Source organism: Ascidiella aspersa, chromosome 8 (genome assembly GCF_963924565.1).
Source record: "Ascidiella aspersa chromosome 8, kaAscAspe10.2, whole genome shotgun sequence".
Taxonomy (NCBI): domain Eukaryota; kingdom Metazoa; phylum Chordata; class Ascidiacea; order Phlebobranchia; family Ascidiidae; genus Ascidiella; species Ascidiella aspersa.
This window is the reverse complement of record NC_139454.1, coordinates 25,334,651-25,622,152: the sequence shown is the minus strand read 5'-3', so window position 1 is coordinate 25,622,152 and position 287,502 is coordinate 25,334,651. Positions and strand designations below refer to the sequence as shown.

The 287,502-nt window shown below is 36.3% G+C and overlaps 7 protein-coding genes and 1 long non-coding RNA gene across 9 annotated transcripts; 6 read left to right on the top strand and 2 right to left on the bottom strand.

The window, feature by feature from the left end:
* The first annotated feature begins 3,764 nt into the window (after positions 1 to 3,764).
* Positions 3,765 to 14,077, top strand: LOC146137046 (dihydropyrimidinase-related protein 2-like). Its single transcript, XM_083395565.1, has 11 exons — positions 3,765 to 3,891; positions 4,753 to 4,841; positions 6,098 to 6,294; positions 7,169 to 7,383; positions 8,100 to 8,249; positions 8,621 to 8,741; positions 9,649 to 9,805; positions 10,857 to 11,001; positions 11,357 to 11,632; positions 12,433 to 12,691; positions 13,330 to 14,077. Exons 1-11 carry the CDS (start codon positions 3,856 to 3,858, stop codon positions 13,416 to 13,418), a joined length of 1,734 nt encoding a protein of 577 aa, XP_083251691.1. The 5' UTR covers positions 3,765 to 3,855; the 3' UTR covers positions 13,419 to 14,077.
* Positions 14,078 to 29,610: 15,533 nt separating this feature from the next.
* On the bottom strand, positions 29,611 to 31,094 carry LOC146137045 (uncharacterized). The gene is made up of 3 exons (XR_014501623.1): positions 31,020 to 31,094; positions 30,310 to 30,399; positions 29,611 to 30,064 (listed from the first exon to the last, which is right to left on the bottom strand). It is a non-coding gene; the product is annotated as an uncharacterized LOC146137045 (long non-coding RNA).
* A 2,519-nt stretch (positions 31,095 to 33,613) lies between these two features.
* LOC146137044 (uncharacterized) lies at positions 33,614 to 36,275 on the top strand. Its single transcript, XM_083396073.1, has 3 exons — positions 33,614 to 33,706; positions 34,013 to 34,189; positions 35,652 to 36,275. Exons 1-3 carry the CDS (start codon positions 33,632 to 33,634, stop codon positions 36,273 to 36,275), a joined length of 876 nt encoding a protein of 291 aa, XP_083252199.1. The 5' UTR covers positions 33,614 to 33,631.
* Positions 36,276 to 38,631: 2,356 nt separating this feature from the next.
* LOC146137043 (guanidinoacetate N-methyltransferase-like) lies at positions 38,632 to 44,103 on the top strand. Its single transcript, XM_083395174.1, has 6 exons — positions 38,632 to 38,768; positions 39,237 to 39,435; positions 40,129 to 40,274; positions 40,745 to 40,808; positions 41,303 to 41,481; positions 42,568 to 44,103. Exons 1-6 carry the CDS (start codon positions 38,691 to 38,693, stop codon positions 42,706 to 42,708), a joined length of 807 nt encoding a protein of 268 aa, XP_083251300.1. The 5' UTR covers positions 38,632 to 38,690; the 3' UTR covers positions 42,709 to 44,103.
* A 4,159-nt stretch (positions 44,104 to 48,262) lies between these two features.
* LOC146137042 (uncharacterized) lies at positions 48,263 to 180,124 on the top strand. The gene is made up of 27 exons (XM_083395388.1): positions 48,263 to 48,385; positions 51,331 to 51,479; positions 79,170 to 79,546; positions 80,234 to 80,357; positions 117,490 to 118,375; positions 119,287 to 120,113; positions 120,661 to 120,745; positions 121,642 to 121,766; positions 122,480 to 122,635; positions 123,625 to 123,729; positions 125,071 to 125,268; positions 125,581 to 125,703; positions 126,417 to 126,566; positions 127,193 to 127,305; positions 128,046 to 128,146; positions 128,460 to 128,530; positions 129,058 to 129,228; positions 130,086 to 130,670; positions 136,754 to 136,891; positions 137,388 to 137,664; positions 142,033 to 142,296; positions 152,021 to 152,055; positions 153,910 to 153,987; positions 177,463 to 177,616; positions 177,997 to 178,269; positions 178,454 to 178,582; positions 178,901 to 180,124. The coding sequence occupies exons 1-27, from the start codon at positions 48,278 to 48,280 to the stop codon at positions 179,060 to 179,062; spliced, it is 5,964 nt and encodes a 1,987-aa protein (XP_083251514.1). The 5' UTR covers positions 48,263 to 48,277; the 3' UTR covers positions 179,063 to 180,124.
* Positions 180,125 to 182,878: 2,754 nt separating this feature from the next.
* On the top strand, positions 182,879 to 193,388 carry LOC146137041 (translation initiation factor eIF2B subunit epsilon-like). Of its 2 annotated transcripts, none has more exons than XM_083395463.1 (16): positions 182,879 to 183,024; positions 183,657 to 183,802; positions 184,428 to 184,589; positions 185,020 to 185,197; positions 185,911 to 186,069; positions 186,712 to 186,871; positions 187,225 to 187,413; positions 187,746 to 187,870; positions 188,150 to 188,221; positions 188,516 to 188,618; positions 189,371 to 189,517; positions 189,829 to 189,905; positions 190,513 to 190,641; positions 192,421 to 192,546; positions 193,011 to 193,124; positions 193,289 to 193,388. In XM_083395463.1, the coding sequence occupies exons 1-16, from the start codon at positions 182,899 to 182,901 to the stop codon at positions 193,352 to 193,354; spliced, it is 2,079 nt and encodes a 692-aa protein (XP_083251589.1). In that variant the 5' UTR covers positions 182,879 to 182,898; the 3' UTR covers positions 193,355 to 193,388. The 2 variants fall into 2 exon arrangements, with proteins under 2 accessions (XP_083251589.1, XP_083251588.1); XM_083395462.1 differs by having other exon boundaries at positions 184,425 to 184,589.
* An 896-nt stretch (positions 193,389 to 194,284) lies between these two features.
* Positions 194,285 to 214,363, top strand: LOC146137040 (protein-glutamine gamma-glutamyltransferase 4-like). Its single transcript, XM_083395126.1, has 17 exons — positions 194,285 to 194,381; positions 195,587 to 195,702; positions 196,650 to 196,832; positions 197,718 to 197,819; positions 198,605 to 198,751; positions 199,479 to 199,597; positions 200,277 to 200,396; positions 201,524 to 201,686; positions 203,006 to 203,144; positions 204,332 to 204,479; positions 205,158 to 205,245; positions 206,402 to 206,512; positions 207,393 to 207,544; positions 208,018 to 208,087; positions 209,213 to 209,433; positions 210,413 to 210,553; positions 211,829 to 214,363. The coding sequence occupies exons 1-17, from the start codon at positions 194,317 to 194,319 to the stop codon at positions 211,961 to 211,963; spliced, it is 2,220 nt and encodes a 739-aa protein (XP_083251252.1). The 5' UTR covers positions 194,285 to 194,316; the 3' UTR covers positions 211,964 to 214,363.
* Positions 214,364 to 219,258: 4,895 nt separating this feature from the next.
* LOC146137039 (alpha-1,3-mannosyl-glycoprotein 4-beta-N-acetylglucosaminyltransferase B-like) lies at positions 219,259 to 228,470 on the bottom strand. The gene is made up of 4 exons (XM_083395798.1): positions 227,996 to 228,470; positions 223,096 to 223,311; positions 222,386 to 222,651; positions 219,259 to 220,480 (listed from the first exon to the last, which is right to left on the bottom strand). The coding sequence occupies exons 1-4, from the start codon at positions 228,452 to 228,454 to the stop codon at positions 220,456 to 220,458; spliced, it is 966 nt and encodes a 321-aa protein (XP_083251924.1). The 5' UTR covers positions 228,455 to 228,470; the 3' UTR covers positions 219,259 to 220,455.
* Between the last annotated feature and the right edge of the window lie 59,032 nt (positions 228,471 to 287,502).

The window sequence follows — 287,502 nt, the reverse complement described above, 5'->3', positions numbered from 1 at the left end:
GAAATATAGTTCTAGTTACCCAGGTCTAATCGTACTTGTAAAGAAATAGTTTAGGAATTCTTTAAAAGTAAAGAAGTAACAAATAATTACTTAGATTTGAAAATAAAAATATTATAAAGTAAAAAAGTAATATCAAATGATGAAAATCACCGCATATTGAGTTTTGAAAAGTATAAAGTAAGCTGGTTCTTCAAGTAAACAATTTAACACAACTTAGAATGTAAAAAAACACAATTAAATCACGTTTAGCGTATATACAGCCGTTGCAGACATTTTATTGCATCTTTGAAATATTTCTTCGACATTTCAACTTGAAATAAGGAATAAACAGTTATTTGGAAGAGGCAAATTGTAAATGCCAAACTAATGGCGTAATTATTACAAAGAGTGGCGAAATCTTTGCAAATTTATTTTCCACAAGCAAATATGAAGATTTGCGCAACAATTCTGCAGGAACTGAATCTGCCTAAGGCACCAGCAAAACACGCCAAACTTTGAGCCTTTCTGTTTAACGAATTCCTTCCCGGCTTTCGGTATGTAAATGCTAGACGTGCTAATTTCGCCATATCTCAATTGCGTGGATGGAAACAACAACTACAGAAAAGCAAGAAAAAGCAGGTTTAAAAGGTTGAACATGAAGCTTAAAGTTGAAAATGAATAAAGAGATATTAGAAGCGTTTACAAATGCCACCTACTTCTGTATGGGCTTTGATATTCTTATTAAATCTGACCCAATTGCTCATATACAAACAAATCTAAGGAAAAAAAGATACATTAAATGATAAATTTTAGTCACTCTTGATCTAGTTTTGTTTCAAGACCCTTTTATGACAAATCGTCAAATCAATAAAAAAATATATTGCAAATACCAAGTCTCAGTGGAATTTTAATTGGATTTTTGTCATATTTTTATTTTTGTCATAATTTTGTTTTTTTTGCTGTGAAAATCAACGCTTTTAATGGCCAATACCATTCAGTCACACGTTTAAAAAAATGACAAGCTATTACACTTTTAAAGTGTTTTTCAGAAATGGCCTCTTCCAATTTAAGTCGGATTTTGAACTTAACCTAAGCATTGTGTAACTTATAAAGCACGCCATCGCTCAATCGATATCTCTCGACCAGTCAGCTTCGTTCAAAGCCTCAGGGACGCGAATTGCAAATGCGCTCAATGCAAACAGATGGCGAAGTTTTTGCGTTGCGATGTGGCGTGGATGCCGATAAGCAAGGGGCGTGCTAGTTCTGCATATGCCGTGTGTGACGGAATGAACGGCGACGATGCTTGATTTGGGGTTAAACACTATTTGGTGGACGTTTGTGGTCCACTTTTGATCAACTGAATGATACAACCAAACCAACTATAGACCTTTTTCCAGTTTTTAAAGGTGTTTAAGGAACCTAAGAGGTTTCTTAACTTTCCGCAACGCTTTTTTAAAACGCTGCCTACTTTTTTCACACTACAGCAGAGAAGTAACTGTTTCAACACTTAAATGATAAAAAAATTCTTAAATGATTTATTTGTGGCTTCTCATACAACCTCATAAGGTTACTCAAGCACACCCTTTAAAAACTTCAATCACTCCAGCCAACGCACTTTCTTTATTTACTAGTTTTTGTTCTAAATTGGTTGAAGTGAAACAATCTCTGATGTTTCGTCCAAATTACAAATTGTTTCAATCTGAGAAAATCGATACAGCAACTCAACTTTCTAGTTTACTTTCACTTTTCTAGTTTACTTTTTACATTTATAATCTTTTTACGTCATTACTTCCTAGTTTGCGTGGTCAAACTGCGATTTCTAAAACTGCTTACAAAAGTTTGGAAGCATCTATTAGTCATAACACGCTAACTGCTAAATCTGATTTTGTTGTTGGTTTCTCAGACGAAGAAATTGCTTTTGTTACTTTCGTAGATATATAATGATCAGCACATACGCACAAGATGTTCTCATAACACAACAAATAGTTTAGTAGCTATTTTAAGTTTAACAAATTAAAAAACACTGTTATGTGTAGTTGCAATATAGTTTGGATATTGGTAAATGGTATTATATTGAAGGGATTCAAAACTTTAGGAAGCACTGTTAGATAACTATACAGTGTATTTGTACATTTAAATTTCCGCAGGCAGGTCTCTGTTTTACAACATAAACCCATCCTTTTTCCAAAAGATTCTCAGTGCGGGCTACATTTCCATCAACCGTAGAAATGCGGCATAAATAATTTAGCTGCAGCTCAGCTGCAGAGTCGTCAGGAACAGATGAATTCTCGTTCTGCGTGGCAAAGCAGCCGACCTATATGTACACAAGTAGCAGTGCAGAGGGGCGATCCTATAGGTAACGTGTATTAGCAAGTAGAGGCCGCTTCTGGAATCCTTTTTCGCCCATATCGATTATTGTTCAGTCAAATTCCCGGTAATTGGCTTTGCTGGACACATTCTAGTATAGTGCCTATATAGTCGTATAGGGAGTAAATTTGTAAAGGCTGTATAACGAAAATGGTTTAAATGTCTTATACCTTTAAAACTATTTATATTTTTGTACATTTTTTTTTAAGTTGAAGATTTGTAAATGTGTTATAGCTTTGTAAACCCTGATAACTTTAAAACTTGGTAAATAAATCATATCTTTAAAACTTATAAATAGATGCGATATAACTATGAAAAGTTGTAAGGTATTTTTTATTTGAAAGTTTGTAAATGCGTTATAACGTTGTACAGATCTCATACGTTTGAAGATGTTAAAGGCCTTAGAACTTTATAAAGTCCTTTTACGTTTTAAACTTTGTAAGGCGTTATAGGTTTTCAGATAGCAAGCCAAGTGAGTTTTTGTTGTTGTAACGCGCTAAGTAAACAAGAGTTGTAAGGCCAAGTTTGCTTTATTAAGTCGTACTTCGTATTGAATTTATTATAACAGATTCGACAATAGACAGGTTCCGTTGGGATAAGGCTTTAGCGAAATTTATTCAACAGGTACCTACTACTTTGAAGCATAATTGTTGAAGGTTGTAGTAAGACATAATGAAAATACCATAATAGAAAAATAAGTCCAAACAAAAGTAGGTAGCAATTGTGTTGGAATAACTTAATAATTAATTTCAACATCATTAATAAAGAGTTATTTATAACGTTCAAGCAAGGATTTTTGCAACAAGAAAACGCTATAAATTGGTGGAAAAGTTCAGTATCAGATATCACACTTTTGTTTTGTTTGTTGGCAAAGTTTGCTAAGATATGAGCTGTTTGTAACGTCAGCATTTTAAGCCTAACAAATTAATAAAATCGCTTGCTATTTGGTATAGGAGATTTGTAAACGCAATATAGAACTGTAATTACGTGAATAACTAAGAATAGCACTCTGTCAGTCCAAAAAAAAAAACCGTCGTGTAGAATAACCAAATAAGTTTTTCTGCAGATTTTTGAACGTTTGTTTCAACTTCATGAAAAACATCGAAACCGAATTCGGGTGTATAAGAGAAAGTATCCATAGAAAATACCAAACAAATTTGCCTGTTTTTTTGCGTAGGGATCCTAGTTAAAAAAAATAATGTAATAAATGCTTATGCAGTGTCGAAAGATTTGTAATATTTTTATAAAGATAAAAAAATTGTAAAAGGTACGTTCGACCAGCTGTTAACCTCGACCAATACTTGATAAAATTGCTTATTTTTTTACTCCCTTTGCTTTTGAAGTGGTTCTTGGTCATTGGCGTCAAAGTCATTCCATTTCAAAGCCCCCTTAACTCGAAGTATTTTCGTTCAACAGGTATTTAAGTAGCCTGGTGCTTCGATCGATCGTACAACTACAAGCAAGTGCCATTTAAAAACCTGACAACTTGTTACCAGCGGAATCTGAACCATGAACCAAAGCAAAAAAACTATCCCGAAGATTGCGGTAAGTTACTATTTATTTAATAATTTTGTGCATATAGTTTTAGTGCTATAACGGCACAGTCTGATCATAACAATGCAATAGAGTTTTTGTCCCATACAAGAATGAAAAAACGTCAGGTCAATACTGAACGACAATAGAGGTTCACAGAAATGTGATTAACATAAGTATAGAGGGAATAAAAATCAATATTACTATCATTTCTAAATAAAAAGTCCCAGTTAAAATATTGCTATATTTTCATAACTAAGAATGCAGTGTACATTTTATTGACTGATTGCTTTCGAACAAATACTTTATTAGCACAGCTTTAACATTTTTAGTTAGGCAAGCCAAGATTTTTAGTAGACTTAAAAATTAAATATTTATAAGGAATCTATGACCCACGGTGTGACCGTTTACCACTATATTTACGCCGCGTGTTTCAAGCAATCAACGTTGGAAACGTTATCAGCCTCGCTTTAATCTCAGGTGTAAGTTTGAACCTAAACAGCTGCCTTATAGGTTTAAGTCTACAAAACATTGAGTTGGAATGAACCATATCTGAAAATAGGAATATTTAATTATGGCAATGAACATTTATGCAATTGTTGCAACGTCAACAAAAAGTACAGGCTTAGCGTAAGAGACGTATATTATTTGGGTTAGGGCGGGTCAGGTATTTAATAATAATACTCGGCCTACCCAAACACTAACACTAATCCGCACCCTAACCCAAATGTTCTGTGTTGTGGTAGGATTCTAGACCAGCGCCGAATATTTAATTATGGCAATTCACATTTATGACATTTTTGCAACGCCAGACCGTACATGCTTGGCGTAAGAGGCTAATGTTTGCTGTTGACATTGAAATGATTTCTTCAGAGTGAGAAGATCCTACTAAAAGGCGGGAAGGTGGTGAATCACGATCTCACTTTCAGAGCGGATGTCTTCATTGAAAATGGAACTATAAGGTGAAATATATAGGTCTATGTTAGATTTGTATGATTTAAACTTAGACTAACAAAATAATTGTTTGGTGGCACAGAGTAAGTTATGTACGTAAAAGTTAACCAAAAAAAACAGTCTAGAAATACTGCATACAACAACGTACATTGTTTTGGTTAGCGTTTGGGTGAGGGTGGGTCAAGTGTTAGAATAAATATAATAACACTTGACCTTGACCAACCAGCATCTAAACGCTAACCCGCACCCTAACCCAAATAATATGCGTTGTATGTTGTAGTAAGACGTAATAAGAATATCAGTAGTAAGACGTAATAGGAATATCAGTAGTAAGACGTAATAAGAATATCAGTAGTAAGACGTAATAAGAACATGGAGTTATATACAAAGTGCAATGTTCGTGCGGTTCTACATATATTGGACAAACCAAGCGTAACCTACAAGTGCGTATGGACAACCACGACCCTTCATCACGGTCCACGCAGGACACAGACGTGGCAAGGCATTTGCATCAAAATCCTGGTCACAAAACAGATTTTGATAACCCCAAGATTCTTGCGACAAGTCGGTGTTGGAAACCGTAGAAATAACACGGCACAACCCGGAAATTAACGCAGACCAAGCTTCTATACCACTCTATCTTTTCAACATCTGATCACGTGGATGGCCTTATCTGCTATCGGCGACCTACCTTCTAATCGCCGCACACCCGGTTTAGATTATGTATCTATCCACGTTTCCTTCTTTATGATGTCTGCCTTAGCACTATATATACACTTACCATCAGTGACTTCTCTCTGTGTTGAAAATGAATAAAGAGTTATTCGAAACGTTCAAAATGATACCTACTTCTGTATGGGCTTTGATATTCTTATTACGTAATATGCGTTGTGGTATGCGGTATTTTTTTTTGCATAAGTTTCTACGTACAAAAGTGAAGAAGCGCTCTTTTTTTATCCAGACAGGCAACTTGACACCGACCTCACGGTTCAATAAATGGAAAATTATAATCAAACACATATTTGTGCATTAGCAACTGATATCGTTCACTTTCGGTAGTAGCACAATGCACACGTTCGTGAAATTTTACAAGAAAACCCATGTTGTTTTCGGCGTATTTTTCTCCTAGTATTGTGAAAAAAAAAAGATTAAAAAAAAAAAAAAAAAAAAGATAAAACCTTTTTTTCTTGCGGTGCACTTTTTCTCATTGCATCGTAAAATCTAAAACAAAACGAGATAACTCAACTTGCAATTTTTTTTCCAGACAACTTGGCACCGACCTAACGGTTCCGGGCGGTGTGAAGATAATCGACGCCAGGGACGCTCTAATCCTGCCCGGGGGGGTCGACGTCGCCACACACTTCTCATCCCGACCCCCCTTGGACGATTGTGACGTCACAACGGCCGACGACTTCTACAGCGGGACGCGGGCGGCACTACTTGGGGGAACCACCACCGTGTGTGAGTTGGAAATGAGTAAAAGGCGGAATTGCGGGATTTTTGCGGATAAAGGCTGTTTAGAAATTACTTGAACGTTAATAGTTCAAAAAAAAAAAATTAAAAATTCACCGCAAGCCATCGCAAACTCACCGAACCTGTTGATCAATGATTTAAGCAAAAATACGTTAAAATGTCTAAAATGTTTAAAATGTATATTTTTTCTAACGATTAAATTACATTAGTCTTTTTTCTAAGCAGGAAGTTTTTGTCATTTTTTTAAAGTCAGCGATTATGATTATGGTTTATATTTTAAACAAGCAAGGTATGAGTTGGAGAATTGTACAACTGCGAACAAAGGTTAGTCAGTCAGGAAGGCGTTAATAATCTTAAAAGAATCTTCCAAATTAAATGTTTGATGAATTTATTCGAATTATTGGTTGATTATTTTTAACTGACTTTCGTTGTAAGCGGTACACTTCTTAAACGCACCTTGCTTGTTTAAAATTTAGTATAAACCAAATCAGTATTGCAAAAAAAAAATAACAAACACTTCCCTGGTTTAAAAAAGGACTAATATATCATTTTTGAGAGAAATATGTTATCCCAAATTAATCTGTGTAAGATATTTATTACACATGTACAATTTTATATACAAGTTAACGAAATAACATTTCCTTTGTTTAGTCTAGCTTTTGGAAAAGGGATAAATAATTTATTTGACATATCTCCTTTGGGGATGGAAGTTAAAATTTAATGCGTTTATACATTTACATTTATTTCAAGAATGCGAACAACAAACACTTAAAAACAATTTGAAAACCGTGAAAACAAATGGTTCATATTAACTTCTTAAAATAATCTTCCATAGTTTACTTACTTATTTTTACCTTTCCAGTCGATTTCGTCACACCCGATCAAACCAGCCCCTTAACCGCCCACAAGGAGCGACTGGAGTCCGGTGACGTCAGCTGCTGTGACGTCACCTACCACGTGGACGTGACGTCATGGAACGATGACGTCATGAAGTCGATGACGGAGCTGTCGAAGGAGCACGGGGTCAACTCGTTCCGGCTGCGGACCAGTGATCGATTTTGGCTCGACAACGAACAGGTAGCTACTGAATTAATCATTAGGGGGTGATTTCGTGCCTCTACTGCGCATGCGCCGTGTTGCGGGGGGGGGGATGTTTCTGTAACAGCTGGCGCTTTGATCGACCCGCCCAACAACTGTATGCGTTCTTGGAATAGCTTGCAAGTAAAATATATAAATCTATAATTTGGCCAAAGTGCCTCTTTCATGTGGTCATATTTAATATTTAAACAGTTGTCTGGCATCTGGCAATAAATTGATATAAAGGGCGGTCCTTTGTTGTTTTGATATAAAAGTAAATTATCTGCCTGCAAAAAATTACCATCTTTTTAAACAAACAAACGAAAATCAAACAGCCGAAAACAAATTAGACAGTGAAATATATTAAAATGCTGCTGCGCAATCGCCGGGTTGTGTGCTTGGTGGGAAAAGTATATACTTCTTTAAATCAACTTCATATCCTGCATTTTTACTAAAAAAAAAATTATGAAAGATTCACTGGTTATAACGGAAATTTTAATTTGATTATGGGAATAAAACACGATTTTTCAAAATAGATCGTTTTTTTCACCTGACTAACCGATTGCAATTTAATTTACATTCCAATCTTCCGGGTAGTTTTGAGTTTGGTAATTGTAGTAAAAAATTGCGGTGTTCATATCTTCTATAGAAATTTAACGATAAATTTTCGTTTTTTAGCCATCATCCTCTAACATAGCTTCTAATTTTTTTTTCAGATTTACGACGTTTTACGTCACATCAAGTCACTAGGTGGCGTAGCGGTCGTTCATGCGGAAAACGGTGCGCTCATCCGCAAAATCAGTGAGGAGTATCGAGCAGAAGGAGTGACGCAACCGGCTGGCATCCTGTCCGCAAGAAACGAGGACGTGAGTTTTAACCGAAAGAATATTTATAAAATAATAAAAAAATGTGAGTGGTTTTTAACTAAAGTGCTACAAAGAGCAGTAACTTTATCCAAATTGTCCCTAAAAAAAATTCCTAACAAACAATATTTTAATTTCGGTTATATTTTAAAAATTGCGTCATGAAAGATCACTTTAAGTTTACAGTATTGTTTGTAATATAGTGCTTTTAACGACCTTTTGTGAATATTTTGTACGAAGCGGTTGTCTTGAAAAAATAATCTGTCAAGTTTCTACTTTTACATGTCGCTTCCCAAAAAAATACAGTTCTATTCAGAAATGAATATTTTATTGTTATTTTCTTTTGTATTTTCACCGCCATTTTGTGTCTTTAGGTGGAATACGAGGCGGTGAACCGAGTACTTATCATCGCGAAGCAAGTTTCGTGTCCAATATTCTTCTACAGCGTCACCGGCAAAAAAGCGCTCGACGCAATCAATGAAGCGCAAAGATCAGGTAAAGTCGTCTTATCGTTATGTATACGTGAGAAAGAAAATAAGATTTAACTACCCGATGCCAAGCGGTAGTATCAGTACTCGTCCGATAGCAAAATACGTCATTACCAAGTTAAGACATGCAAAATTAGTTTAAAACGTACAATAGGGAATTTATTTTTTATCGGATATCGGATTTCACCCGATATTAAATTATCGCATTCATTTACAACAGTGGTTCCCAACCTGGGGTCGCAACGGTTTGTCTGGGGGTGGTCGCCCTTTAGTATTTGATATAAGCAATATGAACTAGAAGTTTAACAGCATAGAAGAAGCAAAAGCAAGTCTAACATTTGTGTTTATGTGGCTTTTGCTGCAATGAACCAGTCGTGTTTATGACGTCACCATTACACTTGTCTATTAATGATTCTTCAGTCAAATGTCTAACAGAAAATTATTGAACGCTCAAATCGTAACTTAGCTTGTTGTGCATATACTTAAATCCGGACATTTTAGCCAAATGTTGATATATTCCGTTTGAAGTTTTTCCCAATTTGAATTTTGCCAATTTTGAAATGTGTTTTTTATTGACTCTGGTTTATGTATCACACACTATAACTGGGGGTCGCGCAAGTTATCGAACACTTAAAAGGGGTCGTGAGAACAAAAAGGTTGAGAACCACTGATATACAACCTGACTTTATTTGACCAGGCCAACCAGTGTACAATCATTTTTTATCACCCGGTATATGTAAAAACGATATTTCAGATAAAATTACTGCTACCCGACCGGATGCAGAAACACGCCATTGCGAAGGTCAGATATGCAAAATTCAACTAAAAAAGAACAAAAAAATTAATCGGATTTCTAATTTCCATCCGACATTATATTTTTGTATTTACATTACAAGCTGCCTTTATTCCCCCAGGCCAGCCAGTATACGGGCAAGCTCACGCAGTTGCCTTGTACCGCAATGGAACTTCATACAACCAAGCAGCCTGGAACCGTGCCGCATCATGCGTGACGTGGCCACCCATCCGTGACCACCCGGATGCTCAACAGCGACTCCTAGAGGCCTTGGGAAGGTAAGGAAATTAACTTTTTGGGTGAATTTAAAACTTTCGCGTTTGTTCGATTTTCGATTTTCGATTTGAAAGATTTAAAAAATAAAGAATAAAATCAAAAATTTGTAATAAACGGGGGAAATAACGGGCAGTTTTAGTCGTTATTTGTATTAATCCGATACTTGGTATGTTGCTCCGATACCCGATACCGATATTTGGCCAACGATAATGGTTGCGTAATCCGACAACAAATGATGGTTCAACCGGCAAAAATAACTTAGTTTGTAAATATAATAGTAAAGTGTTTTTTTAGGCTGACATTTGCAGGTGTGTTAGGAGATTTACTTTGCAATATGTTGTACGAAAGGTAAATAACTGACACGTTAGATTGAATACCATGGATTCAATACTGAATTGGATTAATATCGGGTCAACGCCGATACGTTAATGACGTCGGGCATGTACTGATACTACCACTTTGCATCAGATATCTGCTCTAATACTTCATAACCACTAGACACAGTAGATACCCATATATATATATCTTCACGCTTTAGTTGGATGACCAAGAATTAAGTAAAAGCTCCAGCTAACCACACAGTTTACATCCAGTGGCATCGGTTACAGTCGTCTATAATCACGGAGCTCTACTTAATATTTTATTCTGATCCCTGAAATTTTGGCGAACAGTACTGCCTATTTTGTGGATTCTTTCAATAAAATATTGTTGTTTTTTATTGTTGTTTTTCTATTAAAAATTTTGGATAAAAGCTATCCAAACATACGGAAAACAGCATAAAACACAAAAAGATTTTGACATAGGATCGGCAGCAATACCATCATATAATAGGCTATCGAACGAGCACCTTACACTATTACTTGGTATTGAGTATGAGCTCCGATCTGAAAACTATCAGACATCATCATCCCATGTAGTTAATACATTTAGTACACTCCGGTAATCCCAACTCCCACTACAACTTCTCGCATTATGTTGTATCCAGTGGCACCCTTCAGATAATTATTCAGTATAGTTTGCCCTCTATAACTAAACCAAATATTTTACATCCAGTGGCACACTTCAGTGCGTATCGAGCGGTCATTCCGTCTTTACCAACACCATCAAGAGCAGACTCGGTAAAGCTGACTTTTCACGAATCCCACCAGGAACTAATGGAGTTTATGAACGCATGATGGCGCTGTGGAGCGTCGCAGTGGTGAGTATTCTATGTTTGATATTAATGCATATATAATATCCCTGTCACCTGAGGCATTTGAAAAGGCCAAAGAGCCTGAATAGCTCAGTTGGTAGAGCGACGGTCCCAGTTTGACCGAGGTCGTGAGTTCGAACCTCACTGCAGCCTAGTTTTATGAACAGGATGCAACAGGCAACGGTGCTATGGTTGTGTTGTTAAACGCTGTATTATTCGCTCCAATAATAAGGTGCAAGAAAAAAGAAAGTATATATTAAAAAAATGCATTCTAGTGTTAGATTCACACACTGTATTAATCACAACTTCAGTTATAATAGAACTGCTCTAATATTATCGAACGCCTTTTCTCTGTGTCCAGGAGCCAGGCTTCATCGACCAGAATCAGTTCGTTGCCATGACGAGCACCAATCAGGCGCGAATCTTCAACATTTTCCCGCGCAAAGGTCTCGTGGCCGTTGGATCCGACGCCGACCTGGTCGTTTGGCGGGAAAAGCAGCACGTCTCATTGGCCGCCTCCGCCGCCGCCCTCAACGTCACTAAGGCCGATTGTTCGAACGCGTTCGATGGACTGGAGAGCTCCGCAGCGCCGCTGGTGGTGATAAGTCGCGGAAAAGTTGTGTTTGACGAAAACGAGGTAAAAGTTTATTGAGAAAAATTATACCAGTGCAAATGAAGTTCAGTCAACTTGGAAAATTTCTGCACAGCAGTTACCTATATATTGTTATTTAAGTTCATCACAACCTGCGGCTTCAGTTAACTTAGAAGTCAGCGTCAAGTCAACTCAAAAAAATAATTTAAGTGCACTTAGGTCATGTCGACTAAAAACTGAGAATTAAGATCACTTATGTAACTTTAGATATTTAACAAAAATATGCGACTTTAACGCAATTAAGTCTATATCACGTCAATTTAAAAGTGCTCCGAAGTCCAATGAAGTCAGCCTAAAATGTTAACTAAGGTTTACTGAAATCGAGTCAACTGAAAATGTGACTTAAGTCAACTTAAAACACTCCAGTCAAGCCAACAAAAACACAGTAATTCTGTGTATGTGTTTTTTAATTTACGTCGTACCAGGATAAACAGAACATTTTTCTTTTATTGATTCTTTACCTGTTGTATTTCCTAATTGTATTCCTACAATTTAATTAATGCAACTGTTTTATTTGGAATACGCAACGCAATGCACATGTGCGTGTTTTAGCCTCCATCTTCAAACCATAGTTTTAAATTATTTTCACAATGATCTATACCTCCATGTGCAAATAACACACTTAAAATTTCCCAGCCCTATTTCTACAATTTTGATGCCTTTGCAAAACCGAAAAACAACTGTTTGCTGAAGTATTTAGCCAATGAAACCTCATGCATGCTTATGGGTTTTTGTTAGTCTTTTTTTAACGTCAAATAATAACTTTCAAGCATTTTTTCCCACAGATCCACGTTGTCCAATCTCATGGCAGCGTTGTTGAAAGACCTCTCAGACCTCCAACCATTTACAACCGTTTGGACGCCAGGGACGAGGCAAAGCAGGGACTTACCCCAGGCAGAAACAGCGGCGCCAGGGCCCCCAGCCCCTCGCCGTCGACCAACGGGCCACGGATGAGAGAAAACCCCTCTGGGGGCGAAAGGCCAGAAAGGTTCACTCGGACTTCTGGCCATAGAGCCATGCACCAATCAGGATGGAGCTTTTCGGGTGAGGATTGGGTTTAATGGGGACGGGAAACCCGTGGGAATCGTGATTCCATTTTTCGCATGGAATCCAAATTTATGTAAACCTGTCAAAGCATGGGCTGCGGACTCGGGACTCGGGACTCGGGACTCGGGACTCGGGACTCGGGACTCGGGACTCGGGTTATTTTTAACCGACTCCGCAGCCCTGGTCAAAACTCGATTCGTACAAACGAAAGCTTTATTTTATACCTAGGTTCTTATTATTTATTGCCATAAACTTCAACCAAACAATAGAATTTGTAAGCTCATGCAGTGAATAGCTTCGCTGGAACGTATTTTAGTTAACAACCGTGAATTTGGAAATTGATAACTTCAGTGTCTTAATCTTCATCACAAGTGTTAGATTGAACGTTCGTTAAAACTTCAGCCATATATTCTTATCAGTTGTGGAATTTTTTTTGATAAATAAAAACACAAAGTGGCATTTTTTTGAGAGGATTTAAATTAAATGGACTAGCTAGTCCAACACAAACTGCGTTCACAAGCGCTTCGGCAAACTTTTAGCTGATATAACGTGATCTGATCTTGCAAGATTGTGTATAAATTTAAACTGAAGTATACAAACCTTTTCTAACAAATACAATCAACTCTTACTTCCAGGTGATCAAACCGATGACGAGAGAGAGAAGAAGACTAATTTCCGTTACTCCGTACCACCAGGGGGTCTCTCGCAGTTTAGTCTCAGCTAATCAGTGGTTTTTGTTAAAAAGAAATGAAAGTCTTTACCTTTTGACTAAAGTTGTTTTTAGACAGGTGTGACATAAATAATGAGAAATGAAAGTTTATGAATTACGACAAAAGTTGTTTTTATGTCAATAAAGCAAAAAAGAAAGAAACAAAGTTCTCAGAACACCAAAGCTTGCCAAACTGATGGTGAATGGAGTTTTATACAATAATCGTGCCATTGCATAAAATTGCAGGAATTGTTTTTTCATAAGCAATTTTCTTTATTCAATCAGCAAATAACCTGCTGTGGAGAAGATGGCTTTGGTCTATAACAAGTATTTTTTATCTTTTCAGTTGGCTTTTGCTTTGAATGTTGTGATCAGTGTCATGACAAAGAATTTCTGGTGTGTTCGTTTTTGCTGAAAGCTAAATGTCACCTTTACCAAAAGTTGTTGTACCATATTATCGTGGCTACAATCATGTAAATCTTTTTTAATGTTCATTCCATAGCACTAAACCTCAAGTAAAACGCAAAAAAATTCATTGGTGGACCAACTCCGCATTGTTGCCTATTTTGTTTTATTCGCTTTTGCACATCAAATCAATTTTAAGATAATACTGTGATCTTCAAGTGTAGCTTATTTAGTTTTCTATGTGTAACAATTCATTGTTCCGTAAACGTTACTGCATGAATAAATTAATATTAGATAACGCTTTTGGCAATTTTGTCTCTAACTAAATCCAATATGTAGCATTTTGGGAATGTTCAGGAATATTCTTTAACTGCAACCTTCAGCCATTATCTACAGATTTACACAAACACATTCACAAAATGATACGCACCTATGTATGGGCGTTGATAATCATCTTTAAGATTTATTTGAAACGTTCAAAGTGTTACCTAGTTATGTATGGGCTTTATTTTATGTTACGTCTAACTACAACCTCCAGCCATTATCTTAAGATTTATTGAAAACTTTTACAAAATGCTACCTACTTCTGTAGTGACTTCGATGTTTCTACTAGAACCTCCAACAATTATGCTAGGTAGAAAGATCTGTCGATGTAAAGGAAGGTAACTAGTACAATACAGCCCAGGAAGAAATGTACATTTCTAATGGACTTTGGTCACGCTTTCACCTAACACAGAGTAAAGATTACAGCTGCGCCATCACCAAACTTCTATTCTCGTTTATTTTTTCATGTATTCGGCGAAACATGTGATAAGGGTTGCCTGAGAGTGAAACGTGTGGCGTGCAAAGCGAAAAAGCGACTTCATTGAACGAAAAACAAGGGACAGAAAACAAAAACTACAGACTAGGGATGTCCGATACTTTGCAATTTAATTCGATACCCGATATTTTGAGTAAAAGTATCGGCCGTTTGATCCGATACCAACTGACGTCATTATTCAAATCAAATCAAATAAAAAAATGATACAGTTAAAATATGCATTATAATATAAATCAAGAACAGCTCCTCTGGTAATTGTAATTGTTAACCAATGCATTATAATGTTTTCCAGGTTAATTATAAATGTGATTTAGCCTTTACAAGTTTGTTAATCACACTAACTGTTAAGAGTTTACTTTTAAAGCTGCAGTGAACCCCAAATTATGCTTAAAAACTTGTATCAACTGGGAATTTAATCGGCACTGATAGCACCTTAGTATCGTACGAGTACCGATACTACCACTTGGTATCGGGTATCGGCTTTGATCCGATATTATTGGACATCCCTACTAAAGACCCACGCTAAACAACGATAGCTTCGTTGCTTTTCTAAGAACCAACATCAATAAAACTATTAAAACGGACGAGGAAATCACGTTTCGCTTTTGAGGGCTGGCGAAGTCGATTATTCGGCAACTTCGGCCAAGATCTTAGCGGCATCTGAAATAAAATGCAAGGTTCAACAGACTTAGCAACTGAAATGAAAATCAACACCGAAGAGGTTGAGTAGATCGACATCAACAAGTAACATTGACTGATCATGATAGAAGTTCGAATCGAAACGTCTTAATCAGGATGGTGTTGATTTACTCTTTTTGGCTTTGCAGTTTATTACCAAGCTACATTACAAATCCGTACATAGTGTACACAAATAAATCGTTTACAATTTTTAACTTATTAGAAGCATTCAAAGCTAATAGCAAAAAGATCTTGGCAGATAGCCTAATTAACTCGTATTTATTTCAAAATGTAAGGTTTCCAAGCTTATACAAGTTTCCAATCTTATACTATTCGAAGCTAAAGGACAACAATAGTTTTTCTAAATATTAAACCCAAATGTACTTTAACCGAAAACTGCCCGAATTCTTCGGGAATTCTTTTGCAAAACAACTTCAGTATTTACAAATGTCATACTCCAACGTGGTATCACTGCCATTCTCACTACTGCTTCGTGTGAAAGTGTAGGCCGGCCTTTATCAAGAAAATGCCGATTTACTCGACCTGTTTGACTTTGAGATTCATTTTCAAGCTACATCATATTATTTCTGTCAAACTCACCAAGGCTACTGCTTTGTGTGAAGGTGTAGGCCGGCCTTGGGACAGGAGCCAACATACAGGAGAACATGTCGTTGCTGAACACGCACTTGTTAACCTTCTTACTGAACTCGAGAAGCAATTCCTTCACGAGCTTGGTGGTGATTTCAGCGATGTTCTGAACAGTTTCCAGGAGAGAGTTGATCTTCTTATCTTGTTCTGCGTTGCTGGATGCAAGGGACTCGATCCTCTCATGCTGTTTGTTGTTAACGTCCCTGGATAAAGGAAGATCTTTTTAGTCATTAAATATTGATTGAAATAAGCAAAAGTCGTTTTTATGTAGATTTTTGTTCATTTTTTTATTATTTTTTTTAGAAAGATAAATTTTTTATCTTGGTCGTAAAATGTTCGTTAGAAAAAGCAAAAAGTGGTATTTTTATGCAGACAATAAGCAAATTGGAATTCTAACGTGCTTAATTATCGCTTATTTTAACTGCCCAAAGGCATAAATTACCTACAGACTCAAAAAAAAAAAATAAAAATAATAATTTCCTGGTTGGATTGAAGACTTACTTGATGGAAGCTATCTCCTGATCCTGTTGTCCGTTCTTGGTGTTTATTGCTGCGATGGAAGAATCCTGGGCAGAGTTCTTCTGGTTCAACTCGCTAATGCTGCCGTCTTGTCTGGTGTTGACCGCCTGGTAAATAAGTCATAACGACAGCGTCATTTTTTTTTCATTAGGGACCGAATAACTGTAAAACTAAAAACTGTAGAACGGTAAGGCTATTCAATAAAACAATCTTAATGGATCCTTTAGGAAAATTTCATGGTTCAGATATGAAAGCGAAAATTTTTGTGCGGGATTCATGTTTTTCGTAAAAAAATTGTCATCGTTCTGTCAAGAAAAAAATTATACATTTGGTAACAAAAAAATCTCCAAGGTTCTGATAAGCAAAAAATTCATGGCTTCGGTAAAAAATTTTAATCGTTCCGGCAAGAAAACAGATTAAGTTTTAAGAATAAAAAATCTCCATGGTTTTGTTTAGAAAACAATTCATTTTCCATGTAAGAAAATTTTTCTTTTTACCTATACAATCCACACACCTGCAAATCCCTAATGCTTCCGTCCTGTCTAGCGTTGTGGTCATTAGCCTTGCTGATCTGTGCGTTCTGGTCTCTATTGACAGCTTCTATGCTTCCCATGCGGGAATCCTGCCTTGAATTGTGGCTCTTCAAACTGCTCAAAGCTCCATCTTGCTCGCCGTTCTTCTTCTCAATGGATCGGACCTTGGACTGGAGCGATTCCATTTCGCGTCTAAGAGCTGAGTTCTTGTTCTTAAGATCGCTCATTTGACCTGGAAGGAAAAAGAAAGGTTTGTTTTTTATTATGGAGCCGAATAGCTAAGGGGTGGAGTTAGACGTTGAATAAATAAGCCCATACAGAAGTAGGTAGCTTGTTGAACGTTTCGAATAAATCTTAAGATAATGGCTGGAGGTTGTAGTTAGAAGTAGAATCGATATCAAACCCATGCAGAAGCAGGCAGCATTTTGTGAATGTTTTAATATGTGTTAATATAATGATTTACGACTGTAGTTAGACGTACAACAAATATCAAAGCCCATACACAAGTAGTATTTTTTTTTAATAAATAACTACCGGTATTTAAAACGTTGAAAATAGGCTACCTATTTTTCAGGCTTTGATATTCGTTTTTTGATTTCATTTTTGAAATATTTGTATTTTTTTATTATCATTTTTATTATTATTACCTTCAGGTTTAAAAGATTACAAACAACCATTTTTTTAGAAAACATAAATATAAAAAGCCTTTCGTGGCATTTTCCTAAAACCTGGGCCATTGTCGCTGGATGAATAAAAAATGGCGTCCAACAAGCCCTTTCCTTATTTCCTACAGGTGAGACAACCTACCCTGAAGTTGCTGGTTAGTCCTCGACTGTGCAGTCATGTAGCTCTCCATTTTCTTGGTGGTATCGTCAAAGGTCTTGACCATGGAGTAGACGGCGCATGCTTTCCTGTTGATGGCCACTGCGTAGTTGTAGGCGGAGCTGATTCTCTGGTCTCTGTAGCTGAACCAACGGCTCACGTCGCTCTTGTAACGATCGAAGGTACTGCAACGCTGCGGATTAAAAAATCTTGCTAATAGGATGGGATCATCAAACCACAGCCTCATGTTTTTCCCACTATTTCAATAGTTAAAGTTTCGCAAAACTCACTCTTTTTCATATATTTTCAGAGCAGTCATTATTAGTAATAGTTTAGTGGATAGTACTATTTTTTCGTTTTTTTTTACTTTTATGTAGTTTTATGTAAGTTTATGCGGTTTAAAAAGTTCGGCCCACTGAGTTAATTCTACCAGCAATATTTCCTTAATTAAAATAAATTATATTTGAAACGTTGTTTAAAGAAAAATTCCAAATTTTGATTATGTTCTAAATTGAACCGCAATTCATCAAGACGCATTACATTTTGTTGCATAGTTATTTACATTTCCTTAGTTTAAAGATTGTCTAGAGCAGTGGTTCTTAACCTTGGACAACCTGTCGAACCCCCAAGTCATTCTGCAAGCTTTCGCCGAACCCCTAATTTTCGTTTAGTATTTCTTTTTTCGTGTTTGTCATCAAATTGGCCGGATCCAGGATTTTTTATTCGAGGGGGCATGAAAGTTGTCATGGATGACTCAAACATGACGTCATAAAACATTTCGTCTTAAAACACCTGTTGTTCTGTAGCCAACCCGTGCGCTAATACTGAAACTGGACTTAATCAAATAGTTTGATTGGTCAAACTTTCAATTTAACAGAGTTACTTGACGCCTTGGAACACAAAGTAGATTCAAATTTAACTTTAAATAACAGCATTTATGTTTCAAAGAAAGTTCTCGACGAACCCCAGGGGTTCTATCAAACCCTGGTTCAGAACCACTGGTCCTATAGATAATAAACACATATTCAGTCCGCGATCGTCAATTCCTATCAGTCCGTTTATGAAAAAGTATAAAGCCAAAACGACTCAAATCAAGTCAGATTATTTATAAACAGTGACTTGAGTCAAGCCTTTAGTCATTACAACATTGTAACTTACCACAAGGTATGCGCTGCTTTGGGGGAGAATGGCCGAAGCGGCGAAAACGAACAACGCAATCGAAACAAACTTCATTTTAACGCTTTATTTCTATGCTTTCTGTGAAAAATCAAGGAGGTGTTTAAGAACATTTAAAAAATTGCATTTCCGACACACAATTCTGCAAATTACTCAAATAAGAAAGATATATATCAAGGTATAGCCTATTTTAAATATTTGTATTTTTCATTTAAAATGTATGTTTTTAATTTAAAAAGCTTTAAAAGAAAACCTGATGTACTTGCACAGTTTAAGCACAGTTTCAAAATGATTATTTGCGTTTACTTCACACTTCAAAAATCAACAGAGCAAGACTATAGCCTAACAACAAGATTTTATTTTTTTAAGCCTTAAAGGGCCCCAACAAATATTTAATTAGTTGAGTTTAAGCCTGTTAAAAACGAAAGAGGTTCTGATTTACGTTTTTTAGGCCGAACCTTTGTTTTAATGTATCTTTAGACTTTTCATTCGTTTTTTTTTCTTTGAATAGCTAAAGGCCGAGTTTGAAATAAGGTCTCTAAAAATAAATTAAACTCTGAATCAAATTTCTTAGCAACTTTCAGCCCTTTGGCAAGCAGACTAAGTACAGGTGTCAATACCGACCGTTTAAATAAGCGCTACCACTCGATTGTAGTCAGGTAACTCAGAACTTTACAGTGACAAATTGGTTTGGCCGCATGGCTTTAATCACGTTCTATGCAGTTTGAAGAGCCTTGTTTTTTGGCGCTGTAAAAACTCATCAGGTACTTAGCAAATCAACTTACGCACAAAGCACTGAACATACGCACGAAGTTATGCCAACGCCGCGTTCTACATGCAAACATAAGCGTGCAAGCACAACGAAAACATGCGTGTTCCGATGCATTTCGAGCCGATTTAATCTCTCTCGTGAGTTGAACGTTGTTCTCGCAAATCCACTTCAGTAACTCGTGCAGTATCGGAACCTTTTCTCCCGTGGTAAACATGTTTTTACCCGAAGGCCGCATTTGTAGGCCTATAGCAGGGGCCACTAAACTGTTTTCATAAAGTGCCGGATAACTCTTAGGCCTGAACATCGCGATTACGATTAAGAAGAAATATAAATAACAATTCAATGAAAACTGTAATAAGCCTTAATAAATTGTCGTATAATTAAGAATTTAATCAAATTTTTTTTTAGCTTTAAAAACCCTAAGTATATATAAATAACTATGCAATAAAAACTGTAGTGTGGCTTTAAAAATATCAAACTTTGGTTTTGAATTGCATCCAACATTTCAACTGTATACTTCATCTTTATTAAGAAAATAATCCTTTAAATAAAACTAAAATATAAGTTTTTCTGTTCTGTTTTTTACCCAAACCCTATACGAAGAGATTTAAATGTAAAACTTGACTGTCCTACAAAAAAGCTTATAAATTGTTGTGTTTCATTTAAGAAATTGCAACGAAAAACTAAAAACTAACCGTTCAACTTTTAAAAATCGGATGTAATTTGACAAAAATATGTCGCCATTTTCCGAAATTGTCATATCTAATGACTATATTCTTGAGCCAAAATCATAACGTTTACTTTTCAGTCGAAAATATTCTTTTAAAGATAGGAATTTTTATTTTAAGTGAACTCCAACGCTTCATCGGTACAACATTACATTTCTGTATCCCAGAATACAAAATAACAAAACAAACCAGTTAAATTGATCAAAAAAAGTGGGTTCAAACTCTTAACAGTAAAGCAAAGAACACCCTGAAAAAAGGCTTTGAAGCTTTCAATTTTATTTTTGTGCATAGTAATATTTTAGTATTGTATCGCTTTGCCATATTTTTTGTCCAATATATCCGATATCGGCACAACACAACATTAAATAGAGCCGGCCAATTTAAAACTAGCCCTAACTAACGTTAAGCTGTTGTTACAAGCGATAATCCCCGGGTTTGCAATCACACTCTTGTGCAATCCACTTGAAACAACAGCCCAGTGACGTAGAGCTCTTCCGGGTCTTATACAAACCTCCCTTTTCTTGAATGTTTTTCACTGAACATCAAATTTCACTGTTATGAGGCGTTTTTAACTTTTTATGTTTCGGTGATTTTAGCCAAGTGAAATGTTTAGGACTGTTGAAGTTTTAACATATTTACAGAAGGGCGGATTTACACCAGTTAAAGTTGGACGAAGTGTTTGCCGACTCAGACGTCTGATTTTAGCTCATTTTTATTTTGTCGCTTAAATTTTAATATGACTAGTAATATTAAAAGAAAACAAAATTGATACAAAAAAGAGGAAAAAGATTTTTAAAATCAATAAAATATAAAAACAACAAATCTAGAGCAACTTAATTCATAGTCAAAAACGTGTGACTTAATGCAATTTATACAGATTTTTTTAGCAAATAAAAAAATACTATTTTATTTGTTGTTTTTTCATCATTTTTTCATGGTTGTATCAAATGTTATTTTTCAAACGTTTTGCAAATTCTTACATAAAACGCCTGACAAAGCTGAAATAGTGGTCAGCAAAATTATTTTTAAATATTGCAAAAATATTTGCTTAAAATTTGATTATTGACAGACCGTATCTTTCTGCGCACGCTGGGTTAAAGAAAACACCAGTTCGTTTTCAAAGTTGTCATGCAACCAAAAAACAAACAAATCGCCCGTATCCAAACGGATTTTCTCCGCATAAACTTGTTGCTACTGCTAAGTACCGAGCGTGCGTCAATGAACCCCTGGTCCTGTAGTCGAGTGCGCGGGATTTCGAGGCTCAATTTCCCGCAGAATGTTTTCGCAAAGACTGATCCCTCTAAGAGTGCTTCCGTTCAAGAGTCATGTTTTTTCAGGTGCGAAATTCTCGTTGGTGTTAAGTGCGCTTATGCAAGTGGCCCAAGGTGATTAGGGGCGCTGTTTTGTAACAACAACGCTGTGTTTGTGCCAAATGTTTCTTTAAAAAAAAACGTCCAGTGTAAGTTTGAAACGACTAAATAAACCCTAAAAGCTAATTAAAACGAATTTAAATTTCCTTTAAAATTCACCCTAAAACGATTAAATTTTCCTTTGAAATACACCCAAAAACGAATTAAATTTTTTTTAAACACAGCAATAAATAAATTCTTGTTTACATTGTGTGCCTTATAATAACCTACAGCCGAAGCCCATTTCGGAATTTGTTTTGCGTCTTAACTCGTTCTATAGCAAACCTCCTTATCCACTCAATATCATTTCCACTCATTACGTTGAGCCTAGGCCAATTTCAATCAATTTTGTAAAATATCTTAAGTCCAAGTCAAGTCATTGACATCAAAACATAGTGCATCTAATCCTTGCATCCGCTCCCGGAAGGAAAAGTTCTCAATCCGCGCCTGCATCCTGCAAAGGCGTTTTCGCTTTTTGCGAATCCACCCGATTCGATTTGTTTTCAACGCTTGTAGCGTTCGTATTAGGATAATTCGAGGCTTTGAAGCGTCTGTGTTAGAACATGTGTTAGAAATTAGACGCTTCAAGCGGACCGTATAAGAACAGGATACAGGCGAACAGCGAATGCGCAGACTAATCATGCATAACGAAACGTTGCCAAGCGATGCAGACTACAGAATTTTTTATCTTGTACAGTTTTGGATATTAGAAATGCAGAAATGTTTATAGCTGTACCAAGTTAATGCGATGTTTATAATTTTACCCAGCAAATAGAAGGTTAAAAGCTTTTATTGTTGCTAAAGCCTACCTTATTAGCGAACATTATTTGGGTTAGGGTGCGGGTTTGGATATGGGTTAAGCAATACTAATTACTAATAATACTTCAACCACCCTTACCCCAGCCTGGAAAGTATAACAGAACACGCGGGTACAATGCCGAAAAAAATCGGGTGACTAGGTGCAACAAAGGTAAAAAAGGGCGCTGGTCTAGAATCCTACCACATTTTAAATCAACGCACAATATTAGGGTTAGGGGCGGCGAGAGTTAGTGTTTGGGTGTGGGTGGGTCAAGTATTTTTAATATTTATTTTTAACCCTAACCAAAATAATGTGCGTTGTGGTAGGACTTAAGACCAGCACGAAAAAAGTGAATCTCTGGTCTGCTTTCAAATTTTCAGACTTCCACGTTATGATTTTCTCATGCACTCCGTATTGCATACATTGCACTATAAACATATAAAGAGGGTGCACAAACGTTTGATATGTTTAGGGTGCAGTTTAGATTTTTTTCTGGGTGCATGTTACGTGTTTATCAACACTTTAACAGTGCACTTGCCATACTTTCCACAGTGGCCCCCACCCAAACAGTCCAGCGCCAATACTTTTATTGTTGCTAAAGCTAATAATGCTGTTTCTGGCTATAGACAATATTATTTACATTTACAATGCAAGAAAATATTAGTTGTAGCTAATTTACTTCATTATAATAAACTTAGTTAGCAAATACAGGAATCAGGTGGCACTGTATAAAGACAAATTGTATTTGATTCTCGACAAGCTTTCGCACAACCGTGCTTCATCAGGTCAAATTGATTCTCGACAAGATCGATTCTCGACAAGCTTTCGCACAGCCGTGCTTTATCAGGTCAAAATGATATACAACGGCCATATACAAAGATTAGTTAGCAAAATATATGCCAAGGAATATTAAATTAGATAAGAAGACCTTTGTTTTGCAACTTATTTTCTAAAATTTGGTCACCATTATAATGTAAAGTAAGTCCTAGGTAGTATACATGTTTCAAATATTATAAATTGAAGCCAATATTTTGGTGTTAAATTTAACTTCCAATTGGCTATTGTTATGGTGCATATTGCATCTAGTTTGCATTCTGTGGCAGATGCATACCAAATATTTTTAAAGCAATGTGTGTACACCTCAATAACTAAATTGCACACTTCAGAAAAGGCTGTGTTGCAGTAGGATTTCAAACTTCAGTTATGCCAAAATATGTCTGCACATCTGGAAAGTTGGTGATGTGTCTCAGAAATCTGTGCATCGCACATTCTTTGAATCACATTTTTGTGTAAATTTCAAATTTGTGGCATAAAAATCTTAAGGTCCGAAAATATGTTACTTCCTTCTGTTCATGGTGGTTTAAAGGCATACAACCAAACTAATAAAAACTCATGAATAATATTAGCTGTAAAAGTGTTGTAGTGATCTCAAGTTGATAAAAAATAGCTGCTGCATAAGGTTGCGAAGTTGTAGCGAATAGTGCCCAATAAATTTAAATTTCATGTTTCACTACCTTAATTGACCTTACTTTTTAACATTTTTGCATTCTTAACTTTTTCCATTCATATACAAGTCATGAACTTAAGTTGTTTATTATCTATAAGCTGCTTTAAGTTTAATATTACAGAATTTAATTAAATATTATCATGCCTGGCCAAATTAATTTATATTTTTGTTTTTCATTATTAAAAATATTTTTAGCATTTTATATAATTCCTAGATGTAATATTTCAGTCAACCCCCAAAATTAAGGACTTTGTAAGGTGAAAGTGCAAGTAAAAAGATGTCTCTGAAAGTGTTAAGTAACCTTTAAATCATTGGAAAAGCTCTCTGCATCAAGTCTACACCCAATTGACAAAGAAACAGCTTCAGTTTCCATCCCCAACAAACCTTTGTGCGCGGAAGTTAGAGAAAAGGTAATTTCCATTTTGTGTGTTGTGCATTCCAAAACATTAATGTTTACCAGCACTTCCCAACCTGTTGCCAATGGTTTCCAGGTACCAAATTCGAAAATGTTTTTTGAATAATCTTTAATAACGACTTGGCTAATTTAGTCCACAGTTATTAAAATGTGTAACCAATATACAAGGCCTATTTAATAAAAACATGCAAGTAGTGCAGGAGAAATATATGTATATCTAACATTTTTAGTATTGTCTAGTGTCGACAAGGGAGTGCAATCATCTAACAAGGAGAAACAACTAGCGATGAACTCGTGGTGCCTATGTGCAAAAAATCATACAGTGATGAAGAAAAGGACAAACATTTAAATGTGTAATTATTCTAGACCGGTGGTTACTGTATAGTTACCCCGCATCATTTTACACAATCGTTCGTGATCGCCGCTTAAAACTGCACATGGTAAAATAAACAGATTTGGAAAATCATATCCAAAATGGCCCATTGATTGAGTATAGTTCCTAACAGGCCGTTTAAAATACCCGGAATGCGATAGTTTATTGAAAGATTTTATGGACTACGTATGCTACATTTATTACGCACCACATTGTGCAATTTTGGAAAAACATATAAATAGTTTCCTGCTTTACTACACTCTGATTATGTTTTTGTGCCTTGTTTTTAGCTATTAGTGCTTCAAATGTGAGTTTAATAAAATAAAAAACAACGGTTATGTGTTCCAGTGTTGGTTGACTACAAAAACTAAGTCCACTTACAAATAACAGTATTTTTGTTAGCTGATTTTTACGCATTTTGCGTTTTATCCTTAGTATTAAAAAAAGAGGCCGAACAGTGTATTAAAATAAATAATTTTATTAATTACTACATTCAAAATTATGTCCCGTGTTGGGTCGTTCCTTGTTCTACAATTGACGATTAAAAATCAAGCAATATATCCACCGCACAACGCAGTAAATCAAAACGTGAATTGAGCACACATTTTTGTAGTGGTTTATCGTGATATTTATTGATTCGATCTATATTTGCCCCTATGGTTTCGTTGTATCTGGTAGGACTCCAATTGTCTAGCCACAAGATCGAAATATATATTTCGGAATAAAACAAAAATCAGACTAGGACCTAATACTCGTAATAATAGCGTACAAACAGAATATGTCCTAAATACGTCGGAATAAGACTTAACTTGCAAGAACCAAGCCTACACAAAATTTCACCTAACCCCGCCCGTAGGTACATCACAAACCCTTCTAATAATTTCAACTCTGAAAACAATTTCCTAACCCTAAACAGGGCCTAAAATCGATGCCAAAACAGCGGAGCCTTAACGGCGCCGTTCTATCTAGGGTGCCCAAGCGTCGATACCAAAACAGCCGATGGTCCCTGTTCGTCCCATACCCTCTCCTTACAGTTTCAGACGTTATTTTGGCCATCAAACGCTTGTTTTATTGAATTTATTTAGATCTTATTCTGTCGTGGGAATTAGGCCTATTGCGTATTTGGCTTTATTATGTCGTTGGTCTTCTAACTATGGTATTGTAGCTTTTGTATTTTTGCTTTGTTGTTATTACTGTATGTTCCCATCTGATTCCTATAAAACTGTCTTAAATGGTGCCAAGGTGTAATGACTGCTAGCGATGGATACAATCGTGTTTATATTTTTAATAGCTTACGTTACAACATGTTGGTCATCTCGGACAAACTTCCGACGTCAACCTGGTTTTAAAATGGCCATATGTCTGAAAAAATCCATCTCTTAAGGTTTTAATACTGTTAGCACTGCTGTATTGAGGCATTGTTTTAACTACGTGTGACGAAACCAAACTAAACAATTATGGTTTGTTCAACGAGAACATATTTTTGACTTGCGTCTAAAAGTTATTCGCAATATTTGTCAAAAGTTAAAAAGCTTAGTATTAATGCACATTTCAACATACTGAACCATGCCTATTAAAGATTTTCATCCTGGCAGCTGCACAGCCGACAATTGTCTGCGAGAGCCTGTGGCTGTTTTAATTCTCATGTACACGTCTTGAGTATACCAGTACCCAAAGTGTACTTCGGTTAAAAATGAGTAACTTTTACAATTGTAGAAGATATAAACACAATGATTCTTGTGCGAAAACTGTTTGTTTTCATTTCGTACCTTGTCCGCAATTTTAATTTTGCGCTGACTGTTGCAAAGCTAACTTTCCCACGGTTGAACCTTTTAAATGCCTTTGATCCCCGCTAAGTACAGAAAAGTTTTTCAAGTTGGAAAATTAAAACTAACACATTTGTGGGAGAAATATAAACTGAGATGTTTGGTAAAACAACAGTTCGTTTAACTCTTTTCGTTTGACAGTAATTTGACTGTGCGTTAAAGTTCACTAGGCTGACTTTTCGCACAGGGTCGTGCCTTATAAATGCTTATGAAGCGTGCTTAGTACAGAAGCATTTTTCAAGTTGGAAAATTAAAAATTACACATTTGTAAAATCCATATAAACTGAGATGTTTCGTAAAACAACTGTTCGTTTAACTCTTTTCGTTTGGCAGTAATTTTATTGCGCGTTGAAGGTCGCAAAGCTGACTTTTCGCACATAGTAGTGCATTATAAATGCTTATGATGCGCGCTTAGTACAGGAGAATTTTTCAAGTTGGAATATCACAACTTACACATTTGTGGGAGACATATCAAATGAGATGTTAGGTAAAACAAGTGTTCGTTTAACTCTTTTCGTTTGGCAGTAATTTGATTGCGCGTTAAAGTTCGCAAAGCTGACTTTTCGCACAGGGTCGTGCGTTATAAATGCTTGTGAAGCGCGCTTGGTACAGAAGCATTTTTCAAGTTGGAAAATTAAAAATTACACATTTGTAAAAGACGTATAAACTGAGATTATTCGTAAAACAACTGTTCGTTTAACTCTTTTCGTTTGGCAGTAATTTGATTGCGCGTTGAAGGTCGCAAAGCTGACTTTTCGCACATAGTAGTGCATTATAAATGTTTATGATGAGCGCTTAGTACAGGAGAATTTTTCAAGTTGGAATATCAAAACTTACACATTTGTGGGAGACATATCAAATGAGATGTTTGGTAAAACAACTGTTCGTTTAACTCTTTTCGTTTGGCAGTAATTTGATTGCGCGTTAAAGGTCGCAAAGCTGACTTTTCGCACATAAAGTGCACTATAAATGCTTATGAAGCGCGCTTAGTACAGAAGCATTTTTCAAGTTGGAAAATTAAAAATTACACATTTGTAAAAGACGCATAAACTGAGATGTTTCGTAAAACAACTGTTCGTTTAACTCTTTTCGTTTGGCAGTAATTTGACTGCGCGTTAAAGGTCGCAAAGCTAACTTTTCGCACAGAATTGTGCATTACAAATGCTTATGATGTGCGCTTAGTACAGAAGCATTTTTACTGTTGTTTAACCAAACATCTCAGTTTATATGTCTGCCACAAATGTGTTAGTTTTAATTTTCCAATTTGAAAAACTCTTCTGTACGTAGCGCGAATCAAAGGCATTTAAAAGGTAGAACCGTGTGAAAGTCAGCTTTGCAACAGTCAGCGCAAAATTAAAATTACGGATAAGTACGAAATGTAAACACACAGTTTTTGCACAAGTATCATTGTGTTTATATCTTCTACAAATGTAAAAGTTACTCATTTTTAACCGAAGTACACTTTGGGTACTGCTATACTCAAGACGTGTAGATGAGAATTAAAACAGCCACAGGCTCTCGCAGATAATTGTCGGCTGTGCAGCTGCCAGGATGAAAATCTTTAATAGGCATGGTTTAGTATGTTGAAATGTGCATTAATACTAAGCTTTTTACCTTTTGACAAATATTGCGAACAACAATATTTTTAGACGCAAGTCAATAACATGTTCTCATTGAACAAACCATAATTGTTTAGTTTGGTTTCGTCACACGTAGTTAAAACAATGCCTCAATACAGCAGTGCTAACAGTATTAAATCCTTAAGAGATGGATTTTTTCAGAAATATGGCCATTTTAAAACCAGGTTGACGTCGAAAGTTTGTCCGAGATGACCAACATGTTGTAACGTAAGCTATTAAGAGTATAAACACGATTGTATCGGAATCAGATGGGAACATACAATAATAACTACAAAGCAAAACCAACGACATAATAAAGCCAAATACGCAGTAGGCCTAATACCCACGACAGAATAAGATCTAAACCGCCTAAATAAGACACATACCCGCCGGAAAGTCCTTAATTCATCGAAACAGGGCGTTACGCCAAAATAACGTCTGAAACTGTAAGGAGAGTGTATGGGACGATCAGGGCCATCGGTTGTTTTGGTGTCGACGCTTGGGCACCCTAGATGGAACGGCGCCGTTAAGGCTCCGCTGTTTTGGCATCGATTTTAGGCCCTGTTTAGGGCTAGAAAATTGTTTTTAGAGTTGAAATTATTAGAAGGGTTTGTGATGTACCTACGGGCGGCAAATTTTGTATAGGCTTGGTTCTTTCATGCAAGTTAAGTCTTATTCCGGAAATATTCCGTTTATACGTAGGACATATTCCGTTTATACGTTATTATTACGAGTATTAGGTCCTAGTCCGATTTTTGTTTTATTCCGAAATATATATTTCGATCTTGTGGCTGGACAATTGGAGTCCTACCAGATACAACGAAATCATAGGGGCAAATATAGATCGAATCAATAAATATCACGATAAACCACTACAAAAATGTGTGCTCAATTCACGTTTTGATTTACTGCGTTGTGCGGTGGATATATTGCTTGATTTTTAATCGTCAATTGTAGAACAAGGAACGACCCAACACGGACATAATTTGAATGTAGTAATTAATAAAATTATTTATTTTAATACACTGTTCGGCCTCTTTTTTTAATACTAACGACGAAACGCAAAATGCGTAAAATCAGCTAACAAAAATACTGTTATTTGTAAGTGGACTTAGTTTTTGTAGTCAACCAACACTGGAACACATAACCGTTGTTTTTTATTTTATTAAACTCACATTTAAAGCACTAATAGCTAAAAACAAGGCACAAAAACATAATCAGAGTGTACTAAAGCAGGAAACTATTTATATGTTTTTCCAAAATTGCACAATGTTGTGCGTAATAAATGTAGCATACGTAGTCCACAAAATCGTTCAATAAACTATCGCATTCCGGGTATTTTAAACGGCCTGTTAGGAACTATAACTCAAATCAATGGGCCATTTATGATTTTCCAAATCTGTTTATTTTACCATGTGGAGATTTAAGCGGCAAACACGAACGATTGTGTGAAATGATGGGGGGTAAATATACAGTAACCACCGGTATAGAATAATTACACATTTAAATGTTTGTCCTTTTCTTCATCACTGTATGATTTTTTGCACATAGGCACCACGAGTTCATCGCTAGTTGTTTCTCCTTGTTAGATGATTGCACTCCCTTGTCGACACTAGACAATACTAAAAATGTTAGATATACATATATTTCTCCTGCACTACTTGCATGTTTTTATTAAATAGGCCTTGTATATTGGTTACACATTTTAATAACTGTGGACTAAATTAGCCAAGTCGTTATTAAAGATTATTCAAAAAACATTTTCGAATTTGGTACCTGGAAACCATTGGCAACAGGTTGGGAAGTGCTGGTAAACATTAATGTTTTGGAATGCACAACACACAAAATGGAAATTACCTTTTCTCTAACTTCCGCGCACAAAGGTTTGTTGGGGATGGAAACTGAAGCTGTTTCTTTGTCAAATGGGTGTAGACTTGATGCAGAGAGCTTTTCCAATGATTTAAAGGTTACTTAACACTTTCAGAGACATCTTTTTACTTGCACTTTAACCTTACAAAATCCCTAATTTTTGGGGTTGACTGAAATATTACATCTAGGAATTATATAAAATGGTATTTCGGGAAATAAAAACATTTTTAATAATGAAAAACAAAAATATAAATTAATTTGGCCAGGCATGATAATATTTAATTAAATTCTGTGATATTAAACTTAAAGCAGTTTATAGATAATAAACAACTAAGTTCACCATTTTATTAAAAATCATGCCTTGTATATGACCTTAATGGAAAAAGTTAAGAATGCAAAAATGGTAAAAAGTAAGGTCAATTAAGGTAGTGACACATGAAATTTAAATTTATCGGGCACTATTTCCTACAACTTCGCAACCTTATGCAGCAGCTATTTTTTATCAACTTGAGATCACTACAACACTTTTACAACTAATAATATTCATGAGTTTTTATTAGTTTGGTTGTATGCCTTCAGGCCACCATGAACAGAAGGAAGTAACATATTTTCGGACCTTAAGATTTATATGCCACAAATTAAAAATTTACATTAAAATGTGGTTCAAAGAATGTGCGATGCACAGATATCTGACGTACATCACCAAATTTCCAGATGTGAGGACATATTTCGGCATAACTGAAGTTTGAAATCCTACTGCAACACAACCTTTTCTGAAATGTGCAATTTATTTATTGAGGTGTGCTCACAAATTGCTTTAAAAATATTTGGTATGCATCTGCCACAGAATGCAAACTAGATGCAATATGCACCATGAAAATAGCCAATTGTTAAAGTTAAATTTGTTTCAATATTATAATATTTCAAACATGTATACTACCTAGGACTTACTTTACATTATAATGGTGACCAAATTTTAGAAAATAAGTTGGAAAACAAAGGTCATCTTATCTAATTTAATATTTCTTGGCATATATTTTGCTAACTAAGTTTAGTATAATGAGGTAAATTAGCTACAACTAATATTTTTTAGCATTGTAAATGTAAATAATATTGTCTTTTAACTAATAAAACCTTGGAATGAAAGTCAATAGCCAGAAACAGCAGCTTTAGCAACAATAAAAGTATTGGCGCTGGTCTTTAATCCTACCACAGCGTTGAAACAATTATTACAGCAAGCTACAATATTTGGGACAGGGTGTTGGTTACTGTTCGGGTGGGGGCACTGTGGAAAGTATGGCAAGTGCACCCAGAAAAAAATCTGAACTGCACCCTAAACATGTCAAACGTTTGTGCACCCTATTTATATGTTTAAAGTGCAATGTATGCAATACGGAGTGCATGAGAAAATCAAAACGTGGAAGTCTGGAAATTCGAAAGCAGACCAGAGATTCACTTTTTTCGTGCTGGTCTTAAGTCCTACCACAATGCACATTATTTTGGTTAGGGTTAAAAATGAATATAATAATACTTCATCAACCCACACCCAAACACTAACTCTCGCCGCCCCTAACCCTAATATTGTGCGTTGATTTAATAATGTGGTAGGATTCTAGACCAGCGCCCTTTTTTAACTTTGTTGCACCTAGTCACCCGATTTTTTTCGGCATTGTACCCGCGTGTTCTGTTATACTTTCCAGGCTGGGGTAGGGGTGGTTCAAGTATTATTATTAATAGTATTGCTTGACTTATACCCAAACCCGCACCCTAACCCAAATAATGTTCGCTAATAAGGTAGGCTTTAGCAACAATAAAAGCTTTTAACCTTCTATTTGCTGGGTGAAATTATAAACATCGCATTAACTTGGTACAGCTATAAACATTTCTGCATTTCTAATATCCAAAACTGTACAAGATAAAAAAATCTATACTCTGCATCGCTTGGCAACGTTTCGTTATGCATGATTAGTCTGCGCATTCGCTGTTCGCCTGCATCCTGTTCTTATACGGTCCGCTTAAAGCGTCTAATTTCTAACACATGTTCTAACACAGACGCTTCAAAGCCCCGAATTATCCTAATACGAACGCTACAAGCGTTGAAAACAAATCGAATCGGGTGGCGAATCTATATCCTATTTGTATCTTTTGTATTAAATTTTGTGACGTCACGTTTTGGCGCAACTTTGTGACGTCATGTTTTGACGTAACTATATGACGTCACGTTTTGATGTAACTTTGTGATGTCACGCTAAAAAAATCCCCCCCACAAACCAAAACCTTAAATCCGCGCCTGCATGCAACATAATGATGATATTGGTAAAAACAATGTTTCTTCCAACACACGAAGGATTGATGGATTGTTTGAACGTACGAGTTTCATTGCACAGGATTGAACAGTCATAACCTAATGCCACCCCCGCTAATAAGTTTGCATTGCAAAGTGTCAAAATGCGTCATACTAGGATTAAGCCAAGCTTCCGCGTCTAAAGTGGCAGCGCTAATGACGATATATGCGCATGCGCTGAACAAACAGATAGTGCAGTGTTGGCATTACGCACATTGCACAAGCAATTTCGAGCATGTGTTTGTGACACCAGGTAAGTTCTACGGAAAAACAAGCAGGGGCTAACAGCAGCATAAGGCCCACATAAAATCATCAGTGTTCGCGGGTTTTTACAAACGAGTGCTTAGTGTTAAAGCGAGAAGGTTAGGAATGAGTAGAGAGGGAAGACCGATATTTTGTTCCGATAAACGATATTTTGGACAAAAAGGGCATTCGCCCCAACCGATATCAATTATTTTATTATTAGGGTGAAATTAAAACGTGTTTATATGATATTATAAATGTGTAGGTTCTATTATTATAACCATGTTACTGTGCCTTAATTAGCTATGAAGCAATTTGTTTAAGCTGTATCCGTCATTTTTATCTAACAATTTATCCTTTTTTAAAAGCGTTGCATTTCTCTCTGTTGATCTGTACGTGATTGTCTATAAAACGGCTCTAGCGCTGCAAATTGGTTTTATTTACGTAATATAAAAATCTACTGGGTGGTGTGCTAAAAATGTGCAAATATAAACTAGTTGTTTATTGTGTTTTGTTTTTGGATTAAACACCTTAGCTATATTTAGTTCTTCCGTGCGTTATGTAAAGCTTACATACTTTGAGTTTCATTTTTCTAGTTTGTTATAAGTTTTTGTATTCCAGGAAAATCTAGAAAACAATGGCAGCCTTTTACAAAAAAATATTTTAACTATACATTCACTTTATTTACTTTGATTTTCTGCAGAAAACCAATAGCTCAGAGCAATGAAGTTTTTTTCTGTTGTAACTCTTTTCCTGGTGGCCTGCATGGCAATACCTGAAACCAATGCATACCTTTTGGTAAGGTCTTATTTTAAATCTATTGGTTTTGTTAAATTGCTATCTTTACAATTACATTTTTGCCTTAAATCATTAGTTGCGTTTATAGAAGTATTTTTTACCAGTTATATTACTGTCTCTTAGCATAGGTCGGTAGCATAGGCTACTTTGCAAATATGCACATGCCCAGCATGCTTTTTTAAGTAGCGTTGGCTTTGCAGCCTACTTCTTTTCCAGTGTTTTGTTTGAAAACTTGAAATTCAAGTCTGAACCTATTTATCTCTATCTCAAACTCATCCCTTTTTTTAACAAATAATTAATCCGTAGCGCTGCAGTACGTTCGACGGGTACAAGAGAGACGTAAGCAGATGGTTCTCTTACAGAGATGAGAGGATCAGGTCCCTCAACAGCTACCTGGCTGCCATCGGCACCAAAGTCTGCTTCACTTACAACATCGTCAACAATTTCAAGTCCTCAAACGACAAGATGGAAGCTCTTATGAAGGTAAAATGCTCGTTGCTTTCTTTAGGCCAGATTTGTAGTACGGTCCGTAGCTACGGCTGAGAAATCTGTACTAGTGGAATTAAATGAAGGCAAAAAAGATGCGATCAAATTAAAATACATCGTTTTCATAGAAATAAAAAATAAATACACGCAACACTACGGAGGGTTGCTATGCATTTAAGATTTTGTAAAATTTTAGACATTGATTTTAAATAATTTTATCCGGCTTTCGAGTCCTGTTAGCTTTAACACCAAAAGTACCGCCCATTACATTATAAAACCTTGTGGGGCAGAGATAATAAATTGTTTTTACATGCGGTTGGCCTTTTTTTTTACATGCGGTTTGGCCTTTTGTTTTACATGCGGTTTGGCCATAAATCAACTTAATGCTTAAGCTGCAACCCCCTGAATACGCCTCGCTGTTTGGGTAGTTGTCGGTAAGTTTGAAGTTATCTAGATGTTTTTCTACTTTTATTGGCAAACAAGGCATTTTTATTGACTAGCATACTCGTGGTTTTTGCATTACAAAGAGCAAAATTGTTTTAAATTAAATAAAAACGATAAACGAGTTGACCGATTTTAATACATTAACGTTACATTATAAAACCTGGTGGGACAGAGATAATCAACATCTTATTATTAATTAAGAAAAATATTTACAAAAAATGGGCGATATTGTTTCTAACAAAGAAAAAAAAAACGCCTCTTCAAATATTCGCACAAAAACTTGCCGTGTTGCCATTTTGAAATGATCGAAGTCCGAGTCAAGTTTTTTGCAAAAAAAGTCATTTTTAAAAGAATATGAGTTCAAGTCAAGGCTTTTAAAAAAATAACAAGTCAAGTCTTAGTTGGAGCAAGTCAACTCCAACTCAAGTCCTTGTCATCAAAGTTTAACGTTGAACTAATTGGTAAACTCATCCGATTGTGAGCAATAAACGTGAAAACAACAAAAAACGTAACACATAGCAAGCAAGTTGTTTTATGTACAAAACCTGAGATAATTAACTCAATTTTATGAACAAATGCTTAATGATAACACTTCATTTCAACTCAAGTCATTTATTCGAAGGACTTAATCCAAGTCAAGTCATTTTACCCAAACGAATCCTGTTACTTCGCCCTAATTAGCTATTGGGTTAGTCATTTAAGTGGCCTGCGTCATTCTTATCTATGCCGGTGTTGAAATGATTTAAAACAAGGCCTTGAATTAAGTGCACTAAAGTCACTGTTTTTCAATGACGTGACTTGACTTATGTCGTTTTCTAAAATAAAAATGAACTCATTTGTCCCAAAGTCTGATCAATTAAAATCATTCTGCTCCAAAGACTTCGGTCAAGTCAGGTTATTTCATTTTATTGACTCAATTCATTACAATAATGATTCATGTCGTGTTGAGGTTCAGCAAGGCAATTAAATAAGTGTTTATAAGTGAGCAAATCCTAACTCCCCACCACATACACAGGCGCAAGCTGCAATCAACTCCAAGCTCTACAGAGATGTCCTGGATCTCTACAAGGAGAACAAGGAGCTTGAAGAGATGTTGGATCAAATCAGGAAGATGGTAAAGTCCGCTGAGAGCAAGAACAACGACCAGGATGCAGTTATCGGATCCATCAGGAGCCATAACAGCAAGCAGGACTCTCGCATGGGAGCACTGGAGAACACAAACAACCAACAACGCGGTCAGATCACCAGCATCTTGGACAAGAACAGCATCCAAGAGTCGCAACTTGATGCTGTGAAATTGGTCAACGCAGCCCAAGATTCCAGTCTTACCAAGTCAGCTGCCAGTGATAAAAGGCAGGACGCAGCTTTGGCGAGCAGTTCAGCTAAAAATCAAGCCCAAGACGCAGCGTTGAATGCCGCTAGAGTTGCAAACGACGCACAGAAAGCTCTTCTCGATCAAATGGCCGAGAAGAACGCTGAACAGCAGAAAAACATCGACAAAGTCCAGTACGCTGTCTCAAACATACGAGACCTTACAGTCAAGTTGGTTAACAAGCTTCTTGCTGATTTTGCCTCCGGAATGAACCGTAGCGTCTTCGCCAAGGATATGTTCATCACGATGCTCAACACTTACATTTAAACGCGGTGCTAGTCGGTAGCGGGTCTGGCTCTCAAGCCAGTCCTGGTGGTTTAGAAGTTTCTTGTGATGACCTATAGTCCGTGTGAGTGACCTATGACCTTTAGCAGGAGTGAAAGGTGGTGGCGGGTTCAATGTTGTTTGTCGTTTGGTCGCAATTTCACGTTCACCTCAACTAGAACCGAATAAAAAAAGATTGCAGCAAAAAAACTGTCTGTGTTGCATAAGAGTTTAATTCTACAACAGGCGCAGATTTAGAATTATTGCTTGGAGGGGGCATAGAATTTTTTTTCACAGATGACGTCGCAAAATTGCGTCATAATGTGACGTCACAGCGTTAGATAAATGTGACGTCATAAAAGTAACCTTTGGAACACCACGCAGTTCGTTATACTTAGGTTTGTATTATGACTAAAGACTATATTTTTCCGTAACCATTGCCCAATCATTAAGTGTCCAACAAATGCTGTTGGGCAAGCAACTGGCGTGTAATGCAAGGTGCAACGATTTCGCATTATACTTTCTGTTACAAAAGAAACATTTCGTAGTAAAACGCATTAAGTACGCTACAGGGTTACTCAAGGTGAATTTTAGGCCAACATTCGGAGAGGTTATGCACAGCTTATTTGTCCAGTAGGCTAATAGTAACGCATTAATAAAACAAAAATCAACAAAATCATCTTGACGAATGCAGTGCATGGCATCGCTTGCCGCAGTACAAAACGGGCAGAGCCAAATATATAAAACCTCGGTGGGGTCGGCAAACAAGCTTTGTAATGAATAACTAAGTTAATTTAAATTAAAATGACTTAGGCCTATTTGTTAATTTTTAGAAAGTAAATGCATTTATTCGTTGAATAATGGCTGTATTTGTTTTATAACATGGAGAAGTAAAACGTGAAAACACGGTAAATACAATAGGCTACAATTGAGGTATGTTTATAAGCAGGGGGCCACGAGCGTTAGGAGCCTTTTAAAGGGGGCCACGAAGCATAAAAGGTTGAGAACCACTGAGCTAGAGTTATTGCTTTATAACCATTTTGTAATCGCCTTTGAAAAGAGTTTTTGCGTTATTGCGTGTTCTATTTAAGGCAGTTTAGTTAGAAACGTTTAATCAGCATGTTTTTCGTTTTTAAGTATAGCAAACCTAAAGAAGCAATATTATACAGTTTTCTTTACCAAATATGGAATTGCAGCTGAACATCATTTGCCAGTGTAGCGTTCAGCTGGCGAACTTATTTGTTAAGTTTATAATTATTCGTTAAGTTTTTGAAAATGCATATGGTTGAATCGGTTCAGCACTGTTTTGAGTTATTGTATTAGCGGTTTTAAGCGAAGCTTCCTGTAATCTGTCAAGCCTAGTTTTTAAATTCTGCGCGCGTTCGTGCGTCTATTTTTGCATGGACTTTTTTCCTCGCGGTTTTCCTGCTCGCTCCCGCTTCGCTCCCTTTTCGCATCCTTTCTCTTTATTATCAATCCCTATCCTTCCTCGTTTCTGATTTCCTGTCGAATAGGTTAGTACCACAAACGCAACCCCAACTAAACTACACACTTTACATTTTCTGAGTCTTAAGCTAGACGTGTTACGTTTATCTGAAATACCGGAGTCTTGTTGGAGCGAAGTTCTGTCAATCAAAGTGAGTACTGTATATCATAACGCTATTATATTGCATGAAATGAATCTGATTTGACCCCCTTGTTATACGAGTTTAATTTTATTCTAAATGAGCTTAAACACCTCACCAGTTTTGTTGAAACCGAATTACCCAGAATGCGCCGTGCGTCTCATCGTACCCTCGTAAATGAAAATGAAAAGTTGGACAACTTAAACTATATACAAAAGCATTTTTCCCGTCGGACGCGAGTATTTTCCGTCTTTTAATGTAAAAATTACGCCACGTTTTGAGATTTAGCGTTTTGAAATATGGCAACTTAGATCAAAGAGATTTCAACAAGGCTTAAATAATCTCTTTGCCTACAATCCTACATGTACGAACTTAAACACTATTTTTCTTGCACGTTCAATAAAATAGACTACCGTCCCTTTATTATTTGGTTTTAGCTTACCCGGGGCTTTAGCATGATATTTAGAGCTATTGACGTAAAAAGGTTGAAAATCCCTAATCTAGATTCAATTTCTAACATTAATGTTTGACCATTTCTGCTGTTTAGGATATTTTGACGCCGTGCGTGAGTTTGTTTGTGTTGCTGTGTGTTTACTTTTTCATAAATGATTGCAGTTCGCAGGTTGTCTGCCTTGTATTTGTAGACTCGCGATTTATTCTAGGAGTAGCAAGTTAAAAGGTCTTTATTTTCCACCCTAATATTAAACTTACTTATTCTAATTTGCGAAAATAGCTTCAGTTAAAAATCTTGTGAATTCCTAGCGTAGGGATTAATTGGCAACTTGAAACCGCCATGCTTTGCAAGATTCCTCCTCTGTTCAAGTTTCACGGCGTTGTCAGTCGCATGGCCTGCTCTTTACGCGCTTTCCCGGTAAGACTTCTTCTGATTGCAATTCTTAGAACGCTCGTTTGTATGCTAACATTCGTCTCTTTGAATTTCGTTGCATTGCAGTTATCGTGTAAAGTGTGGTCGTTATGCAATCTTTGGTAATCATCCAATTTCCGTCTGTTGGTCATATGCAGTTTAACAGATATAAAGTTTAGAGCATAATGGCTGGAAGTTGTAGTTAAACTTTAAAGGAAAACTAAAGCCTATTCATTATAGATAGCATTTTTAAACGTTTTACAATTTTTTGATTCATTTTTAACAGCTGAAAAACATTTATTCAAAACTTTCACAAAATGCTACCAATATTGTATGGGCTTTGATATTTATATCTTCCGTTTTGGTATTTTCAAAAGGTGCTTACTTTTTACGAACAACATTGATAGAGTGCTATAAATGTCTATTTTATTATTCTGTTGATAAAAAATTCAATTCTGCTGTTTTTTAACCTAGGTAAGAACAAATTCAAAAATGAGCACAGTTGAAGCAAAGCCGATTTTTGATGCCGGTGAAAATTGCAAACCGAAATGGACCGATGCAAATGCCAATTACGACCAAACCGACACCCATTTGAAAATTATGGGAAAGCCGGTTATGGAGAGATGGGAAACACCCTACATGCATCTTTTGGCTTCTATTGCATCAAGCAAAGGTTAGTTAATGCTATCTATAAACCCATGAAATATATTAAGTTCAATATGTGTCTACCAGTGTCGTAAAGAATAATTTTGAAATAACTTAAGTCCAAGTCAAGTCATTTGTTAAATAACTTAAGTCCAAGTCAAGTCATTTGTGAAATAACTTAAGTCCAAGTCAAGCCATTTGTGAAATAACTTAAGTCATCAGTTACCCAAGACAAGTCTCAGTCAGGTAATTATTAGAAGCCATCTCCAAGCCAAATCACCAATATCTAAATAAATCAATAAACTAAAATTGATTTTATTATATAGGCAATTGTTCAACTGACTGTTTTTTTGAAAAAAATGAAAAAACATCATATTATAACCATCTAACTGTTTCAAGTGCAAAACTTATGAGAGATAACTTAATTTTATAAAATATTGGTAAATGAAAACACTTATTTTTAACCCAAGTAATGTGATTCAAGTCAAAGTCAAGTCATTTAAAAAAAGTTACTGCTCAGGTAAATTATTATAAAGCTTCTAAAATAAATTTGTTTAGTTTTCTGTATTTCAGTTTTCAAGAATCTAATATCTTATTGCCTGTTAAGATTAAATTTATTCCATTCCTTAATATTTTCTTGCCAAACCGAGCCATAATGAAGAATTAAATAAAATGATTATGCTCATTAACCCCATTAATCTATTGTTTTGTATTTAAAAAGGTGGTCATGTTTTGGAAATTGGATTTGGGATGGCAATTGCAGCCACCAAAATGCAGGAAGCCAACATTAAAGACCATTGGATCATTGAGTGCAACGATGGAGTGTTCGATCGCCTGCAAACCTGGGCTGAAAAACAACCTCACAACGTAATAATGATTTGTTTGAGACTAAAAGCTAGTGTCATTTTGATGTAAATTATATTATATTTATCTGTTTTCACCGAAAACATATAACATCATTAGTTAAATCTTAAAATAAGGCGAAATAATACTAAACTTAAAAACTGTTTTATGTTCCGGTAAACCCATTCACCCTGGGGTATAGAATTAAGTGAATTTGATAGTTGATGGGTTTTACATTTAGAAATGTCCTAGTTATTTTTTGACTGAAAAACAACCTCACCGTATGAAAAGGAATTTACTTTAGGGCATAAAAGCCAGTATCATTTTGTTTTAGGTCATTTTCCATCAGTATTCTCCCTGTCACAAAAAAAACGTGATGAAATTTGTTTTATTTTTATATAAATATCCCCAAATTAAAGTTAACTTGAACTTGTTGTATTTTTACTGAATTAAAGTAATTAAACGACCTTGATTAAAGTTGCAAATACTTCCAGGTTGTTCCTCTGAAAGGAATGTGGGAAGATGTTGTTGATTGTCTTCCAAGTGGACATTTCAGTGGTGAGTTTTTAGTGTAAAACAAACAAACTAAATGGAATTTAATTCAAAGAATGTCAGCTTACCATATTGGGCCTTAAAATCTGTGATGCTAAGCCCTTTATTAAGTATTAACCACAGAATGTTTAATATTTATTTTATATTGTATAAGGCAAGTAAATTTGTTATTAGTAAGAAGTGAACTTAACTTGGTCTTGCTAATAAAAAACCCTAAAAATATTACTTTAAAACTCCCCCCCCCCCAAAAAAAAGTTCTGTTTTAAAAAATTTTGTTTTGTCATCTTAAGTCTTGCAATTTGTCAGAATTTGTTTTGTTTCTATTTTATTTTGTGAAAAGCAAATTGGTATCCTAGATGTACATAAGAAGTTGATTTAAGTTGACTGAAATAAAAACAACTAGATGCTGTTGAATGTTTGCAGCTAACAAGCTTGTCTAGTATATAAATGTTTTGTATAATATTACACACAAGCAGACATTTTCAATGGATTTTTTTCAGGCATTCTGTACGACACTTATCCATTGTCCGAAGATGAATGGCATACCCATCAGTTTAAGTTTATAAAGAAGCACGCACATCGATTGCTAAAGCCCGGTGGAGTGCTGACCTACTGCAATCTAACTTCATGGGGTGACCTCATGAAAAACAAATACACTGACATTGGGAAAATGTTTCAGGTAAAATGCCTATTTTTTTTTTAACTTTTTTAATCAGAGTTTTTCAGTTTTCTGTATATAAAGCTTCTTAAATATATTAGGAAAGTGTGATTTTCATTTTGAAAAATGTTTATTTTATTAACTCACATTGATAACAGCAATTAACTTTTAAAATATGGAAATTTATATTTTGCTGAAACCCCCTAACCGTGCTTTGTTTTAAGCAAAGCAAGTGATCTATTACTAACAAATAACTTGCTTTGTATCAAAGTCTTTGTATTTCCATTAAACTAAACGAATCAGTCGTTTTGCCCTATATTTTTCATTGTTTAACATACCGTAGCGTCTCTTGTCACTAGCCGTGCTTTAAAGAATAAGTATCATAATCTTTGTGTTTCCGGTAAATTTCACTAATTAAAGGAGTCTTTTTATACAGTTTCCTTTGTTTAACATACCATGGTGTTACTTGCAACTAGCCATGTTTGCTTACGTGCATTGTTAACCTTTGCTTCAAATCCAAAGTTGAAACGAACATAGTCTAATATTTGGGAAGATACACATTTGCTGTCGTTTAACATTTAGCAGTTTAAAATACAATTTGCCCCATCATGCAACATCGAACTGCAGTTATTAACTTATTTACACTAAAAGGGCATTTTTTGTATGTATTGATTAACATTAGTAATTAAAAATTACAATCCAGGTGGACTTTGCAAAATGAAATGAAGTGGTTTGACGATTTAATGACAATTGATTGACCACTTTGGGGCTGTCTTTTTGCGTTGCTGTACATTCAGTGTCTCAGAAAATGTAACATACCATTGCGTCACTTGCCACTAACCGTGTTTTAAAGAATAAGTATCATAATCTTTGTGTTTCCGATAAGTTGAACTAATTAAAGGAGTATTTTTATACAATTTCCTTTGTTTAACATACCATAGCGTCTCTTGTCACTAGCCATGTTTGCATATGTGCATTGTAAACCTTTGATTCAAATCCAAAGTTCGAATGAAAGCCAGCTAAATCTAGTATTTGTTCAAGCCGGGTCCTAACGAGACCGCCACGTGTTGTGAAGGTCGTTTGAAAGTCGTTGTCTCGTGTTTTTAGGAAACGCAGGTGAAGGAACTGCTGGAAGCTGGTTTTACTGAGAAGCATATCTCGACCACTGTGATCCACAATCAGCCTCCTCCCGACTGCGAGTATTACGACCAACCGAAGATGATTGCTCCCACCGTGGTTAAAATGTAACGGCTTAAGTGGCCCTATTTGTATCCAGTTAGGGATTTTCGGTCCAATTGGGCGCCTGATTATTAAACTTCAATAGAAACTAGATAAAATGAATTTGATTGTTACGAAGACCATCGCTATTATTTGGGTTAGTTAAACGTAGGGTGAATATCAAAGCTTGTACACCGCTCAACCCGGTTGAGATAGTGTATCTCTCGTTTCCTTCAGCGGTATATATACACTTACTATCAGTGCCTTCTCTCTATGTTGAAAATTGAATAAAGAGTTACTCGAAGCGTTCAAAATGATATTCTGTATGGGCTTTGATATTCATTCTACGTCTAACTACAACCCCTTGTTGTTCAATATGCCCAATCTAAAGTTTCAGCTTCTTACTTTTAATATTTGCCCCCTTTTAGAATGTTTTGCTTTTAAACATTGTGTTTTGTGTTGTATTTTAACACAAATATGGCAGACGTGACACTGTAGTAATAAGTTCTTGCAGTCAGCATTTAAAAAACTGTGCATCGTTTCCGTAAATTGTGTAGCAGCCTTTAACTGCGCAATGCTAAGAGATTTATTTCTTCAAAAACATTTCGCGTCTAAAACATTCTTCAAAGGCTTTTGGTTCAAATATTAATAATTTTTAAGATTTAAAAATGTCTATAAACAGAGTTTCATGTTATCGTTGGTTGTTTATTTGATTTTATTAATCTAATAATTGGCTTTAAATAGGCGACTATTTTTTTCATAAACATTTGTGCGTATCCGAAATTACTAACTACATGAAAATCTTACTATGGCGTTTTCTGAAAAGAAAAAGCTTGCTTTCTGGCTATAAGTTTAAACCTTTGCGTGCCTTACCTAAAATGCGCAAAAATAACACGAAACCACATTGCAAAGTATAGAAGCAGTCTTGAAGGTGAAGGTTAACTTCTCCCTGCCATTGATAATTCGTTCCTGAGAATTTATTGCATGTAACGCGGTTTTGTTTCAAAGCGCTGATAACGTCTTCCTAGAAAGTAGAATCCCTGTCGAAGTTTCAAAGTGCAAAGTCTAATCTTGCTTCTTTGCCGAGCGTAATGTTTGCTGAGTACTTACTTTGAAAATTCAGTTGTGTATTTTGCCCGATGTTGAATGCTGATGTGCAGCAGCTAGACATTCACCTGCTTTCCTAAATGTCTTTAAACTTTCCAAAATGTCTTTAAATCTGTGTAACGTTCCGCTGTTATGTTCCAACTGACTTTGACGTTTCTAAGGTGCTCCTAAAAAAATACAATTGGTTACCATTTGTTCCTCGCATTATTTAAAACGAGCAAAATATTTTACATTTAATCCTTTTCTACTAACTTTTTAAAAACCTACAATGACTCATTTTTTATTATCTTAGTTTCTTCTTGTCAATTTTTATCTCTTTTGGTCAATTGAAAATCAAACTGAAAGTATTCTGAAAAGCTGTTTATATGATCCTTTGTAAGCTGCAGTAGAGTGGGTTATTGCATGAAACTAAAAAAAAACAAGCTAATGCTCAGATTTGAAACAGTGTTGTAATGACTTGAGTCACTGTTTTCAATTACTTAACACTTTTGGACAAATGACTTGGGTTGAAATGAAGTGTTTTTATTAGGCATTTTTTATTATAAAATTGGGTTATTTATCTTAAATTTTGCATATAAAACAATTTGTTTGCTATATGTTTCGTTATTTTTTAGTTGAGTTACTGCTCAAAATCGGAATAGATTGCCAAAATTTAAAGTTTAACTTTTATGACACGGACTTAACTTGAAAATGATTTTCTCTAATTTTGACTTGACTTGTTATTTATTAAAAACGACTTGATTTGGGCTCAAGTTCTTTCAAAAATGACTTGTTTACAGCACTGCATTTTATACATTACCGAATATTGTTGTTTTGTAACATGCCAAGATATCATGGATTAAGCTTAGCAACTTCCAATAAGTAATTTCGAAATAATGTTTAATAACTTACCTTGTATTTTTGTTTTATTTTAACGACCGGTTTTTGCTTTTAAAAGCAAACGACTATAGGACAATATGTGACCGGAAAATTGTAACCAAAAAGAATACATAGCTCGTAAACGACACAAAAAAAGCCTGAAACATTTTGAAAAGGTGAACATAATATAGATACTTCAGCTATGATTTGTAATCCAACCCAGCGATTTCTGGTTAATTTAAAAAAAAATAATAGGTTAACAACGTAAAGTAATTCAACTTCTCAACACTGAAGCAAATTTTGGCGTATTAGCCAAATAGAAATTGCTTTTGGGTGCTTTAATTTCTTATATTTTATTTGGTCTTCATATAGTCGCAATCCACTATTGTTCTCAACCCTGCATAGACACTGTTCATCCCAGAGTTGTTTGAGCCCGTTTGATTTGATTCTTCACGTTAAACGAGAGAGAAGGAAAACAATTGGACAAAATATCAAAAAAACTGTTACTGCAAATCGGTGTGTATCAAACAGAAAAAATGCAAAACTTGAAGAGATGTTGGATACGAGATTTTTTTTATTTTTTCAAAAGTATGGGAATAGTTGAGGATGCTTTACAAGAGTAATGTATTCAATAAAATATTCTGAAATCAATAGAAAATGTTACGGTTCATATTTGCCTAAAATAGTTTTATTGAGAATGAGCCGCGGGGCGAATTAAATTGCTTTGCGGGCCGTAGTTTGCAATGAGAATCACGACGCCTTTCTTCTAATACGTTTATTTTAATTGGCTAATACAGAGGTTTTCAACCCGTGGGATGGTACGCACTTGTGCGGATGAAAACAAAATGTAATGCGGATGACAAACGCTGTGCGGATGAATGTGCGGATGAAAATGGTACATGTTATTAGTTTTTAGTAGGTGTAATAGAGTAATTAAATAAGCTTTGGCACCCGTTACATTCACAGTAATATGGTCTCGCGTAGAGGTTCATTGCAGATTAAGCTATCTATGTTATATTGGTCAAGGCTTAGGCACACGGTTTGAATACACCGACCCTTTCATTGTTATTTCACAAATCAAGCTAAAGTGTGCGAACTTACTATGCTTGTTCCGTGCGGATGGAAATTTTTTGCAATAAAAAAGTGCGGATGGAAATGTTAAAGGATGAAAAGCATTGGGCTAATACATACTAGAAACACAAATTCGATTGAACTAGGAAAAAAAATACAGTTTGTCGGACATGGCCAGTGGCCACGTGACCCATGGTCCGCGCTTGTTCAAAACCGTAGTAATAAGCCGAAAAATGATATTAAATTTCGGGCCGCATTATAACGTTGCGCGGGCCACCAAAAGCTTTAAAAAACGATAATAATTTCGGTTTATTGCCGTAATTCATGCTACGTAAATTATATTTATCAACAACTTTTGTTGCGGATTTGCGGAAATGTTTCGGAAAATTGCGGTTCATTCCGTGAAAGGGGCGACACCTAGAAATGTTTAATCTGTTCTTAGGAGAAGGATAACCGGTTTTGTTTAACTCCCTTGGTTTGAAAAGCGCTTGCGTAGTTGCCTTTATTTCGTTTGACAACACAAAGCAACTTTCACGGGCGCTTGCACATAAAAGCGTTAAGTCTAGTTAACTACAGCTACCTACACGTTTGCTTTGAAAAGTGTGCTTTTATATAAAATTTACGCTGATTGCATTTGTACGATAATATCTGACCAAAGCCGATACCCGATACCAAGTAGTAGTATCGGCAATCGTCCGATACTAGGGTGGTATCGGTGCCGATCCGATACCGAATTGTTATAGGAAGATAAATAAGTTAAGGCTTTCAAAATGTAAATTTATCAAAAAGTAATTGGTTAACATCTGGAGGTAGCTTGTCATTAAGCAAAATTTGGTTATTTATCTCAATTTGTGCAAAAATATTAGCTCACTATATTTCGCGTTTCTGTTATTTTTTAGTAGAGTTATTCTTCATAATCAGACGAGTTTACCAATTGCGATAACGTTTGCCTAAATAACCCGAAAAAGCAATTACCTTTCAACGTTTCAATTTCATCTATTTTGCTAAGCATAGGAATTACGTCATTATATGTCGGATTGAATCGCGATAATTTTTGTCTAAAATATCGAACATCGGTATCGGAATAAAATGTAAATGATTGGAAATTCCTAATTTCATTTATAAGGGTGTTAAATTTTTAAGCAGTGGTAAAAGTAACCCGAAACGGTCCGGTATGGCGTTCCGGTTAAAGATTTGCTGAAAAAAAAAGTTTTTTTTTACCAGGCCATGTTCTCCTTTAACAAGGCTATCCCGCCATTTCGTTGAATGCTTTTAAACTAAGATTTTTTGTTGCATATTTGTGCAAAGCTGTGTTTGTAAGTAAACCCGACAAGAATTGCGCAACATTTTCACTTTTCGGCGCTCACAAGTACGTAATCCAGTGTTCAACCAAGCATGACAATCATCGATCAAGCGGAACCGCTGATCTAAACACTTAAAAAATACAACTACGTCAAATCCCCCGTGTAACTTGTAACGCACCGATAATTAATAACAACATGTAAAACTGTCAAAATTCATCCTAAAAAACATAAAAAATTAATTTAAAACCGTGTTTAAATTATTTTTTTTATATACACCTGTTTTTAGACGGAGATTGTTAAAAAATTGGAGTTTTATTCGAGTTTAAAATTAAATTGTTAGATTGCCTCTTCGACGTTTCATGCAATATTACAAACATTTAAGTTTTTTCTCCTCTGTATTAAATTGATTGCTTCCATGGTTGTAAGGTATTTAATTACAGAAATACGATATGATTTAGCCGACTTATTGCGCTTTAGCTCAGCAAATATACTTATTTAATCATTTAAGTTGTAAAGCTGTATGTTTTATGTTAAACTTTTGCCGAAGATTTCTAAAAGTTACGAATTCTTGAAATTTAAATGTTTTTAAAATTTAAAGATTATTAAACGGCCGTAGCTTTTAAAGAATATGACTGAAATTAAGGCGGTAGTCTAGAATCCTACCAATTTTTTACAGTAACGAAACGAGTTGTCAAAACCGAGGATGCAAGTAAGAAATTTGGGAAAATAAATATAATAATAATAATTAAACCATATGTTAACTAATTCAAATATTGTGAGCGAAATAAAAGCTCAGGCAAAACTGTGGTAGATTTTTAAATTGTCACCGAAATCGTATTTTTTGTATACACCAGAAATGCTAAGTGTAATATGGAGAAAGTCGCTTGTCTAAGAATCCTACCACAACGCACATTATTTGGGTTGGGGTGCGGGTTAGCATTTAGATTAGGTGGGACATTATAAATTTGTTGATGTAATAATTGTTTAAATGCTGTGTTAAAATTCTAGACCAGAGCCAGCCCGAACTAAACAAAGTTTGTGTCAAATAATGTCACTGGAAGTATTTCAGCCGAAGATCTTTGGCGGGAAGGCACTAATAATGCAAACTTTAAAAAAAAATACTGATTGTTATATTTCCAGCTTATTTCTAACAATGAATTATTGTGTGTTGCTCAATAATCGTATTTGAGCAAGTTTCTATTCAAGCTGTTGCATTTCTATTTATTCAATGCTCGTCCAACTAATTTGAGAGGTCTGCAATGAGTTCAAGACGCGAAAGAATTGAAGTTCGGCTGGAAGGTGGAAGACCTTGGGGTTTTTCTATCAAAGGTGGAAAAGAAAACAACAAGCCACTTGTGGTTTCAAAGGTATTTCTACTTGCATGCTTTGGTGTAATTAATGTGTGAAATTATTTGAACACTGGATTAAACTTTGCAACAATTCATAAAAGCCCCAAAGAAGGTTTGTGTTTTGTTTTTTAAGAAGATTTGTGTTGTCTATACTTTTCTAAATCACCATTAAATACTTATTTACCAAAAAATCACAGAAATATAAAATGTTTTTCATTACTTTTCTGCTAACTATTGTAAAATATTTTTATTATTAATTCTAAGTAAAAATATTACAAGTTTGGTTCCCCTATGTTTGGTAAACAGTGTTTAAAGAAACTTTTAATTGATTTAGTGGGGATATATTAAAGCCTCTGCGATTGTTGGGTCCATAAAAGCAATTTACAAAAAAATTGATGTCAAATTTCTGCAGTTAATAAAATCCAGACATATATTTTTTTATTGCAGCAAAAAAACTGCTCTTTTTCTGGCATTTGTGTTTCTGTTTATTTTGCCAAATATATATTTTTTTACAACACATGTTGCACTTAAAAAAAGTTTTGTAATAGTAGAAACATTAAAAAACAAACTTATATGTATAAATTTTATTTTGGCCAAATATGGTTTGTAAAAATTGTAAGTTTGTGTTTTATAAAGAGTCATTGTTAATGTTTTGCATAAATAATACAACAATTTAAACGTTTTGTAATTTAACAATTCAGAATAAAAAAATAATTTGTTGATATAACTAAATGTAAATACACCATTACAATGTAATGAATACACAAATGAACTTGTTATTGCTAGAAAATATGTGCATTTTTTGTGAGAGGTGTTTCTATTTACCTATCTATTTTCAATACTACAATTTAGTCAGAGTTTTTAGTTTTAGAAAAGATATAAATTTGGTATTTCGTTGTATACACAAAAGCAGTGTAGAGCATTGCTTGTCTTATATAACCTGGTATTTTCTCTTGTTACACTTTGGTCTGCTTCTAAAAGGGCTAACCACTAATCCCTATTAGCTTACCAGGTTTTAAAAGCTCTTAATAAGTCCACACATGTACACTTAAAATGCAATACAATCTCTATTTGATTGTATCGCCAAGTAACATATATATTAATGCCCTTTAGAAAATAAAGAATGCAGCTTCACTACTACCAAAAAACATAGTGATGAATACCTGGAATATTTGTGACAATAATAACAATTATTAGGACAGTTGTAAGAAATTGAATAACACTAAATGTTACTGAAAATACATTTCTATATGGTTTGCTCTATTAGGTTTTACATGTAAAGGTTGAGCTTTGGTCGCTGCTAAAACATTTTAAGAGACTAAGAGACTGTTGTTTTATATATTATATATAGGTATGTAAGATTAATCATACTTGGTACTACTAGTTGTTGGAAATAGCTTCGCTGTAAAAATAAAGCAGTGTGGTATTTTAAAAGGTTGCTTTAAACCAGTGAGTATTGCTGTTAAAGCCTTTTCTTTGAGATTGCTTATTCAAACTGAATTGTTTCCTGCTTAGAGTTTGAATATGACTATGATAGCTTCCTATATATATATATCAGGAAATAACAATGTAGTGAATAATATACAAACCCAGAACAAAAGTTGGTTTCTGGATAACTATAATAAGCATATATTTATAAACTTTTTAGTTCTTCAAAATTTGTTTTTCTTGAGCAACATAGTTTTACTGTATTTAAATATTTTTATGTGTGTTGGATTTAAAGCTTTCTGTTAAAGGTAAAAATGTGAACAATTATTATATTCGTTTTAGATTACAGTTAACAGCCTTTTACAGTTTAAAAATGCATTGCCTTAATGCTAATGGTTACAAAATAACAATTAGTGTTTTGGGAACTGTCCAATAGTTTATTTAATTTGATTTTGCATCAAAAAACAATTTTTTTCAACAAAATTATTTGTGATACCTGTTATGAAGTGAGTTGTAAACTATAGCATTGACTTTTGGAAATATTTTTACTAAATAGTTCAATATCCATAGTTCAAAAGGATATTTAAATGCACTTGCAATAAAAGCACCAACTCTTAAGTAAATTATATTGGAAACGTCTGTTTGATGTTACACAAACCATGCCAGACATTGAAGGTATTAACACTGGCTGGCACAGCAAAGAATGTTGATGTCTGTTGAAATGAGTCTTATGCCTAAGGCACTCTTTTACATTTTGATTGGATTTAAATGTTGGTGATCCCATCTAGTAGGATATTGTAGTATTGTATATAAATATTGCAAAATTTATGCCTTGTGAATGATTAAATCGTGCTGCTTGTAGCATATTTGAATATGCACAACTTAAATATCTTAAACAAAGTTTTGTTTTTTCTTGATGTTTTAAAAAAATTTGTGATTATCGGCATCACATATTGTGTGTTAAAATCCACAGCACTTTAACCATATTAGGAAAACTAAATGTGTAAGCCAAATTTCACATGTATGTTTGATTGTTTAAATTTACCTGCAATAGTTTTATCTATTTTTATTCCTTTCCAAAAGCATTTACTTTCGATGGTAAAAATCATTCCATTATAAAGTTGTACAAATCATTGTTCCTACTTTTATGACATTTACATTGCAGTTAAATTGTTTGATAGTGAGTAGTTTATTTGCTCACTTGGTATATTGTTTGTGATCCTTGAATTCTATTTTTTATTAATAAGATTTAAGAGATCCAGTCTATTTTTTTGTCTGTTGCCAAGTTATTTAACTACTTTTGGTTTTTAATAAGGCGAGGGTAAGTCTTTATTCCAGGTGCGCCGAATCAAAAAGAACACACTAGAACCGGATATAAAAAGGCACAAGAAAAATAGGAAAAAGGCAAACATAACGCCTCTAAAAGTGTCGCTACATCACTTAATAACATGCATGCCCCATCAACATTTTACCAGGCCCTACTTTGAGAACCACTGGTTTAAACCCAGCATTTCAATGTTTTCATTATTCTCCAGCTTGAAAAAGGTGGCAAAGCAGAGAGTGGTGGGTTGTTCATTGGTGATGTTGTGTACGGAATAAACCACGTTCAGCTCAGTGGTCTTCGCACTGAAGCCATTCAGTTCGTCAAACAGTCCGGACACACTCTACAACTGGAAGTAGAAAGGTTAGTTGCAACTCAATGATGTTCAGAATGCATTAAGAGATTCATGTAAAATGCTACCGTTCTTCTCCTACATATGGGCTTTGGAATTTTTACTGTGTTCCAATTTTTACTGTGTTCTCAATTCCGATTTTAGACAAAAAAAAATTATACTTTGTTTGTTAAAAGGGAAACAAAATAGGATCTTTGTAGTAGCTATGAGTTAATAGTTCTTCGATTGAATGCCTTAAAAATTCCTTACTCGGGGAATTGGGATTGAAATCCTTCAATTTAAGTAATCAAAATACTTTGTATTAGGACTTGCTTGTAAGAATTGCCATTGAAAAGTCCAAGGAAAGTATATTTATTCTGATTGGCAGAACCAAAACCTTTCCAATGATGTAAGAGACATTCTTCTACATAAAACCTATGTCATCAACATTATTAGAATGTTGATGAACCTGCGATTTTGTGTCAATATTTATATGGGCCGAAAATTTATTTTCGGTACATATCTTGTTTATTTTTGTTATTTTTTGAGAAACTTTCTTTGATAAGTTTTTCGGCAGTTCAAACTACACACTTTCAACACAAAAAACAAACAAAAATTCCTGTTCAAATCTACCTGCTTTAACATAACACACACCATATTCTATGTAAGTATGTAAACAAAAGATGCGTCTCCTAGAACGTCGACATGGCACTTAACCTTTTATCGTGGTTGGTGGCCAATAACGTTTTTTCTAAATATAGTTTTATTGATACAATGACAATCAGGTGGCATTCTTATGACGGAAGAAAACCTTTTGTCGTGACACCATCAGCGAGTAACAAAAGTTTTTCAGGAACAACATAAAAAATATTTTTGCTGCAATCACATATTTCCGCTAGGTGTCATTAGGACGTTAGCCTAATAGTGTAACGTGCGAAAAAAACATCTTTTCGCGTAAAAGCTTTAGCGTTCGTCTATAGCGGCACCTGCTCCCTAGTGGAGATAGGTTGTCAGAGGACTGCGCAGTTTTAACTCGGACCCTACCTCCGTGGTGGACCCTAGTTGGCCAAGAAAGAATCGAGCCACAACCCTTTACCTACTTTATTTACTTTTTCTTACTCTCTATTAGTTTGGTGAATAAAAAAACAACAACAACAACAAAACTTATAAAGAGAAGCATAATGACAAACGTGCAATTATATGTCTTTGAAATCCTAGAATCGTGTTATTCGTGTGAATCTTGTTTTTGTAACAACTCGCCCGAGATTTTGCAGCATATGTTCCTATCTTGCCCCGTTATTTACTCATTCTGTAACGATGTTTACCGTTTGACTTCGCATAAATGTTACATTTTTACCAGCTGACCTACTGTTTGGTGTCAGTGGACCGCGTTTAAAAAACGAACTGGTAAACTGTGTGCTCTTATGTACTCGATTTTATATCTATAGATGCGAAAATGAAAACGAGGTTACCGATATTAAAGATCTTTATGAACACGTCCTTACGTTGCAAGTAACGAAGCCAAAGCTTGGATAAGCATACCAAGAAATGGCGTATCTTTTTTGATGTCGTTTTTTTCTTTCTTTCTTTTTCCGCCTTTTTTAACTCATTGCGCGAAAATACATCTAAAAAAGCTGCGAAGTTTTTAAAGATTCTTCTGTATGCCTGGAAATCGTAGAACTAGTTGAAGCAAGATTTTGTTACCTTGTAGAAAGTCATCTGATGACTCTTGAGAGGTGCCGCGAGATATTTCAATTTCCTTTTAATTTCAAGTTTTTGGTCTATTGGTGACAATCTTGAAACTTTTTTTGTGTTTCATTATAGTACAATATATCAAAAACGTGCATATTTTTGCATATTTTTTTTTACATTGTGACATCACAGTTAACCACTGAGCGAAAATGCTAGTAAGGTTGTCGCAAACTGCTCTTGATTCGTTTATGGGGTGATGTCAGCCAAATAAGGTTTGGATGCACTAAGTTTAGCCAAACCCTTACATTTTCTCGTTAAAGTGTCTTGTCTATGGCTTGAGTATTCCTTTCTTTGTCTGGATCACTGAAACTGTCACGGTCACTGAAACTGTCACGATCACTGAAACTGTCACGATCACTGAAACTTGTGCGATCACTAAAACTGTCACGATCACTGAAACTTTTGCGATCACTTAATCTGTAACGATTACTATAAACTGTCTCCATTACTGAAAGTGTTACGATTCCAATAACTGTCTGTAACTATTCCCGAAACTGGCACGATCACTGAAAATGTCACGATCACTGAAACTGTCACGATTACCGAAACTGTCACGATTTAACGAAAGACTCAAGGCAAGGGTTGTGACTGATGATGCAGCGAGCAAAGGTGGAAAGTTGGCATTTACCGCAGTCTGCTTACGTCTGTGTAAGCTCGTTAAGCCTTGCCGAAGGCACCCGAAGTATTATCGATGTGATCGATGTGTGTTGTACAGTTAGACAATACGGCTTTTAGAAGGGCGAGTAATACACAAGTGTAAAAATTATTTAGTTTGGGTATTTATATATAAAGAAGCTTTTTTTTGTATTTAATGATCTGTGTAAAGCGTTTACATGTGTAACCTGTCTACGTATAGACTTGTAGGTATATACAACTTCTAAAGCCGGATGTTATTGTGAAGTCAGGAAGTGTTTTTCAAATTTGATAGTTTACAGACTATACGTACAAGTATATGCACGTAACTTCGTATGCAGTTTACGACAAAAGTGCATGCATTGGTAGCTAAAACGTGTGCCGTGTATGGTAGGAATGGAAACCTGCGTATGAGTTTACGTATACGGACGTTATGTTCGCCTTAGAAACGTCTTTAGATGCACCAAAGATCGATTTCTAATTACTGATATGTTGCCTCGTGAAGCAAATTCGGTTTCACGATTTTGTTTTGGTTTTGCTAAAAAAGATACAGTGTTTGTCCGTCAATGAATTGTTCAATGCAAAGGTCATTTTGAGGTACATGACATTTACGCCACTTTTTGACTTTAAATTGTCCTTGGTGTTTTTTTCTTTCCTAAGCCATTATCGCGTCACAATGGCGTTTCGTGACCGCCGCGTTTCGATTCGTGCAGAAACGTGCGTTGGACATCCCGAAATTTGAACGATGCATTGCATTGTGACGTCATTGAACAGGTCGTTTCGAAACTTTTTCAGGATTTTGGACGCTTGGAATTTGCAAAAATGCTGCTGTCAGTTATCGCAAGCTAAGGTTTTTAAAAAGACAAGTGTAAATATATGTAGCACAAGTGTAATAATATGTAGATACGTTTGTCACATTAATCCAGTTGGTAATACAAAATATTTGTCTAAACGCTGGAAGCAATTTTTATTTAGTTGTTTTTTAAATTTCATAGACATAAGTATGGATGTTGATAATATCGGATCGGAGCCGATACCCGATTCCAAGTGGTAGAACTGGTACTCGTCCGATAATATCGGATCGGAGCCGATACCCGATGCCAAGTGGTAGAACTGGTACTCGTCCGATAATAAAGGATCGGAGCCGATACACGATGCCAAGTGGTAGTATCGGTACTTGTCCGATAATATCGGAGCCGATACACGATGCTAAGTGGTAGTATCGGTACTCGTCCGATAATATCGGAGCCGATACACGATGCTAAGTGGTAGTATCGGTACACGTCCGATAATATCGGATCGGAGACGATACCCATTACCCAATACCAAGTGGTAATATCGGTACTCGTCCGATACTAGGGTTGTATCAGTGCTGATCCTATACTAAATTAATGTAAATATTTGAACCATGACTTGTCACCTAATGCAGCAATCTCTACCTTAAAATGTAATTCATCAAATTATTATAGTAGATTAACAACTGATGTTTATTTAAACGTATTCACGCTAAAGCGAATTTTGTGCCTAATAACCAAAAAGTATTTGAACGTTTTAATTTATTCTACTTAGTTTGAGCTTAGTATTGGCGTCATTAGACTTATTAGTATCTGATCAGATCGCGATTTTTTTTGTCTAACATAAGTAACATACGTTTGGGACAAACAGCTTCTTTAAGAATCAGGTTTTACGCGGTTAATATAGGTTAGCAATCACTGACCTAAATAAATAAAATATATTGACATTGTTGTGGTTCTGCCAATAAAAAGAGAGAACACCAATTTCCCTTCAGCTTTGTTTGAAGCACTTCATTGCTCCACACCTCAATTTGTGGATTACCGATTCTATAGGGTTAATTCACCGAATCCAATCTACCTTTGTTGCCCCCATATGACCCACGCCCCACCCTAAAAAATAAATTGGCCACAGGTGCTGGGTAATTTGAGGTTATGCGCGGTTGTTGCGAAAACTATAGCACGTGTAAAATGTATATTCCAAGTCGAGTTAGGACGATTTAAATCACAATCGTCTTCTAGCTTTTCGCGTGTTGACTTTTTTATTTTATTTTGAATTTTATCAAATTTACTCATTCCCATTGATGTTGCTTTTAGTTCTGCTGCAATTTTCACTTTTTTACTGGATTGTTACCAACCAGTTTTTATGTTTGAATTTGTTTTATATTTTTCGAAAGGCTGATAATGGCAGTTTAGACAAAATATATTTTTATTTTTATCTCATAAAATGCCTAACTTTGAATATGCCAGAAACCTAAAAAAATTAGGCTGCTAAAAATCGAAAAATCTACGAAACAAAAAAATAAAGGCCTGGCAAAAAATAGAGGTAAACTCAATTAAACCAGCCACGAAACTATTAACTAGCGTGTGCAACTTTTAAATCGAATCCCCACTCCGCCCTATGCAATTGTTTCCTAACTAGCTTGGCAAGCAATTTACCGTTTAAGGCCTTCGCCGTCTGCCCACAGCTTCCGTATTGGCCAATACAAGCCCTCCCCGTCAAAGCAATTCATCTCCTGTGTAGCGGTATGCCTGCATGGCGAACCTGCACCTGAATGGCTTGCGTACAGTCACCAGACCACTCTATAGCCGTCCTCGGTGTGCGTGAGCTTACTACTTAACTTCCGTATGGCTGCTGTCCATAATTAAATCAGACCGGACCTTGGTGATCGACTGACGAATTTAACTACGCTGCAGTTGTTATTTGTGCCTTTTTGTGTGCACACAATTTCGGAATAGCCCTGTGGACTGGTTAGCGTTTAAAATGAGTTTTAAGCACTAAATCTAACACATAGCAGTTTTAAGCACTAAATCTAACACATAGCATAGCCTATTTTTGGGGGCATGTCAATCATGTCGAATGTTATTGCGTTTTGAGTTGTTGTTGAGGCATGTATTGTGTCACATTCAGTCTACCTTAAGCGAAAAAAGTTACAGGTATGCAGTTTACTTGACAAATATGCTTCCAATCGACGAGTCGGTTTGTTAACAGAGAGATATTATACGATATGACCGTAACAACTTTACCAGTATTACTAAGAATTTCAAACCATTAGTTCTCTTAAAAGAAGGTCAATTTTTTCGAATGTGATTCTTTTGCTATTCTGGTAGACAGTTCCAAGAAACCCCGTTCTCTGAATGTTTTAGCACTTTGTTTAGAACAATATTGTAAAGTTTTTCATTTAAAAAAAATCCAAGGACAGTGTTGAGAATATGAAAGCTTATTAAGGTCAACCATAATATGCACATTTGTGGGCATGTTAGAATGTTTATAAAGTCATACCGAGTTGTATTTTCATTTCTATTTTGTCTAACGGTAACCAGTCATTGGTGGTTTACAATAAGATTAGGTACATCACCGTATTCAAATGTGAATAGCACTCTGAGCTTTTAACGCTCACTTAAATACAAACATTATGCAGATAGGCGATACGCTCTCATACAATGATGGTTCCTTATTTTTAATAACAATACAACAGCGATTTTAATGCGGTATGCGGTTGTTTTATCAAAACATTTTATAACTTTGTAAGAATATCAAAGCCCATATAGAAGTAGGTATCATTTTGAATAGGCATATTCGAAACTTTTAAAATGATATCTACTTCTGCATGGACTTTGATATTCTTACTACATTTTACTACGACCGCCAGTCATTAGCTCCAAAATTTACAAGTTTGTGTACTTTTTTTCAAGTTTACAATGGACATGAAATAACGCTGTAATACATGTTTTCAAGGCGAACCATTGACAGTCGCAATGCAGCGAAATGAGTTCAAGCATGTGACTGAAAAGTCGCGACAGGCGCGTTTATAAATACGCAGCATACCAACAAAAAACGTGTAGTGACAAATTATACCACAAGACACAATTTTGCAAATCAGCCAACATTTACAAATTCTGCTTAGTTGTCATTGTGTTTTTAGAGTTTTTGCCCAGCTTATATAGTCCCTTTAGATAAAGGCCTTTTTTATTTCGTTGACCTATAAATGTAGTATATATATTCGGTTTCAATGGCACGAAAAAAATATGCAAAAAGGGGGTAAAGCATCAGTAGCTGGTAAACAAGTTGAAACCTATAAAACATCTATATTTTTAAGCGTCTGTTATAGAAGTAAGGCCAAGAAAAGAAAGCAGTTGCAGATATAGAGAGTACACCCGTTTTTACCCCTGCAAAACGCGACCCCCTTTACAAAACCGCCCTGGCATGTGCCACGACCGTCATACGGTCATTTAAAGTAGGAAGCGCGTAGGTTGAAAGTGTGTTGTGCTAATTAGCGCTGACGGGTGTTTTTCCACACACAGCATATACCGTTAAAGGTAAATACATCAAAAAATAAAAGGTTAACAACTGATTGGAATGAAACTTCTTCACGTTAAAGCGAATTTTGGCAAATAACCTGGAAAACTATCTTTAAAATCTAGTTGATTCATTTTGTTTTAGGCTTAGTAATGACGTCATAGTTATAAGATCGAGTCGCGATACCTTTTGTCTAAAATATCGGTTATCGGTATGTGATTGAAAGGTGATGTATCGAGTTGGCATTGTTTTTTTAGGAAGTGCGTAGGCTGAGAAATACGCATGTGTGGTGCTAATTAGCGCTGACGCTTGTGCTTCTACACACAGCATATACCGGGTCATGAGCCTTGCAGCATGCCATCTTCCTATACAAGCATGTCTTTCCATTTCAATTGGCGCTGTGATTCCTGGTAGCTTACAGACGTTGTTAATTAAAGGCTTACCTGGCAGATACGTGAAAGTAGGCGGTTATTTTAATGTAAGGACGCTTCTTTGATAAGATGATCTAAACCAGCTTCAGTATTTTAATTAGCATTTGGGTATTTTCAGGTAACTTTTATTGACCTTATTTGGGGTTTGACAGCCTTGGCTTTGCAAAGTGTTGTTAATCTGTTTATTGACGATAACAGATAAAATATTGTCTTGGAGGTCGATTTTTAATGAAAGTAGCCTCACTGATTGCTGTACGCGTTCTGGATTTACCTGTTTTCTCCAAATGTGCGAAGACATACAAATGGATAAATGTTTAAACCAGTTATAACTTAAAAGCTTAGTTAATTGTCGATGACGTAACTGTTGTATTTACGTTGGTAAAACTGTTTTTTTCATATCTTGATCAGAAACTGATGAAAAGTGGTCGTTATTGTATTTTAAAACTCTGCTGCTGGGTAAGAAAATGGTCTTTTTAACTTTAAAACTTGAACACCCCTAGATCAATTCCAATGTGACTTTTCCTATCTGGGCTAATGTTTTTTTGTTATGGCGCATTATAAAAGCGAAATTGATTGCAGCTTTACGACCAATCTCTTCCATTGTAAAATAGCGCTTCATTTGTGTCATTTGTGTTTTTCCTAAAGAAGCCAATACTTCCAAATGTAGCTCACTACATTCCGCTTTTCCTATATGTGGCTACACTCAGATCAAATCCATGACATCATTTTCGGATTGGCCAATACCGGGCGTGCCTAGCCCTGTTGTCTGTAATTGCTGTTTTTGGTCTTTAGGCTTGTGCTTATTACGCGTGTGCGTGTGCGTTGTTTATCGACGTAAAACCAAAACACTAAACAAATTGCCTTAACCCGAACAATGCGAAAATTAATCAAGGCTAATCGTGATGCGAGTTTCGGCATTCTAGTAATTTGTTGGTAATAGTTTGTGTAGCACGTTGATGACATTTCGTCATCTTAAAAGCAATAACGTTGACTCTAAAAATTTTATGACGTTGCTCGTGCTTTAAAACATCTAGTTTTGGTTTCATTTGATAAAATCTAATTTTTTAATGGAATTTTTAAAGTTTGTTTGCTTTTTAACTAGTAACTAACCTAAAGCCACCTGAATTTAAATGTCTGCAAAATCATGAGCCCAACATAAATTTCGGATTTTCTAGTCGTTTTTATTACTTAAACTAGCAAAACTTATTTTTAATTTTGGAGCCTAATAGCAGGAGGTTGTAGTAAGACGTAATACAAATATTAAAGCCCATACAGAAGTAGGTAGCAATTTGAACGTTTCAATGTTGAAAACAAAGAGTAATTCGGAACGTTCAAAATGATACCTACTTGTGTGTGGGCTTTGTTATTCTTATTACGTCATTTCTAATTGATATGGGCTTCGTGTTAGTCGTTGGGTTTTTGGAGGTATTAAGAAAGTAATAAAAATGTTACTTACCAAAATTGATAACTTATTTCAACTTTCTTGCTTAGTGTTACCCCTGAAAGTACGCCTTCTTTCTTCGTAAAGCAGAATATCTTAATTATTTCTATTTTGTGCTAATATCAGATAAAACTAATTATTTGTCAATTACGATCCCTCGGTCGTCAAAGACAGGCCCTTATACGACAAAAGCCTTACGTAATACCTGATTTGTAATAAGCATCTCGACTGCCGAGCTATAGCTTTGTTGTGCTGCGATTTGTTGTGGTCGCAATAATTGTGGCTTTAACGTGACTGTAAAAGCAGTGTGAGCAGGAACGACGAGATTTTTAATGAAAGGTTAAAAAAAATAACTATGAAAAAGATAGCCAGAAAGTAGTGACACAGGGACAGCTGAAATGGTTTCGGCCATCTTGTCAAGTTACTCAAAGCATATTAATTGTAGCTTCTATATCGTTATACCGGATGTAAATACATTCACGCACTCTACAGTTATAGTTGAAAATCGTGGTCACAGGTTAGAGACGCCAAATATGTGTATTGTGTAAGATAGGCCATCAAATATTTTTTGAGAACTGACGCTTGTGTTTCTACCCATAGCGTATACCGTGTCATGAGCCTTGCATCATGCCATCTTCCTATGCAAGCATGTGTATAATATGAGAAGAAACACAGATGTTATATGTTTGCGGGGATTTAATATTGTTTTGTGGCATTTGTTATGTTCTTTTATCAAAGTGTATTCTGCTCAATTTAATTTTTTGTTCTGATTTTCTCCAAGAGATTGACTTATTTTAAAAATCTGCATAGCAATAGGGAGTTGTATCAACAATAAACAACAAAAAAAATTCCGACACAAAGAAGTCCATGGCCACTTTACCGCGAGCTGGCGCTCGAGAGCGTTTCCGCGAGGATCTCCGCAGTTCCGCGGACACGTGCAACTCCATTTTTAGCTCGCGCCGTCGTCTCACCAACTCATCGAGCTTTGTGGACGCGCGGAACCGAGGGTTGCTGGTTCGATCCCCGGAGCAGGCGACCGGGCCCAGAATAGGCGTACGAAGCCCAAACTTGGCCAGCATAAAGGCCAAACTGCTGCGCGGTCGCTCTTTGTCAAGCCTAAGCTCAGAGAAAAGTATTTTACCGCTGAAGAAATCAGATAACGGCGAACCGAAAGAAAGTCGCCTCGCAAAGCTAAGACGGATCTTTGAGCCTGGGGAATCCCCGTTGCGACCCCGGCTCCGTTCCTACAGCTCCCCTCCCATCCCACTGGCCCCTACACCCCTGAGAAGAACAACTGGGGCCTTACCCGGCGCCCTAAGGCCCCTAGAGGAGCAGAAAGTTGAGCCAAGTGGATCTAAGAAACAGTTTAAGTCGCGTACACTTCCTAGAAGTCGTGATAAAGAGGATTCGCCGGAAAATGAGGATAATGAGCTGTTTGTTCTCGATATGCGAGTCAAGATCCGACTTTCCAGGGTTAGGAATGGGAGTTCTGTACCGTGTTTTGAATCCAGGTTTGCTGGGATGCGAGATGCTAAGGATTACTTGAGGTTCTCCGACGAAGAAGACGATTTGAAATCTGACGAAAGGTAACTCATTTGAATCAAGGGTCCAAATAAAAATATTCTAAAATTTCGCATTTCTCTATATAAGAAAATGCATGATTTTTTCAACTCTTTAGGGTTTTAGATTAAATGAATTGATTGAAATTGTCCGAAGGGTAACCTGTAAGTGGTTTCTCCTATTTTGACGCAATCTGTCTAAAGCATTTTTCTACATAGTACATTATGCATAGACTTTTACTTTGGCGTTTTGTAAAGATGGCGCTGGTCGCTAGAGGTTCTTCAGATAAGGGGAAATATTTGTAATCTTCTTAAAGGTTACCCAGTCTATTTCACGCAAAATCTACTATCTATATAGCTCTGAAAAGAAAATCTGTAGTTTCCTTGGATTTTTTAGCAGTTTGCTGTGTTGCGGTTGTTTGACTGTTTTGCAAAGCTGTTGGCTCGAAATTACATATAAGAATGAAAAATGCACATACATGTGTGTTAACAACTGTAATCTAGCCCCCAATAATGATATAGTGGTGTAGATCCCCTTCAATGTGAAGTTGCTTGTACTAATAGATTGAGAAAGCATTGGCGTATGCTTGTTTTTCCGAGTCTGTGCAGCTCAGTTGGTAGAGCTACAGTATGACCGGAGGTCGTGAGTTCGAACCTCACCGCAGGCCTGTTGTTCTCTAGTTTGCATTGCTTGCATCATTGATCGACAGATTCGGTTTCTGTGCGATGGCTTTAGGTGTACTTACATACAAGAGTAAAAAAAACATTTATAAAAAAGAAAAAAAAACGATTAAGTTCTATCAAATATGTTTACAGGCTTTAAAAGCAACCACATTCTGATACTCTTATATGTAAATGTAATTGTAAACGAAAAAACTACATTAAAAAAAATCCTCAAAAATTAGCCGCAACGACCAATCAGCTAACAACCTCAGTTTAACCTCGAACTTTTTATTTTATTTATGTTTCCCGTTTTTTTTATATGTTTTCCCGAGCATACAAAAACGCAAGGCCGCGTGTTGAAAAGCATCTCACACCCACATTATTCTGAATCTTTCCAGCGCGAACACTTCATTAGAAAAACAACAAAAAATACGATTACCTCGATCAATGGTGTTTACAGGCAAAACAATCACATACTGATACTTTTACAAGTAAATGTAAACAAAGAAATACGGTTGAACTCTACTAGTCTTTTACGCGCAAAAAAATCAGCAAAAATTGGGCGCGACGGCCAATCAGCCAACAACCTCAGTTTAACCTCAAACTCGTCGTTTTATTTATTTTTCTTGATCCTAGCGACACAAACTTAAGAAAGCCGAGACAAAAGAGTCGAACATACCGAAACTTCAAGTCCCTGTTGAAAGCCCCTGACACCCACATTACAGTGTCAGCGTCGTTAATTAACGACACCCGTGAGTCGGACCACTTCGAGCCCGTCCTTCCCTCTGTTTGTTTACGCCCAGGCGAACCAAGGACAGACCTGTCGCCCAGCTTTCGCCACACTTGGTGTAATTTCGTGTTGATCGATATCGTCTGCTTGCTATTGCCACGTGCTTTGGGTGGCGACTCCCCTTTGTAATTGAGCGTTATGTATGAGCTTGATGCTGTTAATTATTACGAGCTTTTTCAAGGGCTTATCGGCGTGGTGAGGCGACTATTTTAGGATTAGGAACTTTCAGCAAAAACAAACTTTACGCTGAAGTTAAAAGAAGCTCTGAAAGCAGATTTTGTATAGCTTTGAAAACGCAGCAATTAGAATAAACTCTTATCGTTTTTTTTAATTTTGGACTTAATTTACGATCAAAAAGTTGCAGTTTTTGTCTAGTGTTTGTTTCCCAGAAGCCCAAGTTAGCGCTGTAGTGCTGTGACGTACAGTAAAATATTTTTTCACGTTTTGCTAACACAAGTGTAGCTTTTATTTGTTAGTTTAAGTTACTTCTATCGTTTTATACAGACAGCATTTTCAATAGTGTACAGATCGGCAATATATGCTCGTTTTACATTTGTGTGTGGTTTCTTGGTAATTTGGCTCCTCAGCCGTTTCTTCCACTAGCTGTTAGGTATTCTTTTAAAAACCCTTTGCGGGTTTAGAGAAAGTAGTACAATACAACTTTAATTTTGTTTTTTATCTTGTTCATCTGAATTTCGCACCTTTAGAATCCATATGTGTGCACTGCAGGCCAACAATGTAGTAAATTTTGTGGTCTTGAAAAGTAAGGGCATCATAAGGGCCTGTATCATCTTCAGTTAGTGTGACAAGCCAAATATATCGAGTAAAATGTTATTTACTGAAGATAATACAAGTTCGTACGTGTCTCAATAAAAATGATGTCGATCTACTCGACCTTTTTGGCTTTGCAATTTATTATCAAGTGCAAAGCTTATTCACTTATTTGCACTACACATATTATAAGCTAATATATAATGAGTTCAGTTAAAGTTAAAGTTGCTTTAAATGCAAGTTCTCGGCCTGAGCTTGGTATGTATTTAATTTATTACACTTGTGGTGTTTTATGAGCGGAACTCTGCCATTAATTTTGACGCAAGCAACCTTTTGACAAGCTGGTTTATCGTTGGGAGTTCGAACATTTAACGGCGCCTTATGTGCAACAACTTATTTGTGTTGGGCTCCAGTAACTGGAGATATTTTGCCTGTTTTATTGTTCTAGCCGTGGTTGCAAATTTATGCCTTTTAGAAATGAATGTTAAAGGAAATTAGGTCGAAAAAATCATCATAATAAGTTAATCACATTTTACTACTAATTGGCTCTAACACTCATTTTCAAGCTTCTTTACAGATCCGTGCATAGTCTACCCAAGCTATTTACGATTTCCTGAAACTAGCTTCGTATGGTATTTGTGATGTGTGTCCCGTGCTACACAACCTTAGAGAAGTATGTAGTATATTCGTTCCCTTTATTAATCTTATGCGCCACACAAAACGTACCAACTGGTGGACCGCCCTCTCATCACAGCGAAACCCCACATTAATCGTGGGTGGGCGCATCAGGCATTGTAGACGCTCAAGTACATTCAAAAACTGCTTCTATTGTATTCCTATACACCTCGTTTTTGTTGGTTAAACCACACTAAGTATGTCGCCCTCGCATGTCGATGTTATGTCACCATCGTGCTTGCTTTATTTAAGGTAATTTTTAGGTCATTCCTGTATGTGCTTTAAGTGTGATTGTCAGAGGTTTTACCTGAATTATGAATAAATATAAAATGTATACAGTGTCGAGCAGACTGGCATAATTTGTCGTTTTAGGCCCCAAATTTTTGTCGTTTTAGGCCCCCGTTTTAAGCCCCCGTTTTAAGCCCCAAATTCGTTTTTTTTCCAAAGTTAAGTACTGTGCTCGCTCATTAGACTTCGAAGCATATTCTTGCTGAAGATTGTAGTTGGACTTAGAAAGAATATCAAAACCTATTCTGAAGTATAGGAAGCATTTTAAAAGACTATTAGACTATTAAAAAAAGGAATAAAGATATATTCGAAACGTTAAAAATGCCACCTTCAGTTCAAGTTTTGTTTAAACAACACCTACCTATAGTCCTATACTCATTACGCAAAACATACTCGTCCCCTTTACTTTACCTGTTCACCCATACAGGCCTAACAGTGGGTGTTTAACCTTCATAAGCATTTCCAGACAATCGGCTGACGTAATTCCCCGAACAAAGGCGAATTATTGTGCCAAGTCGGGCAGTTATTTGCCCTGGAATAACAACGAAAACCCAAAGGTGAAGTTTCCCGGGGAAAGCAAGCGCTGTGCACAATAACTAGTGTCGATAGAAATGCTCGCAAAATGTCATTTCGACTCCTGTATGCTCGTCTGTATTTGACACTTTTTATTGGTGTTTTTGACGCTTTAGCACGCGGCGATGAAATGTTTGTTATCCGGGGTTTCCAGTAAGTTTTTTTCCGGTCTGCAATTGCAGTGATGCTGCTGTAAAGTGAAAAAAACACAAACGTAATGTTAATACCCTTGCCAGTTTTGCATGTTTCTATTACCTCGGCCTAGCAGTAGCACAGTATTCCTACAAAGTCTTTGATTCTTTAAAATAATTCTTTGAACTGATTTACGTGCTAAACATTCTTTGAAAAACCCTACGTTTTTCAAAAAGTCTTTGATTAGTCTTTAAATTTATTTTATGTCCAACTTAATATATATTTAGAAAAAGAGCCCTTAAAAAACTAAAACTTTTTTTTGAGTTGACCACGGAATTTATACTGTATACTGTTTTGTTTTTAAATTATATTAATAAATAATTATTGGTCAGTTTAATTTTAGGTCTTTAACCTGCAAGTCTTTAAATGCCTTTAATTTTTTTTATATAATTGTGTGGCAACCTTGTGTTTAAATTACCTGGTCATACTTTTTTTATCAAAATGCGAAATTGTTTGCAAGTTCTGCTATATGCAATAGAAACAAAATAGAAATATGTTTATATTACTTTGAAAGATTACCGTCTGCCAACACTCACCCATTAAAATTAGTGGAAAATGTCGTTATAATATCACCCGTGGACCTGGATAAATTTCCCAATCTACCGAGCTCACATACTCAGTTTAAACAATAAAACTCAAAGTTTAAAAACCAGAGTAAAATCAGGATCAGACATTTTTTTAAAAAGGAATATATATTTCGCCTATACTGGCATCGTCAGTTCTTATAAGTAAAGTAACATACATAATATACAAAGCAAAATAATAATAAAATTAATAAAAGGGTCACACAATTAAGGAATCAGTATAGGTTTAAGTATTCCATGGAGATACGCCCTTCTATACTCAGTTTAATCTACGATTAGTGTTAAATACGTGTTAGATGAGGCATGAATGTATTATTGACCTAATTTGGAGAACTCTATCTTTGGTGAATATCTTAAGGATGCACCATCATAATGCTACATCGCATTCGTCGTAGTTCGTCCCACAAAACGCCCATTTACGCAGCTTCGCCTTTTGTTGCTATGCAATTAATATGGGACTTTGTAAGACCAACGCCCTAACACAAATACTAGGCGCCTAATACGTAGCCTACCTATTGTGACGTCATACTGGTTGGCGTCGTGTTTAACAGGTGGCGGTAAAATGTCACGCTATATAAAGGGCGGTTAAGTCCGTTAGACTGGGCAGCATAATTGAGATAATTGTGTCAGACGTAGAATGAATATGAAAGCATCAGCATTTTGTGAACGTTTAAAAACTTTAAAACAACATTTCAGTTTAAGATAAATAAAGAATTATTGGAACAAAATGCTGCCTACTTCTGTATGAGCTTTGATATTCATTCTACATCTAACTACAACCTCCAGCCATGATCTTAAGATTTATTTAAAACGTTCACAAAACGCTTCCAATCTTCCTAAAGGACTTTACTATAATGGGATTTAATATTCTTGTTCTCTCTTACACATTTTATACAACCTTTAGCCAATGCGCTCTCAAACACATGTTACAAGATATCGTTGGCTTGTTGCAATACATACACGTTCACTTTATAGTCGTAAAAGTAATCCCGATTTGAAAAAAAGAGTTTTTTTCATACATTTTTCATGTATTGAAAATATAGAGAACTGTCATGCCAAGGTGGCATCATAACTTTATAACAAGACGCTTATTTTTACAACTAGCAAAGACGCTTACATCGATCAAACGTAGGGAATATGATTGGTAAAATTACAATAAAGGATTGTGCTACTATATATAATTGTCAAGCGGTATTTGCCACTCATTACTCGGGCTAAGATGATTATTAGGAAAATACGTAGAGTGATTTTGGGTCCAAACAGACGGTCAACCTATGTTGCGACCCATTAACGTATTATTATTATTATTCTCACTAGGCCAATTTGACTTTTCTTTAGTGTATCATGGAAAGATCGCGAAAGACTAACTGTATGTGTTTTTTATGATATCTTATAATTGATATTTACAATGTTACTTTGTAAGAATATCAAAGCCCATAGTAAAGTAGCTAGCATTTGTGAAGGTTTGAATTATCGAGTTTTGCATAATTTCAATAATTTTTTCGAAAATTGCTTTAAAAAATACTTTGTTAGCCGGGTAAATCGCCAGGAAGTGACTATTGGTGTCTGGTTGAATAGCTTCTTCCTTATGTGTTTGAGTTTAAGTGTTATTAATATTAAGTTTACTTTTTAAGCTTTCGATTATTCCTATGATTTATTTATTAATCAATATAAATTACCTTGTTAGCTCAGGAGAGGCTTTTTGACCGGATCGCTCTTTTACGCTTGCATCCGTTAGCGATTATATGTCGATTTGAACTACTGTGGTGTCCGAGCGAATAAACTCTTTCAATGTTTATAAATCAGATTGTTCCGCATTTCCAACCCGCGGTTAATGTTTTAAATCGACGCGATGATTAGCTTTAATAACTTTCGAATCTCACTTACCTTCGCGCTCTATTTGTTGCGACATTTTTGGGATAATGCTGGCTTATTGTGGCCAGTTGTAGCGTGTCTGGTCAATTTGAGTTAGTTCGAGCGTTGTATCTACTTTTAACCCACAACAACACAAAACCCCAGACAGCGAGTCTGTAAGGACGCGCCATTCGCTCTTGTGTTAACGTATTGAATTTGCTAGTCATGTTGCTTGTATTTAGAAAGATTAAGAGCTAAAATGCTAGTTCAGTTTTTGATTTCTGTTGATCGCAGTTGAGTTTATGTTACAAGGTTGCCCCCACAAATTCTTTGGATCTTTAAAGTTTTTGATTGTTTTTCCCAGAAAGTCTGTGAATGTTGTTTTATAATTTATTTTACGTGTAGCTTAGGTTATGTGTTTTCAAAGTGCCCTGGTATAAAACAACATTTTAAACCATTTTTTATTCTGCCGACTATGATTTTTACAGTTTTTTGTTTTCGAATAATTTCGAAACCTGTTGATAGACCCAATTTTGTGTCTTTGAAAACTTGCACATTTTATTTAAAAAGTCTTGAAATTGGCTTTTAAAATGTGCTGCCTGCTTGACTCGATTGTCACCAATTTTGTTTTTACTGTTTAATGTGTGTAAGGTGTATATTCTACACTATATTACAACTAAGGCTTAGGGTTGTACTTTGATCTGTACTTTAAAAATTCTGAGTATTGCTTGAAATGTAAATGCTTAAAAAACAACTCGCCCAAAGTAAAAAAAAAAAAAAAAAAATTGTTGCCCAGGTAGTTTAACCAAGTCTATTTTTTCTAAATAATATACTGTTGTCTGTTGTGCACTGAACGAGTTATAATCGTTTTTGTTTACGTGAATTGCAAGGACTAATTTAATTCCAGTTGATTCCGACAATAATTAAACACGATATTATTTACCATCGTTAATAAGGCAAAATTAAAAAAAATCGGAATGTAGATAATGTTCCTAGGTTATAAAGCCCCCTAAACAACAATTGTTTTTGTCTATTTATTGGAGTATTTTTTTTTCTTTTTTTATCATTAGAAAATACTCCCATGCTGAAAATACTTAATTATCTCAGTACCTAATTGGCACCGATACCAGCCGAAAGTATCGGACGAGTACCGATACTGCCATTAGGTATCGGTTATCGGCACCGATCCAATATTATCGTGTACCTCTAATACATTCACACACCTACAAAGGCGATCCTATTCAAACCTAATGTTCAGACCCGACTTAACGCCTCCGTCCTATCGCTTTAGAATCACAAAGTACGTTAAACATTTACTTTCGTCTCGAAAAAGCAGCAACAAGTTTCTCAAGTCGCGAAGTTGAGCAAACTTTACAATCCGTCTCACCTATTGTTGTCGCGCCGCTCCCGCCTCCATTTTATGTCTCTTTGCATCTCTCTCATTGCTTTCTTGCCCATACAGCGTCATGTATTCCGTAGAAGTGCTTGGACTTTATACAAGACGCACATTTGCTCGCGTTTCACTTGTCTTGCTCGCATGGAGTTACTTGTGGCTTTGGATGCGCTCCTTTTAGCTTTTTATCCAATTGGTTTTGTAGCAGAAGTTAACTAATCCGCCTAAAAATTAATTATGCCAGGTTAATTGTTGCTCTGTTAAAGTTGTTTTTGTGGATTTCGAAAAGGAAATGGTAAATAGTAGGATTAGGTGTTTTTTAAATGATCTGTCTGCTATTGCATTTTTAACTGTCTAAACAGTTACCTTATGTTAGTATTGGTGAAAGATAAAGGATACATTTCCTATATTTTCTTTTATATGGTATTTAGGCAAAATTACGTGACAAACTTCTGTTGGAAAATTGAGGATATACCGCAATATTGAAGTGATCAATTATAAAATGTAATTGACAAGGGTTATATGAAAGTTTAACCCGCCATTCCTATTTTCTAGAAAAAATACAATTTAGAAAAACTAGGTTTTTGGTTTTAGCGTTCAGTTTAAGTCAAAGTGGTGCTGAAAAATCGACGGAATACCACAATACTAAAGCGTTCATTTAGCGAAAGACGAAGTGTTCGTGTGTTAACTTAACGCTGTTGTGCTTGTGATGGTTAAATTTACAAGTGACCTCGACAATGTCCACCTACTACACACTACCCAGGAACCAGCGCATGCGCAGATCAAGCGAGGTCATTTACAGCCTCTACACCGGGTAAGTTCGTCTTATGACCAAGTTTTTGAAGGTTTTGTTTGGGTGACCCCATGGAAGTTATCTTTATGTTGAATAAACATGGTCGTTGCATTTAAAGCAAAAGGAGCAAAAATCGCCATAAACCCAAGGAGGCCGTTCCGCTCTATTACCCACGAGTTGTTCGCTGAAATCCAGATGTTTTGTCCAGGAAAGTTTAATGGAACAAAAACGTCGTGTGAGGTGAAATAATGTGCGCCTTATGGACGCGATTAGCATTAGATCTCGTGGTGAATGCAATTATGCCATGGCTTTGGACGTTTTTTCAAATTGGTCAGTTTTTCGTTTGGAAAAAAAAGGGAAGGGTAAAGTATTTTTACCCTAACAAGATGTCAGTTTTGCTAAATTGGCATGGTTTCTGATTACTTCCGATAAATTAATTTGGCAACCCATTTTTATTTAAAGATACTGTTAATTAAGGAGAACTAATTACCTTGGAACATATAAAAAACAAGTCTTTGGGTAAATTTGTTTTTCTAAATCTAAAAATACATTCAGATAAACTTGGATACACTTTTCATGGATCTGTAATGTAGCTTGATATTGAATTGCAAAGCCAAAAAGGATGGGTAATTCGACTGATCTTGATATAGGCGTTTCAATACGAGCTTGTATCATTTTCAGTTTATGTAATTATCTTTTTTTGTTAAACAAAATCTGTTCTGATTTTTCACAACCATGAACTTTAGAATTGCTTAATTTGAGCGACAACACAATACACAAAAGAAAATCTCACTTTATGCGAGTTGTGATAGGTTTGGAGTAGGCCTGAAATCGATTGGTGATATGGAATTTGAAGGACACGAAAACATTACCTCATCGTTAAACAAATGTCGCGATTTCGTATCGTAATTGATTAACTTGCAGTATTTCGTGTATGTGTTGAACAAGTATAAAGTCCCTGCGACCTTTCAATTCATACTGAATCCGTAAATCAAGCATATGGCAAGTTTGGTTTTAAGTTAATGCTGTTAGAAGGTTAAACGTTTAGGTAACTACAGCAACAAGTAAAGTCGAATTTTCTGCTGAAAAAGGTAATTTTTCGTGTATATTAATCTATCTGTTTGCGAGTGTGATGCTATACATTAAGCCTACTCCATGAAGGCCCCCAAAACCAAGCACACTTAAAATTGTAATTTTTAGCTATTGTTAACCATGATAAACTAATTATTTCTATGCTGCCCATTTAGGTTGACTAATGAATAGTTTTTGTCGTTTTGAAGCAAGTTATCGATATTAATAAACTTAGCTGTGATGTTGCTACCAGGCACAGGCATAGTATACTAAAAAGAAGCTCTTTCACTACTTATTTGTTTTATTCGACTACCAATGATGAAGGCATCCTATATAGTTGGCCTAACCGTCGGATAAAATAATTAAGTACCGGAAGAGCTTCTTTCTAGTAAACGAAGCAACGCTTTTCCGTTTCAAGATATTTTTATTGCAAGAGAACGGAAATCATTACCAAATTGCCAGGGGGTTCAGTACGTAATATTGCTAGGAAACTTATCCCATTGGTGTAGGATTTGGTAGGGCGAGTTATGTCTATGTTGTTTTCACATAGCAACAGCTAGTCGCAATAAAACCAGCTATATTTAGCTGTCCTCGTAGCGCCAGCAGTCGCAGCCTTCCAAAACCACCAGAATGTGTTACGTCATTCGTGTGCGCAATCCTAAGTCAAACAAAACTCGGGACGACTTTGGCCAAACGTTTTCTGTCAAATCACACCTTCGCAGCCAAACACAGTCCGCTGCACAAAAGGTTGGCAAGTTGCGGTAAATTTAGAACATAATGGTGATATTTCCCCGCGGACTAAAGCTAATGTTTGACCACAGTCTGTATGGTTTCTCGCCGTGGACGACTTTTGGAAAGTTACACTCGCGATGGTGCGCTGTGCGAGCACGAAAATTGTGATGTCACGAAATAATGACGTCACTAGTAAAACCCAACAATAAATAAAACATTAATTCATATTATTAAAAAACATCAGTATTAACTTAGCGTTTTGAAAATACCAAAATGACCATGTGTTGAATATCACCCTGGAGAGACTGGCGACTGCAAGCCATACCCCATTTGGTAATTCACGAATATTGTACTTTAAATTAAGCTACACAATAACCACAGAATTGTCCATATTTCGGAAAAAAATTCAATTCCTCTATTCGTGAGCTAATAGCATCCTTCTTGTGACAGCTTTACATTTCGCCTTCGCCTCTCTTTGATGTCCAGTAACAATGGACAACATCGATTCACTTGATGTTGTTCTATTGTTGTGTCGGACCTCGCAACGTTAACAAATGATTTCCTGGCGATTTGGGTCTTTGATGCTTCCTATTGTTGACACTAGCCTTCTTTCAGCACAGACTAGAATAGAGTTTTTAACCCAATTTTGAACTAAACTGTAACCCCTCTTTGTTTATATTAGTGTGTGATTGGGAAAAGTTTTTCGACCAACATACAGTAAGAAGGACTAGTTTATTAAAATTGCCCTTATTTTCTTATATGTCCGGTATTTCAGAAAAATCCAAAAATATTTCTGCAATTGAAAATAAAAAAAAATAGTTTTTTAAAACGTTTAGAATGTTACTTACTTAGATATTGCAACTATTTCTACATTTTGTTTTGAGTCTGAAATGTTAAGAATTATAACTACGCACAAGGGATGCTTAAGCTGTTTAACTTGTCGGTCTGCTCGAATGAAATTTAAATTTGGTGTAAAAATTTATTTTTAGCTTTTTCGCATCTGTTCCTCAAACTTTGGTGATAATTTCTCAAACTGGAGTAGATATAGACGTTTAATGTGTGACTTTTACGTGTGAGATTTGCTGTGAAGTTGTTAAAAAAAATATTTGCTGTTTTAAATGTGATGACAACGAAAATGACCTCTTGATATTTTAAATCTGCTATTGCGTGGTTTATTTTATTTACTGTTACAAAGTATATTGTTGCACATTCCTAGTCTTGGTGAAAAAATAACATGCTTTTTATGTTGTTTTTTTGCGTAAACGATTTTATTCGTTGGCATAAACGATTGCTGCGAATGTTTGGTCTAATTGCTGCGAATGTAAGAGCTTCGAAAGTTGAAATGTGATGCATTAAGATACAAATGCACAAGCACAGAACATCTATAGAATTCCAGTTTGCACTTTATTATGATGTCACAGCGTAGGCATTGTGACGTCGCACTCAACTTCCTCTGCGTCTAAAATAAAAGGCCAGGAAGAGTTTGGCAACTCTAGAAACTCGATTGCCCATGTGCGTGTGTATGTATATGTGTGTGTGTGTGCTTGTGTATGCGTGTGTGTGGTTCGTCTATCAATATACAAGACACCACAATGTAGGTTGCTTCAATAGAAGGATTGTGACAATAATAAGCAAGGCCTACTTATGAAACCAGGAGTTAAGCAATTTCGTGAAGGGGATTAGAGAAATTTAAGTACTGGTTGTGTCACGACAAGGTACATGTGTACATTTTATAATACTTTTCACACTTTAAAACCATATATGTTTTGCATTTTTAAATACTCTCATGTTTGCATTATTATCAACCTCTTTAAACATATTAAATACCTTATTACATTTTAAATTCCCGTTTTGCATAAAAAAATGTATGCATTTTTAAATACACTTATTGTTAACAATATACAAGAAATCGCCATGATGACAACCGTGCCATGCCCCTAATTTTGCCCTTTTTACCCAATAGGCCTTTAATTTTCGATAGAGCGTGTGTGTCACTTGTTTAGGGTCTGTGAACACAATGCTGTTTGGTGGCGAGTAGGAATTGTGCTTTTCGCTTCATGGATCAGGTTTGAATTACCCCAATCAACAACAGTGTGTCGGGTGATGATTATAGTGGCGGTGTGTGGTAACTAGATCAGTAGTTTTCTCTAGTGCTACCTTGTGAGCAGGTTTTTCAGAACGTAAAGTTTTACCAGTGTGCAACCTGGTATCTTGGTTGAATTAGTGACTTTAGTGTTTCGGACAAATGACTTTGGTTGAAATAAGGTAATTTCATTAAGCATCTATTTTTCAAAAGTTGGTTTTATCATCCTAATTTTTGCATATTAACCATTTTGCATGTTGCGTTTTGGTTGTGTTTTTTTTTAGTTGGGGTGTTGCTCTTAATTGGACTAATTTAACATTTTTGAATAGCAAGGACTTGACTTAAAGTTGACTTACTCTAATTATGACTTGACTGGGACTTCAACTGATGACTTGGACTTAAGTTATTTCACAAATGACTCAACTTTGACCATTTAAAATTGACTAATTTGCAACGCTTGTTAATAGTGCTACTGACTGTCATAGAAAGATAGCAGCTTTCTCTGTTAAGCTCTCCGAAACTATAAGAGTTATAGGACCGACATTTTCACATTTTTCACAGTTAACTCATAGTAACTTATACATCAACCACACATTTGTCTTGTGTTACTATGAGTAATAATAAAAATATTTTAGATCGGTAGTTTCAATAACTATAAAGATTGGACTCAATTTTCCATTAGTTTGAACTTCCAATTTTGTTTCTTTGTTTTGCAATAATGTTTCAGTTGGTCTACGCATCAACCACTGCAATTTAAACTTTTTAAATACTTTTTCGTTTAATTATTATAAACCTTCACGTTACCTTTGCTCTATTATCTGATATTGACCTCCTTCCATTATGCTCTAAATTATTCCAACGTTCTTTATTTTTAGTGCGATAAGATCATCAGTGATTTCATCAGACATGGCGCAGTCTAAGAGCTGCTATCCGGAATATCCGGTATTTGCGCTAAAAATAATGTATTTTGTTATGCTACCCTTTGCTTACACGCAAACGACAGGTGTATTGGTCAGTCGGGTTCATTTGTCGAAGTGCGCCAGTCAAACATTGCAATTGCTGACTAGGCGTGTTTTTAACCCGGGTTGTGTTGTTTCTAAAAAAACGTTTGTATCTCGTTGTATATGGTGACAAAATGTTTTCTTCAGTAGTAAGGCTGCCACCTAATCGTCGCTAAATCAATAATAATAAAAACTGTGGATATTGGAATTTTGCAGACGTTGATCGAACTTTTGCTTTTCTTTTTGCTTTAAAAAAATATAATACTTACGTTGGTCTACGTATCCAGTGTACCCTGTGTTTGCAAAATAAAAACACATTTATTTTATTTTGTTATAAACCTCGCGCGCACAGGACAGGTGGAGAGGGTCAATCGGGTTCATTTGTCAAACATTGCAATTGCTGACTTGGCGTGGCTTTAACCTGAGTTGTGCGCTGTTGGCAAAACTACACTCTCCGCTTACGTCAAGCAATGAATAATTAAGCAAAGGTATTCCAGGAGTGCAATTCAGCTGTGCAGTGGCGACCTGTTATCATTAGCAATTTGCTGAAGCGTTGTTTTCGAATCCCAAGTGCGCAGTAAAGCACTTGTTCGTTGCTCTCAGGCCTTTGGAATGCGTGGAACTGTGCCATTTGGAATGTTGTCAGTGAATTAATGTAGACAGTGTTAACGAAAGTAGACAAAGAATGATGCTTCTGCTTGTTTTGAATGCACACCAGTGAAAACTCTTCAGTCTGAATTGCTTTCGCGCTCGTAACTTCGTTAAAACTTTGTGGGCTGGGCATTTTAATTGAATGTACACTGCACACTGTACAGTCAAGCATCCGAGTTTTTTATTGCTTGGATTTATTCAGAGATAATTGTGATTTGAACTATCATGTAATTCAAAGAGTTGAGTAACTGAATCTAGTGGATTAATGTAAATTTACCGTAAAGGTTTCAATATTAGAACCGTAAAATATTAACTGATTTAATAAACCAATGAACCACATCAAATCGTATGTCGGGCAATGGTGATGCAGTTAAGTGTGTTTTAAGCTTTTTCAAGTCGAAATTTCATAATTGAAGTGTTCACAGATAAAAACAACTGAATCAGAACAAAATGTGACTTCCATGTGCATACCAAGCTTGTTCTGTTTGTTATTTTTAGAGGAAACTATAGCTGCAGTAGCCAGTTGCGTGGTGTTGTGTTTGGTATCACGCCTCTTCTAAACTTATGACAACCCGACAATGCAACTCATAGTAGTCCTACTGTTGGCATTTTCATACTGACTAAGGCTGTTTGCTATTAGCAGCAAATGTTTAGGCACCGGTTGTATTTTAGTATAGCTAAGTTGAAAGAGTCTGCAAAAACTGACAACGCCTTTTATTAACAGACAAAAACTCTCATGAACGGATTTCTGTTTTTAATTTAAAACTAAAAGGTTTGGTTCAATTAAAAGATGTGTGTTAAATACATTTAAATGAAATAGTTTTGTCTTACTTAAGAGCTGGCATAGTTAAAATAATTGCGTTAAGTAACTTTTCAAAATAGAGTTTTGTCTTACTTGATAGTTGGTGTAGTTGAAATATTTGTTTGGAATACATTAAAAAAAAACGGTTTTGTCTAAAAGAGTGGTTATTGTGTTAAATAACCAATGTGAAATATGTTGACTGGTTTCAGAGCAGTTGGGCTTTATATGTAATTTACCACTCCGGAACTCTTTCATTACTTTGTTAATATTTAAGCTGTCATTGCAAAACACACACGAGTGCTATCAGCACGGTTAAGTTGTGTACAGCTTGATAGTCGACCCCCGAAAAACGTATTTTATCTGTTGTTCTGTTTGGCTTACCAGGTCAAAAGCTATCATGTGAGTTTCTAGGAACATTTAGTGTGTAAAAATGAAAACAAGCTCACCGATTAAGTGGTAAGTTGCATGCTATTTGCCCTTAGTCGTTACATTATACGGTTTAGGTTGTAAGCAGTTGACAAAAATCCACAATTTTTAACTGCTTTGGTTTTGTGATGATTGTTTGTTTATTGTATCGTACTTCGTAAATGAAAAAATACGTTTACAAGACGAATCTTGGATTAGCATGATTGAAAGGACAACATCTAACTAATCAATATTTCAGGCGGTCTAGTTTTTTCCATGGATAGTTGTTAAATTGTAATATTTATTCGGCATTTTTAGATATTTGTATTTATATAAACACAGAATACTTCAACAACAATGTCAGTTTTCTGCTGAAAACTTAATTCGAAATGCTCTTTTTAAACAATTGTTGATTTCCGAAATCCTTTGAAATGGTAAAAAGACTAACAACTGACAATTTGGAACAAACGTAGTTCACCCTAAAGAAAGTACATCACTAATAATGTTTCGCGAACATTTAACTGATGGATCCTTTAGATCATGCGGGGTAGAGACCTTAAAACGCACAACAAACACTGCAGCGTCTTACACAGTGTTGCTCACTCCATTAGTTTACTCATAATCGGTTGTCGGTTGATTTGGTGGGTCGCCTGCTGCAAAAGTTACCAAGTTCATCATTTGTTGAGATTGGTTCTAGAAAACAATATTTAATTCAAAATTGGTAAACTGGTGTAAAAATACGAAGACATTGCTTGTATCAATAAGTGGTTCTGAGCAAAAAATTCTCCAATATTTGAGAAATTTGCGAAAAAAAAATACAAAAGACAAAACTCGTATTAATTAAGTTCGAACTTGTTGCTAATATCTTATGTTTTGTTTGCCTACAAAGAGAAAGTTGGGTCGCTAACTGTTATACATACTTACGCTTATACATTTACGTATTCGGGTTGGAGCGACAAAATGTTAACACTTGTCTAACTTATGTTTGCAGCATATTAAAGCTACAAAGAGCACTTTGCACCACAACTCAAATTGACACAGCTCAGTTGGGACAAGCCTAGTGTGGTTTACATTCCGCCACGTTTTTTCTATTTAAACCCGCGCCGATAATTCGTGTGCGCAAATTTAAAGTCCCGTGTTGATTCTTGCAACAAAGACGCGGATTCAAATCAAGGCAAAACAAAGCGATTTAAAGTTTCAATATTTCCTCAAAAACCCTCCCATATCAGAAATATCCTTTCGACCTTGTGCCTGTATCGTTGCGCAAACAATGTGTGTATAATTAATAACGCCTGTGCCTCGAAATTCCTTTGTGTTTCATCGCCATATGCCCTGCTATTTGCCCGGCCGCTCTACTGACGTTTGCACAACTATCAAAGCGCTTTCCAGACGTGCGCATTTCTGAGGAAGAACAAAAACCCACCGTCACCCTTACAAGCTGGTCGTAAAACATGCCTTATTGCTGTCGGCTTTTATCTGAACTTTGCAACTTTGCTTGGCCAAATTTCGTGGCCACTTTAAAGCCGGATCTGTTTTTCGTACATTGGCCTTTCTACCTTCTCTATATCAAAAAGCAGATAGTTTTTACATTCAGTCGAACAACATGGACTTTCTATGGTTTTATCTGTAGTTTGCAAACTTGTTTGGCCATGTTTCACGGCCACTTTAAATCAGGCACTGTCTTTTTTCCATTGCTTATTTTAAAGTCATTTGGGAGCAGCTTGTGTTTCATTCAACCACTGACAAAAAGCAGTAGAATCCTTTCACCTTCGCCGTGTCAAAAAATAAGCTTTCTTGGTGTTTCTACCTGAACTCTGTATTTGGGTTGGCAAAATTTCGTGGCCTCCGGTTTTGTTTTTCGATTCCACTTCATGCAGCCCACTTCCCTTTCTTATAGCAGCATTATTGTTATTTGCTTTTGCAGTTTTGCAAGCCTTTGTACATGAGTGGCTCCCATATTTTTAGCTTCATTAGATTTTTCGAATTTCAAAGTTAATTTTTTTCTATGATATTTAATTCATAGTGAATTCTCTGAACCAAAGCGACAGAAAATTCAAAATTCCCTTTTAACTTGAAACCAGCGCATTTTTTTCATTTAATTCAACTCCCACCTTTTTATGTTCAAAAGATAATATTCCTTTTCTATGTTATTTGTTTTCTAGCCATTTCTCAAACGAAACATAGCAGAAAACTTAAAAAATTCATTTTACTTTAGAACCATCGTTTATTCTGCATTTTTTCATTTTTTTTCAATTGCTACTTTTTCTTTTCCAGGGGGATCCACCCTAACACTATGACGTCATCCTATCACCAACAAGCGTCACGTTACCCCCAGCAACAACAACAACAACACCCCGGTTACCATGGCAGCATGGAGCGACGCGCGCAGCCCCAGGGAAACCCTCAGTACTACGTCCCGACTGGTTCCCATGACAACCAGCTACGTCATCAGGCGTACGACAGTGGTTACCATGACAACCAATTACGTCATCAGGCTCCTCACCAGAGACCGAGGAGCGGCGGCGATTACGAGCGAGTGAGAGACGATGACGTGTTCAGTGAGGAGAGAGTGAGAGTAGAGGAGCAAGTTGCTCCCGAGCCGCTCAGTGGAGCATCGTCATACTCGTCGCTCAGTGGCGCTAGAGTGCAAGGTTTGTGTTGTTGTTGTTGTAACCTAATTTATAAATCCTACTCAGAACACTTTGACGATAACAGTTTTCGTCAACTTTTATTTCTTTTTATTTGGCCACCTTCGCTTCTACCGAAAGGTATGTGTTAAACAACCAAATCCACTATGCATGGACCTGTAATGTGGCGCTACAGTGCAAGGTTTTTGTTTTTGTTGTCACATGAATTCCTTTCAATCTTAAGGGTCGATTGCCCTGCCCTGTTTTTTTATTTTGATAACTTCGCTAGTTGTGTTTGCATTTATGGCGGTAGGTATCACTTATCGGTTTGTGGGTGACACTTTAGCTCCTGTGATAAAAAAATCGCTATTTCAATGTTAAGTTTAGGTTTAAGTTTGAGTTGGATGCCGACTTTAAGGCAGCAAATGCTAGTTAACCTCGTCAAAGTAAAATTACTAACATTTGAATACGTTTAGCACAAAAATTTTTATAACAAGCTCGACAGATGTGTTAGTATAACTAAAATTGTTTTAATGCAGTGTTGGTTTGTATGCCTGTTTAAGCCTCTTTTTTCACAAAATGTTTAAACAAGTGTTAAAAAATGAAACCCTATCAGTTGTGAACCTTTATTCACATAACTGCACTAGACAAAGTTATTTTAAACCAAATTTTTATGCTTTAAAGTTTAAACCGTGATTTCCTTTCCACCAGGCAACCGTTTGAGCGCCATGGACCGCGTTCAAGCCCTATCAGCTGACAACCTCCACAACACAGGACGTACCACTGGAGGCGCTGTGGGGGAACCGTCACCACTCGTCAAAATGAGGCACAGAAAGTGAGTTTTTGCATGTTCTTCTTAAAGTTGGGACTTTAAATGTGGATTTTGGGGGTATTTTAGATGAGTGACCGTATTGTTTGTAATCAAGGGTCAATTTTGGGTATATAAAACTGTTATCAGTGTAAAATTTCAGGAAATATGATTTGTTATGCTTTTTTCGTTCTGTTCTGCTTCAGTTAGCAAGGTAGTTGGAATAATAGAGCAGAAAATCTTTGCAACAGTAATTTTCGCCAAATTCACTTTAAATATGCTTACGAACTGTTACATTTTTGGAATTTAGTAGTCTATTTCTTACGACGTCAATTCCTTATGTAGCTTGTTAGTTTTTTATCTAGTTACGTTTGGATGAGGTTTTTGAAAGTTGCATAGTATATTTGTTTCGAGACCAAAAATATTTTATTTGAAGGGTTCGTTGTAATTCTACTGCAATATAATGTAGTTTTATCTATTTGTGAATGGACTGCTAGCATACATTAAAAGTCACTTGATGTATATTTTTCTAATATTTGTTGTGTTGCAGTCTCCCATTGGCAACGAATTTTGCTTACTTGGCAACTTTTTACCAACAAATACACTGTGTAATTTATCGTAAGTCCACCAAACATCAAAAGCTTGATGGTTATTTTATTTGCTCTGTCCAGTAATTAACCGAAATAATTTGCTTGTGACCTGTAACTTGAAAGGACTCGCTACCCATTGAAGCTGGCGTTTACGACTTGTTTAGAACTTTGTGGTTGTGATCCAAGCACAGGGATAACTGCTTTATAAGGCCGTCAGAAGTTGATATTGGTGGTTATTTATTAACGTCAATGAGGTACTTTAATTGAGATTTAGAGTCAAATCGATTGAGATGTCATTCTGATTTAACGTGCTCTTATTCTGGTGACGAATGCTATTAATCAAAAATATATTAGGAGTCGGTATCCTTCAGTTATTTGCGCTTTCCTTTGCAATGTCAATACGGTTACGTCAACTGGTGATTGGTGCGTTAGACGAACTTATTTGTTTTTCTAACATTACTCATTTATCGCGGAACGGTGTTATTTATTGCTCTATTCGCTATGGCGTCTGCGTAAAGGCAACGGTAAAAGTACATGTCAATATATCTTTGAGGTTGGCACATTTTAATCACTTTATTTGGAATGGACGTAAAAAAATCCTAAAATTGTGACATTGTGTTGTTGTTTGGAATAAGTCTTTTGAATGCAATAGGCAATTATTGTTTTAAAATTTACTAAACTTGACCCGACTATCTTGTTCGACCTCTCTTTTATTTCCTACTGTGTTACTAATTAATCGATTTTAAAATCACACAACCCACTATTTTTTAGCAAGAATGCTCTTTTGGAAGCAACAAACAAAATATTTAAAGTGTAAATGTTCGCTTATTTTTCGAATTTCTTCTGGTTTTGTCTTTAAGTTAAAAAACATGTTGTCTTACGATAAAAATTGTGTCGTGTGGAAATTCGCTCCAACTCTGCAAACAACAACCTCAAATGTGTTTGCTTTGGAGCTATTCAGCAATAAACATTGACGTGAATTATTAAGAGAACTAGTAAATCAATTTCCAATCGGTTTGGTGCCTTAATGTGTTTCCTGTTTTCTATAGTGACTACACAGTGTGGAGTTAGGGTCAATCTGTTTTTAGTATTTTCGACGTAGCTCGGCGAAAATTTGACTCGCTTGGTTCTTAAGTAGACATGAAGAGCCACGGACAAAAACCAGTTCAGAAGGACTATTTCCGGAAACTGCGAAACGTCTCTAAGATTCGTTGCTGAGAAAAAAATGTTATTAATGAAAAATATTTGTTCTGCAGTTGATTTCGCTACGTTAAACAAGACTAAAACTCCGAAATTTAACTAACGAAAAAAATGTGAAAACTGTCAAAAAAAAGGACTATTTAAAGTCCATATTAGTACATCAAACATCTTCCCAGGTTATATGAGCACACATGGTCAGGAATATTTCTTCAAACTCAGGTCGTCCTCATATCAGCGATATAAACGCCTCAGTTTGTTTCTCAAGTGCTTTTCATATTCCTCACGTCAATCGACATTTACACACTGGGTTTTTGCGTGTCGTCCTCTACTACTCTTATAAAAAATCTACTACTCAAAAAAAATTGCGAAGTTTTTCTGCCATTTTCCAGTTAACGCATCGAAATAACTTATTTAATGACTAATCTGTATTTTACCCTAGAAACAGTAGCAATCTATTTCTTAAAACTTATTTGCTTCTATTAGATGTTAAAACAGTTCTAAGAATAATTTCCAGATGACCTTATTCTGGTTTAAGTATTGTATCATGCAGCCTTAATTGTAGTAAGGCAAAGACAGGCAGTCACAAAGTGCGTAATTATTTTGTTGTTGGCCCTTTTGTGCTGATAATTTTTCAGCTGATAATTTTTCAGCTCTGAAGCTGAAAGAAGGGCCACGGAACAGATTCGACAAATAGGGGTCTGAAGCTGAACCAAACTGTAACATTTTCAAACCTGGCTGCAGCCGGCCAATCGGTGGCATTTCTTCCGCCAATGGAAACCTTCATTAGATTAGCGGCTTACAATCTCACGCTCCGTCGCACACGCGCACCCAGGCGTGACGCCACTTTCTTAATCCCTAGCGGGGGGCCGTGACCCCACGGACCCTACAGACCCGGCACGCCGACGAAATATTGGCCCCAAAACCCGGCGCCCTAATTTGCGTGGAATGTGACACTTACACTGGTATTTTCGTGAGTGGTTTTGCCATTTCACGGGTATTGCGCCCTAGAGTTTCAAAGCACGCGTTTTATGGAATGCCTTTGAAAACCCACCGGGCGCCGACTTAAGTGAACATTGTTTGTAACACTCGGTTGAATGTTTTTCCATTTTAGGCGAAATCCTTTGTTTTAAATTTCATTTTGACTTTTAATGTGGATATACGGCTAGTTTTGTTGGTTTGAACTATTAGCATTTTTTAGCTGAATAATGTTGTTTTTTAAATATTTAAATGTTGATTCCAATAACGGCTAATGTTGTTCGTTTTTTATATTTGTTTTCGAAATTTTGAACTTCTAGCATGGTCGCGCTAAACTACGTTGTTTTGCATACTTTTTATTATTTCTTTGTATGTTGAATTGTTTATGCCAATTACGGCTGATATGTTCGATTTTTCGCTTTTTTGGAGTTTTAAACTTATTGTAGACCAGTAAAATTCTCGTTAAACGTTGTCTGGTAGGAAATCTGATTTATGTGCGTCTGGTGCGAGACCTCAGCCATTACTTGGAGTTTACTCGCCGTCGTTAAAAGGAACGCGCTTCAGTGAACATCTGATAGCATAATTTAATCTTGAACCTTTTGCCCCGTGAGGCAAATACCTTCAACAGGGACACCAGGAAAAATATCCAAAGGGGGGAAATTGTGGCATTTCGCGACCTTGTGTGAGTAAAAATATTGAGTTCGGGATTCACTTGTTATGTGACAATGGAAAATCACCTTTACCATTGTAAGATAAGTGACGAAATCAATTCCTGACCAGTTTTACCAGAATAATTTAGCAAAGCTAGCAATTCAGGCCAGAAAAATTAAAAATGTCCTATTGTGTGATAATTGTAAACTTGTAAATGGCAAAAAAATTGAGTCTGTTCAATTTTCTTTTCTACAAGATCGACTGACCGTCTAAATCGCTCCTTGCTAATCCTCCCTCATGAAATTCTATAGCCGCGAGTATAGGTGTGAATGATTTATATTGAGCCCGTGGAATTACCCAATATTGGATCGGCGTTTTTATTGCGTTGTTATTGCCGTTATGCGTGAAACCTTTGAAATGTTGATTGCCTCCAAATTGGAAATCAAACCCCTAACACTACTACAGCGAAACAAATACATATAATGAATTGCTTTAAACCAGTTGTATTTTTAGCCCCAATGTATTTTTAATGTAGGTCAAAAGTTCCAAAGTTGTTGTTCTTTAGTTTTTACCTTGAGTAGTTAGAAACCAACTAACCTCACTTTACTTGCACCACACCTGGTACGAGGGCTTCAGTCGTAACTGAATATAAGTTGTTCGATGTGTTCTGCAGTACGGCTGTTAAATGCCCATATTGGCGTTTTATTTGGAATTCACATGGTGGGTCTCTTGTCATTTTTTAGGTCGTTTATATCCACATTATAATATTAAATGACTATACAAAGAAGACGTAGTAAGGAAATTAAAGCCCATGCTGAAGAAGGTTGCAGTTTGTGAACTTTTCGAAAACTCTTTATTCATTTTCAACATAGTGAGAAAAAATGGATAAAGATTTATTCGAAACGTTCAAAATACTATTTTTTTCGAACTGTCCACACTTGTAGCCGTTTGTCAAAATGCTGGTTGTGGGAAATGCGCTTTCCATTTCTTTTAATAAAGACAACGGTTTAACAATGTCTAGATATGAATCGCATTCCTTGCATTGATTTGGAAATAATGTTTTCTCCAACTGTCCACGCTTCTAGCCGTTAATCAAAATTCTCCGTTTGAAGGCAAAAATGCATTTTCTACAGTTCAACAAGGCCTAGAAGTGAACCATATTCTCGAGAAATAATGTTTTGTAAGAACTCTCCGCACTTTTACCCGTTCCACAAATTGCAAAAGGAATTTTGTGTTACGAGGTCAGTCTGTCCCTGTTTTCGGTTGGTACTTGGGCGCGACAAACGCCACTCGTCACAAGGAATATATCGATTAAGATTGTGACGTCACAATCCTTGAGGGCAGCACTCCAGAACGCCGAACAATGAAACCGAAACGGACGTTTTTTGAAGGATTGTGTTTGCATGTGCTTGAGCACCAGTGGCACCTTGTCGATTGCCCTTAAAGAATGCTTTTAGAAACTGACTCGATTAGAGCCTTAAATGTTGACACGTTTTGGGAAAATATGTGAGTGTAGTGCATGGTTGGTTTCACGCGGTGTTTTTCATTATTTTTCGCGACGACTACAATGCTAAGCGAAAATATAACAGTGGAGCTTTGGCGACCCAAATATTTTAGCTGTTTTTTTGCAAGATTAGATTTAACCCAACGCAATGAAGATAGCATTAATAAATTCGATTTTTTTAATGTTAGTCATGTCTTTATACACACAATTTCCCCAAATTTTGGAAAAATCTTGCTCAGAACTACTCTTCATAAATCTTACCTTGTGAAACTACTGAAGTCGGCGACCCAACCAAATTAAACAAGGACACAATTTTGGGTCGCGACACATATTTGGAGAAACAATGGTTTAACGACCAAAAATATTATTGTTCAAATCACTATTACTGTTAAATGTGCGCAAAGTAGTAAGTAATTGCATTATAGATATGTGTTTTTAATTTTTAATTTTATTAAGTTGAATTGTATTCCGGAATAATCAGACCCAACTACAGTATTTTAAATCATATATCACCTACATTATATTCTTCATAATTAACCGTACAACATAAACTGCATAAAAAGCGGTTAAAAACTCAGTAAATTTGCCGCATAATTCGCCTTTAAAATGATGTACATTAGTCATTTTGCGGCCACCTCAAAATAGCTTGTACACAGCGGTATGCTACGGAATGCCAAGTGCACTTCACTCCACACAGACCTACTTACCTTTGATAAGTTGTAACAATAGTGAAGGACTTTTGGAGAGGTCATGTTTCGCCGTTGTTCGTCTGCAAATCGAATGAATTATGCCAAAAGCTTTAGCGCGGAAAATTCAAGTTGTTTCGCCGGATGCTCGCTGCTGGCATGATGTTTGATTCTAAATGTCGCATTGTTTTAAACAAGTGTGTTTTATAACTTGACAATGAATTTCAAAGCCAAAAAGGTCGAGTAGTTCGACATCTTGATTAAGACGTTTCGATACAAGCTTGTATCATCTTCAGTTATTGAATTCTGCAATCTAGTTTGAAAATCCAGTTCAATCCATTTGTTTTATAACATTGTAAAAATCCCAAACAGTGGTGGGCCAAAAAAACCTAAAAAACGTTACTCACGGATCTGTAATGTAGCTTGATAATAAATTGCAAAGCCAAAAAGGCCAAGTAGATCGACATCATCTTGATTTGGCCGTTTCGATAAGAGCTTGTATTACCTTCAGTGAGTGAACGTTTAAGAGCCGATCAGTGTTTCAACTCCGCATGTATTGGACCAATTAACCGACCCCTATTATTGTGGTCTACAGCTATTTTTTGACCCTATAAAGTATTTTTTGCACCACCATTTTATAGCTTGACGTACCGTCAATTCTGATATCTGCGCATCATTTTGCTTTCATGAAAAGGTGTCAATATGTGACTGGTAATTATAGCATGTAAAAAAAAAATTATGAAATTGAGTAAAATTCCTTTGGTTTAGTTGTGGTTTTTAATGTGACGTCTTCAATTACAACAGTAAGCAAATTTATGAAGGCATAAACGCGATTTGTCAGTATTTCACAGTTACATTCAAACCCCCATACCGTGCAACTTATAAAGCATAATAAAGTACGATCGTACCTACTTGTCCACCCAACCTATTTCCTTGTGTCGTTTAAAGTTTAAAAATGAATTCATTCCGCTGTGGTTGATTGCAACCCAACACTACTGCCGACTTAACAAATCTACAAAAGTACAGGGGCCACTGGTTGGCAACAATAGGCGTCCACTGTGTCGGGTTATGTTTGGTTAGTGAGGGGAAAGTGGTATTTACAGCTTGCCAGAAAGTTAATTGGGTGTCAGGTGGCGTTTCACTTATGCCCGGTTTTGTTTGTTTTCCTTTACACGGGTCATCCGATGCTCAGAGCTTTCCATTGGAGATCCAATCCCGTCTCTTGCGATCTCTTGTCTTCACCAAATCTCCAATTACACACTTTCTTATCTTAACTCGATGCAGAATCCAGCGCCGGTATTTTTAATTTCTAAAAACAAGTTTTGTCGCTAATGTAGTTCTTGGCGCTTGTTTTGACTTTTACTTCTAACATGGTGAAAAATGAATGAAGATTTATTCGAAACGTTCAAAATGCTACCTACTTCTGAATGGGCTTTGGTATTCTTACTACGACTTCTTAGTTAGCTAAAAATTTGCTAAGGAAACCGATAAAATTGTACATTAAAAATATGTTCCTTTTTAGGTGGATATTTTCCACTAAACGTAAATTTTTCGCTTACCAAAAAAATACAAATATGTATTACTTACTTTTCAGTGGGATATTTTATCCTTAATGTGTAATGGATAAAGTGCTCATTAGGCTGCCTAACAGTGAAATCGAGGCCTTAGGTATTTTTTTCTGATCGATTTTAAATTCGTTGTTCAAACTGTGTGTAAACCAGCTTTAGTTTAGTCAATGAAATCCGTAGATTCACAGCGATACAAGCCTTCTCCACCGGGCACAGTCACCCTTTTACGACCGAACGGTGTGAAAATATCGATCTGGTTAAATCTGTGAAGAGCGGTCGCCTCGATTTCTTTGTTTCAGGGGCCGGGGCCTTTGTGACGTTCTGTAGGCTGGACTAATCGCGCGCGCTGAGCATTCAACAACGCAACCATCGGTTACTGTTAGTTAAGCAATCGCGTTTTGTCCCCGGGACAATCACAGAGCACTCGAGGGCCTGTTGTTTCGCCCAACAGGGCAACACAGGCCCTCCTGGCCCGCTTTGGTTACCGGATAGCCTTTAGTTAGGTTAGTTGTCACGACACTCGACCACTCGGCGTGCCTACTGGACTTGAAACAAGCAGTTGGACCCCCATCGGCAAACTTATTTTATTGCTAATGCGTTTGAATGTTGCTGATGCTTTGGCTGTATTTTGCCTAGTTGCTTTGATAATGAACCGGTTTAAAAATAAGGTGGCTTTCAAATGGATAAGTTTTAAAATCAGCCGCTGTGAAAATGAACTAGTTTAAGAATGGTAGTTCAAAAATAAAGTGGTTTGCAAATGGATAAGTTTCAGAATTAAGTAGTTTTAGAAAGAGCTGATGTTAGAATTGAGATAATTAAAAATGAGCTGGTTTGAACAAGAGGTACTTAGAAAAAGTTTGAGAACGAACTGGTTTGAGAATAAAGAGTATTTTAAGTCCTTTTTGAAAGAAGAGTTGTTTTCATATCCGGGAGTTAGAATTCATTTTTTTCAGTTTAAACTAAAGGGCATCGTCCTTATGGTTTTTTAGTGTTATGTTTGTTTGTTTAATTGGAGAGGTGAATTTGCGCTGGTCATACAACTGAAGTGTTTGCTTTCTACGCAAGGCAAAGCGTATAATAAAGATAATTGTGTCAGTTTGAGCTGGCTAACTAAAAGCTATCAATTTAGCAGCAAAGCATATTTTCTGGAGAAAATAGACAGCTAGTTAAAGCAAAAAAAAAGTTAGAATCTTGTGACATTTTTAATTATGTAAATTGTTTAGTCAAGCTCGTATTAATCAAACCAATTTTTATATGTATAAAACATAACCGGAAAACATAATTTAATTGAGATCCGATGTTTTTGCATTTTATGCTTGTAGTAAATCGAGGTGTGTTATTTTAAGATTCAACTTTTAACTAATTGCCCAACGTCTATTTTTCAACACGGGTCTAATTGATGCTGGGGGTACTTTCTCTCCGCCGTTAAACCCCCCTAAAACATGTAAACGGACGAAATTTATTTGTTCTGGATTGCTCGATGAGTTCAGAAAGTCCGGAATGTTTAGATAATTTCGCCGTTGCGGCTCAGTCAACGGTTTAAGCTAGACTTGGTGTCTGCTAATTAGCAGGGCTACGCTTTCATAACCAACGTCAGCTTTCTTAGGTCAGGAGATGTCTAGACGCCAAGGCAAGGATTTTGATTTGTAAATTTTGAGTGTTAGAGCCCCTATAGAAGGTGGAATGCATTTATGTAGTACAGTATTATAGATGTGTGCAGTATTGCGCTGTGTTTGGGCGTTTTCATAAAAAAAGTAGAAAAAAACGGACAAAGAAATATATTGCAAATGTAATGGCCTTTTTTAATAATTTGATGAAGATATAATCTCTGGGTAGATGTGTGCAGTATAAGGCAGTGTTTGGTACCCTAAATTAACGAAATAATTTGTTTATTTTACTATTGAATCATTTAAGAACATGAAAATTGTAATTAAATAAGACATTTTAAGGAATAAATTTTTTGATTAATGTTTTGCGCCATATTCCTAATATAAGGTTTTAATTTATTGCCGAGCACATTGTTGAACTAAAATTACCTGCAACGCAAAACTAATGAATCATTTTTTTCTCAAAAAGCTCACTAAATCGACTAAACCCGGTTTTGTGGTCGCCCACAGGTGCTACAGAAGTTGAGTCACATTAGTGTTTTGCCCAAAAGCCTTAAATCCCCTTCACATTGGCCCAACGCTGTGAAATTGTGCACCTGTGTTAAGCCACTTTAGGTGAATTCACAACATTCCCGACGAATATTCGCTTCCCATATATTCGCTGTTGGTTCGGTGGTGATGGAGCATTCGTTCCGCCTTGATAGAATTTGTAAAAGGCAACACGTTTTAGGGGAATAAGGTTGGTGGCTGTCAGCCCTAGGGAAGCATTTATGTTAGGGTTCTATTGGGTAGGATAGTAATAATTGAGTTCTCAAATTATTTTGATTTATCCCTTAACTTTAGTGTCTTAAGTACAACTTATTGCTTAACTTAACACATATTGCACCTGCTTTTATGTTATTCCTTAAAAACACCACAGACTTTTTGGGGGGCTAAGGATGCGGGGTTGGTGGCCCTAAGAAAACATTAGGGTTAGCGTGCTATCGGGTAAGGTATATTTCTCATGTTTGTTGAGTATTCGTCCTGCCTTCATAGAATTCCTTAAACACCGCGGAAATTTTGGGGGACTTAGGATGACTAAAATTATAGCTGTATCTCAAGTATACAAAAAATAGGGCTTCGGCATCTGTCAAAAAATGATATCGGACGATCCCTAGTATTTAACATTTTAAGGGAAACCTTAGGTTACGGGTTGTATTGGGTAAGATAGCAATACCAAACTTGGTGTTGGGTAACGCAGTTGTAATTCAGTTCTTATATTTGATTTTTTTCTGATTTAATCCCCTAAATTTAGTGTGTAGCGTAAAACTTTAATTAGCGTTGGCGAAAAATTATAAACGTTCGGAAAATATTAGGCAAGATATTATTAAACCTATTTCCCCTGATTTGCTTGCTATTAATTATTTAACCCCCTTACAAAAAAGTGTAAAATTTTATAAACGTTTTACATTCTATGTTCGCTTTTCTGTGTATTTTACTTAGCTTGTTTCGTAAAACTGAAGTGTTATCACATCGATAAAACCTTTAATAGGGGGTTTACGACGTACCAGCTGGTCTCTATAGTTTACCTTGTGAATAATACATCTCCAGATAAAAAAACAGATCAGCTGCAGTTTAAACCAACCGCTTTTGACCACCTGGAAACCTCGAGTAGCGATTTATTTTTACTTGTCCACCGCATTGTTGGGATAAGTTTTGTGTTCCACTGTTTTCTGGCTGAGACTACGGTTGAAGTACAACCTTATGGTTTCAAATTGTAGGTGTCTATAGACTTTTAATTTTTATTTACGTACTAGTAACAAGTGTTTAGCTCCATACATCTTATTTTTTATTTAGTAATCCGCTTTTAACTAGCAATATTCTAAGTATGGAAAGATATTTTTTTGCAATACCTCTCCCAAGATCGTTTTGCTATAGAAAGAAGCAGTTATGGTTGTTGAATGCATGACGTTGTCGTTTGAGAGCGAAACCATAAGTTGGTAACATGTTTCATAAAGACCTCCAGTTAATTCCTGAACAAAAGAACAAAACAATTCTTGTTAAAACAAAACACACACAAAAATAACCCAATCAATTTGATTACATAAGTCGATTTTTAACCTTTTGCTAGCTTGTGTATTGCGGTCTTAGGTTTAACAAAACTGCAATCTCTAACCGAACCCTCACGTTTCTCAGGCAACATAAGGAGGTTTAAACCTTAGCGCGCAAAAACGCGGTTGTTGGCAGAAAGCGTGAAAATACACCGGCAGAATCATGTCGAAACCTCAAGATTTCACACGCCAGGTGTAATTAACCCTTGGAAGCCCATTCGACCGCCAATACCCCGCTAACGGTTGCCGTCCAAAAGGCACAAGAATAACAACAGGCTCGTCAATTCTCGTTCACTCAAAGCTGGAGTACTATCGTGGTGCAGTGAAGCGAAACCTTCTCGATATGACTTTGGATCGTAGCCGGACTTTTAGGGAATCGTCGAAAGTGCAACGAGCAAGATCGACTCTGTGTAGACATCTCTCCATTGCAAGGTAGGAGTTGTTGTTTTGTAGGAGTTGCTGTTTTTTGAGAAGCGACTGCCTTATATTGCCCCTGGACTACTGTGTAACACGTATGTGTTATTGTGTATTTGTCAGTGATGTTTTTATTTTCTTGGATATTTGTTCTGAAAGACGTTACCGTATATTGGTTACCTTAAAAGGCAATTAATTTTAGTCAATTGGCCTAGACATCTCTCCATTGCAAGGGAAGCTTGTTTTTTAGTTAAAACGAATGCATTTATATTGCCTCTGGACCACTGTGTAACGTGTTTGTGTATTTGTCAGCGATGTTTTTAATTTCTTAGGTATTTGTTTTTTAAGACGTTACTGTAGTGTACAACGTTTTTGTTCTTTAACATTGTTGTAGTTTCTTAGATTTTGTTCTGAAAGACTTCAGCGTTTGTTGGTTACCTTGAAAGGCAGTTTGTTTATTTCAACTGAATATAGTTCTAGGTAGGAAGGCAGCAGAGCCTGGGTTTTTGGAGAAACTAACGACTTTATATTGTTTCTGGCAACTATGTAGCCCGTGTGCGCAGTGGTCGACGATGTTTTATTTCTGGGACAATGTGTGTATTAGGCCCGGCGTGTTTTTGACAATCAATGTTTTTATTAAAATAGTTTGATACGTTTTGGGATACTAGTTCTAAAACACTTTTTTTTGCCAGACTGTTTGTTGCTGAGTGTTAAAGGCATTTTATATATAAAGAATCTTGTTTTTTTATGGTCGGTACGTATTAGTCATTTGTGTAAGGGCAAAATTATTGTTATGCTCTCACAAACAAGAGTTTTTTTGTTGTTTCTTTAACAGTAATACATGCTTTTGCATTTTGTTTCTCTGTTGTTTTTGTTGTAGCCAGAGAAAGTTAAAAAAAACAGACTTGGTTGTAATTTTATGTGAGGTTATTTAATGGTGACCAGAACAGAGATTCGATTGCTTCAGTCATATAAGCACATTACAAAGCCCAAGGAAGCCAATTGAAGCCAGGCAGTCGCGTGCAACCGAGGCCATAAATTGACAGGAGTGCTCACACGCATGCATGAACCTCAATGCTAACTAATCCTACACTGCTGGATCCAACCAGCCAGTATTCAACCTGGCGTCTGCCGGTTTTGTAAGCCTACCCTTGCTTCTCCTGGCTTCAGTGGACTTGAATGCCTTCTGCACGTTTATAAGGCTTGTATTTTGGGTTGTGTGACATCAGACCTGGGGTAACTTGCTAGCTTCTTGCATTGACGAACTCGTGTGATCTACAAGTGCGATTAGCCAAGATTTTACGTCCGGCTTCCTTTTATGGCTACTGCCAAGTTTTGAAGTGATCTGATGGTTGAAGTTAGGTCGCTCGCTTATGTGGAATTAAATGCTGGCAACTTCTGAACGTTTATATTAGCTCAATCAAATACTCCATTACAATTGAATCAATGTCACTGTTGGTAAAATTGTCTTGTTTGTTAGTTGAAATGAACTTGTAAAAACAAAACCCTTGATTATACGTTCAACATAAGCAGAAGTTATAATACTCCCGATGTGTCTTACTTGCGTTTTTAAAGGCGCTTTTAATAATCAGATGAATTACCGCAAAATATATCTCATCAAAATAGGTATTTTAACCTTATGCAATAATCCAGGTGTAATTTTATGATCCTTCCATAATTTTTAAAACCTATGTTATGTGCTTTCTTTCCAATATGGTTGCAGCAGGAAAGGGTGTTGTTGTCTGTCGGCAAGTGAAGCGTGGTAGGAGCTCGTGTCACCTGATAGCCGCTCGCGGTATTAGGCAAATAATCGCAAACTTTCTTCTCTATTCCTTTTAACCGCGCCAAGGTTTCCCTTACACCTAAACGCCGCCTCCCTGCTCGCCAATACAGCTGATAAGACCGTCTAACTACAGAAAGTAAAGTTCTCTGTCTGCGTTTTGCGAATGGCCAATGAATAGAACTCACTGTTGTTGTTCTTTGGCTGCAGTTTTCAGAGTGGATTTAGATTTGTGAGCGTTTTAAAACCGTCAGATTTTTGACATAAATAAGATGACGTGCTGTATGTTACACTCCATGTTTTGTTCGCAGTTTTTAAATTAAATTTTTCAGTTCAGTGAAGCTCTGTTAAAAACAAAACTATGAAAACAAGTCTGATATATGTGTGAGCATGGCTGTAAGTAGAAATTAAACTTCGCATTATGTGCATTTTGCTTGTTTTCAGTTAAAAAAACACCGAATGTTTAAACAAGGAAATACTGCAAATCAGGATATGCAATGAGTTACCGACTAGTGATGCGTTAGATTTTTGTTATGTTTCAAATGGAACAGCAGCACCATACAAGCTAATCGATTCTAGAGTGATTGACAAACGATTAAGCCTGTTTCGAAAGCCATCAAAAAGTCGCGGAATTTATAATTCCCTGCTCTTACGATGTCAATCAAGCCTTCAGCATAGTTTAGTGTTTTACACACCTTGGAGCATTTCAATACACAGTGACATCGTTAATCAATGGAAATATAAGCGCCTAGTTCAGGGGTTGTTAAACTTTTTTTAACGCTAAAAATTGACCTGCTCACATCTGCCCGTTTTTAGGAGGCAATGCATAAAGATTGTGAAGGATTGCCGGTCGAATACTTGGATTATTTCACTGTTGTGTCCTGTATTTAAAATATTCCTAAAACGTCGCACAATATTTGAGCTAGAGTGATGGTTGTTTGTTGCAATGCGAACGTTTTGGTTATAAAATTGGGTTATATCAGAAAATTTTTTTTTTTAGTTTTCGTATTAATTTGTTTCTTTTTATGCCCAACCTCTTTAGCTAAACCAATACACAAATATCTCGTTAGTAAATGATGCGTTATCCACCAAAGCCGCAACTACAAACTACGACAAAACCAGTCCACCCGGCCGAAATATGGAGCCGGCCTTGTTTGTCGTGGCCAAATAAACAGGCCCACAACTCAGGCCAGCAAAGAGCTCTTGTAGCCGAGCATTCCACGAAAATCAATAAGGAGTGCTCTTGGCCGAATGTTGCGCAAGTCTCAACCCACTTCTATCTCTCGGGCATTCCTGACCAATGCGCTAACACTTGTCCAACTGTCCATATAAAATCTACTGTACAAAGCTCGTGACCCAAACTGACCGAACTTTGCGGAAAACGCAAATTGTGCAAACTAAAGAGTTTTTTTGTGCGTTTTTACACTTTTCGCAAAATGCATGGTTGTAGTGTATTTTCGTATCGCAAAATTTAAAGTTTAAATTGTTTTATCCTAAAATTATGCAAACGATGCTTTGCTATAGGTGTTGAAGGAATAATTTGTTGTAACCCAAACTTTAAAACTTGCCAATCATGAATAAACGTTGTCCCCTAAACTGTTTATTCTCCGATGTTTGTCCGAAATAATCAAGTCTTAGTCCTCCCTGGTTTTCAGCTGTCTTAAGCACGGAGATAACTTAGCAGAATGTGTTATTTCTCATATTCGACGCCTAGTTTTACTTTGACCCCAACCAATTGCCTTTGAAGCTTCTTTGTAAGAACTGTAAAGCTCGTTTGGGCCCAAAACAGCCCGATTTGCAATTCGAGCATAACGTTTAGAGCCGTAAGATGAATAACAAAATCCCACATACAAGTAGGTAGCATTTTGAAGGTATATCTTTGTATTCATTCTCAACATCACAGTCGTTTAAAGAGCTAATGTCCGGCCAATTTCGCGATAGCATCTCACCGCTCCGCCCTATCCCTCAGTGACGTAATAAACGGAGGGAGTGTGCGTATGGCGCAATATCGCGGTGCCAAGCGCGATTCGAATTTGAAGCTCGATTCGATTTGCATCGATCAAAGCGTGGAATTTGAACTTGGTTTCCAACCGTCGATAAATCGTTCGTTGCTGGTTGCCAGACACTATTTGATCAAAGTAGCTTTTTGTGTTTTTCTGCTGTTATTACGTTTACTACTGGGTTTTATTGGAACGCTACCCGCGCAATTTTGCAATTGTGTTGACACTTGGATTTTCATTATTGTAAAGGTACTGTTATTACGGAGAGAAGACTTTTCTAAATGGCTTGAAAACACTTAACATTGTCATTTTTGTCTATTAGAACATCTATGCATGTCATGAAACTGTTAGTTAATCTTTCCTCCATATCGAATATTCAAAATAACCTCAAAAGTTTACTGGAAAAGTCATATTTCGTGTAATGTAAACTATTTTGTGTTTTTTTAAAGTGTTTCTTTTTATCTATTTGAAGCCGCGTTTTTCTTGTTAATCACTTGTCATGGATACACCATTCCTACACGACACCACTTAACGGTAATATACCTCTGTTTGTTTGTTGCAAGACAATTTTACCAGCAATGCACGCTTTTCAACGAATTAACCTCAGGTATCCCATTTACCGGTTAGGAAGACAGTGTGTTGTACATCGGCCCGGCCCACCAAGGCCTGCACAATAAGCCTAGAAACAACAAATCGCTTAACGTAAAGTTGGCGGGTGAAATATGGGCGAGGTTAATTCCGTATTCCATCAATCAAAACTCATTGCCCCGGGTTTCGGACAACTTCCCTCAAGATGCCACCCAAAGTTTATCTTGTTTTTTTGTCCGTATAGGTTATATTTCTTCATGATTAATTCACCTTTCCTTTCACAAAAAAGTCCTGACAAGCGAAAAACGCGCAAAACCAACATCAGCGCCGCTGTTTTGAATACTAAGGGCGCCTCGCCTTGTAGATATTGTGGATTGTTGCACGTTATGTGTATAGGGTCGGAAATGAGCTTCACATAACAAAACGCTTGCGGTAAAGAGCCTTTCATCGGCGAAAACCCGCAGGAATGGAGTCTCGGTGCCACTGGCGCATGTAAAAGACTCCCCTTGGGGTGAAGGACTTACAGCCATTGCGTCACTTTGGATTTCAACGGTTGTTTGTCTTAGTTTTGTTTTTATGCTATTTTGGTGGTTTAAAAATTTGCCAAAGTGTACACTGCGAAACATGTTCGAGAATATGTTGGATTTGATTTACACAAACCTGTTCTATGTTTCAGTAATTAGAATGGTATTGCAACAGTTTCCCGCCCCTGGCATATATTGTTACGGTTTTTTAAAGGAAACAATTTTCACATTTGTGCGGTTTAGCATGTTTTTGTAGTGGATGTGCGATACTTGATTTATTATCCCGATACCGACACCCGATATTTTGGACAAAAAGTATCGACCTCTCTGTAGAATATAAAGAGTATTCGATGCAAACCAAATGACCTTGTTACTATACCTAAACAAGAAAAATGGGAATTTAAATGTTAAACAGTAATTTTTTTAGGTTGTTAGGCCAAAGGTTGCCTTAAAGTTGAGAACTTTAACTGCCCGACACTGATACTTGTATCGGACGCCACCGATAATATCACTTGACATTCGGTATCGGCTCCCACACGATATTATCGGCCATCCCAAGGATTGTGCAGTATTGCAAAGTGTGTTCTTGAATGTTTAGAATATTTCATGAGAAGATTTTTTCTGCTGTAAAAAGATAACTGAACTTGTAAATGGCCTTAAAACATATTTAACGCATTTAAAATGGATCCCAACTCGCATCCCCCACTCGTATTGTGTAATGCACTATTATTACATAACGGCACGCAAATAACCACAGTCCTTACATTTGACCTTAACCACAAGCACGTACAGACCGATCCCACATAACTAGACCACACACAACCTTCGTGTTTGGGCTTCATTTGTCAAATGTCGACGCCGAATTTTGCCCTAAGCTTGTCTCCGTGCCCTGACGACAACGTGCTTCGTATTGAACCCGTCATCACTGGCTTCTCTGTTCGTTGCTTCTTCTAAAAAGAAATGTAGTTGGTCGCCGTACACAGGCTTGGTCGATGTTTTGTTAGCACCTCTCCTTGTGTCTTAAGTTTTTACATTTGTTTTGCAAATCTGATTTTTTAAAAGATTGACTCTATGAAAAAAAACGTCTTTATTTCTTGTGATGTAAAATTATGTTCATCATCTATGCACTGTTTTCTACTTTTTAGGTTGATGAAAAAACTTTCTACAATATGTCGTTTCCACATTGTCAGTACACCTTTTGCTTTATTTTTATCTCAAATAAGATTTTCAAGGCAAATCGAATTGGAGTTTGATTTACAAGTCTTATATTCGGCAGACGAACGAGTGTGAAGTTTTTGCCTTTAAATTGTTGAACGTGAAATCGTTTTCACTCGAGTACCAAACTTCCAACACATCTCGGTCAAACATTTCTGCCAACATTCCAAAAAAATTCCTTAAAACATGCGACATTTTAAAAGACTCTAAACTTAAGCACCGTTATGTCTCCTGACATCTCATTTCACTTGAACTGTGCAATTCAAAGCTTTGCTCGTGACACGAACCTCTTCTTTCCAACATGTCCATCCTAGGAATGTTGTAAATTGCAGAGTAAACAAATTGGTCTCGCGTGGCGCCGGGACCCGACAATTTCCGCTCGTCGTAACACCGAGCAATCTGTCAGGTGTACCTCCTGTACTACACATGTGTTATACTAGACGAAATACCCGGCATTGCCCAGGTTAAAAAGGGTATTTGCTCGTAAGAATAATATGCAGCATTTTGCAATAAGCGCGATATATTATGTGTATTTGTCAGGTGTACCTCTTGTACTACACATATCTTACATACCCTGGCGATATCTTTGCAGCGTATATTCGGTTTCGGGGGAATGTAAAAGTTGTGCTTTTTTGACAGGTAATTAAGTTGGTTTCAACTTGTTGAATACGCGTTACATTTTTAAAGGTTATAATAATCATATTTTTTAAGTTGCAATTGTGTGGCATTTAGTCACTCAAGTCTTGTACAAAATCCTCTATTTGTAATTTGAATAATATTGCAAAATATAAAACTAGATATATGTTAATTCAAGCTATTGTGCATTTTAGCAATTTAGATCGTGCTTATAATAAGAACAGAACGTTGTTTTTTGCAAGAGCGTTATAAATTGTGTAGAAACACAAAACAGCATCTTAATACAAGCTAATTGCCCCGCTTCGCAATTTAGCCTTTCCTGAAATATGCGCCTTTATCAATAAACAAACGCTTTCCTGATATTCCAGTCTTCGTTTGCGGCAAGTTGTGTCACGACTTGACCCGAAATTTCGCCTCCATTTTTGGTCCTTGCTTGTTTTGTGCGATCAAACCTGGTCGACCGTGGCCGCATCTGACCCGCCTGGAGGGAGAATAGCTCATTCCTTGCACTACATGCAACTAACAGACTGCGTTGGAAGGATCCCAGACAGGCTGGTGACTCAGTAAGGTGGCTTGGCGGCCGGGCGAGGCGAAATCAGCCAAGAAAATTCCGAAATCACGATAAAATCGCTATTTTGCGGCCGACTGAACTGCAAATGGCAGCGAACTGACAACTGGCTGCTTTAGCCAGTCTTGTCACAAAATGTAGGAAAGATTGCGGATTACTTTGTTGTTAAGCTCGTGAGAATAAAACGTCGTAAAATGTCTAATTTTAATTAAAAAACTAAAAAACCAATGTTTTTGGTGTGGCTTTTGTTTTCCAAGTTTTTATGTTACGAAAGAAAACGATTATCTATAAACTCGAGATTTTTTATAAGTTGTCAATAAGCCAGAAGTCTTGTAATATGTGAGAAACGTGCAAATCAAGGGTATTTTGTATCAAGACTCTGCAGACATATATTCAGCTGGTTTAACTCAGAACCTAGTTTTAGGAAAACGAGGCGGGTTCGCTTCCTCACTATTCAAACTTAAACAATATACAAGCGACTGTGACGGCACAGTGGTGCAGTTATGACGTCACAATAACAGTGCGAGGCGGGAATCCGCTTTGAAGTGCTGCTAACCAATTCAAGCCCTGACCCTCTGCATTGCTCTGCCGGCTGTATTCGCCCACTAGTCCTGTACTGCTTTTGATTCAACTAGCTGTGCTTTGTTTGCTTTGGAATTCTTTCCCAGCATTGAGGTCTACTTCAGACGACGACTGAGCGCGTTTTGAAACCTAATCGTTTTTGGAAATGTTCGGTATGTGTTTTAGTGGCCATTACAACGGCGCCTGGTTCTGTTTTGTGTAGTTTTTGTGGCAGTTGTATGAAGTGATTTCTTTCGTGAATTGACCTGTTAGGTTTCGCGTTGTTTGTATAGTGATAAAAGGTAAGAAATTGTTGCATTTTTACAGTTAAGTGAAGTGTTTTTATCGTCGGTATTATTTGATCTGTTGAAAAGCAAGATTCTGTTTTGGAAACACTTACTAAGCTCAGTGAAGTGTTGTTACAAAAAAAGCTATCTCTCTGCATTTGTAAGAAAGAAGCCCATTTTAAACAAAACAGTAATTATGTCGGTAACGTTTTACGATATTTTTCTAAACACTAGCCAGCAATCAGTCTATTATACGTTCGTTACAATTGACATAAACCTTGGAAATGTTTAATTTTACTGAACAAACCTTTGCCAGCTACATGACTCGAAGTTTTTCTGGATTTAAGAATGTGGTCGAACCACTGGTACATGGAGGTCGCGGTTTAAGCAAATATATTCAAAATCTTTCCCGTGTTTAAAAAGGGCTGGGATTTAATGTGTGGCGCAAGTCCTGACTGCATTCCATAATTGTGGCCGCCAAAGGTTAACGCCAAGATTTGTTATGGCTAAAATCCCACGCCGAAATAGGATGATATATACGTCAAAACGACCTTTTTTTTGGTAAATTTACTAGGCCTGCGATATTTCACGTCAAATGACGTCATTCAGCCCCAAATGACGTCACTGACGTGATTATGAGCAACCAAAGATCTCTGTCGGGAAGGTAGTAGAATGCAAGCTGGGCTTAAGATTGTAAGATTCGAACAACAAAGTCGAGACATTAGGTGGCCTCCTATTTGTCATCCGCAACTTAATATCACCGCCCTGTCTGTCTGCCGCTATTTTTAAACCAAACCAGTTGGTCGTGATCTCTGCTCCGCGTTGTGCTAGGCCTCGGGGTATTTTACCGACCCAAATAACATGGCATTTCAATGTAAAACTTGATTTTTTTGCGAACTGAATTCGATAACCATCCCCATTCTTGGTACTTTCATACATTCGCAAAATGAGCGATAAGATCTATTATATTATTCGCTCTGAGTCTGATTTTGATTTTTAATGAAATTATGTGTAGTCACAATAAAAACCTTTTTCAAATTTGCCGAAAAAAAAGCAGGATTTTGTCAATATATCCGTGATGGCAATTGTGGTACTGTTTCACTTGACGTAGTAGGAATATCAAATCCCATACAAAAGTTGGTAGCATTTTGAACGTTTCGAAAATCTATTTATTTTCAACATCTGTTTTTGTAACTGACGGCCTTAAATTGCCCTCTAAGAGTCATTTAAACTTCGTGTTTCGCCACGGAATGCACCTTCCTCCCCTCTAATGCAATCTGATCTGGTTTAGCACGTGTTTCCTGTGATCCATGGCGCAGACATCCCCGATAACATCACTTTGTTGCATTAGCACTTGCCTGAAAAAAACAGTCAGTCGTTGAGTTGAAACGTTGCAATGGGATCCAAGCTTATAACTACACCTGTGACATTTTATGTTGTAAGCTGTATGATTCGATGACGTGTCGTTTCGTTATTGGATTTAAACCAATAGATGCGCCCCAATGTTTTTTTTTCCTAATAATAAATTGTGGTAGTTTGTGTTATAGTAGTTGTGTATACTCTTGCTGCCAGGCATTGCACGATTGTATTGGTTTTTCTGACTAAGATTTTTATTATTAGTAGATGTTTTTTCGACAAATTGATATCGTCTTTGTTTTCCTTTTTTGTCTTTTTGTATAATGTCACTTTGTTAGCTGTACTAATTCTGTGATTTTCAAAGATTCGAGAGTGCAGCGGAGCTTTTTGTGGTTTTTGATAATAACCTATTCTTATAACAAGGCAAGCATGAGTCAGAAATTAATCAGATGAATAATTTTTATTTGATTCAATTTTCAGTAACGGTGTTTAGTTGATGTTTATTCTTTTTTTATTTTCACTGATTATACGCAGAGACTCTTTGTAGCATTTTCTAAAAAAAAACTCTGTCAGATGATAAGGTCAATGTGTCAGGTTGCTCCAATATAAATCATTTTTAGTGGTTTGGCAAATCAATTTTCTATATTTAACTCAAACTAGCACATCATCGAAATTCAACCTCATTTCATCTCCTAAATTCTCGCTACATTTCGCCCGATTTGCCTGTGACGTAACAGACACTCTGAGCCATTTTCGCCGCCGAAACATTTCGCCGTAAAATTGCCGTCATGAATTATTTGTGCTTGCGGCATCTTTGGCGCGTGAGGGGAGTAAATGAAGTTTTAATGAAGACTGGTTTGAGAAATGAAATATGCACAAGCGTTTCAGCGCCTTTAGTTGCAAGTTGTAACTTGCCATTTCTTTTACTTCGTAAAGTGATACTGAAAATGTGTGGAAGTAGGTAGCAGTTTAAAAGTTTCGAATATTTTTTTTCATGTTAAAAATTAATGAAGAAATATTCGAAACGTTCGAAATATTACCTACTTCTGTATGGGCTTTGATATTCTTACTACGTCTTGACTAAAACCTCCAGCTATTATGCTCCATATAAATGTTTTTTTTTGGCTGAAATTATTTGAGGTAGTTAACAGTTTGTTCTGTGTCTTACAATTTTCTAGTTTTTCGCCCTGACAGTTCATGTAACAGTTCATGTAAATAGCAGTTAGTTCAGATTGAGCTACATTTGCCATCCGAGAGAATGTAAAATCAGCAGTCACAGCCTGGAAGCGATTTAAGCCGTCCAGGTACTTAAGGATTCACGATTTGTTTTGGTAATTTAATCTAAAACAAGTTTTTTTGTTGACCAAATTACCGTCCTTACGTTTACCCCTGTTTTTCGAAGGAACTTCTCCTGCTAAAAAACACAGTTAACGCGTTAGGGGATTTGCCAGTTTTCGTTTCAATGTTTACAGAATTAACCCATCCGACCAATGATGCCCCTTGTTTGGAAAAGTCCGTATTTTTGACTCCACTTTACATTTCCTGGCTAATTATATGGGCCAAAAATTTATATTCGCGACATCGAGTACAATTTGCCGCCTTTTGTACCATCAACTATTCATCACAATCCTGTATTAAATTCGGGCAACGTTTGTAACTATTGTAGAAGCTTGGAAACGATAAGCTATGCGTAATAATTGTGTTCTATGTGTCTATTTACTACACATAGTTTGCGATTCATTTAGGACTCTTATAACTAAGCCCAAAATTATAATTTCAACCATTTTTAAAGTACATCATTCGGAGGTAACACTGGGATTAGGCCAAGAAGACACCCGCTGTGAAAAAATGAAGTGTCCGCCAAAACTGGCCAATCGTTGCTTTGTATGGCACGGTTTGAAGCATTTTAAAATGAGAAATGCCCAGAATAGAATCGCTAACAACCAAGATCCCCCTAGAAAGACAATCCTTGAAGAGAAAATGCCTCGCTGAGGTGCCTGTAGTAGCGGCTTATGTGGCTATGTTTGGGGGCTCAAGTGTCGCTCCTGGTCGCTTTGTTAATTGTGACTCATAAAATCCACCTACTCCTCACTTCACTGTCTTGCTTTGTTAAATCAATCAACTGTGATGGGTAACTTCTAATTGTCCTGTTGGGATTCTTCCTCTTTTTCGAAAACTTTGGTCTATTTTTAACGTGATTGCCATTCCCTCTATGTTTTATATGAATTCGTGTGAAATAGAAAAATCTAAAAAAACAAAACTTAAAAGATTGTATTGGCCTTAAGCAAATTTAGTTTAATTGTAAACCCTTGAATTATTATTTCTAATGTTTTCGGAGGTTTTTTTTCGCTCCTTTATTTTTATATGAATATTAACAAATGCAATATTCTTAAGCAACATTAGGAGCTATGCACTTAAATCATTATTGAATATGCTGTTGCTACCAGGCTTTGTATCAATTGAAAAATTGTTCTCCTGGAAACCCTTTTTATTATATGTACCGATTTCGATAATCTATATGCGAGTTATCTTCATCAGGGCAATGATACATTGATTCCTAATCTTAAATCTCAGTTCCTGAGCTTTCTTCAGCATTTGTGACACGCGCGTTTGTTATAGTTGTCTTAACCATGTCGATTCGATCAATTCAGTGATTGTTGTGAATGGTTAATTGTTGTCACTCGCGTGAGAATTGGGCCTTTTCCGCTTTCGCTTTTGTTTCTTCGCTTGTAATCGAACTCCTGAGCTTACAATTGTCCGGATACAACAAGAGAAAAATATTCCCACCATTGAAAAGTTAAATCCTGATCATATCGGTCAATTAATGCTCTTACGAATGATGATGTTGAATTTTAAATAACCCTTAATAAGTCCGATTTTTTGCTTCGCCGTCTTGAAGTGTTTCTCGATAACGTAAAATAATTAGACGTACAATGAGTATCAAAGCTAATATAAGTAGGTAGCATTTGACATTTCGAATAAATCTTAAAACAATGGCTGGAGATTGTAGTTAGACGTAGAATGAATATCAAAGCCCATACAGAAGTAGACAGCTGCATCATAAGTAAAATATTGACAACCAGTATAGAGAAGACATTTCTTTTTAAAACACTAGACAGGCTTATTAACGATCTTGGAATTCCTGGAGATTTGTCCCTTTTATCAGATATGGTTCGCAAAATAAGATCTTTCAATTGCAACCTACTAAGCAAAATGTTGTACTTATTTGTTCAGTCAAACCAATAACCACTGGTTAATTAGGATTTTGCGAAGACAAAGACAAAATATTTTAGTTGGCTTTTCCTACTGCTCTCAGCATTGCTTGTGACAAAAGCCTGAGTGTACATAAGGCCTGATATCAGGAACGTAGGCTGTTGCATTGAACTGAAAGAAATAAGGAACTTATCATTTGTTGTTGCCTTGTTTATCTGCGACACGAAACTAAGTTGCGTAACAATGTTCTAATTGACGCGTAAACAAAGGACCGCGCGCTGTTGACATCCAGGAATAGTCTCTCGCATTCTCTGAGTTTAAGAACTCAATATTACGAACAAACAACATAGCTGGAAATAGCCTTCAACAACAAAAACAAGATCACATCACAAGGTATGCGCTCTGGAATGCTTACAGCTGATAAGGCCGTGTTACTGGTTGTCGTGGCGCAAATACTCGATTGCGATAAATCAATGTTCTACAGATTCGTGACAAAAACATTACATTTTTTCCACTTCAGTTTAAATGTGTTTAGGATGCATTCGCTGGGAGAAATTTGGTTGTAGAAAACTTGAAGCTCGGTCTTTATTTCACACTCGTTTACCATTTAAAATGTTCCACTTAAGATGCACCTTCTGTTAATTCACTTTATTTTCGTGCTTGTTTTGTTATGTGATATTATAAATACAAAACAAACGAGTTTTGATGATTGGAGTAGTCTTCTGAAACAAGCAATGAATATAATATTTTATAACGATCATCAACCCTCAACAAGTTTATCAATATTGGTTAAATTGGAAAATGAATACACTGCATTGAAAGGCCTCAACCCTTAAGTCTATAGTTGTATTCCTCATCAAAACAAAGACTTAATCAGTTCATCTCCAGCAGTTGCTCGTTATTTATCATACGAAGTAAATTCCTGGACGCCTGCCGTCACAACAATGGAACGGTGCAGAGTTACATTGATCCCACGACCCGCCCTCATTCAAACTGTTTCCACACACATCGCAATCGGCCAAGTTGCCACCTCTGTAAAGGCCGGCTCCCTTTTTAGCCTCGTTTGCTGGCTAAATGTTGACCAAATGAGCTTTAAAACTACTGGGATGGATTATAAGATTGCCATTGAAGTTTTAAACGGATGTAACAAGACAATATACGCAAGAACGGTGCTGTTCTTTTTTGTTTCATTTTCTGGCCTAAGTTTGACTAAATAAGCGAGAGCCAGGTGAAAAAGTTTGAGAACTAATAATCTAGATAAATGCTTTTTTTATTTGAACATTATTCCTGTTAAGACTTTGCTATACAGACAAAGCTTTAACGTTTTGTGAAAAATGCTGCCACAAACAAACAGTCCTAAGAAAACGTTTGTATCAAGAAACAACTCGCAAAATATTTTGGTCGCACGGCTTTTGGACTGATACTTCTGTCACGGAAAAAAGCAGCAAAAATGGCGGGATGGGCTGTAACATACAGATAGCGGGATGGGTTGTAACACACAGTCGGAATTATCATCACAACTGTAAACAGAACTAAGAAGAAAAATACGTCTAAAAAGTCGTCTGGAACCACATTAAAATTGGCCAATTTAGTGTGTAACTTATCTATTTCGTGTGTGGTTTTTGGAATCCACAAATTCTGTTGTCTCTCTCAACAATTGCGCCAATATTAATATCGAACCCTTGGTGAAAATTACAGGCTGCCGTATATTTCTACTTGAACTTGCCCCAGAATGCGTTCATTGCTGTGATTAGGTCGATTGTTGGTCTTTGTATTGTCGTATCGCCACTTCTTTCTCGCAGCATTCCTGGCCTTTCTTTCCTTGTGTACAAAGCATAGTGTTTGGCTTGTTGGGCTTGCTGCCTCTGTGAAACGCTGCTCGTGATTATGTCAGTGTAGTGAGGCGGTTGTGTGGGAACAGCAAATGTTTTTGTGAATTTTTTGGTTAAGTTTGTTACTTGGATTGGTGTTCGCAATAAGTGAACGTTAAATTATTTTTCGGTTGCGCTGTAAATTATGAATATCTTGTCTTTTAAAAGTTTTCTTTTTAGTTGAATATCGAGGATGGTCACTGTGTTTTAGCGAGAAGGTTTTTACTTATCTGAAAAGTTTAATAAAACCAGGGCGTACATTTCAGTGTCAGCAAAGTTTCAGCTTAACAACCCCTTTTGCTTCGTACGTTTAAAAGCTTAACTTCGATTTAGAATACTTGGTATTTTTTGATTACTCGAGATTGCTTGTAAGAAGTTTAAACTTTGTACTTCGCATTAAAGCTAAATGTTCCTCATTTTTACCTAAAAACTATCTTTAATTTGCAAGTCGTCAGAACAAACGTCAATCTCGATTACTCTTTGTGCTAAACCACATTGTGGTATCCGGTTCTTGAATAAATCCTGAAAAGTGCGAAACCTAGATTGCCGATCGGTCGGAAACCATAGCGGCCAATTATCGCCGCATTATCGGATTTGTTCGAAATCAACAACGCGATTAACAATGGTAGCATTGTGACGGTGGTTTACTTGAAGCCACGCCTCTCGCGCGTTGTAGAGCACTACCAACCGCATTGTAAGAGCACCACCAACCAATCCAGGAAATCGATATTGGTTCGCCAAACGCTTTGTTTTGTGCTTATTTTAACTGGTTAAGCCATTGGACTGAAAATCCCCTGAAGAAGTTAAGATTCTCAACTGATAACAAATGCTCGTTAGCATTGACTCTCTTATTGATCAATTCATATTTTTTTGGAAACCATCTAGTGACAGCTTATACACCATTGTGTATGAATGTTTCAGTAATAACAGAAAGTCGATTAAACGTCTTTTAAATCAACAATCTACGCAAAACGAGAAAACCGAATCGCGAATCAGGCTGCCTAATAATCCCAACCTTTTGTTGACACATTTTCGGCGAAGCAAAATGCTGTGTTATTTGTAAGTTTTTTGCACCAATTTTTCTGACCAATTCTTCGGTCGACGTGGTCGCCAAGTCACCATCATTCTGTCGTTCTGTTGCTATTTATTCTTGAGTGAGGTGGTGTAAAATATGCCCGGGTCATAAAATCGTCTCCAGTCAAATTCCTTCCATTCCGAATCGATTTTTTCTCTCGGCACCAGATTGCGACGAAAAAATAAACACCCCTTCCCCTCGGACGAGTGGCACGCGCGAAACGTCACTCGTTGTGACGTGATAGTTACTGCCGCGAGACTCTGATTGTTTATGCAACGCGTTGGAGTTTGATGTTGTTACAAACACTACTTACTACGGACAGTGCAATTGTTGCAGACTTACTGCGACGTAAAACTGTGGCAGTTTTAGTTGTAACCGGCAGTCCAGTATTTTGATGTGTGCTTTATTGTGAGACAATGTATATAAAAATGCTTGGTAAACTGTGATGGGGGTATTTTAATATTTTATGCATTTGTCTTGTAATTGCCGCACCGGGTAAATATTGTTCTATTTGCGGACTATATTAATATTTTCACACCGAAAATAGGACAAATATGAGTCACACCGACATATAGCTAGGCTGTTCTAGCAGTTTAGTATTGGGAAGTGCAAATTGTTTTGAGATTCTTGTTTTAATGTAATTTTTGTGGTTGTTTATATGTTGTAACCGTTTCCGGTTGACTCATACGCTTTACAGTTGGACAACATCACATTGTATACTGCGCTTGGTAATCAGTAATCACTATTTGCATATAGACTATTATCGTATACAGAATTCAAGTGGAAACTAGTTTATTTTTTTCGAATTTTCACATCTTATCATAGCTAGAAGAGAAATATCTTGCTGATGAGGCTGCCTCGTTTATTTCAAGTATAGTTGGGAATTACAAGCTGTGACGTCCAATGCTGGATATCAAGGATAGTTAAACTCATTTAAAAATATAGTTATTTTTCAATGATGTAAAATGACTTAAAAGGCACAAAATCGTTTATTGTTTGTCAATCAGCGTGTCGGCAAAAATGCATTTAGTAATTTATGTTAATCAATTTTTGCTACCTGTTAGACTTAAGAGATACGAATGTAGCATTCAAAATATCACAAGACTAAATGTCTCTTTCCAATTGAAATGCGTTGTAATGCATTGTTATTGAAATTGAAAACGTCAAGCAGACGGCTTGAGGTAATAAAAACGTTATGTTGAAATTGCGGAAGGAACTTATGCTTATCTCGCGCCTACTAAGTGTTCCACTGCGCTATCGGCTTGTTATCCCAGCAGTCGACAACCCAGACTCCAGCCCTGTTGTAGTCTTGACATTGACGTGAGCTGTTAGTTCAGTGTTTCTCAATCAAAGGGTCGCGACCCAAAATTTTGTCCTCGTTCAATTTGGTTGCGTCACCGGCTGCAGTAGTTTTTACATATGTTAGATTTGTTGAGATTTGGTTTTCACCAAGATTTCTTTAAGATTGAGAATTCTGTGGAAAAACACGAATACATATCCAATGCTAATGAATACCTACTTATTTATGCCACTATCTTATGTTTTGTTCATTTATATAAAAAGTTCAGTGAATAGAATTGGGTGGACAAAGCTTTAGTATTTGGGTCACCGCGAAAAAAAGATTAAAAAACACTGAGCTAGATCGTCAGTTCGCCAAACAGCTTTATTGCCGTTTTATGCGCTTCTACGCTATGGGATGTTGTTTAAGGGCCAACCATGGTTATTAGCTGAATGGCAAGCGTTGCGTCGCTGATAATAATAATCTGAGATTTATTGCGACTGTGATGTTAATATTCCTTAAATGAGAGTTAGCTACCAAAGCATCTTTCCGCTATTATTGTTGGCTTTCGCTTGATAAGAAATTCAGATTTTCCGTTAAGTCTTGCAATTTTATCACTTCACAATTGCCATTTGCTTGTTCCACAATTGTGACGTCATTTGCTGTAAACCGAACGAGAAAACACATTAATTTATTTTGTCTGAATGCCGTATAAAGCAAAAATACCCCAGTTGCGCCACAAAAGTACCCCTACCCAAACCATTGTTTTTCACGCTGTTTGACAATGGGCAGACGCGTTAGGGGTAAATGTGGGTGAGTCAGATTAAGAAGAACTAGCGGGAATCCCCGTTTAACCCAGAAGCCAGCGCAGGTTCAACCGAGCGTGAAATCGTGTGTGTCTACTGTCTGCGAGAAAGAAAAGTTTGCTTTCCATAGAGGCGTCGCGTCTTTTGATCAAAGCACCGATCCTTGCTTCCCATTTTGCTGTTAGCTTGCTGCGTTTGCCTAGCGATGAAAGAATCGCGGCTTTTTTGGTGTTTTTGGTCGATATTTCAGCATTTATCACCTGCCTATTGGAGCGCTCGCCTGTGGGTTTCGCTTTTCGACCTTTTGAACCCGATTTGGGCGTGGATGGCTCACTAGAAGAGACAAGGTGCACGATAGGATAGTTTAGAGTTGCTTTCTACTGCTGTTTTAACATCTTTTGTGACGAACCGTGGTCACATCAAAGTCCGTTAAATTCTTTTTTACGTGCTTTTAAAGAAGGCCTAAACATAGAACTGTGACAGAAAACCTTGGAGTTTCCAAAACAGCTCATTTCTAGCTGGTTGTCGTTTCCAACCTTTCCTACCTTGTCAAGTAGCAAACTTGTGTGAAATATAAAAATACAGAAAGTTATCAAAATTATCCTGTAGCACAAATGCTTTTATGGTAAATAATATGTACTTTCGCTGTCTCGCTACATTCATGTTACAAAAACAATATGAAAAATTTCCTCTAGCATAGACGAGTATAAACGAACCCCCCACCCCCTCACACACAATCCACCCCCAAACTCCGATGCACCCTTGGCGCGATTTATCAAAACGTGTTTCGCTCCACCCGGCCGTCGAGAGAAATGCTGGCTTTCTGCTCAGGGGCCGAAAGGTCAGGTCTGCCTTTTATCGTACCATTGGTTTGCCGCCAGACGGTCATCGGATACCTTTGCTGGCTCAAAGCGCTGTTTTCTTTGCCTTTTGTCCCCTTTGAATTTGCATTGTCGAGCCTTGTGCGGCTGTAAAATGTTTTGCGCAGCTATTTTGATTATGAGACTTTTGAGATAAAAGAATGGAATTTCAAATTCCGATCTTGTTTTTCGAAATTCTTAAAGCTAATATTGAATGAGAGTTGGAGTATTGTAGTTGTAAGATAGGAAGTGTTGCTATTTTAAGACTGGGAGCACTCCAATAAATAAAGTGAACGCAATGTACATGTCTTGATACGTAAACGCTTGAGCGAAAGTTTTACATTTCTAACTGCTTAGTTGTGACAAAAAATTTTAAAATTTGACAACAAGTATCAAGAAAAGCAAAACAGATCGAGTCCTGGCCAAAAATGCCAGCTGTTTGCGTATAACATTACGATTTTAAAGAAAATGTAATATTAATACGGCAAAAAAGTGTATATAAAGTTGTCAGAAACAAGTGTATAGGGCATCTCAAGTCCTGTTAGAAGAGAGTGTTGTGTTCATTTTACAACCAATCTTTCTTTTTGGGCTTTAATGGATTCCAGCTGAACCTCAGTTGAAAAACAACCCCAGCAAAGTCAGGAGCGCAATTTACTTCGCTCGCTGCCAAATATAGTTCAGGGTTTGTTTCAAAGGCACAGGGCATGTCGCAACTTTACAATTAGCTGCCAATAGTTGGCCTATTGTTTGGCAATGTGGTCTGGGTGGTTTTGCTTTCGTAATTAAGATTGATATGAGGGTTTTCTGTTGTTAGTGGAGAATCTAGATCCCTGTGTTTTGTTTTACTTTGTTAACTTATCTTGCCTGTTGTTTAATTGAAGATGCGCAACGTTGTATTACAGAGGTTGTGCTTTTAAAATTCTCAGGTAATCAAAAAAGTAGATTTTTAACTTTCTAGATTAGAAGCACTTTACGTGTTTTGTGGCTGTTTAAGTGTCTATGTGTTATTCTAGGTGAACTAGCGTCAATAAGATATGTTTTAATGCAGTGTTGGTAATTTAGCTTGTACAACTTTTATCAGTTTAGTTTAAACAAGACCAACAATTGTATTTTCGTTGAAGCGGCATCCAGGTAATTTTATGGTTTAAAAAGGTAATAACTACCAAATTATGAATATACATAGAAAAACTGTCATTCACTACGTAATTGGGAATACGCTAAAAAGGTGTAAGGAATAGAATGAATGCCAAAGTCAATGCAGAAGTAGGTAGCACTTTGTGATAAATCTTAGATAATGGCTGGAGGTTGTAGTTAGACGTATAACAAATATTTAAACCCATATATGCGATGAAATGCTACCTACTTCATCATGAGCGCCGTTATTTATTCGTCCAAACTAATCGCCTAATCAACTGTGGAAAAAATTCCAAACGCAAGCCGGTGAGATCTCCACCAGCAGTAAACACACAAGCGCAACATTGTAAGCTTCCTAATTGCTTTACCTACCCCAGATGTCAACCGCTCCGTCATTGCTCGGTCAACATAAGCACGTAATCGTCAAGCGACGGTCGGTAGCGTTTCGATGACGTGATTAGTTGTTTCTGCCGCCGACAGTCTCTGATATTTGAACAAGCGGCGGCTCTGGCGTCCTCACATTTCTGTCTACCGCAAAAAACGCGAACTGGCTGTTTACTAACGTTGGAGTGGGATTTACTGTTGTCCCCACCCCTGTGGATATGAGGCTGTGGTGCACCAGTTTTGGATGGTTGGATTTTAAACAAGGCACAAGTTTTTTTGGGTTGAAGTAAGATGAGAAACGGTAGAAAAATAATAAACTGTTTACTAACGTTGGAGTGGGATTTACTGTTTGTATGAGGCAGTGATGCTCAGTTTTCTTGGCCGTTTTAAACAAGACAGAATAGTTTTTAAGTTGAAATGAGCTGAAAACACGCAGAAAACTAATTTAACTGTTATCTGACGTTGGATTGAACTTTACGGTTGGTACCTATATACTGTGATGTTACTACTAGTGAATGGTTTGTTCAGAACGGGGGAGCACCTTGGTCGAAATAAATGACTCAATACCGAATAAAAAATTGGTCTCTACTAATTTGTCTAGTTGTATCGTATCTAAGAAATATATAGTCCGAGGTGGTTATACCTGGTTTTAGGAAAATAGAAAGAAATATGCCGCCGAATGAAAGTTGTACAGATACTTGGAATTTAGAACTCAAAAAAATGTGTGGATCTTAAGTTACTTTTATGCAACTCTTTATTAAGTTCTAAATGTAGTGAGAAGCAACAAAATTAAGGATTCACCCAGTTATTTGATAAAGGAGATTTAGGTGTTGATTTTTAATGTAATGACGGTTTAGTAATACCCAAGTGTTTTGTTACGCATAAATGTCTTATAATATGACGTGACCATTTCAGTGCGTATAATTGAGTACAAAGTCGTTAGACGGGTGCGTTATTACGACGGATAAGCTTTGTTTTCAATTGTACAACTCTGTCAAACCCTTCAACTGCATATAGTTTTATTCATAGCTGAGGACGTACACCTTTCTAGTTATGTCAAGGCAGAATAGGAGTCAATCAAATCATCTCGTGATAATTACTAGAATTGCGTTCTTTCTTTTATAAGTAAAGTTTGCAAATATTTAAAAAAAAAGCTGCTTCAGGAAGGCTTGCTAGATCACGGTAGTTATTAAACACAAACGTGTGTGCATCTTTCATTTATGTTCTAGTTGTGTCATTTATATTTTTTATAGTTTTTATTACTCATTCCATCAGCAAATTTCCAGTCTCCCGCAATGTGGGCCTGAAAACAGCCCGAGGGCATCTTTTTATTGCAAATTGACATTCAGATATATTCGATAGGCAGAGTTGTGCGATCGCCTAATTGCGCCATCGTCGTTAAATGTTTAATGCCGTCTATAGACCAGGCCACTGCGCTGTAGCTTTATGCGAAGCCTTTACCGAGAAAATAAACGAACGCTTAGAGTTTCAGATAAATATTATTAAGAACTGGCTTGGCTCTATTACCAGGAAGTGTTGTCAGATTAGTTTCAGTTCTCTGTTATGACAAAACGATCTAATGGCGACCGATTATTATGAAACGGGCCAAGAAAACACCTTGCTGGGATCACTTCATAACTTCTGCTGTGCTGAAACACAGCAAAATAGAGTTAGCTGACTTAGCACACTTTCTGCAAGAATCGAGATGCATTTTATCCTACTATTGATTTTGTTTATTTGTTATGTTTTTTGCGATCTATATTTTATAATTGTTGGTTGTCTAAAGGTTTATCAGCTACAAATATCTACCAAAGCAGTTGTGCTTGATTATTGTATTGTAACCCTACAATGTTGTAATACGAGCGCGTATATAAAATAGATTTGTTGTTGTTATTCTTTCCTGGGGATTTGTGTCAGCGCTTTCATACTTCAAATCATACGGGCATTTTCTCCTTACATTAATTACCCCACAAGGTTTGATCTCAACTAGATCACCTTGTAAACAAACAACAGACGAAACCTGCCAAGACGTTCATCTGTAGTTGAAAGATCCTGATGCAAAGCTAAGTCAAGCTCGAGTGATTTCGTACAGCCTACGTGAGCACCTGGCGTTTCATCACCGATCGCCTATGAACCCTTGTATGGGCGCCTGTAATAAGACACCAGGGACGACGGGCGCTTTGGGCACGACAGAAGTACATTGATTGTCTCGCTTTCTTGTTGTTTCTTTACTTTGCCCCGCGAGAGTCGTACAGGCCAGCTTGTTTCAGGTTCTCGTTTCAAACGCTCGCAATACATCTGTTGAACTGGCACGCTTATTGGGCTGTGGCTTGTAAACTGTTGGATATGTGTGAAAAAGCTTAGTTCAGACATTCTAGACGATAAATATATCAGTGTAGCAAGTACAGGTGGATTTTAGATATGTGGGAAAAAGCGAAGGCCAGACAAGTATAGCATAGTACAGGTGTTTTTAAATTAGTTTAGCTGAGGTAGTTTTAAGTAAGTTCCCCTTTAGTGTCAACCAATAAAGCAGTTCGATTTGTTTGTTAAACTTCTTATGGTGGCGTTTAGTCAGAATCTCCTTTAACAAGAATACCGAACAATTTCGTTGGGCGTTTTGATGGTGGCTGGATTGCGCGAATATGTATCAGCATCACTTAGTTGAGTTTAGACAGTATTAGATATGAAGGGTGGTTCCAAGTTCCGTATAAGTCGAGTACGACTAAGTGAGCAATGACACTTTTCATTTTGTTTGTATTACCTTCGTATAGTGGCGTGAAGTCGAATCATCAAGCTTCATATCGTGCTTATTTAAAATATCGTGCGAAGCGATCTATGCGTTCTGAGATTCGTCATTTTGCCCAAGTGCGTTGGTTCGTGGTTTGATCCAAATCTTGCCAGACCTGTTGTTTCGGATTAAAGCCACACTAAGAGCATTTGCAGCCGATATATAAACGACATTACGTGTACAATCCACAACTTAAAGCCAAATCTGAATCAAATTAAGAGTTTGCGATATTTTGATTTATTAGATCTTGATTTAAAGTTGTTTCAAATGCTTTTCTAAAAACATAAATATGGTTTCTGAGACCTAAAATGTTGATTGTAAAATACAGTTCAGAATGAAATGCAATAAGTAGTATCTGAATAAGAGCTCGTCATTTGAACGATATTAATGTTCTCTTTCTGTCGTTAAAGCTAATATGTAATTTTGCCGAATCATTTTGATTAAATTTATTTGTCAAATTCAAAATCTGAAAAATTAGGACATTAAATGTTTTTTACCGTGTCAAGTTTTCGCAGGACCATGCCTTATCATGTAAATGTCGGCTTATTCGAACGAAACAAGCATGGTTGTGCGAAAGCTTGTCAACATTAAAATACGATTTGTCGTCCAACACTTTCAATTAGTTTCCTCAATAAAAGACTGTAACTTTCAGATTGTGCACTCGAAATGTTTGTCCGTTGACTCACAAACCGTAAAAATAAGCTGTCCGGATGTTTCAAGCACCTTGGGTAGCCTTAACCGCAAACCTGTTGTTAGGTACTTCCCTCGCAGCATGGGCAGCTTTAATTGGGCCAATGCGGCGTTTTTATTATCCGGCCCAGGGGGGAGGAGGGGGGTATATGCTTGTCTTTCGTCGTCTTTTCTGGGGCTTTTTTTGAGTCGCGTTTTACTGCCAGCTTTTGTGGCGCAGCCCTCCGGCGCGTCAGCCAGCCAATCAGGAAACCGTATTACACTTGATTGACGCTACCGAAATTTTCGCCCGACTGCTGGTTTGGTTCCTGGTATAGAACTTGGCCTTCGGTTAAATCAGCGTTGTTTGAACATCTTAGACCTTCATTCAACAATTTCTTATTCCCTCCTATACGAAGCTAAAACACTTGAATGTAAGGAATCTCCCGCAGACAATAAAATGTAAAAGAAAGATTCTTGCTTTTCGAATCTAATGTTTAGGGTTTATAAAAACAGGTATAAAACACATTCCTTAAAATTTTACAGAAATAGATATGATTTTATGTTTTATACCTGCTTTTATAAACAGTCTAAACACACTTTTTATATTATTCACGGCATCAATTTGTTAAATGGAAGGAATTCCAATAGAACAAATTTAATCTTTATTAATGTTGTCTATTAGTTACCCCTATGACGCTTGAAACGTAAAGATACGCTCGATTAAATTATCAGAGATGATATTAGAACATGTAGTAGACCTATTGTTAAGCAAAGCGAAATCAGTCCGACAAGAATAAAGTTCATTGAAACAACTCTGTGTTTCTTTGTATATAACCCATTTAAAATAAGTGTACACTTAAAGGGGTTGCGACTGTTCGAATTCTTATAAGTTTTAGAAATTTGTCTGGTCTCCCCTTATTCGTAACATTATCCGTCCGTATGTCACTGCTATTAGATTGTTGATCAGGTCTCATTGCTACTAATCCTTGTTTAACGCGCTTTGTGACATAAATCGTTGTTGCTCCTCTCTTATAAAGCTTAAGGCGGGATTACGTCCCATTTACCTAAAGTGGCCAGGCTGCTGCTGCATTTTGTCGTCAAATCCTGGAAGTCCTGAAGCCATAATTCGTTAGTTATCGATTTTTAAACTGGTGAAAACATCTTTCAGTTAATCTCAACTCTAGTATGTAGGTTAGTTATGTATTGCAAAAGGTTTTATTTTCCAATAAGCATCAATAGTTCAAGTAACCGTTTTGCAAAGTACAATATTCTTTTCAAAGGCATATAAAAATTGGGCAGTGATTGTGATGCGTGTTGATTATTCCAAGCAATTACAATTCCATGATAAACCGATAAAACATGTTTTTTTGAACGCTATATATCAATTGCAGTAATATCAGCTCTAATGCATGAGCAAAATGAGAAACACTTAGTTTTCCGAGTTAGAAGCGTAGCCGTGTTTCTTTAAGCTTATCGCGTCGCGATTTGTGCAGCATTTGATTTTATCGCTTCCTTATTGGCCCAATGGTGCAGTTTGCATCCTAATGTTACTTCCACGATGTTTGTCTGCAAGTTTGTAAGTGTTGTGCACATGGCTTTGAAGTAGGGTTTTGTGCTTGTCTGCTGCTATTGCGGGAATCGCAAATGTCAAGCGATAGATTGTTGTGAAGATTTGAAAACCGGACGCTTATAACGCTGCATGTTAAGCAACACATGCTGTTCTGTATAATTTGCACATTTATAAACATGCGTAATCTATTCCAGGATTGCAATAAATATATTTTAGGTATTTGTGCTATTAGAAATCTAAGCCGTGCTTTATTTATTTTTTGTTTGTCTGAAACAAAAACAAGTGGATTATTTTCATTTTCAAGATGCATCGTCCTGTAAGTTGATATTTCATCACAAAGGTTACTTAAATATTACCAACTTTTAACCCACTGAAACTGTGTAGCTTAGTTGAAAGAATAACGTCCTGGTATAGTCACGGTCATAACTATTTTTAGACTGTCGGTCGAATTAAAAAGGAAAAATGTCCGTTTGATTATTATTATTGTTATTGCTTTTAACTTCTTACGGTTAAATTTTAAAAAAGGTTAACTTTTAGCGGTAAAAGTAATGAATCTAATAAAACACAGTTTAAACACAAGAAATTCCAGGAATTTTGCTAGCCAGGAACCCTTAAAACAGAATCATCATTTTTTAAGCATATAAACTTAACAACAACAACAACAACAACAACATCTCAAATTCTAACCCTTCCTTACTTCTTTACAGAGCACGTGACAAGGGTTTACCTACCGAACGGCCTCGCTCGTGGCATGCATCCAAGCACCCTGATCTTGACACGGAGGGAGGAGCTTCTTACTCCCGCGAGATCACCATGAGATCACCCACTGGAATGTACAACAACCCGCAGCCACGTGGCTACAACAATCAGGCTCAAGGTCGCCGAAGGTCGCGCGGCTGGTGTGAGACCGGCGAGCTCAAGTCGGTCTACAACGGATCCAAGGACTCTTTGATATCCGGAGGCTCGCACTTCTCCTCGTCGCGTAGCAACCGCCTGAGCGCATCCAGTTCGCGCAGCTCCGGAACAAACATGAGCAGCTCTCGTGGTAGCCTTGACAACCTGGACAGCAACTCCAACTACGTTGCTAGGGAGAGTTACCCGCAGGTGATTATCAGCAGCAGCCGCAGTTGCTATAAGCAACCGTCGCCATCGCAACCGCATCCGGGCATTGTGAGCAAACAGAAGAACCGCTTCGAGAAGCTCACCACCACCACATCTTCCCTCCAGCACGATCAGCAGTACAGCAGATCACGGGAAGACTTAGAGAAGATAAGCCGTGTCCGGAGGACTCCATCAGACGACGCGGACCGCTTCTCTGGAAGAGAGAATAGCCGGAGTCCCTCCTCCTACCAAGGAACACGCCGCTCCTCTTTTTCTCCTCCTCCTTACGGCTCTGAAAAGTCCTCCTCAGTTGCAAGCCGCTCCTGGAGAGGAGGAACTGCTCCGGAGGACTCCACCACAAAGTTCAAGTTCTCGGATGCTAGGATCGTGAAGACGAGCGAGAGCACAGTCCCCGAACCTCCGCAGCGCGACAGTTCAAGCATCGAAGCGATGAAACATTATCACGTTCGATCGCACAGCGCCCATTCACCGGTGAGTGAAGTAGTTTGTAAAAATATAAATTAATATTTGTTTAATCAAAAAAGTAATTGTAAAAATATCACATATCTTTGGTTAGTTAGGTACGCTATGCACGAATGTGTAAAGTAGCTAAATAATGAATTGCAAAGCCAAAAAAGTCGAGTAGATCGACAGCATCTTGATTAAGACGTTTCGATACGAACTTGTATCATCTTCAGTTAATGTGACTCAGAAGTAAATCAAAGTTTCACTTATAAAAGGTTGGCTACACTATGCACGAATATGTAGTGCAGCTTGATAATGAATAAGAAAGCCAAAAAGGTCGAGTAGATCGAGATCATCTTAATAAACTTGTATCGTCATCAGTTAATGTGGATTTAAATTAAACCTTATTTCCTGTTTACGAAAAAAAATGTTGTTCAAGGATATGTTATTCTTTGTTTAATCAAATTTTAAAAGCAACAATGTTCGATATTATCGAAGTCTGTTTTTTCAAACATTTTTTGGCCATTACTTTTTTTTAGTGTAAAATAAGGTGAAGATATAAAAGAGTCTTTTTTTAGCGTCTTTGTTTTATTGCAATTGCCAAAAAAAACGTTTATCATGTTTCCCAATGCTTGTTTTTTGCAATTTTGAAAAGGCAAGGCATGAATATTTCAAATAATGTTGTTGGAAGTAATTCAATAGAATTTTATACTTAATGTCAATTTCAAAAATCTCATTATAGTTTTTGTTCATTTGTTGAACGATTTTCACCTTCCTTTTTTTTGAACAAAATTTTCTCATATTTAAAAACAAAATTTAATTTGTTTTATGGATCTTGTTTTGTCAGAACGTAACTGACGTTTGCCTCAGTTTTAAAATTTCCCTCTTAACACCCAATCTTCATCCTAACAACCCAACAACATCGTCTCTTCTCGCAGAATGACCAGCATCGCTACTCCACCTCTCCCGACCACCATAGTCATCCATCTCCCCCAGGAGCTACATCCGGAGCACATCATCCGCAGGAGAGGCAGGCTCCCCTGGGAGCAGATCGGCTTAAATCCTCCGAGAAGATCAACGATCCTCATCAGAGAAGGCAGGAGAGGGTATTCGGTGTCATGGCAACCGGAAAATCGAAAGAAATAAGGAGCCTTGCTGTTTCTCCGAAGACAATCGACCACGAGTCCTCCGAGAAGACACCTCATCATTCTTCCCAAGCCACTCCTCCGCGCTATGAGCTCCTCAAGGACTCCTACTCCCATTACGAGCCCGTGTCCGGATCCGATTACGTTTCCAGGAAGATTTCGGAGCACCAGAAGACCTCTTCCTACTCTGACCCTATCACAAGCTCCTCCGACCACTCCAGAGGAGGATCTGCAGAGTCCGGGGAGTCCGGAGACCTCTCGGATGCAAGCAGAGGACGGGGGAGGTACGGGGTCCTCTGGAAGACCCCTCAAGTTCACAGGAGAACAAAGTCCTCCGAGTTCCTGAGCGTGACGACGGGGGAAGAAAGCGCTCCAAAACTCTCAGTCTTCAAGACGAAGGAGCCGACAAAAATGAGCAAATCTCCGCACAGTGTGCGTCCATTATCCGGTGAATACAACTCCGATGGCAACCAGAGGTCGATTATGAACTCTTTGAGACAATCTCAACCTCCTGGAGCCAACTACGAAATGCTGTGGCCTTCTGGAATGAAATCTCCGAGTAAAGACGCAAAGAACTTGACTTCACCAGCTGAAAGCAACAAGAATACAACCTCAATCAGGTTTGCTTCATGTTGTACTCGTTATAGTACATTATTTTGTATTTGTGTGGCACACTACATTCATATAAGGTTTCCATTGATTTTGGGATGCATTTTTTTACTGAATTTCTGATAAATACTCTTTATAGTACACTTTTTTAGCATAATGGTTGGAGGTTTTAGTCAGACGTTGCAGGAATATGGAATCTAATAGTTAATACTTTGAACGTTTTCGAATAACATATTAAAAATTAATAAAGGGTTGTTGGAAACGTCCAAATGCTACCTACTTCTAGATGGGTTTTGGTACTCCTGCTATGTCTAACTAAAACGACCGACAAACCAACTTAAAAAACAACTTGCTGAAATTGGAACTGATTATAGGGTCGTTCGAAATGTTACACATTGAAGTGTTGATTGCTTTTCTAATATTTGGTGGGAACTTTCTTGCCCAATGCACTCCGCTCTATTGATATATAGTGACGGAATATTTGGGTATTTCGCGTCTAACTTGACGCATTCTGAGATCAGATCCAACTTATTTTTTATATTTGTTTTTCTTGTTTAGTGGCTGGAGCCAAGAAGACGATTTGGATCAAGCCAGTGACGAGGTAATAATTTACCGCGACACTTTACAGAACATGTCGAGAAAGGTAAACTTTACATGGGTATTTATATGGGTATCAAAAAGTCGTTAATAAACCCTACCTTTTTCCAAATTTATTTAAATTCCTTTACTTGAGTTATCCAACTTGAATTATGTGTTTAGAAAATGCCAATGCTAAACTATTTGTTGTTGAGTTGAAAATGCAGTTTATACTGTTTTCTTTTCGAATTGTAATGAAAAACGGAAAAGTATTGTGTTTGAAATTATTTTCATAAAAGTGTGAGACAACCCTGTGTTTGGGAGTTTAACTTGTTTTAAGTACTTACACACATAAAACTCGCCTTAAATGCGAGGATTAAATCAAATTAAAACAAATGCCGTATTACGTTCCACCTGAATGAAGTTAGTCAATCAAACTGCATCGTGTTATTTGCCTTTCCCATCGAAATTGTCGCGCTGAGATTGACATCGCCTCTTCAAAATATAGTTTGCTTTGTTCAACACTCGAGTCTTGCAAACATATAATGCTGGCGTTTCGTAATGTGTAGCGAGCTGCACAATGGTCAACGGTCTCAATATTTCCGAGTTATAAATAAAGTTGTTATACTTCAACCCCCGTGTTTTTTAGTTGTTTTGTTGTTTTTAAATATACCTTTTGCAAAATTTGTACCTTGTAAATAGTTAATTTACTTTGAAATTATGCATGTGTCTTCACTGCGTAATAAATTACATTCATTTTGTAAAACTGTAAATATCTACACATTAGAGACAACTAATTTAATAAAGAAGTAATAAAAACGTTCAAAATGCTGCCTACCTCTATGTGAGCTTGATATTTTACTGCTTCTAGAGACGAACTAAATGTTTTTACGTATGTTTCTCGAAAAGGTATATTCTTTCTATATTCTGTAGCACTTCAATCCTAATAATTGCATGTTTCAGGTTCTACGCGAGACTTCATTTAAAGGCGACAATTTCCAATATCAACGAAGTCTGCAGAACAGAAAACACCCTATGAAGAACTTAGACCCCTGTAAAGCACAGCCAGTGTTAATCCCACATGCCAGGTACTTACGTTAATTAACATGCATAACGTGATCGAGTCTTAACATGCGAAGTACTTAAGTTAACTACACATGCGCAACGTGTTAGATTCGTTCAACGGGCTGTGATCAAGTCCTAACATACTAAGAACTTAAGTTATTAGGGTTCTTTCCGTATAGTTGTTATGTATTAACTGATTTATACAAAAAAATGTGTGATTAAACTCGTACTGGCCGGGAATCGAACCCGGTTCTGAGATTTTGAGATATCTCAGCAATAATTTAGGGGTATTCAGTTCACGTCTATTGTCTACCTTGTATAAATTAATACAAAGCATATATTGTGTCCTCCCTTATTGAACCACGATTTATTTTAAAGGTCACACAGACTTTATTAGGCCAAATTAAGAAAAACCCTTTTTGCAGACCTCATATTAGCTATGATATAACATTTAAAACATGTATACAATGTAATAAATGGTCGAACAAGTGATATTGAGTTAGAAAAAGTAAAACAGACGGCCTAAAAGATCGTTTGCTAGGTGATAATCATAATTCCGATATTATTTTGTTGAGATAGTAACTACGTAATATTGTTTGTTAAAACAGCAATACGGTGCTTATAATACAATAAAAATGTAATGCGCCAGGCCTAATGCTTTCTACAGTTAACTCCTAATTTATTCACACACGAACATTTGAAGCAAAATTAAATTGTGACCTTTAACCTCCCGCAGATCTCGTTCCTATGGCAACGAAATGGACGATTTGAGCGAGAAACCGGAAACCGTGGTAACCGGTCGCAGCTTTAACTACGGCCCCGAGGCGACACCTAGTAACAGCGGCAAACAACGACCGAAGTCGGCAGGTGTCGCTAGACAGCGATCCAACAGGTGCGAGCTACTAAAACTTGTTTAACTACCTAAATAATAAGACTTTAGACAATTTTATGTTGTTTAAGTTTAGTTAATTGATGACAGATACTGGCTAGATAAAATAATTTGTATTTTAGCGCTACCACACTAGCATTAAAAATTAATAGAATAATTACTTAATAAGCTACTTAGGTATTGATACTGCTGCTATTAGGCTGAACTACCTTGTCTAATCTGTTAAATGCGGCTGCATTCATAAAAGCAAATCGGTTTTTATCTAATCGGTTTATAATAATTGCTAAGTATGTTGTTGTAGATTTCTTTCTGATCGTTTGTTCAGTTTTTCTCGCTTATTTGATTTTTTATGGGAACTACTAGCCGCTAGCGTATAGAATAAGCAGAAAATGTATTTTTACAACAAACTTCTTGTTGTATTACGACGTACTAAGACTAATTTGCATGTGTTCCTTTTTTCAGTTTGCATGTAGGTTGCTCTAATTTTATGGACTGACTCTCTAAATTTTATGTTTCTAATAATAAAACAATTGTGTTTGTTTTGATTTTAAAATTTGATTGTTTATGTGAATTTGCGTACTTTTTGGAAAAATTACGACACAACATTTTCTGATCCTTACGATTTTGAAGTCTTTCGACTCGTGTTTGGAGTATTATAATTTCATTAAAATTAACACCATTTTTCTGATTTGAATGTTTTTAAGAAAATCCTGAAAAACAATTATTAGTTCTTAAAATTTGTTGATTAAGTATTTATTTCGAATTTGTTAGCGTTGTCCGTGATTATTGTTTTCTTTATTTATAATAACATCCCAAGTCATTTTATTTAACTTTTTTAACATTTTAACGTTAATAACCCCACACAATAAAACGCATGCACACTGTAAAAAACACTAAAATCCGACAAAACCTCTCATTTTGACATTTTATTTTCGATGTGTTCTTGTGTTCTTTAATTTCGGGAACCCTTTGCATGGTTTTGTTTCCCCCAGGCATGCCCCAATTCATCGAACCCCTGTTGCACCCACTAGCACCCACGGGAAATCCCCGTGTTACCCCAGAAAGTCGGAGTCCCTCCCAAGGAACATGATTCCAAGGTATATTCGCTCGCTTTGCTTAAGTAAATGGCTGAAAGCGGTGAAATGGGCAAACGATGTGGTTCTTAACATGTTTGTAATTGAAACCTTCATATCTTTTCTCAATTTTATATATCTTCAAATTGTTAAAATTTTTGTTTAACTATTTTCGAAGCCAAATTTGATATTTATTTATTCATTATTACTAGTTGCGGGAAATAACTTTATATTTTTTTGAAAACACTTAAAAAGTTAAAGAACAAAAATATAAATGCAGGGTTTCTGCTACATCGTTTTTTAGAAGTATTTCTTTCATTACAGCTTTTACTGCATAAATTTAGACGCAGTATTTTAGTTGTTGTTAATTTTTCCACACTTTCAGCCACTGGGGGCGCATTCGGTCAAGTGCATGACGTCATTTTCCCGTGTTTCCGAATTTTTCGGTATCTTGGTGTTTTTATTTAATTCTCCGTTTGTTTAATTCTTTTATTTTTTGCTATGGGAATGCTGTTGATAGAAACACCTGTTTTTATTTCGTTTAAATCTGTCTTCGTTTGCCGTTTTTCCTTTTTGTGTTTAAAAGCAAATATTTCTTCTTGAAACAATAGCAAAAAAAGCTAAAAATTGTATTTTTTTTTCATTTTTACATAATTGTCAAGTTAATTAAATTTTTTAGTTTATGCTATGGAATGCCACTTTAAAAACACTTGTTTTTTGTTTGTTAATTCTCTCTTCGTTTGCTATTTCTCTTCATGTTTTATATTGCAGGACATTTTTTTAACGCATTCAACTAAACGACAAAATAAAATAAAAATGAATAATAATTTTATTTTAATTAAGTTTTCTTTAAACTATCGAGTTTCCAATCCGTCGTTCATTGATTTGGGAATTTTTTATTTTTGTTGGTATTTTTTTTTAAATTATCTAGTTTCGATGGATTTTTGTATCTTCCAAAACTAAAAAGATGTCAATATTATTATAAATTTATAAACTAATGTATTTGAAAAATATTGAGTTTTATTATACCACTAAAATTTGATTCCGTTCGTCTTCTGCTTTGCCGAATTTCTTCATTTTTGTTTGTAAGTTTTTTTTTCAAAATTATTAAGTTTCGGTTGTTTTGTTGCTAAAATTTAATTGATATATTTTTTTAATATACAAATCATATTGATCCTGTAAAGTTTTTCCTGAAACCTAAGTGAAAATCCTCTCAAAACTGACAAAACAGAGAAAAATAGATAAAAAACAGCTCCATTCATAATTTTAATTCCAGAGGGGTTTTGACCTATATTACTATACCTGGCAGCAACAGTTTATATAAAACAAAAAAAGTGTAAATATTACTTTTTACTAAATGACCAGTTTCGGATCGGACGATTCCGACGTGACGTCACCGACCCAGAGGAGCCCGTTCTCTCCAAAGATGACGTCAGTGCCCAGGAACAGGCGGATCTCGATCGACGTGAAGCCGGAATGCGAAAGCCCCAAGGCGGGGTCGGGAATTGACCCCAGGGTAATCCAGATGATCTCACAGAAAAGCGGAAAAAATTCGGTCGAAAAGTAAGTTTTGTGAAAATTGACCCAACTTTTGTTTTAATTTTTTTGACCAACTTTTTTTTTAATTTTTTTGACCAACTTTTTTTTAATTTTTTTGACCAACTTTTTTTTTAATTTTTTTAACCAATTTTTTTTAATTTTTTTGACCAACTTTTTTTTTCAAAATTTTTTAACCAACTTTTTTTCCAACGGAATATATTTGGTATTCGATTTTTTGTAAAATCTTACCCTAAATCAATTTATCTTTCATCTTTATTAAACATTGCTTGATGTGAACAACACATCAAACAACGTGAAACCTAATTTTCTTTCAAGTTCCCCGCTCAACCAAACGCACACGTCGTCATCAATGAGCATTTATACGTCACACAGCGACGAGACTGACAAGCGACGTAGATCTGGGAGTGGAACGCAGGAAGACAGGATGGCAAAAACCGGGTAAGCACCCCGACACATACCGAAACGCCTGTTGCGAAAACAACCTTCAAATGTTTTAAGTCTAGAGTTATACATCAAATAAATGTTAATTGTCATTTGAGTTTTTATATGGTTAGATAATTACCACAACAGTAGCAATGTCTGATCGAGGCAGATCCCCGAAACCAAGTGGTAGTGTCGGCACTCGTCTGATATTAGGGTGGTACTGGTGCCGATCCGATGCCAAATTAATACAGCAATTTCAGCTCTGATTTGGGACCTTTTAATTCCAAAGCAATTTTGGCCTAATAACCTTAAAAAACACCATTGAGAGTTTCAATTCCAACTATTTTGCTTGGTTGAGCATAGTAATGACGTCATTTGATATCGGATGGGATCGCGATACTTTCGTCCAAAATATCGGGTATCGTTTTCAACAACACCTAATATCGGACATCATGCTTAACAGTATACTGTCCAGATTCCACAAGAAACATATTTTATCTTTTGTTTTTAAAAATAATGATTTATAACCACATTTGTAATTACTTTTCTAAACATTTAAAATGCTGTAGTTTCAAATAGTTTGTCCTTAATGATGATCTTAATTGTTATAACATTAGAGTTTTAAAATGGTTATATGATTACCACAACTCTAAGAGTATACTCTCCAGATTCCACCTAATATTGTTTTAAAGCTTCCCAACACTTTACATCACATTTCTCTCTACCAGGTCATCTGGGGACATCCCCTCTGACACAAAATCACCCCCTCCCCACCCCGCCAGCACCCCCACTGCGGGGAAGCCCCAACATACCCACGTGTCTAGCGTAAGGAGGCTTCCAAACTTCCAAGAGACCAGAGCAAAGTTTCTGCAGCAGCAGTAAGTTTAAGCTAAAACGACTTTAAAGACTTTTCTGTTTGTGTAAGTGCCGGAGTTTATAGCAGAGGCTTTCAAAGTTTTTTTTGCGACACACAAAGAAAGTAAAATCGCGTCACATTTTCTGCAAACTAATAACTCCATAACTTTACAAGCGCCCTTAATACACGGCTTGTCAATAAATAAATAAATAAATAAATATCATATTACTCAGTTAACTTCGGTGCACGATATGTACAGTAATTTAGCTTGAAAATATGATCTGTAATGTAATCGACATTTAAGTATAAAGTTTCTGCAGCAGCAGTAAGTTTAAGCTCAGCCGCTTGTAAACTAAGTGTTAGGATTCACAGTAAGTTTGCTAAAGCGCATTTTATGTAAGTGCTTTATGACCTTTTTAATTGTGTAAGTATTCTATTACTTGCGGTCAAACGGCCAAAGGTCACTGATAACTTGGTGCCTTAACATTGCAACATTCTTACTGCGTCTCACTACAACTCCAACCATTATGCTTCCGAGTTTTATTAACCCAGTTTTTAAAAAAGTTGCTGTACGCTTTCTTGAGGTAAAACAAACCGGAGTTTCTTTTCTTAAATACCAACAAACCCATGATACTCTTGTTTTTTTAGGAACAAAGCATCTCTTCTACCCGAGGACGAATCCGGACTCCGTAAAGCGACTTCAATTGAGAAGAAACTGGACAGATCCGCTTCTTTGGAACTCCTGGTCGACGAAGGAATAGGTTTGTTTTTATAGAACTTGCATTCTCTGCGTGAACTAATTGACTCTAGTCTGATACGATCGCTAGTTAAAACAGTTTTGATGAGATTTTGTAACATTTTTCTTTTAACTATTTCGACACATGTGTTTAACTGTGTTTAAGATTTCCTAGAGCGTGCTGACAAACTACCACGTATTTACTTAAAATAGTAAGTGGCAATACATTTCATAGGGATTTTTAATATAATAAATTACAAAGGGTATTATAAAATATAAGGGATTTTTAACAAAGGATATACTTAATACACTAGATAATGAATTGAACGAGACACCTTCTGAAAACGAAACGGTCTAATCAAGTAGTTCTTAGATTTAACAGTTTTGGATCTTCGAAATTTGCTATCGGACACTTAATCTAAACCTTAAAAAAATGTCTTCAATAGGTAATTATTTGCAGAAATTGTGCGTGTTGTTTTATTGGCCTCGCTGTAAACTACGCGTACAGACTCCGGCCAGAAAATTGACATAGTCGTATTTTACATTTTGCAAATAATCTGACTAATCCTTTGTTTGTGCTGGCCACCATCAAATAGTTGATTATCCTATTTTTTTGGTTGGAAATTGTTTCGGCTTTAGCTATAAAATCTCGAAGGCTCAAAAAATACTTACTGGACCAACTGTTTTTTTTAAGGCTTTCCTAAAGCTAAAAAATCGTAATTATAAAGTCTGGAAAACAACATAAGACAAATCTTTCTTTCTTAGGAACGGAATCGCGAGATCACCTTGATGATTCCCTTGATAATCTTTCACCTCCACGAAGAGACAGATCCGTGTCAAGTCCAATCATAAAGTCACAGCACACTGTGAGTTTATTACTTACTTCTCGGCTGAGTTAGTAGCGTCAAAACAATATTAAAAAAAATCGCCCTTTTAACACACGACAAGCTATATGTAAATGTTTTAATATTATTAATCTGTAATGGATAGTGCGCATTCAAGTCTGAAAATGCTTTCGTGCCTATTTCCAAAATTCGCGGTTTCGCGGCACACTTGACAATCTCTTGAGGCACACTAGTATGCCGCGGTGCAGTTTGGGAATCACTGGTATAAATATTTTTCATAAAATTGTGTAGCAACCCTGTATAGGATTTAAACCATTTCCGTTGCGTTTTTCAGAGTCCCGACAAGAAGGATTCTCACGTCCACCCGCCACCAAGAACGAGACCAAAGAAGAGATACTCAAACAGGTAGGACATAAAAGAATCTAACTTTAGGTTTGATTAACTCTAATCATGGGTCCTCCTCTAGTCTTCTTTTAAACTGATATTTTTTTCTCAAACTTTTTACCGCAAAATCTCAGTTCGGGCCCGCTTCTTGCATGTTTTTTCTTCTAATCTAGCTTCTCTAATCTATCTTTTTGTTATTTTCATGAAAAAAAAATTTTCAAACCTTTAAAAACATCCTCTCTACTTAACCATCTTAACTAAGCATTTTTATAAACTTACTTATGTGGATCTTCTTTACCAAATCCTATACCACAAATGTTCCTCCTGTAATTCTCCCATAGTTTTTGCCAACCTAAACTAGATGTTAAAAAATATTCTATGCTCCTCATGGAAATACAACCGAAAGTATTGGCTTTTATTGCTTGCTCACCTAAAAAGATTTCCGACCCTTGCCATAAATAATGTCCATTCAGTTCCCTTTCTGCCATTGTTCCTCTAATAAACCTCCCATTGTTCTTCTAACAATCCTCCTATTGTTCCTCCTGCAGCAGCAGCGCTTCTTCCTCCACCACGGTGAGTTCTCTCTCCACTCTCTCCAACACTTCCTCCACTTCCATCGGGAAGTTTCCCACAGTGGATGAAGCCAACGAGCAAGGCTCACCTCTCCTCCACCAAAAGTCGCCAACTTCACCCACAAATTACCGCGATAAAATCGTGCTGTGAGTTGCTTGAGAAACGGTGTTGTTTTTATTTAATATGAATAAAGAGTTGTTCGAAACGTTCACAAAATGCAACCTATTTCTATATGGACTTATTCATTCCTACTAGAACCTCCAGCCATTATCTGCAGATTTACTGACAAAAACGTCCAAAAAATGCAACCTACTTCTGCATAAGTTTTGATATTTTTTCTACGTCTGACTACAACCTCAAGCCATTATGCTCCGAAATGCTAAGGTTGTTTCTCGACTTACTCCCCTCTGAGCCTGTGTGTAGTTCAGTAGGTAGAACGACGGTCCCGGTATGACCGAGGTCGTGAGTTCGAACCTCACCACAGGTTAGTTTTACGGACAGGAATCAGCACGTTTAAGTGTTTAGAAACATGCTCATTATGTATGTAATACAAAATGCAACCTACTTCTGTATGGGATTTGATTCATTCCATGTCTAACTACAACCTCCAGTAATTATGCTCCTCTGAGTCTGTGTAGCTCAGTTGGTAGAGCGACGGTCCCGATTTCACCATGGTCGTGAGTAATTACTTACACCGGTGAAACGCCAGTTGGCCAAGTATATTTTATTATTCCAAGTTTAAAGCGACATATTATTAAACCGGTAACAAACCCTATATTTAACCTTGGTTCGTCTGGAACATTTGTCGACCGTCGGTTGGGATGTTAGCTTGCTATCATGTGTATTTTCGCGTAGCTTAAAATAGTTCAAATAAAATAATTTACCCCAGAAAATGTGCGCACTGGATTCGCCGGCCTTTCTTGTAATGTGTAACACCCTAAACACTTTAAAGAAATAACCCCCATTTTAAGAAGCACTGAATCGAGCCTTTTAATCTTCCCAGGAACCTTTCCCCCCTTGCAATCCACCACGACGCAGTCGCGGAACCGGCAGCAGCGGAACCAGCGGCGCCAGTGGAACCGAAGGAGCCAGTGGAACCGGCCAAGGCCGCCCCGATGCGCAAGATGCCGTTCAACACCAACACCTACAGAGTCAAGAAGGAAAAGAAAAAACTCAAGCGCTCGTCACGAGAGGGCGACGGTGAGTCGGGCGACGAGCAGCGGCGAAGTCACGTGACCAAGATCGAGCTGCGCATCAACAACGACGACCCGAAGCCCACTGTTACGTCACAGGCGCCTCCCCCGGCCGAACCCCCCAAGCCTGTGAACGACGAGCGAGTGAACGCGATTATCGAGAAGGTGAAGCGATCGACTTCGTTTAAGAAAACGCAGGCGGCCAAGATGGCGTCTGGAAAGGGAATTCCCCCGCCCCCACCGCCCCCTGAGCCCCAGGGTGACGCCAAGGGTGAGCTTGTGAGGAAGTTTGTCGCCCAGAACAAGCAGCTTGGGGCCAGGGGAAGCACCGACGACCTGCCCCCTCCCCCACCCCCTCCACCACAGATACCTGAGAAAACCGACACAGCGCCAAGGTGAGCATTGTGACGTCAATAAACTGTCAAATTATGACGTGTCGTAATATGGCATCATTTAAATGTTACATTGTGACGATATAAACTTAATCATTTAATTAATTATTGAAAAACACATTGGCACTCCGTAAGTAGATTTTAAAGAATCGATCATATTCATGACGTCACTGTTGGCCTTGTGGTGACGTTTTGTATTTCTTAAATTATGACGTCACTACAAATGTTGTATCACGACATCACAAAAACACGTTTTAGGTTCCCTTTTGTTTGGTCTTCAAAATGATGTTATGCGTCGATATTAACTCAAGTAAAACATCGCTGTAGGTATAGTTATGTGACATCACAAACTACAGCGACCTCACCGTACACTTCACGCCATGACGTCATTGAATAAAAATATTAGCGATCGACTGAAATGAACTTCATAATGTGAAGGGAGCTTCGAAATAAAGCCATTTAAAAAGTAAATGTCCATATTTAAAGTTGATAATTTAACTGGCATTAAACTAACAGTTAATGCCTCTTCGATATACATCTTGTTATAGGCGATTAAGACTGGGTTGCACAATCGTTATCATTCTACAGTGGCTTAATGTTTTTCGGTAGAAAAACAAAGTAGGAAAGGTTAAACTTCTAGTTTAGGAAGTATTAAGAATATCAAAAGCCTATATAGAAGTAGGTAGCAATTTGAACGATTTAAATATATCTTAGTTCATTTTCAACCTAGTTTGAACTTTTTAAATACAAAACAAAACTTTTGAAGGCTGAAAAAGCCTTCAAATGTTTAAAGCATCCATTAACATTCAAGTTATGCGACCACCTCACGTTATATCACTTTCTCCACACGTCGCCACATTATTATCGCATTTGCGAGACAACGCCTAAACAATGTCGTACTTGAGCGGATAGTATGTCACCAGAACAGCTGCTTCTTACCATAATCGCTGGATTTTTTGCGTCAATTATCGCTTCTTCTTACCAAAAGGTCTCGGTACGTTGTCTAGTTGTTAACAGTACTGTGATTAGTGATTATTAACGACGAATTGAATATCCCCCGGCTACACAATCGCCAATTTACGTGCTGTTACAGCGCGTTTTGCGACTTTGCTTTTAGACAGCGCGTGTTCTTGGTGTCTGTACCGTGCAACAACTGGCACTAAATGTTTGAAAACTTAATGTTTGTTATGAAAAATTGTTACCCCTTTGTACAAAACGCCGCTGTACTTATTTTCAAGTTGTACACGTAATACCCGCGTCTTTCGTTTTAATAATTTCAAACTGCTAATTGTTAAACGTAAGAAAAAGGTCAATTTCATAATTAATCTGTCCAAAAATAATTAAAAATTAGTGTTAGTTTGGGCTTGTGTTGGTTATGGTATGCGATGAAAAAGGGTTGCAACTAACTCTTTCTTTGAAATTAAACAGTAGTTTCTTCCCGGACGTGATTTAAATAATTCTATCATTAAATCGATACTTTGGGTCGCATCCGCTAAATCTCGTGTATATTACAATTTATATTCGCGCTCGTTGACATTTCAAGCGTTGTTCGTGTAAAAAAAAACTGGACCTTACTGGCATTTCCATGTTTGGCGATATCCACCGACAATTTTGGCCCCATTTTTACAAACTGTCCACTTCGCTTTTCTGGCGCGCCAAAAACCGACCATTACCCGCCAAAAGGTTGCCAAAGCGTGATGCTGTGCAGTCATGCGCAGAGTTCGAAATGATTGAGGTTAACAATACTTGTAGCCATTTTATACATTTAAAACTTCAGTTTGACATTGCGAATAAAAAAGCGTTAAAATATAGGGAAATCGCAGACTGCATAAAGATGATATTTCTGTCAAAGTATTGCAATACGGGAATAAACGTTCTGAAAAATTGCAAAAAAATCCTATGTCCCGATTCACTACTCGTGGTAAACTTTTGGTGCATTTATTAAAACTCTAATTAATTCTTATGAAAATATGTAACTATAAACTGTGTATAAACCGCATAAGAATCTAAAAAGCCATCGAAAGCTTAAAATCAAAACCTTCTTTGAACGACTTATTTTAACCACACCGTTTTTAATTTATTTTAAATAATTGTCACAAAAGCTCTAATATTACAACTTGTAGCCTTTTTTTAACATTTCATTTTTTTCAGTTTGATATAAACAGAAAAATAAGCGGCTGAATCAAAACCAACCCTTTCAAGCTTATTACAATAAACCCAGCCATATTACCACCAAACCCCAACAAATCATTTTCACCCCTGCCCTCACGTAAACCACATACACAGTCCGGCCATAGTACATATCGGCATTGTGATGACATAATCGACGCTTCTTCCTCTTTGTTACGTCACAGAGGCAGCACGCGCGTGCTGATTAATCGTGTCCCTGCTTTGTATAAGCCCGAATGACAAGATAGGTCCTGGGTAAAGTCGCCGGTTGAAAATTGTTTCCTAGATTGATGTAATTTTAATTCTAGATTGATGCAAGCCTTTTAAATGGCTTTTAAACTACAGTTAATTAAGGCCGTTGAAGTCTATATACGCGCCATTATGCTTTAAGGAAGCGTTGGTTAAATGCAGCATTGTTTAGCTTAAGGGTTTCGAGATTTTTTAGATTGCTATTGTAATCTAAACAAATTTCGGTGCTTGATGGCTGGATGTCGTAGTTAGACTTAGTATGAATTAAAGCCCATGCATTTTGAGCGTTTTAAATAAATCTAAGGATAATGATTGAGGTTGTAGTTAGACGTAGAATAAATATTAAAGCCCATACAGAAGTGTGTAGCATTTTGAGAAATATTTAGACAAATAAAATGTTGAAAACAAATTGGGATTTATTTGAAACGTCCAAAAATGCTTGGACATATTCAATATAAATTAGTTTCATTTTGAAAATGTCCCAAACGTGTCTAATTTGCGTCAACGCGTTTGCTTATACAACACCAATTGATTTCACTTTATATTGCAAGGGATAGTCTTATTGCTTGTACTTTACGCCAAGCAAAGCAAATATGCTTACAGGCTAAACATCGCTGATATGCCAGGTTATTCAAGCGGTAAACTAGATTGAAAGTCGTGCTCCAATCTGATCTAGTTTACGTTTTTTTGCATCTGACAGACGTAGGAAGTGCGTTAAGGTATTGTTTGTTGCTTCCCAAATCGCAAAAAACACCCAAAGACTTGCCTTTTTAAGGGAAAGCAGCAAAATCAGGGCGACCATGGACCTTATGACGCAAATACTGAGGTAATGACTCGCGAATTGCACAAAGGGAATGCTTTTAGCGGAAAAAGAACTTTCGAAAAAAAGTGTCCATCAAGTTGACGCTGGCCTTGTTAAATGGACGAGAGCGGAAACGTTGGGAAAAAGAGTTTGGCCACTTTGGCTTGATGCGTAAACAGTTTTTCCTTTTTTTTCGGAAACGTAAATGTTTTGGTTTTTGTTGGTCGCGTGTCAGAATTTCGTTGTTCGTTACTCAACGGAAAGTTATTTGCCTTTTCCGCTTTGGTTAAAAAAACTACTAGTTTTGGGTTAAAACGCATTTTACCTTCTAAATAATGTATTTTAATAACGCATTTTTAGTAGAAGTTTTTAATAAGACTTATTACAGTAATTTAAGGAGTAGAGAAATAGTTTCAAATATCACTAAAAGTACGTTCTGTTTGTAAAGGTGCGCTTAATTTTCAAATATTTAACCATTTCTACTTAAACTTGTTTAATTCGCATCATGACTTGTGGCCAAACTAGGCTAAACACCATTCAAAGTAAGGTACATTCAACCTGTAAGTGTGACAACCCGCTAACACTACCTGGTTACATTGGTCATCAAAGTTGCGTTAGTAGCGAACACAGTTTAACGGTGAATAACTCAACCACGTACACAAAGTGGGGCTTGCATGTTGCAAGGCACCAAGTTAAGCTATCACAGTTGGTTCGCTTCACCTCGCCACACTATACGAATGCCATGGACAGTTTATTCATAATTTCAACACTCTTTTGTGACTGTTTTCTTTTGTATCTCGTTTTTGGGTTGCTGCCCCGCCATGAAAGAAAGGGTAAAGTGTATTGTACGGTTGTTCAAAAAAAACAACACTTTTTTGTCGAATTTTAGTGGGGATCGCCTGGAATTGTTAGGTTGCGTCTAAAAACCACAAAAACCAAATCTTAGCACGTCTGGTTTAGTGTTGGCCGTTAAAAGTTCAGATTTTAGGTTCATGAATCAAATGGGTAGTGTACAGCCCCGCCACATTCTACGAATGCCGCAAGTGCTTTCAACATTCTTTTTTTGTAAGAATAACTGTCAATGTTGGCATTTAAACATTACAAAACTTCTAACTAATTACTTGCGAAACAGTGTAAAGATAATAAAACATTCGCAAATATATTGCGTATAGAATGTCACACACTGTTAATTGCGCCTAAATGTGTTCTGCGAATCCCTTTCATGTTCTAACACTTTAGCAGAACCAGCTTAACAACGGCATGTTTGTGCAAGGCGATGTCAGGCGGTTAATTTGGCGTAATTAGGCCTTGACATGTTTCCCTTGCAAAGCGGATGCATTGCAATGAGCTGTCATCTCATTTAGTGGCCACTTTTTATAGTCAATTGAAACACAATCGGCTACTTTTGGTTTAAAATCGCTACTCTTTTAAATGTTTAGCTATTCTGTTGTTCCGAAATCTACTATTTTTGCCACTAATGTGTAAAAAATATATACTTTTTTGGAAAAATGACTTTTGTTAGAAATGGCCTTTGTAATAACACTTCTAGGCTTTCAAAACATATGACCATTTTAAAAAAGTCGGTTATTTTTGTCTTGCAATTCAACTCTTTTTAAGCTTTAGCCAGGCTGCTGTCCCAAAGGCTAGCGTTTTTTGCCACTGAGTTGTAAAAAAGATTTTAAAAAATGTTAAAATTGGCCTTTATAATGATATATGTATAGGCCTTAAAACAAAAGTAGGTGCATTTTGTTGCTGAGGTAAAGGAGACGAAAATAAATGAGAAAAAGGCCAATTGTTGAAGTTTGGTATTATCAGGCTTTTATCATTAAAGCAAGTCGTTTATGCCGCTGATATGTTGAAATTATACGAAATACTGTACAAAGAGAACCATGTTGTGTTAAACCGGCCGATGAAGGTTTCTTTCGAGTCATATCACGCGCGCTTATTAATTGCCATCATCATATAAACAGTAAACACAGACTTGTCAGACCGTCTGGGTTGCAACAACCTGTAGCTACCAGGGCGCGTTAAAAGAGGGGGTAATTATGAAAAACGTTTCCTCCTATTTAAATCACAAACCTGAAAAAGATAAAAACACCCCTTGTAGTTAACCACTATAGCAATTATTAACTTCACGCTTTTTACCTTTTTTTCAAATATGTATGTCAAAAAAGACAGAACTAAATAGTGTCCTCCTCACACAAATTTTTTTTTATGTCATTGCCTATTTGCTACAATGCCTGTTTTTGTTAAGGCATATTTCTAGGCCGTATTTTCAGCTGTTTTAATCGAACTTGCTTTACGTACGTGTTGTTACATTTATAACGTTTATAGCGCTCAAATCTAAATAGCTTACTTGTAAACATTTTTACCTAAAATAGTTTTGAGAATGAAACATAAAATATGAATATTTTCTTGGATACAAAAAAGACTTTTTACTGGCCACGAAAACTTTGCTACAGCACCTTCTTTTCGCTAAGATCACAAATAAGCAAACTTTACAAAAAAAATTCCAGGTAGAATGTTCCGCCATCTTAATGCCCATTTTGAAGCATTTAAACCAGTTGTTCACAACAATTGATGGATCATTCCCCCTTCCATGGGTGGACAACACTTGCCAGGATAACAAATATACTTCACATAACGTCACAACTTCTCACAAGAGAGGTTTCAGAGTCATAAAATCGACATATTTGCGTTTAGCATATTTGCGTTTTTATATTATTTAATTGTGGCACCTAAAGACTGCCAGTGTCCCTTAAAAAGTGATGGGTCAAAGGCCAGTTAAGAAAAGCTAACTTTAACTGACCCAAAGTAACCTGTATATGGGCGATGACCGAACTTAACCCCATGTTCGTTTCGACAGCGCTCTTTCGCCGACGTCACAGGCTGGTTTCTTCACGGCTGAGTGCGTTCCATTGGATCCTAGCAACCGACTGAAGCAGGGAGGGGATGACGTGGACAGGGAAGCTTCCAGAACACCAACGACGCATGACACTTACAGGTAAGTTCTGTGAAATATGCCCTTGTTTCCAAACTTGGCTGACATAAGTGCCCCTTTGAAATAATTCGAGCTCCCAACATTTTTTTACAATTTTTTTCACCCATTAATTTTTTTTTATCGATAATTGTTTTTATATCGTGTTTTACCTCGCGCTTTTTCTTACATTTTTTCTTTTTTTTTCACATATTGTACTACGAGTGTTCGGTGTCATTCGCCCTTGCGTGGTGGTGTTCTGCTAACGTAGCTATTTTCTGATAAATTTTATTTCAACTTTTTTTCTAAAAAAAAAATTAAAAACAGCGAAAATCTACTCCCAGGAAATTCAACTTTCTTAAACTAATCGATTTTTAAATTCGTACTTGAAATAGATTCATTCGCTCGACTCAATAAAAATCATATTTTTTTACATTTTTGCCAAGGAAGAAACAATGATTCGAAATGACCAAAATATTCTCTAAAAAAATACGTCATATTAAACAAACACAATGTTCTATAGGGAGGTCACCTACCTTCTCGATGATTCGGACAACGAAAAACCAACAACCAACAACAACAACAAACAAATAACAGCAACAACAGAAAACAACAACAAAAGTCGACCCGCGTCTTACGAGAACGTTCACATTAATGGGGTTCACCCCTACGAGAACGTTTTCACCCCTATTCACGCCCCCAAGGAACCCGAAAAGCCCCCGTCGCCGGTCGACGAAGTTCCGAAGGTCGTGAGTTCGAACCCCGAGCCCCGAGACGAAGCGGAAACGGAAAAAGCGAAGGTGAGAAAATAAAACCTATTTTTTTTTATTTTTATATCATTAAGACTTTGATTCCTCAAACTCTAAAAAGCGGAAATTGAAAACGACTGAAACATATATTTATCATTTCTGAATAACTTAGAACTATTTTAGATTTGCCTGATTTTTCCAGGACTTCTCGGCATTTTTCACAAATAACTAAATAAATAATGATCCAAAGTTAAAAGAGCATTAAGCAAATATTCATGAACACATGAGAATTTTTTGTTAATATTTGTTGAAAATTGACCAAAAAGCAATTGTTAAATTTTAATTTGTTTAAACAATTCATGTGGAGATATTGCAGAATCTTCTTCCATCAGCTTAACGACATTAAAATGCCGACTTGCGCATTACATTTCAATCCAACCTTTATTTAATTGCGTCGCAAAATGTCAAACATGCTTCATTTACACGTTTTAAACTGCCACACAATGGAATACGCCGTAAGAACACGAAATCAATAATACCAGGTTTCTGCAAATCAATCACGGTAATCTAATGTTCTATTTTAACAACTCCTTTTGTATGCAATCTGATTCCATATTGACCAAAGAAATATTTGTCTGTAACTGTAGTCTAATTCCACTTATATATCTCCAATATTTTCCTTGATTGAATTATTTTTTTTCTGTAGCACTGAATGGACGATTCAAGTTCCATAAATTATCTAAATCACCTTAACTTTTACTACTCATGTATAACGCACGTTGCACGTGTTTAATTACGATCAACTTGAGCTCTTCACACAGCATTCGGTTTTGTAACGCAGTGTTTTTCAACCTATGGGTTGCGACCTAAAATTACGTCGCCGACCCTAGTTGTTCACTTGGTTAAAATTAACGGGGTTACTTTTAAGCAAGATGTCTTCATAGTTTTAGAAACCAATTTAGTTAAGGTATTTGTTTCATGTTATCCCTCTTAAAACGTTCAGTCATGAGAATTGGGCCAAAGTTTCGATGTCATATCTACGCATAGCATTCGGGTCCCGCACAAAAAAGGTTAAGAAGCACAGCCGCAAAGGGACATGACCTTAAATGTAGGACTGTAGGCGTTTGCAAGCGGTCCCAATGACCGTACACCCGCCATTCATTCAGACCCGAGCGTTCTAAATGTGCCTATACCCAGCGTTTACCATGAAATCTACCATTCTATGGGTTGACTATAAATAGCACAACAATGCCTATCTTAAAGGAAATGATTGCCATCGCATGTTAAGCTAAGGAACCTTTTGAATAGAAATAGAGATAGCGACAGCAATTCAACGTTTCTGAGTGTCAAATTTCATGTTCGGAGTCACGTAGTTATTTCAACTGCATAATTTAAAGCACCTGGCAACATCTAATGTAGCGTGTTAATACCGATGCCATCTTTTGTACGATTTCCGTGCGTGATTTTCAGACGCCGATAAGATTCCAAGTTCGATTAGGTTTGTGACGTAGCAATCGTGTGTTTTGTTACGTAGGTCTTTTCGATCGGAACAATACCAAAAACAAACGTCATTTCGCGATGGAAGATAAAAATTGCAGACCAAGTGTCTTTATTTCAACACATAAATCAAAAGAAAAAAAAACTCTTTTAAAAATATCAAGTTTAAACCGTTCGGTAAATTTATTTCGAGCTACATTTTATATCAATCTTGTCTATATGTTATTCCATTATCAGCTATATGTTATCCAAAGATGAGCTATGTGTTATCCCAATCTGTATGTAAAAGAACCAACAGCTGTATGTTATATACAACGTATAGATATCAAAGAATACCGCTCATACCAAATTAGTAAAAGATTTGTAGGCGAGGCTTTAATATTGCGATATGCTGGTATCTAAATATACAGCGGCATATAATGTTCCGCTATTTGAACGGATGTCCTAATGACTCTATAATAACTTCGTGATGTAAACATGGTATGCATTATATAAGGTAGGGCCATTGTAAAGAAAGTTCCCTCACTTGGTAAATTACGTCACTTATTCCTTCCACGCTTTCGACTGACATTTCAAGCTCTTGTTATTTGAAAAGAAATTATTTTACTTTTTATCTGAATTTAATTTTTACGATTTCCACTATTATGACGTTGGCAATGCTCATTGTTTAATTCGAACGTTCAAACAATGAGGCCCTTCACGTTGCATATTTGATTGGCTTTGCAGCTTAAAATCCTCACCGATGATACGCAATGTGTAGCTAGAACGCTCAAACAATGATGCATAGTTTTATGACTTATTTAAAAATGTATCACAATGGTTTAAATTGCTTCGTTCGGGAGAGCCCAACCCCAAAGAAACTTCCCTAGCTTGGTATATTACGTCACATATACATTCCAAGCATTCAACGCTAAGCTTACGGTCTCAATGTTGAATCTATATAAATCCATGAAATATGCTGAGTACTATTTCCCAGGGTTTAGTTGGCGCCCATTTTATAATAACTGAACAACGTCAACTAGCTTAACACGTGGAATGCGTTTAACATGTAATTTGGATTTATAGTACAAACGTAATAAAAAGACCTTACTCATTCTTCAAAATTTCACGCTTGGACTTAGCGTTGACTCCAGCCATTGTGCTTGGATTATCCACGGATCTTTTTGCCACTTCTGAAGAAATTCGTGGGAAAATTCACCCCATTCGTTATAGAGTTAATCCTAAACCTAGCATTAAAGGATTTATGTTTTGTTTTGTGGCTTTGAATGGGATTTTTAAGGATTCTAAACCAATTCCTGAAATTTTCGACATAGGCCATTTGAAGAAATTTCCGTCATTTTAGAATAGGTCAGTTTGCCAAAGTTTTAGGAAATTAAATACTTTCGTATATAAAGAATCTGCCGCGAACCAAGTTTTGTTAATTAGTAAACTCGAACAACATTATTTGGTTGAAGGTGAAAAAATAATAATGCTATCATCCAACATTGAGTGGAATCAGGGCTGTTGAGTGTTCTGGTTTTTCTTTTGATGGTTGTGAATTTAATCTGTAAAAGCCTTTTTGTATGTATCTGCAGTTTTTAACAGAACTGATGATGTCGTTTTTGGCGTAATTGCAGTATTCTGTCATTTAATAAAGTTTTTTAACCTCTGTTGTTCTTTTGGATCTTATTTGGTGGAACAACAAATAGTAACGTGCACGATAATAATTCATCAAAATTATATTTAAAATGTCAAAATACTCTTTGAGAAAATATGTTGATGATGTTTATAATGATGACCTTTGTGTCTCGCCTGCTTACGCAAAGCATATTTTCCCAACCCCCGTAAATAACAACTAAGTCACGTTGTTTCTCTTCACACAAACCCTTTCCAGAAAACCTCATCAAATATCCATTTTTTATTGGTTTGCTTGCGTCAGAATGCCTTGATATCTTATCGCAGCTGCTTTGAATACAAACACAGAAACCTTGTGTTTACTTCATTTCTTTTATTACCCAACTCACAACAGGTGAACGATTTAAGTCAAGATTTCTTGGCAAGTGATTGTTTTTCGATTTGTATCTCGTTTAGAGCATGTAGCGAAATTTTTCTTCGCTTTTTTCTGATTATCGTACGAAAATCTGATGTTTCTGACTTGGTCGTGAAGTTGTGATCTAGATTTTTAACTCTTCTTACCAATTGCTGCAAACCCGCAAAAATGCCGGCTGGTATCAGCAATTGGAAACACTATTAGTTAAATTTGACAGCCGCGTCAATCAAAGGCTATGATAAAGTTTTGATGCATTTTTATCTCCTGCATTATCAACCCTAAGCCGGAAGTATTCACTCCGTTGCATTTCACAGGCGATGGACTGTGTTCAGGAAAGAGAAATTTAATGAAAAGAGCAAATATCTCTTTGTGGCCTAAACTGCGGTACTTATCATTCGTATTGTGACCAATACAAACAGTTCACCCTCTTTCTGCAGTTTAGTTTACAACATTTTAGAAAGTACAACTGATTGCCAGGCTTTTTTACAATTCTGATCAATTTCGGCCGCGCAAAATACGGGTTGTACCTAAGTAAAGCAGTTATTACTGAACAAACTAAAGACCATATAGTAATTTGGTGTAGCGACTGACATTTCAAGCTCTTGTTATTTAAAAACTTTTTTATTTTCCTTGTTATTTGACGTCAATAATAAGTCACCAACCGACCATTATGACGTCAATATAATGGATTGTTTAATTCGAATATCTACACAATGATATATTTTTATAAAGCTTATGCATTTACCTTAAATTTTAAAAGCTCCAAATTTCATCTTGTGTTCACCAACAGCTAACCATTATGACGTCGATAGTACGCATTGTATAATTCGAACGCTCAAACAATAATGCTTAGTTTTTAGGCTTGTTTAAATGCTTCAAATTTCGTATTGTAGGAAAGTCCATCTCCGACTCCCAAGATCTCGGTGGAGCCTCTTCTCCCGGATGTTCCCCTACATCCTGCTTCCTCCCTGGAGCAAGAGCATCCGGATCTCACCCGTGACATCATAAAAGGAGACAAGACGCTCGCCCAGATGCTACAGAGCAACAACAAGAAGACGTTGGACTTCATGGCAGGAGTGCTCCCCCAATCCTCCAGAGACATCCTCCAAGAAGGAATGAGGTATCGGATGCAGAAGCCGGATGCTGCAAGGAGCGCAGCGGACACAGGAGGAGATACACAGAGCGAGATTATGTGAGTAATTCGACCATGTTCGATGATTTGTTTTTAAAGAGAGGAAAACGTTGCCATTTTTAACCTTGAAAACAGGCACTTTAACATTAATGCTTGACAGACCTCATGAAAAATAATTTAAGTCGTAAAATAATTTAAAAATCACACAGGAGATACACTGATCGAGATCATGTGTGTACTTTGAGGATGTTCGAACATTTGTTTAAAGAGTCGAAAATCTAAAATAAGGCCGGCAAAATAAAATGACTCAATCAAGAAAATGATGTTAAATATATGACTTGGAAAATTATCTCAAAAACTAGCCACCTACAAGCTTAGACCCCTCATCCCATCTATCTTATTGCGTTTGCCGCAATGCAGACCATTATTTGCAGCGCGCGCGTCCCATTGTGCATGGCACTATTACGTAATAGAAGTGCGGTAAAAGCGTTACGCAACACCCCTCACATAACCCCTTTCACCCATCACCCATAGCCAAGGCTGAAAAGGCCATTATTCAGGCTTATAACGCAAGCGCTTCGTTGCTGTCAATTTAAGGCAGTTTCGCATAGAAGGTTTTTTTTTTAACTGCGTTGTTGTAGCCTGTCTGTCAATGCGCAAATCCTCTAGTTGCAATTTTTCCTCGTGATTTGTTTCCAGCAACGCGCGAAGGCCATTGTGTCGAAATCCGGCGCGCTAATTTCGAAACAATCGCCGAAGCCAATTACCGGCTCCGGTTACCCCTTGTGTTACGTCATGATCCTACGTGACCCCCCAACAGCACTCACGAAAAGGACCCCCAATGAACCGAGCCAATTACCCCTTTCGCTGTCTGTTCGTATAGTTTACTGTTAAAAAATTAGCAAGGTTCCTTACGCAACTGTTAGTGTTTTCAATTACATCTTCGCTGCAGACTTTCGCTTCTGTTGACACAACTTGTAAAATTGCGCCGTTTTTTTGCTGAAAATTCGCGCAAATCTGATTACTGACAATCAGCCGCGCGAGCCGCAGACAATGGCGCGACAATTATCTTGTCTCTTATGAAAAGTGCCGGTAAGATAGCGACGCATTTAGCAACATGAGATTGCAAAAATGCAAAGTGCAAAACGAAATTTTAAACTTAAATATTCTTTGCTTTTTTTCACTTTGCTTTTGCGCAAAAAAACAGACCATTTAAAAAATTTAGTATATGTTAAAAATCAGTTAATTTGACTTTAATTTATTTATTTACCCGATGGTAGTAAATTGACCCACTACATAAATCCATGTTTGCTATAAGGTTTTATTTCAATAAAGATATATTCCCTATTCGTTCTTGGTAATGTAGTTGAAATATACATAAATTATAATAAAAAAGAAAACAAATATATTCGAAAAAAATTTAAATAGTCCAAAAATGTTTTTAGTTTCAAGCGTTTTACGGATTGTTTTTTTTGCAATATTGCACTGAAAACGTTAAACGCTTAAAGACCGTTTTTCATTTTCGCCCTTTTTTATTCCGATTTTCCAAACAGCGAGTTGCGAAATTCACTGAGCACATGTCGCAACAATAATCGCCCAAAGTGCGCCAAACGAAGCATTATAATCGCATTTGACGCGGCATTAGCTCTCATGAAAACCACCCCCCTTCCCTCTATCGCTGAACTCTCAATTTCTATCGTGCCGCCAATTCGTTCGCTTTTGACATTTCGCGAAACTCGATCGTCTTAAAATGTCAAGAGTCCAACGGCGGTTGTAATATCAATTTGTGACGCAATAGTCGACCTGGATACGTCATTTGTTGGGGCAAGGTGCGATACATTCACATTACTGGAAGGGGTGTAGCAACCATAAAATGGGCACCATAAGGCAATTTAAAACCTGACTTCGTTATTAGAAGCACTTAATTTTAAACCTCACTTTTAGTATCTTTACCAAGACAGAATACAACTTTATTTTAAAATCGCCATGTGTATTTCACATCCTGTTTTTTGACACGCCCTTTGCATTTTCTGTTTCTTATGGGACCTTTTAGAAGTAGATGCACGCCCTTGATTTAGGAGATCCTAATGGATTTTATTCAACCAAGTTATTTAGCTTAACATTGTCTGCTCTATTAACTGTAATAACACTATAGTATTGTTCGGTTCCAGTTCAAATGAACTGTGAACGTGTAAACAACTAGAAGAATGTTTAATTGCTTATAGCTTTCAAAAAGTTAAAAAAAAACACATTAAAATAGCATTTCATATTCGTTGTTAAAATTAACATCATAAAATTATAAATTTACCGCTTGAACAACAATCACCCCAAGTTAAAAATCACCAAAACATAGTTATGCCATTCCTATACTCCCAAAATTAATGCATTGCAGCAGCGAAATATCTCGGGATTTCCTTCTAAATCCTGGCCTCACGTCGTGCTTTTTTTCTCGAACCTTCTCAAGTCTCACGTGCAAAGCGCTGTGCCATTATGCTCCAACAAACGGTTCGGACGAAAATTTCGTCGAAACCTCTCGAAACAGGCGTCCCGCATGACGCAAGCACTTGAGAAATCACTCAAGTTTAAGGTCATTTCAACTTGCCCTCTAAAACCCGGGTTATGTAATCGCATTTTTCTGCCCTGTTTAGATTATTTATTTTGTACAAAAACCGGGCGGTATAGATTGTCATCATTTAATTGTCATTTAACCGTAAATTTTAATTTCTCTACACTTGTACTTACGAGCATTGTTGTAAGTTCTGCAGTATTGTAAACCTTTTTTGTTGTTGAAATATTGTTTTTTTGCAACCAAATTCTTAAGACATAGTTTGATTGATTTGGAAAGTCTAAAATTACCCAAGTCTTAAGGTTGTAGGTTCTAATCCATCCAAAGACTCATATTTTTTAAACTGTACCCAAAAAGAGCTATTCTTAGGGTAATCCCACCCTAGCTATATAGATTTTTTTTCGTGGTCATTGAGATTGTTTGACTCACGCTATAGTAAAACAAGACAAGGCCTTGATATCCCAAGAGATTTTGTAAGAATATTAAAGCCCATACAGAAGAAGGTAGCGTTTAAACCTTGCGAATAAATCTTAAGATAATGACTGGAGGTTGTAGTTAGATGTAGAATGTTTATTAAGGCCCATACAGAAGTAGGTTGCATTTTGAACTTTTCGAATTTCTCTTTGTTCATTTAAACGCTATGTAGCCTTTGATGCTTTCTAGTACGTTTAACTACTACAGTCTCCAATAAATATGCTTCCAAGCAAGTTTGATCCGGTTACTGAACCAAGGATGAAACAGGGACCACTTAAGCATTACCGCGGGTTCATTTAATTAATTCACCACTTACACTTCATGTCCCCATGCGAACCGCCCAAACTGCTTGACCTCTTCAAGTAGCGCAATATCATCTCATATCAGCCTTTGCACGCAAGCAAAGACTTCTTGGTCAATTATGCTTAAACTTCGATATCATATCGCCATATAAAGTGCATTGAAGCCTAAACAAGCCTCAATTATCCCGTAATTTGCCTAAGGTTCGCTTTTTGAACGATTAAAGCTGCAATTAGCCACCCTCTTGGAAGTAAAGCCAACCAGAGTCCATATCGGTCGGCCAATGCACATCTTTACCCGGAAATTCGTGTTTTTTTCTGCTGCCTGTTGACGCCAATTACCAAGTAAATTGCGTTTGAGTTCCGCAAAGTTTGAACAAATTTACAACTTGTTTGCGACGTTTGGTTTTCCCGAAAGAGAATTCGCGGAAAGTGTTAAGATTAAATTCTGCATTTGATTGCTTCTCGGGGTTACTTTATAACACAGCAATATATTCGTGCTCAAACTAGAAGGCTTTGCAAATCTACATAACTGTATAAGATATTTAAAATATAGGATATTCATAAGGACAAAATATATTAAATTTTGCCAAAGCCTACCACTCTAAATAACAGTTTGCATGTAAAACTAGTGACTTTAAAACAAAATCTTACAATAAAATGGTATGCCTTATCTTAATCAGTTAAATAGTAGGTTTTTGCGGCTTTTGCCTAGCAAAAGAAAAAAACATGCTCGATAAACGGCTCAATGTTTTCAAACAAACAAAAAACGGTTTTACGATCACAACGATCTTCTAACCTATATTTAAATGTTTTTGACAAAAGGGTATAAACATGTATTTAAATCCTATTTACACTAATAACTTATAGTTATAGTGTTTCCAATCGAAATTAAACGGTTTAAAAAATTAGGCCACCCTTGTAACCCATATTGTATTGTGTATTCGGCCACCAAAGGGAAAAAGCGTCTCATATGCGGACCGCCGTCCCGCCCCGACGTAATAGCGTCGTACAGGAAGTGGCGCCGTACCGGTAGTTACGTCTAGGTTGTGTGTCACCCCTGTCTAGTCACTGTTTACACTTCGTTAGTCGTTCCCCTAAATGTACGTAGTTGTTTGTGAAGGTGCATATACGAAGAGATGCGACACACCAACGTATTAAAAGCATAATTAGAAGTAGTGAGAATATTAAAGCCCATACAGAAGTTGGTAACATTTTGAACATTTTGAATAAATTTTATTCAAAGCCAAGTTGAAAACGGATAAAGATTTATTCGAAACCATCAAAATGCTACTTACTTCTCAATGGGCATTGATATTCTAAATACGTTTTACTTAATCCTCCAGACATTATGCCCCAAAACGTTATTCATAAAAAAATATCGCTTCGTGATTTCATTTCTTTACAAGTTACTCCTTTCCAGTTTTACACATGAACGCTTTAAAGCGTAATTGTTTATTGCATTAACTCCTGTTATAATGGGTAACGTGTCGAAATGGGCAATAGGTTGTAATGAATTCAACCTTGTACTTTTCAAAAGCGGTTGGAATTTTGATACCCAATTTTTAACAGTCACTCTATTCCACTTTGCGGTTTGGTTGCTGCTAAAATATTTTTCATAAATTTCTGTAGGCTTATTGTTTTAACGCTTTATCTTGTTAGCTTCTATTTTTTTAATTTTAAAATTGATTAAACCTGATATGGCCAGCATAAAATGTATTACAGAAAGCGTCAAAAACGATATTTTTTATCCTGAGGTTGTGTGTGATCAATTAAAAGTGCACGAAGCATAACGCGCATTTCGCTTGCAAAACCAAAGCACATAAAGTAAGGTGATTATGGTCGAAATAACACGCTGTAATTGCAATTTATCGACCGTTTCCAACCGGGAATGTTGACTGTTCGTGATAAATCGACCTGAACTCTAACGAAGCGAGACTTTTTGCATTTGCATTTCACTAAAAACGATAAATCTTCCCTCTCCTTATAAATCAAAACGCTGTTTTGCCAATATTAGTTTGAATGCTGCAAAAACGACAAAAATGCTGCAAAAAAGTATTTGTCTCTGTTAAGTTGCAATTCATTTTGGGCGAAGCGGAAAACTTTAATGTTCCAAATTTAACGGTTTCCGATTTTCTAAGTGATGACTGATGAGCTCATTACATGCAACGAGTTGCCATAATTACCCGTCTTACTGAAAAAACTTATTTTTTTAAGTCAAAATCTAAAAAGTTAAATACAGGTCACTGTTTCTGCAATTTAAAAAAAATACTATTAGATAATCTACTAACTCAAACCAGGTGGACTTTTTAACAGTTTTGTTTTCAATTTAGTAATTTAAAACGGTCGTATCGCTATAATAGCTTTCGCAATATTTTGTCGAATTACAATAACAAGTTTTTTATGTCAATGACTTGGGCAACGCCTATATTAAGTCTAAATATTGACCGCTACACCGTTTTTTCCCGATATTGAGAAAATTCGTCAGTTTTTCTGACAGTGTCTAATATTTTTGTAATCCCAAGTAGCTCAAGACCAATCCAAGCGCGAAAGCAGGAAGTTACTTGAAGCCTTCCATCCACCGCCCCGCCCATCCAAAGCACGTTACACGTTAAACCATTAAACTACAAACCATAAAACCAATGCGTTAAAAGTCAAAATCGAAATTGGCGCCTTGCCGAATTCCTTCGTGATCTGGCAAAAACGCCTTGTCCGAATATCAGCCAACGTGGCTAATTATAAAGTGCCTGGCCTCTTTTTTCTGGCCTTCCCCAGTGTTGTTAGACACCCTAAAGTCTAAAGCTTCGCTTCTGGGCAATTAGGAGGTCTTACAAAATACAATTTTTTTCAATTACTTGCCGCAAAGAGGGAAACGATGATTTATTACTTCGTTTACACCAGGAGAGCGATTTTCCACAATTCCCAGTAAAATAATTGAATCTTCAAATGAAACCTTATTTAAGGTTAATGTTGTAAGAAAGTTGTTTCACCATGTAAGGTATTAAAATTAATAAAAAACGGTAAAAAGGTAACACCATTCTTATCAGAAAGACACCAATATTAAGTGTGTTTTTAACATGCTGTTTAATCTGATAACTAAATGCTTTATATATTTCAAATGCAGGCCATAAAATGGGCCTGGCCGTTTCAATACTGAATATTTACCTCAAGTTAATGGCCAACACGTTGAAACTAAAGGCGCCAATTACCTGGCTAAGCCGGGCAAATTTTTATCTGCTTGATTAGATGCTTGCTGAGGGGATTACAGTTATTAGATAGCGCGCGTATGGGCCACACCCACAAGATGATTTGCAGCAAAAAACTTTCTAAAATATTGCGGCACGCTTTATGATAATCCATCAAAAGGCGCCAGACAAGTCTCCACGCGCGACGCATGGACCCGATAATTATCGTCAAGACATGCCCGATAATTATCGACACAATATTTCACGTTTCGACCAAATGTGGGTTTAGCTGACAGGGTCAAGCACACTGTTTCGAACATCTCAGTTTTAACGCGGTTGCGGTAAACCTACAGCGTTTTATTTAATTTCTAGTCTGCACTTATTTCGTAGCTTGCGGTAATTTTTTTTGATAATAATTTGAACTTTTCAACTAAAGTCCGAAGTGTTGGGCGTTGCCGCATTGCAAGATATTTAACGGTTTCCGTAAACTTTTCGAGCTTTTAGCAACCGGTTATGACTATCATCGTCTGCTCAAGTGTCCAATTAAAAGTAGGATTTATGTTGAGAACGCTTAAGCCATTATAGAAAGGATAATTTCGGTACATTAAATAGTTTAAACCTAACAAAACTCATTTTAGTTTAAATAAAGTGCAATTAAAAATATGATTCATGTTGAGAATTTTATAACTCCTTTTCGGTCAAGATAACACACAAACTAAAAGGCTACTTCGTACAGTCATTTACAGCATTTTAACTAGAATTAAAATAGGTTTAGGCTTTTAAATAGTAGGTAATATTCAAAAAAGCATTTTGGCATTTAAGCTGCAAACCTAATTATTTCCTTAGAAGTTTTATTTTCATATTTCAGAATACAAATATCACTAAAAAACTTATTGGTGCGGCTTTAAGAGGTCACGAGTTCGAACCTCGCCAGGACACCAATTATTTAAACTCTTCTTATAACAAAGCTGCTACAGTTCACTTACGCCCGCCCAAGCAAGCGGATGCCCAAGTAAAGTATTATTCGCTCGTCGCAAAAAAGTCGCAACATCCAGAACATCAAGGGCTCAGCTTTGGCTTCGAATTTCAACTAAGTCCGTTTGAAGCGAAAGAGAATTTCACTTTGCGAATTCGATGCCGTGATTGTTGGCGCTTTAATGCAGTTATAACGACCCGAAAACGCTCTCTATGGTTAAAACGTCGTAGAATTGTGTCTACTGACTTCACAAACTTGCATAAATTGGTCGAAATTGTGTATTTGACTACCACAGAGTAATGCAAACAACTTTCGTTGACATAAACAAAATGATTGGTTTCGGCTACATCATACAAAAAATGGTGAACTGCTTAGAGAACAAGAAACGAAACTCTTGTCTTGTAAACCATAAATAATAGCAATAAACGACATTAGTAGCTGTTATTCAATACAGTTTGGTCAAATAATAGTATGTAGGTCTTAAAAAATGTCAAAGATATTTCAAATCATTTTTCTTCCAATTTCGATGACATAACCGTTGAAACAATGCCTGCGCCCTTTTGTTGCAAAATAACATCAACATATCAAGTACTCGACTTGGGGAAATACGAGTACCCAACCCGCCATTCCCCGCCCCCTACACGCCTCAAACACGCGTGAAAAACTTCGGTGCATTTCGTTCCTTGCATAGCAATGTATAGAGTTTCGTAAAAAGCTGCACTCGGCTAAAGAAATCTAAAATTTAGGAGAAATTCTCTTAAATAATTTGTGCATTACGATCAACCCGTGTGTGATTTCAGGGTTACGCCAAATACTTAAGCGGGCGATTTCTTGAAAAATTGCGACCCCAGTTAAACGGAAACACACCTTACCCCAAGTTTTTAGCGTTATTAACCCCCGGTAGTTTCATGCCACGTCTTTAACCGAAACGACCTTGAGCTACCTGGTGGCAAAGTTTCAAGGTCATTTGTGGCGTTAAAACCACTTCCCCGAACTGTGCGGGGGCGGGTTTGGGTTACAGGGTGAATGGGGCCTCAAATCGAACGGGGCTCTGTCTTGCTCGTGTTATCGAAGCTTTTTGTTAATGGGGAACTTTTAAAGGTGTTTAATTAAGAGATTTTTAGTTTTTTGGGAAATATATGACTATTCAAGAATATTAGTGCCCATACGGAAGTAGGTGTCATTTTGAGCGTTACATCAGATTTTGAAAATAAATAAAGAGTTATTCGAAACGTTCAAAATGCTGCTTACTTCTACATGGGCTTTGATATTTACTTACGTCTTACTACAACTTCCAACCATTATGCTCAATATGACTATTTAGTTTCGCAAATTGTAGTTCGCGACACACACTTTTAAAATTACAGAAGTAAACGGAAAACTTAAGGTCACAAACTGGAATTTTTTAATTTGCGTTCAACTTGTTTCCCACACGCGATTCAATTGGTTTAATTTATTAGATTATTTCGCGCTATTCTAAACAAGTGTCGCTATAGCTTTAGGGTTAATTTATTCGCCCCATAGCATGTTTTACCCACCCGCCCCAATAATGCCACCCTGGGTGGTATAAAGTCCACTTTAACCAGCAGGAAGTATTAAACTTATCGCCTATTGATAAGTGAAGAGGCCTGTGTATTGTATTTCCTTGTTTCGACTCACTTAGCTTCACGACCTTGTATTACTTGTTGGCTGGGTGGTCCCGCTCATCCGCTTTGCTAGCACTTGTATTCAATTTACCCTATGCCCATTACATACTTAAAGGCCATAAGAAAATTCATTTAACCATCAGGTTTTTACTGCCATTTGAAAATATACGACCATTATACGAGATGAAATTTCTAAACCTTTTTTTTATCAAATTTTTGTACCACCCTTATTTGGGCTCATTGTTGTGTCGATTATAGATCAATTGCATACCTTACTTTCATAATTTATTAAACAGATTTAATTGAAATTCGAATCACCGAGATATATGAACACTGTAAGGTGCTAAACAAACCTAACTATTGTAGGCAGTTTAAGGCTAGAGAAGTGCAAACATGATAATTATATTGCACCACAAATGCGCTAAAGATTGCTGCAGTGTCAACTAAAACAACATTGTGATTTTGCTTTGTGTAGCTCAATATCATACTTATTGATAAAACAGTTTCATAGGAATTTTAATAAACTCATTCTACTTTGAATATCAAATTTAGTAGAACTACTTAAGTACCTCTTTCCGATAATTTCAAATTACGTATTTTAAGAAGTCTTCCGCCCCGTTGCTCCATTCAACAACTCCGTTGTGTCATAAAAACATGTTTTTGCAAATTCGCTAAGTGCGTGTGGTGGCAATTACAATCTACATCGTCGATAAACCTGTAATTTGTAGATTCGCTTATGGCCCCTTTCGATGCGCGTCATCAAATACACGTCATCAAAACTTCTACGATCTGTTGTTGTTCCTAAAAGTTTTAACGCTTCAACACAAAATTTCCGACCGAACAAGCAAACGTGATAAACATATCGGGTTCAAGTTAATGTAGCGATCAGTGTTTTTTACCTGTCAGTTCCGTACAAGGTTTGCTACCCACATATTTCAGTACGATTATTGTGATTAAGAAACTGGTAATAATGCAACTCGGCCTTAATGTAGTCTACTTTGAAAAAATATCCAACCCTATTTTTTTAGTTTTTCTTGTTTATATTAGGGTTTTACCAAGACCCAGTTCCGTTTAGCTTTCTATTGATTTAGGTAGGTAAATGAAAACAGCAAAAATTCATCCTTTAAACAGCAAAATTCATCCTATGTGGTTAAAGTTAAAAAATAGTTGAACAAAAATCTTTTAAATAATTTTAGTTTGTGTCGTCAAAACACGTGCTACTGAAATACCTGATTCACACCCCGAAAAAACTGGATATCATCACGTTCAACCTTTCCTTAATTACAAAGCTCATCTCTCAACGTCTCTAGTTAATCCCCGCAAACCATAGCCAGTCGTATCGTCTAGAAAATTCTAACAAAATAACCTAAAAATGCCCCTTTTTCTTCAAAAAAATTTGCAAAACCCTGCTGCGAACAACATGTAATTATCGGAAATTGCGATGTTTTTTTGCAACTGTTGATATCAGGTGGATTTTTGGAACGTGCCGAAAGTCAGACTCGCTATCTCTTCTAATTTTCTCCCTCGTAAAAACACCCAAAGTTTGTCAATTTTGCACGATTTTTTGTGATTATTTATCTCCTAGATCACGAACACTGCTCACTAATTGCCCCATCGATTTATTGCCCCTAGGGGTAGGGGTGGGGGGGGGGGGTGTTTACCCTCTCATTTTGTGCGTGGTAAGTTTAGGCGACTGGAAATTCCACTTCTAATCCCCGTATAACATTAGACGAAATGTCTGGAAAGTTTGCACAAGTTGCGGAAATCCCATTTTACACCAAGAATCGCAAAACACCAGTCCTCCTTAACATTTGGAACCTAGTTATCGACTATAGCTTTAATGTTTCGTTTTAGTCCTGTACATTGGCGTATAAAGGGCGAGAGCAATTACGCTAGTTATAAAAAAGATGTTTTCACAAAATTATTTTCATTACCATTGGCAACAATATCTATCGCAGTCGAGCTATTTATTGCCTTTTAATTTCATATCCGACAACGGCATTTTCGTGTCTTAAAACTCATTTTAAGTCGAAGAGCCCTATTCTATGTATTAGTGTGCACAGATTGTTTAATGAGTTATAGAAATATACTTACGCGGTCATGTCCATTCGAAATTGTGTCAACTATGCAGTCCGTCTGCATTCATATTCCCTTTCTAGAAAAGTTCTTAAACCATTCGTTTAATATCTTACGTAATTGTGTCCTTTAATGGCCGTGTCCTTGCAAATCCACCTGCCATATGCTGTGTCTCTTCTATACTTACACGGAAGGACACCAGTCGGGCACAAGTCTCTTCATTGCCAATGTCCATTCACAACTGTTTCAACTACCCAGTCCGTTTGCAATCATGTCCAAAATGTTAATGGTATAGTTTTCTAGAAAATTTCTTCAGCCAGTCGTCTAACATATTTCGAAATTGTGTCCATTAATGGTCGTGTCCTTGAAGTCCATGTAAGTCCACCTGCCTTATACTCTGTGTGTTTCTCCCCCAGCACGAACGGCCGACCAGTTCCAAGCGAGCGACTTCTCGTTATAACTTGCGACCCGAGCGCTTATATGAAAAAGTTCAGGTATACCAACGGAATGAACTGTTTTATTTTGGTTTGCGGAATGTACCAAAAACACCACGAATGACTGACTGACCAACAGACCATTAACCATTTTGGTTTTATACCCTAGCTTCGTTCGGTTTACTAATCACTGGTAGCAATAGCTGCACTTGCTCGCAGTCCTTTTATTTTGTTGTTGTAGAATTCATCCGATTTGATTATTTTTTGGTTTAACCATATCTCGCTTTTGGTTGTTATTTTGGTTTTGGTGCGTCCTTGATTTTGGTGTCGATCTCGCCTGAATGCATCGAATGCTAACCAAAACTTCACACAGGTGCAGCACGATTTATTATCGTTCCAACTTTACATTTCTGTTTTTGTTTTAAATTAATATCAAGCCTCAAGAAAAAGGGTCGATTTTGGAAGAAGCCACCATTTTTTCCTAATTTTTGTTTGTTTTATTCATTGAGTAAACAAGAATGTTAGAAGCTCCAATTTTTTTTATTTTTTTGGTTTTATTCAATGTCTACGAAAATAATGGAGACTCCGATATTGTCTAAATTTTAGTGGAAACGTTTGTTTGTTGAATTCAGCAAACTTATGATCGTAGTAGCACTCAACCTTACGCACAAGTTGTGCAAAAATACCTAGCGCCTGCGCATTGTACAATGCATGCATGCAAGCAGCACATTCGGCACATGTGAATGCCATTTATCGGTGACAAGCTAACACTTGGATTGCAATGCTGGTGCTTTCTTAAAACTCATGGATAGCTAACATTGACTTTTGTTCGTATTTGGAAGATGGCTTCAGCAATTTACAGAAAAACGGATCAACGGAAACTGTAACCTAACCTTGTTTAGATTTAATTGCAGCCCAGTGTTATTTAAACTAATTTTCGGTGTGTATTTGCCTATTTTGTAGCACCAAGTGAACCTGTAAATTACCCTTAATGTAGCACTATTTTATTTAAATATATTTTCAAGCGTGTGTAGATAAGTACTTAGCAGCTATTGTGATTAACAATATTTTAACCTTTGTATATATGTTCACACAAGCCATGCGAATGTGCTAGGTTTGAAGTGGGATGTAAGGCTTTCCTCTTGTGATAAACCCCTTGTTTACGCCGTATTTGGAAGCAGCGTTTATTGTTACCTGTTCCTTAGTGCTGGATTCGTAGAACAATCTACACTATAGTGCAGAAATATTGCATCCGCATCCGCATAAACAATATCTAGCGCCAAATGAAAGGATTAAAGCTGTAGCCAGAATTGCTTTGGTCAGTAACACTTACGTCTCGTGTTGAGAAACTTCGCGCGCAAAACAAATGCGAAACCACACTTGCCATAGTTGGAATTAAATGTCCACTAATTCCAGCAAACGACAAAGTCAGCCTGGAAAACAAAACTTACCGTGGGACTTGGTAATGGGTACACTATGCACGGGTCTGTTATGTAGCTTGCAAATAAACGTCGAAGCCAAATCAAAGCTAATAATAATTGGAATGCGAACTTGTATCATCTTCTGTTAGTGTTACATTCTACATTTAATAAGTAAGGTTTGATTTGCTTTTCAGTCACATGAACTCATGATGATACAAGGGCGGATCGAAACCTCTTTTTTAAGGTGATCTCGATCTACTCGACCCATTTGGCCTTGACATATATTTTCAACAAAACTTACCATAGTGGGAATTAAATGTCCACTGCAATCCCAGCTTACGTCAAACCCGGAAAAATACTTTAACATCACTATACAAAAGACTTCCTTTTATTCGTTATTCTGGAAAGAGGAGGAAATTAGTCACTGGCTACATCATTCAAAATCCGGCGTTTCTGTTTTAGTAAAACATTCAAACAATGCTTCCTGATTTCGTATATGCTTTGATATATTATGACGACGACAACGCGTATTGTTCTATTCGAACGTCGAGACAATGCCACTCAAATAAGAAAATTTCCTGTAAGACTTTTATTAGTATACCATGCCTGGTAGCAACAGCATTTTTTTTAATAGAATGTTTTAGATTTCAATCCCTTGCCGGCTTGTGAACTGAAAACGCAATAAGAAGCTTAAAACAGTTACGTCAGGGACGTATTACGCCAAATCTTCACGTTTTACAACTGTTATAAATTAATATCTGTTTCGTGAAATCTTTACATTGAGTTATTTGCACTTGAAAACGTGCTCACACTTTCACTGTAGCCCAAGCAAACTTAAATGTTATCGAGGTGTTCTACTACGTCCAACAGATTATTTTAAGATCACCTACGTCCAATTGTCGCACTTTGCCGGTTGTTGAAAGGCCACTGGAAGTAGTTTGCCGTACATTTATAAACCAACCTGCTATAAATAACCTGCACCGTTGGTTAACCAACTAATAGGAGCTCGCCAATACATTTCAATCCCGATTTGGAAGCCTCAAAATATCACAGTCGCTTGTTTTGTGTTTAATTGGTCGTTTGGGCGCTTAACTCGTGTTTAATTAACAGTTGTTGGTGGAAAGTTTCCCCGCAAGCATAAACAGCATGAACTGGGCACTTCTTCGTGGAAAAATCCGCTTATTCGTGCTGTCACCTAAATTCATCGTTTCGGGGCCGAAAACATATTATTCAAAGATGTTTCTCGCAAACCACTAGTAATATTAGCCTGGTGTTGGGCAAATAAACCACGTCGAACTTGTTTGGCAGCGCAAAGGGTCGATACGTGCATGTTAATGTGGGGATGTGCACTTTCTCCGGCTAAGCCGTGACCGTGGCACTTGTACAACCGGACATTTACAACTTTCATTTTCTGGATTTCAGGGAAAACAATGTTGATGTATTTGTTGCTGATGCAATCCCAACACTGCAAACAATAAATTTCTAGAGAAAAAATAGTTAAAACAACGTATGTTAACGTTTTTCGGCCTTTCTGTGTAAACTAAATTAAGATGTACCTTAATAGCCCGGCTCAATTTCCCCTAAGTTAACAAATAGAAACATGAACCAATAAATAATAAACCATAAAGATTTACAAACCAAAGTATATATCGTTATAATTGTTTTAACTTTTTGTTAAAAAAAATAAAAAATTCGTGAGATAACTTTTAACTTGAAACAGCATCTAAAGTCAAAACGCAAATCAAATTAAAAATGTCGAGTTCGTGTCAAGCTTAGTTGAGTCGAAAATGTACAAAAAATATTCTAAAAAAATTACTCTTTAGAAAATCAAGGCAACTGTTTAATGTGTCGAGAAGTTTTGCATTCTTAAGAAGATGTTATTTATTCCGAGGACATTACGGCAACATTACGCAAGTTGATAAAAGTTCAAAAACATGTTAGAAGAAATGACTGGCTAGTGGACATATGAATTGACCTAATCACGTTCTCAGGTCATTCATTCGTGAGAGAACATGCGGATTTATTTGCTTACATCACAATCCTTACTAGCTCCACACTTCTGAGAAAGTCACCCGCGATCTCACAACGGTTCGTTTTCTATTGCGTTGAACCGTCACACGTTAAAGAGCCAATGCGCGTGAAAATAATGCGGAGCTCCTATTGGTCTTATTTTCACCACGGTTAACGCCTTACTGATTTTAAATTTAATGTTGGTGTCAACTTACGGCAAATTGATAATACACAACGATTCAAAGCGGTTCGTTATAAATGTGCGACTAAGCGCTTAAGTACGAGTGAATCTTTGTGAGTTGTTTACAAGGTTCGTTCAACTCAAAGCCCTTTAAAACATAATCGAAAACCGTAATCGCCAAAATGTTTGACCAAATTTTTTGTTGTTTTTTAAAAAATAAGGGTGTACGTGCGTTACAGTGTTTTAAAATTTAGGTAACGGCAATGATTTTCGATTTTTTTGTGTTTTATTTGGTAAAATGTGCGTTGTGCGTTACAGTATTAAGTTATTGTTTAAGTTTCGTCTTTATAACATAAAAAAGTTTTTAAAGAAACTCGATTAATTGACCAGCAAATGCTATTTTCTGTGATTTTCTCTTGTTTTGATCCAAATGTCTGCGCAGTTGTGCCCACGCGCACTTCTGTTTGTTGTCAGTAGCAACAAGCTTAAAGTCAGGATTATTTTTCGCGTCCAAGTCTCGCGTTTCAACGTTTGTTACCGATTGTTCTACGCAGGGGAAATCCCGAAAACCGCTTTTTCGTTTCGCAAGTTTTTTCTCCGATTTCACTTTTAGTGGTTGAACTTGGGAAAATGCTATTTCATCGCGGGTAAACTTCAGGCGAAAGATGATAAATATAGTTTTGCGTCAGAGGTTTCGCACACTGATTGGCGGTTGCAAAAAAGTCCCGAAAAGTGTCAGTTTCTTTCGGACCGTTGTAGCTTATCAGTTTTCGCCTATCAGAACCTAAAAATTAACTATGATTCTACTTTTGATTTTAAGGTATTTGTCGGAATATAACCCATTTGTAATGGTGCCCTTGTCTAAAACACTTTTTTAAACATTTTTAAAAGTTGTAATTTCGGTTAAACCTATTATACCCTTAAATGAAATTCAAGAATTTTTTTTAAACGTTGAAGTATTGAACTCAATTTTTTTAAACATTTTCGCAAACACTGACATAATTTTAATTAAAATATTAGCCACTAAGCCGCTCTTTTTTCTGCGCTGTGCATTATGTATACATTTTTGTGGCGATTATAAACATTCCCGGCACATCTTAAAAAGTCCCAAATTTTTTGCCGCGTGTTCCAGCGTCGACGTAATGCATTGTCATGGAAGCCTTGAAAAAAAATACCCACGTTTTCCAGTATTATCCAAGACCGAACTTTTATAGCAGCAGGGTTTATATTGAGCTGAACGTGCCAGTTTATTGTAGTTGGGCCGATAATACCTTGTGGCTTGTGCTTTAAGTTCTTGCGCCTATAGTGTGCAAAGCTTATTCGTGTTGGGTATTTTCTCCAGGTAATTGACTTTGCTGAGTAACGGCTATCGCGCAAAAAATTAATTACTTAATGTAGAAAACAAAATGTCACATAAACCTACATCTTTGAATAAAATTAGTAAATCCATTATATTAAAAAAATCGACATTTCGCTGTTTACAAACGTTTTGAATTCGAGTAAAATCAGATATTTCTGTGAAATAATTTATGAAAGTTTGCAAGAAGTGATAACATTTCCTGTTATAAAAAATAAAAATAAAATAAGTTACAAATGTTATTGCCTTCTTTGATCAACTCTATTGTTCTTTTAAGATGGCAAACACCGCAAAGATTAGAACAGTGGTATTTTCTTCGCTTTTTGCAAGGCGCCTAATCGTCGGCGTGGCGTTTATTGCCCAACTAACCCTATTAAAGTTTGCTAAAAATATGAAGATAAAAACTTTAAACCAACAAAAAGCTCCAAATGACAAGGGTCAATGGTTCGAAACTCACCCGAACCTTAGCAAATACACCTACTGCATTGCATCATTCAAATTCACCGTTTGTTATCAAACAATGCACCTCTATGCAGCGTTACGTAAACATCTCACATCGCCAATAATCGTGTCGCCTTCATGCAGCCTTACCCTGGCGGCCTTGTAAATCATGCAGAAGATTAAGGACTCAGCGACAACAAATCGGATTAAGTGACCTGTCGGTCGCGCCGTGTCGGCCTTGTAAATTCGAACGACTCATTCCCTCGAATGCTTTGGCTATCGGAGCCGAGATTACGCGCGTATCGTGTGCTTTTCGTGTCGCGCGCGTTCGCCCCTCGCGTCGCGCGTGTCAACAAGTGTGACGTCACAATCGCATGTGTAATCCCGAGTTAAATAGAACTGGACGAAGGCTGAGAAATTGCGAGGAAATTCGGTTGAAAAGTATTGCAAGAATGCGGCTTGTAAACTTATTTCGCTTAGGATTTAAATTAAAAAACATTTAAAATATTGATAGAATTTATATTTGGGTGGCCGCTCTAATGACTCTATCTAAGTTGAGGTCTTTGGTGATATGTATACTGTTAGGTTAAAACAAGCATAAAAACATCACATCCTTTCTTAAAACCCTTCGGAAATATATATTTCTCCTTATGAAATAGGCATAATCAGTTTCTGTATAAAACCAGAAACTGATAATGCCCAATTTATAAAGCGAATTATATATTTCTGTAGGATTTTGGGAAAATTTTGTGTTTATACCTGTTTTTCTAAACAGTCTAAATATCTTCTGATTCGAAAACAAGAATCTTTATTTTGCATCTTCGTGTCTATGGGAAATTCCTTATATTCGAAAGCATTTGTGTCTTTGGGGTCACAAATCAAAATACGTTCAAGCATTGTTCTTACCGTTTCGTTTTTACCATTTTACTAAGGTTTTTTTACCATGTTCCACCTAAAGTCTATCGGTAAATTTTGACTTGAGTGACGAAGTCACAAATCTTGTATTTTCCACACTTTGTAATCACCGTCACCCGGTATAAACCCGCTAATCTGAGTAAGCTACAAGGTATGCGGTTTGCCAGGGAGGGGCATGTTATTATCGATAACAGGGGGATTTACACCGCTCCAATCGGTGTGAATCAGGCCGATCTGCGGTCACGGGTGACTGAGCAATTACGTCATCACGTTGGTATGACGTCACAGGCTATTTTGGGGTTAATTAAGGCTGCATCTGGAGAGTGGCTGCCTGTGGTTGGTTTTGTTTTTCTGTCATTTGAAACTTCCGCAAAACTCGTGAGAGTTTGCGCGAAAAAGGATGTTTTTGTTTATGGAGAGTTTTTATTGCAACTTTTGTGGTGTCGCTTGTTTAAAATTTTGTGTTCTTGAGGAAGTGGATTGTTGTTAAACCCCGCGAAATACGTCAATAACGGTGTTGGCTGTTTTTTTCACAACTCATTTTTGAGTTACAGAACCACTATGTTAGAGCCAACTTGAAAAAGAACACAATGTAAATGTCTAATACAAGGAACTGACAATTTTGACCTTAAGAGCCTTTTATTTTAGGACTATTATCGAAGTTTGCATTTGGTGTTAATTCATTGTTGTGGATTCACCTATTATCAATATACAAACGACTAATTAATCTAATCCAAGTATGCTTATTCGATATATCTCGTAATATTTTATTTCTAATTCAGGCGCTGGTCTAGAATCCCACCACATTTTCTTCCTGTGGTTTATATTGCTAACATTATCGGGGTTAGGGTGCGAGTTAGCGTTTTGATTTGGTTTGGTCAAATATAATTATTATATTTATTCCTTCCTTGTAATTTCAATTTTGACAACTCGTTTCGTTACTATAAAAAAGTTGTAGGAATCTAGACCAACGCCTTAATTCATGGCAAAGTTATCTGGTGTCTGTTTAATACAAAGCTCTATCACGCTTGTGTAAATACACGATCTTACCAGCCCCCACCAAGTTACCTCCCCGATAAATTCAACAAGCCCCTGATATCTCAGCACTGATGTTGATTGACGTCGCGATAATCTAGACATCTCAGCGCATAACGTAATGCATTCCGACCTTTCATTTCACCAGCACAAGCCCTTAGCTTGGTCTCTGTGGGTTTCTGGAAGTGTGAGGTGTCCCTTATGAATCACATTACGTTTGTTTGGGTTCGTTCGCTGTAATCCTAGATGTTGTCGGTCGAAAGATTGCTCCAGTGTTGAGATGAACTTCTGAAGGTTCCCTGCTTACCAGTCATGCATTACTTTTAGTTTTTGCTGTTTTTGTTAACAGTTGAATTCTGGCAATTCCTCGCGCGTTTTTGAACCTACTAGTGCTTTTTAATGAGTCATATCATATCAGATGTACTTTCTATAAATAGACTTGACCAATGGAAACTTTATGTGGTTTGCTTGGTTGCTTTTTAGAAATTATTTGCTCTTTGAAATTTTTTAAATTCACGAAGGGATTTTAAGTGTTTTCGTGATTTAGTGAAGTCTTTTGAAGCTGTTTTCACACGAATTATAGATTAATTTATACTTCAAAATTAAAATTAAGACACGCAATTAGGTAAACGTTTTCTGAACGTTTTTTAAATTTACGTGTAGGTTAAGAGTAATTGATGATTATGTTCTACGTGTTACAAAATTCCCACTTTTTAGCAAACAAGTGATTGATAATTATGACTACACGCTACAAAACTGCTTTAATTCAATTAAAAACTTGCCAAATCCAGTTAAACATGATTAACCATTCGAGAGCGGAAACTTATTGTTGTGATTACGGTAACTATTTGCAATAGATCCATCTTAGAAACCATCCATCCTACTTTACCCCAAAAAAGTACATCCACTGATACCATAGCGATATTCTAGCTTCCATGGAAATGGCATGTTTACAAAACACTAGTAAGAAGCAAGATTTCCCTCTTACTCACCAAAGGCAATGTATCAACTGACCTATCGCCGTTTGAAGGGATTTTAGTCATAGTTTTCTCCCAATGCGTTCTGTGTACATTGGATCACAAATGTTGTTTCAACCCTTCTTTCCATGCTCTTCTAGTTTGCTTAGTCCTTACTCCGCAAAGTGTTTAACACTCGAATGTTGAGTCACATTTGTCGCGAGACTTTCAGCCTTTGGTCAGTAATTGATGTCCTCCTGTTCCCACCAACCCTTGTACAAAGGGGTCGCGAAAAGGAATCTGTAAACTCTCCAAACAATTACTCACATACTTCTGGAGTGGAAAAGTAATGTCTTGTCGTACTTTACTAAATACTATTGGATGACTGACCAGGGAGTCCTTCATTTTTATTCATTAATGTGAAAGCTACGGTTTGTTAATGGATTGCTGAAATCGAAGATGTTTAGAACGTTCAAAACGCCACCTACTGTATGGACTTTGGTATTACTACCTCCATTCATTATGCTCCGAAGATCAAGTTATTTGGCATAACTTATTAGTGTATTTTGGGTGTTTTACGGACTAAAACTGTGACTAAAATTAATTTAACGGTCTGTTATAAATACCCAGTTTTGTAGCGGCCACCAAAGCCTTAAAAAGCGTGACTTGTTATCATTGTGGATTCATTACTGCGTGCAGTACTGCCATGACAACTCATGTCTCGCCGAATATATGACAAGATGTAATACGGCCTTTTACATGTTGAAAATGAATACCGATATTCGAAACGTTTAAAATGATAACTACGGGCTTTGATATTCTTACTACGTCCATACATTCTATTTCTTATTTTTTACCAAGGGTTATTTTAGTCACCCACTCTCACCAGCTGAACGTTAGTCAGAGAACTCACGATTCATTTTTGTCTCAAGTCCCACTTTTCTGTCATTTCTTCAAGACAAGGGTCCACACCCCTCGCCACTTCACATTTACTTCAGCCCGAATTAAACGAGTATCCTCGAAATGCTATTTTGTTTTTATAGTGGACCTTGTTTTTTGATTAAAATGACATTCTCAATACCACAATAAATGGCGAACTGAATCTTGAACCAAATATTCTTTAGACTTTCTTGTCTTATTTGAACTCAACCATTCATTTTAAGTTCTCAATAGAAATATATAGGCCACACAATAAGACTACACAAAATTCCTTATGAAACATTGATTTTTTGTTAATTTTGCGTTCAACCTAGCCGTTAACTCTTTAGTACATTTACGTTTTAAATTGGTAGAGTTTTGTTTTTACCTTGACCTGATGAAGCGCGGTTGTGCGAAAGTTAGCCGAGATTTAAATACAATTAAGGTCAAACATTCTATTTTTTTTAAATACTACATTTTTTTTTTTTTTTTTTTTTTTTTTTAATACTACAAGTCATAAGTTCTCATTTTTTTACTTGTCTTAAATATTTCACCACACCCTTTAACGTTATACGACAACCAACATACAAATTCCATCGCACGACATCGTTTGACCCCATTGTGAGAGCAACTACCACCTAAACCCACCATTTCAACCGGGTAATCTCGCTTTGCTTTAAGCTTATGGGTGGAGTTAAGTCTGGACAATAGCGCCAGAAATAACCCGTGGAAACAGCTCAAAAACCGGAACACCCTGCTATCGAATCTGGAGTGCTCTATGGCGCTTGTGAGACCGAAATAACCGCACTGTGATACTTGAGGTTCGAGTTTCATTCCCTTGGCGAAAAAACACCGCAAATTTCCGCTTTTATGACGCACTTCGGCACTTGAGCGTTGCTTTAGAGGAATTTTAATCACATGGAAAACTGATTGACGCGTTTTGCGTCTTTCACAAACGTGATTGGGGCGATATGCAATGGGTGGGGTTCAATATGCACTAAATTGCCTGTAATTTGAAATAAGTAGGATTGTAGTGTGTGGTAAATGGAACGTGATGTAAAATAAGTGTGCTTTAACTTGAATATGAGTGTTTTTGATTTTTTGCCCCGATGTTAATATGTTTACTGTAAATTGATAAAACGGTTCAAAATTGAAAAACAAATCGAGACGTTGAAAGACTTACTCCATCCGCGTGCAAAATAACATTATCGCGTGCCTGGACTCTCAAAACTTACCCCAAAAACGCAAAAACAAGTTTTCATTCAACACAAAACCAACCTCGGGCAATATAAAATCACGACAAACAATTTCAATGCAACGTCATATCACCATTAGAGCGTGAAACCGGATTTTTCGGCTGTTCGTCACTAAATGTTTTTGGTTCTTAAGTTCCTCCAATTGAAATTGAAATGAAAACTTTGTTTTTCGTGTTTTTTGTCCAAAAATGCGCGCATGTGCTTTTCTTAACTTAATTGTTGTGTGTGGTTTGTCGTTTCAGTTAAGCCAGAGTAATTTGTTGTTGGAATGTTAAAATTTGTTTTAAAGCGTTTTTCCGTTTCGAAGTGGAAATTGCGTATTTTTTTAGTTTGCAATTCCTTGTGTGTTGTCATGACGCGGTACAGAGATCAAATTCGTCAAAAAAGACAAGACTAACTTCACAAAATTCATTTTCCTGTTGTGATTTCGCGTTGTTTGGAATTCGCTTCCTCTCTGCGAGTGGCAACGTCCTTATGACGTCACAATGACGCTCTGGTGTGCGCAGCCAAGCGTAGCGAAGTGACCACGTGTTGTTTCAAAGCTGAGAACCGTTGAACTAAAATCACACGAGACTTGGTAACTTCCACACAAGACGGTATATTGAATGGGGGCATTAACCAAATAGATTGTTGCATTAGGTTTTGGAAAGTGAAACTGAAATTCAAAAGCTTTGAAACCAATGACACGAAAAATTAATTTGATTGCGAAAATATCACATTGCAATTAAGAATGTTCGATTTTATTGGTATTTTATTCCTCTACCAATTATTTTTGACAATTGGTAGCGAACAATTTACGGACAGCTTAAAAAGACAGCGCAACTCTTTCTTTGATTTGTAGATTTGCGCCAATCAAATGATTTATTGTTTACAATAAACTTACAAGAACATTTTCTTCTTCGACTTGTTCGCATTCGAATCGACGAGGTCGCGTGCCCACGCCATATGACGTCACAATCACTTTCCAAAGGGTTCGGGGGGGGCAAGTGATCGCGCGCTCGAAGCAATCAAAATATTGACTTAGACGTTCGTGGAAATCGAAAGCAAAGGCTGTTTTGCAAGTGAAGACTTTAACCCGGGTTTTTGTGAACATTAGCAGACCACTGGTCATTGTCTGTTGCGCTTCGCTGGAGGTTTTAATTGTTTTCGCCGATTTATCTTCGATTTGTCCAAAATATTGACGCGAATCGAACTTACTGCGGACGGTGAACCTTCTAGCTGTTTTTCGATTTTGGCTATCACAACTCAATCCGCGATTCTTTTTCCGTCTTGTTTATCTAAAAATTGCGCCAAAAACAGGAACGTTATCCTGGGAGAAGTGGTGTGCTATTGCGACACTGCTTAGACCAAACTTTAAAACATTTGGTTGCGAGTTCAAATATTTCGCAAAGTTACTTGCATCCTTCATTTATGGTTTTAACCATTAATGGAACAAACTTTAAACTTTGCCTTCCTATAGGCAAAATATTTTTATTTTTAACTCTTACTGGCTTTTGTAATGAATTCTGGAGCATAATGGTTGGAGGTTGCAGTTAGACGTAAAATGAATATCAAAACCCGTACAGAAAAAGGTTGTATTTTGAATGTTTCAAACAACTCTAATGACCTTGGAAACCTCAGTTACAAACAAGATACAATTGCATAAATCAAAGTGATGTCAATCAAAAAAACATGACATATTTCGCCTGACATTTCAAACCATCGAAACCATTCCCATTGCATTTTTCTCACGAGTGTGTTGTTGTAATCTTACGTCATCATTTTCGACGAAACCTTAACGAACTGGACACAACAAGCGATTTAAGGCGAAAAAATCAGTCGGAATGCTGCAAAACTGCATCAAAAACGTCAGGTTAATGACAAGCCCGCGACCAAACCTCAAAATCCACGTTACGAGGGCCTTTATGACGTAACAGACAGCATCTCGCGTCGTCTTACTGTCGACTGCGATCGGTCAAGGCCGAGAGATAATCTCGACGTAACAATCGGCATTGTTTACGATCTAGAACACGTGATTGTTCGAGGTTTGAAAGATGCATTTTCGCCGAAGTGAACCGTAATCCGTCGTTTTCTCAGTACTTTGTGCGGCGCTGAGAACTGCTACGATGGATTAATCCTGTTTAACAACACAGCTTAGGCTGCAGTGCTCACGTGCCTTAATTGCAAAACTACCGTGCCTTGAAATGTTGCGATTAGAAGATACTTAAAATCGAAAACACCGTAACATATTGCATTTTGTTGTTATTAAGGTAGCTTTTGTTTTGTTCGAAGTTCTATCAAAATGCTTGGTATTTACATTTCAACCTATATTTTTTTCAGCAACAATGTCTAACAAATTTAAGTCCCTAAATCTGAAACGTACAATATCTGTCATTTTTTATGGGTGTTTTATTAAATTATTAAAGTTTTAAATGCCCGTTATTTACAGGAATGATACCTTAATAAATGAAAGGCACTAAAATCGAAACCTACATTTTTTAGTTAATTTTAATTATTTTATGAATCACAAAAAATTTCGAAAACGTTTCCCGTTGCCAAGGGCGACATATTCCTTAGCTTTGTGACGTAGACAAACGTCGCGCGTCGAAATCTCTCAAGTGGCTTGCGTAGAGCCGCGAAATGTGTAAAAAATAAGTTAAATCATGTTAACAAATGGGTTAAAGGCGATCTTCGACGCTCGAATGTCCCGTCACCTTTTCATTCACGTGTGAAAATTGACAACTTTTCGATTCGTCTGTCACCGATTGTGACGAAACAATTACGGCGCCGTGAAGTTCGAAGATTTCGCGGTTAAAGCGTCGAAATTCACTTGACCTATTTCGCGACCACACATAAGGTTTTTTTATCAAGGCTAAGCTGGCATTTTTGATTGTCAGGCTATTTCATTGATGTTTTTAATTTTACGACAAAATTCACCTACTTGTAGTGATGTAATACTTCCAAGTTAAAGAATAGCCAGAAAAAATTGGTGCCTGTTTTAGAGGATTTCGATCTTACGGCCAGTTTTTACTTCTCATTCCAATGTTTTTACTGTATTGTTTAACCCAAAGCTTGTGTACCCAGCACCCAACCTGTCCATATACATTTTTTACTCTTAAATCACAATTTTTAACTGTTCTAACCCAAGATTCTTACTGTGTATACCAAAATATCAAATTTTATGACAAAAACGAAAGTTTGAACCGTAATTTTTAGAAACGGCAAATACTTTGTTTTTACAAGAGTTTTGCGTCAACTTGGTCCGTTAGTCAACGTGCGTATTATAATCAGTTTTTCTGCGAATAGAAATTTAAAATAAATGCTAATTGGCCAGGACGTGAGCTGCGTTGAGATTCGACGTCGTTGTTCGTCGTCCTGTTTGCAAAACTTGTGTATACAGAAACCGGTCCACTGCATACGGCTGCCCTTCGTATGTTTAACAAGCGAAGGTAAATTCACGCCTGTTCACTTTTGCTTGTTCTGCAAACAGCAAAACGTGTTCCGTGACAAAAACTATCACCTCAGGATGTCGAAATACTTCGTTTCTAATTATTTGACTTTGAGCTCCAATACCGGTTTCCTGACCTAAGCAACATAGATACGATTTGGAAGACAAAAAATCCGTTGAAGTTCGCCGATGGATTCGCAATCTGTTCAAAAATGTAAAACAACTAAAATATGCTTATTATCTGTCAATATTCCTAATATTTCCTTACAAAATTGCGCACGAATTTGCTACATTCGATCGTGTAATTTTATCCGTTATCTAACCGACACCTACATTATCGTACAAGAACCGGTACCACAGCCCAAGTATCGTCGTATACCACCCAAAGTAAGCCTATAAGGTCTTGATTATTTAGAAAACATGTTAGCATGTGCCCCAACGACAAAAAAATTCGAAACATGAGATTTAAAAAAGCGTACAAAAACTGCAGTGTAAACAGAACATTTAACCTGTTTATATACCTTAAGATTTCCATACAAATTTGCACACGATTTTGCTGCGTTGGTCTAATTAGTTGGCAAACATGTTATCGTGTGTCCAACGCAAAAAAGTTCGAAACATGAGATTTAAAAAAGTGTACAAAATCTGCAGTCAATCAGACAGGAAAAGTCGGCAACGGACACGTGCCACAGTAAACACACTTGTCCTGGTGTAAAGCAATTAAGCTCTGCACGAAACCTTTCAGCTGCACCTTGCTAATGGAAACCGACGGGCGCTAAAACCACGCGTTCCTCTCGGCTGGCGTGCGCTGGCCATTGTTACGTAGGTGCGGTCGGACAATGGACCAACAATTAGCGCCGCGCTTTTCCGCCCCACTGCTGGCGCCCTCCTCTATCCCCGTTATGTCGTCACAATACGCGACGCGAGGCGCCAATTAGCACTCGCTGGAGCGGATGCACTTCGCCCGAACATTCCGGTGACAGCGAATATGCCAGCGCTTGCGTAAATGCTGGAAGCTGTTGGCGATTGCAATTATTGGATTTGACCTTTATTGCATTGGCCGCACTTTGCTGGTAAAACCGGTTTGGAGCAGCTTTATCATAATCTAAACCGGGGTTCTTTAGACTTGGGCATTTGCAAGGAGTTGCCTGTAAGATTACACCGAATTAAAATTAAGTTTCATAATAGGAATCTTGTTTGCTTTAAATGTACAATCGGAAATAATACACACAAGAACACTTTAAATCACATTGCTTCAAATGCGTTCAAAAACAGGCATCGAGAAATGTTTTGTTAAGGTTAAAACTAAGGACCGCGTTAAATGTTCGGTCAACTGAACGTAACTTCAAGTGTTTTTTATGAAAGAAAATAAGGCGTTGTTTGATAATATTGAATCTACACGCTTATATCATCATCGGGATGAAATAGAAACTTTTTTATCAGAATGATGTCGATTTACTCGACCTTTTTGGATTTGCAATTCAATATTAAGTTACAATTCAAATCCGTGTATTCTGTATAGTGGATCTAAATAGGGCGTTTCTCACTTATCTCGCCTTTGAAACGTGTTTAAACTAATACTTTTGTTATTAAAAGATGACAAAAAGGGCGTTTCTCACTGAAATCTACTGGATTTAAAACAACAGCTGCGATTTGCGTGTATTCTTTACTAAGTTTCTTTCTTACAATTTCAAGTGTTTCTGCGCAAAAAAATGTCGTGCGCAAACTTTTGTTGTGAGCTTGTCCAATTAACAAGGCGATGATTAACGTTTCTGTCGGTTGCTGAGTTCCAACTTTAAGCGGATAATCCAGTCTGCGGTTCTCGGTCGATTTGTTTCGTTTTTGTGTGTAGTGACTCAAGCAGCTGAAGTTGGGAGATTTTCCTTCTAATTTGTCAGGTATTTAACGGCACAATAAACTAAGTTCAACGTTTACGAGAATTGACCTCTGAATGCTATACCATGTTTGACTTTAACATCAAAATGTGGATTCCGAGCCTTTGTAATTCGCTACAAAACATAGAATTTGCATTAACAGACTAAAAGCAGTTTCCGTTAACAAAAGTTTCAAGCAAGAAATTGGCATGGAAATGTTGTTCTCAAGTAGTGTTTTAATGCCTGACATTCTGTTAACACGCGATAACCATCTCGCACGCTCTTAACCAGCCCAGCCTAACAAACTGGCCAGCTTATAATCGACCGGCACTCTTTTCCAGCTGTTTCCTGGCCTAAAATTAGCTTTTCTATACACGAAATTCAAAAGCAAATATTGCACATTAAGGACTCTCAAGAAAAACTATATTATGGCCTAAAATTCTTTAACCACGCTCAAAAATAGGGAAAAAACATTGGAGCCGGCCTTGCACAAATTGGCCGCGAAATCTGGCCCCTTGCTGGCTCGTGTTATTGTTACGCCACAGAGCTTTCGCGTGCGAGCTCCGTCGAAAAACAAACAGCGATGTTGGTGACTCGTAGCTTGGCGGTCACTCGTCTACTTAAGCCTATTCAGTCACCGTTTGACCCCGAGTAACCTTATTGCCAGTTGTGTATTGAATATCGTCCTAATTCCCTTTTCTGCAGTCGAAAGTTTAAAACTGAATATTTAGAGAGAAACTATATTTTTACAATCTTTGTTTTCCAGCTTTGACGAAATATTACTCGACAAATAAGGTCGTGACGTCATGTTCGAATTTACGACAATAAAAAACTTTAGAATCTCTTTTGGCAATATGCCTTTGAAAGATTTGGTTTAGAGTTTTGGGTTTGACAACTATATTATGTTCTTATTTATGGAAATCTTCTTTTTGGAATCGTTTGCAGTAATTTATCCATTATACTTAGCTTTGCCCTTCAAATTGCAAAGCAATGGCGAGGTCAAATAAGTCTTCATTCCTCTTACCGCAATGTTGAGAATTGTATCCCGGTCATATCTTGCCGTCCACTTAACCTCTCCTAACTACAACTTCCACTGAATTCGGCCGAAATCTTCCGATCAATGTTGAATTCGTGCGAATATGTGGCTCGCAAACTATAGGGTTTGTTCTTGTGGAGAAACGCTGAACTTGATCAAAGATTTGCATCTTTTCTTGAAATATCTGCAATTTGATAGTTTGCACAAGATTTCCTTGAAACTTTGATTTGCTTTGCAAGAATTTGTGTGTCTTTGTTAATTACTTATTCTGTCGAGAAAGCTATGGGAGAATGTCGGCCCTATCGTACATCACAATGTTATAATAGATTTTAAGTAATCAAGGATACTGTTGTATCTTCACAAGGTGATAGATTATATTGATCTACAATTGAATGATGTTGCTATTATTAGTCACACCATCTTTAAATGATACTTAATCTTCTGTTTTGTTTAAAAATATCGCGATTTTCCGAACTGCTAGCCAAAGGCTACCATCTGTCAAGATGTCGCACTACTTCGCTAATGATTGAAAAAAATACGGTGACAGATTGAAACATATGGTGTGATATTGGATACTTTGCAGAATATAAAGACCGTGTCTATTTTTGTTGCAGTAACGTTAGTAAATATTAGTAAACACTCATTTAAACCGTACAACCGCCCAAGGCTGGTAGCAGGTCAATTCCTATTACTTAGTTACCAATCATGGTCAACTATTACGAATCATAAGTTATAAGTTGCGGAAAATTTGGTGACTCTGTCCATCCTATTAAATTTCATCACCTCTTTCTGCTTTTAAACTGTGGCTATTCTAGCATGACTAGTCAGCACTGACCATCAGAAACGGCGTCATTCGTTGGTCTTATGCCAGCAATAATAAATCATCGTTTTTTAAAAAGTCGATAATTTTGGTGACTGTGCGAATTACAGCAAGAGTTGGAAGACATATCTCTATTTTTGCTCTTTAGTCCAGTTAAAATTAGAAAAAAATCGCCAGTCGTCCGTCCACTGCCAGCAGTGCGTCACATCCAAGGCCAGCGCCCAAACCGGCGTGTTGACGTTTGAATTCAAACGAAAATAACCGCCTGTGACGTGACAATCAAGATTGAGCCGTAACAAACCCCAGTGGCACCGAATGAACTGAGGGCAATAAGGTGCTAGGTAGCGGTCGTTTCACATCAGCGCGACAAATTGGATTACTACCCGGTACCAGTTTCCAGCTAGAAGCGCCAATTACCTGCTGATTGACAACTCTTCTGCGATGTCGCTGCGTGTTCGCGAGATTAATTTGTTTGAATCTTGGAACTGTTGCCAACTGTGGAGAATAAAGATTAACAAGTGATTTATACACAGTGGTATTCACACTTCAGTATTTGTTTCTCACTTGAAAGCGAAAACGATTTATTCGAAACGTTTAAAATGCAACCTACTTCTGTTTGGGCTTTCCTATTCATTTTAAGTCCAACTACAATCTCAAGCCATTATTTTAAGATTTATATGAAACATTTACAATGTGCTCTACTTTTGTATGGGCTTTGTAATTCATTCTACTTTAATAACTAAATTGCCTGTTTTGATTTGGTCGCTTGGAAATTGAAGCTATTCTCCAATTTGTAAAATTTGTAGACGAAAGATGTTTTCTTTCCAATCAGTTTTCCAATCCCATTTGTACAACGTTGTTTAACTCTGTGTTTTACAATTTGACTGGCAGTGGAGCCTAGGTTTTAAAAATTGTAAGAATGTTTTGCGAGCTGTATTTTCTTCTTACATTGGTTTACACGCAAATTTCAAAATGAATTTTGCACAAATGCATTTCGCTACATCTCTCTATTTAAGTCAAAGCAATCTCTATTTAAGTCAAAGCAATTCGCGGCGTATTTCCACTTCCAGCGGCCGACGTTAGGCCAGCGTTTAGCCCCGGGGTAAGCGAAGACCTTGGAGATCTCGCGATGTCAGTCAGTTATCGTGCTAAGGAACGTGCCTATCGCCCAGCACCTTCGTAAACCGCCCACCTTCACTTCGAAGAGCGGACGAAGTTCGGCGAAATTGCCTTTTTCCTTTCGCTCTCTCGCCGCCTTATAAGCGAGAAGCTATTCCTGTTTGGCGTCAGATGCGCTAGTGCTCGCTCTTAGATGTTACAAGCAGACTAACTTGAGCTTAGCATGAAACTTTTGCCAAGATGGATCTTTTGGCATTCCGTTAAACGTAGAACAGTTATAACTCTTAAATTTGTAGATAGGAATCTTTTCAGCAGTTTTAGGTTCATTAGCATCGGAGTTTTGCACACCAACTAAGCGTTTGTGTATTGAGGAGGAGTTATTTATGCTGGATTTGCTTCTAAACTGTGATTATTTGCATAACAGCGACCTTAGCGAAAAAACGAATTTAAAAGTCGACAAAATCTGTACTTTGACTGTCGCAATTGTCTTGCTGATTGTTACCCTTTGTGACGCAACAAACTCAAAAGAACGACGAGATGGCCCCACGAACAGCGCGCGTCGTCTACATTTGCTGGACAAACTCGAGCGGGAACATTTCACCCCCAATATCCCCCCCTCCCGTTAAGCAGGCCCGACGAACCCCAAAGAAAAGGTACAAGTCTGAACTGTTGTTAGGTGCACTATGCACTGACCTGTAATCTGCAAGTCTGTTCATTTGTGTTCTGTGTCTTGATTAAAAAAAAATTAGACCAAAGTGGTTTATAATGCTTTGTGGACACAAATGCGGATTTAGTAATTACTAAAAAATATCAAAAATGCTCATTTTTCAAAATGCAAATAGAGTGTCAAAGCCGAAAAGGTCGAGTAAAACATAATTGTTTTGTGCTAACTGCTTGTATTTAAAGATAATATTAAAGCGGTTTATGAAATCAAGTGGCAAAATGTTATCATACATTTCAAAGCCTAAAGAATTGAGTTGTGGAAAAGGCAGCGGTTCTATGGTTTTTAATGATAAAAAATCAGGCCGAAAGTCCTGTTTTCTTTGTTCTTCTCTTTAATTGCTTTTTCGAAGAGGTTTCTATAAATAGATTTTCACACGGAATTGAAACCGTTGGGAGCAAAAGTTTGTTTTCACTAAAAACTGGATTAGCGATATTTCGCCCGATTAAGGTAACAACCCACCCTTGGGAACCAGAGTATCACCCATCTTTCTGTCTGGGTCCCCATTGTTCAGCGACCCCGAAGTGGGTTCGATTGCATTCGCCTTACCCCAAGGCGCCCCATTCCCCCATTATCGTATCGAGTTCGCGAGACTCCCATTGTTACGTCAGTCGGATTTGGCGCGAGATTTAGGGTCTTTGCTCGAATAACGTGGCGGATGAGTCTTTGTGCGTAACTGAAGCGTTTTGGCTCAAAAAGGGGTTTATGAGATTATTTTGCCGTCAAAGAGTTTGCCCGCGAAGGATTTATTGACTTTTTGTTGTTTTGTTGCGTAATGTACAAATTGGCTTGTTCGATTTCGCCTTAGTTTTGCCAATTTGCGTTTTAAATGATCTTGAAATTTTTAAGCAATCTTCAAACTTTAAAAGTCAAGTTGTTAAAGGGCTTAAATTTTTCTCTAAACTTTTTATTAAACGTGAATTTCAAACGCGCCAAATTGCCCCTAATTCGCCCCGTTTTAAGTGATTTGGGCAGAAAAAATCGAAAACGTCTCAACAACCCTGCACTCCTGGCGTTCGTGACTGTGGCGCCGCCCACTCTTGACGTACGCGCACAATTATCCACTTTTACTTCGTGCAAGGATCCCTTCGTTAAAAATACAATTTAGAAACTACAAGGACCCTTTAAAGTTTTAACCACATAGCAAGAAAGTCAATAATTTATTTTTTAGATGTATTTTTACTTTTCTTTTAAATATTTGTAATTTACGAGCAATCGTTGAAACTTCTTGTTCAAAAGAAATTAAAAACTTGTGAATTCAAGTTTTTTTCAATTTTTTTTTCAATTATTTCGATCTTAATCACCGGTCCTGATCCCGAGCGGCAGGGCACCTACTAATCCGTGGCACCGCAGGAATTCTTTGATTTGATCTCTATGTTCGCTCGCACGCCACTTGATTTGTGTTTACGCAAGGTTACGCGAAGATTTGGCGAAAAAGTTTGATGTATATTATCTCAAAATCTTATTTGGGCTTGTTCATCTCGTTTATTAACATTGTTAAATTAAGATAGTTGTTCCGAACATTATATTAATTGTCGAATGCGCGCTTTAGTTTTAATTATAAGCTATGAAAAATAAGTTGTAATCATGTTTAACCTGTGAATCTTTGCAAAATTACTTAAAACATTTTTAATCAATTTTTTAGTCTTAACATTTCTACCGCATTGTTAAAATCGTAGTTTTATGCAAAAACGCTTACAAAACAACTCACATCCTCAAAAACGTTTAAACCGTGTTATTTGTCTAAAACATGACTCATCATCACAGTCCTTTGCTCAAAAAGGTCAAATTTTCCGCCGAGACTTGTGCAAAGCGTCAACATAAAACCAAGCTGGAAAAAAAATTGCGCTCATGAAATCTCCGGGTGCTTTTGGCGCCGATTCGCCCCGAGGCGACTCAGCGATCGTGCGAAGTGGCCAGGCATCGCGCGACCATTGTTTACGTATTTACGCTCAGCAGTTTGTGCATGCTTAGCACAGCAAGTCGCCCACCTCAATCTGACACCTTGATCTGGCCCGACACAACAAGGCACTTTATAACGCGCAATACTTGACACCTCTTCATCAAACCCACGCAAGTTTCGATTGCGTGGACACGAAATGATCACTACCAATGCACCAAACGCGTCAAAATATCACAAAAACTGTCAAAAATTCCACAAACTGTGTATTTTTACTTAATTTTTTAGTTGCAATTAACTTAAAGTAGCGAAATATCTGAAGCAGCTCAAGAAAAAAGGCCCCCGCTTTTTAAAATCTCCAAATCGCGTGTCGCGCTTTAAGCCCCTTGATTATCGATTCAGATCTTTGGGCTCAGCACGCGATGCACACTTTCGCGGCGCGTGTGACACCACAATCGCCGGTTACTGTCACGTCACAGTTGCGTGACTGGGACCGCAAAGTGCCACTTTCCGTCTTGGCGCTAAAATCCCCCAAAAAACGCGACCCCGACCCCCCTGGCGCCATTTTAGCGAAAGTTGCACGAAAGCTCTTAACACGCGACTAGGGGCGACCAACCGTAGCGAACTTCACCCACTTTCGGGGACTTGTTTTTGGGGTTTAGAGCCAAGACGCGTTCACTAGCCTAAAATGTTGCGTTTTTTGCGAGAAAAAATCGATTTTTTGCCAAAAAGTCTATTTTTTTTATTCTAGCTTTTCCCAGCTCACACGCGAACGTGATTACTCATCCGCCACCGACCTGTGGTCACCTAAACACTCCTAGGGGCGCCTTAGGGGCGTAAACAGCCCCAAAATAAGTCAAGCGTAATTAATAAAGCCCCTATTTGCCCAAAATTTATCCAATAATAGCTTCCTTACTCCCAAATCTGCATTTTTTCGGCAGCTGTCAGCAAGATAGCGATCTTAACGCTGTTTACCTGCTACAGCGTGGTGAAGCAAATCGCTTGTATAGCGCTGAAAGAGTTAAGTTAGTTGTGGAATGTGGCTGACCTTATGAAGCATATCGCACCCTCACGAACCCTGACATTCAATGCTGGAGGCACGTTCGCCGCATAAACAACCCTTTCTTTGTGTCAGAATACTTCGAACTGAAGTCTCATATTCAGTAATGGGTTAATATGTCTGACACATTCTTAGTTTGCTTGAAAAATTCCCCGCAAAAAGAGCTTTTGGAATATTAAAGGCAACCTGTTATTGTTTAGCGTTACATTTACAGCAAACGCTCATATTTTACTTCATAATGTAAACAAGGAATAACGTTGCTTGTATTCCTGGCGAAGAATTTTTGTTCGAACTTTTCAATCTAGTTTTGCTTCAATAAAAATCGAGAATCTTAGCGTAGGCATTTCCGAAAAAAGCGAACAACAACAATTTCACGACGTCAAACTTTTTGAAACATCGCTGGCATTTTCCGTGTTACGTCACAGACACATCCTTTGACCGGTAGCATTGTGACGTCAAAACCTACCGCCCAATGCTCTCTGTAAACGGATTTCACCACAGTTTTAAGCTTAAGTGTGGAAGACTGTTGGCCTTCCCGCCGCTATTTTTACATTGAAGCTTGCTCCTGGCACCACAAGCGTGCTTAGTTGCGAAGAGCCAGAAGCAAATACAGCAGCCTTTGTTTATTATTCGTTCTGCCAGCGCTTTTCTCAATCTCACATGTGTTTCGACTGACGTCCCGCAGATTAGCGTTCCTTCACGCTTTTTCGTCGGAATCTTTGCAGCCGCCAAACAACGATTAGACAATTGTGAAGCGTTCGCGTTTTTTTTGCACAAAATGCTGTGAAAGCTGTTTTCAGCGCGCAATTTTTACTTTATTTTGACTAGCTTAAAAATATCAGCATAGTTTTTTCTTTTTCAGTTGACTGGAATTATCGCATGTCAAAAAACTTCACATTCGACCAGCATTTATTTAGCTTTAAAAATCAGCTTTATTTTATAATTTGTATCAAAACGCCGCGAAAACTGATTTAACCGACATTTATTTTCAATTTTTAACCACAAACTTATCAAGGGTTTTTGTTTGACCGCAATTTTCGTAAATTTTAGTAAATTTCTTGAAATTAAACTTTATCTCTTCTTCCCAGGAACGACATCTTCACCGAGAACCTCCCCGCCTCATCCCAGTATTACAAGACATCAGCATCAAAAGCTAAGATCCTGAGTATCGTCAAGGAGCGGATGGCTTCACAGGGAGATATCGAAGTTGATGAAGATCAGGAGGAAATCAACAGGAAAAAGGTAAATTTCAATAAAATGATGTTTTTTACGGCAAACATGTTTCACTTGTTTCTATTTCACTTTTTGTTCAAAGTTTATTAACTTAAAAATATATTTTTTTTTAATTTAGTTTTTAATTTTAAAACAATAAAAATGATGAATTTACAAAAAGTTTTTGAAACAATTTTACAAAGCAAACAACAAAAATAAAAGGAAATAACTGAATTCAATTTGAACTTGATCACCGCTTTAAAAAAGTGATTTAAAAAAAAAAAAATAAAAAAAAATAATCCAATAATCTCAGTTTAATCATGATTTAATAAACATTTTTAATATTCTTTAAATAAACCAACTATACTTCCTGTTTTTCCTGTTTATTTAATACTTTCTATTTTCTTCAGATGGAGCTTGTTCTAAGCATCAAGGGCAAACTTGACGAACTGCACAGCATGAAGCACCTTCTCGAGCTGGAAATGCGAGAAAACGAGACTCTAGGAAGGCAAGTTCTCAACCTCACCAAGCAAGTTTGCAAAGCGAAGGAGCAGGAAAAATACAACATCTTCGTTAAGGATGTTGACCACATCATCAACCTACTCTTGTCGCTTTCCAGCAGACTTGCGCGCGTCGAAAACGCCATTCAAATGCTTCCACTGGATGCTGAGAGCCAAGAAATGGTGAGCATCTTAATACTTAAAAAAAGTAAAATTAGAGAAAAAAAATTTAAAAAATGAAAAGGTAGAAGCGTGACGAAAAAAATATTTTTTTTAAGAAATTTTTTAAGAAAATCTCCGTTTTTAGGTTTCTTTAATTTGTATTTTTAATTTTTTTTTCGATTTTAACCTTTCTTTTTCTCCCCAGGACCTCTTATGTGAGAAACGCAAGAAGTTAGCTGAGCAACATAACGAAGCTAAAGGACTGAAGGAAAATATCGACCGACGACAAAAAGCAGTTTCCGAGATCCTGGCCTCATACTTCGACCACACTCAGGTAATTTGAGAAAAACATTCACCAAAAAATTTTCTAATTTTCATTATTTTTTAAAACTGCCAAAAAATTATTCCTTGAATTGTTCAAGTTTCGTAAGTTTGATAAAACATTTTAAATAATCGCATTGCACTTTTTAAATTAGTTAACAGTTAGCTAAAAAACTATGTCTTGAAATAAAGTAGAAAATAACGAAAAAGAAAAAACACCGCCTATCAAATTAGACAGATTTTGAAAACCTACCCAATTTGTTTTTAAAAATCCGTGAAAATCCCTGCCTGCAAATATTCCCGTATTTAACCGTTCACCTTATTCCTGCAGTTCGCCGACTACGAGCATTACATTAAGATGAAGTCTGCTCTGATCATGGAACAGCGCGAACTCATGGACAAGAGCAAGTTGGGCGAAGAGCAGATGCAGTGTTTGCGCGACAGCCTTCCCGACGACTGGCAGACCAAACTCGACAAGCTATTGGACGAGTAAATTTTAACCTCGACGCAGCCTGCTGGGCGTGCTCGCCGAAGCTGAGTGTAAAAAATGGTGCTGAAACCTGCTGCTGCTGCTGATGATGATGAGAGGTGTGCAGTGCAGCTAGAAACGCGCAAAGGATGCCGTTTACATGGAGAGAGAAACTGAGCTCTTGCGAGAGAAATAAGTTCAACGGCCGAGAAAAAGGCGCGGACACACGGCTGCAGTGCTACGGATCAGTACGCTGCCCCGTTTTTTTTTCATTTTTACGCTTCATTAATCTAAACTTCTGTCACACTTTTCCTACGCTTCGCCTCGAGCCATTCCAAGCAATAGAAAAGGGTGACAACGTGTCACGTGGTGCCTTACCGTGAACGCACGCAATGACGTCAGACGTCCTGACGTCATCGCTACAATGACGTACAACTAATTCGCGCCCAAATGCGCGCAAAACTCGACTGGATCTAAAAGTGTTTTCGCGCATTTGGATTCCTTGTTATTTTGCTTCTTCTGGCAATATCGACTTTTTTCATTTTCTCGTTTATTCTTCCGCTCCATGACTGTGACAATCACCACGTGCTTTCGACCCATCGGGGTCAAAGGTCGACATCTCCTCGACCAATCGCCGACAAGCAAAGTACAGTTCACATTATGACGTCGTAATCGCTTTGTTGTTTGTTTTTTTCAAACAACAACACGAGAAAAAAACACGCTTCGCAATTGATTTCAAAGTGTTTCTAAACACAGAAGGCAGACAATTGCTGATTGTCGTGCGTTCCGCGTTGCATTGTACTCTTGCGCTTTTTATTCCCACCGAAATCTTTCTCTTGTCATCTCGCCTTTTACATTGCTATCCTTCTTGTTTTGTTCTTGTCAATATTTTCCCACCTTTGAAACTGCCGTTCGTTTGGCGAGAACGTTGGCCGCTAGATGGCAGAAAGAGAAGCCTCCTGATGTTTTCATTTTGTGACTGATTTTCTTTCATCGTTGTTATTCCGTTTACGTTGTTTTCACAACGACCCGCACGTTCCTTTTGCCTTACATGCCAAAACAATAAAATAGCACGATCTAGTTCAACTTTTGTGTCGCTATACTTGCAGAGATGTTAGCAGATTTAAATTGAGACATATTATAACTAGAACTTTGCTGAATCCTATACAGCCTTTGTATACACACTATAATTAGCAGTTAATTTTACTAAGAGGTTAACCAATTTATGTTACGGTGGGAACACTTTATCAAAACAGTTTGAAACATTAGTCCTAAATTGAAACAAAGCAAAATATTATAAAACGTAGAGCAGATTTAAATCATTTAAGGCAGCAGTAGGGTTCCATAATTGCGACTATTGAAGTATAGTTGCTTGACACCATGTGGTACTATTGGTATTTGCTCGATACTGATTGTTGTTATTCAGAAACCTAAAACATGTGTTGATAATTGGTGAGCTATCGAACAACTGGCTCCATAACAGTGGTTCCCAACCCTTTTTTCTTTCATGGCCCATTTACGTGGCAAAAAAATTCTGTGGCCCAATAGAATTTTTATGAAAGAAAGAACTTAAAAATAGGTTTAGAACAAAACACAGCAGAACATATTTCAAAACCGATTATTTAGTCAACCGTGAATTAGTGAGATACTTGCGGCTGAACAATAAATTTACATTCCTTTTTAATTCCTCCCCAAGCCATTACTCTTGTAAATTTAAACATAGTGACACATATAAAACTAAATCTAGCTTTTTTAAATTGGCCCACTGGTTGAGAACCGCTGCTCTATAACAATATTTCCATGACATGGTAAAGTATAACCAATCTTTTTTCAGTTAATATATTTCGTATGTTATGTAGCGTAAAAATATGTTGTAAAATACGCTACACAGCCCTTGGTGAAAACAGAGTGACTCCTTTAAGCCAACGACTACCGGCCCACTCCTAAACTTCCGCAAATGGCAGAATATTTGCAGCATTTAGAGTTTGCACAGACTGGTACCCTTCAGTTGTTTCGGAAACAACTTGTCGTGGTTCAGGCCACTTTCGAGTGACCGTGTGTCCGCTTGGGCTAAAAACGCGCCCAAAATAGACTCTCACACAGGAATAGTTGCGTAAGGGTCAGTTCTTTCACGCTATTAAAGACAAGTCAAGTACATACCGGACGTTGAAAGCAAAACCTACGATAGACAGAGTGTTCTTCACCCATTTGTGTATTTAGAAGTTGCAAAATTGTAGAGCCGTAATTTTCATATTATATTTTTGTATACGACGCCCAACCGTAAAGTCTTCAAAAAAACAATTAAGTTTCATTTTTTACTTGTTGAATGGTACCTTTCAGATCAGTCCTATATAGGCCTACAGCATATTTGATTGCGAAATCTCTCGATTTTAATGAACTATTCTCTTCACCAACACAAATTTCCGTCTTTGCCTATAAAGCGCCGCATACAATATGTCACCATGCTTATGTAGGCCTAGGCTACCTAATAGGCTTTACGTTTTTTCATCTCGATAAAAAAATATCTGTTTTGTTCCTTAACATATTTAATTCCTGTGCTATAAAAGATAAGCCTACACTTACGTGATTAGAACTCGCTATCGCCTTTCTATTCACGTTAATCTTCCAACCCTTGGTCAAACTAAAATGCATGTATTCTATATCTATCTGTATATTTACACCTCTGTTATTCTTGCAAGAACAAACGCATCGACTTCATTCCCGAGATCGACTTCATTCCCGAAAGAACCTTTGAGTGGGAAATAAACTATTAACGAGCAATAGGCCTAAAACATAATTGGCAACAAAAACGGTCACACCTACATCACCCCGAAATATGTTACGTTATTTTATTCCTGTTTAATGTGGCGTGGCTATGTTATAATAAGCGTGGCTGCCTATCAGGGATGACCGATAAAATTCAATCGGAGTAGATACCCGATACCAAGTGGTAGTATCGATGTCGACCCGATTCCAGCAGGCTTTAAATAGGAACAGTTACTTACAAATTTAAATTCTTGTTCAGCCAATAGCACCAATCAAACATTTTCTTTATTTTCATTACACTTTACATTAGTTTCTCATATTTTTGTTTGCATGGTTAACCAAGTATTGAGGACGACAAATCATGATCCTGACACGACACGCTAATATTGACTATATTTCGGCCATTTTGGGGCAAATTATATTTATTTTGATCTAAAATGTTTAGTTTGACTAGTATTAATTATTGCCATTCATCCAAATGTTTTTAATTGGTCAAAATCGTTAATAAATTGTAATTTTTTGCTTTTTTGCCATAAGCGTCTATTGTCAATTGGGAAACAAGATGGCGTCCATGTCGCTATAACGAAGGGCGAGTTAGCTGCGCAACTTGCGATTTCTATAAAGACTTTGATTTGGATTACAGTCATGTGAAAATCAGAAAAAAAACATATTATCATATAAATAAGCGTACTAACATAGAATGAAATTTTAACCTGGTAACCTAAAAGCCATGATAATCGTACCTTGTAATTTAATAAGGCGTTTTACAAACCTACATTTACTTTCTTTGAAGTAATTGTTACGGTAAAACAAATACGATTCGGTTCACTAAACACAGATACAACAACAAGTAAAAAATATGACCAAGTGTTACACTAACTTGAAAGTATTCTAACGTTGTTCAAAGGTTAACATCCTGAAAGATCTTATAACACCTGGTCAAAGTGGAGTTCAAAATACACATTTGCACATGTTTTTAACGCAATATTAATGTGATTTTATATTAAAAATACCTACACTAATTTATTTTACAATACCTTAATTATTTTTGTTTAATTTCACAATAGTATTATATTAAGTCCCAAATAATACAAATGGCGCCAAAGAAGAAGGAGAAGCAAGACCAATCCAACTTAAAACAAGAGAGCGTTTTAGAAGCGGTTGTGATTGCTGATAGCTTTAATAAGCGATTCTACCCTGTCACTGCAGACAGACCAAGGGTAAATTAAAATGTGATTCGTTCGTGTATAAGTTTGAACCATTACTATTATAAAAAAGACTTATTGGCGCTGGTCAGAGTCCCGCCCCCTTTTTTGCAGTAAAGAAAATTACAGAAAGGAAACGAGTTGTCAAACCTGAAATTTCTAGAAAGAAATTAGTTTAAAAGAATAAATGGGGCTGGTCTAGATTCCTACCACAATTATGAAATCAACGCACAATATTTGGGTTAGGGTGCGAGGTAGCGTTTGGGTGGGTGGGTCAAGTACTGTTATAATAATTATTTAACAATAATACTTGACCCACCTTAGCCCAAATAATGTGCGTTGTCATAGCATTCTAGACCAGCGCCGAATAAATATAATAATTATACGTCACCCACCCAAACGCTAACCCAATTGATGTTAGCAATATAAAACGCCCAAACGAAAATGTGGTAGGCTTCTAGACCAGCGCCTGGCTCTTTTTTGACAAAACTAATTCTTAATCAAATATAGTGTAACTTAATAAAACCCTAGAAATAAAAACTTTTAAAATAATTTTGAATTATTCCAATCTGGCTTTAGGAAAAGTAAAATTTGTCAAGCATTATTACATCAAATCTAAAGCAACAAAACTACATAATTTTTTGCAGTGTTTGTTTCCTTTGGCAAATCGACCACTCATCTCATATACTCTCGAGTTTCTTGCTTCGTGTGATGTTAAAAAGATCTACATTTATTGTTGTCATGCAGCTGACCAAATCAAAGACTATTTGCAAAATAGCAAGTGGACAAAATCGTAAATAGCTATTTAAAGTGTTTTTACTATATGTAAATTTTTGATGCTGCTCAATGTATATAAATAATAATTTTTTCATTGAACCTGCTATGGAATCATAGACGCTGACTTTTGTTTTTCACAAGGGTGCCTTCGCTAAATTTGACATCAGTAAATTCCTGCCAAAAATTTAAGTTTATATGTGGAGTAATATATATTTAACTTTTGGTATTTAATACTTTCATTGCTAAATAAATTGCGACTCACATTTTAGGGAATTGCTCTTAATGATCCAATCGTTTGTGTTTTAATGAATAATGGTCTTTATAATATATCTGTAAACATTTGCATGAAATAACTGTAAACATTTATACTAAATACCTGTTAACGTACCTCTTAAATATTTGTAAACGTTCAAATTTGCCCAGAGCGTCCTAATTGTTCCAAACTTTCCATCCATGCATGCAATGGTATATTTGCTGTGTTTTTAGAGCCAAGCATATGATAGTACTCTTTGTGGTACAAATCATTTGTTGATATTATTTCATTTTCAAGTTTAAAGTAGGCATGGTAAAAAAATTAAGTAGTTTTACATTCTATAAAAAAATACCAAATTAATGAATAATTAAATCTGTTTTTCTAGCAGTTCTGTGTCCAAAGTGTCAGTGATTTCATCGAGCGATTTTACCTCTGTTGGGGATGTTTTGCGTGATGTCGACCAAAAGTCTTTGTTTGAGACGGATTTTGTGTTGGTACGTGGTGACATTGTCTCCAATATGCAGCTGAGAACTGCCCTCAAAGAGCATAAGTAAGTTATAGACAACCACAGCAATTAAATATATTTCTGCTTTATGTATTTGCTTAAAATAATAATAACATATATCTATTTCTTAAAAAAAAAAAATAGCAAGATATTTATAGGTTTAAAATAATAACCAAACTGTATTTGTTTAAAACAAATTTAAACATGTATTTATTCGAATTAAAACCAAAATATTTGGTTTATTTCTTTAAAATAATAATTAAGTATGTATTTGTTTAAATTACATAGTTTTAAATTTATATTTGTCTAAAATAAATATAAAAATATATTTTTTCAAACTAAAAACAGGATATTTATTTTTTTAAAACGGACAATTTAAAAAAAAAAAAAAATATATTTTTGTGGGCAATGTTAGCTTTTTTGTCTGCATCTAATTTGTAAGTTTACTAAAATTAAATATATATTTTCTGTTCAGAACACGACGTGAAAAGGACAAGAATGTTCCACTGATGACACTTGTGATGTGCAAATCTTCCCCTTCGCACAGCATCCGATCAAATGAAGATGATGTTGTCATAGCAACAGATGCAGACTCCCAACGAATTCTTCACTATCAAAAGATTACAAGCAAGAAGAGGGTGAACTTTCCTATGGTAAGATTAAAAATAAAATAGTAAAATTTGATTTATTTAAAAGCCATTGTGTGTTACGATTTCTTCCACTAGTTTTTATTGCAGTGATGATGACATGAATTTATTAGCACCACAATTGCATGCTCAAGAGGATTGATATCTTTATTCAAATAAAACATAAATACATACAAAAAAAAAAAATAAGAATAATATAATATTAATATGGTACAGACTTCTCTAGGGCCATATTCATTCTGTGTCTATCTACAACCAGCCATTATCTTAAGATATATTCGAAACATTCAATATGTTACCTACTTCTGCTTTGATATTCATTCTGTGTCTAACTCCAACCAGCCATTATCTTAAGATTTATTCGAAACATTCAATATGTTACCTACTTCTGCTTTGATATTCATTCTGTGTCTAACTACAACCAGCCATTATCTTAAGATTTATTTAAAACATTCAATATGTTACCTACTTCTGCTTTGATATTCATTCTGTGTCTAACTACAACCAGCCATTATCTTAAGATTTATTTAAAACATTCAATATGTTACCTACTTCTGCTTTGATATTCATTCTGTGTCTAACTCCAACCAGCCATTATCTTAAGATTTATTAGCGTTAACAAAATGCTACATACTTTTTGTTATTTTTGATACGTCTTACTACAACCTCCAACCATTATTCTCTAAAATACGAATATTTACAACAAATTATTTATTCAGAGCATCTTTGAGAGTTCAAAGTGCAAAGTTGAGATCCGTTACGATCTTGTCGACTCTGGGATTTGGGTTTGCGCCCCACAGGTGCCCCCGCTATTTACCGACAACTTTGATTACCAATCCCAACAGGATTTCATCAAGGGTATTCTGATCAACGAAGAGGTAGCAAAATTATTTTTAGATTTGTTTTTTTAAATGCTTTGTGTTTTGTTCAACTCGATTTGCTGATAAATATTTCGTTTAGTCTTTTTTTGGCAACTTAAGCCTAATTTGTGTTGCTTGATCAGAATGAGATAGTATTAAGTATTTGTAATTTTAGTAATTTTCGATAAATGTTTTAGATTGCTTGACTTTATCATATGCTTTCTTGTATACCAAACTTAATGTTAGGGTATTTTGATTGACGAATAGATACTAACAAATATTTGCCTTTTCCTTAATTTTGGATGTTTAAAGTTTAGTAATTATCTGTTTATAGCCTCTTTTGCGTTTCTTGATCTGAATATGCATTGAGTTGTACTAACTATGAGGCACCTATTTATTTATATTAAAGGGAATTTTGGATACAGGTAAAATTAACAAACAGTTACATTTTAAACCTATTCAAAGCGACCTAAAAGATTTGTAAAGCAGCACTGCAAAACTGACAACAAACAAAATAAAGTGTTAATTAGAAAAACTTTTCAAAATTTAATTTCATGGTAAAACAGGATTAAAGCAGTGTTTCTCAATCTTTTTGCCTCAATAGAATTTAATATTAATCTTCTAATATTAAAATTGATTTGAGAACCATATTTTTTTTAGTTTTTAGGCAACCAGATCCATATGCATGTGATTGACTCGCAATATTGCTCAAGAGTGCACAACCTTCATACCTATGACGTTGTAAGCAGGAACGTTGTTTCAAGGTGGACCTATCCATTTGTACCAGATTACTGCTACGACAATTTGGATGAAGTCGGTGGTATGTCAGTTTCCTTGTTAGAATTTAATCTGACAATTTGAATAGTGGGAATCATTTTAACAATTGTTTTTGTATATTGTCATTTTTAAAAGTGCCGAGATAATTTTCTGTCCTAGATAAAATATAATTTTTACTTGTGCAAAACAAGACTGTACTCTTGTTTTAGGGGCAACATAAAAACATTATTTTATTTTTCATTTTATTTAATTTTTTTTATATTTTTGGAAAATTCAACAAAAAATTAAAAAAAAATAATTTTTTTTGTTTGGCATAAAGACCATGTCTGAAAGATATTTAAAAAAGTTTTGTTCATCCTATTTCAAATCTACCTGTTTATTGTTTATGTTTTGTAGATAAGGCTGATGGTTACAGCTTAATGCGCCACAATGTCTATTTGCATCACAACTGCACCTTGAAGCATAATGCTGTGGTGAAGGACAGATCTATCATTGGAAAAAATACAGTTATTGGGAGTAGATGTTTAATCACTAATTCAGTAATTGGCAACAACTGCATCATTGAAGATGACTGTAATATTGATGGTACTTCAAAAGTTTTGTGTGTTTAATATCAATTATATGCTGAAACAACTTCTAGTTATTTCATCATTCTTTATGGAATTTATTTGCTTATATTTTTCCTTGTTTTAATGCATTGTATTCTATCTTTTGGATATAAAATAATTAGGAAAATAATAAACTATTTCTACAGTAGATAAGCTTGTAAACATATTCTCTGTTTAATTATTAATTCTTATGAGGTCAGCCGGTATCTGCTGCCAAAACGTGGGTAATAACTTTTTCTAATCCACTAGAACGATTTTGATATTTTGCAAGGTGGGGTTAATTCAATCTTATGTGTATACATTTTTAAGGTTGTTATGTGTGGAATGATGTTACAGTGAAGTCGAAAAGTAAGATCAAGAAATCAGTTTTATGCGACAAAACAACGGTGCTTGAAAATGTGGAAATCACTGAAGGCTGTGTGTTATGTGACCAGGTATTTCATAAAACAAACTAAAATTTCATCCAATTCTAACATGCAATTGCTAATGTTTTAATATGATTGTGCGAGATTATTTTACAACATCTAAATTTGGGCGTGTCTCCCTTTTTTATGTTTTTAATCTTTAACTGAAGAATCTACTGAAAAAAATAAATCCTAATTTGTGTATTTTAGCCTGGTAGCAGCAGTACTCATGTAAAAATGTTTTATTACGGTTTTATTTAAATGTTGTTTATTATTACATTGAGTTTTAACATAAATTTGTTTAAACAGGTCGTTGTTGGACCAAGTGTGAAAATTCCAACTGGGACTACTTTATATTTATCAAGTAACTTCAACGAAAAGGTGCATACAAAAAAATTATGGGCATAAAAATGATTTTGCAATGCTTTAAATATAAATATTCTGCGTATTTCTGTAATCTAATATTTTCTTTACAAATTTTAAGAAATGATTTATTAATAACACCAAAATAGTGCTTAATAATTTAAATTTACCATATTCAAAATGTTTACACACATATATATATATATATGTTTCCCTTACTTATACCAAACTAATTTTCACATAAATTTAAAATGTTATTTTTTTGCGATCCAAACAAAAGAGAAACCGCTTCAAATTGTTTAATATTTTAAGGAGGGTAGCTTTAGCGTTGAAGATGTCGGTGCAAACGGACGTGGATATATTTATAAAGCGGAAAGTGAGGACAACCAAGATGAACTGGTGAAATCACTATGGGGTGAGTTTCATGAGATTAAAAGCTATGAGGGTTTTTAAAAAGTGAAACTTTTATGTTTTTTCTCAAAGCAGGTAAACCAATAAACACATATTACAAGTTTTTCGTTGATTTCTATTTTTTTTTCCTAATTTTTTAAAATAGCTCAAAATTTTGCTTGCCAAAAAACCTAACGAATGTTTGGATCAGAAACGTCGGTTCACCTTTCGCATGCATTTCTTTTTGCGTGATTTTGTGGCTCTTCTGGTTATAGAGTTAAAAAATAATAGAAGGGTCTACCACAACATTTAAACTGTGTTTATTAATGTATTTTATTGTGGCAAAACAGAAGCATTTTTATAGAATCTCTGTAATAAACAAGTTTACCCTGTTATGTAACATTGTAATGTTGCTGCTAAAAACTGAAGGACAATATTCTTTTAGACTTTTACAAATGGCTTTAAGGACAAAGTTTATTGAAAATCTATTTATCTTTTGCTTACATGTTTTCAAAATTCGGTTGTGGCCGTGGTTGAACAAAGATAAACTTTAACCATTTTGTGCGTCTCTTTCTAACCCTGTAAAGTGAAAGACTTGTATAAAAAAATCCGTTCATCGTTCGCTTCCATGGGTTCAAAATTCTGTTATGAGCCTCCATAGCCCACTCTCATGAGGTTACACAAAAATCAACTTCAAACATTTTATGTGTCTCTTTGAACACTATTTCTAACCCTGAAAAGTGAAAGACGTGGTTAACTCCTTGTTGTTTGCTTAAGGAATGTCTTTGGAAGATCATAAAAAGCAAGTGGAAGACAATCTTGACTTCGATGAGGATTCTGAAAGTGGATCTGACGATGGTTCGTCTCTTGCTGAAGAAATTGATGCTGAAGAACAAGAAATTCAAATCGATGACGACCTATCAAGTGAGTTGCCCATTATCTACATACACAGTAAAAATGTAATAATAAACAAACATATTAAAAATCAAGTGGTAGTGGCAAAAGATATCGACAGACTGCCTGGTTTTTCTGAGTTTAAGGGTTTACATCACATGTGGATAAATATTTTATAAGTTTATTGGTTTCCATCCTTTTATAGCTTATGGCAAACCCCAAAAATAATAATAAGATTGAGGCAACCCTGCTAGAATTTTCGCCAATTGTTAAAAAAAATATTAATATATTTCTATCATGAAATGCAACAAATGTTAATCGATTTTTGTGCTTTGTCGCAGCGTTCCAACAAGAGGTTAAGGAAAGTTTGGTTGGAGCCATCGATGAAAAGATATTATGCGACAACCTGGTTCTAGAAGTAAGTATGAACACTTTAAATTTTAACTGATGATGGCATAAGTTAATGAGTTAAATTACCGAAACGTTTGTAAACAAGGAAATGTGGATTTGTTCAATAGTATGGCTTTAGTATATTTTATTTAGGATGAATTATTCCCTAAAATATATTTGTTAGTTAAAATTGAACTGTTGAGCGATGCGCTATAGCCCTGTTTAAAGCATGCATTTAAACTGTGTTGCACAACAAGGATATTAAGAAATACTGTTTAAGATTTTGCCCGGTAATCCTTGATATATTTGCTAACAAAGTTATGTGCAACATTAAGGTATGGAGTATGTAAGACACCCAACATTTTAATATTTCTTTTTAAATAAGGGCTTCCAAAACTTCTCATAATATGTTAAAATAGCCCTTCACAACATTTCATGATGTCTGCTTCTGAGTATAATTGGTAAACTAATGTGCATCTCAGTAAACTATGCTGGTCTTTTTTGGCCTTTGTAGGTCGACTGTTAAAAATATTATATACAGTATAGAATGCAATGTGTGAAATTGAAGTAGGCCTATTGGCGACCCCCAGTATGGGAATCTATAATCTCAACCAACCTAAAAGTGTTTTGTTCAGATTAACTCGTCGAAATACGCGTACAACATGACGATCAAGGATGTGGTGCAGACCGTTGTAAGGTCTGTGTTGGAGATTGCAACACAGCGAGGCTCATCAAACAAAGAATACTTTGCTGGCCTAAAACCGGTAATACAATAGTTTAGCGTTAATAAATTGTTGATAATGTGTATAAATATACCTGTATTGGGAGGTTTACTAGATTATTTTTATAGATAATATAATTTATTCACATCCAAAATTAGTACTTGAACTTCTATAATATATTGTACGACGATATTATAGGGTTTCGAATATACAATAGCTTTAGCGTTATCAATTGGTCAAAAATACAAGTGAGTTGTTTATTTATTTATAAATAACGCTTTTTCGTTAAAGATTTATGGGCCTATAACAAGGGTTACCAAATTACGGCCCAAAGATTTAATTCTACCCACCCAACCTACATTTTTATGACATTTTAAACCTGAACGACGATTCATTAGGGCTCACTACATGTTTTGTTGCATATAGTTGGTTATTTCCTTCGTTTCACGATTATAAGTACGGTCGAGCAGCAGACCAACCGGCTGTGGGTGAAACACGGAATATTAATTAAGCGGATAACTCTGTTGTCTGATAAATTAGATGCTAAAGACATTTATTCAAAACGTTCACAAAATGCAGCCTACTTCTGCATGAGCTTTGACATCCTTACTACGTCTAACTACAACCTACAACCATTATGTGACTAGAAGTATAAAAGTTTATTTAATGGCATTCTATTGCTGTCTGAGTAGTGATTTAATATTTAAGTGTTTAAATAAACGTATATTGAGAGGTTTACTAGATTGTTTTTTTTCACACGCAAAATTACTAGTTGAACTTTCATAATATATAGTACTCCGATAGTACAGGATTATCGAACCGCTACCAAATTGACATGGAATTTAAACTGGTTTACCATCAAAAATGAAATTTTTATAGATAAAAAAAACTATTAATGGGACCAAGATGCGTCGGATATAACACGCTAAGTATCGAAATTGACCACATTTGATAGATATAACACTTGTTGACTTTCCAGAAGCTTATAAGGCATGATTTTCTACGCCAGGACTTAGTTTGACACCCGATAAGTTTAAGGCCGCGGTAATGCACTAATTTGGACCTTTAGGTAAAGTGTCGGCGTAGATAAATTAAAAATATTCGTTGAAAATTCACGAAGATAACAAAATGTGTGAGTTAGAATTAATAATACTTGACCCACCTGAACCCGTACGCTAACCCGAATCCTAACCTAAATAATGTGCGTTAATTTAATAATTATTTAAACTCTTGGAAAAAAAGCCTAAATTGGTGGGCATAAGATTGTTTATCGTCCATGGTATATAGGATTGTTACGTCACAAATTAAATGATTGGGACCTGAAGCGTTATAATTATTAAATTAACGCACATTATTTTAGTCAGGGTGCTGATTAGCGTTTGGGTTCGGGTTCGGGTTGGTCAAGTGTTATTAAACTTAATCTTCTTATGCACATTTAAGTCAAATTAGTGCATTGTCCAAGACCTCAAAGTCTAAAAGTCGGACTTTTTGATCCTTTGAATGCACTGATTGTCGTAGACCTTTTTGCTTAGAACTGCACTGATTTCTGACGGATGGGGTGCTTTCGAACTGCAAATAGAAAAGCCAATGAAAAGAAAAACGATTAAAGACACGTTACTTAATCAAATACCATAATCTGACAAAGGAAAAATATTTGTTTAACACCCTCAACGGTAGCGCAAATAATCCTTGTAGTCAATTACAAGGATTCGCAAACTAATGATTGCAATGCTCATACGCTACGATTTTTTTTTATTTGTTTTATTGTAGATGTAAATTTAGGTCCTAAGTTTAAACGTTACTTTTATGATGCTGTTCTAGATGCTTGTATACCTGTGCCCGCTTCTGTGCAAGTACACCACGACCAGTTCGTCTCAACTCGACTGTATATTCGCACTGGAAGAATACGCTCTGCTGCATGAACACGCTGCAGATTCACTCATTAAGGTGAACGTTTTACCTAATTTAGGGGCCATTTTACTTGTTTTATCAGAGGGTCGGATTTAACTTTGTAGCGTAATGGTTGGAGGTTGTAGGAATATTAAAGCCCATACAGAAGTAAGTAGCATTTTGCGGTTGTTTTGAATAAAGATTTATGCGAAACGTTCAAAATGCTTTCTACTTCAGTATTGACTTCGATATTCATTGTACGTCCCGCTACAACCTTTAGCAATTATTGTTATATTTATTTGAAACGTTCACAAAATGCTTAGCACTTCTGCATGGGCTTAATGTTCTTACTATGTCGGATCCAAGATTTTTGTTTTATAAAAACTACCCCTAAGGACTTTGTATTACCCCTTTAAGGTTAATTATCACCAGGTTAAGAACCTTTTCTAAATGAAGTCTTACTTATGCGACCGGCTGATACCTATTCTATTCATCCACTGAAGTTTTATGGTTTGTTCCAGGTGCTAATGTTGCTTTACGAAAAGGACATAATTTGCGAAGAAGTTATTATGCATTGGAACAAAAATCCAAGGCAATTTGTCGGCAGTATTACGCCCAGGCAAATTAGGGAAAAGGTGTGTATCGGAATTTAGAACTAAACATATTTTTGTAACGTAATACTTATACAATAACTTGTTATTTAACGTCATATTATGACACATATGGCAGCAATTTAATAATTAAGTTGGAACTAATAGTGTTTGTTCATTTTTGTAAATAAGTAAACTTTATTTTTCAGGTTGCGAAGTTCATTCAATGGCTTTTAGAGGCAGAAGAAGAAGAATCTTCTTCAGATGAAGATTAGTTTTGTTCTTTTGTGTGTTTATTGCGGATTAAAGAAATATATTTAACACTAGTCGTAAAATTGTTTTTAGACCAGTCATTCTCTACCTGGGGAAGATTTTAGGATTTAAATGGATTGAGCTGTAGTTCTTAAGCTTTTTCGTGTCTTTACCCAAGAAAATAACTATGGATTTTAATGGCCACGTTTTAAAACTTGTAAGACATACAACTAATTAGATAAACACAACTTGAGAATGACCTAATAATTAATTTGCAATTAAATAAACATTAAAAATTTAAATACCGGTACTTGTAAAGCTAGATACTTCTTATTGCCTAAAATAACAATTACTTCCATGGTAAAGTTACTTTGTTGGGTTATTACAAGAAGGTTAAGTTGACTACTACTACAATACAGTTTCATCAAAAGAGGCCCTAGCATTTTTATTGACTTCGTTACTAAATTCTGATCATAATTCAAACTTTAGTGTCGTCAGCTTACTTTGGCAGATTAACTTTTTATAATTAGAAGGTACTAAGCTGAAAAAAAGTTTAAGAACCCGGTATTAGGCAATGTTATAATTTGTTTTGACCAAATCTAAAAGAAAACCTTTATACAAGCTACAATCTCAACCAACATTGGTGTTTCTTTTTATCTTTGTAAAACCAAAAAATAAAAACATTCAGGTTCAAAAAGAAAGCTAATATCAGCAGAATCAAAACTGTATTTAATTGCTTTACGCAACAACGGTATCTGTTGATTGGTAACCCCAGGCATCATCAGTCAATTCATGTCAGACTTGTCAGTCGTTGCCCTTGTTTTAGTGATTACAATGATGCCATTCATTGTTTTGGCTTCGCTTTGTTTACAACTGACGTGGTAGATGGCTGTAGTGTACACAAATGCTGGACACTTCGTAATTAAAATATTACTGTGTGAATTTTATTTACAGATAAACTACCGGTACTGGTAACGTTTAAAATATGGCTAAATTTATCCTGAGGTATTGCCGGGTGGATTCATTTTCAAGTTCTGCAATACTACAAAGGTACACACGCTTTTAAGCTTTTTACGACCGTTCTACTTTACCCAAAGGCTACAACTGCATTTTTTGCAAGCCGCCAATTAAATGCAGCTTACAATGTACATGCACCGGGGATTAGTTTCGGTCCAATTACAGTAAACCAGCAGCCAGTTAACACGAATTACGTCGGAAATATGTACGGGCGTAACTCAGCAGACTTGCTATTCTGCGAAAAACGCAAATTAGTTGTAATGCAAAAACATTCGCTGCATCCGTTTATTGCAAACCTTATAGCGCGATTCAATTGTTTGTGGTTTGTGACGTAACAGAATAAGGGGCGGTGCTTATGAATGCAGACGAATAAAAAAAAAAAACGCGACGAAATAGAGTTTGACTTGTTTGCTGAATTACGCTTGACTAACCGTTTGGGCGGGAAACAAAAGCTAATGAAAAACGGCATTTTTTTTTGCTTCAGGTTTTTGTTTTGTTGTTATTTTCGCGCTGCGTTGAAAAAAACATGTTCTGTCTCATTTGTTTATGTGTTTTTATTCTTTACTTTTAGGTTGTTGATAGTCAGCAAATTTAATTTGCAAAATTCGCGGCTAGCTAATGCTGGTGTTTATATGATATTCTGGGAAATTATACCCTTTACTAAACTGTGTAATTAGGTTATTTTTGAGCAAGTTACAAATATCCGATGTTAGTAAAGCTTATAATTTACCAGCATAACATACAACAACATTAGCTAGCTGCGACGCAAAATACGTCAGAAGAAAACGTGATAGGCCGTATGTCACGATTGTTAAATAATTCCGGTATAATCTTTAGCATTTATTGATGCTAGCCTTTTTAATACACTGCATTTTAAATGAAAGTAGTAAAAGCTTGATTATTAGGTCTTAGTTGAAGAATAAAATGAAATCCATATTAAAAAAAGAATGACAAAGTATGTTGCATTTTGGAAGCGTTTCGAATATGTTATTCATTTTTTAATCTAATCAAAAAAGCAGTTAAACAATGCATTTTTCACTGGGGACTTAATATTCATTCTACGCCTAACTACAACGTCCAACCAATATCTTAAGATTTATTCGAAACATTCACAAAATGCTCCCTACTTCTGTATGGACTTTGACATTCATTCTACGTCAACTGCAACCTCGGTCAATATGCTCAAAAATTATGTTTGTAGATTTGTTGTAGTTCTGAATGCTTTGTATAATCCACAGTTTCGGAAAACTACACAAGTCCAAGTTCAACTTTGTGATAAATAGGCTGTTAAGCAAATCTGCAATTATGTCTTCAAGATCCAGACCGGGCCGCCCAGCAGGTCGCAGAACAACTGGTAAGAATTATCGTTTAAATTATATTTATGTTTTGCAGAATGCTTGTAATTAAGGTTTACTTAGGTTATAAGGTTAAGCAGGTTTTGTTAGTTAATGATGTTTTTAATCATAATTCACTTGAAATTAATAATTAGGTTTAATGTTGGTATTCTCTTTGCTGATTTTTGGTTTACAAAGTTTACTCGAATATAATACTGTTGTGCATTGTGCCGATCAGGTACCAAAATAATATAAGAATTTCAGACATAATTTGACTCATAATTTAACAATTTCTACCATGAAAAGTAAACCTATCAAAAAGTGACCTGCTAACTTCATACGTGGCCTAATAAACTTTGAAAACCTTTAAACTTTTTAAATTCGTGAAAATTTGTGTGAGCATAGTAATGAAAAGATTGGTGTCAGATCGGATCACAATTCTTTTTCTGAAATTTATATTATGGTATCATTATCAAAATAAAATGTCAAGTTTAAGGCATCCCTACTCCAAACCATAAATCCTACATAATTTTTAAAGCTTTTTGAAAATTAAAATACCAAAGAAAGATACCATTAAAGCTAAAAGGTATCATGTTGTGTTATTGTTTTTGCAGCTTCAAAAGGAACCCCCAAACCCCACCCCTAAGTACATCACTAATTCCCCTAATATTTTTAACCCTAACCCGTTTTCTAACCCACCAATAACCCAAAACGGGGCCGAAAAATCCGGTGCCAAAACAGTGGCGCCCTAACGGCGCCGTTCAAACTAGGGCGCCCAAATGTCGACACCATAATGGAACGACTGACGTTCCCAGAACGTCCCAAACCCTCTCCCTTCAGTTTAAGGCGTTATTTTGAACATTCAGGCCTTATTCCGATGAATTTATAGGTTTTATTCATGGAATTACATTCTAATTCTGTCATGGATATTACTGCGTATTTTTATTATGTGTTATTTTTTTTGCAGCTTCAAACAGCTTAACTGTTGAGAAGTTTGAATTCTTGAAAGACGATACGTTCAAAAAGCATTTTACATCCGAGTATGAGTCCGACGAATTTGTGGTCAGAAAAGGTTTTCCTTTCCGATTTATGATGACATTTAATCGGCCACTGGAGCCTTCTGAAAGCATTAGCTTCGAGCTTGGAATAGGTAAGATAAGAGCTGGTTGTTATGTTGTCTGCTAAAGCATGGTTTTCATACTGGGGTCCCACTATGATTTTTAAGACCCTAAAACATTCATAACCATATGTGTAGCTCCGTACAAACATTTTTGTGTCAACAGAGAAACTAAATAAGTCTTGAAAGAACTTCTTTTTAATAACATATTTTTTTAGTAAGAATTTAAGTTAGTTTTGTTTTCAAATATTTTTGTGAATTAGAAAATTAATTTGTGCAGGTTTTTGTTTCACATCTTGCTTAACGATTTGAGTATAGAAAGTTATGTTAATTTGTTAACTGTTTATTAAATTTCAAATTTTCTGGGTTTTAGGTTGTTTTTAAGCATATATATTTTTTTTGTGAATATCTGTTCAGTGTAATTCCTCAAAACAGGATATAAATTTTGTGTCGAACTTTATTAACTTGATTTTTATTATAAAACAATGAAAATATTAATAACTGTTCAGCAAAAACTGAAGTTACCTTTAATAAAATACTAGTCAGTTCATTTAGTTTGTATTAGATGCTTCAACTCTACTTAAACATAAATATATTGATAGAATTAACTTTGAGTGTCGAATGTGACCACAAACTGTTGTTCGTTGGCCCCTGCTTTAAAACCAAACATGTTACATTAACTAGATGTGTTGTCGGACCCACAACGTCTCAATTCTGAAAAAACATTGTTTAGGATTGTGGAAGTGACGCAAAACCTTTGATGAAGAGTGGTGTTTCATATTTCCCGCAATTTTACACCTATTATTCTTTGATATCAGTTTCCGCACACCGAAAATTGGGCTTTTTCGTTTTGTTTGCAACTGAGTGTCTGATGCTAAAGTGGTGCCTTGTTCCAAAACCACCCTTGTTATGTTACAGGTGGAAGACCAATGGTTTATCAAGGTAGCCTTGTTCGACTTCCTAGGATTGATCCAAGGCCTGATGAAGACAAAGCTGGACATGTGTTGCTTACTTCTGTTGGTGAGTAATGTTAACCCTGCCACAAAAAACATTCACTAAAATAAAAAAAAAAATAATTATATATGGGAAATTTATGTTGCGATATACATTTATTTATTAAACAGGTTAAATCTTCAAAACACATCTGAAATGTAGTTGTTTTTAAATCACACTGGCAAACAATATTGCATTAATTTTACAATAAACTGGGAAGGAAATTGCTTTAACAAAACAGGATGCAGCAATCAATTGTTTATTACCAACGTGGTGATCTTGGTGTCTGAGCTGTTTATTTTAAATAGGCACTCGTAAAATAACCAAGGTCAATAAAGACTGAAACCTGGCCTTGCTTTACACAAGGGGTTCGTAAACTTGTTTTAATATAGACTCCTAAATAATTTTTTTGGACCAATCAGTGTTTGGATGGAATTTTTTTTAATGTCATTATAAAACAAGTAGCTTGCTAAAATTGAGTCTTAAATACATTCAAGGGAAAAACGACAAAACATTTGTTTTTAATTAAACTATTTTTTTGTATAAGTCATTCCATTTCTAAAATTGTGAACTGAGGTTTACAGCTGGCTTTCATGAAGCCCCTAAACTAGTCTACATACCCCATGTTTCACATATTACTCACCAGTTTAAACGCTCTTCTATGATTTTCTTATGGTTTAAATGTTCCATCATGATTTGCTTAACTTGTTGTTGTGTTATTAGAATACTAATCTGCTGCCAAAACATCAGTTTATACTTTGTTTACACCAGAAGAGCAATTTCTATTAATGTACAATAAATTGAACTTCCAGATGAGCACTTAACGGTCGAGGTGCACACTTCTGCCGCTGAGATGGGAATCGGCAAATGGAGGCTAATGACCTACCTTAAACGAGGAAGATCACACAGGCTTCTCAAATTCAATGAAATTATTTTTCTCTTCAACCCTTGGTCAAAATGTAAGACTTGTTTTTTTGTTAGACATAATAAGAATATCAAAGCCCATACAGAAGTAGGTATCATTTTGAATGTTTCGAATAAATCTTTATTCATTTTCAACATTGTGATGTTACCACACCTCTAAAGCATTTTTTTTAAATAAATCTTTTTTGAAAATGATTCCAACATAAGCTGACAACATTGGAGCTTAATGGCTTAATGTTTTAGTTATATGAAAATGAAACCCCCGAGACTAAAGCCAGGTACAAACTCATACATGCTTGGGGATTTATCCAGTGACGTAACTTTGCTTCTAGTGCAAAATTACTGCTAGTTGCGTTCAGCCGTAGCTGCGTATTATAAGCTGCTTAAAATTTCCCCCTCAAAATCAGATTTTTAAATGTGGAACAGAAGCAGGCTTCATATTTTGACTGACCAGGGTGGTATTTTCTGCCGATACCAAATTTTATCGTTAATTCGGCCATGATTTGTGATCCAATGCACGATTCTGCCTTAAGCATATAATTATCTAAAAATATTACCTTTACAACTGACTTAAATAAACATATTAATATATTCTAAAAAATACACCTTTGTTTTGTTGTTTTTCTTCTGGTTGTAGCATATCAATTTTGCCATTTGACATAGTATTGGAGCACAATATTGTTTTGTATAAAATATAATTTATAGGTATTCAAATAAATTTAACATCCACTCACTAAACTTTAAATTGAAAAAAAATCACAGTTGATCCGGTGTTTATGAAGAATGAGAGTTGGAGGAAAGAATACGTCCTGAATGAGGAAGGCATGCAATTTTATGGATCTGCAAAGCACATAGGATCTATGCCCTGGTACTTTGGACAGGTACAACCACTTTTTGCTTGATTTAAATTTAAAGCTAGCAAGTATTTATAATTACTAGAGACCCCATATCACTTTTTTATTTTGAAATTGTTCTACCGGCAATATTTTATATTAAATGTACTGACACTAGGACGAAAAGTTGCAACATCGTTGTCTTGATAAAGATTTTCTGTATAGGTTATTAAAACTTTGGTGTATTTAATAAAAACATTGCCGGAAGAACTAATTGATACAAATACAATACCTGGTAGCAACAGTATAATGTCTTTTTCGAACTTTGATGAAGTTTTACTCAAAGACTTAAGTTCTTTTTATTGATAATGATATGCGATACCGATTTTTTTGTATATATACCTGGGATATCGTAACAATTTAAATAATAAAACATAATAACATACGAATAACATTGGAGGGGTTGAAATTTTGGGTTAGAGGGTTGACAATTATTAGGAGAGTTAGTGATTAACTTAGGGGTGGGGTTTGTAGTTGGGTAGAAGTTGTATAGGCCTGATTAACAGTATTGGATCTTATTCTGATTTAGATGGTGTTACGACTAATAAGTGTTAGTCATATTTTGGTCTTCTTCCAAACTGTATTATTCTGACGTTGATGTTGTGATCTAATTTCGGTCTTTTGGCGGAATTCCATTTATATTAAAACGTGTTTTTACTTTTTTCAGTTTGAAGATGTTGTCTTGAAAGCCTGTCTTGAGCTTCTCAATATGAAGAAATTACCCTACAGCTCATTTTCGGACCCCGTTGAAATCGCACGTCATATGTCAGCCCTTGTAAACTCAAATGTAAGTTCTAAAAAATAAAACTCTTGTCAACCTTCTTGCAATTGAAGTAACTTATTTTGTAACACGTAATAAGAATATCAAAGCCCATACAGAAGTAGGTATCATTTTGAACGTTTCGAAGAACTCTTTATTCATTTTCAACATAGCTACGTTCAAAATGCTTCCTACTTCTGTATGGGCTTTGATATTCTTATTACGTCTTACTACAACCTCCAACCATTATGCTCCAAAGTATATTTTGTAACAATTTAGGTTTGCCATAGAGTCTTTAAATTAAAAAAAAACTTTATTTTTTTGCAAAACTTCTTTCAATAAACTTTAATTTTTTTATGTGCTGCTAAATTTTTGTGTTTATAACATGCCTTATTAAAACAAAATTTTAAACTATCTGTTATTGTGTTACCATGGCATGTATGCAATTTTGTTTTCAGCTTATTTTTAAATGATATATTATAATCCAATTTTAGGTCCATAAATGTCCATGAATTTTCTTTGAATGACTTTAAATTTTTTTGTAAATTTTGTGGCAACCCTATAATAAGTCTTATTGATTTTCTAAGGTTTTAAAGATTTGAAAACCATTGATTTAATAGTTTTTCACTCAACCCTAGATTTTAGCCTTCGCTTAATGTACTGATTCAGCTAGTCCATCAAAGGCTACCACTGTACAATGTCTTACGTCATTGTCGAAATGAAATATATATAAAAGAGTGTATCTTTATGGAATCCAGATTGAGAGTGGGTTTCTGCTTGTCGATCACTGTTCCACCGACGCTTATATTAACAATAAAACTTAAAGTTTAAAAAGATAAGTAAAACCAGAGTCGGACACTTCTTTAAAGGAATATATTTCAACTATACTGGCATCACAGTTCCTATAAGTAAAGTAAAATACATACACGTAGCAAAGTAATAATAAAATTAATAAAAAAGTCAAAAACATATGCAATCAGTAAAGATTAAGCAAAATGTTCAAAAACAAAACATTAGGCTGTCAGAAGAAAACTGTGGCTTTCTGAAAGTTGATCTAATGAAAAGCAGCGCCGTGCGGACAAGGCAACTTGACGTGACATTCGATAAGAACAAGTCTAGATACAAAAAAAAATATGTTCTGTTTTAAACATTAGGATGACAATGGAGTTCTTGTTGGGAACTGGACTGGTGATTATGAAGATGGCAAATCACCAACGTTCTGGAATGGCAGTGTGGCAATATTGAAGCAGTTTGTTGAAACTTCCAAATCGGTCGAGTACGGACAATGCTGGGTGTTCTCTGGAGTTCTCACCACAGGTTGTTTTCCGGTTGCACATGAATTTATAAAGATAAAAAACGTAAATTTTGCAATGGGCAAGCAAGTGTGTTGCAAACAAATTTAACAGCCCATAAAACATATATCAAAAACCTCTTCTAATTATAAATACTATACTCATTAATAAACATTACTTCGCTTTATTGCTTCAAGATTGTTTAGTGGTTTGATATGTGTAGTGTAATTGTAAAAAAGATAAGCCTAACTAATAGTCATTATGACTTGTTTCAGTTATGAGGTGCCTGCGAATTTCCGTCATACCTAATTGTTTTTTCCTAATAATTTAATCCACCTTTTAATTTTAGTGCACCTATTTAGATCCCATATGGTTGGCCTTGATTGTTTACTAGATCAGTGCTTCTTAAACATTTTTAGTTTTGTTCACCCCTAGCATATATCTCTAAATTTCATTCACCCTTGTCTAATGATATGATAAAACTATCTCGTCTATATATAACAGCACAAAATGACTTAGGTTGTTTCGATTTTTGTTAAGATCCACTTAAGCTAAGTTTTACCATTGCAAATGTACAAATTCTCGAGTCTCGAAATATAAAGCTGCAAAAGCACAAAACACAGTCACAAAATTTTGGTACTAACACTCAGTGCAAACTAACTTCACTATTACAATAAGCAATAAAACAGCCAAAAACAACAGTTCAGTAGTCGATTTACTGCAGAGCTATCATCCATTTCGACAGTTCACCCTTATTTACCCCTTTTGGTTGGTTCACCTCTGCAAAAATTTTATTCACCCTGGGGTGAACCATTCACCTGTTTAAGAAACACTGTAGTAGATTATTGAAAATGCATGGGGCTTTTTTTGCACTGCACTTTTCAATTGTTTTGCGCAAGTGTGGTAATCGTTACTTCTACGCAATAATTGACGTAAAACATTATTTTAAGAACAAGATGAGTCCAGTAGATTTGATTAAGTAGGGCGGCTATTTCTAACCTAAATATAACCACCAAAAACCACACAATAAATAATGTTTAATGCATTTGTCCAAATTAGAGATTTGCACTGTGCGCCAGCGAGTGAGTTCAAAACCCCAACCCTGATGCATGTTTTGTCTGTTTTCCCTGTTGGCAAATGTTCATGTCGTTTCAGTTATGAGATGCCTGCGTCTTACCTAATTGTTTTTTTTCAAATAATTTAATCCATTTTTTAATCTAAGTGCATGTGTTTATGTCGTTTCAGTTATGAGATTCCTGGGGATTCCATCTTACCTAATTGTTTTTTTTTTCAAATAACTTAATCCACCTTTTAATTTAAGTGCATGTGTTGATGTCGTTTCAGTTATGAGATGCCTGGGGATTCCTGCTCGCAGCTTGACCAACTTCGAGTCGGCTCACGACACCGACGCCAACCTCACCATTGATTACCACTTCGACAAAAGTAATGATTCACTTTCAGACCAGGACGATGATTCTATCTGGTGAGACTTACATTTAGGTTGCTTTATTCTTTTCTTGTTTTAAATGCCTAAGCGGTGGTTCCCGAACTTTTTTGGCTCGCGGCACACTAAAATATCCTAACTATTTCGCGGCACACTTTTAACAGAACAACAATAGAGTAATCTTACAATGACTCTTAACACACGACAAACTATCTTATGTAAATGTCTCAAAATTATTGATTTGTAATGTTTAGTCATATTTAAGTCTAAAATGCTTGCGTGTATGCCTATTGGTAATACAAATACTCTATTTTCCGAAATTACAAAATCTCTCGAGGCACACAATTGTGCTGCGAAACTTTTTGTAAATTACAAAATATTTCGAGGCACTCAGTTTGGGAATCACTGGCCTAAAGAATAGAATTCAAAGTCAATAAAACAAAAAACATGGTTGTTGTCCAAAACAATAATTTTACAAAAAATGGTCAAAAAATGTTTCTTTTAAAAGGTTAACAATTGATGACGACTACACTTTTTATCTGTTAAGAAACTTTGAACATAATAACCGGAATAAAACTACCTTTTTAACATTTTAATTTTGTTAACTTTGGTTGTTTGTCTATTATTTGGTATTAGTTAAAATTGTGGTAGTTTATGCACAAATATGCATCATACATTTCTAACAATAAGATGTTAGAAATATATGCTGTGTGTTATTGTAGGTACCGCTACTAATTAAAGGTACCTCCATCTAATATAGTTTTTGCAATAAGGTGTTTAACATGTTTTTTTTTGATTTTAAAACCTTAACCTACTATGATGTAAATATTGTTTATTTATCTTTTTTTGGTTTGTTTTTGCTTAATAAATTCAGTTTTTAGGGGGTGTGTTATCGTCCAAAATTATCAACAAAACTTGATTTAAAGCAAACTAATTGTCTAGAACAAAAATCGGCATTTATAAGTTATTAAGAGAAAACAATCTTCACACCTAAGAAAGGCATATTCTGTATAATGAGGAGATATTTCCTGTACCCTTACACATAAATGACGACAATGACTTCAAATGCGAGCAAATAATCTTTACACTTTGCTGGCTTGATTAAAGTCAGTCATTTATAAGTTCTTAAGAAAAAAATCTTTACAAAAAACACATTATCTTAGTTTGAACGAATGATTCATTTGAAGACAGCAAAGTTCAGGAAAGCTTGTTTATGTTTTTTCCAGGAATTTCCATGTGTGGAATGACGTTTGGATGGCACGAACTGATTTACCCGAGGGTTTCGGGGGGTGGCAGGCGTTAGACGCGACCCCTCAAGAAACAAGCGGGGGAAGGTTCCGATGTGGCCCCATTCCACTCCATGCAATCAAAGAGGTAACACTTTCTACTGTTCCACAATTATTTTTGCATTTTTTTGGAGCATAATGGTAGGAGGTTGTAGTAAGACGTAATAAGAACATCAAAGCCCATACAGAAGTAAGTAGCATTTTGTGGTTGGTTTGAATAAAGACTTATTCAAAACTTTCAAGATGATACCTACTTCTGTATGGGCTTTGATATTCTTGGTATAAAGTTTTGCATTATTTTGCTAAGTGTAGTACTAGATGTATAGTGCATTGTGCCAGTTTTGTAAAAGTCATTTTGAAATGGCCCAGCGAAATGATTTGTGAAAATACTTTTTTGTCGAAAAGTTACGAGTCAAGTCCCAGTTAAGTCATTATTAGAGCAAGTCATCTAAAATAAAACGATAAATATTAAAATTGGTAGACTTGACTGATTTAGAGCAATAACTAAAAAATAGGACAAAAAACATAACATTTGGTAGTACGTATAATAACGTACTCCTAAAAATAATGTTTTATATAAAAAGTTTATAAAAAGTTCCAGTTGCAATTTTTCTTATTATTTTAACTAACAGTATAAAATTACTTATTTTTTATTTCTTTCTTAAAATGTATCAAGTACCCGAAAGTAATTTTGTTTTAAATGATTTGTTTTTCATATTGTATTTTTTTATGCATGTCTAATATTTTACGAAAATTATTTTAACAGGGGCAGATCAATTTGAATTATGATGGGGCATTTATCTATGCAGAAGTAAATGGAACTAAACGTTACTGGAAAAGGGAAGGAAATGACAGTAAGTTGACCCATTGAACGTTTAATAGAATACACCAGACTTGCCAAACCTTTTAGTCTGTGACTCTTTTTAATTTTACTTTTCCGCCACCCCCTATTATAGGTTTAATAGTTAAAAGCAATGCTTCCCAACCTAAGTTCGCGACCAACTTTTAATGCAAGTTTTATTGTGCGACCCACAATGAGCCAAACTAATAAAATTACATAAAACCTGCATCTTTACTACTCGCATCGTACTGAAAATAGTTAATGCGACACAACACATATAATTGTTAGATATTTATGATATTGTTGCATAAATGTAACGTAATTATAACGCAATAATTTCCCGATCTAATAGAAAAATGCTACGTATAGAAATGCTTCACGACCCGCAGGTTGGAAAGCACTGCTCTAAAGCATTGTTTCCAAACTCGGGGCCCACTATGATTTTGAGGACCCTAAAACAATGATAAACATATGTGTAGCTCCGTACAACAGTTGTGTGTCGACAACCTTAGCGACCCACTGGCTGCAAAGCACTGGTTTAAAACACACCATTTCTTGTTGTCTGCTTTTGTTTAAGTGCATTTTTAGGGTTTCGGTTTGCAATAATTTTGCCATTAGCATATTAAACAAAAAAAATAACAATTTTATGGATGTAACACTTTGTATAAAAAATGATACGGGCTTACTCGCGACCCCTTTAATTCGTTGTGCCAACTTCAGTTTGGAAAGCCCTGGAACATAGCATAGCTCAGTGCAAAATGTAGCATGCTTATATCTAACAATTTTTATCAAATAGTATCAAATGGTTTTCATACACTAGGCTTTGCATTTGTGTTTTAAATATTCTAAATATTGTTTGACAGACTTAATTGTTATTTCATTAATAAATGATTATTACTGTGTTGTTTGGGTTTTACAAAACCTGCACTTTTGTAAAAATTGCTTCCTATATTTACATTATATTCAAACACTTTTTTGTTGATACATATTTTTTATAATTTTTTTGTTCAAACAATATACGCATTTAGACTTCTACGTTAGATTGCTTCGAAACTTTCACGAAATGCTTCCAACTTTTGTATGGTCTTTGACATTCATTCCACGTGAAAAAAAATTAAACATTTCGAAATCTTCATTTAATTTATCACATACTTTTGTTGTTGCTGCAGAATGGGTGGCGATGTACAGCGAGAGCGACCAAATCGGAATCAACATCAGCACGAAAGAGGTTGGGCATTATGCGAGGCGAGACATCACAAGCGAATATAAGTACAAGGAAGGTAAGTCAACACGAACAACAGAAGTTGATAAATGTTGGAGGTTGTAGTTAGAGGCGGTAAACATAGCAATAGCAAAGGCTTTGATATTCTTATCACATCTACAACCTCCAACCATTATCATAAGATTTATTTAGCACGTTTAAAATGATACATACTTCAGTATGGGCTTTGATAATTATTCTACATCTCAGTACAGGCTCCAGCCATTATCTTAAGATTAATTTGAAACGTTCACAATATGCTGCATACTTTTGTATAGGCTTTAATATTCTTATTTTTTGTGCATTCCACTTAAACTAGTCCAACTACACTAATTTTTTTCAATATGACCTAAAAAAAAACATACAACTTGTATGCAAAAAATTGCAATTATCAGGTTAAAATTGTCAAAACTTTAAACGATACTTGACGCATTAAGCGCATTTCGCTGATCTGGAATGTATCGCAAAATAACTTTTGAAGTAGCATATTTAATGAAGAATTAACACACGTATGTTCGACGACAACAGTGATCTAGCCCTTCTGAAGCTGCTTTTTGACCAACGATTACGGCTTACGTATAATTAGTACATCGAAAGCCATTGCAGACTCACCGAATCTGTCGATCAATGATGCAGAGCAGGCTAGAAAAACAACTAGCCTGTAGTGAGGTTGCAGCAGGCAACTGTGCTATGGTTGTTTCTCGACTCGCTCCCCTCTGAGCCTGTGTTGCTCAGTTTGTCCTTACAGTAAGCTAGTTGTTTTTCTACCCTGCTCTGCTTGCATCATTGATCGACAGATTCGGTTAGCCTGCGCTTTAGGTGTACCATATTCAAGTTTTATCTAAGGTCAAGTCCCGAATTGTTAAAGCCCAGTCGCGCTTCAATTTTCTATGTTTCAGGTTCAAAAGAAGAAGAGATGTCGTTCAAGCGAGCCCGGAAGTTCATTAAAAGCACTCACGTTGACATCAAGCCCATCCCGGAGCTGGTCAGGTTTTACGCCAACATTCCAGATGTGGTTCAGTTCGGGAAAGACATTAAGTTCCAAGCCAAGGTCAGTGCGAAAAGCTTACTGAAAGGGCTTTTCAAACGTTTTAAGGTGGACCTCAATATTTCTTCAGGGGTCGGCGTTACGTTTTTAGAGCTGATGTCATGAAGTGACGTCATAAAATAAATAGACTTAAGAAATCTACTATTTTAAGTTTGAAAATGTGAAACTAAAAATAAGTTGTATATATTAATATTATTTAAGGATAAGCCGCCAAAAGTGTTGTTTCCGTTTAAAACTGTTTACTTCATTTCTAAACGTTAACTGAAGATAATACATGTGTGTATCGAAACCTTTTTATCAAGATGATGTCGATCTACTCGACCTTTTTGGCTTTGGGATGCATTATCAAGCCACATTACAGATCCGTGCACTGTATAGTGTATCTAATCATTTCTAAATTTCCAAAATATTACCCTTGAGCATTACAAATGGCACCCGTTGTGGAACCACTGGTAACCTTTCGTATTTTTTTACAGATTGTGAATCTCACCAAAAACCCACAGAAGATATTTCTCAACGCTGTGGCCAATGCTGTTCAGTACAACGGTAAGGCTTAACTCTATTTGTGTTAAAAGTTTACGCTTGTTTTTTTTTTAAACAACCTAGTGTAAAACTTAATGAGAAGGCAGCGCTCCGACTTGTGCCACAGATTTAGAACCACTGGTCCAATCATAAATAGGTGAATGAAATTAAAGAACACTAGTGAATTTTCTTTCTTTTTACGTTTTATCGCTTTTATCTTCACTTGATTTTTACACTGATGATGGCATGAGTTATTGCTGAAACGTCTGTAAATTTGCGAAATAAAAAAAAAAAAAAATTGCGAAATGTCGCTTTTATCGAATATTATGGCTTTGATATTTTTATTGAAATTACTAAAAAATCCCGTGTATTGTGTTTCAAAGCCAAGTGAATCCATTTCAATAAACTTTGCCATATTTTAGTTTATATTTTAGACATATTTTTCCTTTTACATTGCTATTTATTTACTTAAATACCATTTATATACAAACTAGGAGTTTGGCAGTCTATCGAAAAAAAAACTATCTTACCAAATTTAAAATTTGATGAGATTTTTATGACACTCAAAACGTTCAAAATGCTACCTGCTTCTGTATGGGCTTCGATATTCTTACTACAACCACCATTATGCTCCAAAAACATTTAACATTTTTTTGTGAATTTTTGTAATTTTTTTGCGGAAGGTGGCGAAAAAAAGATTAAGCTTGTTGCTCACAGATGCGACGGGTTGGATATTTGCAGTTAAATGGAACGTAAATATTAACAACACTTCGCCCTCCACAAGTGATGAGACGCTCAACGCCTTAGGAATAAAACACATCCCATGTTTTTACAATAATTTTTTTTGTCAGGCTCAATGGTTTGGAAATTTAAATATGAATTAAAAACTTTTATTTCTGATTTCTACAAATTAAGGAAGGCAAAAATACTGTAATTTTAATTGAATTATATCTCAGTCGAAAAAGCCTAAAAAAATCAATGATTTCTCGTATATTTGTACAAAGGGAAATAAGTCCACATTTATATTCAAAATGAATGATGTTTTATACAGAAACTTATAATGCCTTTTCATAGGAAATATATAGTTTATTTATGAGAACCACTGGTCTAAATATCTTTTTTATCCAAACTCCAATATTTTTTTGCCAGGCTCAATGGTTGGCAAGATCGCAGACTGGGATTTCAACGAAACAATTCCAGGATCCCAATCAAAGCTCTTTACAATTTCGCTTCCTGTCGCAAAATACATTCCCAAGATCAAGGGCAACGACAACGTCAAGTTCATGTTTCTGGGGGGAATACCCGACGGCGAGCAGACTTTCGTGAAGCGAGATGTGGTTGATTTTGAAAAGCCGGTTATTACAGTCGAGGTGACGGTTTATTTGTTGTTTTTTCAATTTTTTTTTTAAGTATTTATATCGAGTCTAGCGAACGTCAGTTGCACTAAATATGTGATAATGGAAATCACCTTGACCCTTGCAAGATAAATAATATCGACCCCAATTTATGATCAGTAACTAAAGAATAGTCTATCAAAGCTAGCAATTCAGGTCAGACACTTTTTTATTGATGTTCAAAGACAACAAATGGTATTTGGAAAGATTGTAGCATAATGGCTGGGGGTTGTAGTAAGACGTAATAAGAATATCAAAGCCCATACACAAGTAGGTAGCATTTTGAACGTTTCGAATAACTCTTGAGTTACTCCAATTTGGAAAGATTTTATGAAAAATACTTCATTCGAATTAAGATATAATGACGATGCCCTTGCTGGCAAATATATAAATATCTTTTACAATTTATAAATAGTGTCTGACCTGAATTACTAGCTTTACCAGACTATACTGCTGTTTAGGAATCGTATTCCAAAACCTTTCAGCTTTTGTCACACTAATAAAATAGAATAGAAATGTTTTACGTTATTTTTGCGAAGATTTATGTTTGTATCTGTGTTTTAGAAAACAACATTAATTTAAAGAATCTCTAAATCGTTTTAATTTTATCGTATTTTTTCTCTTTAGGGTTTCTTGAGTTCCGCATTTTCCTTGGAAAAAAAAATCACTTTTAAAAAATCATGAGCTTTTTTCATTTGGCTAACCCTGAGATACTTTTATTTTTGGAGTTGAAAAATAGCTTGCTCGATTTCAACTATAAATTTAAAAAAGAAAAAAAACATAGTTTAGGGAAAAAATACAAGACTTTGAAAATTTAAGGTTTTATTTATTTTTAATTTATAAACTTTCAAGCAAAGAAACTTTTTTTTCTAATTTTTTTATATTTGAATCCCGCATTAAAAATACTTTCTCCTAATTAGGTGCATTTTAATAATCTTCACCGTATTTTTTTTAGGTTCCAAGCTCAGCCAAGGTCAGCAAAGCGATCAAGGTCACTGTGACCTTCACCAACCCCCTCTCGGTGGCGCTAGAGGGCGGAGTGTTTCGCTTCGAGGGGGCGGGGGTCAAAGAAGGGGTTGAAACCAAGGTCAAACAGGTGAGCAGTGGCCGAAATGAGTAATAATTTAAACGTTAGAAGTAGGGCTGAGGAGTTGGTTAAAAATCAACTCGATTCCGATTAACTTTATGACGCTGAAACATTTAGCATAAAAATTGGAGTAAAACGTGAGTTAAAAAAATAAAATTGCTGAAAAAATTATAGCAGTAAATCTTTGACGAGCCAATTCTATTCAACTTTTTTATAAGTAAACGAGAAAAAATATGATAAAAATTTAAACCAATGTCAAATCGTTTGACAAAATTTTGAACCAATGGGAATCCGTTGATTTAAATAAATTATTGTCGTTGGAAGGCGGGAAATAGGGTGGGGGTGTGGGGCTACCTCTCATAGGTGCTCCCTACCCACCCCCAAGCCAATTTGGCGCATAAGAATGCATTTAGCGCATAAGAATGCATTTAGCGTATGCTGTATTATTTATCTTTGCTGTCACCTAGCACTACGCAAAGTATATTTATTAAAATATTAATAATTTTTTTAATATCTTTTCGCTAAAGGTGTGATTGCTTGATTGCTAAAGCCAATACAAGGACTGTACAACAATTTCAGCTTATTGGCGGCACAGTTTTCGGAGATATAGCCCCCTAAAATTGTGGAGCGCCAAGTTCGCCCAGGTGCACGATTGCCAGCCGAATGTAGCGGCACTTGTAGCAAGCGATCTGCCCAAATAATCGTGCTAGCCTCAGGCTGTTCAAGTGTCGCGCTAAGCGCGATCTCCTACTTTAACTCAATTTTTCACATGGTTATTTCTCTCCTGAGGCTCCATTCAAGTAAAAATACTGTGCGCAGAAAAATAGCATCGCAAAACTTTGTCTGTTGTCATTTTATGTTCGGAGCTTTTACAATAGAATTCAAAATAAAAAAGCATAACTTAGAATCTTGTGCGCAATTTGAATTCACATTAAACATTAATATAAAAAAAATTTTAGAATCGCACCGCTTCGATCAATAATAATATGTCAGCAAGGTCTAAAACATTTATTACAAATAAGCGTTTCGCCCCATAAATAAATGACATCAAAAGTTGACCCTAGTGTACAAGGAGCTTTGGCGGCCCATTTATTTTCACTGTTCAAACCTTATTTTTAAACCTTCTCACAGAACCCCAGGGTTCGCGGATAACCTCAAAACGTAAAATAGACGGACCAAAAAATAAAAAAATAACCAACAAACCGCGAAAATGACCAACAAATAAAAAAAGACTACAAAAAAACAAAAAAACCCAAAAGTAACCGTTTTTTCGTCGACTTTCAGGTCAAACCGCGTGCTGTGTGCTCTGCAGAGGTGACGGTCGTTCCAAGAAAGATCGGGATGCGTAAAATCATCGTCAGTTTTACTTCGAAGCAGCTACAAGGGGTTCGAGGCTCAGCCGAGCTGTCTGTGGCTTAAGGAAAAGCCCAAACTAGTCATTTTGCACGCTTCTAGATTTGTAGACTGCTTCCGTGCTGTTTTTTAGGCTTTTAGAGATTTTGATGTCAAAATTTTATTTGTCTGTCGAAAAAAATATCTCACTGAATTTAAAACCAGGTGAGATTTTTGTAAAAAATTTTGGTCGAAATTTCAATCCTCATTTTTTACGTATTTTAAAGCAGGTTTGATTTTTGCACAATTCTGAGATTGACGTTCGCCGTTTTATGCTTATTTTAGCAACGCTTGATTTTCCGTCCAAATTTTCCACCCTGCCAATTAGTTTACGTTGTTTTCACGGTTTGTACCAAATTCCTGTCAACTTTTACTTGCCTTTCAACCACATTTAGGTTTTATTGCGCGTGCACTGTCGACAGCATCTTCCAAATTTTTAACAGCATTGTATTATTTTTTTTTAACCAAATTTTTACCAGCATTATTTTATTTGTCTTAAACCAATTCTTTATGTCTTGCACCAAATTTTTACCAGGCATATTTTTTTATCTTTCACCAAACATTTTTAACAGCATTTTTTTGTTTTTCTTTACCAAATTTTTATCAACAATATTATTTTATCTTGCACCAATTTTTACCAGAATTATTTTGTCCTAATAGAAAAATCCCAGCATTGTTTTACCTTTATCAATTTCCCAGCATCATTGTTACCTTTTAGATGTATCCCAGTTTCTGAAAAACATCATATATCTGCACGATTGAGATTTTAGTTTCAAAAAGGGCAAGTAATTCCCATTATGCACGCAATTTTTTTGCTTCCGAACAATAGTCCATTATTTGTGTCTGAATAAATATAATCATAGATTTTTGATATGAGACTTGCGACATATGTTTTTTTATTTTGCTGCCGTTTTATTTAGCTTAAGACCATTCGAATCTCAACTCATATTGGAACATGTTAATGGTCGTAGGCACCAAAGTTAAGGTTTAAAAACAACATATGTGGACCAAAAGTTGTTATAATTAATAAAATATGAAAACACATAAATGGACAGAGTATTAATGTTTTATACAATTACCTTTATTTTTGCGTAAAATAGAACTTATTTTAATGTTTTGAAATACTTTTTGTTTTAAAACTTACGGAAATTTCAATTCTTTATGTTAGTAGCTCAGGAATTTCTATCTAAAATGCCTCAAATAATTAAGAGCAATTCTAGCACGAAAAAAAACACTTCAACCTTTTTAACCAAGAAACATTCCCTATAATTAACTTCATCGCTTGCATTGTGTTGTTATTGTACAGAGATGTGACATAGCATTTTGCATTTTTCATCCAACATAAGTTACTTTACACGAAAACTTTAACAGGTGTACTTTTAAGCGGTTTCTGACTATGCCTTAAGCGAAAAATTTTGCAACCGAGCCTTTTTTGATGTGTTGTAAATATGCAATAGACTTGTAATCGTATATACACAATTGTATGCAGCTATTCCGACCTGTAGCCGGGTACATGGGGTTATTGTTCACAATCATGGAGGTGTGTTGTCATTGACACTTCAAATATCGATGCCTTCAGTTTTAACAATGTGTTACCTTGTTAATATTTTTGTATTACCGGAAATATTGCGATGAACCTCTAAACCCTAAAAAAATAAACCCAGGGAATGTCCAATAATATCGGATCGGAGCCGATACCTGATGCCAAGTGTTAGTATCGGTACTCGTCCGATACTAGGGTGATATCGGTGCTGATCAAATTTATATCGGAATTTTCAAACGCAGCATTTTTTACTTTAAAAGGTTAAATATCAAAAATAGTAGTTTAATAAATAAAGGCAACTAAATTATTTTTACTTGATTAAGCACAGTAATGACGTCATTTGATATCGGATTAGATCGCGCTACTTTTTGTGAAAAATATCGGTATCGGAATAAAGTTTCCAGTATCGGTCATTCCTAGTCCTGAAGATTGTTTTCCGTTTTGTTAAACTTTTAAGCGAACGCACGATTTTCTAGCCACCCACCCAAACCACATTCTACCTGCTCGTTGCTTTATTCTTTCGTCAGCCATCCCTCCGCCCAAATACCAACAAATATTTATTCGACAAATTGAGATTTTTCTTCTCAGGATTGCTATGACGACAAGGAAATGTTGTTTTTCTTTCAATGTCAAGCACACAACAAAATAATGGTTCCCAAACAATATAAACAGATTTTTTACTCCGTGAAGGTTCACTGTATATAGATTACCTGTCTACAGTTCTGAGATTTTCAATTCCTATGTGATTAGTTTTCGTGCTTTTTTAGCTTGTATTAGTAATAGTAGCAACGTAGAAGTAGTTACTGCAAAATAATCCCGTCAGTCTTTTGCCCGCAATATTTTGCGACTGTTTTTGTGTTGTTTAATAAACTGCACCAAACCTATATTACAAGTGGTCTTGCTTTTGTTTTCATGCTTCAAGTCAGTATAAGCAAAATAAACACTGAAAGTATTTATTTTAAAACATGAATTTATTCAATACTTTGTAATTACACTTTTTCTTGTGTAATATATCAAAATGTATTTATTATAATAGTTAATATGTGTTCATTAATTTTTTTTGCACTTTGTTTATGCAGCCTATTTATATCAAAACATGAATACTTTGTAATTACACTTTTGCCTGAGTATTATATCAAAATGTTTTTATTATTACACTTTATATATGGAATTTACAATTTATTTCCCCGTATGTATTTATATTTTAACATAAAATTATTTAATACTTTAAATTTGTAATTACACCTAAATATGTATCTATATCAAAACGATGATTTATTCAATACTTTATTTTTTTTGAGTAATATATCAAAATGTAGTTATTATTATAGTTAATATGTGTACATTAATTATTTTTTTGCACTTTATATATGTAGCCTATTTATATCAAAACATGAATTTATTCAATACTTTGTTTTTACACTTTTGCTTGAATATATCAAAAGTAGTTGTTATTATTACACATTTTAGATATGTAATTTACAATATTTTATACTCTATATATGTACTTATATCAAAACATGAATTTTTTTAGTACTTGTAATTACACGTTAAATATGTATCTATATTAAGACATGCGTTTTTTATTTAATAGTTTGTGATTACTGATTACCCTTTAAATATGTATTTATATCAAAATACGTGTTTATTCAATACTTTATTTCTACACTTTTGCCTAAATATTCTTATTAAATGTATTTCTATAATATTTATGTACAGTTTTTATAACGATTTATATTTTAATATTATGTTTCTTGAATACTTTGTAATTACACTTTTTAACAGACCTCCCGAATTTTTTTTCGCCTACAAATACTTCATTCTGTTCTTTGATAGAAAAATGAAAAAGTAAGTATCAGAATAGTATTTATTTATTTTTATTTCAATATATTAAAAGTAAGTATTTTACTATATTAAAAGTTCTAGATATTTTTAAAACTCCGCAATTTCATCCGCGAATTAATAATAAATTACCTACAATGGCAGATTTTGAAGAAAATATATATAAACTGGAGAGCCGCCCTTCAGTACATTGCGTACTGGAATTTTGAAATCACGGATTTTTTTAATGCAGAAAAACGTTCAGAGGGACAAAAGAAAAGATCTAAGATAACAGGTTTGTAAAATTCCGTCTGCATATTTTTACTTTTTAACATCTTACTCACAGGGCTGAATATTGTACAGCGTAACAATTGATTGTTTTGCCTGGATCACAGACCTTTACTATTGGATATCTTCTCAAACCAGCTCAATGGCAAGTTTAGTTCCCACTTAATCAGTAATAAAGAATTAAATGTTTCTCGACTTGCTCCCCTCTGAGCCTGTGCAGCTCAGTTGATAGATCGACGGTCCCGGTATGACCGAGGTTGTAAGTTCGAACCTCACCACAGGCTAGTTTTGCGAACAGAATGCAGCAGGCAACGGTTCCCTGGTTGTTTCTTGACTTGCTTCTTCTGAGCCTGTGCAGGTCAGTTGATAAATCGACGGTCCCGGTATGACCGAGGTCGTGAGTTCGAACCTCAACTCCGGTTAGTTTTTTTTCCGGGCCATGCTTGCACTATACTCCTAATCATGACTGATTCCGGTAAGCATTGCAGAAGGCATCCATTTTTACTGTAAATTAATCATTTAAAGTTTGAATTAACGAGGCGTATGTGCCTCAGCTAACATCATTTGTTACCGGTACCTCGCAACCTCTCCACGGAAGTTAGGAATTTAATAACCGCCACCGGTGCTCGTTGTTTTTATTTTATTTTTGTAGCAGAACACAAAAAGTAATTGAATGCAAGAGTTCATGTTCCACAGAAATAAAACAACTTTACAACAATTGAAAATAAGGTGCGTATGCTGAGTAATCTAAGCTCCTATTTCGTTTAGTTTTTATGTTTATGGGCAATGGCCTGTCAACGTTAACAAGAACGATGATTAATGTCTGTAATTAGCTGAAATTTCACAGAAAACTCATTCGCAATTTCCGCCATTCTAAACGCCGCGTAAATAGTTTGCAACTCATAGGAATGATTAATAATGTGACGAAAACAACCCACGATAATGCGACATGGCTGTGTATTTCACATAAACGCCAATTGATCACGTACTACACCAATTGCTACTGTTTAAGGATAACGATTGGATATGGTGACCGCCTACAAGCATTTCATATATATAAAATACATTAAAAAACATAACTTTAATCATGGGGTTAAAAGAGAACAATTTTTTTAATGGAACGCATGGAAATTTTCAAAGACGACGTCACAAAGTTTCGTCATAACGGTTTGTCTAAATCAGGGGTGACGAACACGTGGCCCGGGAAAGAATTTTGTGTGGCCCGCGAAACATTCGGGAGAGGACAAGGCAGTCTTAAAGTTTCTTTGACCCGCTTCTACTCTTTGCGATGTGATATCAAAAGCTGATAGCCGTATTGAATAACGCGTATACCATGCAGGAATCGTAGAAACTGTTGTGCAAATCGATACAGTAACCATCAGTTCAGGATTCAACTGTTTATTCATTGTTGTGTCACAAAATATTAATAATAATTTAACACCATGAGCCTGTTGCTGCTTTAGTACAATGCAGTAGTAACTAGTGGAGTGTAAGCTTAGTTTGCCCTTGATTTTAACAGGTTTTGTAGTATGAGTGAAAAGTTGTGCGGCCCGCTTACTCAGCGGTAACTGACAAAGTCGACAGCAAATAGATTAGTCACCCCTGGTCTAAAATAAGTAATTTTAAAAATCTTGGGTTATTGCTTGACGTAGTGCACAAATATGCCACTGACATTCTAGTTTTAATACATTGAAAACTATGGAGACATAGCCTTGTAGATAAAGAACAATTTTTAACCGATATCACGTACTTCGAAAGAATTATTTTACTGAAACGCCGTTTTGGCTTACTTCTCTCACCACTGTCTGTAGTTACAAAAGTAGGCTATAGTTTGTCAGATCGTTGGAGAATTCTAATCAACGTTTTAGTTCCTTAAAACCCATTTCAAATACGGCACAAGATAGTTTAAACCCAAGCCATAGTGAAACAAGCTGTGACTTTTTAAAAGTAGAAAATCGACTAACACCAAGGTCATATACTCAGGTTATTGCTCTACATTTGCTATTCGCCCAAACCGAAGTGCAAAGAAGTCTAATTGGCCTCGCATACACGTCGCTTAAAAGATTAACTACACCTGTATAACAAAAAAGTCATTTCTAAAATTAGGCCTACCTGAGTCAATGTCAAGCCAATTGCGAAATAACTGAATTCCAAGTTGGGTAATTTTATCAACGAGAGGAAGTTAAACGCCAGGTCAAAGAAATTAAATAAAGAAATGATAAATTCAATATTCTGACTTTTTACATTTACATAACAAACAACAACAAAAATAATATGAACAGCAAGCAAACTTAGGTGCAAGGTTCATATTTAAACACGTCCTTGTAGGACAAAAGCAAATTTTTTTTCTCAAATAATATAATATTTTCTAAAAAAAATAAACCGTTTAAAGTAGAAGCGCTAAGTTAGACAGCAAATATAAAAGTACGATGAAATAGTAAATATTGTATACGTAGCGATACGTGCATTAAAATTGTGCCCCGAGAAAATTCTGCTTAAAAGTTAAAAACCTAAGTAAAGTTAAAAAATAAAACATCAAAAAGGGTTGGTTAGTGGTCGCCTGGTCAAGTACAAACTATTTTAACTATTTTAATTTGTAGTCTGTGGTCCTTTTTATTTAAGATAAGTTATAGATAAGTTATACAAAGCCCATACAGAAGTAGGGAACAATTTGAATTCTTCGAATATATCTTTATTCATTTTTAACGTTATGTTGCAAATTAAATAGAGATGTTGAAAATAAACAAAGAGCCATTCGAAAGTGTTACCTATACTTTTTCTATAAGGGCTTGAAATTCCAACTTTGTAGAACATTTCTAGTTGTGAACGCTCTTTTAAAGCAATTTTTTGAGGAATGTGTTTCGCATTAGTTTTGCACATCGGGAGTAAAAAACACTTTGCGTTAAACCACTTGCAAAACTCACCACACGATAAAAATTGGGAACATCATGCTACAAATATTTCCGCTTTACAAGCGTTTGTCACACTAAAACTTTAAATTTTTACTTGTCTGCTTGCGGCAAGTTTTTTGTTGGTCTGAGGCTGAAAAGAAACAGCATTTCCGCGAGTAAGGATGTCCGATGTCGATACTCGATATTTTAGACAAAATTATCGCGAACCGATCCATTTGAATGCTTAAAACAGGGATGTCCAACCTGCGGCCCGCCTGAAATTTTTGTGCGGCCCGCTAGTCATTTTCACCCCTAAGTAGTAGTTTAAACGTTCAATATTAGCCTAATTAAAATGTACCAGTCAGCTTTTAGGGGCGCACTAATAGTATAATATGGGTAAAAATATATATATATAACTCTAAAGGCCTGTTATACCTCTAAAGGCCAATACTTAATCTTGATACTTAATAGGTTCTGCGGCCCATTAAATTATTTCAAGTGTCAATGCGGCCCACTATAATAAAATGTTGGACATCCCTGCCTTAAACAAACAAACTGTATTTCTTCTTTTCTTATTTATTGTAACTAGACGCATTTGCAAAAAATCTTCGGTCTGCTCAGCTGTAACAGTAAATACAAAGTTTGACATTTCATATTATTACTGGATTGGCCACACAGTGCGTTTAGCATTTATAACAATTTTAAATTCTTCTGATGCGGTCGCTTAATCTTTATTGGCATTAAGCGACCGCATCAGAAGAATTTAAAATTGTTGGAAGTTGTTTTTCAGGTAATAGGCGAAGTTTTTGTCAGCGTTGATAAGTTTAGGTACCTCCAGTTGTTTGATAAATTTACCACTAAAGGTAGAAATCACTACGTTCGATTTTAATTCATGGCTCGAATCGTTATGTCAATTTGGCAATGGATCGTCACCACCCTAGGATCAAACAACTGAAACGTACATATACATTTTGCAGCATAATGACTGGAGGTTGTAGTAAGACGTAATAAGAATATCAAAGTCCATACAGAAGTAGGAAGCATTTTGAACGTTTCGAATAACTCTTTATTCATTTTCAACATCAATATTCGAAATGTTCAAAATGAAACCTTCTTCTGTATGAGCTTATTCTTATTACGTAGTACAAATACATAATGCGTAACTTTAAAAAACAAAAAATAAAAATTAAAGTTACGGAAAGGTATCGCTTTCATCCTTGAAAAAAATGACGACAATTTAAGGAATTAAAATAATTAATAATCTTTCAACTTCTCTGAAAAATTATTCACAGACATAGTCCTTTTACTGGCCAACCGTAACAGAACTCATATAAAGTACAAAATGTGCTTCAGAAAGGCTTAATCAGTCAGCCTGAACAGGAAGCAAGGGCAGGCTAGAGACTAGAGCAGTGATCCTCAACCTTTTATGGCTTCCGGCACCCCTCCAAAAAATAAATATATATTCGGCACCCCGAATGGAATTTTCGTTGAGTATTTTACTGAAATGTCACTATAAATGGAACTGGAACAACACAATCAACCTAAAACATGTAGGGAAATGTCATTTGATATAATGGTCTCTAATCGTAAATAGCTGTGTCAATAAGGCTTACCAATTGCGCAAAAAACAGATTCCTAAAAATTCTTAAATACCTATTGGCACATTTGAGCATTAAATATGGCACAGCAGGGCGCCGCGGCACCCTAGTTGAGAACCACTGGACTAGAGAGTATAGGAAGACATCTTATGTAGTATCAGACGAGTAGAGAAACTACAACTTGGCATTGAACATCGGTCTCTATCCGATATTATAGGGCAGGCCAACCCGAAGCAAATAACCAGGAAGAGCTTAAAGAGGTTTACAAGTGCAAGAACAGTGGCATTAAAAGCGGCGCTTTGCTCGTGTGTAACTTTCCATTCCCGAACTCTGTCTTTCCCGGGCCTTATGACTCGTCGGTTCTTGCGCTCTGCTTCTCTATGATGTTAAACGCGACGAGACTCTGGAAAATAAATTGCTTGAGATTTAGAGAAGGTAAAACACACGGTAGAGTACAATTAATTGACTTACGTAGTTAAAGCACAGTCATATCACGAAAGTAATCAACTTAAGTCGATAAAAAGACAAAAGTAAGCTATATTTTGTCAGATCGTTGGGAGAAATTTGAATCAACGTTTCAGTTCCTCAAAACACATTTCAAATACGGCACAAGATAATTGATAACCAAGCAATAGTGAAACAAGCTGTGACTTAGTCATGAAATAGAAGTGTTAATTTACACATCAAGTAATTAATTTAATGTAATACAATTAATTTAAGTTGATTGGACACAATCATTTGACTCAAGTAATGTCAATACAAGGCCAGTGTGGCGTACATAGACAATATTGTAACGAAACAAAACGGAAAACCTGTTTGTAAAACTAGTACATTCTTCACAGACTAAAACAACTTTCCGTAAGTGATATTATCGATTTTTGTTCGTTTTTGGCAGGGTTTAACTCTCCGCCCTAAGCGGCAATGTTTTTAATGTGATTGGGCCACGCGTCCTAATCCAAAGCCAAACCAAAATCAATCACAAAACACCGTTTTCCGTGTTTTGTTTGGTCAACCGTAAACGCAAGATAGTTTTTCTCTTTCGCCTTTCGTTATTGTTAGCTGATTAGTAAGGGTGTTTTATGACAAATGACAACGCTAAGTCAAGCCTTCTTCCTTTTTTTCTCGCTAAAAACGTCGAGTTAGGCTAATACAGTGGTTCTCAACCTTTTATGTTTCGTGGCCCTCTTTGATAGGCTCTCAACCCTCGTGCCCCCACTGCTTATAAAAATAATAACCAGCATTTTGTTTAGCTATTTTCACTTGTTTTACTTCTTCACGTTAATAACAAATACAGCTATGAATCACCAAACAAATGCACTTCGGCTACTTTCTAAAATTTGACAAATCAGTCATTTTAATTTAAATTAACGCTGCGCATAACTCCGCTAAATATTGACCTAAAGTTGAACTGAGTAATCCTGCACGTTAGGAGCGAAAAATATTACGATAGGAGCGAAAAATCGCTATGCAAACTTTAATTTGGATTTAGAGGGGATCGTGACGCATTGAGAACAGTTGCAGGCTGCATTCCTTGATATGTTGACATTGGTTAAGTGGTGGGGTGTTAGTCTAACGGCTCAAGGTTGAAATACTTGAAAATTTAGCCCAGAACAACTTACAGTCCCGTTTTAGCTTTATGAGGCTTTAAATTGCCAATGTGTTTCTTGTGATAAAATTATAACATATTGCAAAGACGGTATAAATCGATATATTGCCCAGGTCTGCCTTAGTTGCTCGCCCAACAGGCCATTTTTAGTGGGCCGCAAGTTACTTTTGAATGGCTTTAATTAGTGTTATTATGTGGGCCGCGTGATAGGCGCACATTCATTGCGCTTTTAAAAAAATATGTGGCTTAGAATTTTTATATACCAAATATGGTCACTTTAGCTAATGTATATACGTAAGCGCAAAATTTTTCGCGCCTCGCGCGTATATTCTTCCCTTTATAGTATGTTTTATAATATGGCAGTATGGCAGTGTTTTGGGCACCACGGCGTCGTGTAATATTTCACCTTAAAATCAAATATCCTGAATCCGCCAATGTTTTCGTAGTGGTTTTACGTAGTGGGCCTTCAATAGCTCTCAAAAGAGTACTTTGGGTCGCGACAAAAAAAGTTTGCCGACCAATAAATTAAAGTAAAGAGCCACTTTCCCAAATTGGCGAACAAATCTTCGTCGAAATACCAACTGAGCTACACAGACTCAAAGGGGAGTAAGTCGATAAACAACCATAGCACCATCTTGTTCATAAAACTAATTCCGTAAAACTATTACAATTCTTTACATTCAAATTAAAGTAAAAACTTACTTTCCCAAATGAGCGAACAAATCTTCGCCGAATTTTCGCTGCATTTCATTGGCCTTTTTCTTGCACTGGTCTAGTGTTTCCCCGTACCCGCAACGCTTGTTTCTGTTAAAGTCCCAATAAAGCCAATCCAGCGGCTTCGCGTTCCAGAAGAGCGACACAAAGACAGCAAAATCGCGCGTCGATTGTCTGTGGAAGAGCTTGCCCGCTCCCCCTACTTCGGTGAACGTGCAGTAAGTCCAAGTTAGGGCGTCCTTGGCCTCGGCGAACTGTTGAGTGAAAAAATGCAACAGTGAAAAAAAGTATTTTTTTACAACAGCAAAAAAAATAGTGTCCTTGGCCTAGACCTAGACGAACTGTTGGGTGAAAAAATGTTGCCTTTACATCAGTAAAAAAAATAAAAAATATCTTATTTTTAAGACAGTAAAAAAAAAATTTAAAATAGTAAAGAAAAGTAAAAAAGATTATGTTTATATTGGCAAAATTGTTTAGAACAGTAAAGAACAGTGAAAAAGAAATATGTTTACAACAGCAAAAAAATATTTTACAACAACAAATAAAAATATTTTTTTACAACACAAAAAAAAAACTATCCTTAGCCTAGGCGATTTCTATTGTCAAAAAGTTACAACTGTAAAAAACAGCAAAAAAGAATATTTTTTTCAACAGCAAAATAAACGTTTTTTACAAAAGCAAAAAAAATGGTCCGGCACCTCCAACATCTTGCTCATGTAGTTTGGAGCTGCAGCAACGTCATCCTCCATCATAAGGAAGTATTCAGGGTCTAGAGTCTCCACGATGTAGCCGATCAGGAAAGCCATGTCGAGGTTTTGCTTGGAACGCCAGCGACGTTGTTTTGGTGGATCTCCGAAGTTGTTCAAAAGCTCGTTCTCCCAGTTTGGCCTGAGAGTTTGTGGCGGGCTGATCACCTGACGTACATAGGCCGAGTTTAGGGTGGGTTGGTTTGCTTGTTTAGGTGGTTAGCAACACGGCTGCGGCATCAAACTTAGGACTCAAGTAAAAAAAAAAAACTGTTAACCCATTTTTTTAATTCTAAAGTGGTACAAAGTGCTCATAACTCTAGTGATTTGCTTATCCAGTAGTTTAATATCGACAACGGCTTACGAAACAGCAATACAGTTAAAACAGTACAAGCAGATCAAACAGTAATAAAGGGTGTCACATAATCAATTGCTACAAAAATGGGGGACACTCTGTGAGGTGTGCTCCGGACGACGGAGTTTGACTGGTGTCGATTCCATCGTTTCAGTCCAAAAGGACTCGGGACTCGACAGAGTCGGTTTGTTTTGCCGGAGTCGGACTCGGGACTCTACAGAGTCGGTTTGTTTTGCCGGAGTCGGACTCGGGACTCGGGCCTCGAGTAAGACAGCGTAAAACTACCCGAGTCCCGAGTCCGACGTGCGCATGCGCAGTACCAAATTTCGAAACTGGTCCGATAGTTATAATTTTAATAGTGTAATAGCAAATGTTGGAATATTTTCCAACCACTTATTATAAGTGAATGATTTGTATTACAACGCGATCAGTTTATTACTGAGTATCTATCTCTTTGTAGTTACGTAAATTGGTGGAATACAGCTGTAGAGTCGGAGCTGGACTGAGGACGAAATCGCACGTTTTCCCGGAATCGGACTCTGGTTATTTTTTTTCTCCACTTTATGCACTTAATTCCCTGTTTTTCAATAACTCGACTTGACTAAGTCTTTTGGACAAAGGACTTGACTTGGACTTAAGTCATTGTGTCAAAGGAGTTGGCTGGAAACAAAGTGTTGATATTCAACATTTTGTTCTAAAATTGAGTTATTTATCTTTATTTCTTGCACAGATTGCAGCATGTTGTTCTTTTCTTATTGCTCAGTCGACTCATTGCTCCAAATGGGACAAGTTAACCAGTTTTAAAGGTAGGTGTAAAGGTTTTATTTTGAGAAATTGATTTATTTAGATGATTTTCTCTAATAATCAGTTGATTTTGCTTGGGCAAACGATGACTCGGACTGGAACTTGACTCGCTATTTTTTGAAAAGACAAGTTCCATAAGCTTTTTTAAAATAACTTGACTTGACTAAAGTATTTTGGACAAATCATTTGGGTTAAAATAAGCGTTGTCATTCGGCAATTTTTTTTATAAAATTGAGTTATTTATCTCAATTGGTGCACGCAAAAATAACAGCTTACGAAATTTCTCGCTTTTGTTATTTTAGGTGAGTTATTGTTCATAATTATACGATTTTACCAGTTTTAATAGTTTAACGTTTAATATTTAATACAACGACTGGACTTGAACTGACTTGCTCTAATTATGACTTAAGGAATTGACCTGTTATTTATTCAAAATGACTTGGGACTTAAGTTGCTTCACTAATGACTTGAAGTGACTTGAGTTTTTTTAAAATGACTTGTTTACAACGAGCTACTTATATTAGATGAAAGGTGCCGTAACCTAAAAGGTTTAGAACCACTGTAATAAACTGTCCTTTAGGCAGCTTTAGGAGTCATTGGTTTCATATAAAGTCGCATACCATTATGTGTACTGCACTCAGTTCATTTACTAGGCTTAAATAAGAAGGAAGCAATTCGGCCAATACAAAAGACGTTTACCAGCCAGTAAAAGGAAATTGCCCTTTACTACGAAAAGCTTTAGAATTTTGTATTTCGGCTACAAGTATCGGTTTTCAAGATGCAATTTTCAATTACTTTCATTGTTGTTATGTGTATTGTTTAACACAATATTCTGTTTTGTTGGGTATACTTCCAATTTGGGTTGCTTTATTGTTTCATTGTTTGCCCAATATCTCATACATATACACTATGCAGGGCTGTATTGCTAATCAAGCGATATACGCACGTGTTCAGGGCGTCCAGGGAAAGGGGGAACATAAAACAAATATCGCCGGATTTACATTATATTAAAAATTTCCTGTTGCTGCCAGGCATTGTTTTAATTGTAAAATAGTTCTTCTGGCAAAATTTTATTAAAGTACAAACGTTTCGATCACCTATTCGGGCAATTTTCTATTATAGACGAATAATTGCATTATGTTAAATAAGAAAAAATTCATAATATTTGAAAATGTTTTAAAAATAATATTCATAGTTGTTGTATAGTTTAGTTTTGTTGTTATTTTGTTTTCACTAATTTGATAATCTCGAATTACGCATATAGTTGGTATAACACAATCTTGTTAGATCTTAGGGCACCTAATAGGGTTAATCCGGCCTCGACATTCTTTATCTACAATATAGCTCTTCAGCTACACTAAATCCAGACTCATGTTAAGTGGAACATCTTTAACAGTTTTAACCAAAAAGAAATGGTTTTGAACTTAGTAGAAATGGGCGTACGTTCTTTGATGTATACCAGTGGTCGGCAAACTGTGGGCCGCTGCCAAAATGTGGGCCGCAGAGCCATTTTTAGGTGGGCCGCGAGTCACTTTTGAATAGTTTAGTGTCCAAATGTGGTTGTGGGCCGCGTGATAGCCGTACACTCATTGCACTGTATATTAAAATATTTAAAAAAACATGTGGGTAAGAATTATATTGCTTTAGCGTGGTTCAGGTCCGCATGCCAAATGTGGCCCTAAGATTGCCTGTCAAACTATATTTTTGCCAACTTTAACTAAATGTGAACGCTAAGTTTAGGCGCTTTGCACGTATATTTCTTTAATTTTTAGGTACATTTTTAAGTTTTACTTAAATCTGTTGGAAAACAACTGTTATAACGTAACATTGAGACGTCATTCTAATGCGTACAACTCAAAGCAAATATCCTGAATCCGCCAATGTTTTCGTAGTGGGCCTCAGTAGCTCTGAAATGAATATTTTGGGCAGCGAAAAAAAGTTTGCAGACCACTGATTTATACGAATTAAAAACATTAGCGGGATTATTTGTTGAAATTGAAATCGTGACAAGGAGTTCGGGAATTGCGTAGTAAGCCTATAGGTAAGCTTATTCACATTATAATCGGATGAATAATTTTGCAGTAAACAGACCAGCTCCTAATGGAAAGACATCGCTACTCATAACAGATCAAGCTTCTTACTCGTATTAACAATAATGGTTTGGCTATAATTTAAAAATGCATGTTTTGCAAGAAGGGCTAGTCACCAGGGCTGCGAAGTCGGACTCGGGACTCGAGGAGTCGTTTTTTTTTTTGCTGGAGTCGGACTCGGGACTCGAGTAAGACCTTGTAAAACTACCCGAGTCCCGAGTCCGACATGCGCATGCGCAGTGCCAAATTTTAAAACTGATATGGCCGCCAAATGGAAATTGTAAAGGTGGAATAGCATATGGTCTTTTCCAACCATGTATTGTGAGTGAATGAACTCCATGACACCCCTATAAGTGGATTGATGAATATCCACGTTATTTTAGTTACGTAAATTGGTGAAATACAGGATATAGAATCCGGGCCGGATTTGGGACTCGACGAAATCGCACATTTGACCGGAGTTGGACTCGGGTTTATTTTTTTGGCCGGAGTCGGACTCGGGTTATTTTTAACCGACTCCGCAGCCCTGCTAGTCACTAGTGCAATGTCGGCTGTTTCTAAATTAGTTGCTTCCTATTTGAAAAGCACAAAGCCTGAGTTAACAAAGTGATTACCGGTTAAATCCATCAGCCTTCTAACAGCTATGGGCTGTTTCCTTGTTAACGTTTTACGGCCATTGTTTAGCTTTATCCTGAATATTTTACCAGTTGCTGATACACTTTAAATCGTCAGTTACCGTGTCTTTCGGAATCGAAACATTTTTCAACAAGTTACCAAAACAAAACGAACCTTGTAATAACATCAAAAGCCCATACACAAGTAGGTATCATATTGAATGTTTCGAATAAATCTTTATTTATTTTCAACATCTTTATTCTTTTCTGTTCATTTTGAAAATGAATAAGGAGTTATTCGAAACGTTCAAAATGCCACCTGTACTACTGTATGGGCTTTGGAATTCTTACAACAACTTATTACAATCTCCAGCCATTATGCTATAAAGTTGAACTTTGTTTTAGCAGCCAATAACGCTTTATTTATGTTACATTCCTAAAATAATAAAATTGTTGTGTGTATCGCTGTAGATTTTCAACCAATGGTGCGTTATTGAATATGGAAAACAAATATTCAATTAGCTTATTCTCTGTTACGAAACTAAGTGGGAACAATAATTGTTAAAATACCTTTTAAAGGTTTGTTGTTTGAAGAAAGTATAGCATGTTTAATGATCAATTAAACAAATTTACGTTATTTTGTGGTTTTTGCGCCTAATTGAGTTTTCAGTTTTATGAGGCAAAGTGCTTCTCTATCGTACCAGCCAGCCAAAACTTCTGGAGGTAAAAGTGTTAAACTTGAATTTTGCTCGGTATTATAATATCATTGAGCAACCGTAATAATAACTACATCGTTTGTAACTAAATTTGTAACTGTCTGTGATTGAGTATTGTGGTATTGCTCATAAATGCTACAAAACACCTAACCACCATATGTTCCTGGTTGAAGAAAGTATAGCGTATTAACGTTAGTTTGTAGTTCTTGCGCCGAATTTAGTTTTCAGCCTTATTACAGAGACCGAATGTTTCGCTACCATATATCTACCCACCTCAATTATTCCGTCTTCAAACTCTCGTGGGTACTGTGCCTTCAGCCAGTCGGTCTGTTTGTCGAAGTAGGTCGGCGAGTCGTCGGCAATGTAAATCACGAACACAGTAGTTAAGCGTTGTAAAAAAGTTAACCCCGAAAGCATGTGACTCATCGTCTCATTTAAATAGCTAACGCCTTCTCTCCTGGCGCTCGGGATTCCAACGGCGACCGTAGGCTGTTTGTGAGCATTTCCAAGCTTTCTCTTCGGATGTTTAGTGTCCAGAATATCCAGGTCCACAGAGCTGGAGTTCTTCATGGTTTGAGTCCATGATTCTTCCAGGTTCAATTTTGAATCTTTTACAACAGTGATCACCTTTTGAAAGTGAACTTCGTTCAAAATGAAGGCTAGAGTTGCCAGCAGACTGAAGGCTAACAGTAGTAGTACAAGCAAACTAGGCCTAATCTTCACTCGCAACATTGCTGGTTAATGTACACAGTTTACAGTGACCACTTAAAAAACGCACATGAAAAGTTACATCTCTATTAGCACACCAGGACTGCTATGCAGTGTTGTAAACAAGCTCTATTAGCACACCAGGACTGCTATGCAGTGTTGTAAACAAGCTTTATTAGCACACCAGGACTGCTATGCAGTGTTGTAAACAAGCTTTATTAGCACACCAGGACTGCTATCCAGTGTTTATAAACAAGTCTGTAAAGTAACTTTAGTGAAAGTCAAGTCATTAAGACAAATCAAGTCCCACAGTCGAGTCATTTATAACAAAAATGTAAGTCCAAGTCTAGTCTTTTTGATAACAAATCGAACAAATCAAGTTATAAGTCATTACAACGCTGCTGCTTTGCAACAATTTCCGGAAAGAGAATCAATCAAGAAACGCGAGTCATTCGACCAACTTAAATCGTGACCACATGGCCCAGGGCAAAATAACATAATCTTTTTTCATTCTGTTCAATACTTCAAACTGCTTGTAAACACACAGCGTCCAAGAAAAACAACAAAAATTTTGATCTTTTTTTGCAAATTTTGTGGTTTTGCTTGCATTTTCCGATATGGAAAAATTTAAAAATAGAAATGTCGGAGCAGGCTTAGATCCCGACATTAACCAACAAATAATAATATTAATGTTTCATCAACTAAAACACAGTGTCAACTGCTTCTGCTTAAGTAAGCTGCTGCTGCTGCTTGAGTAGGTATTTCCGCGTTTTCCTCTTACTGTGGGCGGCTTATGTGCGCCTACGCAAGACTATATACATCAGGGGTGGGCAACCTTTTTAACAACTACGGCAGTTTTGTCAGTGCTGTGGATTCGGAAATAACTTTTCCTACAATTCCAATAACGGATCGGCTCAGTACAATTCAATTAACAGCCTTAATTCAAAACCAGCTGTTTAACACATAATCTTAGTCAACATGCGTCAATGCGTGGCAAAAGTCTGTTACACCTTGACCGTACTAGACAAGTGTAAATGTTGCAAAACAATTCTTTATCATAACAACGTGACACAAGTAAAACTTTATACTAAAGATTGTTTTGTAATAGATGCTTTCCATTCGAGTTCGACTGCATTAGAGTAGCTGTGTAGCTAATAGGTTACATCGCACTTCAAACAGGAAACTGAAAGAGCAAAAGTCCCAACATGGTGCACACTCATAGCCTTACTTAGGGACAAATAGCATGTAAAGGGCGGCACAACAAATAAAAAGGGCCGCATGTGGCTCACGGGCTGCACGTTGCCCACCCCTGATATATATCTTTTTAAAAAGCGCAAAGGATTTTTATTAACACGATTTAAAAAGAGTAAAACTTGAACCGGTTTTCAATAGAGCTGAAAGTTGTTTATTACGGTTTTTAGAAATCGTTAATTGGTGGATTTTATTAATGAATAAATCAACCTGAATAGATTTTTAGGGTTTTTGCGTCAAACCACTGGTTGGGAATAAACCCAAGTTGTGCCTATATTAAGTAAAACAGGATTGGCCGTCGATACAATGACAATATTTTCATTACCAGCAAAAAACAACACGTAGCTTTCTTTTCAACAATAACTTTTGTTATATGATAACTTACACTGACTTACACTAATTTAATGTTTTCTAGATTCACTCTTTCGAGAAATAGTTTGTCTTTGAACTCAGGTTATTTACGCAAATGGCTTACTCAGTTAAGGTCCTGAGGTTGAAAACGTTTTAGTTAATTTTGACTATTTACGTAAACTATCCAGTGTTGTACACAAGTCATTTTGAAATGACTAAGGTCCCAGTCAACTAATATGTAAAACAACTTAAGTCCAAGTCAAGTCTCAATCAAGCCTTTATTACATCAAATTATCTACAAGTGTTGTCCTTGTAAAAATAAAACGTTCGACTATTAAAAAAAAGATTTTTCCGAAAATACTAAAAAGTTGAAATCAGTGACCTAAGTGCACTTAAGTCAAGTCATTGACTTTATTCATTTCAACATTGCAATTATTTAATCTATGTTATAAAAACGGCTGTTTATTTTGCATTTCATTGTTAGGCCTACACCATGCAAAATTAGGTTCAGAATGGAACGTGGATAACGAATTTTTAAGTTTAAAAATGTTTAAGGTAATAATCACAGGACCTTGACTTGTGTCCTATTAGTTTAAAACTACTTGACTTTGATCTAGGTCATTTCTAACCGACGAATAACTCGTTTTATTGTGGTAAGATTTTCGTTTGCACCATTCTTTTCAAATCGTGCCCAAGTAAAAATGTTGCAAAAGTCATTTCAAATGACCTAAGTCCTAATGACTTCATTATTTCAAATGACTTAAGTCCTAGCAAAGTGGCATCGACAGTTTAAATTTACCAGCTGTTCCGCGGAATAGGTCTAACAACCACAAACTAAAGTCTCGTTATGAGAGCAATTTTGTTTTATCTAAAAAAACCCAAGCTTTTAGGTCAAGCAGAAGTATTTTATTTGCGCTTAATACTGAAGCTTACACTGAAATCATGCACAGCAGAACTTGTGTATAGACTAAGTTCTTCGCTAGACAACCAACATATACGCTTTTACATCAACACCCTACCCTTCTAACGAAGCCATACTTCCTCCAAATAACACTACCGTCCTCTTCCCGTGTAAAACCATAAATAAAGGCTTGAACTAAATGTTCGCCGAATAACTTGATTTTAACTTTAAAGCCAGTTTATACCAGGGCTGCGGAGTCGCTTAAAAATAACCCGAGTCCGACTCCCGAGTTAAATTCCGGCCCAAAAAAACAACTCTAACTCTAACTCTAACTCTAACTCTAACTCTAACTCTAACTCTAACTCTAACTCTAACTCTAACTCTAACTCTAACTCTAACTCTAACTCTAACTCTAACTCTAACTCTAACTCTAACTCTAACTCTAACTCACATCGTTATACTTTCTTATAATAGCGCTTCAGTGAGCATTTTAGGTGCTTATAAACAGCACTGGGAATAATAAAACTTGCTGTTACACTTGAAAGTATTCGGCCTTGACAGCCAAGAAAAAAATATAATGCGACAGATGACAATTATTTTGACAACATACCAATTTAATGCGGTTCAAATTTAGCGAGTAAATCCTGTCTTGTTAAGGATAAGTAGGCGCTGGCTTTTAAGACGATAAGTCACTTACTTTTTTGAGACCTAAGTCACTTACAAGTCCTTCATCTGACTCCAAAGGAACAGACTTATTGAACGTTAGACAGAGTCACTTCACTCAGTTTTATATTTAAGTATATTCACAAATCTCAGCAGTACACACGATAAGGTAACGCGGGGATTCAAGCCTTAGTCCTGTTATTCTCAATCTTTTATGGCTTACGACACCCCTCAAAAATAATAAATAAAATTTCGACACCCCGACTGCTGGAAATTTCGTTGAGTATTTAACTGCAATGCCACTATAAATAAAACTAGAACAACATAATCAACTTAAAACATCTAGGAAAAAGCATTTAATATAATGGTCTCTAATTGACACAAATAGTTGTATCAAGAAGCTTACCAATTAAGCAAAAATCAAATCCTTAAAAACCTAACGGCACCCTTAAGCATTCGCAATGGCACACCAAGTCGCCGCGGCACCCTGGTTAAGAACCTCTGCTCTAGTCTATAAGACGTATAAAGTAGAAAGAATCGTGTAACGTCGATTTTGCGCGGTTTGGCTAGTGGTTACGTGCCGGTAGACACAAGCAGTCTCGCAAAACTAAGCACTTAGCAAGAACAGCCCGAAGACATGCATGTGTCTGGCGCTGGCGCTGGCGCGCGCGACCGACCGATAGCCCAAGGGTACAATATCGGCGTTTTCAAGTTAAGGACAGGTATTTCAGCGCCTGTTCTTTGGGGTCAGATATCTATACCGAACGTGTAAAAAACAGGCAGCCGTCGGCTCTGGCCTTAATAGCCAGTGCCTACTCACCAGAAATTATAGCTCTTAATCGCCAAACAGATTTGTATGAATGGCTACCCTTTCGGTTTAAAATGACGATTGTAAACCATTGTTAAACTGCACATAGTAAAATTTCTCTTGAATTAAATTATAGCTGCCGCTTATCTTTGTCATGTGCCTAAGCTTGTCAAGTTGGACATTTTTTTTCAAATTAAACAAATTAAACGCAATAATTTTTGCGCTTAAGGCGATTAGCCATACCTCGCTTGAAAACAAATAACTGATGCAGTTTGATGATGTAACTTTGTGGCGTTATGCCTGGAACTATTAAGGCCCCGGGTAAAATCCGGGATTATCGATTGGATGGTATACATCAAACATGGCCATATGTTTGTAATACTTCTCTATTGCAGGACTTCTCAAACTTGTAAATCTGCAACCCCGTTTAATTTATTAAACCCCTTCCCACCCAAGGTTGATACCATTTCTAGTTGCTTTGGCACGCATTTGTTGAAGTAATGTGCATTTTAAGGGTTTTGTATTGCAAAAATTACAATTTTATAATGGGCTTTGATATTCTTATTGCGTCTTACTACAACCTCCAACCATTATGGTCCAAAATTTTATAGATGTAACCAGTGCCGAATAAAGGGTACTAATGGCCTAAGGCTGTTCACTTGAGAAGGGCCTATTTTACTAGAGAAGGGCATAATTACCATAACTTCCATTTACCTAGAGCCCTAGACCTGATTTAAAAAACACTCTAACTTTGTGGTTCTCAACCGCGTCAACTTTCCTGCCGGTCCGCTAAATATATTTCAATTTTATATCTCAATTGCAAAACGCAAGATGCTAAAAGGGTGACTTTATCAGTTTATCGTACGCCACAATGCTGCAAGTGTTCTGCGCAAAGGTTTAAAAGTATATGGGTTACAACTCGTTTCAGTCTTTTCAGTAAAACTTTTTTTTTAACGGCGCCGCAAAAAAAAGTTTAAGAACCACTGTTTTATTAGTGCAGTAGTTCGTAGCATGTGGTGGACGTATTGTATGTTTTTGAAAAAAACGTAATATTCTTATCACTGGTTTATTGCAAACTCTTTACAATCCTCGCCTGGTTGATAGCGAATAGCTTTAAAAAAACATCGAATATGATCGTCTAGTTTAGAAAGCTGGCTTGATTTACACAATTTATGAAAACATTGAATTAACTTTTGAACATATTTGCATCTTGTTTGTAAACTTAAAAGTTCTTATGACGATTTACAGCTTTTCTAACTGACGGAGTTTCATTCCCATTAAACAGAAATCTTATGAATTCATGGCGAAAAATCCATTTGCACAAGTTTATAAAAACCTAATCATGTACACTGAAACCTAATCTTGCATGCTCCTTAATCCAAAGGCTATGCTAACGCGGCCACCCGAATGCTATGCATAAAGATAATAGCGAAGCTTTAGTGACCCATGTCAGGACTTGTCGAATTTTTAAATCTGCAACCCCGTTTAATTTATTAAACCCCTTCCCCAACCAAGATTTAACAGTTTATAAATTTAATAGCGAGGCTCTAGTGACCCATATAAATTTCGTCTGTATATTTTTAGTATCCCTTTCGCCTATCGTAATTACTTGGTGTCATATTCTGTCCGCTCTTAAAATTACATTAGAATAAATTTTGTTATCCTTTTAGTTCAGACAAAGAACCTGAAATGCTTGAAGTCTGTGTTTCGTAATCTTTTAACGCGGTGACCCGAATGCTAAGCATAAATATAATAGCTTTAGCACACAATCCTACAAAACAAAATACAAACATAATCAAATACATTTGAATTGAATTACTATGTGCCATGCCTTTGTATTTTTTCCGCAGTTTATCAATACACTTAAACTTGTAAACTACTGCAGTCGGCGACAGAACAAAATTAAACGGCGAACGCATTATGGTTAGCGACCAAATGGGTTGAGAAACCTGGTTAGCAATACTCATTTTGTGTCGTTTTTGACGCTTCGCCAATCCACTTTACCATATTACACAACGAAATTAAACGGTAAACTAATTTTGGGACGCGACCTTTGGGTGAAAAACATTGCCTTAATGCTCCAATAAAGTTATCATATATATGTAACTTCCTGTCAAGCTGCAAGTTGATTGCCCTGATAAAAATTAACCGTATACAGAATAAACGCCGGGGCTCAACAATAAAAAACAATTTTTTCATAAGAATCCTTCATAATTACTCCCATAAGGTTTAATTGCTCCCGTCAAGTTTCCAGCAAGTTTAGAACTGTTGTTTAAACGTTTGGCTTTCCTAGAAAAGCCATTGATTGATTCATTTCAGCGCAGGCTTATCAGGAATATGTCTTTCCTTCCCTTGAATACACTGAACGCTGCACAAGGCAGAGAGGCTGCGTCGGTTTATTTGTTTCAGCGTAATTGTCACGTCTTTTGATAGTGACGACATCCGTATGCAGTTTACTGTGAGCGATGAATTTTTGCCTGACTGAAATTCTGCTATTAGTAGCTGCGACTCTAAACGCGTGCCGTGGTTGCTTAATTGTCTGTCACGTACTGTGAGAAACGATTTGAAACTTTTTTTTAAATTTAAGTCAATGCACATCTATCTAGCACTTTGACTTTTATTCATATTTGTAGAACTTTTTCAACTGTTTTAGAGAAGACTTTATCAAAGTGGTGGTACTTTACATCTTTGAAATAATAAGTATATTTCTGCCAATAAATGTATGAATATTTACAATTATACAGCTCATAGAGCGACAGTCCCGGTACTTTCGAGATCGTGAGTTCGAATCTCACCACTGCTTTTACGAACATGATGCAGTAGGCGGTGCTATTGTTGTTTCTCGACTCGCTTCCTTCTGAGCGTGTGTAGCTTAGTTGGTGAAACGACGGTACCGATATGATCAAGGCAGGCAAGTTGTTTCTAGCCTGGCCTTGCTTGCATTATTGATCTAAAGTTTCGGTGAATCCACGATGGCTTTCGGTGTACTAATGATAAGTATAAGCCGTAATCGTTGTGCAAAAAGCAGCTTTAGAAGGGCTAGATCACAGTTGTTAGCACACATATCTTTGTGCATGTTTCATTGAATGAAACTCAGTACTAGTTGAATTATTTTGGGGTCAAGTTAAATCCATTCTTTTGTTCATGTTTATCAAAGGACGCCCGTTATTTATGCAAACACCTAATTAGGCCTCTGAAAATCAATCTTGTTCAGGTGAAGTAATAAAGAAGTATAGGGTTTTATTAATCGATACATTTTTTGTGGACATGTGAAACACACAACATACCCGTTCAGTGTGATTTTAAATGTATTTTCATTGTGTTTAAATTGTTATTTTACCGTTTGAAACGATTTTGCGTTGTAACCGAGCGAAAAAAGTGGTCTATTACTTAAAGTGTTTTTTTATATAGTATTTTTAATGTTGTGTAGAAAAGAGCAAAATATAAAATGAACTTTGCGTAAAAAGAATATCAACGTCCATACTGAAATAGGTAGCATTTTAATCGTTTCGAATAATGGGCTTTTACATTCTTACTACGCCCTACTGCAACATCCAACCATTATGCTAAAAAATATTAACCGCGTTACACAGGCAAACACCAATGGGCTGCCAGTTTTGCACTATATTAAGTAAAAAAAAATGTTAAGCCATTTTTTGCTTTCTAAATTGGTCCAAAGTGCTCATAACTCTAGTGGTTTGCTTGTCCAGTAGTTTGATATCGACAACGGCTTACGAAATAGCAATACAGTTAAAACAGTACAAGCAGATCAAACAGTAACAAAGGGTGTCACATAATCAATTGCTACAAAAGTGGGGACAATATCTAGTGTGTTCTCCGGAACGACGGAGTCGGTTAACGCAACCCGAGTTAAACTCAGTTGACTGGTGTCGATTCCATCGTTTCAGTCCAAGAAAGATGTGGGCTTCGGCAAAGCAGCAATGCAGTTGATACACTGAACAAACTAAGCCGTTACAAGAGTGGCTCAAAATAAAATGACGCAAAAGTGACTGAAACACACTTTTAAGTGCAAACGTAAATGACTAAATCCTTAAACACAAGAAAGCGAGAAGGAAAGAAAACCTTAAGCATTATTGTGGGAAAAAAGTAAGAAAGCCCAAAAGTTTCATGAGAGGTGCCAATGTGAGGCAATTTACAAGAAGCCTATGTATAAAGTCAACCGCAAACGAAACACTAATCACCACGTTTAGTTGCTGGTGCATCATTTCGCAACCTCTGGCCGACGCCTGTTTCTTGACGAAGAAAACGGTAAAGACCAAGCTGAAGACGGGATGGGCGATCATTAGTGATACAACAGCGGCACGAACTATCTTTGCACTTGTCAACATTGCGGGGCTGAATCTTAGCGCGGCGTTGGCGAAGAGCATTCTCTGGCGGCACCAGAACACAAGTTGGGTGAAAGTTCGGCTGAAATGGCACGAGGAAGCGACCAAGGGGAAGTAGAGGTTACACAGAGCGTTGCTGTGGCTGCTCGCGCAGATCTCACTTGATTGTACACAAGCTAGGATCATCAGTGAAGCAGTTGCAAGCGTGCAAAAGCGGTCGCTCCACTTAAGCTTTGCAGAAGTGGCCTGACTTGAGCGAACTTGCATGAACTGGTAGACGAGCGAGCAAATGAGCAAGTAGCTGGACAGAACGAGCAAAGGCGCCATTAGAAACTTCTCGACGAGGCGGGGTTCGAACCCGGCGCTTTCGTTCGTGGCCAACTTCATTCCTGCCACTTGGATTGTGCCTTCGTTGGGGGGAACCGCGTGTTTCTTTGATTGAAAACGAGTTTTATTTTCACGTTTAACAGAAGGTTTGATTCAACCTGAATTAAAACAAACGTCCGATTTTTTTATTTGTCTCCTGTAAAACTCTGGTTGAATGGAAAACCGATCTTTGAAACAAATATGCTTTGCGTATGATGGTGAAGTTTTTGCTTCTTTATGGTTATTAGTTTCTATAATAAAATAGTAACTCTTTTTTTAATCTATATGTCAAAAATAATATAACTCTAAGACGATGACTGATATAACAAGGTCGCCTATACGTTTAAATACGTTTATTCTCAATTTTTCAGTACTATTCTGTTATCCAGTTTTGTTTTTAATATTTTAATTAAATTTGTTCGTTTTTTTTATGATAAACATAACCATTAGGGCACTAAAACTACCGATGCGCAGTAAATTCAAATCCTGTTCTAGAAAACAGTTCGAAAATCCTGTAAACATCTGATGTTTATTTTAAGTATTCAAACATCACTATAGATAGTTTGATTGCAAGATGAAAATCTATTTTTTAGAAAAACTGGTAAAAGTTCTCTTATTCTAAAATGTTTTTTCAAAGCTACATTAATTGGCGGAGACTTTTTAAAAGCAAGTAGTCTACTATATTGTTCTTCAAAACTAACTCTTCCGTAGACCGAATTTTCCGAGAACAAAACATAATAATAGCGTCAAACATTTTTCTTTTTAGCATTTTTTTTAACCTATTAAATGTTTTTTAGGCATTGGTCAATTTAAAGTTGCGACGATCTAGCTTACATACTTATTTTCACTGAGACAGCTTTAGTTAATACTGCGCATTCGTTTTTAACAACCGTTTTACATCCAACGGAAAACCTACAAACGCAGCAATATGTTTCTGAACTGCGAATTCAAAATAGGCCAACTCTGCATTTTCACCTAAATATATCCTTCGTTGCATTTTTTCGATAAGATGTCACCTTAAAAGCCGATGTTTCCGTCTAATTAAAGCTAGGATTTACGTTTTAATAAGGCTTCCTCTTTTGTTACGCTTTATCTTGTCTGCAACCGTTCAATATTCATCGACTCGCATTTTTATTCAAAACAATTGGAAAATAACGATAGAAAGGCAAAGCATTCGATTTCTTTGTATTCTGCCATGTCATAATAAATTCGCAATACAAAGCCACAAAAATATCATAATAATTTATGATATATTACGGTGAATAACGAATTTACAAGCAAGCCAAGATTGTTGTTTTTGTAAACACATTAGCCGGTGTAGAATTCAAAATATTTTAAATTATATGTTTCCTTGACTTTCGACTCAAAATATAGATTTTGTACAAAAAACATTTTTACAAATACGATTTTATATTATTTTATTTTTTTAACTCTCGTAAATTTTTAAATTTCTTGTTGTTTTTAAGGTTTAATTATTCCTAATAATGGAAAATTTTATGTTTATTTATAGAAAATATTTTTATATTTTTTATAGGAAGACCACGTCGTAAACAGAATATTGCCTCTTAGATTGTTTGTCAGATTTGACGATGCCAACCTCAACTAAACATGAAATGATTTAGCAGCTTTGCTACGTTAATTTGCAAGCATATCTCAACTTGAAACATACATATACATATTGTGTATTATGTGGTCAAGCCCTTCTGGAGTACTGGTCAGCGATGTCCCATGTTAATAAATCTGATCTGGCCGACTAATTTCGATCAGCTATTCCGAGGCATGTTGAGCTGATTTTAACTCGTTTTATTTTTTGGGGGTAGCTATGGCTCCTCCGAACTGTATTTTTGTCCAATTTAACTACGCAAATGTAAAAGAAATGTCACGATATGGAAAATGTAACTTTGTATCTTTGAATATTGTCATACCCCCCCAAACATCTTTGAACTGTGTTTCTTCACGTTCACGGCGATTCTATTTTAATTGCGCCTCAAAGAGTTTTGGGGGGTTGAAAAAAATAAATTTTAACAATATTTAAAACCAACAAATGAACCAAAGTGTAATATATAATAAAAAAAAAAAATAACCTGGTAAATAACCCTCTATATAATAACCCAATTATTAAACCACCCATGAAAATAAGACCTTGAAAAATAACCCCTGACAAAATATACGACAACCGCAACCCCATAAAACGAAGCTTTAATATAGTTTGTGTTTAATGCGATTTGACCCACCGGTGTCCAAACGATTAAACTGTCTGAAAGAACTCCTTAAAGCGAAGAAAACATGTCGATGAAATTTGGCCGGAAAGCTCTGGCGGCAGCTAGCGGTACATAAAGTTGAAGGTAATCGCAACACAAGAAAACGAAAATTTGGAATCGTAGCAAACGTGTTAAACTTTGTGGATGTTGAACGATAATGGGTAAGCACCACGTTTGCGATCATGCAGATGGAAAAAAGTTTCTGAAAAATTCGGTTGTTATTTTTTAAACACCTAAAACCTTAACCGAAGTGAAAGTTAGACAATAAAACAACAAATTTGGCAAAGGCTTTTTTAAAACCTTTTTATTTTCGATACCCACATTGCAGCGATACCTTTTACAAAATAACGATGTTAATTACAGAGACAATTAAGTAACAGAAGAACTTATTTTCAGTATATTTAATTTCAGAGGTTTTAGCAGAAAAGGCGCAAAAATAAAATCACGATTCTAAAAGCTTAAATGCTGTCACGAGATGGCGCTCAAGTATGCATACCTGCGTAATAAAATATCACGCTTTGAGCGCGTGCACACAGCACCACATGCACCTTATTGGAATACGCTGTTTATACCTTATAAACATAATATGTGTTATACATTATTTTTAGCCTATTTTTCATTACAATTTAATTTAAGTTACTCCACACTTTCACCTTTTTTCGTAAAAGTGTCACCTTTGGAGCAAATGGCTATAAAAAAGTAGATTCCGATTGCTGGGTGCAACACAGGTCCGACAAACTTTTCCAAAGGCGTGGAAAAACAAAAGTTGAAGAACCACTGCAGTGAGTTGAGTTTGTTTTGACACTTTTAAACAAGCCAGTTTGTAATATTACATGTGTTTTTACAGGAAACAAGAAATTTGGTATTGGATGTCAATTTTCACCAAGAATACATTCTAAAGATCGTTCCTTATTACAGGTTTGCTTGATTTTACCGTAATTACTCGGTTAGGTCAAACTTTAAGAGAGGTTTTTTAATGTATTTTATTGGCATTTCCACAATCTCTTGCACCGTTTATGTTCTTTCTAAGTTTAGCTTAGTTGGTTTCAAACTTTGTTCCGCCAAATAGCCGCGCCTTAACACACCCCCGCCTTGATGTAAAACTTTTCCTAGATTTTCTCCTGAGCATATTTCCCGACACCTTCCCGAATGCGACAGCCGAGTGGGATTTGGCAACAAGCTTTACTCAGTTTCCGCTAAATGCGTTTTGTGCTGTGCTATGAATGAGTGCGTTACATAGATTGTCAATATGCTAAATGAACACACTTGCAAATCATTGCGGTTTTTTGTGTGTCAATACATCTATAGGAAATGCAAAATGGAAATCACAATAATAACAGTGCAAACATTTGTTATAAAAGCTGGGATATGGAATCGAACTCGGGACTCGACGGAGTGTTTTTTCATAACAAGCATTTAATATTATACCTTAAAGCAATGGTTTTCAAAGTTTTATGGCTTGCGTCACCCCTCAGAAATAATAAATAGATTGCGGCACCCCTACAACATCTTTCCGTCAGTAATTTACTAGGATGTCACAATAAACAGAACTGAAACGACACACAACAATCTGCAAAACGTAGGAAGTTTTAATTGGATTTATTTCACTCTAATCTTTCACAAAAAGTTGTAAGAGTTTAGCATATATCAGATTCTTAAAGATTCCCAAATATCTCTCGGCACCCTCTGGCATTAGAAATGGCACCCCGGTTGAGAACCACTGGGTTAACCAAAGAAATATAAGTGACAAAATAACAAGAAGCATACTGCAATTGTTTGGTTATCATTACATTTTTTGGGTTGCGCTATTAAATAAACTGCCTGCTGTCAACCTTGGACCACCATGAACTATTACGAGATATTTAAAAATGACCCTCCCCACTTTTAAATATACATACATAAGCTCTCAGTACCGTATGAAATTGTAAAATCTATAGAAAAATCATTTCTAGAATAATTGTTTTATTGCGAATGCGTTTTTTGTACTTTTGAAATGTATTACCGTATTTTACGGACCATAAGGCGCAATTTAAATTCTTTTTTTCCCTCATAAATGGATCGTGCGCCTTATAAGCCGGTGCGCCTAATGTATGGATCAAGTACACTTGTATGGATCAAGTACACTTATACCTACACTCAAAACCAGTACAGATAGACGTAAAAGAGAAGCGCGGAGAAAGAGTGGGAGGAGTAGGAGAAAGAGCGGAACTGTTTACCACGCGGCTGAAGTCTCGGCTTTTATGTGGAGGCCTCAGCGTGTTGCGGACGCCCGGGCGATTTGGACAAATTGATTGTGCGCCTTATAGCCCGGTGCGCCTTATGTATGAACAAAAATCTAATCACAGCAATTTATTGACAGTGCGCCTTATAATTGGATGCGCGTAATGGTCGGTAAAATACGGTAAAAGAAATATTAGCAATAGTAATCTGGCATAATTTCGGGATTTTCCCTAGTTTTTATAAATGCAAGTTTGTTGATTGTTTATTTATGTGTAAATATTTTATTTGTAACGATATTGCGAAATACAACCTTTACATGACATACCCTCAGTTAAATTAGTTCGATAATTATATAATATGTCAAAGCCCCTTTGGCTGAAAACAATGTTTATGTGCTAAAATACTTTCAGGATAATGATTGCAAAAACAATAGTGCAAAGAAAAAGAAAGATAGAATTTTCTGCGTTGATATTGTTCGTTTTTAGAAGTTATTTGCCCGGATCGATCGGGTACACATACACACATTAGTGATTATATATTGATTCGGGTACAATTGGTGCTTAAGTTCGGGTGGTGGTAATATTTAATTTACTTTTTACTTCTCCATTATTTCCATTATTTATTTATTAATAAATTAAAATTTAATTTTTTAGCTGGATAAATAGCCTTATGGAGTGCCTACTGGCTATGCAGTGTCTGGCTTAAAGATTTTAGGGTATTAGCATATTATCTTCCATTTGTATTGTATATTATTTACTCAAATTTTCCTTTTAAAATAGAAGACTCTACGTTGAAACGCAAAACATGAAAGCACTGGGCACAAATATTTGGTGTCGGATCGACACCTATAGCTGCATACTATCGAAGGACGACCGATATAACCACTTCACATTAAGTATCGTAAACGATACGATATTATCGGACATCTCTAGTGGTTTTCTTTACTTTGTTCAAAAAAGGAAAAGTCATCTGTGTGAGTTTTTTTTTTAGCTTTTTTTTAGTTTAATTATGTCTAACAAGTTTGTCGAAATTAAAGTCGTTTGAGTGACAAAAAGCTTCTGAATGTGGTAAACATCTTGCGACAACATCTGCCTGTTGTTTTATGTACCAGTCATAACGGCCTTTTTACCACCTCTGTAAGATTTGAAACGCCTCGTTTTTCTACGTATTTCCTGCTGATAAGCTTGGCCCACATATACCCAATGATCATTAGTTTATTATGCTTTGAATGCACAAGGAAAACTAGCTTAACTGTTTAAGTTTTTTGACAAAACGTATTTGTCTGTATTTTTCCGATGTTATTTTTTTTCATTTTTTGAACAATTTTTTTATTGAAAAAATGTGAAATATTAATCTATATTCAAAACACTGCACACATAATGTAATATCATGTTACTGAGCTGAATCATTACCAACAGAACAAGGCAGCTTTACTAAAATGCACACTATGACACAATAATGGAGGTTCGCTCAGTGTGACGCCATACTAATTTACTCAATTTTCCTTTTAAAATAGAAGACTCTACGTTGGGTCGCAAAACATGAAAGCACTGGGCACAAATATTTGGTGTCGGATCGACACCTATAGCTGCATACTATCGAAGGACGACCGATATAACCACTTCACATTAAGTATCGTAAACGATACGATATTATCGGACATTCCGAGATGATTTCTCTGCTTTTTCAAAAAAGGAGGAAACATATGTGAGTGGAATTTTTCGGTTGTTTGAGCATTATGCATAAAAAGTTTGTTAATCAAATTAAAATAGTATAAGTGAGAAAAAAATGCTGCGTGTTGTAAACATATTGCCAAAACAATTGTTTGCTGTTTTATGTACGGTCATATCAGCCTTTTTTCCGAACTCTGTAAGATTTCAAACGCCTCCGTTTTTTCTGTCTTGGCCTACGCGTTTCCTACATATAAGCTTTGCACACACAAACTAATGATCATTATTTTATTGTGATTTGATTGAACAAGGAAAGCTACTTTAGCTCAACAGTTTATTTCTCGACTAAAAATATTTGCATGTATTTTACCCGATGTTAATCTTATCTGTGTTATTGTTAGCGTCCGTTTGGATCGACCAAACAGGTTTGTATTTTGTGTTGTTTTGTTATCAAATTTCTTTAAAAATGTTTTCATAATAATTTCAATGTCTCCCGACTTTCTCATTTTGCCAAGTCCAATACCGTTCGAATTAAACAGGTATTTGACTGGGCATTCATTTTTGCCTTTCGAAAAAAATACGTTGTAATGTGACTCTATACGAGTAAACTTTATTCATATGAGTAAGGAAATAATAACCACAAAGTGGAAATCCGGTTTAGCATATATACCAGTGGTTCTCAACTGGGGTGCCGCGGCGCCCCGGTGTGTCATTTCTAATACTGAAGGGGACCGATAGGTAGTTGACAGTTTTTAATAATTCTATTTTTGCGCAATTGGTAAGCCTTATTGACACAGCTATTTACGATTAGAGACCATTATATCAAATGACATTTTCCTACATGTTTTAAGTTGATTGTGTTGTTCCAGTTTCATTTTTGTGACATTTCAGCAAAATTCTTAACAAAAATTATAGTCGGGGTGCCGAAAATCTGTTTATTATTTTTGAAGGGTGCCGTAAGCCGTAAAAGGTTGAGAATCACTGATATAAACCAAACATTATACAATATAGACGATTTTATTTGGTTGTGTAAGGAACAATAAGCTCAGAGCTCAAAAAGCAAATCTTTGTAAATTAATACAATACTTTTTGCAAAATGTCGTAATTAGAGTAAAATGTGGTATCGGCAATTTTTTGTTCCAATTTTCTTAAGTTCACAGCATTTCGTAAGAGTCATGTCATTTTGCCTCACATTTTCAGCAACCGCCGTATTAGTAGGCTGTATATTTATTATGTTCGGCTAAAGTGACTGTTACGTGCTTAATTAGCACTACAAAATTATCACCGGTTGCTAATTACGCCGACTGTAAATTCTAACATTCATTATTAATTTTGCGCCTTTGTTCTAATGTAGGGCTAGGAATTAGGTTTTCGCATTTCGAGACATGTATAATTGTATATTAACGTAATATTCTTGTGCGCTGTGGTGTTCGCCGTTAATTGGACTCTAGACATGTTTTTTCCTGTCTCCAAACATTTCTGCAAATCTCACGATTATTTATCGCTTTTTTTCCGGCGCGGAAAAAAAGCGAACTTCTCACTAAAAGGTCCGCCCAATGTTATCTTTCCACGAAACGGCCGCCCTGTAAGGCAGGCCTGGGGTTTCCGGGAGCGCGTCGGTTCCCGTGAAAAGGAGTTTTGTTTTAGCGTATATTACGAGCGGCTCACCGCCTACAGCGAAGAGAGACGTCTGGGTGTAGCCTTGTGAAATTAGCGAGTAAAACTTTAAGTTTCATTTTGCTCTGTCTGTCGCCTTTGTAAGTAATTGTGTGTGTCTAAGTGTCATTATTGTTTGTGGTGTGGTAATATTCTACTCTTGCAACCAATACATCTGTACATTGGGTTTTCTTGTTGTGGTCTTGAATATAAGTTCTCTTTGGTAGGTTATTTATTGCCCGAAAATAAGAACTCACAGCGACTTTACAGGAGGCCTAGGTAATTTACAGGAGGCCTAGGTAATTTACAGGAGGCCTAGGTTTTACAGGAGGCCTAGGTAATTTTCTAGAATTACTAGTAAAGTCGTAACACGTTTTGGACACGTGACAGTGACAGCAAACTGATTGAGAGCATTGTGTGTTGTTATAGACGCTGCATTATGTCAGGGAAGGAACTTCGTGCTTTCAAGCAGCAAGGCACAACAAGCCCCCGCCAAGTCAGCTTGCAACAATGGAGGTGGTAACTTGGCAAGTATTCCTGACGAAGCAACACAAAACCACCTCAGCACTCTCGCAAGCAACACGGTTGGAAACGGGTGGAATGAAAGTAGTTTAGAATGTAGGTATCATGAAACAATAAAATGTAAATATCAATTGAAAAGTAACTAACAAATATTTGTAACAGATGCTTACATCGGCGGAGAACGTTCTGGAAACGACTTTAAGTGGCCAGATGGAACAATAATTTCAACCTTCTCAGGTTTGGATAAAAATTAAGTATTATGGATGTCCGATCGTAAAGGGATATTATCGGTACTCGTCCGATACTAGGATGGTATCGTTACTCGTCCGATACTAGGATGGTATCGTTACTCGTCCGATACTAGGATGGTATCGTTACTCGTCCGATACTAGGATGGTATCGGTACTTGTCCGATACTAGGGTGGTATCGGTACTCGTCCGATACTAGGATGGTATCGGTACTCGTCCGATACTAGGATGGTATCGGTACTCATCCGATACTAGGATGGTATCGTTACTCGTCCGATACTAGGATGGTATCGGTACTCGTCCGATACTAGGATGGTATCGTTACTCGTCCGATACTAGGATGGTATCGGTACTCGTCCGATACTAGAAAGGTATCGGTACTCGTCCGATACTAGAAAGGTATCGGTACTCGTCCGATACTAGGATGGTATCGTTACTCGTCCGATACTAGGATGGTATCGGTACTCGTCCGATACTAGAAAGGTATCGGTACTCGTCCGATACTAGGATGGTATCGGTACTCGTCCGATACTAGGATGGTATCGGTACTCGTCCGATACTAGGATGGTATCGGTACTCGTCCGATACTAGGATGGTATCGGTACTCGTCCGATACTAGGATGGTATCGGTACTCGTCCGATACTAGAAAGGTATCGGTACTCGTCCGATACTAGAAAGGTATCGGTACTCGTCCGATACTAGGATGGTATCGGTACTCGTCCGATACTAGGATGGTATCGGTACTCGTCCGATACTAGAAAGGTATCGGTACTCGTCCGATACTAGGATGGTATCGGTACTCGTCCGATACTAGGGTGGTATCGGTACTCGTCCGATACTAGGATAGTATCGGTGCTGATCTAAAACCAAGTTAATTTGTACATTACAGCCATGTTTTTACTTTCTGCCATGATTTGAGTTTTCCAGTTTAAACAGTAAATGTTATTAAAAAATATTTCTGTCTTTAAATTATTTATCGATCAGTTAAACTGAATTTTGTTGCTCCACTCAACAAAAACTCCAGTAGTGACATTTAGCGACGTATTTTCCGAAAACGTAAGCAGGAGGGCGTCAATTGTTGAGAGCCCAAACAAGGGGAACCATTCAAGAAAGGTTAAAAATACTGCTTTGTTGATGTTTTAAAAAAGGAGGTAGCTGGTCCACACTGTGATACAATAGATGGTGGGGAGTAAGTGGACCTACAAGTGGCACCTGTATGGTGTTTTTCGGATCACGATCCGGACCACAAGGCAGCTATACTTACACTTGGAGGTGGCATAGTCCGGCGTGTACTTCTGCAACATTCTACTACATTTGTGAATACAAGGGTAACCTAAATAAACCAAGTTGATAGATAGTGAAACAATACAGATATGTAAACTGTGGGCGTGCAATTATTTAGTTAGTATACAAATTATTTGAAACGACTTTAACATGAACATTTAGGACGCGAATGTAACGATCTCGAATAATTCTGTTTTTTGATAAAACAATTCTCAGTAATTTGCTATATATTTGTTTCCGAGTTCATAAGGTTTCCCATTCTGTCGTGCAAATCTTCATAACAAAAAGTTCACCCTATTTTTATGTTCAAGAACAAACTATTTAAATTTACGAAAGATAGTTACAGTTAACATAGACAGTGATCTTAATATAAAAGAGATATCTTAATTTGAAATGTTATTTGTTTTCGCAATATACGACATTTCGTTAACTTATTAAATTACCAAACTTTTATTGGCAAACGTTTTCTACTTAATTAAAATTTAATATTTAAAACGTCATGTATTAGGAATATATTCATGCAACCCTTGGTAGCGTTAAGGATAACGTATTTCAATAGTTTAAAACAAATTTCGTGTCGGATTACCCACGATACCACCCTAGTAACGGACGTTTAAGCTACCGACTAGAAGTCGCAGCAGGCAACGGTGCTATGGTTGTTTCTCGACTCGCTCCCCTCTGAGCCTGTGTAACTCAGTTGGTAGAACGACGGTCCCGGTATGACCGAGGAGGTGAGTTCGAACCTCACAACTAGTTAGTTGTTTTTAGCCTGACTGATTTAAGTAAGAGTTACACAAGCCGCCAATGTTTGCTGTAGATAATACTTTAAGGTCTAAATCAACGAGATGTATTTGCCTCAGTTAACATAATTTGTTACCTCGAATCATTTCACGGAACCTAGGAATTTCAGAACCGCTACTTGAGATGTTTTTTTTTATTTTTAGTAGCAGAACGCAAAAAAGTTGTTGAATGCCAGAGTTCATGTTCGACAGAAATTAAACAAATTTATAGCAATTGAAAACAAGGTACGTATGCCGAGTAATATAAGCTCCTATTTCGTTTAGTTTATGTTTATGGGCGATGGCCTGTCAACGTTTGAAATAACAAGAACGATGATTAATGTCTGTAATTAGCTGAAATTTCACAGAAAACTCATTTGCAATTTTCCCTGTTTTAACGCCGCGAAAACAATTTCTAACTCGTTAGAATGATTAATAATGTAACGAAAACAAGCCACGATAACACGACATGACTGTGTATTTCACATAAACGTCAATTAATAACGTTAATCATATATTGTCTAATGTTTAAGAAATAATGATTAGATTTGGTGACCATAACAACTATTGCATATGTATATATAATACTTAAAAAAAAACATAACTTTAGTCCGACGTTAAAAAAGAACAAATTTTTTACCAGGACGCATACTTTTTTTAAGGATGACGTCACCAGGTTTCGTCATAACGGTTTGTCTAAAACAGCGCTTCTCAACCTGTGGGCCATGAAAACTTTTTAGATGGGCCACAGACCAATTAAAAAAGCTAGATTTATTGAAGAATTTAGTTTCATTTCTGTCGCTATACCTAATTCTACAGGAATAATAGCTTGGGGAGGAATAGAGAAGAAACAATCTCGTAAATTTATTGTTCAGAAGCAAGCACCTCACTAATGCACGGTTGAATAGATAATAATCTGTGCTATATGCTCCGCTATTTTTTGTTCTAAACCTTTTTTTTATAGTTTGTCTCATAAAACATCATCGGGCCACAGAATTAAAAATTGACCGTGAAAGAAAAAGGGTGAAACCCACTTGCCTAAAACGAGAAATTTTACAAAATCTTGGGTTATTGCTTGACGTAGTGCACAAATATGCAGCTGACATTCTAGTTCAGTAGCTTCTCAACCGCCGGTCCGCGTCAACTTTGCTGCCGGTCCGCCAAATATATTACAGTTTGATATATTAAGCCTACTTGAGTCAATGTCAAGCGGATTGCGAAATAATTGAATTCCAAGTTAAATAATTTTATCAAAGAGAGGAAGTGAAACGCCAGGCCAAAGAAAGTTAAACAAAGAAATAATAAATTCAACATTCTGACTTTTTAGATTTACATAACAAACAAGCACAAAAATAATATAAGCAACAAGCAAAATTAGATGCAAGGCTAATATTTAAATACATCCTTGTAGGACAACAACAAGAGCTTTTTTTCCTTAATAATGTGCTATAAAAATAAACTGTTTAAAGTAGAAGCGCTTAGTTGGACAGCAAATATGAAATTAAGATGAAATCTGTTGTGCATCGATTAAAATTGTCCCCCCAAAAAAGTCCTGCTTAAAAGTTAAAAACCTGGGTAAACTGAAAAGTTTAAAAAAAAGAAATAAAATGAAGAAAAGGGTGGTGGTTAGTGGTTTCCTGGTGGACCAGAAATTTCTAGTTTTTGCAGTCCGACGCTTTTTAAAAATAACATAAATTTTTGTTTAATGGTGAAAGTTGGTAGTTAGACGAAAGCCCATACAGAAGTAATCAAATTTTTCTTTCGAAAAACAAAAACTGCCTGAATTCGATTGGTGAACAAACGAAAAAAAAACGATTCTGGTTGCACATCAATGATAAAGGTTAAACTAAGTACAGAACTTAACAAACTAAAAAAAGCATCATCAATATCTGAAAACATACCACAACATAAAATTAGCGCATTATTTATTAGCGTATTCTTGACTTATATTGTGTTATGTTTGTAGATACTGATGATGCTTTTATAGCAAAATATTTTTTCATATTATAAAATCCAAACAAACTGATTTTCGGTTTACCAAGTTCTGTACTCAGTTTAATCTTTACCATACAGAAGTATAGGTAACAATTAAACGATTTATATATTTCTTTAATTTCAACATCATGTTGAAATTTGAATAGAGATGATGAAAATAAACAAAGATTCATTCAAAACTGTTACCTACTTTTTCTATATGGGATTGAAATTCCTACTTTGTAGAAAGTTTCTAGTTGTGAATGCTTTTTTAAGCAATGTGCAACATATTTGAGGAAAGTGCTTCGCATTAGTTTTGCACATCAAAAGTAAAAGAACACTTTTCGTTAAACGACTTGCAAAACTCATAACACGATTATAGTTCGGTAACGTCATGCTACAAATATTTCCGCTTCATGCATCGTCAGTTCTGCTATGTAATTCGTTTGTTTGTAGAACCCTAGGCTAGCAGAACTGACGATGCATGAAGCGGAAATATTTGTAGCATTTCTGCTTTTTGTTTAAATGGAACGTCACCAATATTACCCTGCTATCAGACAACTGAAACATACATATACATTGCAGCACAATGGTTGGAGGTTGTAGTAATACGTAATAAGAATATTAAAACGCATACAGAAGTAGGTATCATTTTGAACGTTTCGAATAACTCTTTATTCATTTTCAACATCAATGTTCGAAACGTTTAAACTGCTACCTTCTTCTGTATGGGATTTGATATTCTTATTACGTCGTACAAATACATAATGCGTAACTTTAAAAAACAAAAAAAAATTGAAGTTATGGAAAGGTATCCCTTCATCCTTGCAAAACACAGAATGCAAAAGGAGTCGCACTGACCAACCGTAACAGCACCCATATAAAGTATACACAAGATTCGTTGAAACCGCTTACCGAAATCAGTCAGTTTGAACAAGATTATATTACATGCTAGGCCAAGCTTGAGACTAGAACAGCGATTCTTAACCTTTTATGGCTTCCGGCACCCCTCAAAAAAATAAATATATATTCGGCACCCCGAATGGAATTTTCGTTGAGTATTTTACTGAAATGTCACTATAAATGGAACTGGAACAACAAAATAAACTTAAAACATGTAGGAAAATGACATTTGACATAATGGTCTCTAATCGTAAATAGCTGTGTCAATAAGGCTTATTACCAATTGCGCAAAAAACAGATTCCTAAAAAATTCTCAAATACCCATTGGCACATTTGAGCATTAAAACTGGCACAGCAGGACGCCGTGGCACCCAGGGTGAGAACCACTGGCCTAGAGAGTATAGGAAGACATCTTATGTAGTATCAGACGAGTAGAGAAACTAAGACTTGGTATCGAGCATCGGTCGATACGATACTATCGGGCGTTCCTACGTGAAGCAAAAGGAAAAAAGGCTTAAAGCGGTGTACAAGTGCATTTACAGTGGCATTAAAAGCGGCGTTTTGCGCGTGTGGAACTTTCTTTTCCGGAACTCTGTCTTTCCCGGGCCTTAGGACTCGTCAATTCTTGCGCTTTGCTTCTCTATCATAAGCGCGACGAAACCCTGGAAAAGAAATTGCTTGAGAACACAAAATAAAAATTGAAGTTAAATTAATCACACATATTTCAACTGTCATGGTTTAGTTTTTCGCCTGAAGTTAACGATTCTACATTATTTAGTGGTTTCGACGGAAGTGTTCGATTTGCTTCTGACGTAAATTGCCTTTGTCTAATTTTTTTATGACGTCATTACAATCACTATTTTATGACGTTATACCCGTAACTATTTTATGACGTTATTATTCAATAGTTTATAATTCGCCCCTTTTTGATTTTCCGGATACGCCCCTGGCTCAGAGGGGAGCAAGTCGAAAAACAACCAGTGTTTTGTAAAACTATTCTGTGGTGAGGTTCGAACTCACGACCTTGGTCAAGCCGGGACCGTCGTTCTACCAACTGAGCTACACAGGCTCAGAGGGAAGTAAGTCGAGAAACAACCATACGCCAATGCTTGCATCCTACTAGTGGAAACAACTCCATTTTGAAGTTTATCTAGAGTTTCGCGTCAAGTCAATGAACAATGCATTAAAATACTTTATTAATTAGGGATTTTCATGCAAGCCAGGCTGGAAAAACAACTATCCTGTGGTAATACTACACCGAAAAGCCATCGCAGACTCGCCGAATCTGTCGATCTATGATGCAAGCAGAGCAAGCCAGAAAAACAACTGGCCTGCAGTGAGGTTCGAACTCACGACCTCCGGTCAAGCCGGGACCGTCGCTCTACCAACTGAGCTATGCAGGCTCAGAGAGGAGCGAGTCGAGAAACAACCATGCGCCAATACTTGCACATTTTGTTAGTACAAGCAACTTCACACTGGGGGATCATCAGTCCGTATCAATCAATGAAAGACACACACAAACATGTGTTTAATAACATCTGTGATCTAACCCCTCGGAAGTTGCTTTATGACCAACGATTACGGCTTCCGTATCAATAGTACACCGAAAAGCCATCATATCCTGTGGTAAGGTTCGAACTCACGACCTCGGTCATACCGCAACGTTTTGAATATTAATCTTATAAAACTACAAAACCTAATCTTATAAAACTACAAAATTTTCTTTTTAAGTGTAGCTCAGTGGGTAGAGCGAGTCGGGGAGAAACGACCACAGCACAGTTGCCTGTTGTTTGCATCTTGTTCGTAAAACTATTTCCGTAAAACTATTACAAGTCTATAAATTAATTAAAGTAATTAGTAAAGACTCACTTTCCCAAATGTTGAAACAAATCTTCGTCGAAATTTCGCTGCAGTTCATTGGCCTTTTCCTTGCACTCGCCTGGTGCATCCCCGTACCCGCAACGCTTGTTTCGGTTATAGTCCCAATAAAGCCAATCCAGCGGCTTCGCGTTCCAGAAGAGCGACACAAAGATCGCGAAGTCACGCGTCGCTTGTCTGTGGAAAAGCTTGCCCGCTCCCCCCACCTTCGTGAACGTGCAGTAAGTCCAAGTTAGCGTGTCCTTAGCCTTTGCGAACTGTTGGGTGAAAAAATACAACAGTAAAAAAGGAATATGTTTGCAACAGCAAAGAAATATTTTTTTACAACAGCAAAAAAAAATGTTATACAACAGCAAAAAAGATAATTTTTTACAACAAAAATATTTTTTTACATCAGCAAAAAAAAATTTTTTTTGTAGCAGCAAATAAAATATTATTTTACAACAGAAAAAAAATATATTTTTACAACAGCAAAAAAAATATTTCTTTACAATTGCAAAAATTATATTTTTTTACAACAGCAAAACAAAATAGTGTCCTTGGCCTCTGCGGACTGTTGGGTGAAAAAATGCTGCGTTTACAACACTAAAAAAGTATATGTTTACAACAGCAAAAAAAATTTAAACAGTGAAGAAAAGTAAAAATATTATGTTTACATTAGCAAGAAAAAAAATTACAACAGTAAAAAAAAAGTAAAAAAATTATAATAGTAAAGAAAAGTAAAAAAGATTTTGTTTATACTGGCAAAAAAAAATTACAACAGTAAAAAATGAGTATGTTTACAACAAAATAAAAATTGTTTTCCAACAAAAAAAATATTTTTTTACAAAAGCAATTTTTACAACAGCAAATAAAAATATTTTGTACAACAGAAAAAATAATATTGTTTTACAGCAAAAAAAAAACATTTTTTTTTAAAGCAAAAATATTTTTTTACAACTGCAAAAAAATGGTCAGGCACCTCCAAAATTTTGCTCATGTAGTTTGGAGCTGCAGCAACGTCATCCTCCATCATAAGGAAGTATTCAGGGTCTAGAGTCTCCACGATGTAGCCGATCAGGAAAGCCATGTCGAGGTTTTGCTTGGAACGCCAGCGACGTTGTTTTGGTGGATCTCCGAAGTTGTTCAAAAGCTCGTTCTCCCAGTTTGGCCTGAGAGTTTGTGGCGGGCTGATCACCTGACGTACATAGGCCGGGTTTAGCAGTGTTGTAAACAAGTCATTTTGAAATAACTTAAGTCCAAGTCAAGTCATTTGAAAAATAACTTAAGTCCAAGTCAAGTCTTTTGCAAAAATAACAAGTCAAGTCCCAGTCCAAGTCATTGGTTGCCCAAGTCAAGTCCTAGTCAAGTCATTATGAGAGCAAGTCAATTTCAAGTCATGTCATTGACATAAAAGTAAATTGTTAAACTATGAAAATTGGTAAACTCGTCCGATTACAAGCAACAATTTAACTAAAAAAACACACAAACGCAATATACAGCAATAAGAGTGTTTAATGAGCAAAACTTGAGATAAATTAAAATGAAAAACACTTAATTTACTCCCAAGTTATTTGACAAAATGACTTAAGTCCAAGTCAAGTCATTTGTCCAAATGACTTAAGTCAAGTCAAGTCATTTTGGTCAAAGGACTTAAGTCAGGTCAAGTCGTTTGAAAACAGTGACTTAAGTGCACTTAAGTCAAGTCAATGACTTAAGTCATTACAACACTGGGGTTTAGGGTGAGTTGTCTGGCTTATTTTAGTGGTTAGAAACAGGACAGGACTGCGGAGTCGGACTTAGGACTAGACCAGTGGTTGTCAACCTTTTTTTTCGTGTCCCATTTTCGACATATTACAAGTGAATGAATTGTTTGGCACCCCTATCAGTGTATTACTGAGTATCTATCTTATTTTAGTTACGTAAATTGGTGAAATACAGGTTTAGAATCGGAGCTGGACTGGCGACTCGTTGAAATCGCACATTTGGAAGAATTCGGACGCGGGTTAACTTTTTGGTCACGTTATGCTATTAATTCCCTGTTTTTAAATCACTCGACTTGACTTAAATCTTTAGGATGAAGGACTTGACTTGGACTTAAGTCATTGTGTCAAAAGACTTGGCTTGTGTTTCTATTCAACATTTTGTTTTAAAGTTAAGTTATTTATCTCAATTTTCTTGCACAGATTGCATGATGTTGTTATTTTCTTATTTTTCATTCGACTTATTGCTCTAAATGGGACAAGTTAACCAAATTTAAAGGTTGACCTAAATGGTATTATTTTGAGAAAGTGATTTAAAATGTGGATGATTTTCTTTAATAATGACTTTAACTTTAACTGATGACTTGAACTTGACTTGTTATTTTTTTGAAAAACTATAGTTTAAATCACTTGGGTTTAGATAAGCGTTGTCATTCGGCAATTTTTTTTTATAAAATTGAGTTATTTATCTTAATTAGTTCACGCAAAAATATTAGCTTTCTATATTTCTTGTTTTTGTTTTTTTTAAGTTGAGTTATTGTTCAAAATTATACGATTAGTTTAACGTTTAATATTTAATACACGGACTTGGCTTGAAATGGACTTGCTCTAATTATGACTTTTGTAATTGACTTGTTATTTATTCAAAATGACTTGGAACTTAAGATATTTCACTAATGACTTGAATGGGACTTAAGTCTTTTTAAAATGACTTGTTTACAACAACGAGCTACTTATATTATATAGAAGATGCCGTAACCTAAATGATTGAGAACCACATTAATAAACTGTCCTTTAGGCAGCTTTAGAAGTTATTGTTGTCAAATAAAGTCGCATTTCGCATACGATTATATTTAAGTGTACTAGTTCATTTACTAGGCTTAATTAAGAAGGAAACAATACGACCAATTTAAAAAATACGTTTCCCCGCCAATAGCAGGGCGAATTTACTAGGAAAAACTTTAGAACGAGGAAGCAATTAACCATTAACGAAACGAATTTTGTATTTCGGTTACAAGTATCGGTTGGCAGGATGCAATTTTCAATTACTTCCATTGTTGCTATGTGTATTGTTTAACACAATATGCTGTTTTGGCGGGTATACTGCCAATTTGGGTGTAATAAATGTACATTATGCAGGGCTGTATTACTCATCATTGGGGCGATTATTTTTTGACCTAAAAAATAGGAAATTTTGACATTAAAAAAATTAAAATTTTGACCTAAAAATAATTTATTTTGACTTTTTAGAAATACATTGATTTAAATAGCCTAGGCGTCGTTAAACACAGGTTTTTTATACCGTATATTGCTCTAATAAAGATATAATACGGTTAAAACGACTTTGAACATAAATCAAAACTAAATTTTTTTGATAGAATTGAACGATAAATTTCAAAACAACTGAATGACGAACTTCAAAACGCTGACTATAGTTTGGTTTTAATTTTATAAACGATTTATGTGTATTTTTAATTGTTTTGGGCTTAAAATAATTTTGACCTAGAGTGTAAATTTTCAAAAGATTTTGTATTTTTTTAACAAGGCAAAAAATAATTGCCCTACTCATCATGCAACATAAGTAGGTTTGTATGGCATCTTTTTTTTGAAAATTAAAAAAAATATTTTTTTTAAATTAAAATCGCGACAAGGGGTTCTAATATTGCGCAGTAAGCCTATGGGTAAGCTTAATCACATTATTATCGGATGAATAATTTTTGCAGTAAGCAAACTGGCTTGCTTCTAATGAAAAGACATTGCAACGCATAACAGATCAATGATAGTTTGGTTATATTTTAAAAATTCATTTTTATGCAAGAAGAGCTAGTGTAATGTCAGCTGTTACTAAATAAGTTGCTTTTCATTTGAAAAGCACAAATTCTGCGTTGAAAAAGTTAATTACCGCCTAAATCCGCCAGCTTTATAACAGCTATTGGCTGGTTCCTTGTTAACGTTTTATGGCCATTGTTAAGCTTTAGCTTTTTGTGTTTTTGGGCTTAATTGAGTTTTCAGCTTTATTACAGACGCTAAATGTTTCTCTATCGTACCCAACCACCTGAAAATTCTGGGAGGAAACAATTTTGAACTTGAATTTTGCTCGATATTTTAATATCATTGAGCAACCGTAATATTAACTACATCGTTTGTAACTGCCTGTTATCGACTATTGTGGTATTGCTAATAAAGGCTACAAAACACCTTTGGCCGTAGCTACCCACCAAATGTTCCTGGTTGAAGAAAGTATAGCGTATTACCGTTATGTTGTAGATTTTACGCCGAATTTAGTTTTCAGCCTAATTACAGAGACCGAATGTTTCGCTACCGTACCTACCCACCTCAATTATTCCGTCTTCAAACTCTCGTGGGTACTGTGCCTTCAGCCAGTCGGTCTGTTTGTCGAAGTAGGTCGGCGAGTCGTCGGCAATGTAAATCACGAACACAGTAGTTGAGCGTTGCGAAGAAGTCAAGCCTGAAAGCACGTGGCTCATCGTCTCATTTAAATAGCTAACGCCTTTTCTCCTGGCGCTCGGGATTCCAACGGCGACCGTTGGCTGTTTGCGAGCATTTCCAAGCTTTCTCTTCGGACGTTTAGTGTCCAGAATATTCGGGTCCACAGAGCTGGAGTTCTTTTTGGTTTGAGTCCATGATTCTACCAGGTTAAATTTTGAATCTTTTACAACAGTGATTACCTTTTGAAAGTGAACTTCGTTCAAAATGAAGGCTATAGTTGCCAGCAGACTGAATGCTAACAGAAGTAGTACATGCAAACTCGGCCTAATCTTCACTCGCAACATTGCTGGTTAATTTACACAGTTTACAGTGACCCCTTAAAAAACGCACATGAAAAGTTACATCTCTTTCAGCACACCAGGACTGCCATGCAGTGTTGTAAACAATTCATCTGTAAAGTACCTTTAGTGAAAGTCAGGTCATTTAGACAAATCAAGTCCTACAATCGAGTCATTTTGACAAAAATAACAAATTCAAGTCCTACAGACGAGTCGTTAACAAAAAAAAACGTAGCCTCTTAAGTCCAAATAAAGTATTTTTAAAATAACTTCACTCCAAGTCGGGTATTTTTTCTAATTAGATAAAGTTAAGAAGCCATTGCAACCCTGCTGCTTTGCAACGTTGTCAGAAAAGAGAATCAATCAGGAAACGCGAGTCATTCGACCAACTTAAATCGTGACCACGTGGCCCAGGGCAAAATCACATAATCTTTTTTCATTCTGTTCAATACTTGAAACTGCTTGTAAACACACAGCGGCCAAGCAAAACCACAGAGGTTGTAAAAAAAGATCCAAAACAACTTTATTCAACCAGAGCAGAATAACTTTATTCAACAAGAGCAGAACACTATAGTTACGTAAATAGCATCGTCACTTCTGCTAAGATTCTGCAACACATAATATTTACATTTCATCAACTAAAACACAGCGTCAACTGCTTATGCCTATGTAAGCTGCTGCCGCTGCTCGAATGGGAATTTCCGCGCTTCCTCTTACTGTGGGCGGTGTGCGCCTACGCAAGACTATATATATCAGGGGTGGGCAACCTTTTTAACACAAGGGCCAGTTAGGAAATGTAATTCTTACAGGAGGGCCGCACATCAAATAAGCACTAATTCATATTTTCAGCTTTTGCTAGAAAAATTAATGAGCTACTAGGCTGCAACTACGGCAGTTTTGTCAGTCCTGTCTACTTGTGGATTCGGAAATAACTTTTCCTACAATTACAATGACGGACCGACTGAGTACTGTTCGATTAACAGCCTTAATTCAAAACCAGCTGTTTAACATAAGATCTTAGTCAATATCGTGTGTAATTTTTCAAAGATGCGGCGGGCCGGATGAATTACATCGGCGGGGTCGTAGGTTGCCGACCCCTGATCTAAGATGATCGTCTAGTTTAGAAAACTGGCTTGATTTACACAATTTAGGAAAACATTGAATTAACTTTTGGACATATTTGCATCTTGTTTGTAAACTTAAAAGTTTTTTATGACTATTTACGGCTTTTCTGACTGACGGAGTTTCATTCTTATTAAACATAAATCTTATCTCCATATAGAAATTACATTTTAAGCTGCTGCTTTTATAAAGCTATATTCCTAATTTCACTTTTTTTAACTTTACCTGCATCTTTTACCAAAAAAACTGCTGATACGGGAACAAATATTTAATAACATAACTTGTAAGTTTACATTGCTTTGCTTTATGGACTAAATTGAAATGCATTCAGATACAATCAGTTGGCGAAATTACCGTCATTGATAGTTCCAATTCATAGGGTAGACATTACCCTTTTGGCTGAAAATGTTTCGTATTTACCTAAAAAAAAAGGGCGATATGGCCATGCCCCCCCAAACTAAAAAATATGTACATTTTTTTTTACTTAATAGGCAGCTTATTTTCGCGTTTCCATAGGTAGTATGGCCTATTTTCGCCAAAATAACACATATTTTTAAGCTTTGTAGTGGTGTACGAGCTTATGGCGCCATATAATGAATATTTCAAAAAAATGGTAAAATTCGTTTCGCGCACTCGCGCAAAGCGGCGTTTTTCAGATTTGCAGAGACGGCTTAATTGACCGTACGCTGACCTCGACTATATAATAACTAACTTAAATCCAAGTACAATTGAAAGCTTTTTTGTTGTTTATGCAAATCTGTATCAGAACCAGCCTGCCAATATACTTCATCCGGCCTGCCGCCTCTTTGACAAATTAGACACGAGTCCATATTTTAAATACTTTTTGACTATTTTAAGTGTGTAAATGCGAAAAATTTTCGCGCTTCGCGCTAATGATCTTTATACATCCAGTGTGTTTACGTTTTGATGCTCTTTTTAAATAGATCAGCGCTTCTTTACTGTTGCGCCGTGGAAAGCTGCCAAGTACGTCGCGGACAAACGAAAAACGCATTCAAACATAATCGACAAATATTTTTTAACCATTTTTTGTAAATGTAACAAAAACAAGAAATTTAAAAGAAATACCGGTAGGCCTATGCCAAAAAAATCGCGCTCGCTAGCTTCGCTCGCCAGGTGTGCCCCAAATGGTAAACAAAAACTACATTAGATTAACTATCAAATTTATCGCGTTTTTTTAAAGTAGTTTCATTACACTTTTATAATAGTAGTAGGGGGATGACGACGTGTGGACTCGAATTTTAAACCAAGTATACGCTTTTTTAGCGAATTAACTAAAGACTTTACTGCCTCCTTAAAAGTAATTATAAACACGTTTTTAAAGTGCAAAAAAATCCGAGGCCCACCTGATTCACAATTGTTATAAAGTTGTAATAACACAAAATCTCATTTAACATATGTTGTGCGGCCCGCAGAGACCTTTCTGAGTTTGCTTTTGGCCCGCGACTACTACACAAAGGTTGCCGACCCTTGTGTAAAGATTTGAATAAACTATCCAATGTTAGGATTAACTCTGCATAGAGTTTTTTCTCATTTCAGCAACCTTATTTTGCAAAAACCAACTACAGTAACTTAAAAATTGAGAGAAGTGTCATGAAAGAACCACAGCTGATCGCAACAGACAACGCTATGGTTTTATTGCGACGTGGCCTCGGCGCATTTTCGGTGGCATGTGGGGTTGCTCTCGCCTTTTCGGGAAAAAGCAAGATGTGTAAACAATAGACATGGTAGCGTCTTTCAGCGATATTCTTCATACCGGGTTCAACTAGGAAACCGGCCCACTGTAGAGACTAACCTTATTACTTTTTCGTGCTTTCAAAAGGTCTGTTTTTCGCGTTATTTTGCAGGAATTAGTTTATTCGGCCAGCCGATGTTATTTTTGCCTGAATTATGACGTCACGTACTGGTATACTTTTGTGACGTCATTTCTGAAAAAATCGTGACGTCATATCTGAAAAAATTCATGGCCCTCCCCAAACTGAAATCTTAGATCCGCGCCTGTTAGAGTAAATCATTCAATGAATAACTTTATTACAAGCATAACTCCGCCAAGTGAACCAAACTTAACTACTAGGCAGGGTCAGAATTAGGCGTTTCATGCTGCCGTGCACCACGGCTTAAAAGGTGTGTAACTGGTGCGCTCTGACGCGAAAAAATCGACAAAGCTTGCATTAAATAAGGGTGGTTAACCAATTTCAACCTAATAAACGCATTTTTTGCTTTGCACGATTAGGCTACGTTTTGCGCATACAAAAATAGCTGTTTTTCAAGTTTTTATTTTATTTTATAACGTTATTTCTGAAACCTTGAATTTCACCGACGGAGTCCTGGATCTGTCCCTGATCTTCAGTAGCGTGCTTATTTTTTGGTCTGAGCAGATGGTAACCCTGCCTATAAAGGAAATCTAAAAGTAGGCCCATAGGGAATCTCAAGGCTCAATCATAAAAAAAAATCATTTTTATAAGAACCCTTCATAATTACTCCCATATATTTTAACTGCTCCCGGAAGTTTCTGCAAGTTCAGAACCAGTATTTAAACGTTGCACTTTCCTAGCAAAGCCATTGATTTCTTCTTTCAACACAGACTTATCAGGAATATGTCTTTCCTTCCCTTGAATACACTGAACGCTGCACAAGGCAGAAAGGCGCGTGGGTTCAGCGTTTTAGCATAATCCTCACGTTTTTTGATAGTGACGACATCCGTATGCAGTTTACTGTGAGCGATGAATTTTTGCCTGACTGAAATTCTGCTATTAGTAGCTGCGACTCTAAACGCGTGCCGTGGTTGCTTAATTGTCTGTCACGTACTGTGAGAAACGATTTGAAACTTTTTTTTAAATTTAAGTCAATGCACATCTATCTAGCACTTGACTTTCACTCATATTTTTAGAACTTTGATTCTTAAAACTGTTTCAGCAAATACTTTATCGCAGTGGTAGTTCTGTACACCTTTGAAATAATTATAAGGATATTTCTGCCCATAAATGTACGAATTCTTACAACTATACAGCTCAGTTGATAGAGCGACAGTCCCGGTATTTCCGAGATCGTGAGTTCGAATCTCTCCACTGCTTTTACGAACATGATGCAGCAGGCTGTGCTATTAGGCCTCTCTACATGAGCAAAATAAAGCAAAATAACTTGTCTGACACGGGTCAGTTAACTGACACGCTCTTGTAGAGAGGCTTGTTGTTTCTCGACTCGACAAAGAAAGGTTTCATAGCGTGGACGTCATAATTGAGGCATGCCTCAAATCATAGCTAAATCGTTCATCGTGTTTTCCGAGAGAACTAGTGAAAGAAAAAGGCACGCATAATGCAGTGTATGGAAGTTTTGTGATCTGAAGAGAGGCACAGCTTGGCGCTGCCTCACTTCCCGTATTCAATGATTTTGACCGCGTGAACGCTTGATATGAATAACGCACCAAAATAGAAGAAAAAATAAAGCACGCTTTAGGTATAGAAACGTAAAATTTGCGGTAGAGGTATAACTAAAATAACTTTTGCTTGATATATCTTTTGCTTTGCCAGATGTTGACAAGTGAGGCAGTGCCTCACCTGACTCCCCAGACTGCACGTCCCTGAACGTTAGTCAATAAGCAGCTTCAGAAGGGCTAGATCACAGTTGTTAGCACACATTTCTTTGTGCATGTTTCATTGAATGAAACTCAGTACTAGTTAAATTATTTTGGGGAATGCATCAAGTTAAATCCACTATTTTGTTCATGTTTATCAAAGGACGCCCGTTGTTTTATTTATGCAAACACCTACTTTGTCCCCTGAAAATCAATCTTGTCCAGGTGAAACAATAAAGATAGGTGTTTATTAATCGATAAATTATTGAGAACATGTGTAACACAAAACATACCCGTTCAATGTGATTTCAAATGTATTTTTATTGTGTTTAAATTGTTATTTTACCATTTGAAACGATTTTGCGTTGTAACTGAGCGAAAAAAAGTGCTCTATTACTTCAAGTGTTTTTTTATATAGTATTTTTAGCGTTGCGTAGAAAAGAGCAAACTATAAAATGAACTTTACGTAAAAAGAATATCAACGTCCATACAGAAATAGGTAGCATTTTGATCGTTTCGAACAATGGGCTTTTACATTCTTACTCCGCCCTACTGCAACATCCAACCATTATGCTAAAAAATGTTAACCGCGCTACACAAGCAAACACCAATGGGCTGCCAGTTTTGCACTATATTAAGTAAAAAAAATGTTAAGCCATTTTTTTAATTCTAAAGTGGTACAAAGTGCTCATAACAGTGTCAATTCCATCGTTTTAGTCCAAGAAAGATGTGGGCTTCGGCAAAACAGCAATGCAGTTGATACACTGAACAAACTAAACCGTTACAAGGGTGCCCCAAATTAAATGATGCAAAAGTGACGGAAACAATCTTTTAAGTGTAAACGTAAATGATTAAATCCTCAAACATTATTCGTGGTAAAAAACGAAACGAAGCTCAAAGCTTGCCGGTCGTTATAATCAGTAAAATGACAAGGAAGAAAGCGTGTGCTGGAGTTTTTAAACGTTAACAACATTGTTATGAAGTTACAGATGTTGGAATAACTCGTCAGTAGCGATAAGGCTGACCTTTGCAGAAACGCGAAATTTTTGGCGGCGAGCGAAATTAAAATAACATCAGAAATCATAGCTGTTATTATGCAGATGTAAGTGTGTTTTATGGTGGATATTATTCGCTTTTTCGTATTGTTTTTTGCCCTGGACTTCAGTTTCATGAGAGGTGCCAATGTGAGGCAATTTACAAGAAGCCTATGTATAAAGTCAACCGCAAATGAAACACTAATCACCACGTTTAGTTGCTGGTGCATCATTTCGCAACCTCCGGCCGACGCCTGTTTCTTGACGAAGAAAACCGTAAAGACCAAGCTGAAGACGGGATGGGCGATCATTAGTGATACAAAAGCGACACGAACTATCTTCGCACTTGTCAACATTGCGGGGCTGAATCTTAGCGCGGGGTTGGCGAAGAGCATTCTCTGGCGGCACCAGAACACAAGTTGGGTGAAAGTTCGGCTGAAATGGCACAAGAAAGCGACCAAGGGGAAGTAGAGGTTACACAGAGCGTTGCTGTGGCTTCTCGCGTAGATCTCACTTGGTTGTACACAAGCTAGGATCATTAGTGAAGCAGTTGAAAGCGTGCAAAAGCGGTCGCTCCACTTAAGCTTTGCAGAAGTGGCCTGACTTGAGCGAACTTGCATGAACTGGTAGAAGAGCGAGCAAATGAGCAAGTAGCTGGACAGAACGAGCAAAGGCGCCATTAGAAACTTCTCGACGAGGCGGGGTTCGAACCCGGCGCTTCCGTTCGTGGCCAACTTCATTTCTGCCACTTGGATTGTGCCTTCGTTGGAGGGAACCGCGTGTTTCTTTGATTGAAAACGAGTTTTATTTTCACGTTTAACAGAAGGTTTGATTCAACCTGAATTAAAACAAACGTCCGATTTTTTATTCGTCTCCTGTAAAACTCTGGTTGAATGAAAAACCGATCTTTGAAACAAATATGCTTTGCGTATGATGGTGAAGTTTTTGCTTCTTTATGGTTATTAGTTTCTATAATAAACTAGTAACTCTTTTTTTAATCTATTTGTCAAAAATGATATAACTCTAAGACGATGACTGATATAACAAGGTCGCCTATACGTTTAAATACGTTTATTCTCATTTTTTCAGTACTATTCTGTTATCCAGTTTTGTTTTTAATATTTTAAATAAAATTGTTCGTTTTTTTTATATTAATATAAATTTTTTATTATAAACATAACCACTAAAACTACCGATGCGCAGTAAATTCAAATCCTGTTCTAGAAAACAGTTCGAAAATCCTGTAAACATCTGATGTTTATTTTAAGTATTCAAACATCACTATAGATAGTTTAATTGCAAGATGAAAATCTATTTTTTAGAAAAACTGGCAAAAGTTCTCTTATTCTAAAATGTTTTTTCAAAGCTACATTAATTGGCGGAGACTTTTTAAAAGCAAGTAGTCTACTATATTGTTCTTCAAAACTAACTCTTCCGTAGACCGAATTTCCCGAGAACAAAATATAATAATAGCGTCAAACATTTTTCTTTTTAGCATTTTTTCAACCTATTAAATGTTTTTTAGGCATTGGTCAATTTAAAGTTGCGCCGATGTAGCCTACACACTTATTTTCACTGAGACAGTTTTAGTTGATACTGCGCATTCGTTTTTAACCACCGTTTTACATCCAACGGAAAACCTACAAACGCAGAAATATGTTTCTGAACTGCGAATTCAAAATAGGCCCACTCTGCATTTTCACCTAAATATATCCTTTGTTGCATTTTTTCGATTGGATGTCACCTTTAAAGCAGATGTTTCCGTCTAATTAAAGCTAGGATTTACGTTTTAGTAAGGCCTCCTCTTTTGTTATGCTTTATCTTGTCTGCAACCGTTCAATATTCATCGACTCGCATTTTTATTCAGAACAATTGGAAAATGACGATAGAAAGGCAAAGCATTCGATTTCTTTCTATTCTGCCATGTCATAATAAATTCGCAATACAAAGCCACAAAAATATCATAATAATTTATGATATATTACGGTTAATAACGAATTTACAAGCAAGCCAAGAGTGTTGTTTTTGTGAGCATATTAGCCGGTGTATAATTTAAAATATTTCAAATTATATATTTCCTTGATTTTCGACTCAAAATATAGATTTTATACAAAAAACATTTTCACAAATACTTTGATTTTTGTATTATTTTATTTTTTTAACTCTCGTAAATTTTTAAATCTCTGTTTTTTTTTGTCGTGTTTTTAAGGTTTAATTATTTATTTATAGAAAATATTTTATATTTTTTATAGGAAGATGACGTCGTAAACAGAATATTGCCTGTTAGATTGTTTGTCAGATTTGACGATGCCAACCTCAACTATACCTGAAATGATTTAGCAGCTTTGCTACGTTAATTTGCAAGCATATCTCAACTTGAAACATGCATATATAATGTGTATTATGTGATCAAGCCCTTCTGGAGTCGAACTGGTCAGCGTTGTCCCATGTTAATAAATCTGATCTAGCCGACTGATTTCGATCAGCTATTCCGAGGCATGTTGAGCTGATTTTAACTCGTTTTATTTTTTGGGGGTAGCTATGGCTCCTCCGAACTGTATTTTTGTCCAATTTAACTACGCAAATGTAAAAGAAATGTCACGATATGGAAAATGTAACTTTGTATCTTTGAATATTGTCATACCCCCCAAACATTTTTGAATATTGTCATACCCCCCAAACATTTTTGAATGTTGTCATACCCCCCAAACATCTTTGAATGTTGTCATGCCCCCCCAAACATCTTTGAATATTGTCATGCCCCCCCAAACATCTTTGAATATTGTCATGCCCCCCAAACAACCAAAATTTTTAGTTGCTCGCCTTTCTTCTATACGAAGTTTTAACAACAGCCTTTTTGTTTGAAACTGAGCTTCATGCGCTGTGCAACATAACTCAAAACACAGAAGGTTTTATGGTAATGCACTAGTTTTATCTAAATAAACTTTTATCACAAAAATGAATGATAACTCTTATTTAGTTGAAACATCGTGTAGAATTGGTGGCAACTGTGAACTGCTAAGCGCATTTTTTCGTGATTTATTAGTATATACTGAACGCAATTTAAGTAAATATTTGATGGGAATTTCAGGAAAATGATTCGTTCACGACGGAGTTAATCTAAAAACTTGTAGGTTTAACACGTTCACTGCGAAACGACCCACCGGCGTTTTCGTAAAAGTGTCACCTTTGGAGCAAATGGCTATAAAAAAGTAAATTCCTATCTCTGGGTGCAACACAGGTCCGACAAACTTTTCCAAAGGCGTCGAAAAATAAAAATTCGAGAATCACTGCAGTGAGTTGAGTTTGTTTTGACACTTTTAAACAAGCCAGTTTGTAATATTACATGTGTTTTTACAGGAAACAAGAAATTTGGTATTCGATGTCAATTTTCACCAAGAATACATTCTAAAGATCATTCCTTATTACAGGTTTGCTTGATTTTACCCTAATTACTCGGTTAGGTCAAACTTTAATAGAGGTTTTTTAATGTTTATTTCTCAGCATTTCCACAATCTCTTGCGCCGTTTATATTCTTTCTAAGTTTAGCTTAGTTGGTTTCAAACTTTGTTCCGCCAAATACTCGCGCCTTAACACACCACCGCCTTGATGTAAAACTTTTCCTAGATTTTCTCCTGAGCATATTTCCCGACACCTTCCCGAATGCGACAGCCGAGTGGGATTTGGCAACAAGCTTTACTCAGTTTCCGCTAAATGCGTTTTGTGCTGTGCTATGAATGAGTGCGTTACATAGATTGCCAATATGCTAAATGAACACACTTGCAAATCATTGCGGTTTTGTGTGTGTCAATACATCTATAGGAAATGCAAAATGGAAATCACAATAATAACAGTGCAAACATTTGTTATAAAAGCAGGGATATGGAATCAGACTCGGGGCTCGACGGAGTGTTTTTTCATAACAAGCATTTAATATTATACCTTAAAGCAATGGTTTTCAAACTTTTATGGCTTGCGGTACTCCTCAGAAATAATAAATAGATTGCGGCACCCCTACAACATCTTTCCGTCGGTAATTTACTAGGATATCACAATAAACAGAACTGAAACGACACACAACAATCTGCAAAACGTAGGAAGTTTTAATTGGATTTATTTCACTCTAATCTTTCACAAAAAGTTGTAAGAGTTTAGCATATATCAGATTCTTAAAGATTCCCAAATATCTCTCGGCACCCTTGGGCATTAGAAATGGTACCCCAGGGTTCCGCGGCACCCCGGTTGAGAACCACTGGGTTAACCAAAGAAATATAAGTGACAAAATAACAACAAGCATACTGCAATTGTTTGGTTATCATTACATTTTTTGGGTTGCGCTATTAAATAAACTGCCCGCGATGCTGTCAACCTTGGACCACCATGAACTATAACGAGATATTTAAAAATGACCCTCCCAACTTTTAAATATACATACATAAGCTCTCAGTACCGTATGAAATTGTAAAATCTATAGAAAAATCATTTCTAGAATAATTGTTTTATTGCGAATGCGTTTTTTGTACTTTTGAAATGTATTACCGTATTTTACGGACCATAAGGCGCAATTTAAATCCTTTTTTTCCCTCATAAATGGATCGTGCGCCTTATAAGCCGGTGCGCCTAATGTATGGATCAAGTACACTTATTGCCTACACTCAAAACCAGTACAGATAGACGTAAAAGAGAAGCGCGGAGAAAGAGTGGGAGGAGTAGGAGAAAGAGCGGAACTGTTTACCACGCGGCTGAAGTCTCGGCTTTTTTGTGGAGGCCTCAGCGTGTTGCGGACGCCCGGGCGATTTGGACAAATTAATCGTGCGCCTTATAGCCCGGTGGTGCGCCTTATGTATGAACAAAAATCTAATCACAGCAATTTATTGACAGTGCGCCTTATAATTGGATGCGCCTGATGGTCGGTAAAATACGGTAAAAGAAATATAAGCGATAGTAATCTAGCATAATTTCGGGATTTTCCCTAGTTTTTATAAATGCAAGTTTGTTGATTGTTTATTTATGTGTAAATATTTTATTTGTAACGATATTGCGAAATACAACCTTTACATGACATACCCTCAGTTAAATTAGTTCGATAATTATATAATATGTCAAAGACCCTTTGGCTGAAAACAACGTTTATGTGCTAAAATACTTTCAGGATAATGATTGCAAAAACAATAGTGCAAAGAAAAAGAAAGACAACATTTTCTGCGTTGATATTGTTCGTTTTTAGAAGTTATTTGCCCGGATCGATCGGGTACACATACACACATTAGTGATTATATATTGATTCGGGTAAAATTGGTGCTTAAGTTCGGGTGGTGGTAACATTTAATTTACTTTTTACTTTTCCATTATTTCCATTATTTATTTATTAATAAATTAAAATTTGATGTTTTAGCTGGATAAATAGCCTTATGGAGTGCCTACTGGCTATGCAGTGTCTGGCTTAAAGATTTTAGGGTATTAGTGGGCATATTATCTTCCATTTGTATTGTATATTATTTACTCAAATTTCCTTTTAAAATAGAAGACTCTACGTTGGGTCGCAAAACATGAAAGCACTGGGCACAATTATTTGGTGCCGGATCGACACCTATAGCTGCATACTATCGAAGGACGACCGATATAACCACTTCACATTAAGTATCGTTAATGATACGATATTATCGGTCATTCCGAGAGGATTTCTCTGCTTTTTCAAAAAAGGAGGAAACATCTGTGAGTGGAATTTTTCAGTTGTTTGAGCATTATGCATAAAAAGTTTGTCAATCAAATTAAGATAGTATAAGTGAAAAAAATGCTGCGTGTTGTAAACATATTGCCAAAACAATTGTTTGTTGTTTTATGTACGGTTATATCAGCCTTTTTTCCGAACTCTGTAAGATTTCAAACGCCTCCGTTTTTTTATCTTGGCCTACGCCTTTCCTACATATAAGCTTTCCACACACAAACTAATGATCATTATTTTATTGTGATTTGATTGAACAAGGAAAGCTACTTTAGCTCAACAGTTCATTTCTCGACTAAAAAAAATTTGCCTGTATTTTACCCGATGTTAATCTTATCTGTGTTATTGTTAGCGTCCGTTTGGATCGACCAAACAGGTTTGTATTTTCTGTTGTTTTGTTATCAAATTTCTTTAAAAATGTTTTCATAATAATTTCAATGTCTCCCGACTTTCTCATTTTGCCAAGTCCAATACCGTTCGAATTAAACAGGTATTTGACTGGGCATTCATTTTTGCCTTTCGAAAAAAATACGTTGTAATGTGACTCTATACGAGTAAACTTTATTCATATGAGTAAGGAAATAATAACCACAAAGTGGAAATCCGGTTTAGCATACCAGTGGTTCTCAACTGGGGTGCCGCGGCGCCCCGGTGTGTCATTTCTAATACTGAAGGGGACCGATAGGTAGTTGACAGTTTTTAATAATTCTATTTTTGCGCAATTGGTAAGCCTTATTGACACAGCTATTTACGATTAGAGACCATTATATCAAATGACATTTTCCTACATGTTTTAAGTTGATTGTGTTGTTCCAGTTTCATTTTTGTGACATTTCAGCAAAATTCTTAACAAAAATTATAGTCGGGGTGCCGAAAATCTGTTTATTATTTTTGAAGTGTGCCGTAAGCCGTAAAAGGTTGAGAATCACTGATATAAACCAAACATTATACAATATAGACGATTTTATTTGGTTGTGTAAGGAACAATAAGCTCAGAGCTCAAAAAGCAAATCTTTGTAAATTAATACAATACTTTTTGCAAAATGTCGTAATTAGAGTAAAATGTGGTATCGGCAATTTTTTGTTCCAATTTTCTTAAGTTCACAGCATTTCGTAAGAGTCATGTCATTTTGCCTCACATTTTCAGCAACCGCCGTATTAGTAGGCTGTATATTTATTATGTTCGGCTAAAGTGACTGTTACGTGCTTAATTAGCACTACAAAATTATCACCGGTTGCTAATTACGCCGACTGTAAATTCTAACATTCATTATTAATTTTGCGCCTTTGTTCTAATGTAGGGCTAGGAATTAGGTTTTCGCATTTCGAGACATGTATAATTGTATATTAACGTAATATTCTTGTGCGCTGTGGTGTTCGCCGTTAATTGGACTCTAGACATGTTTTTTCCTGTCTCCAAACATTTCTGCAAATCTCACGATTATTTATCGCTTTTTTTCCGGCGCGGTTTAACTTCTCACTAAAAGGTCCGCCCAATGTTATCTTTCCACGAAACGGCCGCCCTGTAAGGCAGGCCTGGGGTTTCCGGGAGCGCGTCGGTTCCCGTGAAAAGGAGTTTTGTTTTAGCGTATATTACGAGCGGCTCACCGCCTACAGCGAAGAGAGACGTCTGGGTGTAGCCTTGTGAAATTAGCGAGTAAAACTTTAAGTTTCATTTTGCTCTGTCTGTCGCCTTTGTAAGTAATTGTGTGTGTCTAAGTGTCATTATTGTTTGTGGTGTGGTAATATTCTACTCTTGCAACCAATACATCTGTACATTGGGTTTTCTTGTTGTGGTCTTGAATATAAGTTCTCTTTGGTAGGTTATTTATTGCCCGAAAATAAGAACTCACAGCGACTTTACAGGAGGCCTAGGTAATTTACAGGAGGCCTAGGTAATTTACAGGAGGCCTAGGTTTTACAGGAGGCCTAGGTAATTTTCTAGAATTACTAGTAAAGTCGTAACACGATTTGGACACGTGACAGTGACAGCAAACTGATTGAGAGCATTGTGTGTTGTTATAGACGCTGCATTATGTCAGGGAAGGAACTTCGTGCTTTCAAGCAGCAAGGCACAACAAGCCCCCGCCAAGTTAGCTTGCATTGCTGAAGGTGGTAACTTGGCAAGTATTCCTGACGAAGCAACACAAAACCACCTCAGCACTCTCGCAAGAAACAAGGTTGGAAACGGGTGGAATGAAAGTAGTTTAGAATGTAGGTATCATGAAACAATAAAATGTAAATATCAATTAAAAAGGAAACAACAAAACAAATATTTGTAACAGATGCTTACATCGGCGGAGAACGTTCTGGAAACGACTTTAAGTGGCCAGATGGAACAATAATTTCAACCTTCTCAGGTTTGGATAAAAATTAAGTATTATGGATGTCCGATCGTAAAGGGATATTATCGGTACTCGTCCGATACTAGAAAGGTATCGGTACTCGTCCGATACTAGGATGGTATCGTTACTCGTCCGATACTAGGATGGTATCGGTACTCGTCCGATACTAGGATGGTATCGTTACTCGTCCGATACTAGAAAGGTATCGGTACTCGTCCGATACTAGGATGGTATCGTTACTCGTCCGATACTAGAAAGGTATCGGTACTCGTCCGATACTAGGATGGTATCGTTACTCGTCCGATACTAGGATGGTATCGGTACTCGTCCGATACTAGGATGGTATCGGTACTCGTCCGATACTAGAAAGGTATCGTTACTCGTCCGATACTAGGATGGTATCGGTACTCGTCCGATACTAGGATGGTATCGGTACTCGTCCGATACTAGAAAGGTATCGGTACTCGTCCGATACTAGGATGGTATCGTTACTCGTCCGATACTAGGATGGTATCGGTACTCGTCCGATACTAGAAAGGTATCGGTACTCGTCCGATACTAGAAAGGTATCGGTACTCGTCCGATACTAGGATGGTATCGGTACTCGTCCGATACTAGGATGGTATCGGTACTCGTCCGATACTAGGATGGTATCGGTACTCGTCCGATACTAGGATGGTATCGGTACTCGTCCGATACTAGGATGGTATCGGTACTCGTCCGATACTAGGATGGTATCGGTACTCGTCCGATACTAGAAAGGTATCGGTACTCGTCCGATACTAGGATGGTATCGGTACTCGTCCGATACTAGGATAGTATCGGTGCTGATCTAAAACCAAGTTAATTTGTACATTACAGCCATGTTTTTACTTTCTGCCATGATTTGAGTTTTCCAGTTTAAACAGTAAATGTTATTAAAAAATATTTCTGTCTTTAAATTATTTATCGATCAGTTAAACTGAATTTTGTTGCTCCACTCAACAAAAACTCCAGTAGTGACATTTAGCGACGTATTTTCCGAAAACGTAAGCAGGAGGGCGTCAATTGTTGAGAGCCCAAACAAGGGGAACCATTCAAGAAAGGTTAAAAATACTGCTTTGTTGATGTTTTAAAAAAGGAGGTAGCTGGTCCACACTGTGATACAATAGATGGTGGGGAGTAAGTGGACCTACAAGTGGCACCTGTATGGTGTTTTTCGGATCACGATCCGGACCACAAGGCAGCTATACTTACACTTGGAGGTGGCATAGTCCGGCGTGTACTTCTGCAACATTCTACTACATTTGTGAATACAAGGGTAACCTAAATAAACCAAGTTGATAGATAGTGAAACAATACAGATATGTAAACTGTGGGCGTGCAATTATTTAGTTAGTATACAAATTATTTGAAACGACTTTAACATGAACATTTAGGACGCGAATGTAACGATCTCGAATAATTCTGTTTTTTGATAAAACAATTCTCAGTAATTTGCTATATATTTGTTTCCGAGTTCATAAGGTTTCCCATTCTGTCGTGCAAATCTTCATAACAAAAAGTTCACACTATTTTTATGTTCAAGAACAAACTATTTAAATTTACGAAAGATAGTTACAGTTAACATAGACAGTGATCTTAATATAAAAGAGATATCTTAATTTGAAATGTTATTTGTTTTCGCAATATACGACATTTCGTTAACTTATTAAATTACCAAACTTTTATTGGCAAACGTTTTCTACTTAATTAAAATTTAATATTTAAAACGTCATGTATTAGGAATATATTCATGCAACCCTTGGTAGCGTTAAGGATAACGTATTTCAATAGTTTAAAACAAATTTCGTGTCGGATTACCCACGATACCACCCTAGTAACGGACGTTTAAGCTACCGACTAGAAGTCGCAGCAGGCAACGGTGCTATGGTTGTTTCTCGACTCGCTCCCCTCTGAGCCTGTGTAACTCAGTTGGTAGAACGACGGTCCCGGTATGACCGAGGAGGTGAGTTCGAACCTCACAACTAGTTAGTTGTTTTTAGCCTGACTGATTTAAGTAAGAGTTACACAAGCCGCCAATGTTTGCTGTAGATAATACTTTAAGGTCTAAATCAACGAGATGTATTTGCCTCAGTTAACATAATTTGTTACCTCGAATCATTTCACGGAACCTAGGAATTTCAGAACCGCTACTTGAGATGTTTTTTTTTATTTTTAGTAGCAGAACGCAAAAAAGTTGTTGAATGCCAGAGTTCATGTTCGACAGAAATTAAACAAATTTATAGCAATTGAAAACAAGGTACGTATGCCGAGTAATATAAGCTCCTATTTCGTTTAGTTTATGTTTATGGGCGATGGCCTGTCAACGTTTGAAATAACAAGAACGATGATTAATGTCTGTAATTAGCTGAAATTTCACAGAAAACTCATTTGCAATTTTCCCTGTTTTAACGCCGCGAAAACAATTTCTAACTCGTTAGAATGATTAATAATGTAACATAAACAAGCCACGATAACACGACATGACTGTGTATTTCACATAAACGTCAATTAATAACGTTAATCATATATTGTCTAATGTTTAAGAAATAATGATTAGATTTGGTGACCATAACAACTATTGCATATGTATATATAATACTTAAAAAAAAACATAACTTTAGTCCGACGTTAAAAAAGAACAAATTTTTTACCAGGACGCATACTTTTTTTAAGGATGACGTCACCAGGTTTCGTCATAACGGTTTGTCTAAAACAGCGCTTCTCAACCTGTGGGCCATGAAAACTTTTTAGATGGGCCACAGACCAATTAAAAAAGCTAGATTTATTGAAGAATTTAGTTTCATTTCTGTCGCTATACCTAATTCTACAGGAATAATAGCTTGGGGAGGAATAGAGAAGAAACAATCTCGTAAATTTATTGTTCAGAAGCAAGCACCTCACTAATGCACGGTTGAATAGATAATAATCTGTGCTATATGCTCCGCTATTTTTTGTTCTAAACCTTTTTTTTATAGTTTGTCTCATAAAACATTATCGGGCCACAGAATTAAAAATTGACCGTGAAAGAAAAAGGGTGAAACCCACTTGCCTAAAACGAGAAATTTTACAAAATCTTGGGTTATTGCTTGACGTAGTGCACAAATATGCAGCTGACATTCTAGTTCAGTAGCTTCTCAACCGCCGGTCCGCGTCAACTTTGCTGCCGGTCCGCCAAATATATTACAGTTTGATATATTAAGCCTACTTGAGTCAATGTCAAGCGGATTGCGAAATAATTGAATTCCAAGTTAAATAATTTTATCAAAGAGAGGAAGTGAAACGCCAGGCCAAAGAAAGTTAAACAAAGAAATAATAAATTCAACATTCTGACTTTTTAGATTTACATAACAAACAAGCACAAAAATAATATAAGCAACAAGCAAAATTAGATGCAAGGCTAATATTTAAATACATCCTTGTAGGACAACAACAAGAGCTTTTTTTCCTTAATAATATGCTATAAAAATAAACTGTTTAAAGTAGAAGCGCTTAGTTGGACAGCAAATATGAAATTAAGATGAAATCTGTTGTGCATCGATTAAAATTGTCCCCCCAAAAAAGTCCTGCTTAAAAGTTAAAAACCTGGGTAAACTGAAAAGTTTAAAAAAAAGAAATAAAATGAAGAAAAGGGTGGTGGTTAGTGGTTTCCTGGTGGACCAGAAATTTCTAGTTTTTGCAGTCCGACGCTTTTTAAAAATAACATAAATTTTTGTTTAATGGTGAAAGTTGGTAGTTAGACGAAAGCCCATACAGAAGTAATCAAATTTTTCTTTCGAAAAACAAAAACTGCCTGAATTCGATTGGTGAACAAACGAAAAAAAAACGATTCTGGTTGCACATCAATGATAAAGGTTAAACTAAGTACAGAACTTAACAAACTAAAAAAAGCATCATCAATATCTGAAAACATACCACAACATAAAATTAGCGCATTATTTATTAGCGTATTCTTGACTTATATTGTGTTATGTTTGTAGATACTGATGATGCTTTTATAGCAAAATATTTTTTCATATTATAAAATCCAAACAAACTGATTTTCGGTTTACCAAGTTCTGTACTCAGTTTAATCTTTACCATACAGAAGTATAGGTAACAATTAAACGATTTATATATTTCTTTAATTTCAACATCATGTTGAAATTTGAATAGAGATGATGAAAATAAACAAAGATTCATTCAAAACTGTTACCTACTTTTTCTATATGGGATTGAAATTCCTACTTTGTAGAAAGTTCCTAGTTGTGAATGCTTTTTTAAGCAATGTGCAACATATTTGAGGAAAGTGCTTCGCATTAGTTTTGCACATCAAAAGTAAAAGAACACTTTTCGTTAAACGACTTGCAAAACTCATAACACGATTACAGTTCGGTAACGTCATGCTACAAATATTTCCGCTTCATGCATCGTCAGTTCTGCTATGTAATTCGTTTGTTTGTAGAACCCTAGGCTAGCAGAACTGACGATGCATGAAGCGGAAATATTTGTAGCATTTCTGCTTTTTGTTTAAATGGAACGTCACCAATATTACCCTGCTATCAGACAACTGAAACATACATATACATTGCAGCACAATGGTTGGAGGTAGTAGTAATACGTAATAAGAATATTAAAACGCATACAGAAGTAGGTATCATTTTGAACGTTTCGAATAACTCTTTATTCATTTTCAACATCAATGTTCGAAACGTTTAAACTGCTACCTTCTTCTGTATGGGATTTGATATTCTTATTACGTCGTACATATACATAATGCGTAACTTTAAAAAACAAAAAAAAATTGAAGTTATGGAAAGGTATCCCTTCATCCTTGCAAAACACAGAATGCAAAAGGAGTCGCACTGACCAACCGTAACAGCACCCATATAAAGTATACACAAGATTCGTTGAAACCGCTTACCGAAATCAGTCAGTTTGAACAAGATTATATTACATGCTAGGCCAAGCTTGAGACTAGAACAGCGATTCTTAACCTTTTATGGCTTCCGGCACCCCTCAAAAAAATAAATATATATTCGGCACCCCGAATGGAATTTTCGTTGAGTATTTTACTGAAATGTCACTATAAATGGAACTGGAACAACAAAATAAACTTAAAACATGTAGGAAAATGACATTTGACATAATGGTCTCTAATCGTAAATAGCTGTGTCAATAAGGCTTATTACCAATTGCGCAAAAAACAGATTCCTAAAAAATTCTCAAATACCCATTGGCACATTTGAGCATTAAAACTGGCACAGCAGGACGCCGTGGCACCCAGGGTGAGAACCACTGGCCTAGAGAGTATAGGAAGACATCTTATGTAGTATCAGACGAGTAGAGAAACTAAGACTTGGTATCGAGCATCGGTCGATACGATACTATCGGGCGTTCCTACGTGAAGCAAAAGGAAAAAAGGCTTAAAGCGGTGTACAAGTGCATTTACAGTGGCATTAAAAGCGGCGTTTTGCGCGTGTGGAACTTTCTTTTCCGGAACTCTGTCTTTCCCGGGCCTTAGGACTCGTCAATTCTTGCGCTTTGCTTCTCTATCATAAGCGCGACGAAACCCTGGAAAAGAAATTGCTTGAGAACACAAAATAAAAATTGAAGTTAAATTAATCACACATATTTCAACTGTCATGGTTTAGTTTTTCGCCTGAAGTTAACGATTCTACATTATTTAGTGGTTTCGACGGAAGTGTTCGATTTGCTTCTGACGTAAATTGCCTTTGTCTAATTTTTTTATGACGTCATTACAATCACTATTTTATGACGTTATACCCGTAACTATTTTATGACGTTATTATTCAATAGTTTATAATTCGCCCCTTTTTGATTTTCCGGATACGCCCCTGGCTCAGAGGGGAGCAAGTCGAAAAACAACCAGTGTTTTGTAAAACTATTCTGTGGTGAGGTTCGAACTCACGACCTTGGTCAAGCCGGGACCGTCGTTCTACCAACTGAGCTACACAGGCTCAGAGGGAAGTAAGTCGAGAAACAACCATACGCCAATGCTTGCATCCTACTAGTGGAAACAACTCCATTTTGAAGTTTATCTAGAGTTTCGCGTCAAGTCAATGAACAATGCATTAAAATACTTTATTAATTAGGGATTTTCATGCAAGCCAGGCTGGAAAAACAACTATCCTGTGGTAATACTACACCGAAAAGCCATCGCAGACTCGCCGAATCTGTCGATCTATGATGCAAGCAGAGCAAGCCAGAAAAACAACTGGCCTGCAGTGAGGTTCGAACTCACGACCTCCGGTCAAGCCGGGACCGTCGCTCTACCAACTGAGCTATGCAGGCTCAGAGAGGAGCGAGTCGAGAAACAACCATGCGCCAATACTTGCACATTTTGTTAGTACAAGCAACTTCACACTGGGGGATCATCAGTCCGTATCAATCAATGAAAGACACACACAAACATGTGTTTAATAACATCTGTGATCTAACCCCTCGGAAGTTGCTTTATGACCAACGATTACGGCTTCCGTATCAATAGTACACCGAAAAGCCATCATATCCTGTGGTAAGGTTCGAACTCACGACCTCGGTCATACCGCAACGTTTTGAATATTAATCTTATAAAACTACAAAACCTAATCTTATAAAACTACAAAATTTTCTTTTTAAGTGTAGCTCAGTGGGTAGAGCGAGTCGGGGAGAAACGACCACAGCACAGTTGCCTGTTGTTTGCATCTTGTTCGTAAAACTATTTCCGTAAAACTATTACAAGTCTATAAATTAATTAAAGTAATTAGTAAAGACTCACTTTCCCAAATGTTGAAACAAATCTTCGTCGAAATTTCGCTGCAGTTCATTGGCCTTTTCCTTGCACTCGCCTGGTGCATCCCCGTACCCGCAACGCTTGTTTCGGTTATAGTCCCAATAAAGCCAATCCAGCGGCTTCGCGTTCCAGAAGAGCGACACAAAGATCGCGAAGTCACGCGTCGCTTGTCTGTGGAAAAGCTTGCCCGCTCCCCCCACCTTCGTGAACGTGCAGTAAGTCCAAGTTAGCGTGTCCTTAGCCTTTGCGAACTGTTGGGTGAAAAAATACAACAGTAAAAAAGGAATATGTTTGCAACAGCAAAGAAATATTTTTTTACAACAGCAAAAAAAAATGTTATACAACAGCAAAAAAGATAATTTTTTACAACAAAAATATTTTTTTACATCAGCAAAAAAAAATTTTTTTTGTAGCAGCAAATAAAATATTATTTTACAACAGAAAAAAAATATATTTTTACAACAGCAAAAAAAATATTTCTTTACAATTGCAAAAATTATATTTTTTTACAACAGCAAAACAAAATAGTGTCCTTGGCCTCTGCGGACTGTTGGGTGAAAAAATGCTGCGTTTACAACACTAAAAAAGTATATGTTTACAACAGCAAAAAAAATTTAAACAGTGAAGAAAAGTAAAAATATTATGTTTACATTAGCAAGAAAAAAAATTACAACAGTAAAAAAAAAGTAAAAAAATTATAATAGTAAAGAAAAGTAAAAAAGATTTTGTTTATACTGGCAAAAAAAAATTACAACAGTAAAAAATGAGTATGTTTACAACAAAATAAAAATTGTTTTCCAACAAAAAAAATATTTTTTTACAAAAGCAATTTTTACAACAGCAAATAAAAATATTTTGTACAACAGAAAAAATAATATTGTTTTACAGCAAAAAAAAAACATTTTTTTTTAAAGCAAAAATATTTTTTTACAACTGCAAAAAAATGGTCAGGCACCTCCAAAATTTTGCTCATGTAGTTTGGAGCTGCAGCAACGTCATCCTCCATCATAAGGAAGTATTCAGGGTCTAGAGTCTCCACGATGTAGCCGATCAGGAAAGCCATGTCGAGGTTTTGCTTGGAACGCCAGCGACGTTGTTTTGGTGGATCTCCGAAGTTGTTCAAAAGCTCGTTCTCCCAGTTTGGCCTGAGAGTTTGTGGCGGGCTGATCACCTGACGTACATAGGCCGGGTTTAGCAGTGTTGTAAACAAGTCATTTTGAAATAACTTAAGTCCAAGTCAAGTCATTTGAAAAATAACTTAAGTCCAAGTCAAGTCTTTTGCAAAAATAACAAGTCAAGTCCCAGTCCAAGTCATTGGTTGCCCAAGTCAAGTCCTAGTCAAGTCATTATGAGAGCAAGTCAATTTCAAGTCATGTCATTGACATAAAAGTAAATTGTTAAACTATGAAAATTGGTAAACTCGTCCGATTACAAGCAACAATTTAACTAAAAAAACACACAAACGCAATATACAGCAATAAGAGTGTTTAATGAGCAAAACTTGAGATAAATTAAAATGAAAAACACTTAATTTACTCCCAAGTTATTTGACAAAATGACTTAAGTCCAAGTCAAGTCATTTGTCCAAATGACTTAAGTCAAGTCAAGTCATTTTGGTCAAAGGACTTAAGTCAGGTCAAGTCGTTTGAAAACAGTGACTTAAGTGCACTTAAGTCAAGTCAATGACTTAAGTCATTACAACACTGGGGTTTAGGGTGAGTTGTCTGGCTTATTTTAGTGGTTAGAAACAGGACAGGACTGCGGAGTCGGACTTAGGACTAGACCAGTGGTTGTCAACCTTTTTTTTCGTGTCCCATTTTCGACATATTACAAGTGAATGAATTGTTTGGCACCCCTATCAGTGTATTACTGAGTATCTATCTTATTTTAGTTACGTAAATTGGTGAAATACAGGTTTAGAATCGGAGCTGGACTGGCGACTCGTTGAAATCGCACATTTGGAAGAATTCGGACGCGGGTTAACTTTTTGGTCACGTTATGCTATTAATTCCCTGTTTTTAAATCACTCGACTTGACTTAAATCTTTAGGATGAAGGACTTGACTTGGACTTAAGTCATTGTGTCAAAAGACTTGGCTTGTGTTTCTATTCAACATTTTGTTTTAAAGTTAAGTTATTTATCTCAATTTTCTTGCACAGATTGCATGATGTTGTTATTTTCTTATTTTTCATTCGACTTATTGCTCTAAATGGGACAAGTTAACCAAATTTAAAGGTTGACCTAAATGGTATTATTTTGAGAAAGTGATTTAAAATGTGGATGATTTTCTTTAATAATGACTTTAACTTTAACTGATGACTTGAACTTGACTTGTTATTTTTTTGAAAAACTATAGTTTAAATCACTTGGGTTTAGATAAGCGTTGTCATTCGGCAATTTTTTTTTATAAAATTGAGTTATTTATCTTAATTAGTTCACGCAAAAATATTAGCTTTCTATATTTCTTGTTTTTGTTTTTTTTAAGTTGAGTTATTGTTCAAAATTATACGATTAGTTTAACGTTTAATATTTAATACACGGACTTGGCTTGAAATGGACTTGCTCTAATTATGACTTTTGTAATTGACTTGTTATTTATTCAAAATGACTTGGAACTTAAGATATTTCACTAATGACTTGAATGGGACTTAAGTCTTTTTAAAATGACTTGTTTACAACAACGAGCTACTTATATTATATAGAAGATGCCGTAACCTAAATGATTGAGAACCACATTAATAAACTGTCCTTTAGGCAGCTTTAGAAGTTATTGTTGTCAAATAAAGTCGCATTTCGCATACGATTATATTTAAGTGTACTAGTTCATTTACTAGGCTTAATTAAGAAGGAAACAATACGACCAATTTAAAAAATACGTTTCCCCGCCAATAGCAGGGCGAATTTACTAGGAAAAACTTTAGAACGAGGAAGCAATTAACCATTAACGAAACGAATTTTGTATTTCGGTTACAAGTATCGGTTGGCAGGATGCAATTTTCAATTACTTCCATTGTTGCTATGTGTATTGTTTAACACAATATGCTGTTTTGGCGGGTATACTGCCAATTTGGGTGTAATAAATGTACATTATGCAGGGCTGTATTACTCATCATTGGGGCGATTATTTTTTGACCTAAAAAATAGGAAATTTTGACATTAAAAAAATTAAAATTTTGACCTAAAAATAATTTATTTTGACTTTTTAGAAATACATTGATTTAAATAGCCTAGGCGTCGTTAAACACAGGTTTTTTATACCGTATATTGCTCTAATAAAGATATAATACGGTTAAAACGACTTTGAACATAAATCAAAACTAAATTTTTTTGATAGAATTGAACGATAAATTTCAAAACAACTGAATGACGAACTTCAAAACGCTGACTATAGTTTGGTTTTAATTTTATAAACGATTTATGTGTATTTTTAATTGTTTTGGGCTTAAAATAATTTTGACCTAGAGTGTAAATTTTCAAAAGATTTTGTATTTTTTTAACAAGGCAAAAAATAATTGCCCTACTCATCATGCAACATAAGTAGGTTTGTATGGCATCTTTTTTTTGAAAATTAAAAAAAATATTTTTTTTAAATTAAAATCGCGACAAGGGGTTCTAATATTGCGCAGTAAGCCTATGGGTAAGCTTAATCACATTATTATCGGATGAATAATTTTTGCAGTAAGCAAACTGGCTTGCTTCTAATGAAAAGACATTGCAACGCATAACAGATCAATGATAGTTTGGTTATATTTTAAAAATTCATTTTTATGCAAGAAGAGCTAGTGTAATGTCAGCTGTTACTAAATAAGTTGCTTTTCATTTGAAAAGCACAAATTCTGCGTTGAAAAAGTTAATTACCGCCTAAATCCGCCAGCTTTATAACAGCTATTGGCTGGTTCCTTGTTAACGTTTTATGGCCATTGTTAAGCTTTAGCTTTTTGTGTTTTTGGGCTTAATTGAGTTTTCAGCTTTATTACAGACGCTAAATGTTTCTCTATCGTACCCAACCACCTGAAAATTCTGGGAGGAAACAATTTTGAACTTGAATTTTGCTCGATATTTTAATATCATTGAGCAACCGTAATATTAACTACATCGTTTGTAACTGCCTGTTATCGACTATTGTGGTATTGCTAATAAAGGCTACAAAACACCTTTGGCCGTAGCTACCCACCAAATGTTCCTGGTTGAAGAAAGTATAGCGTATTACCGTTATGTTGTAGATTTTACGCCGAATTTAGTTTTCAGCCTAATTACAGAGACCGAATGTTTCGCTACCGTACCTACCCACCTCAATTATTCCGTCTTCAAACTCTCGTGGGTACTGTGCCTTCAGCCAGTCGGTCTGTTTGTCGAAGTAGGTCGGCGAGTCGTCGGCAATGTAAATCACGAACACAGTAGTTGAGCGTTGCGAAGAAGTCAAGCCTGAAAGCACGTGGCTCATCGTCTCATTTAAATAGCTAACGCCTTTTCTCCTGGCGCTCGGGATTCCAACGGCGACCGTTGGCTGTTTGCGAGCATTTCCAAGCTTTCTCTTCGGACGTTTAGTGTCCAGAATATTCGGGTCCACAGAGCTGGAGTTCTTTTTGGTTTGAGTCCATGATTCTACCAGGTTAAATTTTGAATCTTTTACAACAGTGATTACCTTTTGAAAGTGAACTTCGTTCAAAATGAAGGCTATAGTTGCCAGCAGACTGAATGCTAACAGAAGTAGTACATGCAAACTCGGCCTAATCTTCACTCGCAACATTGCTGGTTAATTTACACAGTTTACAGTGACCCCTTAAAAAACGCACATGAAAAGTTACATCTCTTTCAGCACACCAGGACTGCCATGCAGTGTTGTAAACAATTCATCTGTAAAGTACCTTTAGTGAAAGTCAGGTCATTTAGACAAATCAAGTCCTACAATCGAGTCATTTTGACAAAAATAACAAATTCAAGTCCTACAGACGAGTCGTTAACAAAAAAAAACGTAGCCTCTTAAGTCCAAATAAAGTATTTTTAAAATAACTTCACTCCAAGTCGGGTATTTTTTCTAATTAGATAAAGTTAAGAAGCCATTGCAACCCTGCTGCTTTGCAACGTTGTCAGAAAAGAGAATCAATCAGGAAACGCGAGTCATTCGACCAACTTAAATCGTGACCACGTGGCCCAGGGCAAAATCACATAATCTTTTTTCATTCTGTTCAATACTTGAAACTGCTTGTAAACACACAGCGGCCAAGCAAAACCACAGAGGTTGTAAAAAAAGATCCAAAACAACTTTATTCAACCAGAGCAGAATAACTTTATTCAACAAGAGCAGAACACTATAGTTACGTAAATAGCATCGTCACTTCTGCTAAGATTCTGCAACACATAATATTTACATTTCATCAACTAAAACACAGCGTCAACTGCTTATGCCTATGTAAGCTGCTGCCGCTGCTCGAATGGGAATTTCCGCGCTTCCTCTTACTGTGGGCGGTGTGCGCCTACGCAAGACTATATATATCAGGGGTGGGCAACCTTTTTAACACAAGGGCCAGTTAGGAAATGTAATTCTTACAGGAGGGCCGCACATCAAATAAGCACTAATTCATATTTTCAGCTTTTGCTAGAAAAATTAATGAGCTACTAGGCTGCAACTACGGCAGTTTTGTCAGTCCTGTCTACTTGTGGATTCGGAAATAACTTTTCCTACAATTACAATGACGGACCGACTGAGTACTGTTCGATTAACAGCCTTAATTCAAAACCAGCTGTTTAACATAAGATCTTAGTCAATATCGTGTGTAATTTTTCAAAGATGCGGCGGGCCGGATGAATTACATCGGCGGGGTCGTAGGTTGCCGACCCCTGATCTAAGATGATCGTCTAGTTTAGAAAACTGGCTTGATTTACACAATTTAGGAAAACATTGAATTAACTTTTGGACATATTTGCATCTTGTTTGTAAACTTAAAAGTTTTTTATGACTATTTACGGCTTTTCTGACTGACGGAGTTTCATTCTTATTAAACATAAATCTTATCTCCATATAGAAATTACATTTTAAGCTGCTGCTTTTATAAAGCTATATTCCTAATTTCACTTTTTTTAACTTTACCTGCATCTTTTACCAAAAAAACTGCTGATACGGGAACAAATATTTAATAACATAACTTGTAAGTTTACATTGCTTTGCTTTATGGACTAAATTGAAATGCATTCAGATACAATCAGTTGGCGAAATTACCGTCATTGATAGTTCCAATTCATAGGGTAGACATTACCCTTTTGGCTGAAAATGTTTCGTATTTACCTAAAAAAAAAGGGCGATATGGCCATGCCCCCCCAAACTAAAAAATATGTACATTTTTTTTTACTTAATAGGCAGCTTATTTTCGCGTTTCCATAGGTAGTATGGCCTATTTTCGCCAAAATAACACATATTTTTAAGCTTTGTAGTGGTGTACGAGCTTATGGCGCCATATAATGAATATTTCAAAAAAATGGTAAAATTCGTTTCGCGCACTCGCGCAAAGCGGCGTTTTTCAGATTTGCAGAGACGGCTTAATTGACCGTACGCTGACCTCGACTATATAATAACTAACTTAAATCCAAGTACAATTGAAAGCTTTTTTGTTGTTTATGCAAATCTGTATCAGAACCAGCCTGCCAATATACTTCATCCGGCCTGCCGCCTCTTTGACAAATTAGACACGAGTCCATATTTTAAATACTTTTTGACTATTTTAAGTGTGTAAATGCGAAAAATTTTCGCGCTTCGCGCTAATGATCTTTATACATCCAGTGTGTTTACGTTTTGATGCTCTTTTTAAATAGATCAGCGCTTCTTTACTGTTGCGCCGTGGAAAGCTGCCAAGTACGTCGCGGACAAACGAAAAACGCATTCAAACATAATCGACAAATATTTTTTAACCATTTTTTGTAAATGTAACAAAAACAAGAAATTTAAAAGAAATACCGGTAGGCCTATGCCAAAAAAATCGCGCTCGCTAGCTTCGCTCGCCAGGTGTGCCCCAAATGGTAAACAAAAACTACATTAGATTAACTATCAAATTTATCGCGTTTTTTTAAAGTAGTTTCATTACACTTTTATAATAGTAGTAGGGGGATGACGACGTGTGGACTCGAATTTTAAACCAAGTATACGCTTTTTTAGCGAATTAACTAAAGACTTTACTGCCTCCTTAAAAGTAATTATAAACACGTTTTTAAAGTGCAAAAAAATCCGAGGCCCACCTGATTCACAATTGTTATAAAGTTGTAATAACACAAAATCTCATTTAACATATGTTGTGCGGCCCGCAGAGACCTTTCTGAGTTTGCTTTTGGCCCGCGACTACTACACAAAGGTTGCCGACCCTTGTGTAAAGATTTGAATAAACTATCCAATGTTAGGATTAACTCTGCATAGAGTTTTTTCTCATTTCAGCAACCTTATTTTGCAAAAACCAACTACAGTAACTTAAAAATTGAGAGAAGTGTCATGAAAGAACCACAGCTGATCGCAACAGACAACGCTATGGTTTTATTGCGACGTGGCCTCGGCGCATTTTCGGTGGCATGTGGGGTTGCTCTCGCCTTTTCGGGAAAAAGCAAGATGTGTAAACAATAGACATGGTAGCGTCTTTCAGCGATATTCTTCATACCGGGTTCAACTAGGAAACCGGCCCACTGTAGAGACTAACCTTATTACTTTTTCGTGCTTTCAAAAGGTCTGTTTTTCGCGTTATTTTGCAGGAATTAGTTTATTCGGCCAGCCGATGTTATTTTTGCCTGAATTATGACGTCACGTACTGGTATACTTTTGTGACGTCATTTCTGAAAAAATCGTGACGTCATATCTGAAAAAATTCATGGCCCTCCCCAAACTGAAATCTTAGATCCGCGCCTGTTAGAGTAAATCATTCAATGAATAACTTTATTACAAGCATAACTCCGCCAAGTGAACCAAACTTAACTACTAGGCAGGGTCAGAATTAGGCGTTTCATGCTGCCGTGCACCACGGCTTAAAAGGTGTGTAACTGGTGCGCTCTGACGCGAAAAAATCGACAAAGCTTGCATTAAATAAGGGTGGTTAACCAATTTCAACCTAATAAACGCATTTTTTGCTTTGCACGATTAGGCTACGTTTTGCGCATACAAAAATAGCTGTTTTTCAAGTTTTTATTTTATTTTATAACGTTATTTCTGAAACCTTGAATTTCACCGACGGAGTCCTGGATCTGTCCCTGATCTTCAGTAGCGTGCTTATTTTTTGGTCTGAGCAGATGGTAACCCTGCCTATAAAGGAAATCTAAAAGTAGGCCCATAGGGAATCTCAAGGCTCAATCATAAAAAAAAATCATTTTTATAAGAACCCTTCATAATTACTCCCATATATTTTAACTGCTCCCGGAAGTTTCTGCAAGTTCAGAACCAGTATTTAAACGTTGCACTTTCCTAGCAAAGCCATTGATTTCTTCTTTCAACACAGACTTATCAGGAATATGTCTTTCCTTCCCTTGAATACACTGAACGCTGCACAAGGCAGAAAGGCGCGTGGGTTCAGCGTTTTAGCATAATCCTCACGTTTTTTGATAGTGACGACATCCGTATGCAGTTTACTGTGAGCGATGAATTTTTGCCTGACTGAAATTCTGCTATTAGTAGCTGCGACTCTAAACGCGTGCCGTGGTTGCTTAATTGTCTGTCACGTACTGTGAGAAACGATTTGAAACTTTTTTTTAAATTTAAGTCAATGCACATCTATCTAGCACTTGACTTTCACTCATATTTTTAGAACTTTGATTCTTAAAACTGTTTCAGCAAATACTTTATCGCAGTGGTAGTTCTGTACACCTTTGAAATAATTATAAGGATATTTCTGCCCATAAATGTACGAATTCTTACAACTATACAGCTCAGTTGATAGAGCGACAGTCCCGGTATTTCCGAGATCGTGAGTTCGAATCTCTCCACTGCTTTTACGAACATGATGCAGCAGGCTGTGCTATTAGGCCTCTCTACATGAGCAAAATAAAGCAAAATAACTTGTCTGACACGGGTCAGTTAACTGACACGCTCTTGTAGAGAGGCTTGTTGTTTCTCGACTCGACAAAGAAAGGTTTCATAGCGTGGACGTCATAATTGAGGCATGCCTCAAATCATAGCTAAATCGTTCATCGTGTTTTCCGAGAGAACTAGTGAAAGAAAAAGGCACGCATAATGCAGTGTATGGAAGTTTTGTGATCTGAAGAGAGGCACAGCTTGGCGCTGCCTCACTTCCCGTATTCAATGATTTTGACCGCGTGAACGCTTGATATGAATAACGCACCAAAATAGAAGAAAAAATAAAGCACGCTTTAGGTATAGAAACGTAAAATTTGCGGTAGAGGTATAACTAAAATAACTTTTGCTTGATATATCTTTTGCTTTGCCAGATGTTGACAAGTGAGGCAGTGCCTCACCTGACTCCCCAGACTGCACGTCCCTGAACGTTAGTCAATAAGCAGCTTCAGAAGGGCTAGATCACAGTTGTTAGCACACATTTCTTTGTGCATGTTTCATTGAATGAAACTCAGTACTAGTTAAATTATTTTGGGGAATGCATCAAGTTAAATCCACTATTTTGTTCATGTTTATCAAAGGACG

Coding starts and splice junctions, on each gene's coding strand:
- LOC146137046 (XM_083395565.1), top strand. CDS start 3,856: ATGAACCAAAGCAAAAAAACTATCCCGAAGATTGCG. Junction 6,295..7,168: donor TGGGGGAACCACCACCGTGT/GTGAGTTGGAAA, acceptor TTACCTTTCCAG/TCGATTTCGTCACACCCGAT. Junction 11,633..12,432: donor TTGTGTTTGACGAAAACGAG/GTAAAAGTTTAT, acceptor TTTTTCCCACAG/ATCCACGTTGTCCAATCTCA.
- LOC146137044 (XM_083396073.1), top strand. CDS start 33,632: ATGAAGTTTTTTTCTGTTGTAACTCTTTTCCTGGTGGCCTGCATGGCA. Junction 33,707..34,012: donor AAACCAATGCATACCTTTTG/GTAAGGTCTTAT, acceptor ATTAATCCGTAG/CGCTGCAGTACGTTCGACGG. Junction 34,190..35,651: donor AGATGGAAGCTCTTATGAAG/GTAAAATGCTCG, acceptor CCACATACACAG/GCGCAAGCTGCAATCAACTC.
- LOC146137043 (XM_083395174.1), top strand. CDS start 38,691: ATGCTTTGCAAGATTCCTCCTCTGTTCAAGTTTCACGGCGTTGTCAGT. Junction 40,275..40,744: donor CTGAAAAACAACCTCACAAC/GTAATAATGATT, acceptor AAATACTTCCAG/GTTGTTCCTCTGAAAGGAAT. Junction 41,482..42,567: donor ACATTGGGAAAATGTTTCAG/GTAAAATGCCTA, acceptor TCGTGTTTTTAG/GAAACGCAGGTGAAGGAACT.
- LOC146137042 (XM_083395388.1), top strand. CDS start 48,278: ATGAGTTCAAGACGCGAAAGAATTGAAGTTCGGCTGGAAGGTGGAAGA. Junction 80,358..117,489: donor GTCAAAATGAGGCACAGAAA/GTGAGTTTTTGC, acceptor ACTTCTTTACAG/AGCACGTGACAAGGGTTTAC. Junction 126,567..127,192: donor GCAAAGTTTCTGCAGCAGCA/GTAAGTTTAAGC, acceptor TTGTTTTTTTAG/GAACAAAGCATCTCTTCTAC.
- LOC146137041 (XM_083395462.1), top strand. CDS start 182,899: ATGGCGCCAAAGAAGAAGGAGAAGCAAGACCAATCCAACTTAAAACAA. Junction 190,642..192,420: donor ACTTTGCTGGCCTAAAACCG/GTAATACAATAG, acceptor ATGCTGTTCTAG/ATGCTTGTATACCTGTGCCC. Junction 192,547..193,010: donor CTGCAGATTCACTCATTAAG/GTGAACGTTTTA, acceptor GGTTTGTTCCAG/GTGCTAATGTTGCTTTACGA.
- LOC146137040 (XM_083395126.1), top strand. CDS start 194,317: ATGGCTAAATTTATCCTGAGGTATTGCCGGGTGGATTCATTTTCAAGT. Junction 203,145..204,331: donor CAGGACGATGATTCTATCTG/GTGAGACTTACA, acceptor TGTTTTTTCCAG/GAATTTCCATGTGTGGAATG. Junction 208,088..209,212: donor CAATGCTGTTCAGTACAACG/GTAAGGCTTAAC, acceptor TTTTTTTGCCAG/GCTCAATGGTTGGCAAGATC.
- LOC146137039 (XM_083395798.1), bottom strand. CDS start 228,454: ATGTTGCGAGTGAAGATTAGGCCTAGTTTGCTTGTACTACTACTGTTA. Junction 223,312..227,995: donor TTGAAGACGGAATAATTGAG/GTGGGTAGATAT, acceptor TATGTACGTCAG/GTGATCAGCCCGCCACAAAC. Junction 220,481..222,385: donor TTGTTCGCTCATTTGGGAAA/GTAAGTTTTTAC, acceptor TTTATTTTCCAG/AGTCTCGTCGCGTTTAACAT.